The sequence below is a fragment of the Callithrix jacchus genome, chromosome 14, assembly GCF_049354715.1.
Source record: "Callithrix jacchus isolate 240 chromosome 14, calJac240_pri, whole genome shotgun sequence".
NCBI classification, from domain to species: domain Eukaryota; kingdom Metazoa; phylum Chordata; class Mammalia; order Primates; family Cebidae; genus Callithrix; species Callithrix jacchus.
The window spans coordinates 39,308,282-39,514,800 of record NC_133515.1 but is presented as its reverse complement, the minus strand read 5'-3'; the positions used below and the strand labels follow the sequence as shown (position 1 = coordinate 39,514,800).

The following is a 206,519-nucleotide window of genomic DNA, read 5'->3' as shown; positions in this document are numbered from 1 at the left end:
ATGATCCTTTGACTGTGCAGTTACCTCAGTGAATACCCAGCTCCTCCAGTTCGCTCAGCAGAGATCTTCAAGGAAAGTAACACTCTAAGAAGTCTTTTGGCCTCCACATGCCCTCAGCTGAACTACAGTTCTGGGGAGGGAAGGCTCGGGATAGGATAATTATACTTGCCAAGATGCCCCAGAGACGTCACCTGGGGAGATGGCAGGGCAGGCATCGGAGTGGGTGCCATGGCATCTCCTGCCACTCTCTCTATCCTATGGTCCCCAAACTTCTCCTTAGAATGTGAACCAACAATCTGGAGCCATTTTTCTGGGACCTAAGTGGAGCCCTGGAGGCCCTCCACCAGCCCATTATTGCTTCTGCTCTGCCTGGATTAGGCAGAATCAGAAACCCAGCCCCAGTGTGAGTCACTCCCAACTCACTGCTAGTCATCCTTTACATCAGTCTTGATGATCAAATGCCATTGTCACCCCTGAATTACATCAGGCTGGGAGCATTTTCCTAAGCATGCTATCCCTAGGGCCTCATTCCCATTCCCAAGCCCCATGCCCCACTGTCATTTGGAAAAGTTGGAAACTATCAGGAGAATAATTCAATAAGTCATTCTGCATCTCACTGCTGTCAAAGGACAGGAAGCCCTGGGAAAACAAATATAGGAGAGCAGGGATCTGGGGATTGAAGAGCTGCTGTAATCTCGGGCAGCAGCTGCCTATGAGCACGTACCCCTTCAGATCAGGCTCGGGATAGGATAATGATACTTGCCAAGCATGACTGTTAATGCAATCTCTTAAGACTGTCTCCCTTACAGGCCCTCCAGGGCCCATGACTATACAGAAATGACCTTGGCCCTGGAGGCCTGGGGTAGGGTCCTTTGCTAAGTAGATACAGGGGAAGGCAAGTGAGCCATGCGATGCAGCGGTTCATAAGTCAGGCCCTCTCGGATCCCTTCACTCAGCTCTCCCACCCTGCACTCCTTCATTAACCCTGTTCTCACTTAAATTCCTAGAACCACTGTACCCCTCATGTAAAAAAAAAAATTAGTCTAGATCTTCATGGAGTCTTCAACTCCATGGAGCCAACTGCATGGCTTCAACCCTGTTCAGTCCCATTACCTCCTCCTCGTTGATCTTGCCTGGTCCTGCCCAGGGCCAGGCTGGTCTCCACAGGACCTTCAGCCATCTCTGGGAGCTTCATTCAGATCTGCCCTCCAGAGTGCAATAATTCTTAGAAAGGATTAGTGTTTGCTGGTTTGTATTTTTTTAATTACTTATTTTATTGTTATTATTATTTTTAAAGATAGTTTCACTCTGTCACCCAGGCTGGAGTGTGGTGGCACAAGTGTGGCTCACTGCAGCCTCAAACTCATGGGCTCAAGCAATCCTCCCACCTCAGCCTCTCAAGCAGCAGGGACTATAGGTGCACACCGCCACATCTGGTTAATTTTGTTTGTTTTTCATAGAGACAAGGTCTCACTATATCACCCAGGCTGGTCTTGAATTCCTGGGCTCAAGAGAGCCTCCTGCCTTTGCCTTCCAAAGTGCTGGGATTACAGGTGTGAGCCATTGCATCCAGCCCTATTTATTTTTAACTTGGATTCCAAAGATTCCTCCAACGGCATCTTACCTTGGAAATAAATTTCAACAATAATATTTATCAAGCTCCTACTATACATGAAACTCTCTAGGAAGTATCCTAAGTTGTTTATCACATATATTCCTAACAACATATTCCACAAGGTCAAAGTTCTTCTTATCCTCATTTCACTGGGAGAGACTTGCTCCAGTGTAGGGTACTGTGTTCCAGGTATATCCATTCAATCAAGCTTGCTGTTTTCTTACCGATGTGAGTCTGTGATGTCTATCAGTTACTAAGAAACACACATGTTCAACCACTGACTGGAGGGTCACCCAAGGTTATATCAAATGCACATATCAAATTAAAGTTAAGGCATATCCAAACTTTAATTCATTAATTCCTCTTATATTACCACCCTTCCACTCCAAAGCAAACCAATATAACTTCTCATTCCCCTGGTTTCCTTGTGGTGTTGAATAATGTTACTTCAGTGGGTCAGCCTAGAAGTCTCAGAATTATCCTAAACTTTGCTTCCTCAGATCACACCCACATCCAGTTGGTCACCATGTCCATTTTGATTCTACTTTGAACATACCTCAACTACCTCCCTTCCATTCTGTTCCCACCACTGCTGCCTTATCTCAGGATCTCGTCATTTCTCCCCAAGGCTCCCTGTCTCCCAGCTTTGAACCTGGACAACTCCAGCCCTTTCTCTACTACAGTGCAAAACATGAACTTGCTAAAATGCAGATCTGATTTTTGTGACTCAGATTTCCCTCTGGTCCCTGCTGCTTTCCCAGCCTTATCGCTCATCACCTCCCTGCAGAGACCCTGCCTGACAGTCTTTCGCTCATCACCTCCCTGCAGAGACCCTGCCTGACAGTCTTCTGCTTGACATTCCCCATCTCCCTTTGTGTACCATTCTTCCTTCAATATTCAATGCAAGTAGCAGCTGCCCAAACATGTGTTCCCGTTGGCCACGCACAGTGGCTAACGCCTGTGCACTCTGAAAAGCCGAGGTTGGAGGCAAGCTTGAATCCAGGAGTTTGAGATCGGCCCAGTCAACCTAGCAAGACCTCATCTAAAAAAACAAAAACAAAATAAAACAAAACAAAATGAAAGTGTTTCCCAGTGCTCCCAGGCTCAATCACCTGGCCCTCCTCTCCATGCCATGCACATAACTCCATCAGAGCATTTACAACACTATCATCATTATTAAGTATTTTCACTTGTCTTCCCTAAAAATACTGTGCACTTCTGGAGATCAGAGACCATGTCTTACTCAAGTTTGTATTTCCAATGCTTATCATAGTAGGATAAGCACTGCTTAGTAGAATCAAATGCATAGTCCTCTTCCTTGAAGTTCACTGGCCCATTCTCTCCTATGTTGTAAGTCAACCAGATCGTGCCTGGCTTGGCAGCAACTCTGAAAGTCCTAACTCCTCTCTTTCCCTCCTCTCTATTCCTGAGCTAATAGTTAAATCTGGAGAACCTGTCAGTAGTATGCATCTCTCAATAAGTTCAAATTATTTCTTGGGTATATTCCTTTCAGTAAATGGCTCAGTACTTCGCCGCACTATACAACTCAACATTTTTGAAGAATTCAGACCATTTTGCAACAAAATTAGATATGGCTTTGAAACAGGCCAAACCAGTATGGACAACAGCCTATTCTACACATATTGTACGTCTATCAGCTATTATCTAAAGCATGGGAAAGTTTCTTTAAAAAGGTAAATTAATATTATTAACTCTTGTTTTAATTTTAATTCCTTCATGTGAGTCAGAATCAGTTGGAACAGTTTCCTGATGGATGAGTGATTTCCAACAGGTTGAAACAGAGAGTGCTTTACTCCATTCATCTTCTGAGAAAACTACATTTTAATGACTTGATTTTATTTCGAAGACAAACTAGATTCATATTCCACTACAGAGGACGGAAGAATAAGCATTTTTTCCATACAAAGATTTTACCATAATATTCTAGGAATGGCCTTATGAAACAAATCACCATGCTGTTTGATTATTGCCAGAAATAGTAGCTTCAGAGTAACTCTTCTAAAACCAAAGCCATCATTTATGAAGATACCTCCAAATATCAGATAAGCCTGCAGCTAAAGGTAAACCACCAACTAAAGTATTAATGAATAAATGTAAAACAATGTTCTTCCAAACATGATAAAAAGTCTCCAAGTATCAGCCTCATTATCAAGAGTCTGCATCAACAGAATTCCTGTCCTCAGTTCCCTACACTGAAGGTAAATTTGTATTTGGGTAAATGATGCAGCTGTAAGTCCTCATAAATAACTTCATGATAAAGTCCCACCTGAGCATGAGGTGGACCACATTCTTACATTGTTTAGGAGAGGAAGATTTTGTCTTTGCGCTTTTCCCTACTCTTTTTTGGCCCCCAGGGGAAGGTTCCATGCGCTTTAACATGGCACAGCCCTACCTTGGTTATGGTTCCTGATTTCCTGATTCCATTAGAAAAAAAGAATGAATGGCCCAGAAGTGTAATATGTCCATTTAAATACAGTTTAATTTCAGTCAATAGCTGTTATTTATTTGAGATAGAGTCCTACTCTGTCGCCAGGCTGGAGTGCAGTGGTGTGATCTCAGCTCACTGCAAACTCTGCCTCCCAGGTTCAAGTGATTCTTCTGCCTCAGCCTCTCAAGTAGCTGAGACTTGGCACTATTTGGGAGGCTAGTATGTGCGCGCAACCACATCCAGCTAATTTTTGTATTATAGTAGAGACGGGGTTTCACCATATTGGCCAGGATGGTTTCGATCTCTTGACCTCGTGATCTGTCCACCTCGGCCTTCCAAAGTGTTGGGATTACAGGCATGAGCCACCACACCCAGCCAATAGCCATTTATTTATTTATTTATTTGTTTGTTTGAGACCGAGTTTCACTCTTGTTACCCAGGCTGGAGTGCAATGGCGCGATCTCGGCTCACCGCAATCTCCGCCTCCTGGGTTCAAGCAATTCTCCTGCCTCAGCCTCCGGAGTAGCTGGGACTACAGGCACGCGCCACCATGCCCAGCTAATTTTTGTATTTTTAGTAGAGACGGGGTTTCACCATGTTGACCAGGATGGTCTCATCTCTTGACCTCGTGATCCACCCGCCTGGGCCTCCCAAAGTGCTGGGATTACAGGCGTGAGCCACCGCGCCCGGCCCGGTAAATTATTTTCAATGCTAATTGCTTATTTATGTGATATGGTCAGGTTGTATGTTGTAAAAATAATTCTACTAGATTGTGAGTTCCACGAGAGCTAAGAGCAGGAACTGCATTGTTTACCTGGCTGAAACGTGAAGTAGATACTTCAAGTAGATACTTTCCTGCTCTTAGCTCTTATGGAACTCACAATCTAGTAGAATTAGCAACATACATCCTGACAATATCACATAAAGAAGCAATTAGCATTAAAAATAATTTACGGAGCCGGACGCAGTGGCTCACGTCTATGATCCCAGCACTTTGAAAGGCCGAGCAGTTGTGAGTTCCACGAGAGCTAAGAGCAGGAAAGTATCTACTTGAAGTATCTACTTCACGTTTCAACCAGGTAAACAATGCAGTTCCTGCTCTTAGCTCTCAGGGAACTCACAATCTAGTAGAATTACTTTTGCAACATACAACCTGACCGTATCACAAAAATAAGCAATTAGCACTGAAAATAATTTACGGGGCCGGGCACGGTGGCTCACGCCTGTAATCCCAGCACTTTGGGAGGCTCAGGCGGGTGGTTCACAAGGTCAAGAGATGAGACCATCCTGGTCAACATGGTGAAACCCCGTGTCTACTAGAAATACAAAAATTAGCTGGGCATGGTGGCACGCGCCTGTAGTCCCAGCTACTCGGGAGGCTGAGGCAGGAGAATTGCCAGCACCCAGGCGGCGGAGGTTGCAGTGAGCGAGATCCCGCCATTGCACTCCAGGCTGGGTAACAAGAGTGAAACTCGGTCACCAAAAAAAAAAAAAAAATTTACTGACTGGGCGCGGTGGCTAACGCCTGTAATCCCAGCACTTTGGGAGGCCCAGGCGGGTGGATCACGAGGTCAAGAGATGAGACCATCCTAGTCAACATGGTGAAACCCCGTCTCTACTAAAAATACAAAAATTAGCTGGGCATGGTGGCACGCGCCTGTAGTCCCACCTACTCGGGAGGCTGAGGCAGGAGAATTGCTTGAACCCAGGAGGCGGAGATTGCGGTGAGCCGAGATCGCGCCATTGCACTCCAGCCTAGGTAACAAGAGTGAAACTCCGTCTCAAAAAAAAAAAAAAAGAAAGGAAAAAAAAGAATTTACAAACTCTCCCAGTCCAGTCCTCATTTTGATATACTATCTTCCAATGAGATGGATACAAACTTCACAGTCGCAAAAACTATACTTGCACATACAGCAATGTGCCATACATCCAATGACAGACAATATATATTGATGGTTCAATAAGATAATATTGTATTTCTGCTGTATCTTTTCTACATTTAGATACACAAATACCCGCTATGTCACAATTGCCTGCAGTATTCAGTATGGTCCCATGCTGTTCTGGTTTATAGCATAGGTGCAACAGGCTATACCATATTGCCTAGGTGTGTAGTCAGCTGTACAGCCTAGAACACTCTATGATGTTCATACAATGGCAAAACTGCCAAAGAATGCATTTCTCAGAATAAATCCCCATCCTTAAGTGATACACGACTGCATTTTACTAACCTGGCTAGCTGGGACCTTCACCAGTAAAAATTCTACATAGAAGATGCTATTTATTGTTTCTTTCAGACAATAGAAATTCCTTAATTTCAGTGGGTTTTTAAAAAATTTTCTTTTTAGACAGAATCTCACTCTGTTGCCCAGGCTGTAGTGCAGTGGTACTATCACAGCTCACTTCAGTCTTGACCTCCTGGGCTCAAGTGATCCTCTCACCTCGGCCTCCCATGTAGCTGAGACTACAGGTGCACAACACCAGGCTTAGTTAATTTTTGTATTTTTTGTAGAGACAGGGTTTTACCGTGTTGCCCAGGCTGGTCTCAAACTCCTAGGGTCAAGCAGTCCACCTGCCTCAGCATCCCCAAATGCCGGGATTACAGGTGTGAGTCACGGCACCTGGTTCAACTTTAGTTTGAAATAATCTTGATGTACAAACTTTTCATTTCCCTTGCTCTCCAATATGATAAACCAAGATTTTTAATATTAGCAAATATCACTTACACATACATATATTGTCTTTAGAAAACATAATTATCTGCTACTGTGCTTAAACATTCTTTTATTTCTCACCTTGCTCAAGGATTTCACTCCTTTGGCTAAAATATGAAACTATACAATTGTATATACTTTAGTGTTTGCAAGCTTACTCTTTGAAAACATTTACTTGTATAAGACACCTTTTTTCTTTTGTTGATTCCAGTTGTTATCTGGAAACACTTCCTTAGCTCCTAACACTCTTTTAAAGCTAGGTTTCATCTACTCTGAAAGACCTTGTAAACTACATAATTGCAATACATGGTATGACTTAGAGTGCCTTGTTTATTTTAGTTAAACTATAGTCTTATATTTTAAAATGTATCAATTATGCTATATAACACAACAGATATTAGCTTTAAATTATTTAATAATTTGTATGGGTATGCTATGTATCAGTTCCCAGACTTATCACCATACTTGATGCTGGAATTCTTAATTGCTCCTGAGAAATAGAGGAAAATTTATACCCAGAGTTGCTCAGAAAGGTCTGGGAATGTTCCAACTGTCGATTACCAGGTAGACCTACCTGGGCCTGGCCGGATCCTCACATCCCCATCCATTCTGATGGAGACACAAGGCCGCATCTGTCTGCTGACAGCTTTAGGCTTTTAGAAAGCCTCCCAGACTAGGCCACCTGCTCACAACCCTGCCAGGAAACCCCTGGTTGACCCAAGTGAATTTTTTTTGGCCCATATGATGTGGTAAAGGCAACAGGGTACTCCCACCAGCAGCATACATACTAAAATTGAAACACTCAGAGATCAGTGTGGGTCCTGTGCAAAGATGACACAAAGATTTGCTAAATGTTCTGTATTTTCACACACACATGCATGCACACACACACACACATACAGGAGTATAAGAAAAGCTGGAGAAATCTGAATAAAATCGGTAGACTGTATCATTGTCAATATTTTGATTGTGATATTTGCAAAACCATGCTATTGAGAGAGATTGGGCAAAGTGTGCAACTGGTTGTGAATCCATTATTACATCACAGAGGATTATACCTTATATAATTATACCAACATACTATCACAAAATAAATACATAATACTATGATTACATCAATGAAATGTTCAATTTGAAAAAGGCAATTGTATTAATCTGTTCTCGCATTGCTATATAGAACTACCTGAGACTGGGTAATTTATGAAGAAAAAGGTTTAATTGGCTCACATTTCCACATGACTGGGGAGGCTGCAGGAAACTTACAATCATGGCAGAAGGCGCAGGAGAAGCAAGGCACATCCTCACACAATCAGAGCAGGAGAAAGACAGCAAAGTGGAAGGCGCCACGCGCTTATAAAACAACCAGATCTCATGAGAACTCTTTCACAAGACAGCACTAGAGGGACGGTGCTAAACTATTAGAAACCACTCCCGTGATCCAATCACCTGCCACCAGGCCCCTCCTCCATCAATGGGGATTACAATTCCACATGAGATTTGGGTGAGGACCCAGAATTACACTGTATCAGCAAGGTAGCTAGGCAGCTTTAATGCATGAGCATAGTACAGAAAACCTACTTCACAATATATTCTATTTCCTCGGTCTCTTCACCTGAGACAGCCATCTCCTGGTCTAAAGCTTTCAATTATATATGCTGTCACCCGGCTGCTAAAGTATTATGTAAAATATAAAATACATGAAATAAAATATAAAATGTCTATTAAAACCATTGATTAAAGAATACTACAGACAAAAAAAAAAAATCACCCTTCCCTGAACATTTACATGATAGCTAAGGGTTCAAGTGAATACTTCTTTTTTTTCTGGAAGACTCATCAGGAAGGTAGTGAAATAAACAATTATCCACAATCCACTGTCAGACATTTACCCCTAATGAAAACTACTAAGCCAAAACTAACAGGAGATGTTTTAATTATATTTTTGTAGCACAAAATAATTAAACTAAGGCAGGCAGAGAGAGTGAGAGGATCCACATAACCATAGTTTACATTCATTACTTTAAATCTTGACAGCTCCAGATGCTAAGAATGAACCCAGATCCTGCCAATGCAGGTTTTGTTCCTTCTGAAACAGACATAGTCTGTGCGACATGTCCAACAAGGACGTTGCTTGGGCTCTTGCCACCTGATTGGTTATTCACAAGCACCATCATGTTTGAAATTGTCCATTTCTGCAGATCTATGGCCAGCCCTCCCATTACAAAGGCTCACTGCAATTGCTCCTCAGCCCTCTTCAGACTGGATGTCTGGCTTCTTCTTTCCCTCTGACCCTGAATTCAGAAGAGCTTTTTCTGAGGTCCTCCTGCCGCTTCAGCTTCTTCTCCTTCTGCTTGAGGAGTGCTTTGAAGTGCTCTTTATTTTGCAGGAGCCGCTGCTTCTTGGCTTTCTTCACCCTCTGACTGTGCACTGTACTCAGAGCATCCAGCAGTTCAAGGATCTGACAGGAACAAAACCCGGCAAGCATCAGAATACTCTCACCGCCACCGCACACTCCCATCCTAGGCACCACGGCTGATGGAATCCAAGCTAGAGGCAACCTAGGATCCAAATGAATATTAACTCCTTATTATTATTGTTATTAACTCTACTAAGCAGCCGTGCCTATGACTCCACATTAAAAATGCACAGGGCAGAGCAGGGCCAAGCAAAGGATGGGAAATAGATCCCAGCCCTGCCTCTAACTTCTAGTTCCAGTGCCGTGAATAACTCTGGCCATATCCCTTCCTGATCAAAACTGAGTTGCAGTAGAAACGCAAAGTGCGCTGCCAAGAGTGTTATTTTACTATATAAACAGGCAGTCAGTTGGTGACAGGACCTTCCTTCACAAGGCCCGCATATGATATCTGGTCTCTGCCTGTCCTTCAGCACCTTGCCTGCCTTCACTTGGGTCTTTGGCTTGTTCTTAAATGGCAAGGCTTTTGGAATGTGCAGTGAATTGAAATTTTCTTATGCCTCAGGATTGGCTGAAAAGAAAAATAAAACCAAAACAGGGACATATTTAAATTATGATCTATGTGTATTTGAAACTTCTGCATAAAACTTCTCACTGGATTGGCTTTTCCATAAGATCAGTAACACTAGAGTCAGCTGACTGTCAGAAATCAGGACTCAATCATCCATCAAATATGGACTGCCTCAGTGGATACCTATAAAGCTAGGCAAACAGAGGAACAAATGCAAATAGCTTATACTTGCAACACTTCCAGAAAACCAAACATGCCCATTTCTATAATATAGAACTATGAGGTCTCAACACAGCACATGCATAGATCCAGTTTCCTCTAACAGAAAATTCAGGCCTTGTCCTTGGGCCACTGAGGTGATTATTTTTTTCATCCTAATGAGTATATAATCTAGCTTTTCATCTTGACTGTCAGCCTGTCTGGATTTAAGAACATAGTTTTTCCTTCAGTGAGCAGCCAACATGTCCTCATTCCTGGTTTTAATTAAGAGCTTTAACTTTATTCTGTTTCTGATGGGAGCCTGGCTTTAAAAAGCGAGGTTCAAACAACAGACAAAGGCAAACACTCTACATTGAATTTTCAGGTTAATTTAAGTTTTATGTTTCATTAATTAAGGTAATCAAATTTATTTATTTATTTATTTTTTTTTTTTTTGAGACAGAGTCTTGCTCTTTCACCAGGCTCCAGGCTGGAGTGCAGTGGGGTAATCTCAGCTCACTGCAACCTCTGCCTCCCGGGGTTCAAGCAATTCTCCTGCCTTAGCCTCCCAAGTAGCTGGGACTATAGGCACGCACCACCACACCCAGGTAATTTTTTGAATTTTTAGTAGAAACGGGGTTTCACCATGTTGGCCAGGATACTCTCAATTTCTTTACCTCGTGGATGATCGAAATTCTTAACTGCCTCAGAGACATTGTTAATAAGTTGAAAGTTGTGCCCTAGTCTTTTACCAAGGTCAACTAGACAGATAACGTTTCTCCTGTGTCTTAAATTTATCATTAAGGACATCATCATTAAGGAAACAATAATATTTTATATTACCTGTTTAGGAACTCATATTGCTTCACGATTAAAGAATCAGAGAAATCTGCTTCTCACAAAAAAATGTGGCACCACAAGCTGGACAATGGGCAACACATCCTAAGTATGTTTCAATAAAAATGTATGTAAGGTGCTCCAAAATTTCATTAATAATTTTACAGAAAGAGTAACGCCTTAGGGACTTCTGTTTCTAGCAAAATGGCAGACTCATAACTTGAACTACCATCTTATTACAAAACAACTGAATATGCTAGATTAAAGTAAACAAATCTTTTCAAATAGTCTTAAGCTGTGAAGAAAACAATGAATATTTTAAAAGACCAAAATCTAAATGAAAATGGAAATCCATTCAGCCAGCCTATATGTTTTAACTGGAAAGTTTAATTCATTTACAAAGTTATTGTTGATATGTGAGGGCTCATTTCTTTCAATGTATTAATTGGTTATTTTCTGTGTTCTTTGTTCTTTTCGTTCTCTCTATTTGCTTATCATTGTGGTTTGGTGGGTTTCTGTAGTGGTAACATTTGAGTCTTTTCTTTTTCTTATTTGTGTGTTTGCTCTATCAGTGTGTTTTATATTTTTGAATTTTTGTGATGATAGGTATTGACCGTTTTCTTGTAGGTGTAGAATTCCTCTGCCCATTAGTAATGACCCTAAAGCTCCTAGGGCAGAGTGTGGATGGGGTGCATATGGTGTCATGCTTATCTCCACTCAGCCCACAGGGGAGAACCAATACCACCAATTTTGTAGCTATCCTGTAGACGGGCTTGTCAGTCTGACCAGTTGGTGGTAGGAAGATGTCCAGAGCTCCCAGCAGCATGTTTTCCCTGGCATTGCCATCTCTAAGGGTGACTTTCCATCCTGGAACCAAGGCCTATGAGCTCCTGGCTCCGGCATGCTGTTGCTATTTCAAACAGAAGCTACCACAAATGCTACGTGCCAGGGTTGTACGCAGTTTTCTCAGTGTAGGTGCTGACTTCCTTCACAGTTTCTTCATGTCTCTTCTGGCTGGAGAGTGGCTCCATGGAATCCATATTGTTGACACAACAATTAGTTGTTTCATACCCAGCGTGTGAGCCAGAAGGTCAGGCTCATGGGTCTGCCCATTCTTGGAGATACCAGCTTCAAATTCACCAACACCAGCAGCAACAATCAGAATAGCACAGCCCGTCTGAAATGAGCCTGTATTCATGTTGCTGATATAGTCTCTATGGCCTGAAGCATCAACGATAGTCACTGGTACTTGCTGGTCTCAGATTTCTAAAGGAAGACGTCAAGGTAGTATCACATTCACACTCAGCTTTCAGTTTATCCAAGACACAGGCACACTGAAGAGCCCATTCCCAACTCAGCAGCCTCCTCCTCACATTTTCAGTGATTTGTTTGTCCAGGCCACCACCTGTGTAGATCAGATGGCCAGGAATGGTGGAATTCCCAGATCTACATGGACAATGACGACGGTGTTGATATGAGTCCTTTCTTTCCTTTCCCATTTTGGCTTTTAGGGGTAGTTTACATGACACCTACGTTCTAGTGGCAAACCCATTGTGAAAAAGCCCTACCGTATATGGTATACATGTTCTTAAAGACCTTTTGTTGCTCTTGGTTTTTAGGCCTCATTGATAGGTTTTCAGATACGTGTTTAAGGCAGACATCCAAGTGTGTTTCTTTAGGGATGTGCTATTGGCTGTTGTCTTTCAGGGAATGGAGCTCTTCTCAGAAAAAGAACTCTGTATCCAAGTGTTTAGAAAATGCTTTTGAATGTTGTTTCTTACCTTTGTTTTTGAGGCCTCAGTTTGATAGAATTACACATACAGGTGTAACAAATCAAATTAAGCATGTTTCTTTAGTGCTGCATTATTTGCTCTGTTTTTGAGACAGGGTCTCACTCTGTCACCTGGGCTGGAGTGCAGTGGTGTGATCAGGCTGCTTCCTGCAGCCTCGACCTCCCAGGCCCAAGCCCTTTTTTTGTAAAGATAGAGTCTGTTTTTTTGTTTTTTTTTTGTAAAGATAGGTACATTTTTCCTGGTGGATGGAAACTACAATTGCATACTCTTTCTAAAAGGCACAGAGTGCCCTGTGTCCCTAGCCCAGGCATATTCCTTGTGCCAGGATAGACCAGTCTTTAGTTGCCCAGCCTAGGCTGACAAGTGTATGGCCACGCAAGCCATAAAGATCCCCTTGACTTCTTGTAATAGAAACTCATAGAGGTTGCACCTAAATGGAACTTTGATGGGAGACCAATCCACATTACCAGGTCCATTAGGCCTTTGCAGCCCACATTCACCCTGAAACAGCCAGTTGACACTCTCTGCTTTCTCCTGGAGTGAGAGCTCAAGTTCAATGAAACGCCAAAGGGACAAATGGCTCCGCCATCCTGAGTGCAGTTTGCAGCTGCGTCCTCACACGAGACCAGAGAACAACACTTGGCAATGTCTACTTGTTTCAGAATCACTGCTGTCAAGAAACAGTGTCGTGCTGGCACTCTGGACTGTGTCAACAAGACAAAACATGAGTAAAGACACAACTAGGAATATATATACACACACACAAACACACAAAGTTGCATAATTTTATGTATATACAAATAAGTATGTAACCTATATAAATAAGTAAATACAAATCAAAATATAGATATTAATACATATAAATTTCTAACACTGTCTGCCAGCATGTAATGGTGTTTCTCCATGCAGGTGAAAATAAAATGTATTCATGGATGGATAGATAAATATGATATAGAAAAATAGATAACTATATATTTATTAAAAATATATTCTATATAATTACATGTACATGTATAATAGATATATAGGATTATACATATAAACATAAATAAAGATGGGTAACAAAAACAACCCCAACTCACACACACACACACACACACACACAAATTACATAAACACACACATACATTATATTTATACCGGTGGCTGTTAGGCCCTTTTGCAACATACTGGCAGTGAAGATACCAGAGAAGATACTGGAGACTTTTCCTCCCAGTTCCATCTCACTTGAAATGGATAGAAAACACCTAACCAGAGACCTTTAACCATATCCAGAGGCCATCATACTCCAGGGGGAAAGCTGTCCACTTCTCCCAGTCAAGATTGGTGCTCGGCCGGGCACAGTGGCTCATGCCTATAATCCCAGCACTTTGGGAGGCCGAGGTGGGTGGATCACGAGGTCAAGAGATTGAGACCATCCTAATCAACGAGGTGAAACCCTGTCTCTACTAAAAATACAAAAATTAGCTGGGCATGGTGGTGCGCACCAGTAGTCCCAGCTACTCAGGAGGCTGAGGCAGGAGAATTGCTTGAACCTAGAAGGTGGAGGTTGCGGTGAGCCGAGATCGTGCCATTGCACTCCAGTCTGGGTAACAGTGAAACTCTGTCTCAAAAAAAAAAGATTGGTGTTCATGTTTTGTACATCTGAGGTGGGTCCATGCAATGGTGTCCCACTTTGGTGGGCATTGAAGAGGATCTTTGTGAAGAGATAGATTGTCTAGGTCTTAAACCTCAGGTTATGCTTCAAGCAGTGAGAGTGTGGCTGCTGTAAGATGCTACAGGAGTGAAGAGCAGCCAGGCCAGAGTTGCACTGCACTCAGGTCCATTGGGTGTTTCACAGGCCAGGAAAATGGCTCCAGAGTCTGAAGACCACACAGTCTAGAGCAGGCTTTGCTGGCCAGTTCCAGATGGCTCTAGACAGGCTAACAGGACAGGCCTGAAGAACACCCAGAGAAGAGACCCTGGGAGTCAGATGCCTGCAATCTTTTCCACAAGTTTGAGAAGTGTGGGAAACAGGGAACTGGGTGTTGACAAACCCTTCTGAAGGTCAAAGTCGTGGTAATGATGAAAACCAGGCAAGAGGCAGAGGGCTGGACCCTGTCTCCTCAGGTAGATGGAGAATGTGTGCTGCCAAACTTGGGCTAAATTTGTGGGGGAGGCATGTTTCTCCTGGCCAATGTGAGCTATGCATACCCAAACCCCAAAGCGATAGGGTGTCATGAAGCTCCGTGCCAGGAAACTGGCCTTGGGCATCACCGGGTGATATCTAGCTGGACTTAAGGCACCACAGTGGGCTGATGAGTGTGTGGCTGCACAAACAAAAAATGACCCTTTTACTTTTGAGATTGTGACCACTCAGGATCTGAATGGAAGCCCAGCTGATATGACCGGTCCATTAGGTTTGGCTGCCCCCATGTGTTGTAAAACAGCATCCACTCTCTGCCTTCTCCTAGAGCAGGTGCTTACCCTCACCAAAACAGCAAGGGAATGGACGGCTCCAACACTCTGAGTCCCCTGAGTCCTACGTGCAGCTGCGTGCTAACACTGGATTAGAGCAGCAGCACTCAGAGGGGGTCTCAGTGCTTTGGTCATTCTACATATAATTTTGTGGTGCTGTTTGTCAGCTGCAGCAGTATTTTTCCATGCAGGTGATAAGAAAATACACCTGCACACATATATATTTATATACAAATAAATAAATATAGGTATCAATCAAATCACATTTGTAAAAATAAAAATATATATTAAATATAAATGTACATTTTTCAAAATAACCGAAATACCACACACACACACACACACACACACACACACAGATCCACTTACATGTATACCGGGGACATTGGGCAATTTTAACACTTACTGACAACAAAATGAGCCAAATGGATGACTGTGATCTTTCCCTGCTGTTTCATGAAACTCTTCAGGGACAGCAAACACCTGGCTTGAGGACTTTTAAGTTACCCAGTCCGAAGGCCACCACCCTCCATTGTGAAAGCTGTGTCCTTCTGATCCAGTCACTCAGAATTGATGCTCATATGTTTTACACATAAGGTTGATGTGTAAGATTGTGTCTCAGTTTGGGTGAGTGTTGATGAGGCTTTCCATGGAAAGGAAAAAAGACCAGGTCTTTGGCATTAGGATACACTGCCTGGACACATCTCCACCTCATAAAAACACCAAGGAGGCAAATTGCTCTGACACCATCAGTACTATGTATAACTGTGTCCTAACACTCGACTGGATGCTTTTATACTTTTTAGACAAAACACAATACATTTTAGAAGAAAAAACAGGAAAAATGGTGTCTGGCTAGGGGCAGTAAATTTTAGGAGAGTCACTAGGAAATACACCGTCGGGGTAGAACCAGAGGAGAATCAGAGCTTTTTTGGTAAGCACATTTCTGTGGGTCCATTGCAGCCCCTCGTTCCCATTACGGTGGTAAAGGCTGCTTTCTCGCCCTGGTGTGGAAAAGGTTGGAAAAATAATCTATATGCCAATCTGGCATAGTTGAGGATGGTGCATCCTTTGCTTCTTCATTTTCTTCATCTGAGACTTCACTAGATGTTTCGAGCATTAAAAGTTGAGTTGGAGGCTTTGGAGAGAAAAGTCAAGTTAACTGTTGTGTTACAGGGGGTCTGTAAAGGGAGAAAACATCATAGATTAGGACGAGAAAGAGCAGACAGAAAAGAACAAATCTGAGCACAACTCCCCACACCCCAGTAAATCAGCCTTCTATGCCTGGAAATAGGTCTGTCCAATAAAACACTTTAGCCTTATTTATTTAATAACGAACATTTCTCTTGTCTTTTTAAAAAGTGTGGGCTAATTGTGCAGAACGATTTGCATGGTAGCCGCGTTCTTCCCCAGGGATCTCACAGGCTCCTCCCTGTTGAGCAAGCACAACAGAGGCTACTAACTTCTGATTGTAGTTTTCAGTGATCTCAGTGTTTCCATAATAATACTGAACTCTTGTTCTATTACTACAGAAAGACTCAGTTCTGCCTTTTTAATCTCATAAACTCTGCAAAATGTCTGGGAAATAAGCTGTCAACATTGCATAAAACTTGGAATTGTGATATACAAGTGGGTTTTTAATATTACATCTAGTACGTTTGTGTGGTAGTAGCTTATGAGCCAAGAAGCCCAAGTATGTAATTTGGCCAGCACTTGAGTACCTGGTGACAGAGGTGTTAGCTGTCTGTATCTGATCATCTAGGTGGGGCTGTTTTATACACCTTGTCTCCAAAGATGAAAAGATCAGGACTGTTTACAAACAAGGTCAGAGTGGGACTTGTGACTCCCGGGCTGGAGTTTGTTGCTGTGCCTTGTCTTCTGTCATAGTGACATCTGTGTATCTTGATCCTCCACACATTTCTGGCAGTCCACAGGAACAGAACTGGTTGCTAAATATCTGATAGAGAAGGCCTTTAGTTTTGACAGTTATGGGGCTTAATTTTGTCACCTGGCCAAGTTAGTCCAGAATTCTGATCTATCCACATGTGATCTTTGGGATCTGCTGGCATCATAAGGAAGGGAAGTAAGCTTCTTCTGACTTGGGAGCACTCTGTAAGATTTGGTGATTTGGCAAATGTTTATATCACGAGAGTTAGATCAGGACTGTTTTTGACCTTTGTGAGAGGCGTAAGGTTGCCAACAATGGAATCAAAGCACAGGGTTGATTGCAACACCTCATTGGTTTGTTACCTAAGACAAAGTCCAGCGTCATTCCTGCTTTAATGTAGAAGGAAAAATATTTTAATGACTTTATCAGAGCAGAGACAGTCCTTGAGCTCTCATAAAGATTTCTCTGTGTCTAATTGATTCATCTAAAAGACAAATAGCATGATACTGTTTTCTCTTGGTGTACATCTATTTTCTGGGCTTTATTCTATCAGACACATTGCCAGAAACAAAAATAAGTTCAGACTCTTTTGAATAACCTAGATGTTGCTTAATCAGTGATCAGATTGATTAATTAACATAGCCAGGGTTTTAAAGACTAACATAAAATGGTGCCAGGTCAGTGTCCAATCAGCTGGAAAAATAGTAAGTGTAATTAAAGAAAACTGTGTTAATTAATTACAATTTGAAAAAACATCTATACTGGAGCACTATAGAGAGAATAGGATAGACTGAGACAGTCTCTAGTCAGCTTTTTAACTGGCCATCAACAGACAGGGAAAAAAAAATTGTCAACCAAAAAAAGAGGAGGTTTTTTTTTTTAAAGTTTTTTAAGGTAGAGTAATACAGAATCCTAAAAGTGGGAGAACATAGGTGGAAGTAAACCTTCTTGATCTGTGGTCTTGGGAAAGCTGTCTATTTTGAAGAAATACCACCTGCTTCTGGGGCATGGAAATTGACCTTGAAAATCTTACTTAAAGGTCACTTGGGGTGATTTTTCAATTATCTTGAGAGTGCTAAGCAGAATCTAAGATAACCGGTGTGACTTGCATGAATAAGGAGTTTTATTTTACTTTGATGATAGTGTAAGTAGTCAGCAGTACTTATCATGGACCTTCCCAGTGAGGTGACAGTGCCTGCCTTCTTCCAAAAGCCTTTGTGTACACATCATCTCCTGCTCAAAGAGCATGGCAAAGCTTGTCAGTTTTTTTACCTGTTGATGATGAGCTCCAAATATATTAGTGCCTGTATATAGCTAGTCATAGCATCAAATTGTTTATAGGTCCCCATAGTGCTCATCCAACCCAGGAGCCCAAACACTATTTCAAAATGGGTAATCCATATCTTTTATTCTGAGTATTCTAATTTCTATAGGGGCCAGAAGTAATGCTACCAGCCATTGAAGTCTGGTGTCTAGACAGACTTTTTTCAAATTCCATTTAACGTGTAGATTTTTATGCTCCACTTGCCCTGGGGATTGGGGATGGTATGGGGTATAAAATTTGGAGTACCCTAGAGTTATTGCAGGCAAGTAGTTTATGCTGTAAAATGAGTTCCTGGCAGATGGCACCACTGCACTCCAACTTGGGTGATACAGCAAGACTCTCTGTCTCAAAAAATAAAAATAAATAAAAGAAAGAAAGAAAAGAGTTCCTTGGTCTGATAATCCATAAAAGGATGCCAAAGCAATGAAAAATCTGTTACGAATGTTTTCACCACGTTGTGGCATCAGAACAGCTAGTGGGACAGCATTCAGTCCATTCACTAAACACACAGACCATAACCAAATAGCCTAAAGCTGGAGGTCAATCTATGAAATCTACTTGGAGTGCTGCAAGGGCAAGTGTGAGCCTTCCTGAAGAAGGTTGCTTTCCTCCAGAGCTTTGGTGAGATTTGCAAATAATGCATTGGGAAATAATTTAGTCAAAAACTTTGTTAATCCTAGGAAAAAACCAATTGTTGTTTAGTTCTTAACTGACTCCTATCTGCAAGCCAAAAGTCCCACTCCCTCTAAATGTAATGCAAAAAGAAACCGTGAGTGAGGGAGAAAGGAATAGAAAAGAAAGCTGAGTAGGTCAACTACTGCAGCCAGAGGCAATTTCTTCCCATTGTGGAAGCTCAGGACCATCACAGAAATACAGATGTCCAGGGGGGCTAGGGAGAACCAGAGATTTGAGAGAGCAAGAGAGAAGGGGGAGATGCCCCAGGACTGAGGCTGGGGAGACAGGCAGAGAGCCCTGTGGTCATGATGGCTCCCTCCAATCTTTCTGCAACAAAAGAACTGAGAAAAGAACTTTTATCTGAAGAATGTCAGTTTTTAAAAAAAATTATCAGGCCAAGAGGGACATTAAAATGAGACAGCAATCACCTCTTGCTTTCCCCTTGATCTATGTGTTCACCCCTTGAAACTGCTTTCAAGGAGTTTGCCAGGAGTACTTGTAATAATACCACAATAATACCAATAACACCACACTAGACACTGCAACCACATGCTATAGCTTCTAAATGTATAGCCAATTACTAATCAAGGTTATTTCCATAAGCCAGTGAGAATTCCTAACAAATGCCTTTGCATCAGCCACTTCCTGTCCCTTTCCTTTCCTTTAAAAACCCCTTTAACTGCTGCTCATTGAAGTGCATATTCAGGGCAACCTGAATCTATACTCCAGTATAGCAATCCTCAAGCTTGGCCCAAATAAACTCTCTTCTTATATGTGTTTTGCCTTTTAGGTGATACAACTATGGGGTCTTGCCATAAAAATGACTTGAACCACCCAAATGTCTGAGGTTAGGATTTTTGTTTTGTTTTTTTCACCAGTGTCTTCAAAACAAACAAAGACAATCATGACATCATCTCCATGAAGCTGCTCCAGCTGATAGTGGAGCACATGCCAGACGAGGAAAACATTGACTGGACCAAGACTGAGCCCAGCGTTAACTTCCTCAAAACTTCCTAGGCAAGATTGAGCCCAGCGTTAACTTCGCCCAAAGGCAGCATCACGATCCCGCGGGGAACATCCACACAGCAGGCCCCGGCGGGTGTTCCTGCTGCTGCTGTGCTCGTAGGCATCCTCCTCTGCGCGGTGGTGGGGGCTGTGGTGTTCCAGAAGCGGTAGGAGCAGAACAAACGCTTCTATTGAGTGGTGCCACCAGCGGGGCCTGCAACTGGGCCCAGAACAAACGCTTCTATTGAGTGGTGCCACCAGCGGGGCCTGCAACTGGGCCCAGGAACCAATGTGAACTTTTTTTTTTTTTTTTTTTTTGAGTCGGAGTTTCGCTCTTGTTACCCAGGCTGGAGTGCAATGGCACGATCTCGGCTCACCGCAGCCTCCGCCTCCTGGCTTCAGGCAATTCTCCTGCCTCAGCCTCCTGAGTAGCTGGGATTACAGGCGTGCGCTACCATGCCCAGCTAATTTTTTTTTTTTTTTTTTTTGAGACGGAGTTTTGCTCTTGTTACCCAGGCTGGAGTGCAATGGCACGATCTCGGCTCACCGCAGCCTCCACCTCCTGGGTTCAGGCAATTCTCCTGCCTCAGCCTCCTGAGTAGCTGGGATTATAGGCACGTGCCACCATGCCCAGCTAATTTTTTGTATTTTTAGTAGAGACGGGGTTTCACCATGTTGACCAGGATGGTCTCTATCTCTTGACCTCATGATCCACCGCCTCGGCCTCCCAAAGTGGTGGGATTACAGGGGTGAGCCACCGCGCTCAGCCCAATAGCCATTTATTAAGCACTCACTGTGCCATGAGGAATGAGCAAATGAAACAGAAATGATCAAAGCCTTCAGGAGCTCTCAAGGTCTAGAAAAGGCAGACAGAAGTGAAAAACTGTGGCACTGATGTGATCAATAATATAATGGAAGTAGGAAAAAAAAAGGGGGTAATCAAAGAAAATGGGACCGGGAGTAACCCCAGTTGGACACTGTCTTGGGGTAGATGGGGTGCTAAGACAGGAATTCAATAGTAGAATATGTATGAAGCAGTTATTCCAGGCAAAGAGAATGATTTGAGCTAACAGAACATGGAATTTAAATCAAGAACAGTGAGTAGTAGCACACAGTGTGCGCTGCAATGTGGTGGATAAAGATGCAAAAGTAGAGGAGCGTGGAAGGTTTTGGATTCCAGACTCAGCAGTTTGTGTGTCCATCTGCATGGTAGCAACTTTTTAGGGTTTAGGCATCTGCTAAGTTTTTGTAAATGTTCTGCATGAACTCAACACTAGTATGTATTCTCTAATTTTGGGGTACATATCCAATCTATGTTCATTAGATCAAACTTGTTCATTGCATTAAGTTTTGTCATTTTTTTGGTCTGTTTGACCTTTACATAATCGAAAGAAGTAAGCTGAAATCCTTCTGTGATAATGGATTTTTCATTAGCACCATACTAATTCTGTTTCATTTAAACAGTTATTTGAGGCCAGGCACCATGGCTATAATCCCAACACTTGGGAAGCCAAGGTAGGCGGACCGCTTGAGCCCAGGAGTTTGAGACCAGCCTGGTAACATGGTGAAACCCCATCTCTACAAAAAAAATGCAAAAATTAGCAGGGCTTGGTGGCATGTGCCTGTGGTCCCAGGTATTCAGGAGGCTGAGGCAGGAAGAGAGCTTGAGCCCCAAGAGGTGGAGGCTACAGTGAGCAGAGATCAAGTCACTGCACTCCAGCCTGAGCAACAGGCTGTCTCAAATAAATAAATAAAAGTAAATATAATAAAACTCTTTGATTAGGTATATACAATATATCATTGTGTCTTTCTGGTGAATTAAACCTTTCATCCTCACGAGGTGACTCTCACAATAATGCTTCTTATCTTAGAGCCTATTCTGGTCAGCACTACTGCAGTCACTAGAATTTTTTTATGTTGTTTGTTTGTTTTATTTTTTAATAGTGATTTAGTGTATCAGTGATATTTCTGGAACTGTTTCTTCTGTTTCTTTCTTTTCAACTGCTATTTGTCCTGCTTTTTCTATGCTTTGATTTTCTCCTTCCAAATCTTTTTTTCTTTTTTGATTGAGTGACATGTTTTTTGGTCAGTTTTCTTATTCCATGTTTTTCCCTTGACTGTTTCAGAAGTTATACTCTCTATTTCTATTTTTATGGTTATCCTTAAGGTTTTTCACTGTGTAAGTAACAATCAAAAATTAATATCATCACTCCCCTCTAGAAGGATAGAAGGACCCACTAGAACTTCAACCTTCAAGTAATTCCTGAATCCTTTCCATGCTTCCGTTCCCTATTATTTCAGTCTGTGCTTTTCTTCATCCTCAGCAGCTCTTTATTAATAGCATCTTTTATGCAGGCAGTTGTTTTTAAATTCACCTATAATTTTAACAGTTTCTTTGTTCACAATTCCTTTTTGCATCTCAGACCTTGCTTAGGGTTTATTTTCCCTCTTCCTAAAAAATGCTTTTAAAAGTCCATTTAATGAATGCTTGTTGATGGTAAACTCTCTGTTTTGAATATTTGAATACATTTTTACATTACCTTCATTTCTTTTTGTTAATGTTGATATTTTACATAAGGCAGAAATTTTCACCCTTTTAACCCTTATTCTTGAAAGACAGATTAACTAAGCATTGGAAAAAACTGTTTCACTGAATTTGGTTTCCATTGTGGTTGTTGAGTAGTCTGCCATTGTCATTTCTTTCTACGAAGTCTATCTTTCTTTTTTGCTGATTTTAAGATCTTCCCTGTCTTTGTTTAGTATTGCTATTATAATTTGTTCATAGTATATTTATTTATCCTTCCCCAGTGGACGCTGTTTGGTAAAGTCATAGTTTGTGTTGGTCTGAAAAATTCTCAGCCATCTCTTTAAATACTGCCTTGTTCATTCTCTCTATTCTCTTCTTCCAAAACTCCGGTTAGACCAATGTGAATTCTCATTCTACCCTCCCTATCATTTAACCTCTCTTTTATAATTCCTGTGTACTTTTGTAAATTACTTTTATAAATTCCCATCTACTTTTTCTATCTATGCTGAATTCTGATTTATTTCTTCAGAACTACCTTCCTGTTCATTAATCTTTCTTCAACTATTTAATCTATCCCCTAAGATATGTGTTTCAACAATTATATTTTTTACTTATAGGTTATTTCATTTTTTAAAACCTGCCTAGTTTTATTTTTAAATTAAGACTTTTATTTCCTTAGATGTCTTCTACATGATTATACCCCTCCCTTGACTAAGTGTGCAACCTTAGGCAAGTGACTTTATTTTTCTGCTCCTCTGTTTCTTCGTCTGTAAAATAGGAATAATTATTCTACCTCCTTCATAGAGATATAGGATTAAATGAGTTACTGTGTTTGTGCCAGACAATGTCATGTCAGGAAACAGAAACCAGTCTGGCTATTTCATTCAGAGAGTTATAAACAGGGAAGTCAGTTACAAAATTAGAAGAACCGGAGGAGCAAAAAAGGGGAAGATAGTGAGACTCAGAGACCAGAAACTACAGAAAGCTGCTACTGCACCTGCAGGATCCAAGGCTCCTGTGAGCTTCCACAGAGCCACGCAGCCACTCCAGTAGCCCCTGGTCACCACTGTCCCTTTAGGAACCTTGCTTGTCCCAGTCCCATGCCTTTAACTCCCCACTGTCAGGAGGCCACTTACCTGTGACTGCCACTGCTACTGCCCATTTTGCATGTGCTGCCAGAGGCACTGCCAAGAACAGAATAGCTGCCTCTCCCTTCCTACCTTTTAATCTAGTGCAAATTTAGAGGGTATAGTAGGAGGGTGAGTGTGGAGATGAGTTGGTATCTGGCACAATGTGCAAAGTTCTTATAACAGACCCTAGCGCACAGTAAGTAGTAGATGCATGTTTGCTATTGGGGCAGTTTTATTCCACATTTAGTAATTCTAACAGCTCAAGCCTTAGAGCTTCCCAACTGGTGGTTATTGTTTCTGTTGACTCTCATTCATGTCACTCATGAATTCGTTGCTGTGTTTGTTTGGTGACTGACCCCTGACTGTGAGCTTGTACATGGTTGATCTTAGTCTGTGGAAGATGTACTCTGTGGCTAAATTGGGGATCTTGTCTCCAGAGAGGATTTGTGTCTGCTTCGGGTCAAAGGGCAAAGAAATGCCAACAACCTGAAACCACTTTAATATGCCTCAAAGCTCCCAGATTGAGGCAGGCCCCTGGGTTCAGGCCCCCCTCTTGCCACTGGCCCATAATTAAAGAGGCCTATCGATTGGAATGCGATACAAGGTTTTTGTTTTGAGACAGAGTCTCACTCTGTCGCCAAGCACCAAGCTGGAGTGCAGTGGCACAATCTCAGCTCACTGCAACCTCCGCCTCCCGGGTTCAAGCAATTCTCCTGCCTCAGGCTCCTGAGTAGCTGGGACTACAGATGCACACCACCATGCCCAGCTAATTTTTGTATTTTTAGTAGAGACAGGGTTTCACCGTGTTGGCCAGGATGGTCTCGATCTCTTGATCTCGTGATCCACCCGCCTTGTCCTCCCAAAGTGCTGGGATTACAGGTGTGAGCCACCGCACTCGGCCCAGAAGGAAGGAGTTTTGGAGGAAGGAGAGACCCAGGAGCATTTTCATTAATAAGAAGGATTTCATGAGGGATGCAAGCTTGACATAGGAAGGGTCAGAATCTAAGGTAGAAGAAAGCCTGAATATAAAGAAGCTCTTGCCATTTGCTATTCCTGGTTATAAAGTTATCGAGGTCCCTGAGAATTTGAAAGTCAAAGGTATCATTTGTGGGCCATTGCTTGTCATTTTCTAATTTGTGTTGGGGCCAGGCCATGTTGCAATAAAAGAAACAAACACTTTGGCTTTATGCTTCCCATAAGCCAAGTTTGGTGAGATTGTGAAAAAGACAGGCCAGTAGGAATGTTGGACTGTCTGGCACTCATGTGGCCTGGTAAGAGGAAACCAAGGGTGTCTGTTTTGTTCTAGGCATTTCCAGACAAAAGACAGAGACCTGGAATCCTCTTCATGAAGAGGATGGTCAAGCTGAGAAGAAACTGGGTGTCCCCAAGATTTCTTCTAGCTTAGTCCCACTGGTCCTCCAAGAACTGAGATGTCAGACTTGACTTTCCTGGGTACTGTGAGAAGCCCAGGGAAGGGCAGATCTTACCAGTTGGCTGGATTAATGTCTGATGTTGGATATTCAGTTGGAATTGGCAAAGGGCCTTCTGGATGGGAGCCACACGAGGAAGAGGGAGAAAGAAGGGAGGATGAGGGAGGAGAAGGGGACAAGGGTTAGAGAGCGAAATACTCCCCATTGTGGGTGGTTGGAGATGGATTCCTGAGACCTGAGGGTTTTGAGAACCTCCTGGGGAGTAGTCCCAGCCCAAGCCTTGCAGTCCCCTTCAGGTTAGTTGTCCTCCTCATGCAAATCGCTTGAAAAGTGAAGTGAGAGACATGATGGGGTGGTGGGTGGCCAGAGACTCAGGATCCAGCAGGATGAGCTGCTGCTGCCCACTGCTTCCTGGGTTGAAAGAGAGCCTCTGCCCACAACACCCATCCCAGGTTTCGGCACCAAGTGTAAGAGTTAAAAAAAGAGGAAAGAAACATGAAAAGTGGCTCAATCATCAAAGACAGGTGTATGTTGGAGAATAAAGCTGAGAGAAGCTTTGACCGATTTTGGTCAGGAGCGCTCTCCCTTACAGACTGAGAGTATTTAAGGGTTTTAGGGTGACAGAAGTTACCACAGGCTTGGAATGTTTCTGTCTCAGAGAACAGACTTCAAAGAGAGCAGGTTATAAAATGTTTCTCATCAGACTTAAAAGGGTGTCTGGCTCTTAGTTGATTATCTCCTGGATTTGGAAAGGAAGGAAGGAAATATATACAATATACAGAGTTAAGTAAAACCCATCTGATGAGGATTTATGGTTTGTAGCACATGACTTCCCAAACTCCTTAGAGAGGAATTTGGGCAAGATTAAAAAAAAATCAATTTAGTCCTCATCTGTTTTATTTTCTGGGCCATGATAACGTTCCATCAAAAAACACAAAATAATAATAAACATTTATTTAGTGCATGAATCTGCAGGTCAGCAGTTTTGGCTGGGCTTGGCTGGCACCTCCTCTGGTCTCAGAATGTGCTGTATAAGTGCTGTGGGGTGGGCTGAAGGGACAGGGCAACAGGGCTCTTTCATCTTCCAGCAGACTACCTCAGGCATCGTTTCAAATAAATTGCCGAGGAGCAAAAATAAAAGCAGAAACAACAAAATATGCTTTGAAGCCCATGCAGGTATGACATCTGCTGTCATTCCAGTCTCAGGGGTAGAGAGAAAGCCACCTCTGCAGTCAGCGGAGCTACAAAGTCACATAGCAAAGGGTTGCGATGCAGCCAGGGGAGAAGAATCAAGGCCAGCATCTCAGTCAATCCACTGTAGCCCCAAGGTCTCTGTGGAGGGGACAAGGGCCACTGGGGATGGAGTCCGGGATTTAACATGGGCTATCTAAAAATATTAAAAATACTATTGCTTAATTCACTTCAAATAACAGTAATAAGCATGTTACATGGTAACATAAGTAACCTTTTTTTTTTTGAAATGGAGTTTCACTCTTGTTACCCAGGCTGGAGTGCAATGGCACAATCTCGGCTTACCACAACCTCCGCCTCCTGGGTTCAGGCAATTCTCCTGCCTCAGCCTCCTGAGTAGCTGGGACAACAGGCATGCGCCACCATGCCCAGCTAATTTTTTGTAGTTTTGGTAGAGACGGGGTTTCACCATGTTGACCAGGATCTCTTGACCTCGTGATCCATCCACCTCGGCCTCCCAAAGTACTGGGATTACAGGCGTGAGCCACCGCGCCCAGCCCTGTAAGTAACCTATTTTTAACATGCAAATTAGAAATGCTTTCTAAAACAAAAAAGTGGTAGTGAGAAGAATGACACTGTTCTACATGTTTTTACAAAGCTCTTTAATATTTGGTTTAATATAGCTGAACTCATCTGTCTCTGCATTAAGTATGTCCTCACATATTATGCCAGTTAAAGTATACACTAAAAATATTTGGCTTACACATATACATAGTTGGAAAAGATAAGAGCATTTTATTTTATTTGAGACACAGTCTTGCTCTGTCACCCAGGCTGGAATGCAGTGGCGTGACCTCAGCTCACTGCAACCTCCGCCTCTCAGGCTCAAGCAATTCTGCTGCCTCGGCCTCCTGAGTAGATGGGATTACAGGTGCCAGCCACTGCGCCCAGCTGCATTTTGTATTTTTAGTAAAGACAGGGTTTCACCATGTTAGCCAGGATGGTCTTGATCTCCTGACCTGGTGATCAGCCTGCTTCAGACTCCCAAAGTGCTGGGATTAGGCCTGACCCACCTCACCCAGCCTAAAAGAAAAACTTCAGCCAAACTGAATTTAAAAGACTGAGCAAAAAAATGATTGGTGAGTCAGGCGGCCTCCTGTGCCAGAGTAGGCTCAGAGACTCAGGTGCAGCCATGTGGTAGAGGACAATTTACAGATATAATAAAAAGATAAGCAGTGCATAGAAAATGGAAGTGAGGCACAGTAAGAGCCAGATTGGTTCCCGCTCACCGTTTGCCTTATTTGAACATGGTTTGAACAGCTGGCCACCTCTGATTGGTCAAAACATGGTGAGTGGCAAAGAGAAGGCTACAGTCCATTTACAAGCCTATTTAGATGACAGTTCGTGGAGTACAGAGAAACCTTTTGGGCAGACTTAAATACGGAAGGAGGCGGCTTTAGGCTAAATTTATTTAACGCAGGGACTTGAAAATGACTAGTTTCCCTGGAACAAAAATCTGGAAGGAAGAACTGACATTCATGGGAATTGTTTGTTCCTTTTTAACTTTTGTCCCCAGGAAACTGTTAAAAAGCATTTTTGCTAAGTCACATCACTGTCCTCTTTTAGTTCAGCCTCACTGGAACTTGGGGTCTGGAAAGTTATCCTGACGTCGCGACTGTGGTTTTTTGTTTTTGTTTTTGATTTTTTGGCACCTGTCACAGTCTCCATGTTACTTGAAGACATCTCTGGAAGCGGCCTTGAGGCTGAGTGGACAGGTTTATTCCAGTGAGGAAGGGAACTCTTTTCTATGAATGCCTGTGTGTGGGGTGAGGGATGGGAGGAGGAGAAAGAGAAGGAAGGAGCGGGAGAGGGAGGAACAAAAGTTTTTTATTTTTAGGTCAGTTTAGATATTAGTGGGAAAGAAGAACTAATATAGAATTCCAAGTTATTTTATTTTCTTTGTAGCAATTGTGAATGGCAGTTCATTCTTGATTTGGCTGTCTTTAAGTCTGTTATTGGTGTATAGGAATGCTTGTAATTTTTGCACATTGATTTTATATCCTGAGACTTTGCTGATGTTGCTTATCAGTTTTAGGAGTTTTGGGGCTGAGACGATGGGGTCTTCTAGTTATACTATCATGTCGTCTGCAAATAGAGACAATTTGGCCTCCTCCTTTCCTATTTGAATCCCCTTTATTACTTTTTCTTGCCTGATTGCTCTGGCTAGAACTTCCAGTACTATATTGAATAGAAGTGGTGAGAAAGGGCATCCTTGTCTAGTACCAGATTTCAAAGGGAATGCTTCCAGTTTTTGCCCATTCAGTATGATATTGGCTGTTGGTTTGTCGTAAATAGCTTTTATTATTTTGAGATACGTTCCATCAATACCGAGTTTATTGAGGGTTTTTAGCATAAAGGGCTGTTGAATTTTGTCAAAGGCCTTCTCTGTGTCAATTGAGATAATCATATGGTTTTTGTTTTTGGTTCTGTTTATGTGGTGAATTATGTTTATAGACATGCGTATGTTGAACCAGCCTTGCATCCCCGGGATAAATCCTACTTGATCATAAAATACCTAGGAATACAACTAACAAGGGAAGTAAGGGACCTCTTCAAGGAGAACTACAAACCACTGCTCAACGAAATAAGAGAGGACACAAACAGATGGAGAAACATTCCATGTTCATGGTTAGGAAGAATCAATATTGTGAAAATGGCCATACTGCCCAAAGGAATTTACAGACTCAACGCTATCCCCATTAAGCTACCACTGACTTTCTTCACAGAACTGGAAAAAACCACCTTGAACTTCATATAGAACCAAAAGAGACCCCAAATAGCCAAGTCAATTCTACGCAAAAAGAACACAGCAGCAGGCATCACACTACCGGACTTCAAACTATACCTCAAGGCTACAGTAATCAAAACAGCATGGTACTGGTACCAAAACAGAGATATAGACCAATGGAACAGAACAGAGGCATCGGAGGCAACACAACATATCTACAACCATACAATCTTTGATAAACCTGACAAAAACAAGCAATGGGGAAAGGATTCCCTGTTTAATAAATGGTGTTGGGAAAACTGGCTAGCCATGTGCAGAAAGCAGAAACTGGACCCCTTCCTGACACCTTACACTAAAATTAACTCCAGATGGATTAAAGATTTAAACATAAGACCTGGCACCATAAAAACCCTAGAAGAAAATCTAAGGCCGGGCACAGTGGCTCACGCCTGTAATCCCAGCACTTTGGGAGGCTGATGCAGGTGGATCACAAGGTCAACAGATCGAGACCATCCTGGTCAACATGGTGAAACCCCATCTCTACTAAAAATACAAAAGTTAGGTGGGCATGGTGGCACGTGCCTGTAATCCCAGCTACTCAGGAGGCTGAGGCAGGAGAATTGCCTGAACCCAGGAGGTGGAGGTTGCGGTGAGCCAAGATCACGCCATTGCACTCCAGCCTGGGTAACAAGAGCGAAACTCTGTCTCAAAAAAAAAAAGAAAATCTAGGCAAAACCATTCAGGACAAAGGAGTAGGCAAGGACTTCATGACCAAAACACCAAAAGCATTGGCAACAAGAGCCAAAATAGACAAATGGGACCTAATCAAACTCCACAGCTTCTGCACAGCAAAAGAAACAGTCACTACAGTGAAACGGCAACCAACAGAATGGAAAAAATTTTTGCAGCTTACCCATCTGACAAAGGGCTGATATCCAGAATTTACAAAGAACTCAATCAGATTTACAAGAAAAAAAACAAACAAGCCCATTCAAAAATGGGCAAAGGATATGAACAGACATTTTACAAAAGAAGATATACATGAGGCCAACAAACATATGAAAAAATACTCATCATCACTGGTCATCAGAGAAATGCAAATCAAAACTACATTGAGATACCATCTCACGCCAGTTAGAATGGCGATCATTAAAAAATCTGGAGACAACAGATGCTGGAGAGGATGTGGAGAAATAGGAACACTTTTACACCTCTGGTGGGAGTGTAAATTAGTTCAACCATTGTGGAAGACAGTGTGGCGACTCCTCAAGGCCTTAGAAATAGAAATTCCATTTGACCCAGCAATCCCATTACTGGGTATATATCCAAAGTACTATAAATCGTTCTACTATAAGGACACATGCACACGAATGTTCATTGCAGCACTGTTTACAATAGCAAAGACCTGGAACCAACCCAAATGCCCATCAATGATAGACTGGACTAGAAAAATGTGGCACATATACACCATGGAATATTATGCAGCAATCAAAAACAATGAGTTTGTGTCCTTTGTAGGGACATGGATGAATCTGGAGAACATCATTCTCAGCAAACTGACACAAGAACAGAAAACGAAATACCGCATATTCTCACTCACAGGTGGGTGATGAATAATGAGAACTCATGGACGCAGGGAGGGGAGCACTACACATTGGGTCTATTGGGGGAATAGGGGAGGGACAGCGGGGGAGGGAGCTGGGGAGGGATAGCATGGGGAGAAATGCCAGATGTGGGTGAAGGGGAGGAAAACAGCAAATCACACTGCCAGGTGTGTACCTATGCAACTATCTTGCATGTTCTGCACATGTACCCCAAAACCTAAAATGCAACAAAAAAAAGAAAAAGAATTCCAGAGGATATTTTTTACATTCAAGCAATTCTCTTCCCGCCTTTATTTTTTTAAAAACACACATTGTAGTATGCTACACACTGCTCTGCACTTAAAAAAAAATTCTGTGTCTTGGAGACCTTTCCATACCAGTATAGACAGACCTTCCTCATTCTATGTAGGATTTCATTATCTGGACATACAGTAATTTATTTGACAGTATGTCTATGGATGGACATATAAGCTATTTTAGTTTTCTGCTGTAAAAAACAATGCTTCCACGGTTAATTCTGTATACAATTTTGCACATATGCAAGTACATCTATAGGTTAAATTCCACATGTGCACAGTATTTTATAAACTAGAAAAGTAAAAATGCTGGGTGAGCTGGGTGCAGTGGCTCACACCTGTAATCCCAGCACTCTGGAAGGCTGAGGCAGGCAGATCACTTGAGCTCAACAATTCAAGACCAGCCTGTGCAATATCATGAAACCTTGCCTCTACCAAAAAATATAAAAAATAGCCAGGTAGTAGCACATGCCTGTATTCCTGGGTACTCAGGAGGCTGAGGTGGGAGGATCACTTGAGCCTGGGAAAGAGAAGTTGCAGTGAGCCAAGATCCGCCACTGCACTCCAGTCTGAGCGATAGAGTGAGATCCCGTTTCAAAATCAAATCAAATCAAATCAAATGCTGGGTGAAACTAAATAGGAACTGTTAAATTACCTGTCACAGTGAACCAACTTCTACTACCACAAAATATACAAGGGACCCCATTTCCCTGCACTCTTGCCATCAAATTTGATTTTTTGCTAATCTGGTTGGTGAAAAAGGGCAGCTGGATATAGTTTTAATCTTCATTTCATTTGAGAGAGGTTACATATCTTATATATTTAAGACTCATTTGTATTTCAGTGGGAAAGTTTGAATTCAAGTACTTTTCCTGCTTGTATGCTCTTATTTAATTTATGCTTGTTGCAAAGTGCAATTTGAGCACAAGAAACTACTGGTAGATGATGAAATAGAGTCAGAGCAAATCACATGGTTTCCTACCTGGAAAAGAAAAGAAACCTTGACATCATTACTGCAATCAATGTCAGTTACCCACAGGACAAGCAAGCCTGCAAATCTCCAGGAGCCCTTTTTAATCCGATTCAAACCGTCTGGATGCAGCTGGGGAAGCTTGGGACAATGTGAACATGCTGCCATGTATCTGTGATTGTTGTAGCCGGATAGGACCTGAGCTGTTGCAAGACAACAAACAAAAAATCCTGGCTGTATTCATGGGGCTTGGAACCACTCTGATGTTCCCACATTAGTGGGGATGTTTGGCACACATTAGTCTGGTGCATTTTTGGAATGAAATTCTGAACTGACACCTGCATGTAATTTTAATGTGAGATACAGAGGGCTGGGAATAGCTAAAGAAAGGGATGAGCCGCAGAGAGTGCTCTCCAGTAAAGAGCAGACTCAGATACATAAACTAGGACAGACACCAAACACCTGCAAGGCTCCCGGAGCCCTGAGTGAGTGGAGTATTACAAAAAGTACTGAAGAGTCCTGAAGACCTTTTAATTATGTTCAGAGCAAGTAGAGCAGTGACAGCAGTTTCAGGGATTACAGCTGACGCTGGACTGACTGTTGGTGGATGATAAAAAGACAATATATGGTTGAACAAACACTACAGTGTAAAACAGTATTTCTTAAACTTGTACATTATAAATACCTCTGGAAGAGGGTGAGGATGGCTAATCTAGAGTAATGAATTGGAATCTCTAGGGGGGAAGTCTGGACATCCATATTTTGAATAAATTCTAGGGAATTTTCTACTTAGGTCTGGTGGAGGTGAATTAAAGCCCAAATGAGGAGAGAAAACTGAGAGTATCTGACCCCTTGAATTAGATAAACTATATTCCAGGGCCTTCAGGAAACTTCCAACAGAATCCTGGAGCAGAAGAGCTACGTTAAACATTAGAAGACAGGACCTGCTTTCATTTATAGAAAGAATAGACACTGAAAACTGGTGCGTTTAATACTTATGACTCATTAAATTTAGGCCAGACCACCAATCTGAGAATTTTCAAGAAATTTGAGGTCAAAGAAAAGATTAACATATTTCAGCTGAGCTCAGTAAGGCAGGCAGAATAAGCCCTGCCTGATTCACGTTGGTCACTGACTGACTGACAAAAATAATGTGTAGTAGAGTACACCTAGATTTGAATAAAATGACAAAACATTTCATGGCATGGTTGAGGGCAAGATGGAGTCACATGGGTTGGATAATAATACAAGTTGATAGAACCATCCTGGTTGAACAAACCTTACCCAAATGTAATTTCAATACAGAGAGATGCCTTTACTGACGCATACATCTTGCATTTGACAAATATTTGCTAAGCACCTGCTGTGTGCATCACTGGGTTTGGCTCTGGCTATTCCTTCTTAGGATTTTATACATCAATGTCATGGAGATATGGAAATTTCCACACAATGGGCATCTGGGAGTGCCTGAGTGGCTGTCAGGGTCCCAAGTTATAACAGGAATGATGGGCTAACTCTAGGGAGAGGATGTTTAGTCGGGGTAATTGTAAAGGTTTGCACATCAGGGAGGAGGAATGGCAGCAACTTTGATGCAGGAGAAAATGCTCTATGTCTGGAGTCCAAAGACCTAAGCCAGTCTAAGATCTTCTCTTTCTTTGTTGTCTATTCAAGCAAGCCATAGCCACTTTCTGCCTTTATATACGAAAACAGGTGCATAGGGACATGGACAAAGACAAGCACTGCCATGTTCTGTGGTGCTGGAGAGCTAGCAGCAACCTGGGTGACCATGACAAGGAAGTTCATGGCTAAATGGATAGATGCACTCCACAGAGCATTATGCAATGATTAGAAACCTGAGTTAGATGTATTCATAGCAATGTAGATAGATCTTGTCAATACAAAACTTAGGAAACATGAAAAATCATGCTATACCTTTTATATATGTTGATAGTTCATTCATACTTACAAATTATATTTTTTTACTAATGTATGTAAATTGAAAGATATATAATAAGATGGTTGCCTATGGGGAGATAGAAATCATCCTCATTTCTGTCTCCCCATAGGCAACCATCTTATATCTTTCAATTTATGGATATGGCGATAAAATTTAAAAAGAGAAGTCATGAACTGAGAAGTACATTTCAGTCAACGCTTGGCACCTGAGGTTAAAAGAAAATTCCACTTTATCTTGGCATAGAAACTATACACCATGGAATACTATACAGCCATAAAAACGAATGAGCTCATGTCCTCTGCAGGGACATGGATGAAGCCGGAAACCATCATTCTCAGCAAACTAACACAAGAACAGAAACCCAAACACCGCATGTTCTCACTCATAAGTGGGAGCTAACGATGAGAACATATGGACACAGACAGGGGATCATCACACACTGGGGCCTGTTGGGGTGGGGGCAGGGGAGGGATAGCATTAGGAGAAATACCTAATGTAGATGACGGGTCGATGGGTGCAGCAAACCACCATGGCATGTGTATACCTATATAACAAACCTGCATATTCTGCACATGTACCCCAGAACTTAAAGTATAATTTTAAAAAAAGAAAAGAAACTGCATGTAACACTTCTCTAAGTCTATTATTTCATTATGCTTCTAGAAGGATTCATTATGACTAGATTTGGAGGTTTGAAAGGGTCTTTTAGACGGAAAATAGAAATACATGAGAAGTCTGAGAATTCACCTTCCAGCTCATGACTGTCATTTTGCCTTTGATCAGTCTGGCTTACCTCACTCTATTATTAATGTCAAGCAAAACAACTTTTCTTATTTATTAGAACATGCATATTTCCTGTAAAAAAAATTAAAATGTAGGAGATTATAAAGAAAAAACTAATAATCCATATTTTTAGAGTAATCTGTTGGTACTGTATTTTGTGTCAGTCATATATACACATATACTTTATTCTTCATATGTACACACATGTATATGTATATATATACACATATGTATAATTCTCTGCAAAAATGCAGAGAAATCATTCGCCATCTTCACCTTTTTCTTCATAAAGAAAAACTGCTGAACATGACCTTTTGTCTTCACTTTCTGTACTGACAACAGTAAACTATCCCTTCTCACCGACCAGAAGACAACCAGACACAGAGGAAAAGAGATGCGGAAAGGAGAGAGGAAAGAAAAAGAGAAAACATACAGAGAAAGCACAGAGACAAACACAGCAATAACATAAGCGATAAGGGTGGGGAGGAAAGAGTAATCAGAATGAGAATGGAGACACACAACAGACGCGGTGGCAACCAGAGAGAACGAGGGTGGCGGATGCGGGGCACAAGTACATGTGTGGGTGAGCAGAGGCAGACAACAGAGAAGCAGACAGAGTGCAAAGAGATCACAGAGAGAGAAGAGGGCCTGGACTTCAGAGACCACAGTGGGGGAGACAGCACGGGGCAGAGAGAAACACAGAAACAGCCAGTCAAATAAGGAGGAGGGCTCCTCCAAGGCAGGAGGGAGGAGACGCAGCTGCAGCTATTCCCTTACAGTGACTCCTGAACCCTCAAATGTGCAACAAGGTAAAAATGTCCTGGGGACACAAGCTCAGGAAAAAAGGCGTTAACACATCTAAGGAAATCGAGTCTAAAGACAAGACAACTCAAAGAAGAAGAAATATAAATGGTCAAAACACACACCACAAAAAAAAAAAACTCAGTGAATGTTATTAAAGAAATGTGAATTGGAACAGATATCATATTCCTGGCCTGTTAGACTGGCAACTGTGAACAAGAGTCACGCAATGCTATTGGCAAGTATGGACCAGGGTGAGCAGATAATTGATTAGACCTCTCAGAAGGACAATTTTTCTGTGAGGATTAAAAGTTTTCAATGTACATACTAGCTAACTCAGAAATTTCATGTTCAAAAATATGCCTCAAAGAAATAGAAGAATTCATAAAGATAGAAAAAGACTATTCATCAATCTATAGATAACGAAAAAGAAATATTTAAATGACGTAAATACCTGTTAGTAGGGAACTAATTACACAGTGTAAGTGTACAATGGAACCCATAAAGCAATTACAAATGACTACATAAATCTGTATTTAACACAGAAAGATGTCGATTATTGAATGAACAGTTTCAAAACAAACAAAACTTGGAAATCACTTGGTAAAATTCCATTTTTAAAAATAAAACAAGGTATGTGAACCATAAAACATAAAACTGTAGGATTATATATAAAAAAGTTAATCAGGACTATTTCAGGATGGGGAGAATTATGGATGAATTCCAAGGCCTTTTTATTTTCTATGTTGTCTGAACCCTTTATATTTATCCTTTTACCTTTATACTTAATAAGAGATTTTTTTTGATGAAAATATTTGGTAATAGAAAGATGTAAGGCATAGAAACATCAACAGAAGCCATGGTGTCATGCTTGACCTCCCCAGTCCACGATGAGGAATGACTCAAGCAAGGTTCCAGTGAGGAGGAAGCAGCCAATAGAAACAGAGAAGCTGAGTGAATAGGAGAAACACTGAGAAAACGGATCATGGATTTTAGGAAATAGAAAGTGTAATGAATCTCCTCTTCCATAACTGAAATATACAAACAAAAGGAAACCAAACATGAAAAGAATGTTCAGAATCCGGAGAAGGGGCTCAACTCATATCACAGATTTAGAGCTAAGACACAGCTCTTTCTCCACAAAGGATCACACATACAGAGGGTGAAAGGTGAGTCATTATATTCAAATACCCTACTGATATCCCACTTTTGGTAGAAAGGTGACTGAGGTAATAAGTGGCGCAGAAGAAAGAGATAAACTTCTCAACTAGAGACATGGATCCCTGTTTAAAAAAGAAAAATGCATTTCTGCCCTAGCCCGAATGAAAATTAATTACATATCCCTTCTAGCCAGAAAGAAATCAGAAAAAGGTCTGGAAAATTGTCTCTTAGATCTAAATGTCTTAGCTGCATTAGAAAGATTTGCTAGGAAAGAAATCAGGCCCAGCAATATTACTGTGCACAAGGTAAGTCACCAAAGCAGATGACAGCCACTGTAAAGAAGTACAAAAATAAAACCTCAAGGGCACATCCCATAGAACTAGATACTTCCCTTACCCTGCAACTGGTAAAGCAGCCACCACTTTGTGAGTTTTAAAACAATCACAGAGAAAAATGTCACTTCAGGAGGTTGTACAGAGTCCTAGAGTCACCTACTCCCTCTCTGGCTTCGCCAACCTCCAAGGAATGAGATTAATACAAACCACACACAACTACCAGTCATATCTTGGAAAGGGGATTCAAACAGCAATTTATAAACATGTATAAGGCAGTTAAAGAGAATTCAACCAGATTACTATGGGCAACTAACTGGTTTCCATAGTGAGTGAGAGCCCCTGGGGATCCACACTTCCCGCAGGGACCTGTACAATCCTGGGATGGGGGATTCCTCCTGACCCCAGGCATATAGACTGATACAGACAGCTGCCCAGAGTGTTTCCGGAGGCAACACTCAAGTCCACAAGGGACCGCCATAGGCCTTGGACCCCAGAACAGCCTGGTGCCATCTGCCATACCTCTAATACAGGCTGCAGTTGTGGTGGTAAGAATGCTCAACTCCATCCCAAAAGACAATGCTTGATGACAGCTTCTAGCACAGTGACCCCACTTCTGTCTAAAAACTCTGCAGATGGGTACAGCCCCATGTTCTCCTAGGAAGCACCCAGACAGCCGAGTGAGCGACTCCTGCTATCCCTGCTGCTCATAGCCAGGAGATGCATCTCTGGTGGGGCTTCCTGCATAGCACACCCATTTTTGCCTGAACAATTCAGGTGGGCACAGCCCTGTCTTCCCCTGGGAAGCACTCAGACGGTGGAGCAGGTGACTTCACCCACTTCTGCTCCTCCTAGCTGTATGGGACGCACCAGTTGGGGCTCCAAGCATAGTGGACCCACCTCTACCTGATTATGTTAGTGGCACAGCTCTGTGTTCCCCTGGGAAGCACCCACATGGTGAAAAACTAACAATGAAATTCTGGCCTTAAACTGGACACTTGACCAATTGGAGCTAATAAACATCTACAGAATACCGCACCCAACAACTACAGAATATACAATCTTCTCATTCACATCTGACCTTTGAAAAATTGGCAAAAATATGATTCTTCTGAATCACATTTATTCATTTGCATATGTGGAATCAACTTCCATCCCAGGAAGAAACTATACTGATGGTGGTGAACACATTTTTTATGTGCTTCTGGATTCCGTTTGCTCCTGGAACTGATGAACAAATAGGAAAACAAGATGCCAAACTACCTCTCTTTGCTGATGACATGAGTTACGTAGAATACCCTAAAGACTCCACCAAAAGGCTCCTGGAACTGATGAACAAATTCAATAAAGTTTCAGGATACAAAATGAGTAGCATTTCCCTACATCGTTAATGTTCTACCTGAGAACCAAATTAAGAACACAATCCCATTTACAATAGCCACAAAAAAGTGAAATATCTAGGAATTCATCTAATCAAGGAGGTGAAAGATCTCTACAAGGAGAACTATAAGACACTGCCAAGAGAAATCAGATGACAAAAAAAGGGGAAAAAATTCCCATGCTTATGGATGGGAAGACTCGGTACTGTTAAAATGACCATACTTCCCAAAGCAATTTACAGATTCAATGCTATCCCTATCAAAATAGCAGTATCATTTTTCACAGAATTAGAAAACTGTATTCTAAACTTCATTTGGAACCAAACAAGAGCCCAAATAGTAAAAACAATCCTAGGCAAAAAGAACAAAACCAAAGGCATCACATTACCCAACTTCAAACTATACTGTAAGGCTACTGTAACCAACATGGTACTGGTACAAAAACAGACAAATAGACCAATGGAACAGAATAGAGAGCTCAGAAATAAACCTGCACACCTACAACCATCTGACCTTTGAAAAACTAGCAAAAATGAGCAATGAGAAAACAACTCTGTATTCAATACACGGTGCTGAGATGCATATGCTAGCCATATGCCGAAGAAACTGGACACCTACCCCTCACTATATTAAAAAAAACAGGACCCCCACCTCTCACTATATTTAAAAAAGCTCGACCCCCACCTCTCACTATATTTAAAAAAAAACAAGACAGATTAGAGATTTAAATGGAAGACCTCAAACTATAAAAATCCTAGGAGAAAACCTAGGAAATACTCTTCTCAATATTGGCTTTGGAAAATAATGTATGGCCAAGTTTTGAACAGCAATTGTAACAAAAAATTGACAATTGGTACCTAATTAAACTAAAGAGCTTCTGCACAGTAAAATAAATGATCAATAAAGAGACAACTCACAGAATGGGAGAAAATATTAGGAAATTACACTTCCAACAAAGGTCTAATGTCCAGAATCTGTAAGGAAAGTAAAAATTTAAAAAGCAAAAATCAAATAACTCCATCTGTAAAAATGGGCAAACGGGCTGGGCACCATAGTCCACACCTGTAATTTCAGCACTTTGGGAGACCAAGGTGGGAAGATCACTTGAGGCCAGGAGTTCAACACCAGCCTGGCCAATATGTTGAAACCCCATCTCTACTAAAAATACAAAAATTAGTTGGGGGATGTGTTGCATGCCTATAATCCCAGCTACTCAGGAGGCTGAGGCATGAGCATTGCTTGAACCTGGGAGGTGGAGGTTGCAGTGAACCAAGATTGTGCCACTGCACTCCCAACTAGGTGACAGAGTGAGACCCTTTCTCAAAAAAATAAAGAAAGGTGAGGGGAGCAAAGGACAGGAAAAGACACTTCTCAACAGAAGATATCAAAGCAGCTGACAAACACGAAAAAGTGCTCAGCATCACTATTCACCAGAGAAATGCAAATCAAAACCACAACAAGATAACATCTCACACCAGTCGGAATTCTGATTATTAAAAAATAAAAAAATAACAGATGCCGTCAAGGCTTCAGAGAAAAGGGAATGCTTATACACTGTTGGTAGGAATGCAAACTGGTTCGGCCACTGTATAAAGCAATTGGGAGATTTCCCAAAGAAGTGAAAAAGAACTACTTTGAGTATATACTACCCAGTAGTGTATACTCAGTAATACATACTACCCAGTAGTATATACTCAGTAGTATATACTCAAAAAGTAGTTCTGTTTCACTTCTTTGCGAAATCTCCCAGTTGCTTTATACAGTGACTGAACCAGTAGTATATACTCAAAGAAAAATAATTCATCTTTTCAAAAAAACTAATGCACTCATATGCTCATTCCTGCACTACTCACAATAGCAAAGACATGAAATCAACCTAGGTGGCCACTGACAGTAGATGGATAAAGAAAATGTGATGCATATACACTATAAAATACTGTGCAGCCATAAAAATAAAATTATGCCCTTTGCAGCAGTATAGATGGAGCTGGAGGCCATTCTCCTAAGCCAATTAATGCAAGTACAGAAAACCAAATACTGCATGTTCTCACTTATAAGAGGATCTAAACACTGAATATACATAGACATAAAGATGAAAATAATAGAAAGTGAGGACTTCTAGATGGGAGGAAAGGAGGAGGAAATGGGCTGAAAAACCACCTATTGGGTACTACGCTAACCACCTGGGTGATGGGATTATTTGTACCCCATGCCTCAGTGTGAAGCATTATACTCATGTAATAAACCTGCACATGTCCCATTTAATCTATAATAAAAATTGAAATTGTTTTAAAAAGGAATTAGAAACAGATGAGCAAACTAAAACTAAAACAAGTAGGAGGAAAATGCTAAATGTTAGAAAGGAAATAAATAAAGTAGAGATTAGAAAGCCGCTAGGAAAAATTAAAGAAACCAAAAGTTTTGTCTTTAGAAACCTCAACAAAAACTGAATTCTTTAGCTAGACTCACCACGAAAAAACCAAAGACTCAAAACACTAAAATTAAGAATGGATGAGGGGATACTATGAGCAATCACATACCAAGGTATTAGACAACCTAGATGAAGTAGACAAATTTCTGGATAAAGAAATGATCGGGCCAGGAGCGGTGGCTCACGCTTGTAATCCCAGCACTTTGGGAGGCCAAGGCGGGTGGATCATGAGGTCAGGAGTTCAAGACCAGCCTGGCCAACATGGTAAAACCCTTTCTCCACTAAAGATACAAAAAATTAGCCTGGTGTGGTGGCGTGTCCCTGTAATCCCAGCTACTCAGGAGGCTGAGGCAGGAGAATCACTTAAACCCGGGAGGCGGAGGTTGCAGTGAGCTGGATCACGCCATTGGCCTCCAGACTGGGGGATAGGGCAAGACTCCATTTCAAAAAAAAAAAAAGAAGTGATCAAAATAGATTCCAGAAGAAACAGAAACTCTCAGTTGGTTTATAATGAGAAAATACTGAGTTAATAATCAGAGAACTTCTCCAAAAAAAAAGCTCGGACCAAACTTCCTTGATAAATTCTGCCAAATATTTAAAGAAGATGTAACACCAATTATTCACAATCTCATACAAAAAACAACCAGAAAGATCATTTCCTGACTCCTTCTATGTAGGCCAGTATTATCCTGATAGCAAAGGCAGACAAAGATACAACTTGAGAACTGCTGACCAATATCCCTTGTGAATACAGATGCAAAATACTACAAAAATACTAGTTACTAGCTAACTGAATCCAAGAGGACAGAAAAGGGATTACGTATCAAAACCAAGTGGGATTTATCTTGGTTCATTGTATGAATAAATCAATATGATATAGCATATTAATAGAATAAAGGAAAAACATATAATCATGTCAACAGACAGAGAAAAGGCATCTGGCAAAATAAAAACAACGCTTTCATAGTAAAAACATTCAACAAACTAGGAATAGAAGGGAACTTCCTCAACCTGTTAAAGGGCATCTGCAAATCACTCACTCCTAACATTATGCTTAATTTCCCCTTTAAGATTAGGAACAAGACAAGAACATCCATTCTTGCCACCTATTCAACATAGTTCTGGAGGTTCAAATAAAGTCAATTATCAAAGAAAAAAATGGCATGACATTAGAAAGAAAAAAGAAAAACCATCTGTATTTGAAGACAACATGGTATTCCATATAGAAAATCCTAAGGCACACACATACACACATGTGTGCGACCTACCCTCTGCGGGAAGACTGAGCTCGTTCGGAAAGAAACCGGACCGCAGGCAAGAAGAAAGTTCTTAAGTTCAGGCTTTATTGAGAGGAAAGAGCCTCCGGGCGTGCCAGCCGGGACGAAAAGGAAAAATGGCCGCGCCGCCCAGAGGGGCAGAGTTGTCTTATAAGGGTAGAAGGGCTGGAGGAGAGGAAGAGTTGGGGTCTAGGTGGTGGGCAGCTGTTGGCCAGTTTGAACTGCTAGGCGGGAAGCCGGGCGGCGGGAAGCCGGGGAGAGCTGATGAGGCAGAAACCGGGCGGGCGGCGGGAAACTGGGGAGTGCTGAGGAGGCATAAGCGGCGGGGGGAGTGCTGATAAGGCAAAAGCGGCGGGAGGTGGCTGCGGCGGCGAGAAGGCCAGGGCAGTTTGTAAAAATAGGAGAGCCTCTCTGTGGGGGCGGGGGGGGAAGAGAGAGAGAGCTTTCAAGGTAGAGGCAGAGTTTTCCAAACATTCCCGACTCCTTAAAGAAAAGAAAAAGAGGGGGTCAGGGGCGTCGGTTGTCTCTCTGGCTACTTCCTGCTGACAAGGGTCGACGGGGGTTCTGAAGAGGTCTCTTTTCCTAAGGAGCCTGGATGTTCAGGGAGAGATCTGTTTCTTGCACTCGTTCAGGGCAGGGTTGGAGCAGCATCTGGTGGATGGTGACTCGAGTCAGTTCCTGAAAGCGCCGCTGTATGAACTGTAGAAAGCAAGGAGCAATAAGTAAGATTAGGCAAATGGCTACTAGGGGCCCAAGCAATGGGGACAAGAGGGTATACATAGAGGAAGACCACCACGCTGTGGCTTCAGCCGAGAACTTATGACTCTGCAGGTTAGTTTTGAGCTTCTGGAGGCTCTCGATTCGGGTTTCTACTAGGCCGGATTCATTGATGTAGTAACAGCACTCCTCTTGTAGGAAGATACAGGTCCCTCCTCGTTCAGCAGTGAGCAGGTCTAGGGCTCTTCGGTTCTGCAAGGCAACTTGGGCAACTGAGGTGATCTGTCGTTGAAGTGATGCTAAAGACTCAGTAGAGTCATCAATAGCTGCTTGGAGTTGTGAGGTCAGTCGGGCTATGGCCAGGTGAGAGTGGACTAGTGCCCCTCCTCCCAATCCTGCTGCAAGTGCTGAACCAGCAAGGGAGACTCCAACGGCAATGGGTAGGAAGGCAGCTCGTCGGGTGCGGTGATGGGGAGCTTGCAGCATCTGGAATTCGGCTGAAGAATATATAGTGAGTCGAGGGACTAGGGTTACTGGGAGGCATAAAAGAGATGAGGAAAGACCGATGTAGAGAGTTTTTGTTAAGGTCCTGTTACACCAGAAAAACGTTCCTCGTGGGGCTGTTATATTAGTGGTTACCCGTATAGTTCTGTTACAGCTAGGGAAGTTTCGGCCTAGGGAATAGCACACAGGTAGCTGTTCAAAATCAGGTGGGGTGTAGAGATCAACTTCCCTGATGGGGGAAAAGGAAGAAGTTGAGGCTGAAAGGTTGAGAGGGATGGGGTAAGGGACTGCAACGAAGGGAGTCTGTCCTAAGAAGGCACACATGAGGCATGAGGTTAGGTCAGTTAGTCCTGAGAGGTTAGCTAACTTGATTCCTTCTTGGAGAAAAGTTAACCAGGAAAACGGAGACGAATGTGGTTGTAATTGGTCATTCAGAGATTTTTCTTGTAGGCTAATATCAGAGTGGACTTGGTGGACTGTACGTACGTATGTCCGCCAGATGTACAGGTGGGAAGAGGGATATTTGATATCTATGTGGTCATACACGGCAGCTTTCTGGGGGCTTTTCCACCGGTTGTCCCAGGGGTCAGGTATGAGAATGGAATACCGTGTAGAACCGATAATGGTGTTTCCTTCTCCATCTATGTCTGGGATGATTTTAAGCTGAGATCGGGCAGGTACTGTGGACTTGACGGCTATATGTAGTCGACAGTTCATCCAAGTACATCCCATGCAGGAGCGCCAAGGAGTATTATTGCATGCTCCTGATGGTTGGTCATGGTTGAAGCACATGAGAGGTACATTAGTATGGATGTTGTGGAATTTGGTGAAGTTCAGATATATGGCCTTTTGGCATCCGGCTGCGGGGCAGTCGGAAGTTGCAAGAAGATGGTTGTGGCTGTATGGGGGGGTATTACAAATGAAGGTGGTTTTGGTATAGTTTTCAGTTAGGAAGAATCTCCATCTATAGGGGGTGTGGCTGCTAGGCCCTGGTAAGCTTGACAGATAAAGGGCCAGTAGGAACAGCCTTCCAGCATTGGGAGGGTCCATGAGGGGCCTTTTTTACCCGAGACAGGTGGACCCAAGATGGGATTTCAGCAACTCTTATAGCTGATGGAGTGGTAAGGAGGACTGTGTATGGTCCTTCCCACTTGGGGGTGAGGGGCTTTGGGGAGAGGGTCCTGATAAGGACTGAGTCCCCGGGGGAGACTTTCTGTGTATTTTCAGATGGCTGGGTGGGTTGGGGAAGAGAAGCGTTGGCGTGTTCTCGGAGAAGGCTGCGAAGGAGAGTAAAGTAGGGGAGGTAGCTGTCTAGAGGAGTGGTCTCTGGCGGTGGGGGAGTTGAAAGTAGGAAGGGGCGACCGTACAGCAGCTCAAACGGGCTAAGCTGTGATGGGCCCCGGGGGCTTGCTCTCAGCCTGGTGAGGGCTATAGGAAGCAAGGTTACCCAGGATTGGCGGAGCTCAAGCATGAGCTTGGTCAGATGCTCCTTTATTAGGCCATTGGCCCGTTCCACCTTACCAGAGGACTGAGGATGGTAGGCGGCGTGTAGCTTCCACTGAATTCCTAGAGAAGTAGAAACGGCATTAATGACTTTGGAGATAAAGGCTGGGCCGTTGTCTGACTGTATGGTAGCCGGGAGTCCAAAGCGTGGGATGATGTCTTGAATGAGATGAGTGGCTACTGTCCCGGCAGACTCAGAGGCTGTGGGGTAAGCTTCAATCCAGCCTGAAAAAGTGTCAACAATGGTTAGCAGATACCGGTACTGTTTGTGCTTTGGCATATGGGTAAAATCAATTTGCCAGTCTTGGCCAGGTAGGAACCCGCGTAGCTGATGAAGCTGGCGCCGAGGATGACAGGAACCCTGGGAATTAGTTTTTGCGCAGACAGTACATGAGGACTGGACTTCCTGTATGGTACTGAGGAGATGGTGAGGGTGAAAAAGTGGGTTGAGGAACCGGTATAAGGCTTTAGGCCCAATGTGGAGTGAATTGTGGATGTCTTGGATTATCTGGTACTTTTGCTTTTCGGGGAGGATGAGGAGGCTATGCTTGAAGGCCCAATCATCCCTGAACCGTACCCCAGGGGTAGACTGGAGGGCCTGGAGTTCTGAGGTAGAGTATTGAGGGCTATATGATTTGGACAAGAAACAGAGAGTGGAGGTGGGTGGTGGATGGTTTCTTGCCGTGTCTTTAGCTACCCTGTCTGCAAAGGCATTCCCTGCTGCTATGGGTGAGTTCAGGGACTGATGCCCTTTACAGTGGATGATGGCTACCTTGCTAGGGAGTTGAACGGCTTGAATAAGGGCAGCAATGAGTTTTCCATTAAGAACGGGCGTGCCCTTAGTGGTGAGGAAGCCTCGTTCCTTCCAGATCATGCAGTGTGAGTGAGCTATGAGGAAGGCATACTTGGAGTCAGTATATATATTTACTTCTTTGTTCTGGGACCAGGATAGGGCCCGAGTAAGGGCGACTAATTCAGCCTGTTGTGAAGTGGTCCCAAGAGGAAGGGGGCGGGTCTCTATGATTTCAGAGTGAGTTACTACAGCATAGGCTGCTCTCCGTGGGCCGGTGGAATGAGGTATAGAGCTGCCATCAACGAATAGGGTAATGGAGGCAGATGGTAGGGGTTGAGGTAGCAAGTCGGGACGAGGAGACTGGGCTAATTTGAGGATTTCAGTACAGGAATGTAGGGGGCCGGAGAACGGAGGGCAAGGGAGGAGGGTAGCTGGGTTTAATGAGGAGCAGTGAGAAAGAGTGATGTTGGGGTTCTCAATAAACAGTAGGTGAAGCCGTTGAATACGGGAGGGCCCGAGGTGGGGCAGAGAGTGTTGACTGAGCAGTTCAGTCAACCTGTGTGGAGAAAAGACTTGGAGTGGGAGTTGTAGATTGATCTTAAGAGCTTCTGTGGTTAGGGTGACGGCTGCAGCTAGGGCTCTAAGACATGGCTGCCATCCTCGCTCAGTTGGGTCAAGTTGTCTAGACAGGTAGGCTATAGGCAGAAGGGTCTTTCCTTCTGGTTGGACTAGCACTCCTACAGCTGTATGTTGTTTCTCGTCTGTATATAGTTGGAAGGGTAAGTTGGGATTAGGCAGGGCTAGGCTGGTGGAAGTACATAGGGCACTAAGCAGTGACTTGAATGCCCGGTTGACAGAACCTGGTGAGGAGAGTGGTCCCTCGGGGGCTTCTGCAGCAGCATGGTATAGAGGTTTTGCTAGCAAAGCATAATTAGGTACCCAATGGCGGAAAAAACCTACCAGTCCTAGGAAGGAGAGGATTTCTTTTGCTGACTCAGGGGCCTGGAGCGCCTTTAAGGCTTGTAGTCGGTCGATTGTAATGGACCGTCGCCCAGGTGTGAGCTGTATGCCTAGGTAGGTGACAGTGGGTGAGGCTATTTGTGCTTTGGTTGGTGACACCCGGTATCCCTTATCTCCTAGGAAATTGAGCAGGGCGGTGGTGGCCTGGATGCACTCCTGGCGGGTGGGGGAGCAGATAAGAAGGTCATCTACATACTGGAGGAGGTGAGAGGGCTTGAGGTTGCAGTGGAGTAAGTCAGTGGCGAGTGCCTGGCCGAATAGGTGCGGGCTATCTCGGAAGCCCTGTGGAAGGACTGTCCAGGCCAGTTGTTGGGACATGTTCGTGAGGGGATCATCCCAAGTGAAGGCAAAGATAAAGTAGGAGTTGGGGTGTAGAGGTATAGTAAAGAAGGCATCCTTTAGGTCTAAGACTGAGAAACAGGTGGCCTCTGGGGGAATATTAGAGAGAATGGTGTACGGGTTGGGGACAACTGGATGTATGGGAATTACAGCTTCATTGACTAAGCGCAAGTCCTGGACTAGCCTATATTGTCCTGATGGTTTTCGTACTGGGAGGATGGGGGTGTTACATGGGGAGTTAATGGGAATTAGGAGGCCTTGACCTTTTAGTTTCTCTATGATGGGTCGGATACCCATACGGTGGGCTTTAGAGATAGGAAATTGGGGGCGGCAGAGAAAATGAGGCGAGGAGTCTTTAAGGCGGACTTGAACTGGCTGGTGGTGTGTAGCTACAGATGGGTTGTTAATGTCCCAGACCTGAGGGTGGACTCCGGGGAGTAGTTCTGACAGGGCCTTTTGGGGTTCAGTGTCTGAGGTGAGGGCTAGGAGAAAGAGACTGTGTGGGTTGGCGGAGGGGAAGGTTATGACGGCCTTCAGCTTTGAAAGGATGTCTCGCCCCAGAAGGGGAACTGGGCAGGTGGGGATTACTAAAAAGGAATGGGTGAAGGGAGTGGAGTTATATGAGCACATGAGTGGTGGGGTTTGGTAGGGGATACTCGGGGTCCCATCAATTCCCATGACCAAGACCTGGGAAGGGGTGAGACGGCCAGAATAAGAAGGAAGTGCGGAGTAGGTAGCCCCCGTGTCGAGCAAGAACGAGACACTTTTACCCGCTACCTGAATTTTGACCCTTGGCTCAGCGAGGGTAACCGGAGTCGGTAAGCCAGGGCCCCGCTAGTCGTCTAGCAGCCCTAGTAGACTGGGGAACGGAGTTCCCTCGGAGGTCGGCTCCTGGCAAGCAGGCTCCTCCCTACTGAGGGTGACCGCCGGCTGCGTAACGCCAGTGTGTCTGTTTTGAGGAACCGGCACCCTGGGGAAGCTGGGGCAGTCTGACTTCCAGTGTCCCGGGAGCTGACAGATAGGGCAAGGCTTAGTTGGTGGCCATGGTTGTGGACAGGCTCGGGACCAGTGTCCTTCCCTTCCACATTTGAAACATGCTCCCGGAGGGGCATGGGTTTCGGCCTTGGGCCTCTGGTTCCCTGCCGGCCTTAGAGCCGCCACTAGGGCTTGGGTCTGGAAGGCAGCCTTCTGCTTCATGCGAGTTTGGCGGGCAGCCTCAGCCGCATCCTCCCTGGCATTGAATACTTTAAAGGCCATTTTTACCAGGTCTTGGATGGGAGTCTCTGGCCCCTCTTCTGCTTTCTTTAGTTTCTTTCTTATGTCGGGTGCTGATTGGGAGATAAAATGGGAGGCTAATACAGTGGCCCCGTTTTGGGAGGCTGGATCTAGTCGAGTATACCGGACTAGGGCTTCTTGCAAGCGGGCGAGAAAGAGGGCGGGGTTCTCATCAGGTAGTTGGGTGATTTCTCTCAGTTTATCATAGTTTACAACTTTGTTAGATACAGCATCCATTCCCCTGAGGAGGTATCTAATCATGCGGTCCCTCTTGGGTATATCAGACCCTCGATTAGCCTGATAGTCCCATTGGGGGTCTTCACCTGGGATTACTTCAGGGCCTAGGGGGATCTGGTTATCTATAGCATGGTCTTTATCTGCTTGGTTTCTGGTTGCAGCGAGGATGCGCTCGTGCTCCTCCACTGTGAGGGTGGAGGAACAGACAACGCGAATATCATGCCAAGTGAGGCTGTAGGCTTGAGTGAGGTATTGGAATTCCTTAATATAGGTGGACGGGTCGGCTGAGAAGGATCCTAAACGTCTCTCAATTTGGGACAGGTCTTGAAGTGAGAAAGGAACATGGACCCTGACTAAACCTTCCACGCCTGCCACTTCTCGGAGTGGGGCTAGGATAGCTGGCTTGTGAGAGCGGGTGTGGGCTGCCACCGGAGAGGCAAGAGGAAGTGCAGCCTCTGAGGGAGGGGGCTCGGAGGGAGTAGAGGAAGAGCGAGGCATGGCCTCTGAGGCAGGAGGTGCAGAGGGAGTAGAGGAAGAGCGTGCCGTTGATGGCGACTGGTTGCTGAGATTGGCAGGAGAGGACAGATGTTCAGGCAGATCCTCTGGTGAGGAGTAGGGAGGGGGAAAGGTAGTGGAGGAAGATTTATGGGGGGTTCGAGCCAAGAGGATTTGATAGGTGGAGCAGGAAGAACATAGGTCAGGGTGGGTGCGGAGGTCCCAAAAAGCCTGGACGTAAGGAATTTCATTGTCCTTGCCTGCACGGCGACAAAAATCGTCGAGATCTCGGAGGGTGTTGAAATCAAAAGTGCCAGTCGGGGGCCAATGTGACTGGTTACTGAGTTTGTATTGGGGCCAAGCCACCTGGGACAGGAAAACAAGCTTTTTCTTTCTGAGGGTTTGGGAATATCCCAATTTGGTAAAATTTCGCAGCAAGCACCCAAGGGGGGTGCTCAGAGGTATTTTGGACTCCGAATTTCCCATGGCAGGTGCAGCTACAGACTCTCCGGCGCGGAAGGGCAGATGCAACGAAAAGGCGTCCCCGTTCGCTGCAAATTCCCCGGAGTACAATTAAGTACGGAAAGGGAAGCGGTCAGAGGGGCGTCCCCCGTCTGGCGGCTGTCCCTCGGAAGGCTCCTGGAGCCGGAACGGAAGACTACCTTGGCTCGGCCGAGACTAGGCAAGGAGTCCGTGCGGAACGCCGGAGGGGAGCAACTGCACCGTGCCGTAGGAAGAGGAGACGGGAAGCGGGGGAAGGCAAAACAAGAAAAACTTGGCTTACCTTAATCGGAGCGTGGTGGCAGGGCCAGTGTTGGGTAGGTCGGGGAGGGGGGCCGTGGCAGGGCCAGTGGCCCCTCCCGTCCCGGGTTTCGGCACCACTTGTGCGACCTACCCTCTGCGGGAAGACTGAGCTCGTTCGGAAAGAAACCGGACCGCAGGCAAGAAGAAAGTTCTTAAGTTCAGGCTTTATTGAGAGGAAAGAGCCTCCGGGCGTGCCAGCCGGGACGAAAAGGAAAAATGGCCGTGCCGCCCAGAGGGGCAGAGTTGTCTTATAAGGGTAGAAGGGCTGGAGGAGAGGAAGAGTTGGGGTCTAGGTGGTGGGCAGCTGTTGGCCAGTTTGAACTGCTAGGCGGGAAGCCGGGCGGCGGGAAGCCGGGGAGAGCTGATGAGGCAGAAACCGGGCGGGCGGCGGGAAACTGGGGAGTGCTGAGGAGGCATAAGCGGCGGGGGGAGTGCTGATAAGGCAAAAGCGGCGGGAGGTGGCTGCGGCGGCGAGAAGGCCAGGGCAGTTTGTAAAAATAGGAGAGCCTCTCTGTGGGGGCGGGGGGGGAAGAGAGAGAGAGCTTTCAAGGTAGAGGCAGAGTTTTCCAAACAACATGTAAATTATTAGAGCTGATAAACAAGTTCAGCAAGCTTGTATAATCTAGGATTAATATGGAAAAATCAGTTGTATTTCTATACATTAGCAATAAACAACCTAGAAATGAAATTATGAAAATAAATTCATTTACAATGGCATTAGAAAGAATAAAATATATAGAAATACATTTAATTACAGATGTGCCAAACTGCAAAGAAGTAAAAACTATAAAGATTATTGAAAGAAATGAAAGAAGACTTAAATAAATGAGAATATATCCCATGTTCCTAGATTGGAAGTCTTAATAAGATTCAATGAAATCCCTACCAGGATTCAAGCTGCCTTTTATTTTTTCAGAGATTGGCAAGCTAATCCTAAAGTTCGTAGGGCCTATAAACAGCTAAAACAATTTTATGAAAGAAAAACAGGCGAGGCACGGTGGCTCACGCCTGTAATCTCAGCAATTTGGGAGGCCTAGGTGGGCAGATCAGGAGGTCAGGAGGTCAAGACCATCCTGGCTAACACAGTGAAACCCTGTCTCTACTAAAAATACAAAAAATTAGCTGGGCATGGTGGCACATGCCTGTATTCCCAGCTACTTGGGAGGCTGAGACAGGAGAATTGAATGAACTCGGGAAGTGGATGTTGAAGTGAGCAAAGATTGTGGCACTGCACTCCAGCCTGGGTGACAGAGCAAGACTTCATCAGAAAGAAAGAGGAAAGAAAGAAAGAAAGAAGAAAAGAAAGAAAGAAAGAAAGAAAGAAAGAAAGAAAGAAAGAAAGAAAGAAGAAAGCAAGCAAGAAAGAAAGAGACAGAAAAACAAGGTTGAAGGACTCACACTTCAAAATTTACCGTAAGGACACAACAACAAGACAGTGTGGTGGTGGCATATGCAGAGACATATGGATCAATGAAATAGAATTAAGAGTCCAGAAATAAACTCTTACATTTATGGTTAATTAATTTTTGGCAAAGGACCCCAGACAATTTAATGGAAGAAAGTCTCTGCCACAAATGGTGCTAGGCCAACTGGATATCCATATGCAAAAGAATAAAACTGTATCCCCTGCCTCACATCACATATAAAAATTAGCTAAAAAATGATCCTAGACCCTAGTTTAAGAGCTAAAATTATAATACTATTAGAAGAAAGCAAAGAAGTAATTTTGTGTGTGTGTGAGTGTGATGTTGGGTTAGGCAATAGTTTTAGACACAACATGTAAAACACAAATGACAACAGTAGATAAACTGGACTTTGTCAAAATTAAAAATTTTGTACTGCAAATGATACCATCAAGAAAGTGAAAAGCATCCCAAAGAATGGGAGACATGTTTTCGAATAATATACTGAATAAGGGATTGCTGTTCAGAATATATACAAAACACGTCGAAACCAATAATAAAGTAACAAAAATAAGCCAATTTAAACATATGCATAGGATCTGAATAGAAATTTCTCCAAAGAAGATATTCAAATGGCTAAAAGCCACTTAAAAAGCGCTCATAATTATTGGTCATTAAAGAAATGCAAATCAAAACCACAATGAAATGCTACTTTACACTCATTAGGATGGCTATAATTAAAAGTCAGAAAATAATAATTATTGACGAGGACGCGGAAATATTGAAACCCTAATATGATCCTAGTGGAAATGTAATACGGTGCATCCACTTTTGAAAACAGTTTAGGGGTTACTCAAAGGTTAAACAGAGAGTTACCATATGACCCAGTTGTTCTACTTCTAGGTATCTATCCAAGAGAACTGAAAAAAGGATGTCCACACAAAAACTTGTACACAATTTTATAATAGCATTATTTGTGAAAGTAAAAAAGTACGGCCAGTCATGGTGGCTCATGCCTGTAATCCCAGCACTTTTGGAGGCTGAGATGGGTGGATCACAGCGTCAGGGGATCAAGACCATCCGGGCAACATGGTGAAACCCTGTCTCTACTAAAATTACAACAATTAGCTGAGTAATTGTAATCCCAGCTACTTGGGAGGCTGAGGCAGGAGAATCACTTGAACCCTGGAGGCAGAGACTGCAGTGAGCTGAGATTGTACCACTGCACTCCAGTCTGGTGACAGAGTGAGACTCCATCTCAAAGAAAAAAAAAGAAATTAATAAAGTACAAACAACTCAAGTGTCCATCAATTCATGAATATATAAAGAAAATGTAAATACACATAATGGATTTTATTCTGCAAACCAAAAAATGAAGTATTGACATATACTACAACCTTAAAAATATCATGTTAAGTCGGCTGGGCATGGTGGCTCATGCCTGTAATTGCAGCACTTTGGTAGGCCGAGGCAGGCCGATCACAAGGTCAGGAGCTCGAGACCAGCCTGGCCAATATGGGAAACCCTGTCTCTACCAAAAATACAAAAATTAGCCGGGCGTGGTGGTGGGTGCCTGTAGTCCCAGCTATTCAGGAGGCTGAGGCAGGAGAATCACTCGAACCCAGTTGAACCAGCCTGGGTGACAGAGAGAGGCTCCGTCTCAAAAAAAAAACATGTTAAGTCAAAGAAGCTAAATACAAAAGCCACATATTTTACGACTCCATTTATGTGGATGGTCTCAAATAGGCAAATCCATAGAGACAGAAAGTAAATTAGTGGTTGCCAGAGCTGAGGTGGGGGTACAAGAACAAAGGCAATGGGAGGTAACTGCTAATGGGCACAGGGTTTTTTTGGGGAGACGAGAATCTTCAGGAATTAGTGGTGAAGGTTGTATGACTTTCTGAATATACAAAAACCTGCTGAATTAGATACTAAAAAGAATGAATTATATGGAATGTGAATTTTATCTCAATAAAAAAAAGAGACTGACCAACATTGAGACATACCCTAGAAAAGTAACTAGACTTAAAATCTTAAAAATCTACAATAATTCAGAAATAAGTAAAGCTAGTCAACGTAGCAATACTATTATAATGAGCTGACACAAAATCCACAATATATAACAATTATTGGTTAGTTGGGGGAACATCTGTAGGTGGGGGCACAGGAGGGGAGAAGTGTAATTAGTTTCTTAATTGTTCATATGATAGAGTCAATAGATATTGTTTCATGTCTGAGAGAGACTGAGAATGTGATTGAAGCATATTAGTTTTAATTGGATTACATGGCTGCTGCTGTCAGAAAAACAGCTCAAAGAAACATATATTACATAGTAATGAACAAAAAAGATTGGAAATGGCAAGAAATCAGTAAAAATCACAAGATATCCTGAAAAACCAAAACAATTTTGAAAGACACAACCAATGCTGGAGGAAATCCACAAAGATGGGAAGCAACCAGTGCAAAAAGGATGAAAACACGTCCTGATTTTAAAACATATTACTGGCTGGACACAGCACCTCACCCCTGTAATCCCAAGACTTCTGGAGACCCAGGATGGAGGATCACTTGAGCCCAGGAGTTCCATACCAGCCTGGGCAACATAGTGAGACCCATCTCTACAAACAATAACAACAACAACTACAACACACAAAGCCCAAATATATTACCAAAGGTGCAATAATCAAAATAGTGTGATAGTAGCATGAAGACACATAAACTCTGGTTAAATGATTTATTTATTTATTTTTTTTTTTTTAGATGGAGTCTCACTCTGTCACCCAGGCTGGAGTGTTGTGCTGTGATCTCATCTCACTGCAACCTTCACCTCCTGAGTTCAAACCCATTCTCCTGCCTCAGCCTCCTGAGTAGCTAGGACTACAGGCATGTGCCACCACACCCAGCAAATTTTTGTATTTTTAGTAGTGACAGGGTTTCGCCATCTTGGCCAGGCTGGTCTCAAACTCCTGACCTCAGGTTATCCACCTGCCTTGGCCTCCCCAAGGTGCTGGGATTACAGCTGTGAACCACTGTGCCTGGCCCAAAAGATTTTTGACAAGGGTGCCAAGACCACCTTGTTGGGAAAAGAACAGTTTTTTCACAAATGATGCTTGGCAACCTGGATATCCACATGCAAGAGAATAAAGTTGGACTCTTGTCTTATATAAAAAATTAACTTAAGATGGATTAAAGACCTATGTGTAAGGCCTAAAGCTGTAAAAGCCTTGGAAGAAAACATAGAGGAAAAGCTTTATGACATTGAATGTGGCAATACTTTCTTGGATATGACACCAAAAGCACAGGCAACAAAAGCAAAAATAGACAAATGGGCCCACACCAGGTACACAATCAACAGAGTAAAAGACAACCTATGGAATCGGAGGAAATATTTGCAAATCATGATTCGGATAAGGGGTTAATATACAGAATACACAAATAACTCTCACAATTCAACAACAACAACAAAAATCAATAACCTGACTAAAAACGGGCAAAGGAATTGAATAGACATGTCTCCGAGGTTGACATACAAATGGCCAACAAGCATGTGAAAAGATACTCCACATCACTAATCATCAGAGCAATGCAAATCAAAATGACAATGAAATATCACCTCACACTCACTAGGATTGCTATTACTAAAAAGGCAGAAAATAACAAGCATTGGTGAGGATGTGGAGAAAATGGGTCACTTGTGTGCTGTTGGTGGCATTGTAACATGACACAATTGCTCTGAAAATCAGTATTGAGCTTCCTCCAAAAGTGAAAAATAGAACCACCATTTGATTCAGCAATTCCTCTTCTGAGTATGTCTCCAAAAGCACAGTAAGCAGGGACTCAAAAAGATAACAGCATACCCATGTTCACAGCAGCAATACTCACAGCCAAAAGGTGGAAGCAATACAGATGCCCATCCACTGAGGAATGGAAATAAATGTGGTACATGCAACCCATGGAAAATTATCCTGACTTAAAAAAGAAGGAAATCCTGTCACATACTATATATAACATGGATGCATCTTAAGGATCTTATGCTAAGTGAAATAAGTCAGTCACTAAAGGGTAGATATTTTATTTCTCTTACAACACAAAATCAGGTACTAAAAAATATTTCTTATCTTCCAAACTTGGTATCAACAAATTCATAAAGATAAAAAGTAGAACGGTGGTTACCCAAAGCTGGAGGAGGAGGATGAGTGAAGTTGTTATTCAATGAATATAGAATTTCAGGTTTGCAATATAAAAACATTCTGGAAATCTGCCTCACAACAATGTGAGTATATATGACATTACTGGCCCATACACTTAAGAATGCTTAATATGGAAAACTTCATGTTAGGTGTTTTTTACTCCTCCCCACAGTTTGAAACGGAATTTAGCTTAACAAACATTAACTTGTCAAGTGTACCAGAAGAGGAAAAACAAAAACAAAAAGGAAAATGATAAAATTTAAACCAAACATATTTGTTACAACAATGATCTTTTTTTTTTTTGAGACGGAGTTTCGCTCTCGTTACCCAGGCTGGAGTGCAATGGCACGATCTCGGCTCACCACAACCTCCGCCTCCTGGGTTCAGGCAATTCTCCTGCCTCAGCCTCCTGAGTAGCTGGGATTAGAGGCATGCGCCACCATGCCCAGCTAATTGTTTGTATTTTTAGTAGAGATGGGGTTTCACCATGGTGATCAGGATGGTCTTGATCTTTTGACCTCGTGATCCACCCGCCTCGGCCTCCCAAAGTGCTGGGATTACAGGCTTGAGCCACCGTGCCCGGCCAACAATGATCTTAAGTAAAATCACTTCAAAAAAAGACCTCCAAATTGGGTAGAAAGGAAAAGTTAAATTCAAGTAGTTGTTACTTACACTTGAGCAAGTGACTCAGAAAAGCCAAAAGTAAAAGGATGGACAAAGAATCCACATTTTAAAAAACTGCATTGGGTGAGGTAGAATCAAAGGCAAAACATATTAAAATTTACATTAAAAATGTAAAACAAAAGTTATTTTATATGATTTATTGTACAATTTACAGTGAAAAAAGTATCATTAATATTCATGCCATTAATATTTTGGTGCCAGACAGAAAGTAAAAATATGTATATATAACCAGGCTGGGTATGGTGGCTCATGCCTGTAATCCCAGCACTTTGGGAGGCCAAGGTGGGTGGATTGCTTGAGGTCAGGACTTTGAGATCATCCTGGCCAACATGGTGAAACCCTGTCTCTATTAAAAATACAAATATTAGCTGGGTGTGGTGGTGCACACCTGTAGTCCCAGCTACTCAAGAGGCTGAGGCAGCAGAATCACTTGAACCCAGGAGGCAGAGGTTATAGTGAACTGAGACTTCACTGCTGCACTCCAACCTGGGTGACAGAGCTAGATTCCATCTCAAAAAATAAAAATTAATTAATTAAAAAAAAAAATATATATATATATAAAACCATTCAATTAACAAAAGATATATTCAATTAAATACTGGACCCCTTCCTGACACCTTACACTAAAATTAACTCCAGATGGATTAAAGACTTAAACATAAGACCTGGCACCATAAAAACCCTAGAAGAAAATCTAGGCAAAACCATTCAGGACATAGGCATAGGCAAGGACTTCATGACCAAAACATCAAAAGCATTGGCAACAAGAGCCAAAATAGACAAATGGGACCTAATCAAACTCCACAGCTTCTGCACAGCAAAAGAAACAGTCACTAGAGTGAATCGGCAACCAACAGAATAGGAAAAAATTTTTGCAGTTTACCCATCTGACAAAGGGCTGATATCCAGAATCTACAAAGAACTCAAACAGATTTACAGGAAAAAAACAAACAAGCCCATTCAAAAATGGGCAAAGGATATGAACAGATACTTTACAAAAGAAGACATACATGAGGCCAACAAACATATAAAAAAATGCTCATCATCACTGGTCATTAGAGAGATGCAAATCAAAACCACATTGAGATACCATCTCATGCCAGTTAGAATGGCGATCATTAAAAAATCTGGAGACAACAGATGCTGGAGAGGATGTGGAGAAATAGGAACACTTTTACACCTCTGGTGGGAGTGTAAATTAGTTCAACCATTGTGGAAGACAGTATGGCGATTCCTCAAGGCCTTAGAAATAGAAATTCCATTTGACCCAGCAATCCTATTACCGGGTATATATCCAAAGGACTATAAATCGTTCTACTATAAGGACACATGCACACGAATGCTCATTGCAGCACTGTTTACAATAGCAAAGACCTGGAACCAGCCCATCGATGATAGACTGGACTGGGAAAATGTGGCACATATACACCATGGAATATTATGCAGCAATTAAAAACGATGAGTTCGGGTCCTTTGTAGGGACACGGATGAATCCGGAGAACATCATTCTCAGCAAACTGACACAAGAACAGAAAATGAAATACCGCATATTCTCACTCATAGGCGGGTGATGAAAAATGAGAACACATGGACACAGGGAGGGGAGCACTACACACTGGGGTCTATTGGGGGGAATAGGGGAGGGACAGTGCCGGGGGAGCTGGGGAGGGATAGCATAGGGAGAAATGCCAAATGTGGGTGAAGGGGAGGAAGGCAGCAGAACACACTGCCATGTGTGTACCTATGCAACTATCTTGCATGTTCTGCACATGTACCCCAAAACCTAAAATGCAATTTAAAAAAATCTATTTTATCAGATACGAAAAAAATTATATTCTATTAATTATAAAAATTATATTAAATATATTAAATATTTAATATAATATTCTATTATATTAAAATATATTCTTTGAAGTTCTCAACAGATTAAGAAAATCAATATTCAGGAAGAATATAATTAATGTAATTAAGAAAATGATTTAATAGATGTACAGGCATGTTCTGAGAAGTGCATCGTTAGGTGATTTTGTTGTGTGAACATCATGGAGTATGCTTACTCAAACCTCAATGGTACAGCCTACTACACACCTAGGCTATAAGGAATAGTCTATTGCTTCTAGGCTACAAACCTGTACAGCATGTTACTCTACTGAATACTGTAGGTAATTTTTAACACATTGGTAAGTATTTGTGTATCTAAAATATCTACATAAAGAAAAAATGCAGGAAAAATGTAGTATTATAATCTCATGGGACTGCTGTCATTTATATGTTCTGTGGTTGACTGAAATGTTGTTGTGTGGAGTCTGACAGAAACTGGAATGTCATACTCTATTTGGAAGTGCTACCTCCTTTAAAATACCTATAGATTGCTTGTATTGAGCCACAAGGAAAACCTCCATGTGTCCTTAAAACACAAATAGAACATAGTACAGTCTCTAATCACAATTTATGAAAATCATAACTTACTAAGTAGTGACAATAAATCTAACATGGAATTATGAAAAAATTATCTCTTATACGTCTTTTGAATCAAATAGAAAATTCAAAGCTACAGTTACATAACATCTAGAAAGTATTACCAATAAGAATACTAATAGGTAAGAATATACTGGGTATATATACCTGATTTCCACTTGGATATCTAGAAAGTTGTATACAATATTGTTCCCCTCTTTGTAACAAGACAACAAGAACAGCAAAAGGGCAGAAACTGCATGTTCTTAACTTTTCTGAAAGCCAGCAGCAAGTCGAGGAGTGGAGGGAAGAGAGCATGAGGTAGGGTCAGTATTAATAGTGCTTTGGCCCCAGGCCTGCTCTCAGGACAGCCTGCCCTGTCCAGGTCCTTGGTCAGTTTCCAAGGAAACTGGTCCTCCTCCTCAGGGCTATGGGTTCCTGTGCCATCCTTGTTGCTCCCCTCTACCCATCTACACCTTCATACTTAGTCCTTCGATTACCTATATCGATAAAGCTACTTGAATTATTCTACTTGGAGTGTTGGGACCTGATATCATCTCTTGTAGAGAATTTGTTAAAAGGTTAAAGAACGTGTCCTCTCTGAAGAGCTAGAACCATCATCCTCAGATTTCTGGACATCTAACCGAGGATAATCTATCTGTCTACTTTCATTCTCCTTCAAACAGTAAGTCCAGGGCACTGATCTGATGATGGGTTATTGATGAGACTGGGGGAGATGATGTTCTTTCCAAGACTGAGTTAATGAGTCTGAATTGATTTTTCTCTTCCTCCCAAGACTTCCAGAATGTAATGCCCCTGGATTGTCTACCTTCCACCTCACTGGCCCCTTCCAGGCTGGGCTACTCCAGTACAGGAGTGATCTTCCCAGACATGGGCATGGGGTGGCACTGACAGGCTGCTCTCAAACCTCACAGCGCTGGGAATAACAGCAACGCCAAAAATACAATGACCTATTATAACCAGGTTCCTAGGGGCAATAGAAAGACAAAAAAAAAAAAATAGTTTATCAGGATAAACTGTTAATGTCTAGTCTCATTAACCGTGACAAGGTAATTGTTAACTAAGCAACAAACAGCAGCAATGCGAGTGCTTAATGAGAAATGCAAAGGCTTCCAAGGAGGGAGGGACTGGGACCAGATTCATCTGGTTGGGTGGTCAGAAGTGAACAGAGCAGGTAGCACTGAACTGGATCTTGAAGAAGAAATAGAGCCTTAGTCACATATGGGAATTTGGCAAGTATGTCCTGACCACTGGCAACAGGATGGGTGTGATGAAGTGTGGAGGGTGAATCTTACATGCCTCCAGACAGAGCTGGTTCTCCTGGCTTGTGAGGCTTTATGTGAATTCCAAACTCCCTAAACACTTGTTAAACACCTGCCTGCAGGGTTATCACGCTGTACTGAAAAAGTAAAACAGCATGGGCTCTTTGGAGCCGGAGCTACACTGGATCTGAGCTTTCACTTCCTATGTGGGGCCTTGAAGAGGAAACCTCAGGTTTTTGGGCCTCAGTTTCCCATTTACCAAATGGGGACATTAATACCGACCTTAGCTCCAAGGCTGTTGTGAACAGGAAATTGCACAACATGGGAAAATGTCTTTCTCACAGAGCCAAGCATCTAATAACTTCTTGGTAAAAATCAGCTATTGCTTCTTCCCTTTATGTTCCAGGCAGTAGCGCTGAGGCAGGCAGTAAAGTGAGATTCACTGCTGGTGGGAAAGTAAACTACAACTGACACTTTAGAAAACAGTTTGGCATTTCCCCAAAATGTTAAACAGGATTGAAATATGAACCGGCATTTTCGCTCCTAGGTATACACAGAAAGCATTGACAATAGGTATTCAAACAACCGCTTGTACATGCATGTTCACAGCAGCATCATTCACAAAAAGCAAAAAGTGGAAACAACCTAAATGTCCATCAATAAGTGAACAGATAAACAAAGTGTGGTATAAACATACATGGAATATTATTGAGCCCTAAAGAGGAATGAAGTACTGATGCAGGATGCAACATGAATGAATTTTGAAAACATTAACTAAAAGAAGCCACCCATAAAAGGTCAGATATTATACAATTCCATTTATATGAAATATCCACATAAGTAAATCCATGGAGACAGATGCAGTTTAGTGGTTTCCAGGGATTGGGATGAGAGGGAAACAAAGGGTGACCACTTGATGAATAAAGAATTTCCTTTTGCAGTGATAAAAATAATTTGGAACCAGGAAGAGGTATTGTTACACAAGATTGTGAATGCACCAAATGCCACTGAATTGTACACATTAATATGATTCATTGAAATAATAACATAAAACAAGACATGGGTCTTACCTTTAGGGCTTCACAATCATACCTGAGTCCCTTTCAACACTCAAAGTTGGTAGAGGCAGAGATAGGTAGATTCCCAAGCCTTAGTTTCACTGTCTGAAAGCAGGGCCAAGTGCCTAGAATGTGCATAGACCTTCAGAGTTTATCTTTTATGCAAAGAATCCCCCATAATTCCTCTTTCCAGAGCTAACTGCTACCAACATTTGGGGGAACCATTCACACTTTCTCTCTGCATGCTTGTTTGTGGATATCATTTTCCAAAACCATTTTTCCAAAAACAAATTCAAACATACTGTTTTACAATCTTTTCTTGCTTGCCGCTATAGCTGGACAACGTTTCTCATGTCAGTCAACCCTCATCATCATTGGTTACGGCTGTGAGGAATTGGGCTATAGAAATACAGCAAGATTTATTCAGCCAGTCCCCTCTTGTTATACTATAGGTTGCTTCTAGTTTTTATGTAAATAAACTTTACAGTGATAAACTTCTTTATACAAACATCTTTGCACATTTCACAAATTATTCTCTTGAACTCTAATCCTAGAAGTTGAATTTGGATCAAGACTTTTCAAAGGATTTTGAGGCCGAGCAGGGTGGCTCACTACTGTAATCTCAGTGCTTTGGAAGCTGAGGTGGGAAGATTGCTTGAGCCCAAGGATTAGTGACCAGCCTGGTCAATATAGCCCGTCTCTAAAAAAATTTTTTTTAAATTAGCCAGATGCAGTGGTGGGTGTCTGTAGTCCTAACTACTTGGGAGGACAAGGGCAGAGGATCACTTGAATCCATAAGTTTGAGGTTACAGTGAGTTATGACTGCACCACTGCACTCTGGCCTGAGCAACGGAGTGAGACTCTGTCTTGATTTAAAAAAAAAGGATTTTGAGACATGCTGTGTACTGATTCTCCAGCAAGGATCTCCCATTTCAGTGTTCCATCAAAAGTGTGTGTGTCCGTGTATTTTCTGGTGTTTCTCCTAAATTAGGTCATACTATCCTTTTAATTCTTTACCAGAATTATAGGCAAAACCTAGATCTTACTTTGATTTTTATTTATTTGATTGCTAGTGAGTTTTTTATATATTCTTTTTTGTATACTTTTAAAATATATTCATAAACCAGATTCGCTTCTTCTTCTTTTTTTTTTTTTTTTTTTTGAGACAGAGTTTTGCTGTTGTTACCCAGGCTGGAGTGCAATGGCGTGATCTCGGCTCACCGCAACCTCCGCCTCCTGGGTTCAGGCAATTCTCCTGCCTCAGCCTCCTGAGTAGCTGGGATTACAGGCACGCGCCATCATGCCCAGCTAATTTTTTGTATTTTTAGTAGAGACGGGGTTTCACCACGTTGACCAGGATGTTCTCGATCTGTTGACCTCGTGATCCACCCGCCTCGGCCTCCCAAAGTGCTGGGATTACAGGCTTGAGCCACCGTGCCTGGCCCAGATTCGCTTCTTCTTTAAAAAATTCTCCATTCTTATCCAGAGTCCATTCTATCCATTCAGCATTTTTTTTTCCTATAAATTTTGAGGAAGGGAACATCAACTTTTCCATTTTGAGGAAAGCTTCCATTTAAGAAAAACTCAAAATGAAAGCTTGAAAAAGAACCATCAAAGAGGGAAAGAGAAACCTAGAGAGAAGGGGGTAGGAAATGAAGAACTGTGTGTTGAAGCAGCTGGGTGGCTGATGCACCCAGAAGCTTCCACAGTTGACGTGCTTTCATTGACTCTCAGTTCTGCTATGAGCCAGAGTCTCTTGCACATGTCTGCCCTGATCTTATTTCCCTTACATCTAAGCTCTGGGTCTGACCCCAGTGTCTTAGTCCATTCAGGCTGCTATAACACAATTACCATAAACTGGTAAACAATTTGCATTTAGCTTGTAAACAGAAATTTATTTCTTACAGCTCTGGAGGCTGGGAATCCAAGATCAAGGTGCCAGTAGATTTATGTCTGGTGAGGACCTGTTCCTCCTAGAGGGCGCCTTCTGTGTGTCCTCACTTGGTCGAAAGGGCAAACAAGCTCCCTTGAGCCTTTCTGTAAGAGCACTGATCCCGTACGTGAAGACTCCACTCTCACGACCTAATCACCTCCCAAGACCCCACCTCTGAATACCGTCACCTTGGGGATGAGGGTTCAACATAGGAGTTCTGGAGGGACACAATCAGACCATGGACCCCAGGTACCACAAGTAGCTTTAAGAATGGAGGAACTCCCTCAGGGCTCAGCATGTTTAAGGACTAGAAAGCATTCCTGGTACTTGGCAGTTAGGAGACCCTGGTGATCTTACCAGGGGTAGTTCTAGAGGATCCGTGGACTCAGCAGCCAGCGGTGAGCAGTGGCAATGAGGTGGCTCCATGTGGAGGTCAGCCTGCTCTTCTGGGCTCACTGTGAGTGACAGCACTACTTGGAGGTGATGGAGGTGAGAGCGCTGCACTGGCCACCTGTGGAGTGGAGCCTGAGGACGGTGTGAGTGAGTCTTCCCTCCAATTAGCAGCTGCCTTCCTGTGTGTGTCCGAGTATAAGGGGTGCTTTCTAGGGGGTAGAGAAGGACGCTGGGTTATAGCTAAGGATTAAGCTCAGATGCTACAGGGTGATATTGAGCCTGGAAAGCCTGGAAGTTTTATCACAGAAAACTGGCTCCTCATTGGCTCTCTTCTTCTCCCCCACCTCCACCTTCTCAGATTCTCTCCTTACTGAACAGAAGAGGCAACTGCTGGACACCTGCTTATCCCTTCTCTCCCCTCGAAGGTACAATGCCTCTTCCCTGACCCTCACTCTTAGTTGATAATATCCCTTCCTAGTTCATTGTTAAAAACCAAACCACAACAAAAGAGGCAATGGAGAGAACTTCTGCCAAACCCAGCACAGAACAGTCAGTCGCTGTTCACGGTCCTGCTGCCCCGTTTGCATGACTGTATCACACACACAGGCCAGCCCCTCCCAACCGATCAAGAGCACCGTCCCAAGGCCGGGCGCGGGGGCTCACGCCTGTAATCCCACCACTTTGGGAGGCGAAGGCGGGCGGATCACGAGGTCAAGAGATCGAGACCATCCTGGTCAACATGGTGAAACCCCGTCTCTACTAAAGATACAAAAAAATTAGCTGGGCACGGTGGCGCGTGCCTGTAATCCCAGCTACTCGGGAGGCTGAGGCAGGAGAATTGCCTGAACCCAGGAGGCGGAGGTTGTGGTGAGCCGAGATCGCGCCATTGCATTCCAGCCTGGGTAACAAGAGCGAAACTCCGTCTCAAAAAAAAAAAATACAAAAATTAGCCGGGTGTGGTGGCACCTGCCTGTAGTCCCAGCTACTCGGGAGGCTGAGGCGGAAGAATCGCTTGAACCCAGGAGGCAGAGGTTGCAGTGAGCCGAGATTGCGCCACTGCACTCCAGCCTGGCGACAGAGCAAGACTCCGTCTCAGAAAGGGAAAACAAAAAAACAAAAAAACACCAAGAGCACCGTCCCAAAGATACCGCCCCCCCCCGCCCCACACCTCACTGTTTGGCTTGCCTCTGGATCTCTTCAACATACAGAACCTTACCTTATTTTAACTTTTCTTTTAGGTTCGGGGGTACAGGTGCAGGTATGTTACATAGGAAAATTCATGTTATGGGGATTTGTGGTACAGATTATTTCATCACCCAGGTACTAAGCCTAGTACTCAATAATTATTTTTTCTGCTCCTCTCCCTCCTCCCACATTCCATCCTGAAGAACCAGTGTCTGTTGTTCCCTTCTTTGTGTTCATACGTTCTCATCATTTAGCTCCCACTTATAAGTGAGAACACATGGTGTTTAGTTTTCTGTTCCTGTGTTAGTTTGGTAAAGATTAAGGGCCTCCGGCTCCAACCGTATTTCTGCAAAAGACACAGTCTTTTCTTTTTTATAGCTGCATAGTATTCCATGGTGTATACGCACCACATTTTCTTTATCCAATCTGTCATTAATGAGCGTTTAGGTTGATCGCACGTCTTTGCTATTGTGAATAGTGCTGCGATGAATGTTTGCATATTCGAATGCATCTCTATGGTTGAATGATTTCTATTCCTCTGGATATATATCTAGTAATGGGATTGCTGGGCCAAATGGTAGTTCTGTAACACACTTTTTTGATTGCACCCTCCTCTGCAGCTGCCAGGCATCGCCCTGTTTCACTCTGTGGCAAAACTGCCCCACAGTGTCCTCTGGACTCAGCTCCAGTTCCTCTCATGAAACTCTCCCTGTTAGGAGTTCTGTGGGGACCACTGCACCAGGGCTGCTCCTGTCAAGGTCATCAGTCTTCTCCATGTTGCTGCATCCTGTGGTCAGCATCAGTCATTTCCCAGCCCCGTCTCACTTGACCCATCACAGAAATCTTCAACTCTGTTGATATTTGTACCATGAACTTTATTCCACAAAGAATAAAGGTTTTGAAAACCAGATCTTGTCATCAGTTTTTAAAATTTTGTTTTAATGGATACATACAAAAGAATCTGTGGAATGCATATATTAATATTCAGGTTAGATACAATTAGTCATTACTGCAAACATACCGTTCCCACCCTGTTGAGGCTTACACGTGTGGGGAAGTTATTCCCCTTGTACAAATTAGGAGAGGGGGTTTAGAGATGTTAAGACACCTGCTGGAGGCAGAGCTAGGATTTGAACCCAACTCTGACTCTAAAATCTGTATTTCATCCAGTAGGCAGCACTGCTGTCAAGAAAGATCCAGGTTTTTTGGAGCCTGAGGCAAATACATTTCAGAGCCCGGTTTTAAAATATAAAATTATAAAACCACAGTAGGATTTTTAAATTTTTTCGTAAGGGGCTGGTAAAGAGAAAGAGGGACTTTGAAGCCTAAGCTTTGTTAGCTTCCCAATCAAATGTGTCTCTTCCCTATTCTGCCCTACTGGGAATACACAAACTGCTTGTGTGTTGTTCACTCACTCCACACACACTTACCAAGCACCTACTACCTTCCAGGCTTGTTGTGGGCACTTAAGATACATGAGTGAACTGAAGAGCCAAAGATACCTGCTTCGCAGAGCCTATTAAATACAAATCAACAACAGATGCATATCCTTAGCATTTAGAGCAGGTTAGAAGGTAAGAAGAAAACTTAGAGCCAGCTATGGGGATAGGGAATGGCCAGGTGGGCTAGGGGTGAAGTGCATTGTGAAATAGGGTGTTCTGGGTCGGACTGGCTGAGAGGAAGCCCTGGGATTAGGGTCACCCTTGAGGAGCCTGCTGGGAGGATACTCGGCTGACTGGCTACTAGGCACTTATGGCCTTGATCAGTAGATTGGCCTAAGTACCTGGGGCTGGGTGGTCCAGGGTAAAAGACGAGCCCAAGAAGAAATAGCCTTCAGGAGATGTCTGGTGTTCCCCGTACAGCAGGAACACACCTGTGGGTGCCACCAGCCTTGGCCCGACTTTCCGCAACAGCAAGAGCTATGGAGCCCCAGATCAGCTGCCTGAGCCAGTTATGCACAAGCAGGGTCCCCCGCCCCTGCTCTCTTGGTGGACAATGACAGGTTATGAGAAGTGGGCGATGATGCTGTTCCCTAGAGAGAAGAGTGGAGGTGTGGCAAGAAGGGCCTAACTGAGCAACGGGGTCTGGGTAGAGGACACGTGTCTGGAGCCCAGGTGCAGCCAGCCACGTGGGAAGTGCAGGCCCAGGGGCAGCTCCTGTGCAGGGACCTGATGGCACCAGGTCTGGGTGGTCACTCAGAAGGACGACTCGGCAGAACTCGGGCCCTTCTTCCTGGTGAAGGCCCAGTTTGGGGGAGGGGTGCATCGGCTGAAGGGAGAAGGGTCTTTCCAGGGGGAGCCAGGAGGTACACATGGAGCTTGGGCAGATGGGGTGGCTGCCAGAATGGGACCCATAACCCTGCTCCCCAGGAACCTCCAGCTCCCCAGGGCACCTCCCACTGCCCACAATGACCCTGCCACTGCCCTTAGGCCTCCTGTGGGCTAAGAGCCTGCATGTGGGAGGGGGAGTCAGAAATGTAACTTCAAGAAGTTAGCCCCAGCTGCCTGGGCAGGTTGGTGGCCCCTGCCCAGAGCCATGGCTTCCTGGGAGCCCCCACCCCATCCCTGTCCCCATTGGCTTCTCAGGGGAGGGCTCCATGTCCTTCCTCCCAGTTCACATTCACCTTGACTAACACCTGGCACCCTGGTGGGACCCCCCCCTCCCAACCCCCAGTCTCCCTTGGGAGTGCAGTGCCCTGGGCTAGCAGGGCCAGGCCTCCTGGGGCCCCCTGAGGTGGAGGGGGGCAGAGGGTGGGACTAGTGTATGGGTAACAGCCACATACACTTACCCAGGAGTGTCAGCAATGAAAGGGAACAAATTCCTCTTTCCAGACAGTATCGAGTCTTCCAGGTAGTATTTCTGCTACTGCTGAACTGAGTGAACTGAGTGTGTGAGCCTTGGGTAAGGCCTGACCCCCAGAGCCCGTCCTCTGGTGGTGGAGAAATAGAATTATAAACAAAATCTTCTCCCATCCCAGCAAGCCTCTCTGCAGAGGTAGAAGACAAAGGAAACACTTTTATCCCTGAAGAAGCATTAACCCAGAGTGAGATGGCAATGATCTGCTAAGACGCTGCAAAGTGAGAAAGAAATCTCACTGCTAATCTGGCCAGTGGGTAAGTGGGTCCAACCCACTGCACACGTTTTAAGAGAAGCCATGCCTAGACCTCATGTCAGGGGACTGTGCAGCACCTTTGGTCACATTGAGTTCATCAGAGATACAACCTTAATTCACCCGACAACCTGTGTCTGCTGACTTCAGACAAAAGAAAACCAACCCTTATCTTTATGACAGGAGTTAGATTTGCCACACAGAGCAAACGTTAGGTTCCCGCCCTCCCACGGAGACTAGGAGATAGGGTCCTGGCTGCTCTGATGAAGACATTTCAAAGACTGGGCTCCAAGATCCTTCAGGAACACAGTCCTGGGTTACAAAGCTGACAAGAGGCTTATTTTGCTGTCAAAAAGCTTTGCACGCCCCTCAAAGGGGTAGGGGAAGGATTCACAATGACAAGTTTTCCAAAGAAAACGCTCTAAGAAAAGGGAGAGAGGACACCTCTTCCCTTAACAAGAAGAATTAGGGCTCTTCATTGTCTTTTTTTCCCTTTTTGCCTTAACCCTGTTTCTAAGAGCACTGCCCCATGACTCCTGAGTCATACAACCAGTTCTGCTGACCCTAGCACAGGGTCTTTGGAGTGAGCTTGTTTTTTCCTTATTGCTTACAAAATACAAAACTCAACTTGCTTAGTATTTGGCATAAATCTGCACGTTCCCTTTGAAGCAGAAGTGGTGAGAAACAAACCTCTCGAACAAGGAACTGAGGAAGGAAGTGGTGTTTTATTCCGCTGGGAGCTGCGGTGGAGCTACTGCCTTATTCACCAAGCTCCCCGAGAAGCAGCTTCTCGCCCCTTTTATAGGTTTACAAGGCTAAAGGGGAAACTGAGGTGAAACTATGTCATTGTCCATTTGCTGGATGTCCGACCTTACAATCTTTTGGCTTCATTGACTGGCTAATTCATATGCAGCATGAGCAGGGACTGGCAGTGTAGGGGGCGTACAGAGGCAAGACAAAGGCAGTAAACTATTAGTTGGCAGAGGTGTTTCCAGAAGGGAGGAGATGTGGGGGTATGACCCGGTGCCGGGCTCCGGCCAGTGGGGATAACATTTATTTGCAACTCTTTCAACTTTTACAGATAGCAGAGACACTGGGAACCGAAAAGGGAGTCATCCTCCCAGTTCTTTGGTATTTTTTTCTCTTTTTCACCCTCCTTCCCATCTGAAGGGGAGGGGAGGGAGGAGGTAGAGACTGGGAAACAGAAGGAGGCAAGAGGGTCTCCCCTCTCACCCTCCGCTTTGAGAATCTCAACACCCTTTTTTTCTTTAGTTAGAATTCTCACTCTCACTTTCAGCCTCACTGTCGGATCTTCTGGTGAGACAGATTGGTAGTGGTTCATGTAATAGGCCTGTGCTGACATTTTTTCTTGAACCACAGCAGTAAAAATTCCTTTTGCCATCTGAAGGAGCATGGGCATTAAGCAGGGGAGCAATATGCATGCTCCTGTTATCAGTAACACACTTACAACAATAGTCTTGAGTCCTCCTATAGCAGGAAACCAATTCCCAAACACTGATCCAGGGTTGAACCCGTGCCAGACCTGTACAGGTGCATGCACCAGTTTTGTCGTGTCCCTTACGACAGTTTCAACCACCTGGGCCTGGTCATCTACTTGCAGGCAACAGTTGGTTAAGTTCAGTTTTCCACATACCCCTCCCTCAGCTGCCAGTAAGTAATTTAAAGCCAGTTTATTTTGGTAGATGGCATTTCTCATTTTGGTCTCCTGCTGTGCCAGGGCTGTTAGAGCCTGGCCAGTTTTGTTGGTCAGGATTTTTAGGACAGCTTGCAATCGAATGATTTGATTAAGCATGTAGATTGGAGTACGATAGCCCCACGAGCCATTCTCTGCTTATGTGGCTGGCCCTTAGTATTGTGTTATTCTCTCAGGGGGCCATTCATCATCTTTCCAGTCCCCTATAACTAGGCTTTGCTGGTTTCATGAAGAGTAAACAGAAAAACCTAACAACTCCCCAGTTCTTAGGGGTAATAGGAAGAAAGAGGGCTTGAGAGTGCCAAGGACACAACCGCCCATCCACTGGTCTGGCAGTTTGGTGTAGGCTCTGCGCCCACATATCCAGTATAAGCCAGGAGGTGCTACCCAGTCCTGGTGGAGTTCCAGGTGGGTCCAGGCCGCCTGTAAGGTGAGAAACTTTTGGAAAGGGTTGGTCTCGGTCCTATTTAAACTTCACCAAGTGATTGTTTTACTGGTTCCATTATATAGTTTCTGTTCCAAACAATTCAGCCTTCCCACTGGGACCATTATACCCCTTCCTATTCTGGCCAGACAATAGTGTCCAGTGATGGAGGTTTTTAAGATTCAGAAGCTGTTACTCAGGCCCTTTTGCACATAAGTCGCATTAGGGACAGGGTCAGCAGGCACAAGCTCGTGTGCTTCCCATGGCCACCGGTTCCCATAGTAGTTCCTCCACACACATAGCAAGAATGCACTTTTAAAGTCTTGGCCACCTTTTCAGCTAACAGAAAGAACAAGTTTCTTTCTTTTTTTCTGAGAGAGTTCTGGAACTGGTTCATTTAATATATTATGGAAATCTTGAAACACCAGGTGACCTAATTGTTTCTGGATATCTTCCAGAATTAGAATGCTAACCATGGGGTCCGGTCCTTTTTTATTAATTCCTATTATTACAGATTTCCCTTTCCTTCAACAAGGATCCAGAGGATTGGTGACTGTCAATTTTAATGGATTACAACGGCCAGAGGTACAGGAGAAGTTACTCCTCCCCTTTTGGAGACGAACTGGGTCATTTTTATTATTCTTCCAAGTGGCCCAGATGACACATGACCAGTAGTCACAACCACTGCTGCATGGCCATCGGTTATGAGAGATGTATTTATGCTCTGCCATGTAGCTTCTCTCCCAACCAAGAGAGCCACACCCTAACCTTGCTTATTACTATTGACAGTTGCACAAGCATAGAATTTTATGGTGACCTGCTGAGGTAGTTTTTTTTCCTCAGCTTTAGTAATTACTTGTGTCCCCTAAAAACGGACCAGTTCTCAGCCTTATTTTGAGTATGGGGGACATGGTAGGGTCGGATGGTTTATAACATACATCAGGTTGGTTGCTCCCTGGGCTGCACACCCTATACTGGGTAGCATTATATAAACAAGTTCCTTTGAGGGCTCTAGTGCCTTCATTACTGTAAAACAAGAGAACTGTGGAAACCTTTCGTTCTACCTTAGTAACCTTATGTATGCACTGGGAACAATCCTTGGATGGGAGGTTGACATCTACTGGGGTAGCAAAGATACAAGTCCATAGTCCAAAGAGAAGGAGTACCGGTCCCATGGGGGCAGTCCTCATGCTTTGGCTGTGTGTAGACCAGTTGGCTTCTGGGTGTGACAAGCAGGGCTTGTTGTCTCAGTTCTCCTTAAGGTAATCTTGCATGGGTTATGGAGATAGGGCTTCTCTTCCCAGGTGTCTAGTGCTGCAGGTTTCACATGGCTGTGATGGATCCACGCAGGAACTCCCTTGACTTTCACGGTGGTTGGAGTTGTTAGAATAACAGTTTGGGCTCCTTTCCACCTTGGTCATAGGGGAGCCGAGTTCCAGTCCTTGATCCAAACTCAGTCACCTGGTGAAAACGGGTGAACTGGGGAGAATAACCTGACAGACACGGGGATGTGACCCAGTGCTGGGCTCCAGCCAGCAGGAATAACATTTATTTGCAACTCTTTCAAGGTTTACAGATAGCAGAGACACTGGGAACCGAAAAAGAAGTCATCTTTCCAGCTCTTTGGTAATGCTTTTTCTTTTTCACCCTCCTTCCCATCTGGAGGGGAGGGGAGGGAGGAAGTGAGACTGGGAAACAGAAGGAGGCAAGGGGGTCTCCCCTCTCACCTTCAAGAAACCCTTAGCCCTGAGGAAGTGAGGTGAGCTGTGGTTAAGGCAGCTCCCCAGGCTGGGCTGCTGGTCTCCCCCTGCCCCTCACATAGGCTTCCCTGTCACCCCTCAGTGTCACAAAGCAAGACCTGACTATGAAAGCTTCCACATGCAGGCCAGACACACGCATCTTTGGGTTTGCACTTCCGGCATTATCTGCAGCAAGTGCTCAGTTGCAGGCCTGCTTCCCGGGAGGCTCCAGGACCCATCCCTTTATTTAGGAATTGAAAATGAACTGGAACTGAGGAGTTTTGAACTGGAAGACATTTCAGAAATAATCAAATTTAATAGTTTCCAACCTTTTGGGATTGCAGACACCTTTGGAGATCTGATGTAGAAAGAGAGCCCACAAATCTGCACACCACTGCGAGTTTAAGGAGCCCCTGAGGTGCCCACGCAGCCCTTTACGGTTAGCTGAGGAGGCTGCAGCTGAGCCCTGTCTCCCGAGGCACAGGGCTGGGCTTAATGGGAAAAACAGCACCCACGTCACAGCAGGTGGCAGAAGCTCACTGGCTATGCCACGTCTGATTAAGAAAACTCTGGTGAGCGTTTTTGAGAGGCTGCATTTTAGAGGTCTTGTTTCAGGTTTTCTGTGTGGCCGATCTATGTTCTATGTTCTATGTTCTATGTTCAAGGCTGGCTGCCAGGAGTGGACTGGAATTGCTGGGGCTCCACATCAGCGCTACAGAGAGGCAGATAAACTGCAACAAGTCTCTTCCCAGGAGAACAAAGTCTCAGTGACAGGAGCCTCTGCCCCTGACCCCCAAACCATCCTGTCCTCTACTTTGTGGGCTTCTGAAAGGAACAGAAAGGACCACAGCCAAATCTGCACCTACAAAGGATCTCAGCAGAATCCACATGGCCTACACCTTCCTTATCCCATGAGCCATGGATTTCAGGGTTCGAGCCCCCAGCCAATGGAACAGACCCCCTCTTAATCAAGGGGACCCCAGGGAAACCTGAAAAAATGAATTCCTGGCCATGATGGAAGGGGAGGTCAGAGAAGCCTCGTAAGAGCCTTGCACCTTTGGAGTATAGAGCCCCCAGACTGACCAGCATGAATGTTAAAATAGGCATCGTTAGATTATTCAGAATGGACTCTGACAATCAGGTACAGATTATGAACACCTGAGGCCATACCAGGCCGGAATTAACACACAACCTAGAAACCACAGTCTCCTTCACTGGGTTTTAAATTGACCGAGGATACTGTGGCTGACTTACCTCCCTGACTCTGGGACAGCATCACGTGGCAGAGGCAGACCCTCTCTCTGAAGATGCCTTTGTATCAACTTCATGTCTTTAGAGAAAGCTGAACTCTTTTAACCAATTGTCAGTTGGAAAATCTTTGAATCCACCTGTGACCTATAACAACCCCTGCCCCCACCTCAAGTTACCTCATCTTGTTAGGCTGAATCAATGTATACCTTCCATGGGCTGATTTTTCATGTTACTCCAATTCCTGTCCCCTCAAATGTGTAAAACAACTGCCCCACACACATTTTTTCAGGACCTGTTGAGATCCCCAAACCATGGTCACTCATATTGGCTCAGAAGAAACCTCTTACAGATAATTTAACAGTTTGGGTTTTCTGTTAACAGCCCCAGCCGCAGGCCTTGGCACACCTCTTGCTCGGCTTGGGAATTCCCAAACTGGCTACAGGCCCCCAGCCCTCCCCTCCCAACCAGCACACACTTCAGCTCACCATCAGCTCCACCTGTGCTCACCTGGGTGGGCCTCTGTCAGCTGCCGATCCACACCTGTTTCCCACCCCTCCTGACTGCAGGGCGCCCCCTCCGTGGGCAGTGCTCACTGCCACTCAGCCCCTCAGTCCCTGAGCTCCCTAGCGTTCTCCATCTCCATGGGGTGCTGGTATCCTCAGGCCAGGACTCCTTTGGTATAACCTGGCTCCTGCTATGAAATGTACATCTAGTTCCTGGAATGTGTGACTGAGTCCCCATGTAAACCTCCTCGATCATCTGGACTGCGGGGCATAGCCCCCACCTTTCTGCTGGTGGTGAGCAATGAAGCAGACAGCTTCAACTGGGCTGGCAAACACCTGACATCCAATGCAGTGCCAGTCTCGGGATGAAGCTGATGCTGCGCACAGAATGGCAGAAAAACCAGCAGGTCCAACCTACTTTCAGGTCACCCTGTCTGTCTTCCTGGAGCTGGCAGTTTCACAGGCCATTATATTACCTCTATTACATATGGCAATTTTAGGTGGCTTTTCAACAAGTGCAACATAAAAGTTCCAACTGTCAAGTTCACCCTCCTAACAAAGTTATTCTGGATGTGATGTCTCCACCACTGTCCTGTTTCTAGAGCCCCAGCAGGTGTGTCCTCCTGGGTGGCAGCCTCACTTCCGGCATCTGGTGCCATCACACCAAGCCCAGGCCTGGCACACCACAGGCCCTCGGCCACTGTTTGTTGAATGAATAAATGAATCTTTCAGGTCTGACAAGGAAAGCCCAGGCTTCTATCAAGAAAGCTACACAAATGCAGAAGTCACACTAAATCCTGGGAGCAAGAGATGACTGAATGTCAACTGAGGCCACTGTGTTTTGAGGAAGCCGCAGCCACTGGCGAGCATGGAGGGAGAGACAGCACAGGAACAGAGCACAAACCTCTCCCACTCTGTGTGATTGGCAGGTTTCTGACTCTGAATATTAGTCAGACTCAGACTAGCAGTACTCAGTGGTGCTTTGGGGCAGCTCCTTACCTCTTGTAATTCCTAGGCCAACTCCTGCTTGACACTGAAGTGTTCTGAGAATACTCTAACGATGACCCATGGACTTACTGCCCAGACTTGATGCTCGTTAGACAGTTCCTTGGAGGTGGTGTTGGATGCCAAAGATCCAGAATCTCAGCAGCCTCCACCTGCTGGCCCTGGGTCCCTGCTGCTGACTCCCAGCTTCTGGTTTCCGCTGAGGAAGGCTGCAGAACAGCACCTTTAGGGGAAGCCTTGACTTTTCCAATTCTGGGCTCTCTCCTGTTTTCCTGAATGCCCCTACCAGAAACCTGGCCATTGTCTCTGAGCGCTTCCTCATCCCTGTGTGAATCATTCCAACTCCTGCCATTTCTACCCCCAAATGCACTCCATGTGTTCAGGTCTCAGCTTCTTAACTTCCTCACTCTGGTAAAGCCACTGCTGTCTCATGGGCCTCTGCTAGCCCAGGTGAAGCCAGTGCTAGGCACAGCCTCAAGCCATGCAGCCCACTGGATGCAGGGTTTAGTGGGCAAGCAATGCCTTTGAGCAAATAAAAAAAAAAGGTGCCTTTTTATTTAAAGCCATTCTCAGCTTCATGCCATGGCTCATGGCTTGGCAAGCAGAGGGAGGCCCGACTAGTTCCCATGAGCCCCTCTGGGCCAGCTGCTCTTGTACAGTGAGCACCTGCATCCCTGTACTGGGGGCCCTGCTTCCATTCCTACCTCCTCTGATCCATTGTTCACCTGCAGCCAGAGTGATGCGCGCACGCGCACACACACACACACCCCTCCTCCTCTCTGTGAGCAGGATGTTGACATCCTCCCCTTGCTCTTGGAATAGAGTCCAAACTACTTAACCTAGATGATGGGCCCTGTGTGGCTGATCATCAACAGGTTAGCTAATCTTTGGAAGGGAAGTTTCCCTTCAATAGCATGTAAATTGGTGTGGAAAAAGGCTTTTTCTGTTAGGTTTTGCTTTTGCCTATCTTGTAATTCGGACCCCTTAAAATTTTAGCACCCCAGCATGTTTTAGTGACTGAAATGAACATTTTGATCAGGCCCTTGCTGGCTTGCACGTGTTAACCACTTGCTTTTGGCCCAATATTCCTTGTTCCCACAATCCAATGAAAAGCTGCTCATGTACTGTTTCTTTGCCCAGCAGGAAGACATAGCTTTAGGGTCAGGACAAGTTTGCAGAAGCAATGAATGCCTTGAAGGACACTGTGACCAGCTGCTAACACCCAGAAGCCTGATTGCTCAAGGTGTTATCCGACACTGAAGAAACACAGACTTTTCCTCTCAATCCCCCTTCCTTACTCTCTAGCTGCATAAAAACGTTCTACTGCTGCTGCTTCATTGAAGTGAATTTGAGTGACCTTGTTCTCCTGCCTTCTCACTTTGGTCAAACGGAATAAAACTTTCACTATCTCCAGGCACCCGCATGTCAGTGTTTGGCATCAGCTCCACATCGGGTACAAAAGCACGAATTTCGGCTTCCCCAACATCTGCAGTGCAAAATATTTGACAATGGGCATGGCATAGCCTCTGACCAACAGCCAGAACGCACACAAGCCACACACAGGCATGTCTGTCTGCTGAATATCAACCTTGCTCCTGGCTGAAATGATCCCCGGACGGAGGAAGTGCATCGCACACAATTGTTGACTGAATCAATGAATGTGTGGAGGTGGAGGTTGGTGAGGTAAGTGCAAGGAACTGCCAACAATTGATGCTTTGTGGACCAGGGAAACCTCAGCAGGGAGAAGCCTAGCTGGGAAGGGCCTTGTTACCAAGCATGGGGACTTGGCCTCTGGTCAGTGGTGACTGATCACAGGGTAAATGGCACAGTTCTCAGGCTTGTGGTGTCTCAGAAACAGGGACAAGGGTGGATCTCAGACAGTACCAAGTGTGCCAGGTGGAAGAGAGATGCTCAGGGCCTGAACAGCCAAGAGGATCCTGGGCTGTTCCACACCCTGAGTCTCCCCTTCCAGGTCATTCCCTATGACCACAAAGGGAATGTATACTGGGCTTCCTGCTGTGCTACATGCAGTACAGGCCTTTGACCCTCGGGTTTATGATTATCAAACATTCAGAAGCCAACCAATGAGGCAGCCTTGTTGGGAGAGACGGCACAAGGACAGAGCAAAAACTTCTCCCCCTCCACGTGATCGGCAGGTTTCTGACTCTGAATATTGGTCAGCCTCACACTAGCAGGACGCAGTGGTGTACTTTCTAGAGGTGGGAGGGCCCCGGACGGTATTTCCTGGATGCCAGTGAGCAGCTGAGAGCTGAAGCTCCCTGGACACTCAAGGCTCTTGTGGTGACAGGTGAGGGGACATGGGTGGAAGGACAGGGCTCTGAGCCTGCACCTTCCTTGGGATCTGGAGGCTGGGCTGTTTTTTGTGCTTGCCTTTTATGCCCTCTCAGCAACCTAAATATTTGTTATCAAGGCGGAAGGAGTCTTCGCTGAAACTTGTGCTTGGACACAAGATTTCTGTACTGTACGGTCCCTGGAGAAGGACCAAAGGGCTGGATATGTGGCCTGTGGCAGTTGCCCTCTCAATGCACGAAGAAGCTGAGATCCAGAAAAAGGGAACAGAGGGAAGAGTGGTGGGTAGTTCACCTATCCCAGGGCTTTATAGAAGGTATTTTATTCAATCTTCAAAACAATTCTAGGGGCCAGGCGTGGTGGTTTACACCTGTAATTCCAGCACTTTGGGAGGCTAAGGCAAGCATATCACAAGGTCAGGAGATTGAGACCATCCTGGCTAACATGGTGAAATTGCATCTCTACTAAAAATACAAAAAATTAGCCAGACATGTGGCATGTGTCTGTAGTCCCAGCTACTCAGGAAGCTGAGGGAGGAGAATTGCTTAAACCTGGGAGGCTGAGGTTGCAGTGAGCTGAGATCATGCCACTGCACTGCAGCCTGGAAGGCAGCACAAGACTCTATCTCAAAAAAAAAAAAAAAAAAAAAAACACCAAAAACTCTAGTCTTCTCCCATGTTCTATGGATGAAGAAACAGAGGCTCAGAGAGGTTAAGTGACATGCCCAAGGTCACACAGCTAGAAAGGGACAGAACCAGATTCCAGTGCAGGTGTTTCTGACCCTACCTTCTCCCAGTGGCAGAGGCCTGCTTCCTCATGGGCAAAAGCAGAAAGACACACCCTTGAGCAGGTCTCCCCGTTCCTGCAAGGCTGGAAGCTGTGCAGGCATTCACCTGGTTTCCTCTCTCTTCCTCAGGCATCCTGTAAAGGCGTGCAGGGAGTCTAGCTCTCTCTTCTGGACTTTGAGATTTCAGACACAGAAGTTTGTCCATGGCTCCTTATCACATCCGCAAATACCGGGAGAGCGACCGCAAGTGGGTCGTGGGCTTGCTCTCCCGGGGGATGGCAGAGCACGTCCCAGCCACCTTCCAGCAATTGCTGAAGCTGCCTCGAACCCTCATACTCTTACTTGGGGGGCCCCTCGCCCTACTCCTAGTCTCTGGCTCTTGGCTCTTGGTCCTCGTGTTCAGCCTCAGCCTCTTCCCTGCCCTGTGGTTCCTTGCCAGAAAACCCTGGAACATGTTTGTAGACATGACACTGCACACAGACATGTCTGACATCACCAAATCCTACCTGAGTGAGCGTGGCTCCTGCTTCTGGGTGGCTGAGTCTAGAGAGAAGGTGGTGGGCATGGTGGGAGCTCTGCCCGTTGACGATCCCACCTTGATGGAGAAGCGGTTGCAGCTGTTTCACCTCTTTGTGGACACTGAGCACCGTCGTCAGGGGATAGCAAAAGCCCTGGTCAGGACTGTCCTCCAGTTTGCCCGGGACCAGGGCTACAGTGAAGTTGTCCTGGATACCAGCACCATACAGCTCTCTGCCATGGCCCTCTACGAGAGCATGGGCTTCCAGAGAACAGGCCAGTTCTTCTTCTGCATTTGGGCCAGGCTAGTGGCTGTTCCTTCAGTTCATTTCATCTACCACCTCCCTTCTGCTCAGGCAGGGGGTCTGTGATCTCTTTCTTTGTGTATTGGTCAGAATATAATCAATTCGGCTGTAGCAGCAAGCAATCCCCAACCTTTCACTGCAATGACACAATAAAAGCTTATTGTCCATTCACATCTGAGTCCCACATGATTGGTTGTGGGGTGGCTTCTGGGTTTCTGCTTCATTCAGTCTTTTTGAGTCCCATCTGTTTCATTTTTCTATTGCCAGGATAATGTTGCATAAAAACAACCATGCAATGAAATAAATATTTATTTAGCTCATGAGTTTGCAGGTTAGCAATTTTGGCTGAGCTTGGCTGGGCAGTTCCTCTGGTCTCATATTGCATTGTGCAAATGCAGTGGGATCAGCTGAAAAACTAGGTCAATGGTGCTTTTTCGTTTTCCTGCATGCTAGCTGAGGCACAGTTTCAAGGAAATTGCAGAGGAGCAAAAACAAAAGCAGAAACAAACAAATGTGTTTTCAAACCCCTGCATGGGTCCCCTGCATGTGTCTCATCTCCCCCAAAATCAGGGGGCAAGAGGAACCTGCCTCTGTAGTGAGAAGAGCTGCAAAGTCACATAGCAAAGGGTGGAATGCAGCCATGGGAGAAGAATTGGGGCCAGAGACACAATCAATCCACTCTAACCCCACGCTGTCTGCAGAGGGGAAAAAGGTGGCCTTGGCGGGGAGTGTGGGATTTACCATGGGCTCGACCTGGGAGTAGTATAGCTCTTCCAGGGGGTTATGATAGAATTCCTGAGACTGGGTAGTTTATAAGGAAAAGAGGTTTATTTGGCTTACGGTTTTGCAGGCTGTACAAAAAGCATAGTGCAGGCATCTGCTTCTGGTGAGGGCCTCAGGAATCTTTTACTCACGGTGGAAGCTGAAGGAGGAGCAGGTGTGTCACATGGCAAGACAGCAAGCATGAGAGATGCTAGGTGCTTTCAAACAACAAGCTTACATGTGAACCAACAGAACCAGAACTCAGTCATTTCCACTGACAGAGCACCAAACCATTCATGAGGAAGCCACCCCCATGACCAAAACACCTCCCAGTAGGCCCCACCTTTAACACTGGGGGTCCTATTTCAACATATGATTTGGAGGGACCAAACATCTAAACTGTATCAGTCTGCCCTTGACCTCCAAATCTCATGTTGTCTCACATTGTAAAATGCAATCATCCCTTTCTAATAGTTCTCCAAACTCTCAACTTGTTCCAGTATCAACTCAAAAGTCCAGGGTCCATAGTTTCATCTGAGCTTCAAGACAAATTCCTTCCACCTATGAGCCCATTGGATCAAAAACAAGTTACATACTTCCAAGATACATTTGTGTTACAGGTATTGGGTAGACGTTCCCATTCCAAAAGGGAGGAATTGGCCAAAAAAAAAAAAAGAGGCAACAGGCCCCACATAAGTCTGAAACCCAGCAGGGCAAACATTAAATCTTAGAATTCCAAAATAATCTTCCTTAACTCCATACTGGTGAGAGGAGTGGGCTTTCAAGGCCTCAAGCAGCCCTGTCTCAATGGCTTTGCTGGGTGCAGCCCACATGGCTGCTCTCTCACAGGTTGGAGTTGAATGCCTGTGGCTCCTCCATGCTGAGGTTGTAAGCTGCTGGTGACTCTACCTTTCTGTGGTCTGGAGGACACTGGCCCCGTTCCCACAGCTCTACTAGGCAATGCCCCAGTGGGGACTCTGTGTGGGGGTTCCAACCCTGCATTTTCCTTTGACTCTGCCCTAGAAGAGGCTCTCTGTGGGGGCTCTTCCACTGTGGCAGGTTTCTGCCTGGTCGCTCAGGCTTTTTGATATATCCCCTGAAATCTAGGTGGAAGCTCCCAAGCCTCCTTCACTCTTGCATTCTGCAAGCCTGCAGACCTTAAATTATATGGAAGGCAGGGCATGGTGGCTCACACCTATTATTCCAACACTTTGGGAGGATAAGGTAGGTGGATCAGCTGAAGTTAGGAGTTCAAGACCAGCCTAACCAACATAGTGAAACCCCATCTCTACTAAAAATACAAAATTAGTTGGGCATGGTGGTGTATGCCTGCAATCCCAGCTACCTGGGATGCTGAGGCAGGAGAATTGCTTGAACCCTGGAGGTGGAGGTTACAGTGAGCTGAGATGGTGCCATTGCATTCCAGCCTGAGAGGGCAAGACTCTGTCTCAAAAAAAAAAAAAAAAAATACCACATGGAAGCTGCCAAGGCTTAGGGCTTGCACCCTCCAAAGCAGTGGTCTGAGCTGTATCTGGGGCTGTTGGAGCCAAGGCTGGAGCTGGAGAAGCTGGGATGTGGGAAGTAGCATCCTGAGGTAGCACAAGGTAATGGTGCCCTGGGCCTGGTCTCTGAAACCATTCAGTCCTCCTAGGCCTGTGGCCGTGTGATAGGAGGGGTGTTCTGAAGTGCCTCTGAGGCCTTTTCCCACCGTCTTGAATATTAGCGCCTGGCTGCCTTTTACACATGCTAATGTCTCTAGCAAGTGGTTGTTCAGCAGTCTGCTTGGATTCCTCCTTCTCTACTCACATGGCCATGCTGCAAGTTTTCTAAATTTCTACACCCTCTTTCCATTTTAATTATAAGTTCTGGTAAAAGGAATATGTTAGCCGGGCACGGTGGCTCACACCTGTAATCCCAGCACTTTGGGAGGCCGAAGCAGGTGGATCATGAGGTCAAGAGATCGAGACCATGCTGACCAGGCATGGTGGTGCGTGCCTGTAATCCCAGCTACTCAGGAGGCTGAGGCAGGAGAATTGCCTGAACCCAGGAGGCGGAGGTTGCGGTGAGCTGAGATCGCACCATTGCACTCCAGCCTGGGTAACAAGCGAAACTCTGTCTAAAAAAAAAAAGGAATATGTTATACAAATAAATTTAAACAGAGTTTAATTGAGCAAGAAGAATTAATAATTTGCAACCTGGGCAGTGCTCTGAATCACAGCAGATGCAGACAGGCACCAGGGATGCTGTGTTGTCAAAGCAGATTTGTGGACAGAAAAAGGAAAGTGACCACAGAAAAGGGAAGTGAGGTACAGAAACAGCCAGCTTGGTCACAGCTTGGTGTTTGCCTTATCTGAGCGTGATTCAAACAGTCGGCTGCCTGTGAGTGGCTGAAGTATGGCCAATGGGATTGGCTGAGACTCCAGCTATTGCTAAAGAAGCATCCTCCTAAGTTAAGTTTTCAGTCTGCCTACCTACTAGTTACGTTATGGTTCACCCTTAAGGACTCACGTATGGAAGTATGAAGGCTTTCTCAGGCCAGGTTTGAGTTTGATTTATCAATTCCCCTGTTTTTGTCACTCTCAATTTAGAGAGATTGACCAAAACTTTAGGCACTGATGCCACTCTCTCACTATCGTAAATGATCTCAGTATGAGTTCACAAGCCTTTATTGGTGTCACTGTGGAGTTCACAAGTCACAGCTTCACACTAGGTGAATGATTCTTTATGTTCTTGCTGACCTAGTCTAAGTGAGACCATTCAATTCTCAATGTATGGTTGCATACAAAACATTTAAGACTTGAGAGAATGAAGCACACCACAGGAACTATTATTATGACTATCAAGAGAATAATATCAAAATACCAAGGTGCACTCCTTAACAAAAGTTCTCAAGAAATAAACTAAACCTAATTAAACAAGTCAAAGTTCAGGCAACAAAACGGTTCAACAATACTAAAGTTTAATTGGTCACAGTTCTGGTTTGAAATGTGATAGCAATGAAGGATCATAGCTCACTATACGTGGCCTGATTTAAAGACGTTTCCATTTTCGTTGTTACTCTGGTAACACAAGCCATACTAACCTCGACACCTGCTAGAAGGCATATAAAGACTAGAAACCTTTGGGAAACCCAAGCTTGCCATCTACAATTTAGGACGTCTACAAACCAGCTGTTAGTTGTTCCTGTAAACACACCATATTTTCCTCTTAATAGACTTCTTTATTGTATTTGGTGTCAGTGCCTAAGGAAAGAGCAGTATCAGCTACCTTTACATTAAGCTTTCTGTAGTAACACAATCAGGAGAGAGATAAGTGTAGCATTCTGTTTTGTTCAACACTGAACAGGTTCCCAGCTTGAATAAAAAGATATGAAGCTGCATGATGTTAACTGTAACATCTACCTTTTTTTTTTTTTGCTTGAGACAGGGTCTCGCTCTGTCACCCAGGCTGGAGTGCAGTGGCGCAATCTCAGCTCACCATTACCTCTGTCTCCCGGGTTCAGGTGATTCTCCTGCCTCAGCCTCCCAAGTAGCTGGGACTACAGGCATGTTCCACCATGCCTGGCTAATTTTTTGTATTTAGTAGAGACGCGTTTTTACCATGTTGGCCAGGCTGGTCTCGAACTCCTGACCTCAGGTGATCCACCTGCCTTGGCCTCCCAAAGTGCTGGGATGATGGGCATGAGCCACTGCACCCGTCCACATCTACCTTTTGGAGAGTAGCTTCTACCTGTCTGAAACACTGGGAGGTCTGATTGGCTGCAAAATCCAAGACCCCCAATATGGATTAGCTTTAGATTCCATACAACTAGTATCCCACTACCACCAAGACTGAGCCCCCAGGAACCCCACTGGAATTTTTCCTCAGTGGAATCTAGCTTATCTTTGTCTATTTCAAAGCTAGTGCTAATTTCAGTTACTATTTTGGCCTACAATCATAAGAGCTGTTAAGAGAATTTTTAGGAGAAACTATTTGAAAGGCAGAAGTGAGCCAGACCAAACAGCAAGATCTGAGCCAACGAGGAGGCCGAATGAAATATGCAGGTTATCCACAGACCCAATACAGGCCCTTGGGAGTTGAAAAACAGGGCCACCTAGTTGCATTTGAGCCGGGTCAGTTAGATTTGTTCATTAATAAATCTGCATAGCTCCTGAACAAAATCCACTGAGAAATTTACCTTTTTGTGCCCACCTTATAGCATGTCGTAAGGTGTATAACACATTTAGCCAAAAGAGACCCTGTTGCATTTAATCTGGTGACATTATACAAGCAATTACTTGTACTCACATCGGTAATTCCCATATCTTGAGTGCATGTTGCCTGAAAGCACAATATCTTTTTTGCAGTCATACTTGGATTGGTTTCCTATATTTGGTAATGATTGGGTTATTAATTGAAATAGTTAAGGCCAGGCATGGTGGCTCACGTCTGTAATCCCAGCACTTTGAGAGAGCAAGACTGGCGAATCACTTGAGGCCAGGAGTTTGAGATCAGCTTGGCCAACATAGTGAAACCCTGTCTCTACTAAAAATTAGCTGGGTGTGATGGTACATGCCTTTAATCCCAGCTACTCGGGTGGCTGAGGCAGGAGAATTGTTTGAACCTGGGAGGCAGAGGCTTCATAAAATGAGGCCACTGCATTACAACCTAAGCAACAGAGTGAGACTGTCTCAAAAAAAAAAAAAAGGAAAAGTTGAGTGCAGGAAAGCCAAAGCAAGTAGCAGTGATATTCAGATTGAGGGCAATAGGGACAACAGTAGTGCCATTGTGTCCACAGCACCTTGTTTAACTGCTTTATAACTTGCCTAATAAAATCAGAATATCAGGAATAGCTTCCCATGGTACCTTTGGCCAAAGCAACCCAACTGATTCTGTTAACTTTGCCAATTTCAGTTTTAATATGCCGTGTGTTCTTTCAACCTTTTCAGAAGACTGGGGGCAATAGGGACAACAGTAGTGCCATTGTGTCCAGGCACCTTGTTTAACTGCTTTATAACTTGCCTAATAAAATGAGTCCCCCTATTGCTGGGGGTCTTTCCAGGGATGCCCCTAAAGGAAACACATTTTCTAATAATTTCTTAGCTACCGTCACAGCATCAGCTTTTCTACACAGGAAGGCCTCTACCCAACCAGAAAACATGCAAACTATTACAAGAACATACTGAGACCCCCATTGAAACTGGCAACTGAATGATGTCCGTCTATAAATGTTCAAATGGTCCATTAAGTGGTGGAAATACACCACTTAACTTGTTTTTCCAGGACTATGGATTTGAGAAGCCAACATTGGTTATAAAATATTCTAGCAATTTTGGAACAGTCATCCCACAGGCATTTTTTCCCAATTTGGATCAATTTTTCTGTTCCATGATGAGTTGTGGAGTGCAGAGCTTTTGACAATGGAAGGAACGGGCAGCCATCTAGGCCCTCTGTGAGTTTGCGATTAACATTGAATTTATATCCTTTTAGATACCAATTTTGTTTTTCCAAATCAGGTGCAGTACATTGTTTATTAAATAGGTCATTGTAAGGTAGTTGGTTTGGATTAATCTTATGGAGTTCATTCAGATTGCATATCCTAACAGTTTCAGTGCTAGCTGATTTAGCATGAAATATCTGCTAAGCATTTCCTTGATATTCAGGTTCAGTCTGCAGGTATGAGCTTTGAGCAATAACAGCATCAATGATGATAACATGATGGCACAGAGGAGTTTATCTAATCGGAGTCTATTTTTAATGGGGGTCCCACTAGAAGTGAGAAACCCTTAGAGTTTCCCTAGCATGTCAAAATTGTGTACTACTCCAAAAACATATCTATTGTCTAAATACTTACTGATTTCTCTTTAGCTATATGACAAGCTTGAGTGAGGGCAAAAGTCTCCAGGGGTTAAGCTGATTTATAGAGCTTATCCTAATAGAGTTGACTAATAGGGGAAGGGGTCCCTTCTCTATTAACTCATTTTAGTGGTAACGGCGGCGGCGGCGCTGGACGCGGCTCCTGAGTCCCGCGCACCCAGGGTCTGGCCGCTGGCTCCAGCCGTCTTGCACCGCTTTGCTCTATCCGTGCTCCGTTCGAACTCTGCAGTCCCCGTACCTGCTCCTCTCGGCCGAGGAGCTCCGGGGCGGCGGGGTTCCCTTTCCGACTTTGCCTTTGCTGGCCCCGCTTGCACCCAGTCCCGCTCGCCTGGAGCGAGGCGCGCGCTGGTCTTGGTAACTGGCGCCGCGGCTGCCGCAGAGCCTTTCCACCGGCGGCCCGAGAGGAGGGCTGGGGTTGGGGAGGCGTGAGCGCGGCTTCCCGGCCCGGGGTTGGCGCTCGTCCGCCCGCCCTGCCCCTGCCTCGGCCCGGAGCCCTAGAGCCGCGGCCCCCTCCCAGTGCAGGGGCCGGCGGCCGTGGTAGGGTGGGCGCCGCGCGGAGGCAGGGCGGGTGTATTCAATGGAAGTATGTTACCAGCTGCTGGCACTGCCCTTGGACAGGCAGGTCCCCCAGCACGTCCTCAGCCGCCGCGGAGCCATCAGGTTCAGGTACAGCTCCACGCTCTTCGGCTGCCCCAATCCCCGGCAGCTCTCTCAGAGGCGTGGAGCTATTTCCTATGACAGTTCTGATAAGCCTGTGTTATACAATCGTATGCCAGGAGATGTAAGTGTAAGGAGCTGAGCAGGATTTGAATCAGAAAGAAGAGGTACTCACCCATATATTGATTTTCGCATTTTCCACTAGCAAGCATTTCAAGAAAGAGGAAGTGTGGGGACTGAGAGTGTCTGAAGATCTGGGCCTAGACCTGACATAGCATCACATTTCCATATTCTGTTGATTAGCTGTGTCACACAGCTTGCTCAGAGTCATGGAAAGAAGACCCAGCCCTCTCCCCACCCCGACTGTCAAAGGCTCAATCTGAAATTGAAGTGTCTGTCTCTGCAAGGAATATCAGAAGGCTACAAAGTTTCCAGCGATATCTTAGATCTTCAAGCTTTTTTCGTGGTACTAGTTTCAAATTCTCTTAACATTTTAGATGATGATTATAATGGACAAGCCAAGTGTATGCTGGAAAAAGTTGGAAACTGGAATTTTGATATCTATTTGATAGACTAATAAATGGAAATAGTCTAGTAAGCTTAACCTTTCATTTATTTAGTCTTGATGGATTGAGTACTTCCATTTAGATATGATGAAACTTCGTATTTTTAGTTATGATTCAAGATTACCACAGTCAAAAGCCTTACCATAATGCAGTCCACGCTGCAGATGATACTCGGGCCATGCATTATTACTTAAAGGAACCTAAGCTTGCCAATTCTGTAACTCCTTGGGATATCTTGCTAAGCTTAATTGCAGCTGCCCCTCATGATCTGGATCATCCAGGTGTTAATCAACCTTTCCTTATTAAAATTATTACTTGGCAACTTTATACAAGAATACCTCAGTACTGGAAAATCACCACTGGAGATCTGCAGTGGGCTTATTGAGAGAATCAGGCTTATTCTCACATCTGCCATTAGAAAGCAGGCAACAAATGGAGACAGTTGGAAGGGACTGCAGAGAGAACAGTCCAGCAGTGAGGACACTGATGCTGCATTTGAGTCGAACTCACAGTTATTACCTCAGGAAAATCGGTTATCATAACCCCCAGAACCAGTGGAACGAACTGCCTCCTGGAGGTTTTTAGAAATGTGAGATGGGGTCTTAAGGTGAGAAAACTTACTCTTGACCGCCAACGTTTCCAAGTGAGTGATGCCAGCCAGCATTATTTATTTCCAAGATTTCCTCTGTTGGATCATGTGAACCCACTTATTAATTATAAGACCTGAACATACAGCAATATGAATTTGGCTTTCATGTGAAACCTTGAATATGCCAAGCCCAGCAGGAGAGAATCCAAAAGGAGTAACAAAGGAGTTTGGAGGTGTGCCATGACTTTTTCAAAGCATCTAATCTTCAAAACGTGAAACTTGTTCAACAACAGTCTCTTGGAATTTAACCAGTCTGATGCAACAGTGTGTATCTTGTACCTTCCACTAAGTTCTCTCTGAGAAAATGGAAATGTGAAGTGCCAAGTCTCTGCTGCCTCTGGCAAGACAGTGTTTACAAATCAACTCTGAAATATTGGTTCTAAATTGCCCTGGAGCATGATTGTGAAGGAACCACTAAAACAAATTAAAAGATCAAACTTTAGACTGCAGCTCTTTCCCCCTGGTTTGCCTTTTCTCTTCTTTGGATGCCACCAAAACCTCCCATTTGCTATGGTTTTATTTTGTGCACTGGAAACTGAGCATTTGTCATAGAGTACCACCAAGCTTTCACTCCAGTGCTGTTTAGCAATGCAATTTTTTTTTTAAACAATTAGTTTTTAATTTGGGGCGGGAGGGGAAGAACACCAATGTCCTAGCTGTTAATTATGACCCTGCAGTGAAGACACTGCATGTTTTCATTACTGTACACTTGACCTGCACATGCAAGAAAAAGCTGGAATGTTTATAACACCATAATCAGCTCAGGGTATTTGCCAATCTGAAATAAAAGTGGGATGGGGAAGTGTGTCCATCAGATCAAGGGTACTAAAGTCCCTTTCACTGCAGTGAGTGAGAGGTATGTTGTGTGTGAATGTATGGATGTGTGTTTGCATGCATGTTTGTGCATGTGTGACTGTGCATGTTATGTTTCTCCATGGGGGAAAAGATTGAAATGTAAGCTTTTATTTATTATTTTAGAATGGGACATATGAGCAGCCACAGTTGGGGGAGGAAAAGGTCGGTAAGTAAGCCGTAACAGATTGCTCCAGTTGCCTTAAACTATGCACAAGGCTAAGTGACCAAACTTCTCGTTTTGATTTGAAAAAAAGTGCATTGTTTTCTTGTCCCTCCCTTTGATGAAACGTTACCCTTTGACCGGCCTTTTGATGTGAACAGATGTTTTCTAGGACAAACTATAAGGACTAATTTTAAACTTCAAACAATCCACTTTTGTAATTTGTTTTAAATTGTTTTATGTATAGTAAGCACAACTGTAATCTAGTTTTAAGAGAAACCGGTGCTTTCTTTTAGTTCTTTTGTAATTCCCTTGTTACTGTAAAAGACTGTTTATTAATTATGTTTACAGTTTGTTGCAACAGCCATTTTCTTGGCGGAAAGCTTGAGTGTAAAGCCATTTGTGAAGGCCTTTGCCATACTCATTTTAATATGTGCCTGTTGCTGTTAACTTTTGATGAATAAAAACCTATCTTTTCACATTTAAAAAAAATATAGGAGAAACACTGAAAACAGATGATGGATTTTAGGAAGTAGAAGGCATAATCAATCTCCTCTTCCATAACTGAAATATACAAACAAAAGGAAACCAAACATGAAAAGAATGTTAAGAATCCGGAGAAGGGGCTCAACTCATATCACAGATTTAGAGCTAAGACACAGCTCTTTCTCCACAAAGGATCACACATACAGAGGGTGAAACGTGAGTCATTACATTCAAATACCCTACTGATATCCCACTTTTGGTAGAAAAGGTGACTGAGGTAATAAGTGGCACAGAAGAAAGAGATAAACTTGGCCGGGCGCGGTGGCTCAAGCCTGTAATCCCAGCACTTTGGGAGGCCGAGGCGGGTGGATCACGAGGTCAACAGATCGAGACCATCCTGGTCAACATGGTGAAACCCCGTCTCTACTAAAAATTACAAAAAATTAGCTGGGCACGGTGGCGCGTGCCTGTAATCCCAGCTACTCGGGAGGCTGAGGCAGGAGAATTGCCTGAACCCAGGAGGCGGAGGTTGCGGTGAGCCGAGACTGCGCCATTGCACTCCAGCCTGGGTAACAAAAGCGAAACTCCGTCTCAAAAAAAAAAGAAAGAAAGAGATAAACTTCTCAACTAGAGACATGGATCCCTGTTTAAAAAAGAAAAACACATTTCTGCCCTAGCCCGAACGAAGATTAATTACATACCCGTCTAGCCAGAAAGAAATCAGAAAAAGGTCTGGAAAATTATCTCTTAGATCTAAATGTCTTAGCTGCATTAGAAAGATTTGCTAGAAAAGAAATCAGGGCCAGCAATATTATTGTGCACAAGATAAGTCACCAAAGCAGATGACAGCCACTGTAAAGAAGTACAAAAATAAAACCTCAAGGGCACATCCCATAGAACTAGATACTTCCCTTACCCTGCAACTGGTAAAGCAGCCACCACTTTGTGAGTTTAAAACAATCACAGAGAAAAAATGTCACTTCAGGAGGTTGTAGAGTCCTAGAGTCACCTACTCCCTCTCTGGCTTCCCCAACCTCTGAGGAATGAGATTAATACAAACCACACACAACTACCAGTCATATCTTGGAAAGGGGATTCAAACAGCAATTTATAAACATGTATAAGGCAGTTAAAGAGAATTCAACCAGATTACTATGGGCAACTAACTGGTTTCCATAGTGAGCGAGAGTGCCTGGGGATCCACACTTCCCGCAGGGACCTGTACAATCCTGGGATGGGGGATTCCTCCTGACCCCAGGCATATAGATTGATACAGACAGCTGCCCAGAGTGTTTCCAGAGGCAACACTCAAGTCCACAAGGGACCGCCATAGGCCTTGGACCCCAGAACAGCCTGGTGCCATCTGCCATACCTCTAATACAGGCTGCAGTTGTGGTGGTAAGAATGCTCAACTCCACCCCAAAAGACAATGCTTGATGACAGCTTCTAGCACAGTGACCCCACTTCTGTCTAACAACTCTGCAGATGGGTACAGCCCCATGTTCTCCTAGGAAGCACCCAGACAGCCGAGTGAGCGACTCCTGCTACCCCTGCTGCTCATAGCCAGGAGACGCATCTCTGGCGGGGCTTCCTGTATAGCAGACCCATTTTTGCCTGAACAATTCAGGTGGGCACAGCCCTGTCTTCCCCTGGGAAGCACTCAGATGGTGGAGCAGGTGACTTCACCCACTCCTGCTCCTCCTAGCTGTGTGGGATGCACCAGTTGGGGCTCCAAGCAAAGTAGACCCACCTCTGCCTGAATTCTGTTAGTGGCACAGCTCTGTGTTCCCCTGGGAAGCACCCACATCATGAATAACTAACAATGAAATTCTGGCCTTAAACTGGACACTTGACCAACTGGAGCTAATAAACATCTACAGAATACTCCACCCAACAACTACAGAATATACAATCTTCTCATCCATACACGGAATATATTATAAGATGGACTACATGCTTGCCCATAAAGCTCTCAATAAATTTGGGGGAAAAAAAGAAAAAAGAAAGAAACCTATCAAGCATACTCTTGGACCACAATGCAATAAAAACAGATTTCAATACCAAGGTAATCTCTCAAAATAACAAAATACATGGAAATTAAACCACTTGCTTCTGAATCACTCTTGGGTAAGCAATTAAATTAAGGCAGAAATTTAAAAATTATTTGAAATTAATGAAAATAGAGACACAAATTACCAAAACCCTTGGGCTACAGCTAAAGTGGTGTTAAGAGGAAAGTTTATAAGTGGCCTCATTGAGAGGTTAGAAAGATCTCAAAATAACCATCTAACACTGCACCTAGAGGAACTAGATAAAAACAAAAAGAAGAATTCATCTTCAAAGCTAGTAGAAGAAAAGAAATAACCAAAATCAGAGACGAACTGAATTAAATTGAGATCCAAAAGTTCATGTCAAAAGATAAATGAAGAGTTCCTTTTTTGAAAGAACAAGATTGATAGCTCACTAGCTAGATTAGCAAAGAAAAAAAGTAGAAGATACTAGTAAGCACAATCAGAAATAACAAAGATGACATTATAAGAGAGCCCACAAAAAATACAAAAGATCCTCAAAGACTATTATGAACACCTTCATGCACACATATAAGAAAATTTAGAGAAAATGGTTAAATTTCTGGAAACTCACAACCTACTGAGATTGAACCAGGAAGAAAGTGAAAACTTGAACAGACCAATAACAAGCTCAGGAATGGAATCAGTAATTAAAAAACAAACAAACAAAAACCTACCACCTAAAAAGAGGCCTGGATGAGATGGAGTCATAGCTGAATTCTACCAGACATTCAAAGAACTGATATCAATCCTACTGAAACAATTCTAAAAAATCAAGGAGAAAGAGCTTTTCCCTAACTCTCTATACAAAGCTAGCATCATCTTGATATCAAAATTTGGCAGAGACACAATGAAGAAAGAAAACTTCAGGCCAATATCGCTTATGAACATAGATACAAAAATCCTCAACAAAATACTAGCCAACTGAATCCAAAAGCAAGCACAACAAAAATGTTCCTTCACCACCATCAGGTACTGTTTATTCCTGGAATGGGAGGTTGATTCCACATATGCAAATTAATAAATGTGATTCACCACATGAACAGAATTTTTAAAGACCATATGATCATCTCAATAGATGCAGAAAACATCTTCCATGAAATACAATACCCCTTCATGATAAAAACCCTTAACAGACAAGGCACTGAAGGAACACACCTCAAAATGATAAGAGCTTTCTATGAATGACAAACATAGAGCCAACATCATTCTAAATAGGCAAAAGTTGAAAGCATTCCTCCTGAGAACTGGAATAAGACAAGGATGCCCATTCTGACCATTTCTGGTACTAGAAGTCTGAGCCAGAGCAATTATGGAAGAGAAAGAACTGAAAGACATCCAAATAGGAAAACAAGATGCCAAACTATCTCTCCTTGCTGATGACATGAGTTACGTAGAATACCCTAAAGACTCCACCAAAAGGCTCCTGGAACTGATGAACAAATTCAGTAAAGTTTCAGGATACAAAATGAGTAGCATTTCTCTACATCGTTAATGTTCTAGCTGAGAACCAAATTCAGAACACAATCCCATTTACAATAGCCACAAAAAAGTGAAATATCTAGGAATTCATCTAATCAAGGAGGAGAAAGATCTCTACAAGGAGAACTATAAAACACTGCCAAGAGAAATCAGATGACAAATAAAGGGGAAAAAAATTCCCATGCTTACGGATGGGAAGACTCAGTACTGTTAAAATGACTGTACTTCCCAAAGCAATTTACGGATTCAATGCTATCCCTATCAAAATAGCAGTATCATTTTTCACAGAATTAGAAAAATGTATTCTAAACTTCATTTAGAACCAAACAAGAGCCCAAATAGTAAAAGCAATCCTAGGCAAAAAGAACAAAACCAAACACATCACATTACCCAACTTCAAACTATACTGGAAGGCTACTGTAACCAACATGTTACTGGTACAAAAACAGACAAACAGACCAATGGAACAGAATAGAGAGCTCAGAAATAAACCTGCACACCTACAACCTCTGACTTTTGAAAAACTGGCAAAAATAAGCAATGAGAAAACAACTCTGTATTCAATACACGGTGCTGAGATAACTGGCTAGCCATATGCAGAAGAAACTGGACCCCTACCTCTCACTATATTTAAAAATACTGGACCCCCCACCTCTCACTATATTTCAAAAAAACCAAGACACATTAGAGATTTAAATGGAGGACCTCAAACTATAAAAATCCTAAGGGAAAACCTAGGAAATACTCTTCTCAATATTGGCTTTGGAAAATAATAATGGCTAAGTCCTGAACAGCAACTGTAACAAAAAATTGATGACTGGTACCTAATTAAACTAAACAGTAAAATAAATGATCAATAAAGAGACAACTCACAGAATGGGAGAAAATATTAGGAAATTATGTATCCAACAAAGGTCTAATGTCCAGAATCTGTAAGGAAATGTAAAAGTTTAAAAAGCAAAAATCAAGTAACTCCATTTGTAAAAATGGGCAAAGGGGCTGGGCACAGTGGCTCACACCTGTAATCTCAGCACTTTAGGAGGCCAAGGTGAGAACATCACTTGAGGCCAGGAGTTCAACACCAGCCTGGCCAATATGTTAAAGCCCCATCTCTACTAAAAATACAAAAATTAACTGGGTAGCATGTTGCCTGTAATCCCAGCTACTCAGGAGGCTGAGGCATGAGAATTGCTTGAACCTGGGATGTGGAGGTTTCAGTGAGCCAAGATCATGCTACAGCACTCCCACTTGGGTGACAGAGCGAGACCCTTTCTCAAAAAAATTTAAAAACATGGGGGAAGCAAAGGACAGAAAAAGACACTTCTCAACAGAAGATATCAAAGCAGCTGACAAACATGAAAAAATGCTCAACATCACTATTCACCAGAGAAATGTAAATTAAAACCACAACAAGATAACATCTCACACCAGTCGGAATTCTGATTATTAAAAAAATCAAAAAATAACAGATGCCATCAAGGCTTCAGAGAAAAGGGAATGCTTATACACTGTTGGTAGGAATGCAAACTGGTTCGGCCACTATATAAAGCAATTGGGAGATTTCCCAAAGAAGTGAAAAAGAACCACTATTCAACCCAGCAATCCCACTACTGGGTATATACTCGAAGAAAAATAATTCAACCTTTCAAATATGTACAAACTGATGCTATGTCCAACTTTATGATGTCACTAAACCAGTGATTATCATCATGGGTCTGGTCACGACGACCCTCTTGGTGGAAATAATTACTGGTAACTCTAGCCATGACTATAGGAACAGGCATACTCCTTGGCTGTGGATTATACTGCTGCTGCACTACACGTGTGGGATTGCAAGATCGCCTCTCTGAAGCTCCTGACACCCTGTTCAATGATGTTACGACAAAACTGCCCAAGTCCTGAGATGTGAATATTTTCAACTGCAGGTAAATAAGTTCCATTCCTCAGCCCACTAGGAATGCCCCTTGCCATCAGGAAGTAGTCAGACTGAGTCAACACCCCAACTCAAGACTGAGGAATGGAACAATGTCAGTGGGGATACCATAACACAGCGTATCATCAGGTATTTATTCTATTTCTTTTTCTTTCTCTTTGTCCCTAACTTCCTCCAGGCAGGATTGCTTGCATGTAGTCATTTTGGTAGAGGGAAGTCACTAAGAAGTGATGAACTTCATATCCTAATCCTCAGAAGCTGCCTACAAGATTAATGTACTTTTTTTGTTTTTTAAAGAAAACTGATCCTTAGGTCATGCTGACATCCTTGATGGCATCCACAAGTTTGACTGGCCGAGGGACACAAACAGCTTTGATCATCAAGGAAAGCCCCCAACTACATAAAAAGGAAGGTCAGATTTGAGACTCCCACCCTCATACTTTGGCCAAACTGAATAAGCCTTCCTAAGCATTAATGTCATTGTTTGGCTTACTGTGCATCGGGTATGTGAACCTAACTTTAGGGGTTCTTACTACAGCAACCTGACTGAGCTAATCAGTTACACACAAGAACAGCTGAGCTACATTATCTCCTTAAGATCAGGGTCCAGACGTTGTTCATAGATGAGAAAAGAGAAAATAACGTGTGCAACATCAGACATTCAATGACACAAATCCTCAAAATCAGGTATTTTAAAAAATGAAGCCAATGGTGGGGCATGGTGCTCATTCATGTCTGTAATCCCAGCACTTGCGGCCAAGGCAGGAGGATTGCTTGAGCTCCGGAGTTCAAGACCAGCCAGGGAAACAAAGTGAGACCTTATCTCTACCAAAAATTTAAAAATAAATAAATTTTAAAAACTTAAATGAAGCCAAGTTGCTCAAGCAGTCATCAAGTATTTACTAAGGCTTACTATGTGTTATGATATTGAAACAATTCTTTGAGCCAGCAAAGGCTTCTGGCTTCCTCTGCAAGTAAAAATAATTACCCTCCCAATGATCTGTCTGTGTGTTCCACATGTATAGCAGCAGAAGAGGCAACTCAGAAAAAGCAAAGATAGGCCAGGCACAGTGGCTCATGCCTGTAATCCCAACACTTTGGGAGGCTGAGGTGAGTGGATTTGCTTGAGCTAAGGGCAACATGGCAAAACCCGGTCTACCGAAAAAATTAGCCAGGCATGGTATCCATCCACACCTGTAGCCTCCAGCTACTAGGGAGGCTGAGGTGGGAGGATCACTTGAGCCCATGAGACAGAGCTTGCAGTGAGCTTAGATGGCACCACTGCACTCCAGCCTGGGTGACAGAGCAAGACCCTGTCTCCGGGCAGGGAGTGGCGGAAGAAAGGGGATAAACCACAACTCCACTGTAAGAGGCAACTGGAGAAAGATCCCAGGAGGCTGTATTCAACAGTGGAGCAATAACAACACAGTACTCTTGCCAGATATCCTCAGGCTTTAAATCAACATAATTCCACTCTGTTCATCAAGTAACCTTTACAATCTATAAAAGTTTTCAAGTTTTCCGGATAGTTCTACGCAACTGATGACAATGACACTGCCAGATAAATTACTCACTATAATTTATGAAGTCAGCAATATGGCTTATCAGTCAGTCTCTCTTGCTCAATTGGCAATACACTCCAGCCTGGGTCACAGAGCGGGATTCCACCTCAAAACAAAACAAAGAAAACATACTATTAATTACATATAGTGACCTGGTTCTAAAGGAATTATCTCCTATGTCGATTTTAATACAAATTTTGAACAGTTATAAACAATAGCCGGGCGCGGTGGCTCACACCTGTAATCCCAGCACTTTGGGAGGCTGAGGCAGGTGGATCACCTGAGGTTAGGAGTTCGAGACCAGCCTGACCAATATGGTGAAACCCTGTCTTTAAAAAAAAAAAAAGAAAAGAAAAGAAAAGAAAAGAAAGATATCACTTGGGTCAATAACAGAACATAATAAAAACAATAGAAATTTCTGTATATAAACACACACATATCACAATTCTAGTCAGGAAGAAATACATAGAAAAACAAGAAAGAATTTTTAAAAATAATTTACAAGGGAAATTCTTAATGTTTCAGTCCTAAAATATGGTCTTCCTTTAGAAATATATAAGACTGAAATAACTGACTTTTTTTCCTGCAGTACTGTAATTACTGCAGATTTATCAGCAGAGGTAAACAGCAATTTAATTTTTCCTTAAGCTTGAACACAGAAAGAAACAATAAAGAAACCTCATTAGACCTGATCTAATTAAAGTCATACCAGTAATCTTAAGGCCAGCTCGGGTCTCCAGGTGCTATTCCAGGACAGGTTTGTAACACTGGGTCCATTCCCAACAGGCTGGATAGGATAGTTCGGAGTAACTGTCAGGACACCACCTTCTTCTCTCCTGAGCTGCTCGACTGGCATTTGGCTTCACATTCCAAGTGTACCTCCTGTGTGAATAATCTTCTCCAGAGGGACCAGGAGGAGGGATATGGCCTCTCTGGTAAACATCTGGATTCTGTGAAAACGTTCTTAAAGCAAAACAAAAAGTAATAACCCATTACTAGGATTAACAAAATAATTTTTATTTTAAATTTGTATTTTTATATATTTTAAATTCATAAATCTACAAAATAATATACATTCTACTGTTTCTTACCTGTGTGACCTTAGCAGATAAACTGCCTAACTTTTATTTCTCTAAGTTCTTTTCCCTATAAAGAACTCAGGGAAATAAAAGTTGAGTAGTTTATCTGCTAAGGTCACACAGGGCTAATAACACTTTCCACCTTCATGGGCTGTTATGAAGCTAAATTAAGAAAATACATTTCAATTACCTACAATGCCCTGGCACAGAGTGGATTCCCAGAAGCCTTTCCACCTTTCCCTACAGAGACAAACGCACGGAATGCATGCCCATACTATTCTAATTAAATAATTTCTCTCCCCCAAAGTCTGGTAGGATTGACATAAGACACAATAAGCTATTTAGTACTGAAAACAGCTGCTTCCACTTTATAAACAAATATACATAAATTACAAAGTATAGAACAACTTTAACCATGGTACATGCACAAATTTGAAAAAACAGGATTCAAATTTACTTGTTTATACAAAAGAAAAATTGGAAATCTGAGAAACGAAAAAATAACCCCCTGCTGCAGAGCCCTCAATCCCATTTATTACAATTCAATTAGTTAGAATTTCCTTTTGTTCTTTTCCCAGCATCTTTTTCTGACTGTTGAATCACAGCCTATTATTTTCACTTATCATAATTATGCTACCACTTTCAATGGCTTTATAAAATGCTATATAGTATGGATATAATAACATTTAGCTATATTCTCCACTGTTCCACAAATGATGCTGGGATTAACATCGCAAATCATATACTACCAGATCCTGAGCCAGCCCAGGGTCTGACACATGGTAGGGAGTTTGAGAAATGTGCTGAAGGATTAAGTAAATACAGCTTTTCCTGTATTTTGAAGTATTTCCTTAGTCTCAAAATGAAATTACTAGGTAAAGCATTTTTACGGCTCTTGAAAAGTGTTTCAAAAGGCTTAAACCAATTTTCAATGCCACTAGCAACATGTTTTTAAAATGTTTGTTTACATCTTTTAAAAAGGTCAAGTTTCAGGCTGGGCACAATGGCTCATGCCTGTAATCCCAGCACTTTGGGAGGCTGAGGAAGACAGATCACTGAGGTCAGGAGTTTGAGACCAGCCTGGCCAACATGATGAAACTCCGTCTCTACAAAAAATGCAAGAAAAAAAATACAAAATGCTGGACCTGGTGGTGCGAGCCTATAATCCCAACTACTTGGGAGACTAAGGCTGAAGAATCTCTTGAACCTGAGAGGCGGAGGTTGCAGTGAGCCAAGAATGCGATTTTGCACTCCAGCCTCGGCGGCTGAGCAAGACTCTGTCTCAAAAAAAAAAAAAAAACCTTAAAAAAAAAAAGGAAATTTTTTAAAGTTCTTTTTTCTTTTTTAATAAAAACAGGGTTCCAGGCCAAGAATGATGGCTTGTACCTGTAATCCCAGCACTTTGAGAGGCTGAGGTGGGCAGATTACCTGAGGTCAGGAGTTTGAAACCACCCTGACCAACATGGAGAAACCCCATCTCTACTAAAAATACAAAATTAGCTGGGTGTAGTGGGTGGTGCATGCCTGTAATCCCAGCTACTCGGGATGCTGAGGCAGGGGAATCCCTTGAACCCAGGAGGTGGAGGTTGCGGTGAGCCTAGACTGCGCCATTGCACTCTAGATTGGGCAATAAGAGTGAAAATCCGACTCAAAAAAGAAAAACAAACAGGGTTCCAACATGTTGCCCAGGCTGGTCTCCAACTGTTGGGCTCAAGCAATCCTCCCACCTCGGCCTCCCTAAGTGCTGAGCCAACATGCATGGCCTAAAAATGCCAACGTAGTTTTGAAAGTGTTTACAATGTGCTCAACTGTTTAAATCCACATTAACTGTCAACAATAACCACTATGGGGTATTATTAAAATCTCCATCTGACTGATGGAAAAATGGAAATGTAGATGGACTAAATATCTTACCCAAGATCACAAAGCAGGTAACAGAGCCCAGATGCAAAACCAGGTCCAGCCTGACAACCACTACACTAGAGTGCCTATCAAAAACTGTTGCCAAACTTGCCAGGAGCAGCAGCTCATGCCTGTAATCCCAGCACTTTGGGAGGCCAAAGCAGGTAGATCACCGGAGGTCAGGAGTTGGAAGACTAGCCTAGCCAACATGGTGAAACCCCCATCTCTACTAAAATAAAAAAATTAGCCAGTGTGATGGCAGGTACCTGTAATCTCAGCTACTCACAAGGCTGAGGCAGGAGAATTGCTTGAACCTGGGAAGTGGCAGTTGCAGTGAGCCAAGATTGCACCACTGTACTCCAGCCTGGGCAACAACAGAGCGAGACTCTGTCTCCAAAAACAAAAATAAACAAAAAACCTATTGCTAAATTAAAAGGCAAAGAATAATGCCTTGCTATTTGTGATGGTTAATTTTAGGTGTCAATTTGACTGGATTAAGAGATACCTAGATAGCTGGTGAAGTATTATTTCTGGGAGTGTCTGTGAGGGTGTTTCCAGAGGATACTGGTGTGTGAGTAGGTGGACTGAGTGGGAGGATACACCCTCAGTATGGGTAGGTACCATCCAATAGACTGCAGGCCTGAATAGAACAACAGGCAGAGGAAAGGCAAATTGTGCTCTCTCCTAGAGCTGGAATACCCTACCTTCTCCTACTCTTGGACATCAGAACTCCAGGCTTCCTGGCCTTTGGACTTGGGAACTCACACCAGTGTTCCTGTCCAACCCTTACCAGATTTCCAGGCCTTCAGCCTTGGACTGAAAGTTACTGCACCGGGTTCCCTGCTTCTGATGCTTTCTGACTTGGACTGAACGCTACCAGCTTCCCTGGTTCTCCAGCTTACAGACAGCCTACTGTGAAACTTCTCAGCCTTCTTAAGTACATAAGCTAATTCCCATAATTAAAAAGCCCTGCCACCCACCTACCCACCTACTGACCCACTGGCCCATCCATCCATCCATCCGTCCATCCTACTGGTTCTATCATTCTGGAGAACTCATACTAATGTACCACTTTAACCATACTGAGATTTTCCCCCGTTTTCGAAGAAAAATAGTTTTATTATCTGTTCAGATCCTTTGCAATTTCTTGCACTCTAGCCAGGGTAACAAGAGCAGAACTCCATCTCAAAAGAAAAAAAAGAATTAACTAGGGTTCATTCTGTACATATAATGCATAGAAAGTGAGGATAAGCAAGAGTGGCAAGAAATGCGGCTGGAGGAGATGGGATCCCAGATCATGCACAGAGTCGTATTATAGACAAAAAGTTCACTTTTACTCTTAATTTTTTTTTAATTTTGTTTATTTATTTTGAGACAGTCTCATTCTGTCACCCAGGCTGGAGTGCAGTGGCATGATCTCGGCCCACTGCGACCTCCAATTTAAGCCATTCTTGTACCTCAGCATCCCAAGTAGCTAGGATTACAGGGGTCCGACTCCACACTCAGCTAATTTTTTTATTTTTAGTAGAGGCAGGGTTTCTTCATATTGGCCAAGCTGGTCTCGAACTCCTGACCTCAAGTGATCAAGCCCACTTCAGCTTCCCAAAGTGTGGGGATTAGAGGCATGAGCTACCATGGCCCGCCCTTTTTTAGCCTTGAAACAATGTTAAGAGCAATGCTTATGAGCAATATTCCAATTCCAATTCAATTTCAACTTTTAGCAATCACCTATTAAAAAGATCTCTTGGCCAGGCACAGTTGCTCAAGCCTGTAGTCCCCGAATTTTGGGAGGCTGAGGCAGCTGAATCACTTGAGACCAGGAGTTCAAGAACTGCCTAGGCAACATGGTGAAACCCCATCTCTATATAAAAAAATAAAAATACAAAATTAGCTGGGCACAGTGGTGCACACCTGTAGTCTCAGTTACCAGGAGCGCTGAGGTGGGAGGACTGAATAAGCCTGAGAAGCTGACTTGCAGTGAGCTACAATTGTGCCACTGCACTCTACCTTGGGTGACACAGAAATACTCTGTCTCAAAGAAAAAAAGAAAAGATTTTTGTTGTTGTGAACAACAGATTGGGCCAGGGGCGCCAGCTCACACCTGTAATCTCAGCACTTTGGGAGGCCGGGGGGAGGGGGGGGTCACCTGAGGTCAGGAGTTCAAGACCAGCCTGATGACAAGCCTGAAACCCTGTCTCTACTAAAAATACAAAAAAATTAGATGGGAGTGGGGGCCTGTAATCCCATCAACTTGAGAGGTTGAGGCAGAAGAATCTCTTGATCCCGGGAGGCAGAGGTTGCGGTTAGCCAAGATCCAGCCATTAACCTCAAGCCTCAGGGACAAGAGCGAAACTCCGTCTCAGAAAACAAACAAACAAACAAACAACAACAACAACAAAAGGTTGGATGGAAATTAACAAGAGATACACTAATTAGAACCAAACTGCAATAGGTCTAGCAAGACCTGTATTAGGATGCTGACAGAAGGCGACAGTCAAAGGGTAGGAGATAAAATAAGAGAATTTACTGAGGTAAGAGATGGTGGAGGATGGTTTCAAGGAATAAAAACAGTTCTCTTTACATGTGTGCAAAGTCTCAAAATCAATCATTTGTACCTATGAAGGAACATCTCTCAAATGAGGCCTGTTAGGATGTAACAGCGTATGCTCTTTGTGATTTGTGAAAACAATATTCCATGTGAGATCACAGGGCGCTACTACAGCTGGGTTCCTAACTCAAATCATTACACTATCCGTGCCAAGTAACAAGGATTTGAGGAGGTTCTATTTTGGGAATTAAGGAGTGTCCCCAAAAGTAACAGTCCCGCCTTAAAGCAATCCTTCCGTATTTTTTACCTAAGCACTGGCCAGAACTAAGGAGAAATAAAGGACATCACAAACATTGCCCCTTTTAGCTACAGCGGGTGGCGAAGAGGGTCAAAGCCTCAAAGCAAGGGCTGGACAAGCCAAGCCTGTGACAGCAAAAGTGAGACGCAGGGAACATATAAGATGAAGCCCACGCCCAGAAGCCACGAGCTGGAAAGGCCATGCCAAGGGCCCAAGACATGTTACCTTTCGGGGATATGGTTTCTGCTCTTCTTCTTGGATGAGGAGCCTCCAGGAAAGTCGCGGCCCGAACGCAGCCACTGCGGGGATGATACCATTGGCTCATGTGGGTCCCAAGAAGCCGCCCACCAATGCCAAGTCGGCCAAAAGCGCCAATCCGGCGCCCTCAGTGCCAGGATAAAACTCTAGTCCTAAAGAGAATCGGAAGCCACCCACACAGCGCTCCTGCGTCTAGCTATTGCGCACGTCGGTCGTGAGGGCGTAACCACGCAGGCTTACTGAGAGGCTTGATTTGTAAACAAGACTTTGGTGGTTACGGCGCCCTCTTTGGCCAGAGGCCGGTAGCACAGGTCAATGAGGGTGTGTATGCACCCTTCAGAATTCAAACAGTGTGGCACAGGGAAGTCCCTCTGTCCCTGCCATGTAACTCCCCCGAGCACCACCCCCCCCCGCCACCCCCGTTCCTTGTGTGTTCTAGATATTTACAAGTGCTTACATTCACTTTCTGCATATTGTGTATAAATATTTATCTTCACACATAAGTATATCCTCTTTTTATACAAAAGGAGCAACTATTCATAATCTACACTGTATCTCAAACACTGATTCTCCCAGTCAATTTATGCATACTTACATTCTATTTTTTAGTGGCCATAGGGAATTTATTGGACTATCAGTAACGTAATTAAAAGTACCATAATGTATTCAGCCAGTTCAATGTTAATGGACCTTTTGTTGTTTTCAGGTTCTTTTGAAATCTTGTTACAGACAATGCTGCAATGTGAACATCCTTATACACATATACAGCTATATCTAAATTCCTAGAAGTACAATGTCTAGAATAGAAAACATACAAACTTAAAATTCTGAAAGATACTACCTAATTATCCTCCAAAAATAATGCACAAACATCCACTCCCATCACAGCTAAACTTTTACTGGGTTCTATCACATAGCAGGTATCATGCTAGAAGTGGACAGAATGTAGTTAGGTTTTAGCAAATACCAAAAATAACCAAAAGTGGAGCTCAAGTCCAAGGTTTCCCCACAGTCTCAAGCACAAAGATCTGTACCTGTTAGAAAAACGTTGAATTCTGCTTTTTTCCAAAAGTGGAACAGCAAAGAACAGCATGCCCTATAGCAGCTCTGAAAACAGAATAGAATACTAAATTCCAGATTAAATTGTAAGTAATTAGGATTGCAGATTTTTAAAAGTAACTTTTACATTTAGTTTCTAATTTATGGAAGCATCTTACATATATTTTTAGTAATCTTTGCAGCCATTTTAAGTTGGGTAAACCAAGGATCAGAAAGGTCAGAGTTATTGAATAAATGAACGTTAATACAGCTAGGCCAGTAGCTTTATTAACACTTTTGAGACAGTGATATTCCAACCAGTTTTAAACACATAAACCTTTATAATTCTGAAAAATTACACATCATTAAAAATGTGTCAATATTCATAAATTGTTAACTGGAAAAAGAAACAGACATGTTAGCCGAACATAGCTAACATACAATTAGGAACATTCAATTATTTGTTGTTGTTGTTGAGATGGAATTTCACTCTGTCACACAGTCTGGAAAGCAGTAGCATGATCAGCTCACTGCAACCTCTGCCTCCTGGGTTCAAATTATTCTCCTTCTTCAGTTTCTTGAGTAGCTGGGACTACAGGAATGCATCACCATGCCTGGCTATTGTATTTTTAGTAGAGGTGGGGTGTCACCAAGTTGGCCAGGCTGGTTTTGAACGCCTGACCTCAAGTGATCTGCCTGCCTTGGCCTCCCAAAGTGCTGGCATTACAGGCATGAGCCACTGCACCCAGTTCACATTCAAATTTGCCATTTAATTATAAAAGATTCTAGCAGGGCGCAGTCACTCATGCCTGTAATCCCAGAACTTTGGAAGGATGAAGCAAGTGGATCACTTGAGGTCGGGAGTTGGAGACCAGCCTTGACAAGGGAAAAACATGTCTCTACCAAAAATACAAAAACTAGCCCCAAAATTAGGCAGACATGGTGGCTCACACCGGCAGTCCAGGCTACATGGGGGCTGAGGCAGGGGAATGCCTTGACAGCAGGAGGCGGAGGTTCTAGTGAGCCAAGATCATGCCATTGCACTCCAGCCTGGGCAACAAAGCGGGACTCTAACTCAAAAAATTAAATAAAGAAATAATACAATATTCTTTTGGAATTTATGAAAAAATCCAATAGGTGTATAGTGGCCCAATTCTACATATGGTACATATGTCTATAGACATGACAACATACAAAATGTGACCTAAGTTTTTCAGAAACTAGTAAAGCTATATTGGGCTTACCCTTCATTTTGCTAAAAGACACAACACTGGGGTGAGAACAAACTCAGTTACAACTGACACAACAAAACCCAGACCAAGGCAGAATAGGGCTTCTAAAAAGTATGGGAACTGACAGAGTAGGTCTTTAAATGAGACTGAGTCAAACATGAGGCAGAAGAATGTCTTCACAAGGGTATAGTACTCTGGGATGGAAATCACAGGAGCAAGGCATATTTAGAGCACCAAACAGCTAAACAGTTGATACTGACAAGTCTACCAGTATCCGCTAGAGCCCCAGATACCATGTCAGAGTTTGAGGGGTTCCAGTCTTCAATAAAACCAGAAAGAGAATATGAAGAGAGTAGGAAGGGCCTAACCAGTAGAAGGACTGTTTCCATTACACCAAGTACCAGTCATCCTGACAGGTGTAAAATGCAGGGAGTAGGTTTCTGAAACAAGACAAAGCCCTAACTATAAAAAGTGAAGCTTTAGGTCATGGTAGGACTTAATGCTAAGTTCCAGAGCGTTGTGCTCAAGGTGTTTAGGTTCTTCATCCTACATTTAAGATTTATTTTAGAGATTAAGATATTAAGACTGAAAAAGATTGATAAGTGGCTGGAACTATGGACAGAGTATCAGTATAGAGGCTGGGGACCAAGAAAGGTCAACCTGTAATAAGCATTTGCCTAACTAGAATTGAATGTTAGAACTGAATATTTTAATAAGTAAACATTTTATTGCTACCAGAAATAATCTTACTGTACTCCTCCCACCTTATGCCACCAGTAAAATCTGTAGTAGCGATGGATTCCCTTGATTTCCATTGGAACATAAAGAAAACAGACTCTAGTCTGACTTGCAGATACTTCGTGTGTCTTAGTCTCCCATTACATACAAGCATGAAAGTAGGCTATCTGAGGAATGAAACTAAGCTCAAAGGGGGAAAATAAAACTTCAAAACCTTGTATAGCTTAAGCCTAACTCTACACTGTCAGTCCTTTCTGAATTTCTTCTCAGATCACCCACCCACATATGATCACAAAAAAGTTCCTATCTCATAATACTAGAAGCATTATTGGAAGAGATGAGAAAATAGGTCTATAAATGCAATACTTATCTTCAGAGGTCCCATCTTGAGTTTATCCTCTTGTGGGCTCTTGGCATTCTGTACCTTCTCACACACACTAGAAAAGTCCCTCAGTAGATCAATTCAGGGCCAGACATGGTGGCTCACGCCTGTAATCGCAGTACTTTGAGAAGCCAAGGTGGGCGGATCATCTGAGGTCAGGAGTTCGAGACCAGCCTGGCCAACATGGTGAAATCCCACCTCTACTAAAATTACAATTATTAGCTGGGTGTGGTGCTATGCACTTGTAATCCTAGCTACTCAGGAGTCTGAGGCAGGAGACTTGCTTGAAGCCCAAAGTTGGAGATTGCAGTCAACCAAGATTGTGCCACTAACCTCCAGCCTGGGCAACAGAGCGAGATTCCATCTCAAGGAAAAAAAAAAAAAAAGATCAATTCAGGTGCTTCTGAAAGCTTACAACCAAGGAAAATGATTATACCCATAGATTTCCTCCCCCAAACCAGCTTATTCCACACAAAAATCACCAGCAACTCAGCCCTAACTCATTTTACACAGTTATAAGACAAGTTAGTGAGAAAAGCACTAACCAGGAAAACAAAAACCAAGGCAATCCAGGTCAACTTGAGCTGACTGCAGACATCTCTTTCTTTGCTTTAGCGCACAGCACAACTCACCACAGTGCCTTTTTCACACACCCCTCTTTAATTTCCTCCACAAAACCTATCAGGCCAAGATAGTTCATGATGTCTCAAAAGAAACAACCATTATGAGAAAAACATGCACTATGTCTTGCAATGTTGTATTCCTTAAAAATATGGCAGGGAAAAAACATGCAGAACAACCAGGGCATTTAAAAACAGTCTACAGGCCAGGCATGGTGGCTCATGCCTATAATCCAGCACTTTGGGAGGCTGAGGTGGACAGATCACCTGAGGTCAGGAGTTTGAGACCAGTCTGGCCAACATGGTGAAACCCTATCTCTACTAAAAATGCAAAAATTAGCACAGCATGATGGTGGTGCCTATAATCCCAGTTACTGAGGAGGCTGAGGAAGGAGAATTGCTTGAACCTAAGAGGTAGAGGTTCCAGTGAGCCGAGATCGTGCCACTGCACTCCAGCCTGGGAGACAAGCGTGAAACGCTGTCTCAAAAATAAATAAATGAAAATAATAAAATAAAAGCAATCTACATTCTATAGACATACTAATGAATGATATAAATGAGCAATATGACATAAAAAATGGAAAAAATATATTACAATTATTTTCTTCAGTGTACAAAAGTCATGGAAGTTTCTGGACTATCTAGCTACATACAAAGTACTGAATTATCTGTCCTGTTAATACAAAATAAGGGTATGTAATTGTTTCTCACAGAAACCAAAAAATCCACACAAATCTCTTTGTTCTTGTACCCTCACTTGGTCTCTTTCCTATTCTCCACTAAATTCTTCAACTCTTCATTTTGCCTGGCCCCTGCACACAAGCATGGCCGACAGGGCATTCTAAAGGCCCAAGATTCCACAGTGGCTGTTTGCAATGGAGAGGAGGATATAAGTAACTGCCACACTGGATCCTCTCATGTGAGAAGAAAGAAAGCACCCTGAATGCCTCTCACGTATAAAAGAGCAGGATGGCAGGATGTCTGTGTGGCCCAAGGAGTCAGAGGTAGCACACTATGGGCAACAGAATTGTGAACAAAGGCTAGAAGAGGGAAGGTCTGCAGTCAGCCCTGTCTTCTACCTCTCTAGTCATGGCTTCTCATGAGCAGAGTCCGTTTTTCAAACATCAGGACACTGAAAAGAAGACCCCTGCTCTGGAAGGGGATATTGACTGGAAGTCATTTCCATGAGTGTAAAAATGCAAGATCAAGGCTTGGCCCAGAAACAATGCCTAAAATCAAGCGGAAAAAAGAAGAGTAGAAGAGAGATCCAAGTCCAACCTGGCCCAGCCTGGGCCAGCCCAAGGAAGGTAGGATTCAAGGAGAAGAAATTATAAAAGAGGAGGTTTGGACCACATCATTTCCTACAAGGGACAGTCAACGAACTTTGCCTTCAACCAAGTTACAGAAGAGGGCTCTTTAATCTCTTCCTTTGGCCCTTAAAAGCAGCAGTAAATTGATTAATCAGATTCACTGAAACGCTTTTAGAACAATGGTAATTGCTCAGCTTAGATGTCACTTTCCTTTCTCCACAAGGGTACTGTGTATGTAGCATACAATTATAAATGTTTAGTATTATATAACATGAAATATGACATATAAAATATAAGTATTAGTCAATGATATTAGTGAACAAGTACAAAAAACACTGAGATGATCATGCAGGACTTCACCTCCCCGGAACTCAGCCACTTGGTACTGTTTCAGTTTTCCTACCACCTCTGCCAGCCAATCCCATCTTCCTGAGAATCTGGCCTCCCTATTGGCTATCGCACACCTTTAAACTGCCTGCTCTGTGACATCATTCTCTCACCAAGCCTACTGCCAGCTGGTAGAATCCTGGGGTAGCCAGTGACCAGTGTGACCGGTGGCCTTCATACTGGACACATTCACTCCTTGGCTTCAGCCACGCAGACAGACATCCACTAGGATCAAATCTTTATCCCTTGAATCTACAGTTGATGTTTCTTCTTCTCTGACCATGTCAGGTAAAGAGAGAACCTTTCTTGACAGTTTTTCATTCGACTTCTTTCCCCCCAACTTTAGATTTCTTTACCCCTATAGTCTCAAACAGCTTGGAATAACAGGGAACGTATTCAAGTAGAAATCTAGAGACCTCATGTCAGTTTTGGCTTTGACAGTTACTAGCTGTGTGACTTTAGATATTTCTTCTATTCTCTCACAAAATCTGTTTCCTCATCTGTTATATTAGGATAATAGATTCGTTATTCCCTCTGGCCCCTTTCTTTTCTAATGCTGAGTCTTAAAGGGCAACGTACAGAAAATGAACTCAGACACATTTGAGGCTGTTCGTTTCAACAGATTCATAGAGAAAACCTAACTGGCGTAGAAAACTGGCAACATATTCTGAGGTGTTTCATGTGTAATAGTCTCCATCCACTAATATTTCAACTTCACTATTTTAAATTTAGTGATGTTTTAAATATTCAGCCAGGCACGGTGGCTCACACCTGTAATCTCAGCACTTTGAGAGGCCGTCTCCCTCACTAATATTTCAACTTTACTATTTTATATTTAGTGATGTGTAGTGATGTTTTTAATATTCAGCTGGGCATGGTAGCTCCTGCCTGTAATCTCAGTGCTTTGGGAGGCCGAGATGGGAGAATCGCTTCAGCCTAGGAGTTCGAGACCAGGCTGGGCAACATAGCAAGACCCCATCTCTACAATTTACTTAAAAATATCATCCAGGTGTGGGGGCATGCCAGCTACTCAGGAGGCTGAGGTGGGAGGATCAATTGACTGTTTGAGCCCAGGAGGTTGAGGCTGCAGTGAGCCATGTTCACGTGTTCACACAACTGGACTTCAGCCTTCCTGACAAGGTGAGACCCTGTCTGAAAGAAAGAGAAGTAATATTCACGTTTTGGAGATTCCTATCTGAACTAGATGGAAAGAGAAAATGAAGAGTACTGGGTTATAAGGAGGCAGATATTATAGGGTAAGGAATTTGGGATTTTAAATGAAAGCAGAAAGACAGAGTTCCCTACACTTTCCTTTGGATACTCCTTGGAGAATGACAAAATGATTTCAAGGAAAAATATATATATTTTTTAAATTTTAGAAGAAAAGCAGAAAGACAACAGAGTGAAATCTACTCAGAATAGGGCAAAATGAAGTTGGTTTTAGTCAATGCTTACATCAATAAAGTAGGAAGGAAACAGGCTAGAATAGAGAATCCCTAGAAAAAGCAGTTTATCGGAAGTCACAGTAAGTTGTTTTCTTCTTTTGTCGTTTTGAACATAGATGACACTTGACAGTTTTTAATATAATCATTCTAGAAATGTGTTTTAGAAATGATGCTTCCAGGCCAAGCACGGTGGCTCATGTCATAATCCCAGTAATTTGGGAGGCTGAGGCGGGCAGATCACCTGACGTCAGGAGTTCGAGACCAGCCTGGCAAACATGGTGAAACTCTCTCTCTATTAAAAATACAAAAAATTAGCCAGTTGCAGTGGTGGGCACCTATAATCCCAGCTACTCAGGAGGCTGAGGCACGAGAATTGCTGGAGCCCAGGAGGCAAAGCCTGCAGTAAGCTGAGGTTAAGCCACTGCACTCCAGCCTTGCTGACAGAGTGAGACTGTCTCACAAAAAAAGAAAAAAAAAAAAACAGAAAACAAACAAACGATAAAAAAAAAAATTTTCTTTCTAAAACCATCAGGTAGAATTTGACTTATGATAAAAACCAGGCTTGAAGAGGACAAAGAATGACCCTTCAGATTTACCAATGGCCTGGGTTAAATGTAAATGCTACCAAATGTCACATGACCTGTAGAAGCAAATGTTACACCAAGGATTATAAAAGTAAGAGCTGTACGATATTGTAATAGGCCAAAATTGCCATATTAAAAGTTCTGTTTCTCCTGGTTTCTGGTCTATGCTCAGAGAAAACAATCCTCGCCAGGAAGTCATGGTAATGACATTAACGTAATGGTAAATCTTAAACAGGTCAATCTGCTCTCTCTCAGCCTCAGGTACTCATAAAATGAGGTCCTTCTCTAAGGGCCTTCCAGTTCCAAAATGCTCCAATTGTAGGAAGTAGTTATGAACCAATACTCACCCAGATTCAAGGGAAAGATAGGGAATGGAGAAGTTTGCTTGTAGCCTAGGAAATAAAGTACAAAACCAGACCACTTGGGTCTTCTGCACATCTGTGCCAAAACTGGACACAAAGACAGTTCATCAGAAGAGGACCAAACTGCTTCAGCACTCATGGCCATCGTAAAGTGTTTGGCTTTTGGTATCTCAGTGAGTATCGGTATTAGAGGCTTCCTGATTGAAACAACCTTAAGATGATGCTGTTCTTCAGATAAGGTGACATTTTCTCAATCTCACCAGTTTGTTCATCTCTCTTCTTTCCTACAGAACATTTCCAAAATACCTCTTTACTTGGAACTGCAAATTCTCTGCAGCTCTCCCTTCCTGTGGTGAGCAATGCGGCTTCCCTAACAGGAAGCATTTCCAACTTCTCCCGAGCCTCTACTCCAGCTGTTAGCTCAGCATGGCTACTGCCATCAGCCTCTGGCACCTCTTTCCAGCCACTCACAGGCAGTGCCTACCTTTACCAACATTCTACCACATCTATGTTGTCTGGGGTTAGTGGCCAGAGCCATAGCTCTATTTCAGCTGCCCCTTACCCAGGCATTTTTGAGTGGGACATTACAGCAAAGACAGCAAAGAAGTCACCCTCACTCAGGGACTTCACTGTGACTGTCATTGACCAGAACACAGCTGTCTCTTCCATGTCTATGACAGCCCAGCATGATAAAACTTCACATGCCAATATTATAGTCCCTCTGTATCCAACACTATCTGCCAGACTTGTTCAGAGGACACAATCTCAAACTCCAAATCAGCAGGGCCATAGCCTGTCACTTCCCTACCAGACAGGAAGCCAGGTCTATTACTATAATCCAGGCACACCGGGGCCTCAACTATCTGGAGAACTTGGCCCTAGGCTGCAATCCTATGGCTCTGCATCATACCCAGGAAATAGGGCCTCTGCCCATCAACCAGAAATGGTGATGCTGCTAAAGGAGGTTCAGCCCACAAAAGTTCTACCACCAGTCTCCACTTCCGGGATGTATTACTCTGTGTCTGCTCAACCCAGCACAGTAACCAGTTTTCAAGGTGAGTACAAACAGCAAAAAAGGAGAGGAATAAACACAGTATTGAAAGGGAGGGTCAAATCTATAGCCGAGTAGTAAGTCCACAGATAGTCAGAATTTGGGTGCTGAGACTTCAACCACTATTCTGGGGCACTGCTGTTCATTTTCAGCCTCTATGTAAGAACACCTTCTAAGACGGAAAGTTGAACACTATGATGGCCATTTATGCCACATGTAAGAGAGTCCCAAGAGATACCACACTTTTTAGTGGCCTGGCTGATCAGTTCCCCTGCACCAGCACACTGTAACGTTCTCCCTTAATCTGTTACTTTAGTCTCTTTGGAAGGCACTTTAGAACTCTTATTTTTGCAGTGACATTTTGATTTTCCTTAACTTACAATAGGATTTAAGACCTTGTGCTTAGAGATCCTCTCCAAAACAAACAGGTTCAGAATCTGTGCTTGCTTATGTAGTTTATAAGGAAGGGCTCCACTCTCTCCCCTAGACCATGGCGTAAAGGGTTCTTACTCTCTCAAGAGAGTGGAGAGAACGGAAGGGACCCTATATGAGAATATGAGGCTTTATAAATCATCTCCTATTTAAAAATCACTTTCACTTTTTATTTGGCTTATAACAACCCTATAAAATTCAAAGAAAGCTAAGAAACAATCACATCAAATGATAACCAGTAAGAGAACAGTCACTGCCTATCACCCAATACAGGATCTTCTCCATGGTCCTGAAGAAGAGCTAGTAGAAATGACTTGCACATGTTAGAAAGGTATCCCATTGCTGCATTGGCATATAGGGGGAACATCTCACTTACCAGGGATTGACTTCTTCCTTGATTCCTTTGTAGTGATGGAAACTTCCCTGGGGGTGGATACTTCCCTTGGCTTGCAATCTGCAAGCCAGACATTTTGTCTGGCACAAACTCCAGAATTCACCAAGTCCTGCAGTAGCAGAAATACCCAGATACGTGAGAGTAATCCATCACCTGAGCTTGGGGACATTTCAATGACAGCTCCAGTCCAGAGTCCAACTAATCTCCTGACAGTGTCTCCAGCTCCAAGCCAGGACAAAACTGAGAATAAGAATTTGGATGAGATTAAGACCAAAATTTCAAAGCCTCTAGATGCCTACCAATTACCAATAGAAAACCGATATCCTCCAGTGCTTCCTTTAGAAATCCCTGATATTCACCAGCTTGTGTCCTGCATTGATCCTCTTGGCCAAGAGGAGCAGCCTGGTTCTGAAAATGCCAATCTGAGAAACAACAGCCTGAGTCTTCAGGGCCAAGGGCTACTTGAAAATGGGAGTGAGCCTAGCAGTGATCTTGCAGACGTCACTACATTGGTGGAGGATACTCACCTCCCCTCAATCATCAGTTCTTTGCAAGATCTTGACCAACCCAAAAGTCCCTCCCTATTCAGTTCCTTACAAGATCTTGACCAACCCAAAAGTCCCTCCATCTTCGGTTCCTTACAAGATCTTGACCAACCCCAAAGTCCCTCCATCTTCAGTTCCTTACAAGATTTTGACCGACCCCAAAGTCCCTCCATCTCCAGTTCCTTACAAGATCCTGACCAAACCCAAAGTCCCTCCCTATTCAGTTCCTTACAAGATCTTGACCAACCCCAAAGTCCCTCCCTATTCAGCTCCTTACAAGATCTTGACCAACCCCAAAGTCCCTCCCTATTTAGTTCCTTACAAGATCTTGACCAACCCCAAAGTCCCTCCATCTCCAGTTCTTTACAAGAGCTTGACCAACCCAAAAGTCCCTCCCTATTCAGTTCCTTACAAAATCTTGACCAATCCAAAAGTCCCTCCATGTTCAGTTCTGTACAAGAGCTTGACCAACCCAAAGTCCCTACATCTTCAGTTCCATACAAGATCTTGACCAATTCAAAAGTCCCTCAGGCAACAGAGCCAAAGATCCCAGCACCATCAAGGTAAATCAAGTGCAGGAAAAATCAAGTGTCATAAAGGGCCACTCTGATCAAGTAAGGAAGAACAAGCATAAAGCTGCCGAGCCTATCCAGGGTGCTCCCAAGGCCAAAATCCAGCCAAAGAACCCAGAGAGCCTATTAGAGGAAGAAGTGGCTGTTTGCAGGGCTACCGCCAGTGACAGCGCTTCTGTGAGCAAGGGCAAGCGTTCTAGCAACAAAAGTCACAAAGCCGCATCCAGCAGAGGCAGCACAACTAAGAGGCACGGGCAGGAGAAGACCAAAAGGAGCAGAGAGAACAGCTCCAAGAAATCTGGAGACAGTAAGAAGTCAGGGACGGAAGTCAAGGTCGAAGAGAAGCAAACAATTCCAAATAGGAAGCGGAAGAAAAATCAGCCTGAGCTTAGCCAAGAGACCTTCAAAAAGCCACGAACCTCCCTAGGCATGCACATGCTAGAGTCCGTGCAAGTTTTCCATGCACTGGGGAAAAAGACTGACAAAAAAACTGGATTGTCTTCCTCCCGGACTCTGGGGAGCTCAAGCAACACCCAGAACCCTCGGCCATTCTCAGCTCTTAATCCATGGCTGGCTACCCGATGTGAGGGGAAAGGCCCGGACAAAACTCAAGTCCATGCCCAGAAACTGGATGATAATGCTGAAAAAGAGTGTCCATCTCCATCCCAGTATGAGTTGCCACCACCTGGGAAGGTCAAGTTGGTACCATTGCCCTTTCTGACCTGTTTCTCGGCGGCCACACCCTCCGGCCTCACGTACGCCTGCGGTGGCTTGCCCTGCTCCACCTGGTTCTAACTCAGCTCAGTCAACTGCTGTCAGTCCATCCCAACTGGCTCCTACCAACACATCTTTGACAGGTCCTGCCAGACCAGCTCAGCCAATTTCGACCAATGCAACCAAACCCGGTTCAACCAATCCTAACCAGCCTCCTATTGCCTCTCAGTCTGCTGCTTCTAGGCCAGCACTCTACAAAACATCATCTTGCTCTTCTCTCCAGCGGGAGCCTGTTTCCACTGCTGTGACCAATCTCCAGTCACTGCCCAAGCCTCAAAATCAGTTCCTAATCCAAGACTTCGGTTTACAACGCAGGCCATGGAGGACACCTGACATTTCTGGGCCAGTAGAGTCAACACCCATCACAAAAGAGCAGAGGCCAGAGCATGAGGCCATGAAGAGGAAGGCTCAGCAAGCGCGTGAGAATGCTGCCAAATACACCTCTTTGGGGAAACTGCAGTTCTTCATCCAGAGGGAAAAAGATACGGAAATTTCTGAATTCTATGGCTACAGATTCCAAGAGTTGCTGAGACTGTAGGCTTTACTTTGGATACCAGCTGGTTTTCCAAATATATAGATAGATACTGCTTTCTTTATTCCAATAATATATTTTTAAAACTTGATAAAGAAATGTAATAGAATCAATAGATGAGTAATAAATAGGCTTTCGAGTTTTGAGATGCTGTTGACTGTGGGTTTTCCTTGGTGGGGGTGGGGATCAAAGGCTGCTTTATAAGGAATTATGGCTGGACACGGTGGCTCATGCCTGCAATCCCAGCACTTTGGGAGGCCAAGGTGGGTGGATCACCTGAGTCAGGAGTTCACGACCAGCCTGGCCAACGTGGTGAAACTCATCTCTACTAAAAATACAAAGAAGTAGCTGGGTGTGGTGGTGGGTTCCTGTAATCCCAGCTTCTTGGGAGGCTGAGGCAGAATCGCTTCAACACAGGAGGCAGAGGTTGTAGCGAGCCGAGATCACACCACTGTGATCTCCAGCCTGAGCAACACTGCGAAACTCCATCTCAAAAAATAAAAAAATAAATAAATGAAATAAACACAAGAAGGTACTGAAAGTTGGATGGTGGTTGAATAGACAGTAGAATTGAGGAGAGAGGAAGGAACATGGTCCAGGCCTAAGAAGGTCAAAAGGGGAGAGATTTTATGGGCTATACAAAGAATCAGAAATGGGGGAAATGGCAGAAGTTAAGATTCAGAATCTGAGGTTAGGAATAAAAGAATAAAATTTGGATAGAAGTTGAAGATGGCAGAAGATAAGGCTGCGTGGAGCAAAAGAAATGTACAAAATCGCCCATGGATGATGGCCTTATGTCTCATGGCCTATCAGATAGGTGTTTTAGAAAATAAGATTCAGGACTCATCTCCAACAGCTTTGGGTTACCTTATACATATATGATCACAGTTGGGAAAGGTCAGTACAAAACAGGGGAATCTACCACCAGGGGAAGGGCTCACAGTTATAGGTGCAGCTAAAAACCTGGGACCCAGCCAAGTGAATTGCAGCAGCCTGAAGCTGACCCAGAAAAGACCCTGGAGTATAGATCACCGTTGACTCAACACCTATGCACGGGCCACTGAGATGCACTATTTCAGTTCACCTTCACAACCACACACAAGCCAGTAACACTGTGCCACTTTCCTAGTGAGGTAAACAGCAATATAATTTTTTCTTAACTTGAACATAGAAGGAAACAATAAAGAAACCTCATTAGACCTGATCACCAGCAATCTTCAAGCCAGCTCTGGTCACTAGGTAGAATTCCAGGCCAGGTTTGTATCACTGAGTCCCTTCCCAATAGGCTGGATAGTATCATCCACAGTAATTCACCTCCTTCTCTCCTGGGCTGCTCAACTGGCATTTGGCTTCACATTCCAAGTGTACCTCCTGTGTGAATAATCTTCTCCAGAGGGACCAGGAAGAGGGATATGGCCTCTCTGGTAAACATTTGGATTCTGTGAAAACATTCTGAAAGCAAAACAAAAAGTAATATGTCATTACTAAAATTAATAAAATAATGTTTATTTTTAAATTATATTTTTGGCCGTGCGTGGTGGCTCACGCCTATAATCCCAGCACTTTGTGGGGCTGAGGCGGGTGGATCACGACATCAAGAGATCAAGACCATCCCAGTCAACAAGGTGAAACACCCTCTCTACTAAAAATAAAAAAATCAGCAGGGCATGGTGGCGTGCGCCTAAAATCCCAGCTACTCAGAAGGCTGAGGCAGGAGAATTGCTTGAACCCAGGAGGCGGAGGTTGTGGTGAACCGAGATCGTGCCACTGCACTCCAGCCTGGGTGACAAGAGTGACACTCGGTCTCAAAATAAATAAATAAATAAATAAATAAAATAAAATTATCTTTTATAAAATATTTTAAATTCATAAATTTACAAAATAATATATACTCTACTAACTTGTGTGACCTTGGCAGATAAACTACTTAACTTTTATTTCCCTAAGTTCTTTATAACATGAGGCTAATAACACTTTCCATCTTCATGAGCTGTTACAAAGCTAAATTAAGAAAATACATTTCAATTACCCACAATGCTCTGGCACAGAGTGGATTCCCAGAAGCCTTTCCACCTTTTCCTACAGAGATAAATGTACGCAATGCATGCCCATACTACTCTAATTACTTTCCCTCCCAAAGTCTAGTAGGGTTGACATAAGACAGAATAAGCTATTTTGTACTAAAAACACATGGCTACTTCTACTTTATAAAGAAATATACACGAATTATAAAATGTAGAACAACTTTAACCATGGTACATGCAACAAATTTGAAAAAATAGGATCTAAATTTACTTGTTTCAAAAGCAAGATCAGAAAATCTATAATTATACTAAAGAAAATTTGGAAATCTCAGAAAAGAAAAAATAACTCCCTGCTGCAGAACCCTCCATCCCACTTAACGTAAATCAATTAGTTAGTATTTCCTTTTGTTCTTTTCCCAGCATGTTTTTCTGCCTGTTGAATCACAGCCTATTATTTTCACTTATTATAAATGAGCTACCACTTTCAGTGGCTTTAAAAAATGGAATAATATGGATATAATCATTATTTAGCTACATTCTCCACTGTTGGAAATATAGCAGCTACAAGTTTTTCCCCGACCACAAATAATGCTGGGATTAACATTGCAAAACATATACTACTGGATCCTGAGCCAGCCCAAGGTCCTACACATGGTAGGGAGTTTGAGAAATGTGCTGAAGGATTAAGTAAATACAGCTTTTCCTGCATTTTGAAGTATTTCCTTCGTCTCGAAATTATGAGGTAAAACATTTTTATGGCTCCTGAAATTGTGCTTCAGAAGGCTTATACCAATTTTCAATGCCACTAGCAACATGCTTTTAAAATGTTTACATCTTTTAAAAATGTCAATTTTCACCTTGTTGACCAGGATGGTCTCCATCTCTTGACCTCGTGATCCAGCCGCCTCGGCCTCCCAAAGTGCTCGGATTTCAGGCGTGAGCCACCGCACACGGCCGGTAAATTTTTTTTTTTGAGACAGAGTTTCGCCCTTGTGACCCTGGCTGGAGTGCAACGGCGCGATCTCGGCTCAGCGTAGCCTCCGCCTCCTGGGTTCAAGCAATTCTCCCGCCTCAGCCTCCCGAGTGGCTGGGACTACAGGCGCGCGCCACCATGCCCGGCTAATTTTTGTATTTTGAGTAGAGACGGGGTTTCACCATGTTGACCAGGATGGTCTCGATTTCTTGACCTTGTGAACCACCCGCCTCGGCCTCCCAGAGTGCTGGGATTATAGGCGTGAGCCACCGCGCGCGGCCCGTAAATTATTTTCAATGCTAATTGCTTCTTTATGTGATATTGTCAGGATGTATGTTGCTAATTCTACTAGATTGTGGGTTCCACGAGAGCTAAGAGCAGGAAAGTATCGACTTGAAGTATCTACTTCCCAACCCTCCCAACACACATGACCTAAAAATGCCAATGTAAATTATTAGCATTGAAAATACTTTACGGGGCCGGCGCGGTGGTTCACGCCTATAATCCCAGCACTCTGGGAGGCCGAGGCGGGTGGTTCACAAGGTCAAGAAATCGAGACCATCCTGGTCAACATGGTGAAACCCTGTCTCTACTCAAAATACAAAAATTAGCCGGGCATGGTGGCGCGCGCCTGTAGTCCCAGCCACTCGGGAGGCTGAGGCCGGAGAATTGCTTGAACCCAGGAGGCGGAGGTTGCGGTGAGCCGAGATCGTGCCGTTGCACTCCAGCCTGGGTAACAAGAGTGAATCTCCGTCTCAAAAAAAGAAAAAAAAAAAAAAAAAGTCAATCTTCAGGTCACATGGTAACTCATGCCTGTTCCCAGCACTTGAGGAGGCTGAGGCGGGCAGATCACCTGACATTAGGAGTTTGAGTCCAGCCTGGCCTACATGGTGAAACCCTGTCTCTATTAAAAATACCAAGAAAAAAAAATTAGGCAGAACTGGTGCTGCACACCTATAATCCCAACTACTCAGGAGGCTGACGCTGCAGAATCTCTTGACCCTGAGAGGTAGAGGTTGCAGTGAGCTGAGAATGTGCTTTTCACTGCAGCCTGGTAAGGAAGACTCCATCTCAAAAAAAAAACCTTAATAGAAAAGTCAATATTTTTAAGTTTTTTTTTTTCTCCTTTCCAAATAAAAACAGGGGTCCAGGCCAGGAACAGTGGCTCACACCTGTAATCTCAGCATTTTGGGAGGCTGAAGTCTGTAGATCATCTGAGGTCAGGAGTTTGAGACCAGCCTGACCTACGTGGAGAAACCCCATCTCTACTGAAAGACATAAAATTAGCTGGGTGTAGTGGGTGGTGCATGCCTGTAATCCCAGCTACTCAGGTGGCTCGGGCAGGAGAATCCCTTGAACCCAGGAGGCGGAGGTTGCGGTGAGGCGAGATTTGGTCATTGCACTCTAGACGGGGCAGAAAAGTGAAAATCCATCTCAAAAAAAAAAGGGGGGCAGGGTTCCAACATATTGCCCAGGCTGGTCTCCAACTGCTGGGCTCAAGCAACCCTCCCAACACGCATGACCTAAAAATACCAATGTTGTTTTGAAAGCGTTTACAATGTGTTCAACTGTTTAAATTCATGTTCACTGTCAAAAATAACCACTATGAGGTATGTATTATTAAAATCTCCATGTGACTGATGGAAAAATGGAAATGTAGATGGACTAAGGTATCTTACCCAAGATTACAAAGCAGGTAACAGAGCCCAAATGCAAAACCAGGTCGGGCCTGACAACCACTACACTGGAGTGCTTACCAAAAACTGTTGCTAAACTGGCCAGGGGCGGTGGCTCATGCCTGTAATCCCAGCACTTTGGGAGGCCCAGGTGGGTAGATCCCCTGAGGTCAGGAGTTGAAGACTAGCCTAGCCAACATGGTGAAACCCCATCTCTACTAAAATACGAAAACTAGCCAGTGTGATGGCAGGTACCTGTAATCTCAGCTACTCACAAGGCTGAGGCAGGAGAATTGCTTGAACCTGGGAAATGGCAGTTGCAGTGAGCCAAGATTGCACCACTGTACTCCAGCCTGGGCAACAGAGCAAGACTTTGTCTCAAAAAAAAAAAAAAAAAAAAAAAAAGAAGCCACTCATCATTGCCTGCCTGGATTACTACAACAAATTAATGTCCCTACTTTCCCTACTGCTATCTCAACTAATCCTCCACATGGCAGATGTTATCTTTCTAAAATGTAAGCCTGGCTGGGTTGTTTTTGCTTAAAAGTCTTAATTTAGCATAGCTCGATGGCCACACATCGCATGGCATTTAGAATCCTTATCAACCGACATCAATCTGTCTTTCCAACTGATCCGCATCCACAATGATCCTAAGTATGATTTACAAGGGCCTATATGATCCTCCTCCCTTCTGCCCACCCCTAACCTCTTGGATCCCATTTCTCCCACTCTGATACTCATTACCGCCACTCCAGCCACACTGGCCTCTTTACCACTCCTCAAACATGCCTCACACAGTCATGCCTCAGGGACTTTGCACTGCTATTCCTTCTGCCTTGGAACACTCCTCTCCAGACACCCAATGACTTGGTTCTGCTCAAATGACATCTTCATAAAGAGGCCTTCCTGATCACTCACTTCTTCCCTCACCCCTTTATCCTGTTTTGTTATTCTCTAAAGCACTTATCACCATATATATTCCACATATCTATTTGCTTATTTCTCTCCCCCACTAGAATGTAAAGTATATAAGGGCAAGGACTTTGTTCTTCAACTTAGGTTATATAATTATTTGTTGAACATGAACATATGAACTCCATGCTCTTTCACACTATCTTCTAGTCACACATGAGGCTGCCTCTCCATGGATTTAAGCCTGGTGCCTTTTGTACCTAATCCCCAAAAGTGGGCTGTCCTGTTCTCATCCTGGTGAAATTATCTTCTCCACAGCTCCAATGTTGTCTCCAGTGAGGCTGTCATCAATCTCTCCTCTATATTCTCGCTGTAATTAATTTATTCTTTTATTATAATGAACTTTTTGTCTATAATTAACCCACATCTTAAACCACATGCACTACGTATTTTCCTAGATAACTGTGAGCTGCTATAATAAAAAACAAAGACTGCTAACATCTCTGTGTCCTCAGACTCTAGCAAGAAATCTAAAAGGATCTCCGTGTTTACTCCATCAATTTATTTTGAGTCTCCACCAGTTCTAGAAGAGAGTGGAGAGTGTAGTGTCCTCTTTTCATCAGTGAGCCTGGTGTCTGTGGGAAGGGTTTATAGCAGAGGTAGCCAAAACAGATTACGAACAATGTCCCGAGTCTGCTATGGAAGTGGGTACTGCAAGACTCAGCCAGCCAGCACAGCTCAGGCAGAAGACCAACATGGAGTCCAGTCTATCCATCTGACCACAATCAGTGTAACATGTGAACAACTAAGATTTAAAAGTGTGTTCTCATGTGTTCATAAGGATCTCCTAGCCCTCACAGAACAGATGAGGTGCTATATAAAAGTTTCACACAAAAGAGCCTGGAAGCAGTGAACAGGCCATCAGCTGTACCCTCATATCTTAAAAGGTGGTATTTCTGTGACAACAACTTATACAAATGAGAAAGCCAAACCTCTCAAGTTTTAAAGTTAAAGTACAGGGGAAGATCTGTTAACATAATCAGAAACTAGTGTCTACATTAAGTGACTGACTGGGTTGTAATTGGACATTTTATCTTCAAACCCACTGACCCAGTCTCTACCTCTCACCTTCCATTCCCTATCTTCCCACCTCTGTCTCTATTCTGTCTCCACTACTCCATCACATATTTTTAAAAAGGAATATTTGCTGTTAGATTTATGTAATAGAGTGTACACTCCTCAAGCTAAATTTGGAAAAAGGCAAAATGAAGGGTTTTTCCTGTGGGTGCCAGTGGCTTTCCAAAGACAAAAGTTTCTTCGGTCTTAAAATATGGTAAGTATCACATTCTTTCTGGCAGGTAGATGCCAGAAAAAGGCAACTGGATCCTTAAGCTAAAGAGGTTATTAGGTTCTAATTTTTTTTTTTTTAGACAGTACGTAACAAAAGGTAGCTCCTTTTATTCTTAGTATTATTCATCACCTTGAGATACATTTTATCTTAATATTTAACTTAGCTCATTTTATATCCCATACCACTTGTAGTGAGAATGTATTTTTTCCCCTGCTATCCTTTCTTCTGTGATAATGCCAACGTCTCTCCTCCGTCAGGGATATTCCTTGATTCCTGGATGCTTGCTGTCTCTTTTTTTTTTGGGGGGGGGGGGAGGAAGGCAGGAAGGGAGGGAAGAAGGACGGTCGGGAGGAAGGAAGGGATGAAGGAAGGAAGGAAGGGAGGAAGCGGGGAGGGAGGGAAGAAGGACGGTAGGGAGGAAGGAAGGGATGAAGGAAGGAAGGAAGGAAGGGAGGAAGCGGGGAGGGAGGGAGGGAGGGAGGGAAGGGGAGGAAGGAAATCAAGCAATGAGAGAGACATTGCCGACCTGGATCTAGAGGTTTACAAGTTGATTTCTTTTTTTTGAGAGAAGGAAAGAAAAAAAAAATAAGTAAAGGAGAGGAAGAAAGAGGAAGAGAAAGAGGGAGAGTAAATGGAAATATTGCTTTATTTTGAAAAAAATTGAGTATTAATAATGGCCAATCAATGTTTCATTTAAACTTATGGGTAGGTATGATGTGGTATTGACAAGAATGTATATTTTGTGTATTTGAAGTGGAGAGCTCTGTGAATATTTATTAAGTTTACTTGTTCCGGATCTGAGTTCAAGTCCTTGATATCCTTATTAATTTTCTGTCTCATTGAATCTAAGTCTCGTATCTGGGTGTTAGGATTGTTAGCTCTTGTTGTTGCATTGATCCTTTTATCACTATATCTTTGTTGCTTTAAAATCTATTTTCTCCGATACGAGAATTGCAACTCCTGCTTTTTATTTATTTATTATTTATTTTTGCTCTCCATTTGGTTGGTAAATCTTTCTCCATCCCTTTGTTTTGAGTCTTTGTGTATCCTTGCATGTGAAACAGGTCTGGATGTAAAATGCCATTGGGTTTTGGCTGTGTCTTTTGATTGGGGGATTTAGTCAATTTAAATTTAGGGTTCCTGCCATTTGATGTTGACTGGCTGTTTTATCCATTCGTTGGTGCAAATTCTTCTTTATGTTGGTGCTCTTTACTTTTTGGTGTATTTTTAGAAAGGCTAATACTGGTTGTTTCTTTCTGTGTGTAATGCTTCTTTCAGAAGCTCTTGTAAAGCAGGCCTGGTGGTAATAAAATCTCCGAGTTCTTGCTTGTTCATAAAAGATTTTATTTTTCCTTCAGTTGTGAAGCTTAGTTTGGCTGGATATAAAATTCTGGGCTGAAGGTTCTGTTCTTTGAGAATGTTGAATATTGGTCCCCACTCTCTTCTGGCTTGTCGAGTTTCTGCTGAGAGATCTGCTGTAAGTCTGATAAGCTTGCCTTTGTGGGTAACATGACCTTTCTCTCTGGCTGCCCTTAGTATTTTCTCCTTCGTTTCAACCCTGGTGAATCTAATGATTATGTGCCTTGGGGTTGCTCTTCTTGAGGAATATCTTTGTGGTGTTCTCTGTATTACCTGGGGTTGCATTTTGACCTGCTTTGCTAGTTTAGGAAAATTTTCCTGAATAATATCCTGAAGGGTATTTTCCAGCTTGGATTCATTCTCTCCGTTGCATTCAGGTACACCTATCAAACGTAAATTTGGTCTTTTCACATAGTCCCACATTTCTTAGAGACTTTGCTCATTCCTTTTTATCCTTTTTTCTCTAATCTTTTCTTCACGTTTTATTTCATTAAGTTGGACTTTGACCTCTGATATCCCTTCTTCTGCTTGAACAATTCGAGTGTTTAAACCTGTGCATACTTCTCGGAGTTCCTGTGTTGTATTCTTTAGTTCCATTAATTCACTCATACTCCGCTCTAAGTTGTCTATTCTCAATAGGATTTCATCAGACCTTTTTTCAAAGTTCCTAGTTTCTTTACGTTGGGCTACAACATGGTCTTTTAACTCACCGAAGTTTCTTATTATCCATTCCTTGAAGAGTGATTCTGTCATTGGGATGCGCTCGTTCTCCATCAAGCCTTGTTCCATTGTTGATGTAGAACTGTGATCATCTTTAGAGGGAGAGGCGTTCTGATTTTGAGTATTCTCAGCTTTTTTACGCTGGTTTCTTCCCGTCATTGTAAATTTATCCTCCTGTCTCTTTGAAATTACCAACTTTCAGATTAGGTCTCTTGAGTGGACGTCCAGGTTGTTAGTTCCCAGGGCCAGAGCAGCGGCGTTAAAACTGATGGTGCTTTTCTTCCCAGGATTCTCCTGTCGGGCTTCCTTCTTGTGTCGGTAGTAGGCGACTCTGCCTTCCTGGGGCTCCAAACCTTGGTCAGAAGGGAAACCGGTCCTGTTTACTCTGCTCCGAGCGCTCCCACGCCGAGGTGCCGTCACAGCCGCTGCCGGGCTCTGGTGTCCTGCTGGGGACCCGGGCCGGTCCTCCGAACCTGTTTACTTTGCTCCGAGAGCTGCCGCGCCGAGGTGCCGGTGGAACCGCTGCACCGGCCACGAGAGTCGCGCTGGCCACCCCTGTGTTTCCTCCACTGGGGGATCTCCTGCTCCGTGAGCGACCAGAATTTGTCTGAAAGTGTGGCTTCCTCTAGTTCTCCGCGCCTTCCCTGAGAGCTGCAATCCCTGGATGTTAGCGATCGGCCATCTTGGATCGTTTTTCTATTAGGTTCTACTTTCAACAGAGTAAGGTAAATCTTAAAGCAGGAACAAGAAAGCACCAGCCTTTGGCTTACATTCTCCCCCATGAAGAATAAGAGGTGGTGGTAACCTTTCTCATCTGTCCTCAAAGTGGAAAAACAGCAGAAATATCTTAAATACATATGACAAAGGGGCAATTCCACTGGTGCACCCCTTCTTGTTTTGCTTCTTGGGGACTGTCCCACTCCTAATCATCTTACCCTGTTAGCACCATCTGACATTTTCATCACCTTAGCATTATTAAATACAACAGGTCCAAGGTTACAACTATTAAAAAAATGCCAAAAAATTCCCAACTCCAATCATAATGCACATCAAAGTTCAGAAAAGAAGTGTTGTGCTAGAGCAAGCATAGAAAGTCAATTCCAAGACAAAAGTATGCCAAATTGCAGGATATTTATTGCCAGTGGCCATAGAGGACTCACGTCTCTCCAACCTGTAGCCCCGAAAGGAGGGTGTCAAGACCTTTTATACCTGTAAAACCACCTCGGGAGCGAGGGTGAGGGGCAGGGGTTGGGGTGAGGGGCTTCAGACATTCCGAGAGCTAGTGGATTCTGTAAATCACCTCCTGGGCGGAGATGAGGGTGAGGGGCTCCAGACATTCCAGTGGATTCCTGGGCAAAGATGAGGGTGAGGGGCTCCGGATATTTCGAGAGTCAGGGGACTTGTGACATTCTGATTGTTACTTAAATGGTTCACAAAAGTCAAGATAAGCATTTGTTTACACATTGTCTGGGTAGGGTGGAAATCACAGACCTTAGTTACTTATTACAAGTTGCAGGGCCAAGATGGCGTGGGTTTGGACTGCTTCCCTGTCACGTTAGGGGTTACTTAGAGCAGTTTCGACAGAAAGCAGCGGTATGGTTGAGGTATGCATGTCACAGAAGAACAAAAACTCACCGTTATCTTTATTTTCTTTCAAAAACGCATTAACAGTGTGTTTTAATTTAAAAATAGTCTCATCATCAGGCACTCAATGCCCAAGTAACTATAAAAATTTTTAAGTAAGGAATAGTTTCTGGCAAATCCTATAAAGCAAAACCATACAAGATGTGTATTATTTCATTTGCAGAGAAAGAATTAAAGAGTAATTAGGGGGCCCAGAATATAAGCCAAGAAATTATGATAAACTTAATATGCCAATATCAGAATATGCAATTCTGATAAAAGAACCATTTCTTCCAACACTGCTTCAACCAGGAAGTATCACTTCATTTTCAATAAAACTACACCAAAGTTAATACATATCTAAAACTGAAAGCAAATTCCATATGAATAAATGCATATTTAACTATAATTTATATAAACAGTTCCATTTAATATTTTACAGTTCAAGGGCCAGAGCCTGCGTAAAGCAGCTATGATTTAAGTAGAAGAGTAGAACAGAGTCAGAAGAACTTGGATTTGAATTGTAGATGGAAGGAATTCCAGGCACTGTTGAGAACTGATATTCTTGGGTGGGAGAAAAGCAGATACAGATAGATAAAGACAAAAGACAGAGAGACTACATGAAAATCATTTTAACCATCTGAAAGTGTATCATTCAGTGGCATTACATTCGTAGTATTGTGTAACTATCACCATTGTCTATAGACAAAATGTTTTCATCATACCCGACAAAAAGACTCTTAACCATTAAACCATAATTCCCTTTTCTCCCCACATCCTAGATCCTTTAGTCTGTTTTCTGTCTCTGTGAATTTGTCTATTCTAGGTACTTCATACAAGTGGAATCACATATGTGTCCTTCTGTGTCTGGTTTATTTCACTAAGGATGATTTTTAAGGCTCATCGATATTGTAGCATATATTCAATTTATTCTTTTGTTAGCTGAATAATATTCCATTGTGTGCATATACTATGTTTTGTGTATCCCTTCACGTATTGATGGACACTTGGGTTGTTTCCACCTTTTGGCCATTTGACAAATGCTGCTGTGAATACTTGTACACCAGTATTCACAGAAGCATTGTCTTAAATCCTTGCTTTCAGTTCTTTTAGAACTGAAGTTCTGAGTTTAAATGGAGAGTATCAGCATGAACTCAGGATGTATCTTACATTACAAACAAACATATTTCCTAACACTGTCCACAGAAAAAGACAGGAAACAATGAGCCTAGAAGCACTGGGCACCTCTAGCACTCAGACTGTAATCTCTAAATATCATTCCAACCAAAAAGGAATCAAAAGCTCCTTGGGAAAATGGCTGAGTTCAGGGTGGGGCAGGAAATGTACAAGATGAGCCTAGAATTTTTTTTCATATAAACAGCAAAAAAAGAGTGATCACAGGTTACTAGGTTATGTCAAAAGGACTCAGTAGCCAATCTAAGAAGCTCCAACTCTCCAAACACAGGGCCTCAACTTGTGCTTCAATTTAAAAAAAAAAAGAGAAAGAACTAAATTTAAGTTTTAGGTCATCCTTTGCTGAACCTGTTTTATCTTCTATAAAATTACATATTAATTGTAATCATTTCTCCTCTGAGCACAGAAAAAGCACTCAACAGAAGATGTTAGTACAACTGCTACTTCATCAGCACAGGATTGTTGAGTGGATTGGATAAGCTAATACATGCAAAAGTACTTTTTTTTTTGTTTGTTTTAGTTGAAGTCTTGCTCTGACGCCCAGGCTGTTGTGCAGTGGCATGATCTTGGCTTACTGCAACCTCAGCTTCCCGGGTACAAGCAATTCTCCTGCCTCAGTCTCCCTAATAGATGGGATTACAGGCATGCAACACCACACCTGGCTTATTTTTTTGCATTTTTAACAGAGATGGGGTTCAACATGTTGGCCAGGCTGGTCTCGAACTCCTGCCCTCAGGTGATCTACCCGCCTTGGCCTCCTAAAGTACTGGGATTACAGGAGGGAGCCACCACACCCAGCTGAAAGTACTTTTTAAATGGCAGACTGCTGTACAAATGTTAAATAATATTAGATGTTATTGCTTCCAAAAGCCATGGAACTGGTCAGAAGAAGGATCACTCCTTCACACCAACATGCTAAATGGGGCAAACAGAATATATAAATCTCTGTATTGTATCAACACATACTGGAAAAGAAATCATAAACTTAGAGAATTGTCTTTTACCATGATGCTTACACATGTGTGAGCAACTGCTTAAAATAAGTGCTAAGACATATCAGATATTCCTTTCTTTCCTCAGGCCACTATTAGTATTAGTAAGTTTACTTCATTTTCAAAATACAGAATACGGAAGTTTATAGAATTTCTTAGGCACACACACAGCCTACTGCCAAATATTTCAGTTCACTTCAGGTCTTCAATTTCATTTTAGACAGTAATTAAAAACATGTAACTGGGCCAGGTGTGGTGGCTCAAGCCTGTAATCCCAGCACTTTTGGAGGCTGAGGCAGGTGGATCACGAGGTCAAGAGATTAAGACCATCTGGTCAACATGGTGAAACCCCGTCTCCACTAAAAATACAAAAAATTAGCTGGGCATGGTGGCGCGTGCCTGTAATCCCAGCTACTCAGGAGGCTGAGGCAGGAGAATTGCCTGAACCCAGGAGGCGTAGGTTGCAGTGAGCCGAGATCGCGCCATTGCACTCCAGCCTGGGTAACAAGAGCGAAACTCCGTCTCAAAAAAAAAAAAAAAAAAACATGTAACTAAGGAAATCACTTGGTTCTCTTTTAACCTTACTACGCATCGAAGAAGGTCAGACTTCACATTAGCACAAGATGATTACTGAATTATTACTGAATTACTATAAATTATTTTTATATCAGAATAAAGAACTTTTCTATTGAGGGCTCTACTTACCTCTGGTTTATAATAACGTTGAGTATATGTTAGATCAAGAATCAGTCCAAGTTCTTCATTTTGCTCTCAGATTTTGCTACAAAGATCCAACGGGGAAAAGCATTCTTCTGGAGCAAATTTCTTTTCAAAACTCTGTGAGAGAGAAAGAAATCAGAGCAAATATGTGCTTAAAATCCTGTATTACATTAGGCGTTTATTCAAGTCCTGTGATGCTAACATACAATGAGATTCAAAGGAAAGTTTCCATTCTCCTAAAATGGAGAATCTTTTCTTCCAGAATGATCACAAAGAAAAAATACGCCCACTTCGATATATTTATTTTTGTATTTGTTTTATGTTAGTCTCCTAATCAAACTGCAAACTCCCAGATTTTAATCACCACTTTATCTCCAGCTCCAAGGGGAGTGCCTATCATATTTGGTGCTTATCAGTATTTCTTTTTTTTTTTTTGAAACAGGGTGTTGGCCATGTCATCCAGGCGGGAGTGCAACGGCACAAATATGGCTCACTGTAGCCTCCACCTTCCATGCTCAAGCAATCTTCCCAGCATACCCTCCCAAGTACCTGAGACTACAGGCATGAACCACCACACCTGGATTTTTTTTTTTTTTTAAGAGATGGGATTGGCTTGGCGCAGTGGCTCATGCCTGTAATCCCAGCACTTTCAGAGGCCAAGGTGGGTGGATCACGAGGTCAAGAGATCAAGACCATCCTGGCCAACATGGTGAAACCCTGTCTCTACTAAAAAAAATAATAATAATGATACAAAAAATTAGCCTGGTGTGGTGGCACATACCTGTAGTCCCAGCTACTCAGGAGGCTGAGGCAGGAGAATTACTTGAACCTGGGAGGCAGAGGTTGCAGTAAGTCAAGATCACGCCACTGCACTCCAGCTTGGTGACAGAGCCAGACTCTGTCTGAAAAAAAAAAGATAGGGTCTTGTCATGTTGCACAGGCTGATCTCAAACTCCTGAGCTTAAGCAATCCTCCTGTCTCAGCCTCACAAATAAATATTTCTTACATGTCTACGTATATGAAGGATGACCTTCATTGCTAAATATTCTTTTATGTATGTGACTTATTTTTGAACTTTGTACTCTGTTCCATCAATCTGTCTGGCTATTCAGGTGCCAGCAACATCATTTTTAAAAAATACACTAGTTTTCAGAGCATTTTAGGTTCACAGCAAAATGAGCGAAAACAACAGTTCCCACATGTACCTTCCCTCTCCCACCCCACCCAGACTCCCCCACTATCCACATTCCATACCAGCGTGGCCCATTTGTTACAACTGAAGAACCAACTTTGACACATCATTATCACTGAAGTCTAGAGTTTAGGTATGCATGATTCATTCTGTGTTGTGCATTATATGTACATATTATGTTATGTATATTTTGCCACAAAAAAATGAAAGAACTAAGTTCAAGTTTTGATTCTCTCTTTTTCTGAGCCTGCTTCATTATCTATAAAATCATTTATTAATTGTAACCTAGTGCAGAATAAGCACTCAAGAAGAGATATTAATACTACTGCTACTTCATCAGCTCAGGATTGTTGTGAAATATGTTACCATATAGGAAACCCTTTTATGGGTTTTGATCTATCTATAATGACATGTTTCTACCCTTATAGTATCATGCAAAATAGTTTCACCTCCCTAAAAACTCCATGTACCTCCAACAACACCATTTTTTTTTTTTTTTTTTTTTTGGAGACAGGGTCTCGCTCTGTGGCCCAGGCTGAAGTGCAGGAGCATGATCATGGCCCACTGCAGCCTTGACCTCCTGGGCAAAATCAGTCCTCCCACCTCAGCCTCTTGAGCAGCAGGGACCACAAGCATGCACCACCATGCCCAGTTAATTTTTGTATTTTTTGTAATCAGGGTTTTGCAATGTTGCCCAGGCTGGTCTAAAACTCTTAGACTCAAGCGATTCACCCACCTTGGCCTCCCAAAGTACCGGGATTACAAAAGTGATCCACCGGGCCTGGCCTGAAATGACTCACTTTAAGCTCAGACATGGAGAGAAGCTGACACAGCAGTTGAAAAAGGAAATCTGACCTATGAGTCACAAATAAGTAAGTTCCCAAAACGTTTCAAGTGGGCTTCTCCTGATACTAACCTGAGCTATGCTGGGGAAGTCTAAGAAGACACAGAATCTAGAAAACAGTATTTGTCTTCACCTTCTCATCTTTTTTACAGCTGTCAAAAGCTGTCCCCTCCTATCCCTCCTATTCCTTTCCTAGTTCAAAAAAAACACACACACAATCTTGAGATTTTCCACACTGAAACCCTAACGTTGATGATCCAGGGCATATTTTTTATTGTGACTATGGGAAGAAAAGAAGCCACTGACATTCAGTGGGTAGGGGTTACAAATTCTAGACAGCTTGCCAAATTCAGAACAGTCCTACAGATGTATCCCACAACCTGAATGGCTTTTGAATGCCCTATTCAACATTAATATAGATAAAAAGCTGTTCATATTTATCTTGGCCTTAGAACCTCCATTTCACAAATAAACACAAATTATTTTTGTACAATTGTAGTATATATTTAATTTTCCAGGATAGCAATCACCTTATCCACCAAATGAAGAGTATACTTTGTTTTGTTTGGAAATCTATTATAGAAAGTCCTACCACTAAGGCAATATCAGCCACCTAGATCAGTCTGCATTTGTAGTTCTCAAATTCATGGCACAGGCAACTATTACTCTATGCCTTTTAATGCAGTCATGTCCAAATATTTATATATTGAAATATGTATTACTTTATTATAAATTACCTTTATTTTATTCTTTATATTATAGTTAGGGTGTGAACTAGGAGTTTTCTTTAAAATATGGAAGCAGGTTGTATGCACCTATGAACTTCATTTCAGGATAGTAAAGTGGTCATTACAAAGTATTTGCTATAAAAAGAGAAAATGGAATGTGATAGAGCTGAGAACAGTTTTCTGCATGGTGAATTTAGATGTCTGAAGGAATACTGAATTAACTTTTGCTTATCTATTGCAAGGGAACTTTCAAAGCAACGAAATGAGTCCCAGGCATCCACTGGCCAACTGGAAGGTAGTCTTTCCACCTATTACATATATTTTTTGTTAGCCAAATTGTATGTTAGCCTTGTCTCCTTGCACAGAATAAGACTTCTTGAAAATGGGAATCACAGCCAACATAACATGTCCTCTCTTCTCTCTGCTTTGCATTTCACCACTCCACTTATTCAACCCCACCAAGTAACGACCTATACTGTCTTTCTCTCCTGTTTCCCATCATGAAAATGGAAACATGGCAACAAAACAGCACAAAGTAATCATCAAATAAGGCCTATATAAAAAAGAGATACCCAGAATTTCTATATCCCTGATAAAACTTAGCCAAGTGCCAGATACTAAAGTGCCATTAACACAAACATATTCACTGAAATAATTCCAATTCTATTATTTCACTTCATGGTTTTAGTTTTCACACAACTGATGTCATCAAGTTCAATTACTAGGAAACTTCAGGTTCATATTTTAAGAGAAAATCTGCCAGAAGAGGGACTGTGAACTTCACTTAATAATGCTAAGAATGGCCAGGCACGGTGGCTCACACCTGTAATCCCAGCACTTTGGGAGGCCGAGGTGGGTGGATCACGAGGTCAAGAGATCGAGACCATCCTTGCCAACATGGTGAACCCCCATCTCTACTAAAAAATACAAAAATTAGCTGGGCATGGTGGTGTGCAACTGTAGTCCCAGCTACTCGGGAGGCTGAGGCAGGAGAATTGCTTGAACCCAGGAGGCAGAGATTGCAGTGAGCCAAGATTGTACCACTGCACTCCAGCCTGGCACCTGGCAACAGAGCAAGACTCTGTCTCAAAATAAAAATAATAATAATGCTAAGAATTACAGTGAAAAGTAGCATGAGTTAGAATTAATGGCCAGATGCAGTGGCTCACGCCTGTAACCCCAGCACTTTGGGAGGCTGAGGCAGGTGGACCACCTGAGGTCGGAAGTTCAAGACCAGCCTGATCAACACAGAGAAACCCTGTCTCTACTAAAAATACAAAAATAAATAAAAATAAAAATAAAACATTAGCCAGGCATGGTGACACATGCCTGCCATCCCAGCTACTCAGGAGGCTGAGGCAGAAGAAATGCATGAACCTGGGAGGCGGAGGTTGCAGTGAGCTGAGATCGCACCATTGCACTCCAGCCTGGGCAACAAGAGCAGTACTCCGTCTCAAATAAAAAAAAAAAAAAAAAAAGAAGAATTAACTAGGGTTAATTCTGTATATTTGAAGCATAGAAAGGGAGGACAAGCAAGAGAGGCAAGAGATGGGGTTGGAGGAGAGAGGATTCCAGATCATGTGCAGCCTCAAACTACAGACAAAAACGAGTTCATTTTTACTTTTAGAAATTTTTTTAAATTTTTATTTATTTATTTTGAGACAAGAGTCTCACTCTGTCGCCCAGGCTGGAGTGCAGTGGCATGATCTCTGCTCACTGCAACCTCCACCTCCTAGTTTAAGCCATTCTTGTGCCTCGGCATCCTGAGTAACGAGGATTACAGGTGCCCGTCACCATGCTCAGCTAATTTTTCTACTTTTAGTAGAGGCAGAGTTTCTCCATGTTGGCCAAGCTGGTTGCGAACTCCTGACCTCAAGTGATCAAGCATACATCAGCCTCCCAAAGTGTGGGGATTACAGGTGTGAGCCACCACGTCCAGCCCTTTTTTACTCTTAAAACAATGTTAAGAGCAATGCTCATGAGCAATATTCCAATTCCAATTCAATTTCAATTCTTAGTAATTACCTGTTAAAAAGATTTCTTGGCCAGGCGCAGTGGCTCATGCCTGTAGTCCCAGAATATTGGGAGGCCAATGCAGGTGAATTGCTTGAGACTGCGTTCAAGAACAGCCTCCGGAACATGGTGAAACAAAAGAAATAAAAATACAAAATACAAAAATTAGCTGGCCATGGTGGTGCACGCCTGCAGTCTCAGCTACCAGGAAGGCTGAGATAGGAGGATTGAATGAGCCGGGGAGGCTGAGTTGCAGTGAGCTATGATTGTGCCACTGCACTCTAGCTTGGGTGACACAGCAAGATCCTATCTAAAAAAAAAAAAAATTTTGTTGTTGTTGTTGTGAAGAGCAGTTTGGGCCGGGCTCAGCGGCTCACACCTGCAATCTCAGCACTTAGGGAGGAGGCTGACGCCAGTGGATCACCGGAGGTCAGGAGTTCAACAACAGCCTGACCCACATGGTAAAACCCCGTCTCCACTACAAATACAAAAAAGCCAGATGTGGTGGTGGGCACCTATAATCCCATCAACTTGGGAGTCTGAGGCAGGAGAATTGCTTGAATCGGGGAGGCGGAGCTTGGGGTGAGCCAAGATCAGGCCATTACACTCCAGCCTGAGGGACAAGAGCAAACTCAGTCTCAAACAAACAAACAAACAAAAAAACGGATTGGAAGAAAACAAACAGGAGATGCAGTAATTAGAACCCAGTTGCAATAGGTCAGGCAAGACCTGTATTAGGGGGCTGACAGAAGGTGACAGTCAAACGATAGGACATAATATGTAGAGGATTTACTGAGGTATGAGATGGTGGAGGATGGTCTCAAGGAGTAAAAACAGTTCTCTGTACATATGTGCAAAGTCTCAAAATTAATCATTTCTACGTATAAAGGAACATCTCTCAAATGAAGCCTGTTAGGACCTAACAGCGTATGCTCTTTGTGATTTCTGAAAACAGTACAAACCAACTTGCCATGTGAGATCACAGGGCGCTACTACTGCTGGGTTCTCAAATCATTACACTTTCCATGCCAAGTAACAAGGATTTGAGGAGGTTCTATTTTGGGAATTAAGGAGTGTCCCCAAAAGTAACAGTCCCGCCTTAAAGCAATTCTTCCGTATTTTTTACCTAAGAGCAATGGCCAGAACCTTGCTTTTACAAGAATAAGGCGAAATGACAGGATATCACAGACATTGCCCCTTTCAGCTATAGCAGGTGGCGAAGAGGGTCAAAGCCTTAATCAAGGGGTGGACAAGCCAAGCTTGTGACAGCAAAAGTAAGATGCAGAGACCACAAAAGATGAAGCCCACGCCCAGAAGCCACGAGCTGGAAAGGCCATGCCAAGGGTCCAAGATAAAATTACCTTTCGAGGATGTGGACATCCTTATACACATATACAACTATATCTAAATTCCTAGAAGTAGAATGTCTAGAATTAAACGCATACACACTTAAAATTTTGAAAGATACTACCTAATTATCCTCCAAAAATAATGCACAAACATTCACTCCCATCACAGCCAAACTTTTATTGGGTTCTATCACTTACCAGGTATTATGCTAGAAGTGGACGGATGTATTTAGGTTTTAGCAAATACCAAAAATAACTGAGAGTTGAGCTCAAGTCCAAGGTTTCCACACAGTCTCAAGCACAAAGATCTGTACCTGTTAGAAAAACGTTGAATTCTGCTACAAGTGGAACAGCAAAGGAACAGCATGCCCTATAGTAGCTCTGAAAACAGAATAGAATACTAAATTTCAGATTAAATTGTAAGTAATTAGGATTGTAGATTTTTAAAAGTAATTTTTACTTCTTACTTTCTAACTTATGGAAGTATCTTACATATATTTTTAGTAATCTTTGCAATCATTTTAGACTTTGGTGAACCGAGGATCAGAAAGGTCAGAGTTATTGAATAAATGAATGTTAATAGAGCTAGACCACCAGCTTTATTAACACTTTTGAGAGAGTAATATTCTAACCAGTTTTAAATACATCAACATTTACAATTCCGAAAATTTCCACATCATTAAAAATGTGTCAATATTCATAAACTGTTAACTGGAAAAAGATAAAGACATGTTAGCTGAACATAGCAAACATACAATCAGGAATATTCAATTATTTTGTTGTTGTTGTTGTTACTGACATGGAGTCTCGCTCTGTCACCCAGGCTGGAGTGCAGTAGGAGGATCTCAGCTCACTGCAACCTCTGCCTCCTGGGTTCAAATGATTCTCCTGCCTCAGTCTCTCAAATAGCTGGGACTATAGGCGCACACCACCACACCCGGCTAATTTTTTGTATTTTTAGTAAAGATGGAGTTTCACCAAGTTGACCAGGTTGGTCTTGAACTCCTGACCTCAAGTGATCAGCCTGCCCTGGCCATCCAGAGTTCGAAGATTACAGGCATGAGCCACTGCACCCAGTCCACATTCAAATTTGACAATCAATTATAAAATATTCTGTCCAGGTGCAGTGATCCCAGCCCATAATCCCAGCACTTTGGAAGGCTGAGGCAGGTGCATCACTTGAAATCAGAAGTTTGAGACCAGCCTGGCCAACATGGTGAAAACACGTCTCTACTAAAAATACAAAAATTAGCCCAAAAATTAGCCAGACACGGTGGCTCACACCTGTACTTCAGGCTACTTGGGAGGCTGAGGCAGTAGAATGGCTTGAATGCGGGAGGCTGAGGTTGCAGTGAGCCAAGATCAAGGCATATATTGCACTCCAGCCTGGGTAACACACCAAGACTCCAGCTCAAAAAAAATAAATAAGTAACAAAATATTCTTCTGTAATTTATGAAAAAAAAATCCAATAGCTGCATAGGGGCCCAAAACTACAAACGGTAGAAAAGTTTACAGATATGACAAGATACAAAATGTGACCTAAGTTTTTCAGAAACTAGAAAAGCTATATTGTGCTTACACTTTCATTTTGCTAAAAGACACAACACTGGGGTGAGAACAAAGTCAGTTACAGTTGACACAGCAAAACCCAGACCAAGGCAGAATAGGGTTTCTACAAAGTATGGGAACTGACAGAGTAGGTCTTTAGATGAGACTGAGTCCAACATGAGGTAGAAAAATGCATTCACAAGTGTATAGTACTCTGGGATGGAAATCACAGGAGCAAGGCATTTTTAGAGCACCAAACAGCTAATCAGTTGATACTGACAAAGTCTACCAGTAGGGCCGCAGATACCATGTCAGAATTTGGGGGATTCCAGTCTTCAATAAAACCAGAAAGAGAATATGGAGAGAGTAGGAAGGGCCTAATGGGTAGAAGGACTGGTTAAGTTACACCAAGTACCAGTCATCCTGACAGGTGCAAAATGCAGGGAGTAGGTCTCCGAAACAAGACAAAGCCCTAACTATAAAAACTGAGGCTTTAGGTCATGGTAGGACTTAATGCTAAGTTCCAGAGCGTTGTGCTCAAGCTTTTTAGGATCTTTGTCCTACATCTAAGATTTATTTTAGAGGTGAAAATGATATTAAGACTGAAAAAGATTGATAAGTGGCTGGAACTATGGACAGAGTATCAATATAGAGGCTGGGGACCAAGAAAGGTCAACATATAATAAGCATTTGCCTAACTAAAATTGAATGCTAGAACTGAATGTTTTAATAAGTAAACATTTTATTACTATCAGAAATATTTTTACTATACTCCTTCCAACTTATACTACCAGTAAAATCTGTAGTAGCTATGGATTCCCTTGATTTCCATTGGAATGCAAAAAAAACAGACACTAGTCTGGCTTGCAGATACTTAGTGTATATTAGTCTCACATTACATACAAGCATCAAAGTAGGCTATCTGAGTCATAAAACTAAGCTCAGGCCGGGCACGGTGGCTCACGCCTGTAATCCCAGCACTTTGGGAGGCCGAGGCGGGTGGATCACGAGGTCAAGAGATCGAGACCATCCTGGTCAACATGGTGAAACCCTGTCTCTACTAAAAATACAAAAAAAAAAAATTAGCTGGGCACAGTGGCGCGTGCCTGTAATCCCAGCTACTCAGGAGGCTGAGGCAGGAGAATTGCCTGAACCCAGGAGGCAGAGGTTGCAGTGAGCCGAGATCGCGCCATTGCACTCCAGCCTGGGTAACAAGAGCGAAACTCCATCTCAAAAAAAACAAAAAAAACAACTAAGCGCAAAGGGGGAAAATAAAACTTCAAAATCTTGTATAGCTTAAGCCTAACTCTACACTGTCAGCCCTTTCCAAATTTCTTCTCAGATAAGCATCACCCACCCACATACAATCATGGAAAAAATTTGTATCTCATAATACTAGAAGCATTATTGGAAGAGATGAGAAAATAGGTCTATAAATGCAATACTTATCTTCAGAGGTCCCATCTTGAGTTTATCCTCTTGTGGGCTCTTGGCATTCTGTACCTTCTCACACACACTAGAAAAGTCCCTCAGTAGATCAATTCAGGGCCAGATGTGGTGGCTCACGCCTGTAATCCCAGCACTTTGAGAAGCCAAGGTGGGCGGATAACCTGAGGTCAGGAGTTCAAGACCAGCCTGGCCAACATGGTGAAATCTCACCTTTACTAAAATTACAATTATTAGCTGGGTGTGGTAGTGTGCACTTGTAATTCTAGCTACTCAGGAGTCTGAGGCAGGAGAATTGCTTGAAGCCCGAAGTTGGAGATTGCAGTCAGCCAAGACTGTGCCACTAACCTCCAGCCTGAGCAACAGAGCGAGATTCCATCTCAAGGAAAAAAAAAAAAGATCAATTCAGGTGTCTCTAAAAGCTTACCACCAAGAATAATCATTATATCCATAGATTTCCTCCCCCAAACCAGCTGATATCACACAGAAATCACCAGCAACTCAGCCCTAACTCATTTTACACAGTTATAAGACAAGTTAGTGAGAAAAGCACTAACTAGGAAAACAAAAACCAAGGCAATCCAGGTCAACTTGAGCTGCCTGCAGACATCTCTTTCTTTGCTTGAGCACACAGCACAACTCACCACAGCACCTTTTGCACACACCCCTTTTGATTTCCTCCACAAAATGTATCAGGCCAAGATAGCTCATGATGTTTCAAAATAAACAGCCATTATGAGAAACACATGCAATATGTTTTACACTGTTGTATTCCTTAAAAATATGACAAGGAAAAAACATGTAGCAAAACCAGGATATTTAAAAGCAATCTATAGTCCAGGTATAGTGGCCCACGCCTATAATCCCAGCACTCTGGGAGTCTGAGGTGGGCAGATCACCTGAGGTCAGGAGTTTGAGACCAGTCTGGCCAATATGGTGAAATCCTATCTCTACTAAAAATGCAAAAATTAGTACCTAGGCATGATGGTGGGTGCCTGTAATCCCAGCTACTGAGGAGGCTGAGGAAGGAGAATTGCTTGAACCTAAGAGGTAGAGGTTCCATTGAGCCGAGATCGTGCCACTGCACTCCAGCCTGGGAAACAAGCATGAAATGCTGTCTCAAAAATAAATAAATAAAAATAATAAAATAAAAGCAATCTACATTCTATAGACATACTAATGAATGATATAAATGAGCAATATGACATAAAACAAAATGGAAAAAATATATTATGATTATTTTCTTCAGTGTACAAAAGTCATGGAAGTTTCTGGACTATCTAGCCACAAAAAAAATATTGAATTGTATGTTCTGTTAATACAAAATAAGGGTGTGTAATTGTTTCTCACAGAAACCAAAAATCCACACAAACCTCTTAGTTCCTATACCTTCACCTTGCCTGTTTCCTGTTCTCAACTAAATTCAACTCTTCATTTTGCCTGGCCCTTGCGCCCAAGCATGGCCACCAGGGAATTCTAAAGGCCCAAGATTCCACAGTGGCTGTTTGCAATGGAGAGGAGGCTATAAGTAACTGCCACACTGGATCCTTTTACGTGAGGAGAAAGAAAATACCCTGAATGCCTCTCACATATAAAAAAGCAGGATGGCAGGATGTTTGTGTGGCTCAAGGAGTCAGAGGTAGCAAACTATGGGCAACAGAATTGTGAACAGGCCAGGCACAGTGGCTCATGCCTGTAATCTTAGCACTTTTGGAGGCCAAGGTGGCTGGATCAGCTGAGCTCAGGAGTTCAATACCAGCCTGGCCATCATGTGGAAACCCCATCTTAAAAAAAAAAAAAAAAAGAATTGTGAACAAAGGCTAGAAGAGGGAAGGTCTGCAGTCAGCCCTGTCTTCCACCTGTCTGGTCTTTGCTTCTCATGAGCAGAGTCCATTTTCCAAACATCAGGACACTGAAAAGAAGACCCCTGCCCTAGAAGTAGAGAGGAAGTCATATCAACGAATGTAAAAATGTAAGATCGAGGCTTGGCCCATAAACTATGCCTAAAATAAAGGGGAAAAAAAGAAGAACAGAAGAGAGATCCAAGTCCAACCTGGCCCAGCCTGGGCCAGCCCAAGGAATGTAGGATTCAAGAAGAAGAAATTAAAAGAGAGGAGCTTTGGACCACATCATTTCCTACAAAGGGCAGTCAACAAACTTTGCTCTTCAACCAAGTTACAGAAGAGGGCTCTTTAATCTCTTCATTTGGCCCTTAAAAGCAGCAGTAAATTCATTAATCAGATTCACGGAAATGCTTTTAGATCAATGGTAATTGCTCAGCTTAGGTGTTCCTTTCCTTTTTCCAGAAGGATGTTGTGTATGTACTATACAATTATAAATGTATGGTATTATGTACTATGAAATATGACATATAAAATATCAATATTAGTCAATGATATTAGTGAACACGTATAAGAAACACCAAGATGATCTTGCAGGATTTCACCTCCCCGGAACTCAGCCACTTGGTACTGTTTCAGCTTTCCTACCACCTCTGCCAGCCAATCCCATCTTCCTGAGAATCTGGCCTCCCTATTGGCTATCGCACACCTTTAAACTGCCTGCTCTGTGACATCATTCTCTCACCAAGCCTATTGCCAGCTGGTAGAATCTTGGGGTAGCCTGTAAATTTGTATCATTGCAGGTGGCCAGTGACCAGTGTGACCGGTGGCTTTCATACTGGACACATTCACTCCTTGGCTTCAGCCACCCAGACATCCACTAGGATCATCTCTTCATCCCTTGAATCTACAGTTGATGTTTCTTCTTCTCTGACCATGTCAGGTAAAGAGAGAACCTTTCTTGTCAGTTTTCATTTAACTTCTTTCCCCCTAACTTTAGATTTCTTTACCCCTGTAGTCCCAAAGAGCTTGGAACAGCAGGGAAAGTATTGAAGTAGAAATCTAGAGACCTCATTTCAGTTTTGGCTTTGACATTTACTAGCTGTGTGATTTTAGAAAACGCTTCATTCTCTCACAATGTCTGTTTCCTTATCTGCTACATTACAATTATAGATTGTATTTTCTCTTTGGCCCCCCTTTTTTTTTCCTAATGCTGAGTCTTAAAGGGCACACATATACTAAATGAAATCAGACACTTCTTGAGGGTGTTCACTTCAACAAAAACAGAGAGAAAACCTAAGTGGCATAGAAAACTGGCAACATATTCTGTGGCGGTTCATGTGTAATAATCTCCCTTTGCTAATATTTCAACTCTACTATTTTAAATTTAGTGATGTTTAAATATTCCGCCAGGCACAGTGGCTCACAGCTGTAATCTCAGCACTTTGGGAGGACATCTCCCTCACTAATATTTCAAAATTTCTATTTTATATTTAGTGATGTGTAGTGATATTTTTAATATTCAGCTGGGCATGGTAGCTCCTGCCTGTAATCTCAGTTCTTTGGGAGGCTGAGATGGGAGAATCCCTTCAGCCTAGGAGTTCGAGACCAGTTCGGGTAACATGGCAAGACCCATCTCTACAATTTTTTTTTAAAAAATAAGCCAGGTGTGGTGGCATGCCAGATACCCAGGAGGCTGAGATGGTAGGATAAGTTGACTGAGGCCAGGAGGTTGAGGCTGCAGTGAGCCATGTTCACACCACTGGACTTCAGCCTGCCTGACAAGGCAAGACTCTTTCTCAAACAAAAAAACAAAAGTAATATTCATGCTCTGGAGATTCCTCTCTGAACTAGATGGAAAGAAAAAATGAAGAGTACTGGGTTATAAGGAGGCAGATATTCTAGGGTAAGGAATTTGGGATTTTAAATGAAAGCAGAAAGACCGGATCCCCTATACTTACCCTTGGGATATGCTCTGCAGAATTACACAATGATTTCAAGAGAAAAAATGTATTTTAAATTTTGGAAAAAAAGCACAAAGGCAACAGAGTGAAATCTATTCAGAATAGGACAAAATGAAATTGGTTTTAGCAAACGCTTAGATCAATAACCTAGGAAGGAAACAGGATAGAATAGAGCATCCCTAGATAAAGCAGCTTATCAGAAGGCACATTCAGTTGTTTTTTTTTTTTTTTCCTTTTGAACATAGATGACACTTGACAGTTTTTAATGTAAACATTTTAGAAATGTGTTTTAGAAATGATGGTTCAAGGCCGAGCACAGTGGCTCACCTCATAATCCCAGTACTTTGGGAGGCCGAGGTGGGCACATCACTTGACATCAGGAGTTCAAGACCAGTCTGGCAAACATGGTGAAACCCGGTCGCTATTAAAAATACAAAAACAGCCAGGCTCAGTGGTGGGCACCTATAATCCAAACTACTGGGAAGGCTGAGGCATGAGAATTCCTTGAGCCCCGAAAGCAAAGGCTGCAGTGAGCCAAAGTCAAGTCACTGCACTCCAGCCTTGGTGACAGAATGAGACTCTGTCTCAAAAAAATAATAATTTCTTGTGAAACTATCAGGTAGTATTTTGACTTATGATTAAAAACAACAACAACAACAACACAGGCTTGAGGAGGGCAAAGAATGACCCTTCAGATTTACCAATGGCCTGGGTTAATGTAAACTCTAGGAAATGTCACATGACCTGTAGAAGCAAAATGTGACAGTAAGGGTTATAAAAGTAATAACTGTAGTATATTGTACTAGGCCAAAACTGCCATATTAAAAGTTGTGTTTCTCCTGGTTTCTGGTCTATGCTTAGAGAAAAGAATCCTGGCAAGGAAGTCATGGCAATGATATTAACATAATGGTAAACTTAAACAGGTAAATGTGACCTCTCTCAGCCTCGGTTATTCATCAAATGAGGTCCTTCTCTAAGGATTTCCCAGTAGGACCTCCCAGTTCTAAAATGCTCCAATTCTAGGAAATAGTTATGAGCCAATACTCGCCAAGATTCAAGAGAAAGATAGGGAATGGAGAAGGTTGCTTGTAGCCTAGGAAATAAAGCACAAAGCCAGACCACTTGGGTCTTCTGCACATCTGTGCCAAAACTGGACACAAAGACAGTTCATCAGAAGAGGACCAAACTGCTTCAGCACTCTTGGCCATCGTAAAGTGTTTGGCTTTTGGTATCTCAGTGAGTATCAGTATTAGAGGCTTCCTGATGGTAACAACCTTAAGATGATGCTGTTCTTCAGATAAGGTGATATTTTCTCAATCTCACCAGTTTGTTCATCTCTCTTCTTTCCTACAGAACATTTCCAAAATACCTCTTTACTTGGAACTGCAAATTCTCTGCAGCTCTCTCTTCCTGTGGTGAGCAATGCGGCTTCCCTAACAGGAAGCATTTCCAACTTCCCCCGAGCCTCTGCTCCAGCTGTTAGCTCAGCATGGCTACTGCCATCAGCCTCTGGCACCTCTTTCCAGCCACTCACGGGCAGTGCCTACCTTTACCAACATTCTACCACATCTATGTTGTCTGGGGTTAGTGGCCAGAGCCATAGCTCTACTTCAGCTGCCTCTTACCCAGGCATTTTTGAGTTGGACATTACAGGAAGCACAGCAAAGAAGTCATTCTCACTCAGGGACTTCACTGTGACTATCATTGACCAGAACACAACTGTCTCTTCCATGTCTATGACAGCCCAGCATGATAAAACTTCAGATGCCAATATTATAGTCCCTCTGTATCCAACACAATCTCAAATTCCAAATCAGCAGGGCCATAGCCTGTCACTTTTCTACCAGAAAGGAAGCCAGGTTCACTACTATAATCCAGGCAGACTGGGGCCTCAACTATCTGGAGAACTTGGCCCCTGGCTGCAATCCTATGGCTCTGCATCATATACAGGAAATAGGGCCTCTGCCCATCAACCACAAATGGTGATGCTGCTAAAGGAGGTTCAGCCCACAAAAGTTCTACCACCAGTCTCCACTTCCGGGATGCATTACTCTGTGTCTGCTCAACCCAGCACAGTAACCAGTTTTGAAGGTGAGTACAAACAGCAAGAAAGGAGAGGAATAAACACAGTAGTGAAAAGGAGGGTCGAACCTATAGCCGAGTGGTAAGTCCATGGATAGGTAGAATTTAAGTTCTGAGACTTCAACCACTACTCTTGAACACTGCTGTTCATTTTCAGGCTCTATGTAAGAACACCTTCTGCTGGGCACAGTGGTTCATGCCTGTAACCTCAGTTGGGAGGCTGAGGTGGGTGGATCACCTGAGGTCAGGAGTTCAATACCAGCCTGGCCATCATGGTAAAAGCTCATCTTATAAAAAAAAAAAAAAAAAAGGAAAGAAAGAAAGAAAAAAAGAACATCTTCAAAGTGGGAAAGTTGAACACTATATTGGCCATCTATGCCACATGTAAGAGAGTCCTAAGAGATACCACACTTTTTAGTGCCCTGGCTGATCAGTTCCCCTGCACCAGCACACTGTAATGTTCTCCCTTAATCTGTTACTTTAGTCTCTTTGGAAGGCACTTTAGAACACTTATTTTTGCAGTGACATTTTGATTTTCCTTAACTTACAGTAGGATTTAAGACCTTGTGATCAGAGATCCTCTCCAAAACAAACAGACTCAGAATCTGTGCTTGCTTATATATTTCATGAGGAAGGGGTCCACTCTCTCCCCTGGTCCATGTTGTAAAGGGTTCTTATTCTCTTAGGAGAGTGGAGAGAATGGAAAGGACCCTATATGAGAATATGAGGCTTTATAAAACATCTCCTATTGAAAAATCACTTTTACTTTTTATTTGGCTTACAAAAACCCTATAAAATTCAAAGAAAGCTAAAAAACAATCATAGCAAATGATAACCAGTAAGAGAACAGTCACTGCCTATCACCCAATACAGGATCTTCTCCATGGTCCTGAAGAAGAGCTAGTAGAAATGACTTGCACATGTTAGAAAGGTATCCCATTGCTGCATTGGCATATAGGGGGACCATCTCACTTACTAGGGATTGACTTCTTCCTTGATTCCTTTGTAGTGATGGAAACTTCCCTGGGGATGGATACTTCCCTGGGATTGCAATCTGCAAGCCAGACATTGTGTCTGGCACAAACTCCAAGATTCACCAAGTCCTCCAGTAGCAGAAATACCAAGATATGTGAGAGTAATCCATCACCTGAGCTTGGGGACATCTCAATGATAATTCCAGTCCAGAGTCCAACCAGTCTCTTGGTCTCCAGCTCCAAGCCAGGACAAAACCGAGAATAAGGATTTGGATGAGATTAAAACCAAGATTTCAAACCCTCTAGATGCCTACCAGTTCCCAGTAGAAAATCAAGATCCTCCACTTCTTCCTCTAGAAATCCCTGATATTCACCAGCTCCTGACCTGCATTGATCCTCTTGGCCAAGAGGAGCAGCCTGGTTCCGAAAATGCCAATCTGGGAAAGAACAGCCTGAGTCTTGAGGGCCAAGGGATACTTGAAAATGGGTTTGAGTCTAGCAGTGATCTTGCAGATGTCACTACATTGGTGGAGGATACTCACCTCCCCTCGATCATCAGTTCCTTCCAAGATCTTGACCAACCCAAAAGTCCCTACATCTTCAGTTCCATACAAGATCTTGACCAACCCAAAAGTCCCTCCGCAAAGAAAGCCAAAGATCCCAGCACCATCAAGGTAAATCAGGTGCAGGAAAAGCCAAGTGTCATAAAGGGCCACTCTGGTCAAGTCAGGAAGAACAAGCATAAAGCTGCCGAGCCTATCCAGGGTGCTCCCAAGGCCAAAATCCAGCCAAAGAACCCAGAGAGCCTATTAGAGGGAGAAGTGGCTGTTTGCAGGGCTACCGCCAGTGACAGCGCTTCTGTTAGCAAGGGCAAGCGTTCTAGCAACAAACATCACAAAGCCGCATCCAGCAGAGGCAGCACAACTAAAAGGCATGGGCAGGAGAAGACCAAAAGGAGCAGAGAGAACAGCTCCAAGAAATCTGGAGACAGTAAGAAGTCAGGGACCAAAGTCAACGTAGAAGAGAAGCAAGCCATTCCAAATAGGAAGCGGAAGAAAAATCAACCTGAGCTTAGCCAAGAGACCTTCAAAAAGCCACGAAGCTCCCTAGGCATGCACATGCCAGAGTCCGTGCAAGTTTTCCATGCACTGGGGAAAAAGACTGACAAGAAAACTGGATTATCTTCCTCCTGGACTCTGGGGAGCTCAAGCAACACCCAGAACCCCCGGCCATTCTCAGCTCTCAAACTATTGCTGGATACCCAACATGAGGGGAAAGGCCTGGACAAAACTCAAGTCAAGGCCGAGAAACTAGATGATAATGCTGAAAAACAGTGTCCATCTCCATCCCAGTATGAGTTGCCACCACCTGGGAAGGTCAAGTTGGTACCGTTGCCCTTTCTGATCCCAGACAAACCTCAAGCTCGACCTGTTTCTCGGCGGCCACACCCTCCGGCCACACGTAGGCCTGCGGTGGCTTGCCCTGCTCCACCTGGTTCTACTAACTCAGCTCAGTCAACTGCTGTCAGTCCCTCCCAACCAGCTCCTACCAACACATCTTTGACAGGTCCGGCCAGACCAGCTCAGCCAATTTCGACCAATGCAACCAAACCCGGTTCAGCCAATCCTAACCAGCCTCCTACTGCCTCTCATTCTGCTGCTTCTAGGCCAGCACCCTACAAAACATCACCTTGCTCTTCTCTCCAGCGGGAGCCTGTTTCCACTGCTGTGACCAATCTCCAGTCACTGCCCAAGCCTCAAAATCAGTTTCTAATCCAAGACTTCAGCTTACAACCCAGGCCGTGGAGGACACCTGACATTTCTGGGCCAGTAGTGTCAACGCCCATCACAAAAGAGCAGAGGCCAGAATGTGAGGCCATGAAAAGGAAGGCTCAGCAAGAGCGTGAGAATGCTGCCAAATACACCTCTTTGGGAAAACCACAGTTCTTCACCTAACAGGAAAAAGATACGGCAATTTCTCAATACTATGGCTACAGAATCTAAGAGCTGCTGAGACTGTTGGCTTTACTTTGGAAACCAGCTGGTTTTCCAGATATATAGATAGATAACAATTTATTTATTCTCATAACATACTTTTAAAACTTGATAAAGAAGTGTAATAGAATTAATAGATGAGTAATAAAGAGGCTTCTGAGCTTTGAGATGCTGTTGACTGTGGGTTTTCCTTGGTGGGGTGGGGATCAAAGGCTGCCTTGGAAGGAATTATGGCTGGACACGGTGGCTCATGCCTGCAATCCCAGCACTTTGGGAGGCAAAGGTGGGTGGATCACCTGAGGTCAGGAGTTTGAGACCAGCCTGGCCAACACAGCAACACGATGAAACCCCATCTCTACTAAAAATACAAAAAAGTAGCTGGGTGTGGTGGTGGGTGCCTGTAGTCCCAGCTTCTTGGGAGGCTGAGGCAGGAGAATTGCTTCAACCTGGGAGGCAGAGGTTGCAGTAAGACAAGATAATACCACTGCACTCCAGCCTGAACAACAGGGCAAAACTCCATATCAAAAAAAGAAAAAGAAAAAAAAAGGAGGAAGTAAAAGTTGTATGGGGGAATAGACAGCAGAACTGAGGAAAGAAGAAGGAATGTGGTCCAGGACTAAGAAGGTCAAAAGGGGAGAGATTTCATGGGCTTATACAAAGAATCAGAATTGGGGGAAATGGCAGAAGTAAGATGCAGAATCTGAGGTTAGGACTAAAAGAATAAAATTTGGATAGAAGTTGAAGATGGCAGAAGATAAGGCTGGGTGGAGCAAAAGAAATGTACAAAATCGCCCATGGATGATGGCCTTATGTCTCATGGCCTATCAGATAGGTGTTTTAGAAAATAAGATTCAGGACTCATCTCCAACAGCTTTGGGTTACTTTATACATACATGATCACAGCTGGGAAAGGTCAGTACAAAACACGGGAATCTACCACCAGGGAAATGGCAAGGACTCACAGTTCTAGATGCAGCTGATAACCTGGACCCAGCCAAGTGAACTGCAGCAGCTTGAGTCTGACCCAGAAAAGACCCTGGAGTATAGATCACCATTGACTCAACACCTATGCACGGGCCAGTGAGATGCACTACTTCAGTTCAGCTTTGCAACCACACACAATCCAGTAACACTGTGCCACGTTCCTAGTGAGGTTCAGCAATGGGCTTGGGTCACACTGCATGCAAAGGGTAAGGCCTGTGGGTCTCCAAAGTCCTCAGTATTTATGAGCGCTTGCAGGCAGTCAACCTGGTTTATGACCACGGCATCCGGAGGTTACAGGCAGACGAACTGAAGATTTGGAGGTATTTAAATATTAAGAGGCCCGCCAGGTCCTCCTCCATCCATTCCAGCACGTGCACCCTTCTTGGCCATCACCATTAACTGAAGTACACGAGAAAAAACGGCTTGGAGCCTCCATTTTCACAGGATGAGTGGTGGGCGCCCATGCGCCCTGGGTTGCCCCCAAAAGCTGCAAGACGCAGGCGCCGAACTATGAGACGCTGCTTAGCTGGAGGGGACCCCGCCTGGAGGCAGAGCGATAGGCAGAAAGGGTTGGGGGCAGTAGGGGTAGGGCGGGATAGGAACGGTGAGGGAAGGGAAGATGTGAGCAGTGGATGGTCACCGCGAGGAAATCAATAATTTACTTTGTGAAAATTAGTTTCTGAGGGTCGGGCGCGGTGGCTCAGGCCTGTAATCCAGCACTTTAGGAGGCCGAGCTGGTCGGATCACCTGAGATCGGGATTTCGAGACCGGCTTGACCAACATGGAGAAACCCCATCTCAAAAAAAAAAAAAAAAAAATTAGTTTCTGATCTATAATTCACCTAACATAAAATTCACTATTCAGAATCATACGATTGGGCCGGGAGCGACCCGTAATCCCAGCGCTTTGGGAGGCTGAGGCGGGCGGATCACTTGAGCTCAAGAGTTCAAAACCAGCCTGGCCAACAGGGTGAAATCCCGTCTCTACTGAAAATACAACAAATCAGCCGGGCTAGTGGCGGGTGCCTGTAGTCCCAGATAGGCTTGAACCCGCGAGGGGGAAGTTGCAGTGAGCTGAGATGGCGCCACTGCACTCCAGCCTGGGTAACAGAGCAAGACTCAGTCTCAAAATAAAAAACAAACAAACAGAAAATTGTACAGTTCAGGGGCATTTAGTATGTCACAAGGTTGTACAATCATTACAACTATCTGAGCCATTACATTTTCATCATCCCCTGCAAAAAAAAAAAAACCCTCTACCCATTAGCAGTCATTCCTCATTCCCTCCACCCTCTGGCCCCAGGCAACCACCAATCTCTGGATTTACTTCTTTTCGACATTTCACATAAATGGAATCACATAATATGTGACCTTTGGTATCTGGCTTCTTTCATTTACTACGTTTTATTTTATTTATTTGTTTATTTATTTTTAGTTTTTGCAATTTAGCTCAATGTTAATGTTTCTCAAGCATTATTTTGACCAGGTACCCAGGTTTAAGTTATGAACATTGACAGCATCCATTATATAACCGCACTTGCAGTTATTAAGGATTTAACCATTTTCTAATATTAGCCTACCTTCTACACTGCTTTTTCACATGCATGCCCATTAACAAATAGAATGTATGTTACATCGGTTGGTGAGTGTTTCCGGAAAACTGCAGTGTGAAGATCAATTTCCAGGCTGGCATTGCATGCATCCAAATATTAATGCACAGAGGCACAGAATTACAGCAACAAAAGAGCATATTCAAACCCTAGCATGCCCCATTCGCCTTGTTATTGCTTGTTTTGCTTAGTCATTTAGTACTATGTTTTAAAGGTTTATCTATGCTGTAGTGTGTGTCTGAACTTTATTGTGTTTCATGTGGTCTAATATTCTCATTGTATGACTACACCACATTGGCTTATCCATTCATCTGTTACTAGACATTTGGGTGTTTCCACTAGCAATTTATATTTATTGAGAGTTTATTCTGTGCCAGGCAGCACCTGGCTAAATTATTCACCCATTTCACAGATAAGAAGGTAGAGAGTCTTAAGAATTTGTCCAAGATTAAGAGCTAGCTAGCAAGTGCTAGCATTTTGACTTGAACTCAGGCATTTTAGACTTCAAAGGTAATAGATTCACATGACAGAATGTTGGAAAGATACAAAATGGTGACAATGGAAATTCCCCCTTTCCCCAAGTTTCCCAGGCACCACCTACCCCTCCCTTAGAAGCATCTACTTTTGCCACTTTAAGGATTCTTCCAGATAATTTATTTATTTATACCCCAACATGTAAGAATTACAATTTACTGAAAAACTGCCCCATTGGTTTGAAATGTCACTTTTATGTATACCACATTTCTCTGTGTGTTTCCATTACTCTTTTCGGAACCGTCCTGACTTTTTTGCCTATCTTTTATATTTGTCATTTCTCTAGAATCCTTTTTATTAACTTCTTTCTGAATTTTAAAACTTTCTTCTTTTTTTAAGGTTTTATCCATTATGTTCATTCATTCTTTTTTTTTTCCTTTGAGTCTCACTCTGCTGTCCAGGCCAGATTTGCACTGGTGCAAGCTCAGCTCACAGCAAACTTCACCTCCTGGGTTCAAGTGATTCTTGTGCCTCAGCCTCCTGAGTAGCTGGGATTACAGGTGCACATCATCATGTCTGTCTAATTTTTGTATTTTTAGTAGACACAGGGTTTCGTCATGTTGGCCAAGCTGGTCTTGAACTCCTGGCCTCAACTGATCCACTCGCCTCGGCCTCCGAAAATGCTAAGATTACAGGTGTGAGCCACTATGCCCGGACTGCTCATTCTTGTGTTCTTTTTAGTCTTTATTTCTGAAGCTTTTTTCTTCCTCCAAATTCCTGGTTTAATAAGGACTTGTTTATTTTTAAGAAAAAAAAAAGTTCCAAACATCAGGCTGGTCACAAAAATAACCCACAGTATCCACTTTAGAAAACAAATCTTAAGACTATAACACTAATTATTTTTCTAGAGAATGGATGTGACACAGCAACTCTCATTCACAAAAATACACCGTAACATTTGTGTTGAACTGCCCCACACAGCACACTAATGTGGGGGTATAACACACACACTTGTAACCCAAAGCTGCTTTCAGAAGCTACTCAACTAATTGACATTGCCTTTGCAGTTAGGGAAGCAACTACTGAACTTATGTATGAATGAAAAGAACTGTACTCCCTGCATAACAAGAGATTATTTTGGAGACAGTTGAAAAAAACCATACATCCTTTTTATTGTTAAGTCATAAAGAGGTATCAAAATTGACTGGATGTGGTGGCTCATGTCTGTAATCCCAGCACTTTGGGAGGCTAAGGTGGGTGGATCATGAGGTCAAGAGATGGAGATCATCCTGGTCAACATGGTGAAACCCCGTCTCTACTAAAAATACAAAATTAGCTGGGCATGATGCTGCACGCCTGTAATCCCAGCTACTTGGGAGGCTGAGGCAGGAGAATTGCTTGAACCTGGGAGGTGGAAGTTGCAGTGAGCTGTAATGCACTCCAGCCTGGCGACAGGACAGAGGGAGACTTCATCTCAAAAAAAAAGAGGATGGTCTCTATCTCTTGACCTTGTGATCCGCCCACCTCGGCCTCTCAAAGTGCTAGCATTACATGCGTGAGCCACTGTGCCAGCCTCTCTTTTCTAATACCTTTGTATGGGATTTGACTACAATCCTTTTCTGTTATTCATTTTCAGATGAAATTGGTTTTTCTCCACTTTGAAAAGGAGTCATAGTTAAGGATAACTTTTCTAAAACTTCCCCAAACTTCTCTTTATTTTAATGTAGTATCAAATGATATGGTGGTTTGGTTTGCTTTTTGAGATTTCCTAGCTCTGTTTCCCTCCTCGATTTTTATCATTCATGTCTGTTGTTCCTCCCAGTAGTTTGTCCTCTGTGTGGGGCTGCATCCTGGAAAGCTCCTGCTGCTCAGGCTCAAGAGTGGAAAGAGACTAAACTGCTTCAGCCCTTCAGAGTCTATCATGGGTCCCTCGTACCTACTCACTTTGAAATTGGGCAAAACCCCTCACAGCTTCAGCTGCTGTTCTCACGTTGGTTCACAGTACTTTCCAGTGAACTTCTGCTGGCAGCTGGAAGGCATCCTGTCTGCCACTCCCTTTTGTGCGGATGCCATACCAGTCAAGTCCGGTACATTGGTGATGGTTTGCCTCACCCTCTTGTTTTTGGGTTCAGAGGGAAAACTGTCCTCTAGTTTTGGGGTAAAGGGTTTTCGGTTTGATCTATTTCCATAAGAGGATTTGAGGAGATTCAAAACTACACTGCTGCCTCCATCTTTCTAAAATCCTGCTCAATCTATTGATATAATTATTTTAAATACGGGAATCCTGTAGTTTTCTGTTCCCTGAAGCAGAGCTCTATTGCCCCAAAGCTAGTTAAGACTGAATCAGACAAGGCTTGCTGAGTCTCCTCTGTCTAACATGGTACCTCTGTACTTGTTCAGTCCATATTTTGAGTGAGAAGTCAAAACACAACAGCCTAAAGGGCGCATGGGTGGAGAATCTGGATAAAGGCCCTGATCAGAATATGTATCATTTCCTTCTCTTCGTATCTTCTTTCCTAAACATATATAAAATTGAGTCTCCCATTGCCCTCCTCCCCCCGCAAAAAAACCTGGTTCATACACAATTTTCTGAATCTCAGTTCACGGTAATGCCATTTTTCCAGTTGCTTGGGCCAGAAACCGTTGAAGTCATTTGACTTCTGTCTTTCCCTCCCAACTGCACCCGCAAAATATTAGCAAATTCCACCTGCCCTACTTTCAAACTGCTTCAAGGAACTGTTGACTTCTAACCACATTCCTCCATTTTCACTCGTCCAAGCCCTCATCATTTCCTGCCTAGATTATTGCAATATTCAACCCAGAGGTTCCCAAACTTCTAACTTTATCAAGCCCTTGTTGTCTCACTCCTAGGCCAAAGGAAATACGTAATAGTCCCATTTATTAAGAAGCTAGAGGGAGGGAACGAAGCAGCACAGGCAGTGAGCAAGTCAGCGCACGGTGGCCCCAGGATGCAGCACCGAGGCTTTTTCCTCTTCTCCTCCCTTGCCCTGTTGGCGTTTACCTCCACCGTGGCCAAAAAGAAACACAAGGCGAAGAAGTACGGCCCGGGGGAGCAAGTGCGCGGAGGAGTGGTCCTGGGGGCCCTGCACCCGCAGCAGCAAGGATTGCTGCGTGGGTTTCCACGAGGGCACCTGCGGGGCCCAGACCCAGCGCATCCGGTGCAGGATCCCCTGCAACTGGAAGGAGGAGTTTGGAGCCGACTGCAAGTACAAGGTTGAGAACTGGGTTGCGTGTGATAGGGAAACCAGCACCAAAGTCTGCCAGGACACGCTGAAGAAGGCACGCTACAATGCCCAGTGCCAGGAGACCATCCGCGTGACCAAGCCCTGCACTCCCAAGACCAAAGCCAAGGCCAAAGCCAAGAAAGGGAAGGAAAAGGACTAGAGGCCAAGTCTGGATGCCGAGGAGCCCCTGGTGTTACCTGGGGCCTGGCCTACACCCTCCCTCTCCCTGCCCCAAGATACGACCCGACAGTGCCTTCTGTGTGCTTATTAGCTTTAATCAATCATGCCCTGCCTTGTCCTTCTCACTCCCCAGCCCCACCCCTAGGTGCCCAAAGTGGAGAGGGACAAGGGATTCTGGGAAACCTGAGCCTCCCCCAAAGCAATGTGAGACCCAGAGCCCACTTTGTTATTCCCCATGATTCTATTACTAAGAAACACATTAAATAAACTGAATTCCCTCCCCACCCCCCAAAAAAGAAGTTAGGTGCCAATAATTCAACACGTATTTTTGCCTATAGTGGGCTAGATAATGGCCACCCAAAGAGATCAGGTCCTAATCCCTGGAACCAGTAGATGTTACCTTATTTGGAAAAAGGGACTTTGGAAGTGATTAAAGATCTTGAGATGGAGAGATGATCCTGAATTATCAGGGTGAGCCCTAAATGCAATCACATGTATCCTTATAAAATGAAGGGCAATGGAGATTTAACGCAGACGGGAGAGGAGAAGACAATGTGACCATGGAGATAGATACTAGAGTGAGGCAGCCACCAGCCAAAGAATGCCAGTGGCCACCAGAAGCTGGAAGAGGCAAGGAGCAAAATTTCCACATGAGCTTCCAAAGGGAACACAGCCCTGTTGACACCTGAATTTTATCCCAGTGATACTGATTCCAGACTTCGGAGCTTCAGAACTCTGAGAGTAGCTTTCTGTTTCCTGAAGCCACCAAGTTGTGGTGATTTATTACAGCAGCCACTGGAAACTAATACAATGCTCTAACAAGTAAGTAGCCATCTGAAAAATAATATATTTAAGTTAAAAGAAAACCTCACTCTTTACCACAATCACTTGCTAATTTGTGCCAGTGGGGTACTGACATCTCAAACCTTAGAATCAAGGACATTACCAGCCTCACTTCCTGTTCCACATTGATTTGCATAGGGCACTTGCCAAAAACCCAGCTTCACAAAGATATAGTATCATTGAAAGGAGTGTGGCATGACCTGTTGTTGAAACTATGAACTATACTTACTAGCTAGAAGCTCATATAGTATCTAACAAATGTTAAGTGTTGCTATGAATCCTTCACAAATTTAAAATTCCCACTTACACCCAGATGAATCTGCTGTAGTATATAGTGTCTTGGGAGCACGTTGTTACACTTTATTTTTTTTTAGACAGGGTCTGACTCTGTTGCCCAGGCTAGAGTGCAGTGGTGTGATCATAACTTATTGCTGCAACCTCAAACTCTGGCCTAGAGATGCTTCTACCTCAGCCTCCCAAAGCACTGGGATTATAGGTGTGAGCCACTGTGACTGGCTGTTACACCTTTTGAACCACAGTCCTAATTGGTTTTCCTGTTCCCGCCCTTTTCCCTAAAATTTGTCAACATGGCAGCCATAATGATCCTCTCAAAACACAAATCAGATCCTGTCACTCATTTGCTCAATCCTTTCCATAGCTTCTCATTTCTCACAGTCAAAGCCAACATTCTTACAATGAGTGGCCTATAAAATCTTACCTACAGCAGGGGTCAGCAAATATTTTCTGTAAAGAGCCAGTTAAATATGTTAGTCTTTGTGGGATAGTCTCTGTCTCAGTAACTCTACTCTGCCGTTGTAGCATGAAAGCAGCCACAGAAAATACATAAACAAATGAGCATGGCTATGTTCCAATAAAACTTTATTTATAAAAACAGGCTGCACTGGCTTGCTGACTCGTGCCCTACATGATTTACTGCTGTGTTCCCCTTCACTGCACTCCAGGCACACTGAGCCCCCTTACTGAGCCTTGAATGCACCAGCAAGCTCCTGACTCAAGGCCTCTACACTTGCTATTCCCTGCTTGGAAAGCTCTTCTTACTGCCAAGTATTTTTTCAAATCTTTTCAATGGGAGTTTCCTTGACCACAGTAGTTGGAATTAGAGTTGCCTCACTGCTTCTCCCTTCCCTCAATCTGATTCCATGTGCCAGGGCCCATTGCTTCTACAGTATTTTGAATCTTCTAATACACTATGTAATTGACTCCTTTATCATGATAATTTTTGTAATCCACCACTCCTTCATCCGTCACTAAACTATAACATCCCTGAGGGCAGGGAAATTTTTGTCTGCTTTGTTCACTGATATGTGCCTAATGCCTTAAACAGTGTCTGGCACATAGATGATAATCAATAAATATTTGTGAAATTACTAACTAAATGAATATTTTTTAGTGTACACACATAGTGACATGCAATTCTTCTTTTTTTCTTTTTTTTTTTTTTGAGACAGAGTTTCGCTCTTGTGCAGGCTAGAGTGCAATGGCATGATCTTGGCTCACCGCAATCTCTACCTCCTGGGTTCAAGTGAGACTCCTGCCTCAGCCTCCCAAGTAGCTGATATTACAGGCATGCACCACCATGTTCAGCTAATTTTGTATTTTTAATAGAGACAGGGTTTCTCCATATTGGTCAGGCTGGTCTCGAACTCTCAACCTCAGCTGATCCACCTGCCTTGGCCTCCCAAAGTTGGGATTACAGGTGTTAGCCACCACACTTGGCTACCTGCAATTCTTTATCCCTCATTAAAAGTTATATAGTTCCTTGTCATAATTCAGGCCCTATATTTGAAAAGAAATATGTAAACCAAATATACAATGATTAAATCCTTCACTCAAAATGTCCAATTCTCGAATAGCTATAAAGTTTCTCATGTCATTTAACTCTTGTTGAAATTTGCAACCTTGAAAATGGCACTAAAACAAAGGCTTTGAATTATTGGAAAATAAATTATATAGTCCACATCTAGCAAGCAGGTAACAAAAGAAAATATGTCTAATATAAAATGGATTCCTCATGTACAGATTTAAACATAAATTTAGAAATATATACACATTAAACATCTTTCCAAGCATGCATAAGGACTCATTTTCCAAAGTGATAATTTTTCTTGGCGATGAGAGAGACAAGTCTTCAAACAAACTATAGGTGGAGCTCCAAACCACAGATTCACCTTCATATTACTGGTTTTACAGTAGCCTTCTCAAGAAACAATTTCATTGGGTAATTCCAACTCCAGCTGAAAAGAAACATATGCATGCATTCATAATGCACAAACTTAAAAGATCCCAGTGCATTTGGTACATTTCCCTTTATTTGAATCAGCTCATTCTATATCTTTTTCTTCCCAAGTATTTACTTTTCAAATCTATTTGTCATTTTATATTCCCAGTGGACTCACAGCAAAAATTTTAACAATGTGAACAATTTGTCTTTAGTACACATTCCATTTCTGCTTTCATAGTCCCTCCATTCCCAAGCAATGTTCAAGATAGGCTGTTTAGTGTCTCAATGCATGGAGCTCACCTAGCCTCCCCTTGAGAATATTGGTCATCTTTTAAAGACTTTTTTTCCTTCTAAATCTTCATCCACGAAAGCCTTAAAACAACTGCAACTCAGTTTTTCTTTTTCATTGTGGTAGACCCATGCCAGACACAGACCCATGAGCATGATAGATATTCAATAAACACTTTCTCCATTAATAAGGGCATCTACCCTTGAGGCTTTCTTCTTCTAGCTCTAAGTGCCTTGTAGAGAAGAACGGGTCCCAAAAGCATAATGGTCATTGTTTTTCACTGTTCGTCTCAGCAATCAGCATAATTAGCTAGCCCATTCCTGTAAATCATTTTGGGGACAGTGAGACAATATTTATCTCAACAACTGAACATTCAACGATGTTGAGTGTCACATCTGGGTTCACAAGCCATTCTAGGCAGTGGGGAGAGAGCTGCGAGCAAGACAGAAAAAGATCATGTCTTTCTGGAAATTATATTCTAGTGGGGAATGAAAGACAATAAACAATGCAAATCATATCAGTGATAAGGACTATCAAGATAATTAGAACAGGACTAATGACAACTAATGACAGATGACTGGGTGGCTCCTTAGAATGGGTGGTCAGAGAAGTTCCCCTTGGGGGGTTAACATGTAAACTGAGAAATGAATGATAAGGCAGAGCCAGCCAAGTGAAGATCAGGGTAAAAGCACCCCAGAAAGAGGAATCAGCTATGCAAAGTTCTTGAGTGGAAAAGCAGATGTTTGGATGGAGTGGATGGAGAGTATTACACAAGGAGATTGGGAGATGAAGTCAGAGAGGCAACAGGGGCCGAGTCACTCTGGAATCCCCAGTAAGGAGGATGGATGTTTATTCTAAGTGCCATGGGACTTCAGTTACGAGTTTTAAGCCCAGAAGTGATGGAATCTGATTTTTGCTTTAAAAAGACCATTAGTGGCCAGGTGTGGTGGCTCACGCTTGCAATCCAAGCACTTCGGGAGGCTGAGGTGGGTGGATCACCTGCAGTCAGGAGGTGAAGACCAGCATGGCCAACATGGCAAAATCCCATCTCTACTAAAAAAAAAAAAAAATACAAAATTTAGCCAGGTGTGGTGGTGGGTGCCTGTAATCCCAGCTACTCAGGAAGCTGAAGAAGGGAGAATTGCTTGAACCCGGGAGGCAGAGGTTGCAGCCAAGATTGCACCACACCACACTCTAGCCTGGGTGACAGAGCAAGACTCCATCTCAAAAAAAAAAAAATAATAATAATAATAATTAGCTGCTGTTGTAAGAATGCATTATAGTAAGTAAGAATGAATGCCCTCCTGTACTTAAAGCAATTGTCCCTCTAGGTATGCCACTTAACACAAGAGTACCAACTATGCAAGTGAAATACACCTGAAGTCAGGAGTCTTCCTTGTTTTTACCTCCTATGCCCCTCCAAAGCTGCTCTGGGTCTGTGTTTTTCTTTTCCTTTTATTTATTTATTTTTTTTGAGACGGAGTTTCGCTGTTGTTACCCAGACTGGAGTGCAATGGCGGGATCTCGGCTCACCGCAACCTCTGCCTCCTGGGTTCAAGCAATTCTCCTGCCTCAGCCTCTCGAGTAGGTGGGACTCCAGGCGCGTGCCACCATGCCCAGCTAATTTTTTTGTATTTTTAGTAGAGACGGGATTTCACCATGTTGACCAGGATGGTCTCGATCTCTTGACCTTGTGATCCACCCCCCTCGGCCTCCCAAAGTGCTGGGATTATAGGCGTGAGCCACCGCGCCCGACCTCCTTTTATTCTTTTCGCTTTTTAGTGATAGGGGTCTTACAATGTTGCCCAGGCTGGCATGCAGTGGCTTTTCACAGTTGAGACCATAGCACACCACAGCCTTAAACTCCTGGGCTCCAGTGATCCTCCTGGGTTTTTTGTTTTGTTTTGTTTTTTGAGAGACGGTCTCACTCTGTTGCCCAGGCTGGAGGGCAGTGGTGCAATCATAGCTCGCTATATCCTCAAACTCCTGGGCTTAAGTGCTCTTTCTGTCTCAGCTTCCCGAAGTGCTGGGATTATAGGCATGAGCCAGCACACCTGGTTCAGGCCTGTGTTTTCTAAACCATGATGTTACATATCAGATTAAGAACTTCACATTCTAGGCATCTTTTGCTGCTGCCCGAAAATGAGCAGGTAGGAATGAGCATGCAGGAGTGCAGGAGATCTGACATTGGCATATGCAAGAGGCCAGATGGGGGCTGCTATATTCAGGAAAAGTGTTCACGGCCAGGTGTGGACACCAGAAGGAAAGAGTATCTCAATTCCTAACTTGGTCTTAGTCTACCAAGTAAGCTGCTGAAGCCTATTTACTGAAAGAATACCTTCCATGCTTAGCCTCCAATCTTTAGGGCAGGGGTAGGTAGGATATTCTCCTCAGTTATGCCAAGAACCTTTTACAGCTCTGATTTCCTGATTGTGTGTACAAAATTGTTTAGTTTTAAACTTTTCCAGTTAAACAAGAAATGAGGAATGTAAAACTTTCACCCTGGCTAAGATTTCCTCGTTGTTTCGGGTCCCTAGAAAGCTGAGTATTGAACTTTGCCCCACATATAAAAAATATAGTCAACATTTACAAATTCTCTCCCTAAAATGACTAGATCCTCCACTTAGCCATTGCCTTAAGAACTGCTAGCAACTGTGCATATTAACTTTCTGATATCAGGAACAGCCTCTATGTGGCTGGCGCTGACTGTTTATGCATATCCCTTTTATATGTGTGTCTCAGTTATAGCTTCTTAAAGTCTTCTCACCATAATCTTAAAATCTAGGATGTTTGTAAATTCTCTTTACCTGTTAAACTAAACATAAAAAAAAAAGAACTACTTCAGAGATTGTGCTCAATGGGAGTAGATGCCTATGTTTCCTGCCCACCAGTTCTACTTCTGCGTGTACTTCCACCGTAAGAGTATCCATCTGCTAGATTTGTTTGCTCATGTATCCCTAACACCTAAAACAGAACCTGGAACATAGTAGACACTCAGTAAACATTTACTGACTGAGAGGTTGAATGCATTGGATTTTGGCCTGTGTTGCCTCCTGCCAGAACCCTATCTACACTATATGCCCACCCTATGACCAGCATCTCCAGTGCATCAGTTTCTTTAGGCTCAACCCATTATGTGTACATTCTGAAAAGAGTCAGTAGAGAGAGCTTTGAAGATAGGGTAGAGCATTCTCTACAATTATCTTCCCAGATTTATCTGCAGTAGATCCATGAGAGTCAATAGTAGACCCATGTACATTAATGCTTGCCGGGGGCAGAAGGGGAGGTGATGATGCAATTAAGTACTTTCAAACCCTAGTCTGAAAAGTTGATGACTACATAGAATCACTTCAGGTAACTCCAACAAAAATATACACAACAGAGTTTGGGAGAAATGAGAGATCTGAAGGCTGGCTAGGTGGAGGAGGCAACATCTGAACTAGGGCTTTAAGCTAGACCTGGAAGAACAGGTCATGTCATCACATTAACTAACTCACAGGAAGGCTCCCAAATTTGGGGAAAGTGTCCCCAGAGACTTTGACTTTTAAACCAAAGCATAACGTTTCACAAAGTCTCCTGAGGCAGAATGACTAGCAAGCTTGCAGGACCTTTTTGGAAAGAGAGTGTGTATGGATTCATACAGACACACATCTAAATGCAGAACGTGCCACTCTGTATTTGATGCATAAAACCACCTTGTCCGGTCTCAGCACAGGAACTGTCACACAGTTCTTTGTGTCTCCACTGCTTTTGCATAGTGGCTCTTAGAGATTAAACCCTTTTTTTTCAAATATTTTATAGTTTTTTTGACATTAAAAAGTTAGTCTCAGCCCGGTGCAGTGGCACACACCAGTAATCCCAGTACGCTGGGAGGCAGAAGCAGGAAGATTGCTTGAGTCCAGAAGTTGGAGACCACAGTGAGCTTTGATCACACCACTGCACTCCTGTGCTGGCCTGGGTGACCCTGCAAGACCTTGTCTTACCAAAAAAAAAAAGTTAGACTCATCTTCTTTTCTAAGCAGTAACAACTATTGCCTAATATCTAAGACTACCAATTTTGTGTAGAATGTAACGCAAGCTGAAAAATACATTCGAAAGACTTCCGGTCCCCCAATTTATAAATCCTGGTTTAGCTAAGTACGCAGGTGTACTGGGATCAGCAATCCCTACTTAAAAGCAGGAGTACTGTGAGCGTGATGAGGGGCTAACCCAAATCAAAATAATTTTAAAACCAAACCTTAGCTTGGTCATTGGTTCCGTCTTCTTCCCTGTTCCTTTTCCCTTTACCAAGATGGCCGATGCATTGTTCGCTCCTCATTGGTCAGATTTTCAGCAGGTGATTCACGCCCCACCAACTAGCTCTCCATCCCAAGTCCTAAATCCTTGAGAGAGTAATAAACCGACGGGAGGGAGTGGGCGGAGCGGGCGCCGGATGTGACGTTTCCGGAAGCTCCGAGTGTCATCTGCGGGGAAAGGTGGGGAAGGGTCCCGGGAACGTGGTGGGGCAGGGGCTCTGATTGTGGTCGGACTCTGAAGGGGAACGGCTGCCGTGAGTGTGGGGCCTGCAGCCTTCTTTCCCCGAGTCCCCTGCGCGGCTTGCCTCGCTCGAGGCACCCGACGGCTTCGGTCTCCGCGGGCTGGCGCCTGACCAGCCAGGCCCAGCGTTTCCCCGCCTGCTGCGTTTGAACGATCCTGAAAACCCTGAATGATTGTGCCCGGGGTTGGCAACTTGGTCCTGAGTGCCTTCAAGAAGTGCTCCTCAGGCAGTTGTCAGTGGAGCCCTTCCGACTGTATACGCCCCCTCCGCTCATACCTGCTACTTCCTTTCTCCTCCTCGTATTTTCCCCTCGGTCCTTTACGCCGCCCTTCCCCCTCATTTGCAGATGCTGCATCCCGCTTTTGGAATTGCTCAACCCGTTGGTACCCGGCGCCGCTTCCTGGCCTCGGGAGGTGGTTCCTTTCTTAACCCACAAGAACCTCTCCCAAGAGGTACTGAGATGCAACGACCATCCTCTGTTTTAGTTAACTTAAATGGGCTGTGGAGTAGGTTTACTAATTAGGCAACCTGGGGAGGTTTTAGATATGCTTGCGGCTTTCTGAATCCCTAAAGAGGCCTCTTGAGAGATGGACTGTCTCTGCATCCCTAGTAGTCCTCACGGCTTTTGTACTATTAGTGAGGGTGTTTTAGAGGGGAAGCTTTGTGGAGGCATTGTGACCCGAATATTGAAGAGACCTAAAGATGGAATTGGCTAAGATTGCCCCTGAAGGAAGAGTTGTAGCAGAAAAGAAAAACAGTAGATAGACAAATGAAACTGAAATGTAAGGATGCCTGGGCCGATTGGAGTCCTGACTGAAGCAAAAGATCTCTGCTGGGGAGGGCCCGTTGCCACAGGGCCTTAAATTCCAAGATTAATTTTACTGTAGCTTGTATATTCTAGAGCATGCTGATTAGGGTTTGCTGTAATGCATTGTGTATCAATTGCACAGATTTGTTTTGGAGATGATAGTGGTGATATCTGGTTGGAATCTGGAATCTGATTCTAACAGCAACTATACCTAGAAAGACAAGAATTGCTGGAGTCTTTGGACCCCAAGAGGGAAATCTGCTGAGTTGGTTGGTTGGTTTTTGCAATCCAAGTTACATCGTGCCCTTTTGTTATTCAAAGAATGCTTAGTCTATGAAGATGAATAAATGGTTGTTTTCAAGATCCAAATTCCTTGCCATGATGAATGGATGATTTTATAGATTGACTGTAGTGGTTTAGTGAGCAGAGTTATGATTGTGAGCATTAATTCCCAGACCAGTTCCCCTAACTCACCTTGTGCTCAAATATGAAAAAGTATACCACAGAAAATGTCACTCTCAGATTAAATAAAAATGGTCAACCTTGAAGTCAATTAACAATCCTCATGAAAGTTCACTGAGTGCACTCTGCCAGGTACTGGGGTGGAGGTATGTGGGTGTCTGGAAGGAGAAATAATAGAAAATGAAAGATACTGCTCCTACTCATTATGGGCGGAGCCACCTAATGAAAAGGAATTTGATTAACTTGAACTGAACCTTTAGTTGACCCACTGTGGTTATACTATTTATACCACCTAATTATGGGACAGGGATTGTACGTTTTCGAGTCTGCCAGTCCTTTCATCATTGTGATTTGGGTGAGAGTCTCAGTCTTCTTGTAAGAAAGTCTTTATTTAATAGGAGCCACAGCATTGGGTATGTTTCTCTTATATTTTCTTATTAAGGTAGAGGTCTGTGAGATAAACTATAAGACACTGCTGGGATGATGGGGGAAATGGTATTGATGCCATCTGTTTTTTCTGTCTCAGAACTTAGTCCTGATGTCTGACCATGGAGATGTGAGCCTCCCGCCCGAAGACCGGGTGAGGGCTCTCTCCCAGCTGGGTAGTGCGGTAGAGGTGAATGAAGATATTCCACCCCGTCGGTACTTCCGCTCTGGAGTTGAGATTATCCGAATGGCATCCATTTACTCTGAGGAAGGCAACATTGAACATGCCTTCATCCTCTATAACAAGTATATCACGTAAGACACCTACAGTTTCCTTTTTCCTTTCTGGTGACGGGTGCCTCGCTTATTCAGCTCAAAATTGCTAAAACTACAGAACTTCACAATATCATCAGCATTAATCATTTTTGCCGGCGACTCCTACATATTGGCTGTCCTTGCCATTCAAAGACATGAGTGCTGAAGGTGTTATTTTCATGACTCAGTAATTTATGAGTAAGAGATTTAGCTCTTTGGCCTATGCCCACATAGCCCAGCTGTTAGACAAAAGAGTTGGTGGTTAAACTAGACATGTTATGTACTGATGAATGCTTTTACTGTCCTCTTTCTACTAAAGCAGCCAATCATAGAAATATTGTTGGGGTCTAGCAGAGCCAAAATTCCTCACTTCTACTTATTCTGTTGCAAATTGAGTGATACAGGAAAAATTTTTTTCCTCTTAACCTTTATCATAATGATGCAAATCATCAAATAATTAGTAATTGCCTACAGTTTGTGTGGCTCATCATAATAAGACCTTTCCCTGGAGCTGTTTATCATCTTAGGGTAGGCAGCATAAGTAGAAGATTTCAGTATATTAACAGCAAACAACTAAAACTCTATTGACAGTGAAATGATACATAATTTAGAAAGGGAATAATGTTCAAAAATGATGAGTTTGTGTCCTTTGTAGGGACAAGGAAGGATCTGGAGAACATCATTCTCAGCAAACTGACACAAGAACAGAAAATGAAATACCGCATGTTCTCACTCACAGGCGGGTGATGAACAATGAGAACACATGGACACAGGGAGGGGAGCACTACACACTGGGGTCTATTGGGGAGAATAGGGGAGGGACAGCATGGTGGGGAGCTGGGAAGGGATAGCATGGGGAGAAATGTCAGATGTGGGTGAAGGGGAGGAAGGCAGCAAATCACACTGCCACGTGTGTACCTATGCAACTATCTTGCATGTTCTGCACATGTACCCCAAAACCTAAAATGCAATTAAAAAAAAGAAGAAGAAAGGGAATAATGTTAAAGGTCTTATTTATCATTTCTAATCTTGTTCTTTCACTATACCAGCACTTTTTAAAAAATAATTATAATGTATTTGGTTCTTAGTAGTTCATAGTGTATTTCACCTGCATAATTTTATTTGATTTTCATAGTTCTGTGTGCATGTTGTAGGGCACACTACCCTACATTCTACATATGAGGAAACAAGCTCAGTGTTTGGTGATATGCTCGTGTTTGAAGTGACACAACCTCAGTTTTCTAACTTCTAATTCAGGATTTGTTCTACAACATAGGTCCTGTTCTTCTTGTTTTCCGTTTAGTAATGTTCTATGAGTCAAAGAACTACTCAAAGGTAGTCTTTTGAGATCATAGTCAGGAGCCACACTGGCTATTTTTTGGTTATTTTTCTTACTACTGATTTATGATTTATGAGTAGGTAACATATATATATATGGTGCAGAATTCAGAGGCACAGAAAAGTAGCTATAGTTAAAAGTAAGTCTCGGCTGGGTGTGGTGGCTCTTGCCTGTAAGATCTGACATAGCCAGATCACCTGAGATCGGGAGCTCAAGGCCAGCTTAGCCAACATGGTGAAACCCTGTCTCTACTAAAAATGCAGAAATTAGTCAGCCATGGTGGCGCAAGCCTGTAATCCCAGCTACTTGGGAGGCTGAGGCAGGAAGATCACTTGAAACTGGGAGGCGAAGGTTACAGTGAGCTAAGATTGCGCCACTGCACTCCAGACTAGGCAACAGAGTGAGACTCTTGTCTCAAAAAAAGTCTCCCCACCCACTCCTCTTTCCCCGCAAACCCTCAGTTCTCCTCCCCAGAGACAATCACTCTTAGTAGTTTCTTAGCTGTCTTCCAAAAGATGATATACACATACCAGTTATATCACATTAAATTTTTGATCACATATTCCTCTAAAGCAGGTCTTTTCAACTTTGGCACTATTGACCTTTTGGGCTGAATTCTTTGTTGTGGAAGTTGTCCTGTGTGTAACAGAATGTTTAGCAGCATCCCTGGTTTCTCCTCACTAGATTCCAGTATCCCTCCTCCCCACAGTGTGACAACCAAAAATATCTCCAGATGTTATCTGATGTTATCTAAGGAACAGAATCACCTCTCTTTGAAACCAGTGCTCTAAAGAAAAGTATGTGGAAGAGTGGACTGCCTAGGATTCATATTGTAATTGTAAAGTGGAGAAATGGGACTTTATTGTCTTTTTTATTTAGAAATGTTGTCTGTGTTAGATGAGAAAACCTTAGACAGATAAGTTAAATTTAACAGAGTTTAATCCAGTAGAAAACGGTTCAGGGAACACTCAGGACCAAAAGTGGTGCAGAATGTTCCACTCCTTAGTGGAGGTTGTGCAGACTATATTTATAGTCAGAGGAAAGGAAATGAGATACAGAAATAGTCTGATTGGCTACAGTTCTTGTGTTTGCCTTATTTGGTCATGTTTTGGCAGCCATTAGCCTCTGATTGGCTGGAGGTTTCAGCTGCTATGATTGGTTGATACTCAGCTATTTGTTATACTTGTAACCTAATTCTTAAGTTACAGTTTGTTTATACATTAAATTAGGTTACAGTTCACTATGTTTGGAGGCAGCTTTAACTTAACACCTGTTTTGTTAAAGATCTGTAGTTCTTTAATGCCATTATGCCATTTCATATGGACTCAATGTTGTTAAGCTTCCATAGAATTATACTTATATTTCTGCTCTCTTTGCTGTTATGAGTTTTTAATTCCTAGGCACACTATTTATTTTCCTTAGAAGTTTTTTTTTTTTTTTTTACTACTGTCCTCTTTATATACTCTACTCCTCGTAGGAATAGTCTTATGTATTTCCTATAAGCTTGTAGATTGTTCTCTCAGAATGAAACTCAGGAGCACAATTCCTTTGGAAAAACACTAATTCAGAAGGTTCAATAGAATCACGGATTCAGTCTACCAGGTGTTTTCTGAAGGGCTTTCAGAGTCCTATTGCCCCATAATGGAAAGGGCTTTCAGGGCAAAGACCATATTTATTCAACACATATGTATTGATTATACCTGGGATCTACATGGCACTGCACTAGGTCCTGGACACAGAGTAGTGAGTAAAATGGCCTCTGTTCTTATTGGTGTTCCTTTATAGGTATGGGAGAAGACAGGAAACAGATAAGCAAATAAATACAGTTTACCCTTGAACAACACAGAGGTTAGCACCAATCCCCCATGCAATAAAAAATATACATATGACCGGGCATGGTGGCTCACACCTGTAATCCCAGCACTTTGGGAAGCCAAAGTGGGTGCATCACTTGATATCAGGAGTTCAAGACCAGACTGGTCAACATGGTAAAACCCCATCTCTACTAAAAATACAAAAATTAGCCTGGTGTGGTGGCGGGTACCTGTAATCCCAGCTACTTCGGAGGCTGAGGCAGGAGAATTGCCTGAACTCAGGAGATGGAGGTTGCAGGAAGCTGAGATCTTCACTACACTCTAGCCTGGGAACAGAGTGAGACCATGTCTCAAAAAAAAAAAAAAAGTAAAAAGCATATAATTTTAGACTCTCCAGAAAGTTAACTACTGATAGCCTACTGTTGACTGGAAACTTTATTGATAACATAGTCCATTATCACATACTTTGTATATGATATGTATTATGTATTATATTCTTACAGAAAAGCTAGAGAAAGAAGAAAATATTAAGAAAATCATAAAGAATAGAAAATATAGATACTGTTCATTAAGTGGAAGTAGATCATTATGAAGGTCTTCATCCTTGTCATCTTCATATTGAGTAGGCTGAGGAAGAGGAGGGGTTGGTCTTGCTGTCTCGGGGGTGGCAGAGGCAGAAGGAAATCCGTGTATAAATGGACCCACAGCATTTAAACCCATCTTGTCTAAAACTCAGCTGTAGTCATGTAATAAGGAAAATGCTATGAAGGCAACAAAAAGAGTACTGTGATGGAGAATAACCAAGGGTTTATGACTAAATAGTCAGCATAACGTCTGTCAGAGAACACAAGATTTAAGCTGAGACTTGACAAGATTTAAGCTGAGACTTGAGGAATGCAATGAAGTTGGTCATTCCAAGAGCCTAGGGCAGAGCATTAAAACACAGGTAACTGTGTTTTGGAGTGCTTAGGTGGAAAAGACCTTAGCATGTTCTGGGGATTGAAGGATCACTGTGTTTGGAGTATAGCCAGAGAAGAGGGAGGATGACTCCAGAGGAGGCTGGAGAGGCAAGTGGGGCTGGATCACACAGGATCTATGGGCCATGGTAAGGAGTCTGTTTTTTATCTTGAGAGTAACACCAAGCCATTGAAAAGTTTTAAGTGGGATTCAGACCTAAATTTACTTATTTATTTTTTTTTAAAGAGATGAGGTCTTGGCTGGGTGCGATGGCTCACGCCTGTAATCCCAACACTTTAGGAGGCTAAGGCGTGTGGATCACCTGAGGTCAGGAGTTCCGAGACCAGCCTAGCCACCCATCTCTACTAAAAATACAAAAATTGGCTGGGTGTGGTGGCCCACACCTATGATCCCAGTTACCTGGGAGGCTGAGGGAGGAGACTTGTTTGAACCCCAGCAGTAGAGGTTTCAGTGAGCCGAGATCACAGCCTTGCACTCCAGCCTGGGTGACAGAGCAAGACTCTGTCTCAAAAAAAAAAAAAAAATAGAGTTGAGGTCTCACTAATGCTGCCCAGGCTGGTCTCGAACTCCCGGTTGCAAGTGATCCTCCCATCTCAGCCTCCCAAAGTGCTGGGATTACAGGTGTGAACCACCATGTCCCACCAATTTTTTAAAGTATAAATTTTGGCTGTTGTGTAGTAAATGGTGGAGCAAGTGTTACGAGAAGGCAGGGACACTAGTTAGGAAATTCTTGCAGGCTGGTGACTTGAAATAGTCTGGCAACATGGAAAGATAGAGATGGATTTGATATTTTGGAGGTCAAGTCCATTGGACTTACTTATCACTTAGGGAAAAAGATACTGTGGAGGTTGATGTCATGTTTTGCCTTGAACAACTTATGATGGGGTAGTCCATGTACTGAGATGGGAAAAGTGGTATCTAAAGAGGGCTGGGTAGTGGGGGCATTTAAGCAATTACATTTGGGTTTTTCTTTTCTTTTTTTTTTTTTTTTTTTTTTTGACGTGTTAAAATTTGAGATGCCTGTAAGATATCCAGGTAGAGATGTCAATGGGAGGTTGAATGTACCATTCTGAACTCAGAAGACTGGGGTCTGGGCTAGAAATGTAGACAAGGGAGTCCCTAGCATACAGATAGTTCTGAAGTCATGAGAATAGCTGAGATTTTCTAGTGTGGTGGCCCATGCCTATGATCGTATATATGTTTTCAAAAACTTTTTGAAAACAGTTTTTCAGTAAAGTTGGGGTATTTTTGGTAATCCTTTGTACTTTGTACCTTAAAAAAATTCGTCTGAGAGGGGTCTATAGGCTTCACCAGATGCCAGAAGCATCCATGGCACATAAAAGATCGAGACTCTTTGTTAACAAGACTGTGGAATAAGAAGAGAAGGAGTCTAGGACTGAGCCTTGAGGTTAGTTAGTGGAGGGAGAGCCAACAGGGGAGACTTTGAAGGAAGGTTCAAGAGGCAGGAGGAAATCCAAGAGAGAGCGGTGTGGTGTCATGGGAGCCAAAAGAGGTCCGTGTTTGAGAAAGGAGAGTAGTCAGCTATGTCAGATGGGTGAAGACAGAAGACTGACCTTTAGGTTTGGTAAGATGATGTCATTGGTGATCTTGGTAAGCGATTTCATTGGAAGGATTACAGAGACCCTAGATTAGAATGTGTAGAAAGGTGAATGGACAGTAAGAAAGTGAAGGCAGAGGGTATCGACCAGAAGGTGGCCAATTTTTTTCCATAAGGGACCAGAGAGTAAAAATTTTTGGTTTTGCAGGCTACTTGCTCTCTGTCACCACCTCTATTTTATAGTGTGACAGCAGACGTAGACAACAATCAAATGAATGGATGTGACTGGTTCCAATAAAACTTTATTTACAAGAGCAGATGGCTAGCTGGATTTGGCACACCAGCTATAGTTTGCCAAGCCCTGGTGTAGACAACTCTTTGGAGAAGTTTAGATGGGATGAGAAGTAGAAAAATGGGGAAGTAGCTGAAGGGGGACAAGGAACTTGTGAACATGTGTATGTATTTTAAGATGGGAGATTTTAGAGGATGTTTTTGCTGATGGAAAGGATCCTATGGAGGAGGAGAGGCTGACAGTCCAGAAGAGAGCTTAGCAGTAGTAATAAACTCCTCAGAAGGCAAGTGGGGGATAGGATTAAGAGTACATGGATGCCTAAGGAATTGTTTTTTATGTCACTTAGTGTTACTTTGAGTGACATAATAGTGTTAACAGCAGGATTGATATGGGGAGTCTGTCCCTGTCACTTATAGGCCCATTTAAAATGATGAACTACTAGGAGATTAGCAGTTCATTTTTAATTTGGAATTTTGTCGCATTGGCTTCACCTGAAGCAATTAATATAGCTTCTCTCACTTTTCTTGCAGATACCTTTAAAATTCTGATTCTGAGTCTGTGAACAGATAATCACAGCAATTGCAAAGATTCTAGTTCAGTGATTCTCCGTCTTTTCTATCGTATTTTACTTGGTATACTCGTATCAGTAACAGTGGCTCAACTTTGGCAGTTACGGCAACCGAGGAGAAAAGAGAGGAGAGTAGACATCTACCTCACCACTCCTTTGCCTTCTCTACTACTGAGAATCATTGTTCTAGACCTTTTGTGGATACTTTACTTCAGGATTTTAAATGGCATGTTTGTTCCTTTTCCTGGAGCAGTTCAGGCATCTTAATGATCTCAGGCATAGTTCCCCCCTCAGTAGCTTCTCTAATGTAGGAATGCCTTGCCTTTTGCAGACCCCAGTATAGAAGAAAGAGTTCAGCCCATAAATCAGTACATATTTTCATGATGAGCACAGACAATAAACCAGGCAGTGGATTCTTTCACAGCTTTTTATGGTCATCAACTAGGCTGCCCAGAAGGGAGTGAGAGTATTCAGGCAATTCCTGTCTGCTATGTGAGCCTCCTGGAACACCAACCCTCTTTCTGAAAATGAACTGTCACCTGTGTGAAAATGTTTGCTGGGATTGGGGTTTATAGACTGAAGAAAGTTTCATGTGTGATCATGCTTACCTTGGTGAGTAACTTTTAAGACTGGAAGAATCAAGATGAGGATCCTTAATGCATCCACATTAAAGAAATTTTGCTTGACTTTTGTGTTAGTTGTTTTCAAACAAAACTAACAGTTATTCATGATGTTAAAAAATTTTTTGAACACTACAAAGGAGATATTAAAGTGAAAAGAGAAGTCTCATCTATCAGAGGTGGCCACTATTTTATTTCTGGCATGGATAAGACATGATTAAGTACGTAGGGGCTCCCATGTGTCCTTTTTCTTAAAGCATCAATGGGATCATACCATGTATTCTGTTCTGTGACTTGCTTTCTTCACCTTAGTGTCTTTCCATGTCAGGACATACTGAGCCATCTCATTCTGCCTCAGGGCTATTCCTGCTGCCTGGAACAGTCTTATGCCAGATTCATGGCTCACTGTCATCTAGCCCTTACTCTAATGCCTCCTTCTTAATGATGACCTCCTTAGCTGCTCTATCTAAAATTTCAACCATTCCCCTATCACTTTCTATCCCACTTCCCTATTAATGACTTTCCTAGCATACTTCTGTTTATTGTCTGTTCTCCCACTGTAATGTACACTCTGTGGTGGGGAGGAATTTTTGATTGTGTTGTTCACTGCCATATCGCCAACCTTTAGAATAATTCTGGACCCCATAGTAGATGCTCAGTAAATATTCATTGAATGAATGGGTGAATGATTACATTCAAATGATCACATTTGAATGCACACTATTTTTTAAATAGTCCCCTATTGATGAACATTTAGGGTTGTTTTTTTTGTTTTGTTTTCAGTTTTTTCTACTTTTTTAAACACTGCTGTATTGAATAGTTTTATACATACATCTTTGTACTATTTTATAATGATCTCTAGGATAAATTCCTAGAGATAGAATTGTGAGTTTAAAGGATACACACATTTTAAGCCGGACATAGTGGCTCATGCCTGTAATCCCAGCATTTTGGTAGGCTGACACGGGCAGATCACCTGAGGTCGGCAGTTGGGAGACCAGCCTGGTCAACATAGCGAAACCCCATCTGTACTAAAAATACAAAAATTAGCTGACGTGGTCGTAGGCACCTGTAATCCCAGCTACTCGGGAGGCTGAGGCAGGAGAACCATTTGAACCCGGGAGGCAGAGGTTGCAGTGAGCTGAGATCACCCCACTACACTCCAGCCTGGGCAGCAGAGTGAGACTATGTCTCAAAATAAATAAGTAAATAGTATGTAAATAAATAAAAATAAAAAAGGATATAAACATTTTAAATTTTCAATAATTAGCTTTCATTTTCCCTCCCTTAAGATAAAAAGTTACATTAATTTACAATTTTCTTAACACTGTATGAGGATCCCATTTCTCTATACCAGATATAATCAAACACTTAAACCTTTGCCAATTTGATGGACGAAAATGGTATCACATCCTAATTTGAATTTCTTTAATTATGAGTGGATTCAGCATTATTTCATGTATTTATTCACCGTTTGTATTTACTTTTCTGTTTATATCTTCTTTTTTCATTGTTTACTAGGTTGTTTTGCTTGTGTTTTTGCCATCATATCTTTGTTTGCATTTCCTCTCTCTAGGTTCCAACTAGATATAACCCAGAGAACAGTATACATCTGGGCCACCACTTTCTATCTCTAGAAAGCTTCTAGGGATAGAACTTTGAACCATGTAATGGAATATGGTTTATAAATAAAGGAAAAACTCCCAGACCTGTACATGATGCTGGTGTTAGCATCTTCATCTCTAATTCTTGCTCATATTTTTTATTAGTTTAAAAAAAATTATAGAAACCCATAGCAAATATTGGTTATGTGCTAGACACTGTGTTTAGCATTTTATTATCTGTTTAAGTGTCACAGCAAGCCTGTCAGGGAGTACTAGTTTGTCTCCATCTGTACGATTTTATATATGGGATATCAGCCATGTCCAACCCTTTGAATTTGAGGACATTTTTGCCTATCTGTGGTGGTAGGTATCACCTTTTTTAAGCTCATCAGCTATTGTTAATGTTAGTATATTTTATGTATGGCACAAGACAGTTCTTCCATTGTGGCCCAGGGAAGCCAAAAGGTTGGACCCTCCCGCAAAAAACAGAAGGATAGTGAGATTAAGTGACTTGCCCAAAGTCACACAACTAGTAAATAGCAAAGCCAGGATTTGAGCCCAGGCATAGTGGCTCCAGAGCCAACCCTCCTAACCACTAAGCTCTTTTACTTCCAGTAAGAGTAATGAGTTATGTTGCCCATTGTCTGTTTCAGGAGGTGTTTTTGCTCATCTGTCCCCATTCAGAAAACTGCCTACAGTTGCTGAAACAAGGGAAAGCTATTCCTGTACAGGTCTGGGAGGTTTTTGTTGTTGTTGTTTATAAACTAGATTCCATTACATGGTTTAAAGTCAAAGTTAATATAAAAAGGTATTTGGTGAAAAGTTTCATGCCTACTCTTACCTATTCTATTTCCCCTGCCCTCGTTTCTGTGTATACTTCCTGTTATTTTATATAATTACAAAGCAAAGTAAGTAAATAAATAAATATGGCAGGTCATCAAATAATGTCCAATGTGGTTTTGTTTTAATGTTGATGAAAAGAAAAATCCATTCCTGCCTGGGGCCACTCTCTGTGTGGAGTCTGCACATTCTCCCCATGTCTGTGTGGGTTTTCTCTGGGTACTCAAGTTTCTTCCCAAATCCCAAAGGTCTGCACATTAGGTGAACTGGCTTGTCTGAATTGTCCTCATTCTGAGTGAGTGAGCGAGCGAGTGTGTGTGTGTGTGTGTGTGTGTGTGTGTGTGTGTGTGCCCTGCAATGGGAGAGCATCCTGTCTGGGTTGGTTTCTGCCTTGGCCTTGAGCTGCTGGGATGGACTCTGGCCACTTGGGACTGAATAAGCAAGTAAATAATGTACTTCCTTGTTTGTATAAGTTTTTCTTAAATGTATGTGTAGCTCACATTTATTTTAGTGGTTAATATTAGAAGTGTTCTGGTCTGTATTTAGAAGTCTGGTGTTTTTGTGACCAGGATAGGTCAAAGGAACTTAACTCTTGTTTATGTCAATTCGTGTATGGTAAAGTTGGTTTTGTTATATGTCATTGTACTTAAAGTCACGGTTTCCAAGAACTTACCTATGTTAAGAACTTAGTGTGTATACATACATATATTTACATATGTATATAAGGTCTATTTAATATTTATTGAGTGCCTCTTTATACAAGGCACTGTGCTGGCTTCCAAGGAGATAACAAAGAAGCATGAAACACAATTTCTGGCCTCAGGAAGCTCACAGTCTAGTTCTATAATGAGAGTGTAAGTGAACATAAAACATGGTGTTTATATGACATAGTACTTTCTTAGCTGATTTAGGCCTCAATACAAAGCACATACAGCCTGCTAAAGGTAGTAAATACTAATGTATATCTTGGTCTTTGGGGCTAAGGTGAACTTTCTACTGAATTGTCTATCAGTCTCTAAAATATAAGAAATATATCTTATCTATATTAATAGACTCTTCAGGACTTATGGTTTGAACAAATGAATCTTTGTTTCTTTTAAATATAGACTTCAAGGAAACTTTTATATATATGTATGTATATGTGTGTGTGTATATATATAGATATATATATATATATATTTTTTTTTTTTTTTTTTGGAGACAGAGTCTCTTTCTGTCACCAGGTGCCAGGCTCACTGCAACCTCTGCCTCCCAGGTTCAAGCAATTCTCCTGCCTCGGCCTCCTGAATAGCTGGGACTACAAGTGCACGCCACCACACCTAGCTAATTTTTGTATTTTTAGTAGAGACGGGGTTTCACCATGTTGGCCAGGATGGTCTCAATCTCTTGACCTTGTGATCTGCCTACCTTGGCCTCCCAAAGTGCTAGGATTACAGGCGTGAGCCGCCACACCCGGCTGTATATATTTTTTAAAGAGACAGGATCTCCCTCTATCGCCTAGGCTGGAGTGCAGTGGTGTGATCAAAGCTCACTGTAACCTCAGACTTTTGAGATGGAGAGATCCTCCTGCCTTAGCCTCCCAAGCAGCTGGGACTACGGGTGTATACCACCACCCCCAGCTAATTTTTATGTGTTTTGTGTGTGTGTGTGGGTTTTAAAACATATTTTATAAATTAAAAAACATAAACAGAGACAAGGTCTCACTATGTTACCCAAGCTGGTCTTGAACTCCTGGGCTCAAGCAATCCACCTGCCTTGATCTCCCAAAGTGCTGGGATTACAGGCATGAGCCACCACACCCAGCCTGTTTTATATCTTCTTCATGAACCCAAAGGGAAGATTTTTAGAACCATTTTTATTTTAGAGTCCATACCTGCCTTGAGGAGCCTTGTCAAGTTGGATTGAAATGGAACTTTTCTGTGCCTAATATAGAACTGAAGGACGAGGACTTATCTTCAGAAAGTTTGTTTTGGTGGGGGTCATCTTTTTTCTTATTCAGGCCTCCTCTTCCAATTACTCCTGTCCCATAGGCAGTAAGTGGAAAAGAGTTTATCCCAACTACAGTATAATATTTTAAAGCTACGGGCAAGTTATCTTCAATTTATTTTTTATTTTTTAGATCTCAGTTTCTGTGTATTACAACTTAATTCTGTTAAAAGACATCATTGTTCAGAACCCTTCCAGTAGTTCTAGACATTCCAGGAACCATATGGAAGAAATATGGTGTAGTGGTTAAGAGTAGGCTCCAGAGCCAGCCTGCCCATGTTGAAATCCTGAATTTGCCACTTTCTTTCTGTGACAAGTTACTGGACTTTTATTTATTTTCAGTGCCCCTAAGTAGATGTCTTAAATGTGAGGTTTGTGAATTGATTCAGTTTATTCTCCCCACTGAGCTTCAGAGCCAAGGACAAGAATCAAAAGATGAAATCAAGCATCTTATATTTACCTAAGTACTTTTCATCAAAGGTAATGCATACTACACATGCAATATGCACATATTATGTACATAGAACACATGCACTAAGTATTTCCATGCATTTCGTATGTTGCAAAATAATATGCTTCTTTGAAGGAACATGAGTCTCAAAGGAAAAAAGCCAAAGTTAAAGGTTACATAAGAGCTAACAGTAGTAAAGAAACATGGTTTTCTGCTACTTCCTGCCCATAGCTGCCAAACTGTTCTCTAAAGACTGCTTTGTGACAGAAGCCCTTTCCTTTGAAAGCCTGTCATATCACAACAAGAAAAAGATCTGTTTCTTTGGAGGTACATTTTTGGGCACAAGAAAGGCTTTAAAAAATTTTTTTGGCCATCCTTTTCATTGTAGGAGTCTGGTGCTTGCTGCCTAGTTTGGGAGTAGAGGAAAAGACTGGCTCTTTACCCGGATATAGATGGGAAGGGAGTATGGCCCAGCCGAGTGTGCTAGCTCTCTCTCCACTGCACTTCTGGAACCTTTCATGTAAGGGCTTTAGGATAAGGGGGTTGCATAGCTTCAGGGTCTTATGGACATTTGGACATTTTCTTTGCTTCATAATCATTTTGAAGTATTTCCTTAGGCTCTTTATTGAGAAACTACCAAAGCATCGAGAATACAAATCGGCTGTCATTCCTGAAAAGAAAGACACAGTAAAGGTGGGTCTTCACTTTCATTGTTGCCTATCTAAAAGCTTCAAAGCAGCACAGACTGACTTCAGGATAAAAGTAGTAGTCTATGCATCTGAATATCAGATTCTACAATAGGAGATAAGGCCATTTCACCGGAACAGTTCTGAAGTAGCAAGTATAGTATAGTAGTGGGTATTTTAAATCATTTTTGAAAATATTGCAATCACCAACTTAAGTCTTCTTTTGGATTCTCTAATTTTCTGGCATTGTTCTAATTCTGTTTTCTGTTTTGCGTCCCAGAAATTAAAGGAGATTGCATTTCCCAAAGCAGAAGAGCTGAAGGCAGAGCTGTTAAAACGATATACCAAAGAATATACAGAATATAATGAAGAAAAGGTTAGTACATAACAGCCAAGAAGAAGAAAAGGAAATTATTTTGCTTCTTTTAGGCTGTGCCCTGGGATTGTAATATGACATTTCAGTATATCCTGTGCTTTTAATGTGCATTTTACTTTTTTGGGGCAAAGACCAGAAACTCAAAAAAGTAGAACACCAGTGGTCAAGCTCAGGATTGTAACACAGATATAGCCTATTTGTCAAAGAGAGACTTGAGGGGCAGAAGATCTGTTGCCTGCCGGCTGTATCTAGCGAGAATCTTAAGAACAATGAACATTCTCTCCAAAACATAAGTTTTTAGATTAGAAAATTTGAGGGTTTGATTCACATTTGGTTTTACCTGAAGCTATTTATAAATTGATTTATGAATTGATTTTTCGAGCTTCTTTTTTTTTTCGAGACAGTCTCAGTCTGTCTGTCACCTAGGCTGGAGTGTAGTGGCGTGATCTCTGCTCACTGCAACCTCCGCCTCCTGGTTCAAGTGATTCTACTGCCTCAGCCTCCTGAGTGACTGGGACTACAGGCATCTGCCACCACACCTGCCTAATTTTTATATTTTTAGTAAGATAGAGTTTCACCACGTTGGCCAGGCTGGTCTCAAACTCCTGACCTCAGGTGATCTGCCTGCCTTGGCCTTCCAAAGTGCTGGGATTACAGGCATGAGCCACTGTGCCTGGTCATTTCAAGCTATTTTCAAATGATTCTTTTTAGGAAGAGTCAGTTAAAACATGTGGAGAGACTTCCAGGGCGCTGTCAGTGGCCATCTGTGAATACATACTGCAGGCACTCACAGGCTATTGTATAGCTGTCCACTGGTTTCTATTATGGACTCTGATGTTGAAAATCAGCAGAGAGATGAACAGCTATGGGGTTTACATTTCTAAAGCACCGAGCGAGTATATGCTTCAAGGAGGAGGTTATTACTTAGCGTTTCTTTTTTTATTTTTCTTTATCCAAATGTGACTCAAGTATTTCTTATTAGCTTCAAATGTCACTCTGTGTTGAACAAATACATAAAAACCTTAAAAATTTCAGAGGCTTCATTTTGGGTTAAAATTCAGTAGAAGGCCAGACATGACAGCTCATGCGTGTAATCCTAGCACTTTGGGAGGCTGAGGTAGGTGATCGCTTGAGCCCAGGAGTTCAATACCAGCCTGGGAAACATGGTGAACCCCCATCTCTACAAAAAATACAAAAATTAGCATGGTGGCATGCATCTCTGGTCCAAACTACTTCAGAGGCTGAGATGGGAGGATCACCTGAGCCCAGGGAGATTGAGACTTTAGTGAGCCATGATTGGCCACTATAGTCCAGCCCGGGTGACAGAGTGAGACTCTCTCTCCAAAAAAAAAAAAAAAAATTTAGTGGAGATGACCCCCAAGATAGCAGATATAAGTTTGGATCTGGTTCTCTTTTATAGCCTTACTTGAAATACAGAATATATGCATGACACAGAGAGAATAGAACTGCCTATGATACAGGTTAGAAGAGTACAGACAGTAAGTTGAATCAAGATTTCAGGCCAGACGTTGTGGCTCATGCCTGGAATCCCAGCACTTCGGGAGGCTGGTTGGGCAGATTGTTTGAGCCCAGGAGTTCAAGACTAGCCTGGGCAACATGGCAAAACCCTATCTCTGCAAATAATATAAAAATTGACCAGGCATTGTGGCTCACGCCTGTAACTTTGGGAGGCCGAGGCAGGTGTTCAAGACCAGCCTGGCCAACATGGTGAAACACTGTCTCCACTAAAAAATACAAAAAAATTAGCTGGGCATGGTGGCAGGCTCCTGTAATCCCAGCTACTTGGGAGGCTGAGGCAGGCAAATCACTTGAACCGGGGAGGTGGAGATTGCACGGAGCGGAGACCACGCCATTGCACTACAGCCTGGGCAACAGAGCAAGACTCCATTTAAAAAAAATACAAAAATTAGCCAAGTGTGGTGGTGCACACCTGTGGTCCCCTCTAGTCAGGAGGCTGAAGTGGGAGGATTGCTTGAGCCTGGAAGGTCAAGGCTGTGGTAAGCCATGATCATGCCATTGCACTTCAGCCTGGGAAACAGTGAGTGCAACCCTGTCTCAAAAAAAAAAGATTTCAGTGAAGAGGAAAGTGCAATAGGTAGAGTCATTGCCAGCGGGGTATTGAGGGGGTTGGGATTTTAACTGTCCTTGGAGATAGGTATACAGCGGCCAGATAGAAAGGGGTGGTGACTACACTCCATGGGTATAAAAATACTGAGGAAAGCATGAATTCTTTGTTAAGTAATCAGGCCAGAGCAGAAGTACATTTTGGAAATCTCCATTTTAAAAAGCCTCATTCTCCTGAAGTATGAAGTCACTGAGGTGTGAAGTGTTAGCCTAAATTTTCTCTCTTTGTAGAAGAAGGAAGCAGAGAAATTGGCCCGGAACATGGCCATCCAGCAAGAGCTGGAAAAGGAAAAGCAGAGGGTAGCACAACAGAAGCAGCAGCAATTGGAACAGGAACAGTTCCATGCCTTCGAGGAGATGATCCGGAACCAGGAGCTAGAAAAAGAGCGACTGAAAATTGTACAGGAGTTTGGGAAGGTGGACCCTGGCCTAGGTGGCCCACTAGTGCCTGGCTTGGAGAAGCCCTCCTTAGATGTGTTCCCCACCTCACCTGTCTCATCCACACAGCCTTCAGACTGTCACACAACTGTAAGGCCAGCTAAGCCACCTGTGGTGGACAGGTCCTTGAAACCTGGAGCACTGAGCAACTCAGAAAGTAGTAAGTGCATTTGCTGATATCCTCTTTATTCTCAGTTGTAGCAAACAGATTATCATTCTGAGGGAGTCGTCCTAAGAATACCTCCCTGATCCCACTCATTAAGTTTTGGTCACAGAAACCCATCTGATAAGTATTGCTGTACTGTGTCCTAATACACTGGCCATGTTATAAAAGGGGCCTTTGCTTAAATCTGGTCTGGTTGGTTTTCTGAAGAGCTAGTACTATTCTTGAAAGTCAGACTGTCAACTTTTTAGCTGAAAGGAAAGGACTGTGCCAAACCTAATTCATAATCTTTAGCTACCGTCATCAGACTGCTGTGTGACTGTCTCCTGCTCTGGCTTTGTTACCTCTCTAGCAATTCAGATCTTGCTGTTGAATATGCAAAAGCAGAACATCTTTTTTTCTCTCTCTTTTTTTTAATATGAAAATATAGTTGTGAAAGACACTTCCTAACTTTAGCTTGTTGGCTGTCTCTGAGTTTCTCCATGATGTTCAGAAACTGGGTCCATTCTTGGCATTTTTTATGAGCTGCTTTGCTCATGCCTTTTTTTGGAGGACTACACTGTATTTTTTATTTTGTTGTGGCTTGGCATTTTAACTTTCTTCCAAAAGACTAAGTTCAGAAGTAAATAACTACCCAGATTGTTTTCCATTCTCAAGAATACATACTAGTATATTTCTTTTAAAGTCATACTGTCTGATATTCTTATCTGAGATAAAAGATTTAAAATTCACATGAATGGGCAGTGTCTTAGTCCATTTTGTGCTGCTGTAACAGAATACCTGAGGCTGGGTAAATTATAATGAACACAAATTTATTTGGCTCATGGTTCTAGAGAGTGGGAAGTCCAAGATCCAGGGGCCACATCTGGCAAGGGCGTCTTGCTGCATCATCATATGACAGAAGTGTGGGAGGGCAAAAAAAGATCCCTCATAGCCTCATCACCTCCTAAAGATCCCACCTTGCAATAATTTTGCATTAGAAGTTAAGTTTCCAAAACAGGAACCTTGGGAGACACAGTCAAACCACAGCAGGAAGGTTATGTTTTTAATCCTCTGTATTAGATTCTGACAGAAAATTCTGAAATGTTTCAAGAGCTTTTCTCTTTTTTCCCCCCTAAATTTTATTTTTTGTGGGTACACAGTAGATGTGTATATTTATGGGGTACATGAGATTTTTTTTTTTTTAATTGAGTCAGAGTTTCACTCCTGTTGCTCAGGCTGGAGTGCAGCGGTGCAATCTTGGCTCACCACAATCTCCGCCACATGAGATGTTTTGATACAGGCATGCAATATGAAATAAGCACATCATGGAGAATAGGGTATCCATTCCCTCAAGCATTTGTCTATTGAATAACAATCCAATTATATTCTTAAGCTTTTCTTTCTTTGAGATGGAATCCCACTCTGTCTCCTGGGCTAGAGTGCAGTTGCATGATCTCGGCTTACTGCAACCCCCCACCTCCCAGGTTCAAGCAGTTCTTCTGCCTCAACCTCCCAAATAGCTAGGATTACAGGTGCCCTCCACTATGCTCAGCTAATTTTTTGTATTTTTAGTAGAGATGGGGTTTCACCATGTTGTCCAGGCTGGTCTCAAACTCCTGACCTCATGATTCACCCGCCTTAGCCACCCAAAGGGCTTGGTTACAGGCGTGAGACAACACACCCAGCAAGAAAACTTTGCTTAAGGTAGTAGTTTGCCCTTTTCTTAACTTGAGTGATTAAAGCCCACTATTTTCTCTTCTTGAAGTAATGTGCTCCTTACAGCTGTGGCCCAAGATTGGAGAATGGACTTTACAACCCTTTTCCTTGGTGCCATTAGGATGAGATCCCCACTCCCTACCTGAAGTTGGGAGGATCCCAGTGGCTTAATGTTACTCTCCCAGGGCTGCTGGCTGTGAGGGCTGCTTGGGGAGGTGGAGCTCAGTGGTCTCAGACTTTTCTCCTTTCTCCATTACAGTTCCTACAATCAATGGATTGCGCCACGTGGTGGTGCCCGGGCGGCTGTGCCCCCAGTTTCTACAATTAGCCAGTGCCAACACTGCCCGGGGAGTGGAGACATGTGGAATTCTCTGTGGAAAACTGGTAAAAACGAACAAACAAACAAAAACTCTTCTCTGAGCTGAAACTGTTTCTTCCCCTCTTGGCATCCTGTGACTCTGAGAAAATATCCAGGGTCAGTTACTCTTTGTACTGATCCCTTCACTGAAGGAACTGTGGATTGCATAATTTTGTGTCACTTTGAATTTGGTGACCCTGTGTTAATTGATTGAATTGAAGTGATTATTTTAATGTTAGTAGTAAGAAATACCTAATTTTAAACTTGGTAGGAAGATCCAGTCATTATCTACATATCAATTTTTTTAGTACATTGTCTACATATCAATTTTTTTAGTACCTGCTTTATGTTAGGATCTGGAAATATAAAATATGTAAAGCACATAGTATGTGTCCACAGAAAGTGCACAGTCACTTTGGAGAGAAGGCTGACATGCACTAAAATCTAACCAGCATGCTGAAAAATATGTACAGTGTAAGTACTCGGAATTTTGAGGAAGGAAAGGTCACTGAATGGAGGCACTTAAAGAACCTTTTACTGCTGAATGAATAAATAATTGAAGTAGAACAGATGTAAGCTGAGGCTTACAGAATAAGAAAGACTTAAGGAAACAGTGAAAGGAAAACTACTTTAGACCTGAGCAAAGGAAAAGAAATGATACTCTACCCCGAGCTTCTAAGCAGATCAGTTTGGCACAGCAGGAAATTCCCTCAGGGCTGTGGTGTTTGCCCGAGATGCAGAGTTCTGGGGTTGGTCTCTGCATCTGTCACTGTATAGAGCACCTCAGGCAATGTGCATGAGCAGCCAAGGTTATGAACCACTGAGTGGCAGGACTCCTGCTGTGTGGGAAGGGCTTCACACGTATAGATGCTTATCTTTCCACTGTTGGGATGGAGTGGAGCAGGATTGCATGAGCGCCAGGGAATTGTGACCAGCTGTTTTCTCCTTTGGCAGATGAGGAATGAATTTACCATTACCCATGTTCTCATTCCCAAGCAAAGTGCTGGGTCTGATTACTGCAACACAGAGAATGAAGAAGAACTTTTCCTCATACAGGATCAGCAGGGCCTTATCACACTGGGCTGGATTCATGTAAGCAATTCTGAGCTCTCTGAGGGTTAGTCTCCATGTCTCCCATGGTGGTATAAACACACTTGGTGTTTCTTTCTTTGAATGAAGTCAGTTATATCCAGATTATTTATTGTTCTTCTCTCTTTTGGATGCAGTCCTTAGTGGCATACTTGACTGTTGCACTCCAGTATTGTTTTCTGGGAACACTTAGGACTTTAAAATTTTTTTTTTAACTTTTTATTTATTTTTTAGCAAAAATAAACTATTTTCTCTAAAGTTCCAGTTTCCCTTTGAGTGTGACTGGTGATGGGATGCTGGCCTAGAATATATGTGGACATTGACCTTAGAGATTATGCCTACTATATACAGATGATGTTCCTTCAAGGTATATAACTGAAAATATTTAACATGAGCCAAAGAGGTTATTTTAGATGCTTGCATTTGGTCTTTCTTAAAGCACCTTTATAGAAACAAGAAGGGCTATAAATATACATGATTTTCAAGTGTCTACATATCTTGTGCAGCCTTCTGGTAATGTTCAGGTAAAATATAATGCCTTCCTTAAAGATTATTTTAAATTTTTCTTTCTATTTCCTTTTCAGTACCTTACTCATAGCCCAAACTGCATTTTTTTGTTGTATGACAGAGTTACAAATGAATTGGCTTAATTTTGGATTACATATACTTATATGCCAGAATTTGGGAAAGACTGACCTGCGAGGCAGTCCCATGTGCCTTCCGCCCTTTTTTCTGTTCAATTACATTCATATTGATGATTTGCCTATTGTCGTGTATCCTCCCTGCCCCCATTGTAGTAGATGGAGGGGAGAAAACTTGTTCCTTATCTGCCAGGGAACACAAATTTGAGTAAGATATGATTTTAGCTTCATGAAGGAGAATAAACAAATAGATAATTAATAACTTCACCTGGGGCAGAATGTGCTAAGGGCCTCAAGAGGTACCAGCAGGACATTGTGGAATTCAGAGGAAGGAGGGACCATGCTTGATAGGGTTTAGTAGCATGTTGACAAGCTGGGCCAAGGGCAAGTTCCTTATGGAGAGGACAGGTGGAGAAGAGGCAGACTCTGTTCTGGAGCATTGAGTGGACCAGTTCGCTGGGATTTATGGTACATATCTGGAAATTTTAATGTAGTATGTTGGAGCCATGTTCTAGAGGGTCTGGAGTAGACAGGCAGAATTGTTCCACTTTTTAGTATATGGAGAATTCTTAAAGGTTTTTGAGCAGAGCAAGGATAGGATTAAAGCCATACTTTAGAAACTTTAACATAAATACATTTTTAAGGTAGGTCGTGGCAAGGAGGTGATTTACAGGTTAATGTGCTGATCAAATCTAATAATGATGAGAGCTAGGGTGATGCCAGTGTGTTTGGGAAAGAGGAGATGAATGTAGGATTTCAGAGGATTTGGGAAATGAGTAATAGAGGATGATGACACAGAATCAATGATGACTCAGAGATTTGGGGCCTTGCAGTGATCATCTCATAAGCAAAAGTAGAGAATCCAGGAAAAGGACTTGGTTTGAAAATGGGGTTCAGTTCTGAGCATGTTGAATTTCAGGGACTGGTGAGATATCAAATTATTGGAGGTAGTTATCAGGCAGTTAGTAATGTAGGGCTAGAACTTGGGAGCAAAGTCAAAGCAGGAGAGAGGGCTCTGGGAATCCACTATATAGTGCTGACCTTGGAAGCCTTGGAAGTAGGGGAAGAGTCTAGAGCAAGAAAAGGTTCACTGGCAACTGGCGGGAGAGACTACCTAAGGGAACATAGAATGTAGTTAGCAAAGAAGCAAAGAGATAGATGAAAAAGGTGAGGGTAGTGTTAAGGCACGGAAGACTTTAAGAAGGAATTTCTGGACGTTAACCATGTCACATGCTGCGGAGGGCTCCAGAATGGTGAAGACTTGGATCAGTCTGGATTTGATGAAGTTATTGAGGACCTCGATTTAGTGTGTTTCAAGCATTAATGGGAGTAAACTGTAAGAGTTTAAGAAGTCATAGGGATTAAGGTTGTGGAGATAAAGAAGTGTACACTACCATTTTGAGCAACTTACTGTAGAGGAAAGGAGAGAGATAGGATGGTGGTTTAAGGAAAAGCTGGGTTGAGACAATGTTTGATTGATTGTTCAGAGTGAAAGGCTTGAACATGTGTTTTGTTTTGATTTTGTTTTTCAAAAGCTTTGTATTTCAAAATATAGCATGTATATGAGAAAGCTCACAGAAACTAAATGTACACTTAACAAATCATTAAGCAAATATCTATACACACACTACCTGGGTCCTCCCTCCCTTGCTTCGTTTATAGTTTTACCACCTCAATGTGTATCTCTAAACACTACAGTCTACTTTCGCCTGGTTTTTACCTTTTTGTAAATGGAATTATATCATATGTATATTTATGTCTTTCGTCTGTTGCTCAACATTTTGAAGGTTGATCCACATTCTTGTGTATAGTTTTCTGAATATGTTCCTATGCCCAGTGAGTCAACAATGGAGATGTAAAAGGGCAGGAGAGACAAGGTAATGTGGTGATAAGGAAGGATTAAATCAGAAGTACAAAGAGGGATTTATCTTCACAGGGGGAAAAACATTCATTCCTCCAAGACAAAATTGAATGAATGGAAATGAAGATACAGAGAGATTTTGAAATGATGTCTGGAAGAGTTGAGGAAACTCATTTTAGACAATCTTGACTTCAATAAGGTTGGAGTCTAGGTCTGCTGTTGAGCAAAAGGGACCAAGGAGAATTTAGAAACTGGAAGAGATGGGGAAAAGTTTAGAATCATTACTATTTAGACTTCAGGTAGAACTTAGCTACAGCTACAAATGAATAAAAGAGTTTCTAAGTATCTATCAGTGAGGGCCCAGCTGGGAACAGATTTAGAGCCTAAATTGATAGTAGTTCAGCTTTTTTTTTTTTTTTTTTTTTTTTTTTGAGATGAGGTCTCACTATGTTATGTTGGAGTACAGTGGCTATCACAGTCCCGATCATACTGCACTACAGCCTCGAGCTCCTGGGCCCAAGTGATCCTCCTGCCTCAGCCTCCTGAGTAGCTAGGACTACAACCACGCACCACTGTGCCCAGCTAGTTCAGCTTTTACCCCCATATTTCTGCAGCATTCCTTCCTAATTCAGGATTAAAAACAAACAGGCTGAGTGTGGTGGCTCATACCTATAATCCCAGCACTTTGGGAGGCCAAGGTGGGAGGATCACTTGAGCCTGGGAGTTCAAGACCAGCCTGGGCAACATAGCAACACCTTATCTCTGTAAATTAAAAAAATTATGTAGGTGTGGTGGCACACACCTGTGGTCCCAGCTGCCTGGGAGGCTGAGGCAGGAAGATCGCTTGAGACTGGAAAGTCAAGGCCGCAGTGAGCTGTGATCACACCACTGTACTCCAGCCTGGGCAACAGAGCAAAAACACTGTCTCAAAAAGTAGACCATACAGTTTATACAGATCTTAAAATTGGCCAGAGGAAAATGCAAAAGATCAGTTCTTCCTTCTTAACCTTGTCAACTATAAATCAGCTTCCCAGGTTAAAAACTTCATATGGTCATGGATTGATCACCATTGTCAAACCTCCAGCCCAGAACTCAAGACACTTCTCATCATGTCTCAGCCCCATCTAAGCCATTTCCCTCTAGGGAAAATTTCCTGTCCAGGCATCCAGGCTGCCTTCAGCATTCACCATCCTTGCTCATTTCTGTTCCTTCAGCATGTTGTTTTCTCTTTGTGAAAGTGCCTTCTGCTACCCCCAGCAACATAGGCACAGTGAACATAATAAACTCTTCATTCAAAAAACTTGACTGTGAAAGGAAGGAGGGAGAGAAGGCATAGTAGAGAGGAGCAGCGGATCAAGGCAAAGTTTTTTGATTCCATTTAATACTTGTTTACTGAGTCCCTGTCTCTTTATTATCTTTCTGGCTACCCACCTGTAGCATGAGGGCCTAGATTGGCTTGTGTAGGCCTAGTTTGCTCCCAGTTAGAATCCTGGGCTCTAACCATGGAATGGAAGGTGGTGTTGGCACAGGCCATTGCTCCTTAGCAGCCTAAAGGATTATATTCTCATCAGGCAGAAACTTTGTGGTCACTGAAGTCCTTACATGCCCCATGAAGACTTGTGTGTGGATTTGCTGGGTGCACTCAGCTAATATACTCCTGCTCTGAAGCCTTCTTCCTCAGTGAGCTCATCATAGCACCCTGTGGAATGGTGCTTCTCAGATGAGGCTACACATTAGAATCACTTAGTGAACTTTCAGCTGGGCGAGGTGGCTCACACCTGTAATCCCAACACTTTGGGAGGCGGAGGCAGGCGGATCACCTGAGGTCAGGAGTTTGAGACCAGCCTGACCAATATGGAGGAATCCCCTCTCTACAAAAAAAACACAAAATTAGCTGAGCGTGGTGGCACATGCCTGTAATCCCAGCTACTCAGGAGGGTGAGGCAGGAGAATCACTTGAACCCATGAGGCGGAGGTTGTGGTGAGCTGAGATCATACCATTGCTCTATAGCCTGGGCAACAAGAGCAAAACTCTGTCTCGAAAAAAATATCACTTAGTGAGCTTTCACAAAAAATGTTCCCTCATGATGGTTATTTCCAGGGGTGGGTGCAGGAGTCTGGGCTTCTGTCAAGCTCCTCAGGAGATTTGCTTTTTGGACATCAGGTTTGAAAACGCTAGTCAATTGTATATCTTTATCATCCATGCTTTTCTGTCAGTGAAGGTTGGTTGTCTTTTTGAGTCATGCTAAATCTTTCTCTATTTTTATTACCTAAGATCACACCCCTGTAAGATGAACATAAGTCATTATATAGTTGTCTGTTTTGTATACAAAATATGTGTTTAATAAAACAAACAATGGAAACAAATAATCAGGATGCACATTTAGGCGATGCTTTAACTGATTAACCTCAAATTTTAGCATCGCATTCTATTTCCAAACAGAATGGTCTCCTCTGTATGGTTTAACTATCTGCTGAAATTCAAATAGTCCCTTACCTCCCATATCTTCCTTGGATGATGATTTAGCTACAGGACAGCCTTTGTCTATAGGACTTGATTCACGCTTGACCTTTTAGTACCTCTGTGGGAAAGAAGAATTAGTCATCTAATTGTGGTTTACTAGTACTTGACTTCTACCATGTTGAAATATTGGGCATGTACCATGTGTTCCAGAATGGGTGACTTGATGGTATGGAGAGACCATGTAAGGAACCAAATAGAAATTATGAATCTGTTGAAAAACCAAAGACTGAATTATTCAGAGAGAAACACTTCTTAGAGGAGACAGAAGAAATTCCCCAGGAAAAGTTCCAGGGGCCACTCTCATGCCATTCACAATTGTAGAGGACACCCACCTACCTTGTTCATGGATGCCCATCATAACGACCCCATTAACACCTTTGATTCTGTGGATCCCTGGGTGAATCCAACATCATAATCCTGGAGTTAGTCCAGTTTGGTTCAAGAACAGGGGGGCCAGAGCAGAAAATATTAGCAAACAGCCTCCTCTTCTGTCTCCAATCCTGAGATGCAGATGTCTTTGCCTGTCTCCACTCCCACTATCTGGTAATCTTTGTGCAGCAGGTATGTGCCTAAAGCAGGTGTCCAAGCCAGTTTCTATTTGCTGTCATCTGAGATGAGGTTCCCCTTGCCAGTTCTCACAACCCACAAGACCCACCACACTGATGTCCTGGCCGGCACACACCAACCTCAGGGAGGCCTTTCTTGACACTTGGAACTTAGATCTTGATTTCCTTTTGAGAGGTCAGAATTTGTTTAACTGGAATGTGGCACAGCACTGAATTCTTCTGCCTTGCCTCTTCCAGCCTCAGAACTCTATTTTTTTCCTACTTTGCAGTGGTCTTTGAGCTTCAACACTGTGGAACAGTATCTTTCCCCAGTGATGCCCCAGATGGAAGGTTTGAGCTCTGTCCCTGGACCCTCTCCATACTCCACTAGTTTAATGCCTTGATGCCTTCTTGCATTAAGGCTCCGTAGCCTACAATCTTTCATCCAACCAGGAATTCCAGAACCCATCAGGCCCCCTGGATCTTCTGAACCAGTGAGATCAAAGTCCCCATTTTGAGTGGTACAGAGAGGAAAGTTCCCCCTTTGTGTTTACTTCCCTTTTTTTGTCTACCTACTCCAGTTTCCCCTTCCCCCTGAGTGCTCAAGCTGCCTAACATCTTCCACTGCCTTCAAACTAGGAAAGCCAGAAAATCCCAAGCCTCTTCATCCTCAATTTACTTTTGTCCACCCTCTGGGACCTGTCTCCCTGAGAAGGTTGTCTGAGTGAATTAGATGAAACGTGGTGGGTGGGTTATTTAGTATGTCATCTATAACCATAAGCCAGGATGGCATGCACTTGCCTGGACTTAACACTGTTGCTTTCCATTGCTGATTTTCCATTAGATAAAAATCACCTTATCATTGGACAATCTACAGAATCTCAGAATTATGGTTCTGCACAATGGATTTACAGGCATGTGCCACCACACCCAGCCAATTTTTGTATTTTTAGTAGAGATGTAGTTTCACCATGTTGGCCAGGCTGGTCTTGAACCCCTGACCTCGAATGATCTGCTCTCCTCAGCCTCCCAAAGTGCTGGGATTAAAGGGGGTAAGCCACCATGCCCAGCCTGTGTTTTTTTTCCCTTTTTTTAATTGACAAATAACAATAGTCTATGTGTGGTGTACAACATATGTTTTGAAATATGTATACACATATTGTGGAATGGTAAAATCAAGCTAATTAGCATATACATTACACCACGTACTTTTTTGTTGGTGAGAACACTTAAAATCTACTTTCTTATGCAGTTTTCTAGTATATAATAAATTGTGATGAAGGGTAGTCAGCATGTTGTATAGTAAGTCTCTTGAACTTAAAAAAATAATTGAGAGTCTCTTCACATACTGGTGTTAAGCTGTATTTGTTTACAATGCTGGAAAGGAGCTTCCTTACTTATTAGGAACTTCAGGTGGACCTCTCATGGTTGCAAGTGGCTTCTTACTTACAAAGGAGATTGTGCCCAGCTGTTGAGAACTGTTTGGCTTTACTTCCCTCAGAGACTAGGCTTGGCTCTACGGCAGAGTAGTCCCCCTTTATCCTCAGGGGATATGAGCCTAGACCCCCAGTGGACCCCAGTGGATGCCTGAAGTCATGGATAATGCCAAACCCTGTATATACTATGTCTTTTTCCTATACATGCATACCTATGATAAAGTTTAATTTATAAATTAGGCACCAGAAGAGATTAACAACAACAATAATAAAACAGAACATTATAAAAATACACTGTAATAAAAGTTATGTGCATATGGTCTCTCTCAAGATATCTTATCATATGTAATATTTTCAGGTGGCAGTTGATATGGGCAGCTTGAAACCTCAGAAAGGGAATTGCAAATAAGGAGGGACTACCATATATCCTTGCTGAAAGTCCTCTGACTTTTTTTCTCTCCTCAGACTCACCCCACACAGACTGCGTTTCTCTCCAGTGTCGACCTACACACTCACTGCTCTTACCAGATGATGTTGCCAGAGTCGATAGCCATTGTTTGCTCCCCCAAGTTCCAGGAGTGAGTATACAGGTCATGGTTCTGGGTGTTACAAGTGAAGAAAGCCTCAGAGGAAAAGGTCTCTATTTTTGCAGACTTGTTCTTTGTAAATAGATTGTGGTATAAATTGGTTATTCTAAAGGGCTTCCTTTTAAGCCCCATATCATGATTAATCTATCGTGCTTGTTCAAAAAGATATCCAAGTAACAACTGAGTTGCTTTTCAAAGAAAAGTCTTCAAGAAATTTGAAGTGTTTGACTTGAAATGATAGGAATATCAAGAGTTTTCTGTTGGATTAGAAAGTTTCAAAATCAAACACATTATCTCAGAGTGTCACTTCTTTTTCATTCCAAATCCTGTCTCCACTCCCACTCTGATTATTTACTATGAATTATCCAGCAAAACTAGAATGAGAACAGTAATGAATCATTCTCTAACTGTGATTCATTCACCAGAGAAGAGACCTATGAACCAGCAAACTACAGAAACTGTCTCACAGTGACCTCTGCCCTGCTGTATGTGTGTGCGTGCTGGTGTGTGTGTGTGTGCGTGCATGTGTTTGGGATGGAGGGAAAACCTTTGCCTTACTCTTTGCCTGCCTTTTTAAAATTTCAGAACTGGATTCTTTAAACTAACTGACCATGGACTAGAGGAGATTTCTTCCTGCCGCCAGAAAGGATTTCATCCACACAGCAAGGATCCACCTCTGTTTTGTGTATGTATTTACACAGAAGAAACTGGGGCTGTGCTTCAAGCAGGGAGGACAGTCAGAAAATGCATCATCCTTTCCGATCCACACAGACCAGCCTTGTCACTTAACTTTCCAGACTTCCCTAGTGAGGATGGACATGAGAAGCAATGTGGGATAAGAATAGATTTGCATCTTAGCTCTGCCACTGTATGCCTTTGATTAGGCTACTTACCCTTCCTGGGCCTCAATTTTCCCATCTATAAAACAAGCATAATAATAGCACCTACTGGCTGGGCATGATGGCTCACACATGTAATCCCAGCGCTTTGGGAGGCTGAGGTGGGCGGATCACAAGGTCAGGAGATTGAGACCATCCTGGCTAACACAGTGAAACCCCGTCTCTACTACAAATGCAAAAAATTAGCCAGGCATGGTGGCATGCGCCTGTAGTCCCAGCTACTTGGGATGCTGAGGCAGGAGAATCGCTTGAACTCAGGAGGCAGAGGTTGCAGTGATCTGAGGTCATGCCACTGCACTCCAGCCTGGACTACAGAGCGAAACTCTGTCTCAATAAAAACGAAAAATAAACAAAAATAAAAATAACACCTACTTTATAGGGTTCTTGAGATGATTAAATGAATTAATATACAGGAATTGCCAAATACAGTCACTGGCTTATCAAATGTTACTTTTTTCTTTCATCAATGTCAGTTTCTAAGGCTGTACTTCAATCAGAGATTTGAATGTAAGGAAGAGAAGCCACTTAAGATAGGTAAATTAAGTATATTTATTGTAGAATTTTGCTTAAATCATAGGGACTTTATGACCTTCCTACAGCGTTTTTTCCCTAAGTTGTAGTCTGTGATTAAAACGTTTAGTTGATAATAAGATCAGTTTGCCCCTCCAATCTGTTGTGATGGTATTGTATTACTCCATGCTGGTCATGGAGTTTATTTCTTTTGGGTTCAGAGAAAAGCGAGCAATATGGAAAAGGGAACCTTGACACATAAAAGGAATTGGAGACGTTTAGAAGAGAAACTCCACAAGGGATCTAAGAGCTGACTTCAAGTGTTAGAAGAGTTGATGTATGAAAAAAGGGATTGGGTATATTTCATATCACTCCTAGCACTAAAACTAAGACTTCATGGAATGATGGTTTTCTGCTGAGTGTGAGGAAGAACTTTCTGACAAATCTGTTCAAAAATAGATCAGTCTGCCTTGGAATGTCTTAAGTGCTAGTATTTTGAATCAAAAACTACACAATCAGAAAAAAAACGTCTGGGACATTAGTACCCAGGTTTTCAGTTATAAAGACCGCTTTTGCATGCCAAAAGGGAACATTGTTCTCCGACCATGTGATAGTAGGTAATCTTTATTATTTGGGTAACATCATGGCCCAAAAAAACGGATGAATTCAGTAATTCTTTTAAATTAATGTATATTTTAGGGATGACACTATTTGTTCCCAAATTTAGGCACCAAACAAAGAATGAGTCTAGAATATACATACACTTTAAAAATAAACAAAGGTGTATGGGCAAACACTGATTTCCTCTACAGGTGGGATTGTTAGTAGTAATGAGCCCCTGACTCTTACCATAACTACCCTTAAATAGCAGTCTGGCTTCCAGACTGAGAACCACTAGCCTAGGATGAACATTTTAAATAAGGGGTTTTTAAAAATGATTTTTCAGACCAGGTGCAGTGGCTCACACCTGTAACCCAAATAGTTTGGGAGACTGAGGCAGATCACTTGAGGTCAGAAGTTCAAGACCAGCCTAGCCAACATGGCGAAACCCCATCTCTACTAAAAATACAAAATTAGCCGGGTGTGGTGGCTTGTGCCTGTAATCCCAGCTACTAAGGAGGCTAAGGCAGGAGACTGGCTTGAGCCCAGGAGGCAGAGGGTGCAGGGAACTGAGATCATGCAACTGTACTCCAGCCTGGGCAATAGAGCAAGACCCTATCTCAAAAGAAAAAAAAATGACTTTTCAGAATTTTCTAGGACTTCACTTTCTCTCTTTTTTCCTATTGTAGAGCTGCAGCCATGTGACTGTTGTGGACAGAGCAGTGACCATCACAGATCTTCGATGAGCATTTGAGTCCAACACTTTCTAAGAATGACAAAACCGTATCAATGTACTGTGGCCCCTTAATTTAAGCTTTCTAGAAAGCTTTGGAAGTTTCTGTAGACAGAATAGAAAGGGACCATCACCTGAGAAAGAGTTGATTTTGCATTTCAGGTTTGAAAAGAAATAACTGAACATATTTTTTTAGGCAAGTCAGAAAGAGAGCATGACCACCCGAAAGCAACTGTAACTCAGAAATTAACTGTAAAGAATTGTATAATGAACCCCCATATACCCTTCCTTCTAGATTCACCAATTGTTAACATTTTTTTCCTTTCAGATACCATCTAATTTCTCTGCCAATTTGTTTTTATTTACCTCTAGGCTCAATAAGGGCATCTATGCAGAACTTTGGAAGCCATTTAGAAAATCTTTTGGATTTTCCTGTGGTTTATGGCAATATTAATGGAGCTTATTACCGTGGTGAGGGATAGTTCACTCCATCTGACCAGATGGTGAGGCTAACACATCCCGAAGAGTGATTTTGTCAGGAATTACTGTTATTTAACAAACATTTCAGGATATTTTTCCTCTATAATAAAATAACAATTAACTTACGTTTTTGTGTTCCAGAGTGATCCATTTGATCAAGCATTGTATAGACAGGTTAAAAAAAAAAAGCCATGGTTGTTTTGGAAAGGTAAGGGAAAAATGGAATTTGAGATATACTAACACTGAAGGTGTGTCCCAGTTCACTTGTAATTATTCCATGTTTTTTCTCTGCCTGTTGCCATCTTCCAGAGGTGTGAAGTCATCTCTGTTCTTTTGGTGCTGTCTCAAGTGGGTCAACCATTCACTTCTTTTTTATGCCTTCCACACTTTTGGCTGAGGATAACGAAGCCTTTGTTTAGAGTACCAGGTTACACTCCAATAAATGATTACATTTCCCAGCCACCCCACCTTACCAATTTCATTGTGTTGGCTATTCTTTTCTGACTAAGGCAACACCCAGGAAGATACTCAAAGCAGTAATTGATACTGCATTTTTCTGTGAGCTGAGCCTGGTGTTCTAGGTGGCCTAGAAATAATGGTGTCATTTGTGACACCTTGAGTGAGGGCAGGAGCATAAACTACTTTGGCTAGGAGAAGAGTGATTTCTTTCTACATCAGAATTCTGTTTGGGGGGAAGAAGAATCTGTGAATACATAAAAGTTTTGCTTTGTTTTAAAATGCTGTGTCCTAAATATGTTCTTTATTGCTGAGGTTAGTGGTCCTTGAACTTGTCCTCTGAAAGAGCTCAGTTCTCTAAATTATTTTTCTTCTTTTGGGTTCTTAACTCCCCATATAATGGAAATTCCTTCTCTGCTATTTTTGGTGTGGGTTGGTCTGGGGGCCAAGTGGTCTAGGGCAAGCCATTCCTTGCTACGACTCAGAGCAGCCTGGCAGTTCCACCTTGCTCTAAACATTCCTAAAATTGCCCAGTCCTGTGCTTTTGGGAAATCCATCCCCTTCTTCCCATTCTTTGTCTACCACTTAGTTTAGGGCTTTCTTACCTTTTACTTGGACGATAGCCATAGGCTTTTACCAAGTCTCTTTGTTTTTAGCATTTCTTCATTCTAGTCTGTTCTGCACACTTTGATCAGGAGATGCTCCTCACATTACAAGCATCTTCATATTTTCTGTCTTGCTCAAAAACCTGCAATAGCTTCCCATTGCCGAAAATCTAAATGTAGCTTTAGTCAGAACTTTCCACTTAAAGTTCTTACCCCTGGCTACACATTCTGATACCTAGGGAGCAATTTAAAAAATACTGATGCCTGTGCTCCGTCCTCATCAATGAAAGCTGAGTCTCCAGGGTAGAGCCCCAGACATTGTTTCTGTGTTTGTCTTTCAAGCTACTAGAATTCTCAAGTACAACCAGGGTTGAAAACCACTGCATTGGTCCTTGATAGTATCCTAAGAATTGTGAGAATTATCAGTCTCCGCCCACGAAAGACATTCAGCCAGGTAAACAGCATATCATACATTGCAACCACATTGATCACAGACTGCCAAACTGCTCTATTTTCTTTTCTCTTCCTCTATGCACAAGATATCTTAGTAGCTAGATGGGTGCAGGAAATCAGTCTGTAGATCCCTCTTTGTATCTGGACAGCCTAGCCATTGCAGAGGCACTCTGCATAGGACCATCTCAGTGTCTCTGTCTTCACCCTACCTCTGTGGAAGAGACATGGAATCAAGCCAGCCCACAAGGAAGCCGTGAGACTGGGTAGGCTGGAGGGAAAGAGGAGGAGCCAGAGCTCTCGAGAAAGGAGGAAAGGAATACTGTGGATAAAAGGGACTGAACTATAAAACCTGAGGAAAGACATTATATTAAAAGGGTAGTGACTATTTGCTTAAAGACTGACTCCTGGGTTCCTGAGGCTCAAAGACCAGGAGACTTTTCTGCTCTTGCAAGCTGCATAAGTACCATGCCTAATGTTCTGGGCTGAGTGGGGGAGACAGAAGCAATGTCAGGTTGCCAAACAATGTCCCAGTTGCCCTGGGCAGCACAAACCCACCAAAGTGCCATAGGCAAAGTACAGAGAGAATCAGAGGAGCTGCTTTGCTGGGGGTCAGAGCAGAACTGGATTTTTTTCAGATGGTCACTTTAACATACTCCTAGTTAAATGGGACCAAAGGGAAAGAAGGAACCCTTAAGCTTTTGTAATGTTGTCTTGGGTACCAGATACTATAAAAGGCAGCATGAGGGAAACATTCCCCTGGGCCAGTGTCACGAAAGCTGGATTTCAGCTTTCATTTTGGTACCACAGAATTTAAAATTATAAGTGCCTATCCCCTTTGACTGTCGATGGCTTCTTTGAGGTTTTAGTTAGCCCAGTTGAAAGAGAAATGTTTCATATTGGAGTTGAGAACAATGGAGGCCACTAGGAGCAAATCTTTAATGAGTGAAAGTCCAGTGAATCCTGCAATTTTAATATGTTTCCAATGGATTTTGAGAACACAGTTTTAGGACCAGAGTAGATGTTGTTCTCTAGAAAATAGTTACAGTTGGCCGGACACAGTGGCTCACGCCTGTAATCTCAGCACTTTGGGAGGCCAACGGGGTGGGGCAGGGGGGAATCACAAGGTCAGGGGTTTGCGACCAGCCTGGCCAACATGGTGAGACCCTGTCTCTACTGAAAATACAAAAATTAGCCGGATGTGGTGGTACACACCTGTAGTCCCAGGTACTTGGGAGGCTGAAGCAGGAGAATCTCTTGAACCCGGGAGGCAGAGGTTGCAGTGAGCCTCGAATGCACCACTGCATTCCAGCCTGAGTGACAAAGACTGTCTCAAAAGAAAAAAAAAAATGAAGGAAAATAGTTATAGTCAGCTTGGTATCGTGCCTCCCACCTCTCTCACTGTTTTAACCCCACCTGAGTTTGGAGATCGGTTTGTCCAAGGTTCTTTCAAGCATGTGACCCTAGAGTAGAACTTCTGAGTCAAGGATCATTTTTTCTGAGGAGCTTTGCTTAGGGCACTGGAAGGCCTGTTCAGATCAAGACTATTAGAATATTATCCTCTCAAGAGGAAGTGCCATGTTGAACAATTAAGAATTTGCTTCTAGGCCCAGCTGTACATTCACTCACCCTGACTCAAGGAAAAACAAGAAAAAAAGAAAGTGAGAGAGAAGCTTTATTAACATGATAACATAAATCTTCTGATACAACACCCAGAATCATACTTAAGCAAATACTGATGCAGGGACAAGATAGATCCATTCTAACAATTATTGGACAGTATCCTGAAAGGATAATCTAGCCAATGCAATGAAGTAAGAGAAAGAGTATATGACTGGAAAGCAGACAGGCTTGGGCTACAAACTAAGTATCTACCTAGAAATCTGAAGATAATAAACTGAAAAAATGATTAGACCTAATAAGAGAAAGGCACAAGGTTGTTCACTAAAAGATAACGTTTTAAAACTTTGAAAGTAGCTTTCCAGTATAGGTAATAGCCAGTTGTGATTGGGGAAAAAACAATCTCATTCGGCACCTAGCAACTAAAAATATAAAATACTTTGGAACAAAGTTAACAGGAAATGGGCAAGCCTTGTATGAAGAAAACCACTAAGCTTTTCAGAGGGACATGAAGAAAATAAATGGAAAGACAGACACACTATCGGTATTCTATGAGGAAGATTTAATGTTTTAAAGATGTTACTTCTTTAACCCAAAAATTTAAATGCAAGTCTACTAAAAAACACCATTTTTTAACTTAAGATTATTCTAAATTAATCTGGAATATGTGTAATAACCATTTAAAAATTGAAATAAAATGTTGGGGGAAATTTTTATTATCAAATAACACTTATTATAAACTATAAGTTAAAATAATTTGATTCTGACCGAGGACTAGATTAAGAATCAGCAAACTTTATTGCTGAAGGAAGTAAGACTTAAAGAGTTTAAGTTGCCCAAGGCCACAGAACTCCAAATGAATAGTGTCAAATGTCCAAACCCACAGTCAACCACTGCAATGCTGCGTTCCTAAAATATACATAAATACATGTATTCAGAAAAACTTTGAATAAGAAGTACATTAAAATATTAATATTAGATATCTGTAGGTGATAGAATTATGAGATGACTGTTCTTTTTTTCCTCCCATATCCTTTTTTGAATTTTTTCAAATGTACTACAAAGAACATGTATTGCTTTTATAATTAGACAAAAGGACAATACCTTCTATTTTCAGAAACCAAAACTTCATTGCCCCTTCAATGTGGGAATCCAGCCAAGACCTTATTCTTGGACAGCGTCAGTAAAAGGGGCTTGGGAAAGCTCTTGGGCGTAGCAACAGAGGCATGTCATATATGGAAACCTTCCATGAGGGTGACCTCACCACTGGAACGTATTCAACATAAACCTTGCGGCAAGAACTAGCAGAGCTCTTTGGACAAAACGTGGTGAGTGGAGAGCTGTGAAAGAACTGACCTAAAGAAGAGAGAAATGCTGGTCATACGGCCTGAAGAAGTCTTGGGTACCCATCTGGACCTAGCAGGTCTCCTTTATAATCTATTCCTGGAGAAGGATTATTTTTCCCAACCTCAGCCTTCTCTAAAAAAGAACTCCCACAATGGCCCAAGGTTATTTCTGTCTCTTTTTTTCTGGGCTTTCGTTAGAATGTAGGATGTTCCTTGTGTTGGACAAATCATAATGGGTTATTGGTGGGTAACAGAAGGGAAAACATTACCTAGACTAAAGGAAGTAGCACTATTCTTAGATATTCCTCCATCATTCCCTGTGGTTAGCTTCCCTATCCCCAGCAGCCTCCTCTCATCACCCCATTTTGCCTTTAAAAAAGTGAATGATGTCATATGAAGCACAATTCCATCAAAATATGTCCATGTCACCTACGGCACAAGCCCCTGTGCCACCGTGAACAGCTCTTAACACCCTGCTTGCTACACTTAAACAGTGATGTCTAGAACTTTTCTCACGCAGCCTAGAATTCACTTTTCCCATGTTGTAGGAGGGGTTAAATTTTTTTTTAAATTTTTAGTAGAGAGGGGTCTCACTTTGTTGTCCAGGCTGGTCTCAAACTCCTGGCCTCAAGCAATTCTCCCACCCCAGCCTTCCAAAGGACTGGGATTACATGTGTGAGCCACTGTGCCTGGCCAAGAGTTCAAAATTATTTTTAATTGATCCATGGTAAATGCAGGAAAAGTTAACGTAAATATTTTGGTTCTCAGCCACAGTGTTGTTCTGTAAGCATAGGGCCTATGATTATGGCCTTTGAGACTTCAGCTGGCCTATGAGGAAACCACATAATGAAAATAGATCCCTGTTAGTTAAAATTCACTTAATTGTGGCCGGGTGCAGTATCCCAGCACTTCGGAAAGCTGAGGTGGGCAGATCACCAGAGATCAGGAGTTTGAGACCAGCCTGTCCAATATGGTGAAACCTTGTCTCTACTAAAAGTAAAAAAAAAAAAAAAAAATTAACCAGGCTTGGTGGTGGGTGCCTGTAATCCCAGCTACTCAGGAGGCTGAAGCAGGAGAATCACTTGAACCCGGGAGGCCGAGGTTGCAGTAAGCCGAGATTGCACCACTGTACTCCAGACAGTGTGGTTGTCTCCTACATGAACTTGGGAATACGTACCTAGGTAACAGCTAACATCAGAGGTCTTTGATCCATAGCCTTTCTGTCCATAATTAGCTAGTAGCTTCTGCTGTGTATATAGACCATTCCCTGTCCAAGAAAATTAAACTATATCATCAGAGTAAGAACGAATATTCCTTTTTCTTTTGTGTGAGTGTGGTTTTAGTTTTTTTGGTGGGGGTTGTTTCCTTTTGAGAGAGGACTTGCTCTGTCACCCAGGCTGGAGTGCAGTGGCCCTATTATAGCTCACTGTAGCCTTGACCTCCTGGGCTCAAGTGATCCTCCCACCTCAGCCTCCTGAGTAGCTAGGACTAGAGACACGCACCACCATGCCTAATCTTTTAAGTTTTTTGTAGAGACAGGGTCTTGCCGTATTACCCAAGCTGGTCTCAAACTCCTGGCCTCAAGCAATCCTCCCACTTTGGCCTCCCCAAAGTGCTGGGATTATAGGCATGAGCCATTGTGCCCAGCCTCCTTTTTTTTTTTTTTTTTTTAATAGCAAGGTAGGCTATGCAACCAGCTCATCCAAAGACAGTATCAGATTTTTTTTCAATGAATGGAAAAGTACATGGTGTGAGAGCCCAGCCTAGATCAGCCCTCAGGAAAGTTGTTCCCACAGCTCTGACCCATGAAGCAGAAAAGCAGCGCCCGATCAATTCGCCCATGGCCCATAGCTGAGAATAGGTCAATGAAAGTTGCAAATGATTTGATATTATTCTTGCTACCATAAGGCAAAAATTATGGCAGTAGCAGCCTATCGTGGAATTACTATTTAAAGCTCATCTGTTCCTTATATCAGATGCTGATCTGAGAATCCCAATTTACATAATTTGTTAAAAAGCTGGCATGGCATTTCGGTAGAATGGCCAATAAACAAATAGACTTTTCATTTGAGTTAGAGGAGATACAGGATGTCCTTATTGAAGGCAAGATAAACTGGACTCTGTGTCTAGCCAAACAAAGCTGAGTCCATAGAGTAAGAAAATAAAAACACAATAAGTAAATAAAGCAATCAATAAACCTGAGGATTGGAGCTCACGATTCAGAAGCATTGACAACTCCAGAGCCAGAAAGTTCTATGTGGGTGCTTTAGATTAGTCAAGTTTTAAAATTGCCTGGGCAGTGAAGGACCATAACTGGGTTCTAGTCAGAAACTCGCTTCATATTTATAAAACTTGGGGCAGTTGACCCCGTTTTGTAAGAGCTGGAGGAAGCAAACTTCCTAGGTATTACTTGGCTTTGGGCCCCACACAAACCCACTTTCCAGAGTAACTCAGAAAACTTCCAGAGCCTACCCTTGTTGCCAGAGATCTATCAGCCAGATTCAACTCTTACCACAATGTATTGAAGTAAAGTATTGTTAAGACAGTGAAAAATGTAGGATAAACTGTAACTTTGATGAAGTCCTGAATGGCTTCTTTCTATCTTGGTTATTCACAGCTTCATCATTTGACTTATTAAAGGTTATTTTTGGTTACCCAAAAATCCTTCTTAAATCAAATGTATGGAAAGGAGGACCCACATTTGCAGTAACATTTTGAAACTAAAACTGATTTTTAGTTATTTGCATTATGTTGTTATGTGAGAACCTCACCTTCAGAACACTGCAGGTGATGATTTTAATAGTTCTCAGCTAACACCAAGTTGCAAATAGAGCTTTCTCCCTCAGTACTAGAGGAGGCATAATGCCAGGCTTACGAGGGCAGGTACAGGAGTGAGACTAGTCGGGGAGATTCCTGGCTTCTTCACTTACCACTTGTGTGACTTCAAAAAGTAAATAGACCTCCCTGGTTTCATAGTCTTCAACGTTTTAAAATGTAAATAACATCACGATTAGGCCGTGCTCAATGGTTCACACCGTAATCCCAGCACTTTGGGAGGCTGAGGCTAGCGGATCACTTGAGGTCAGGAGTTCGAGACCAGCCTGGCCAATATGGTGAAAACCTCGTCTCTACTAAAAACATACATAAATTAGCTGGGTGTGGTGGCAGGCACCTGTAATCCCAGCTACTCGGGAGGCTGAGCCAGGAGACTCACTTGAGCCTGGGAGGTGGAGGTTGCAGTGAGTCGAGATTGTGCCACTGTACTCCAACCTGGGTGACAGAGTGATACTGTCTCAAAAAAAACCAGGGTTAAATAAGATAATGCATACACATGGATTACTACAATTTGCAGCATGCAGACACGACATGGCAACTATGGATAATATAATCACAATAACAGTAATAAGGCCTAAGTCTAGTAGTTGCACCAAATCATGCTTTGGGAACTCCAGTCTTCCAGGGGAACATACTTGTCCTTCCTAAAGAGGTGGGCAGAGACTCCTAACAGCCCAGGTGCAGCTGAATTCTTATGTCTTCATGTCTTTCCCAGGGAAACCTCAGCTCCTAGTCACAAAATGAGGGGAAAGGCCCTACTTTCATTTAAAAGACACTCTTGGCCAGGCATGGTGGCTCACACCTGTAATCTTAGCACTGTAGGAGGTCATGGCAGGAGGATTACTTGAGCCCAGGACTTTGAGACCAGCCTGGGCAACATGGTGAGACCCACTCTCTACAAAAAATACAAAAATTAGCCAGGTGTGGTGGTTTGCACCTATGGTCCCAAGTACTTGGGAAGATGAGGTGGGAGGATCACTTGAGCCAAAGAGGTCAAGGCTAAGATGAGTCGTGATTGTGCCACTGTCCTCCAGCCTGGGTGACAGAGCAAGACTCTGTCTCAAAAATAAAAAAATAAAAGCTACCCTTCTGGGTAGGCAAGCCTGAGTATTGGGTAGAGCTTGACTTTTAAAAGAATCATCCCGTGAAGAGGCTTCCAGCCCCACTTTCCCCATCACCACCCCTTTCCCCCCAGCTTCTCCTGTCTCCCAAGATGCGGATAGGGAGGCCAGGAAACAAACCCCCAGGTGCTTACCAGGCAGTGTGGGTGTGGAAGTGAGATACTGCTTGATAAAAAGGAGAAGTATGGTTACTGGAGCCTGGATCTTTGGATATCTTCTAAGCCAACCCAAGGTTCACAACACATGGAAAGTGGACAGCGGTATTCAGACAGATTGAACATTGTGAGATACTGAATATTTGGTTTCAGACCACTGCAATAAAGCAAGTTGCACAGAGTTTTTTTGGTTTCCTAGTGCATATAAAAGTTATGTTTACACTACCCTGGACTCTTATTAACTGTGCAATAGCACTATGTCTGAATAACAATGTACATACCTTAATTTTAAAATAATTTATTGCTGAAGCGCAGCAAGCATGATGGCAGGAGATACATGGGTCCTGTACTCCAGCCTCTGGAGACCAAGATTTGCCTTGTGCTTACCCTGGACTGAGGTGCTCATGACAGAGTCAGTGAAGAGGAGAAAATCTGTTCTGGTGAGTCCTGGCACCCCTACCCCCCAAGTATGCCATGGCTGAGGAGTGGACACCAGGGACCAGACTGAGATTGGGTTTCAAACTAAGATACTTGAGTCTCGTAGTTAAGATAAAGAGCTTTGAGTACTTGATGGTGAAAATGTCATAATCCATGTTAACATGCACAACTTGAAGGCATAATAATTAAAGAACATACTTGGACTTGTGGCACATGGAAATATGTGCACAGAAAAGAGAAATCTGTAATTCTTTAAAAGTAGGAAGACATTCTTCCTTGCCAAAATGCATACATTCAGCTCAGTTATCAAGTTTGAAAATCTCCAAGAATTAAAGAGACTGTGTCCCTGGGATCCCATCACAGCCCTTGGTGTTCCAGCAGTATGTTCTGCAGTGGCCATGATTAACTCTGTATTTGCGATATCAGCCCTTACATACAACTGGAGGAAGTGTGAATTTCATCACACACAACTATTGTGATTACCAAAATCATGCTTCCTTCACACTGTTCCTCCTTTTAGCACCATTAGGTTGTAGACATCCTGCTTTCATTTTTGTTTTGACTGTGTACACGCCGCTTTGTAATCAGCTCTCATTTGGAGGGAACATGGTAAACACTGATACAAGTGTAGCCTGGAGAGATCCTCTTTCAATTGTTCCATGTGGATTCACCACATTTGCTGCCTTCTTGTTTGTCTTGGAATTCATTTTAGGAACAATCGTAGCTATTGGGAAGTTTTTTGTTTGTTTTTACTTTATAAGTTCTGGGATGTATATGCAGATTGTGCAGTTTTGTTACGTAGGTATACATGTGCTATGGTGGTTTGCTGCACCTATCAACTTGTCATCGTCATCTAGGTTTTAAGCCCCATATGCATTAGGTATTTGTCCTAATGCTCTCCCTCTCTTGACCCCCAAGCCCCCAACAGGCCCTGGTGTGTGCTGTTCCCCTCCTTGCCTCCATGTGTTTTCATTGTTCAACTCCTACTTATGAGTGAAAACATGTGGTGTGTTTTTTGTTCCTGTGTTATTTTGCTGGGGATGATGGTTTCCAGCTTCATTCATGTCCCTGCAAAGGATATGAACTCATCCTTTTTTATGGCTGCATAGTATTTCATGGTGTATATGTCCCACATTTTCTTTATCCAGTCTATCATTGATGGGCATTTGGGCTGGTTCCAAGTCTTTACAATTGTGAATATTGCTGCAAGAAACATACATGTGCATGTGTCTTTATAGGACTATGACTTATAATCCTTTGGGTATATGGCCAGTAATGGGATTGCTGTGTCAAATGGTATTTCTGGTTCTCGATCCTTGAGGAATCACCACAGTCTTCCACAATGGTTGAACTAATTTATACTCCCACCAACAGTGTAAAAGCATTCCTATTTTTCCACATTCTCTCCAGCATCTGTTTTTTCCTGACTTTTTAATAATCGCCATTCTGTGGCATGAGATGGTATCTTACTGTGGTTTGGATTTGCATTTCTCTAATGACCAGGAAGTTGTTTTTTATCCAGATGAAAATCATCCTCAGAAACAAAACTTTTAGTCATCATGAATTGAAGAGAAAGCTAAAGATTAAATTCAGTCTTATTGACTAGAAGTCTTTGTTTTTCTTTATGATATAGGAAGTAGCTGGAGGAACTTTAAATAGTTTGTGTAGTCAGGGGTCCCTGAAGGAAATGGCCTGTAGTGGCCAATGAGAGAAGGCTATCACCAGTACAGCTTAATACTAGAACAGTTGAAATAAAAAGCAAGTAAGAGGGCTGGGCGCCATGACTCATGCCTGTAATCCTAGCACTTTGGGAGGCCAAGGCTGGTGGATCACCTGAAGTCAGGTGTTCAAGACCCGACTGACCAACATGGTGAAACTCCATCTCTACTAAAAATACACAAGTTGGCTGACTCCATTTTTGGACTCAGCCCGCCTGTACCCAGGTGAAAAATAAATAAATAAATAAACAGAAAAAAATATATACAAAAATTAGCTGGGTGTGGTGTATGCCTGTAATCCCAGCTACTCAGGAGGCTGAGGCAGGAGAGTTGCTTGAACCCAGGAGGCGGAGGTTGCAGTGAGCTGAGATTGCGCCACTGCACTCCAGCCTGGTGCCTGGCGACAGAGAGAGACTCAGTCTCAAAAAAAAAAAAAAAAGAAAGAGAAGGAAAGAAAGGAAAGAGAGAGAGAGAAAGGAGGGAGGGAGGGAAGGAAGGAAGGAAGGAAGGAGACAGAGAAAGAAAGAAAAGAGAAAGAAAGAGAAAAAAGAGAAAGAGAAAGAAAGTGAGAAATTGAGAGAGAGAGAAGGAAAGAAAGAGAAAAAGAAAGAAAAAAAGAGAAGCTCTTTAGTTTAATTAGATCCTATTTGTCAATTTTTGTTTTTGTTGCAATTGTCTTTGGCATCTTCATCATGAAATATTTGCTGTTCCTATGTCCAGAAAAGTATTGTCTAGGTTGTCTTCCAGGGTTTTTATAGTTTTGGGTTTTACATTTAAGGCTTTAATCCATCTTGAGTTGATTTTTATATATGGTGTAAGGAAGGGATCCAGTTTCATTCTTCTGTATATGGCTAGCACCATATACAGAAGTTATAGCTAGGTCATAGTACCCAGGTATTTAGTGAAACATTATCCCAGCACCATTTATTGAATAAGGAGTCCTTTTCCCATTTCCCCACTGCTTGTTTTTGTCAGTTGTGTTGAAATCAGATGGTTGTAGATGTGTGGCCTTATTTCTGGGCTCTCTATTCTGTTCCATTGGTCTATGTGTCTGTTTTGTATATATATAAGAGAGAGAGATTCTAAGGAATTTGTTCATATGATTGTGGAGGCTTGGTAGATCTAAAATCTGCAGAGTAGGCTAGGAAAGAATTGGGGTCTGCAGTTTGAGTTTAAAGGCAATCTGCTGGCAGAATTCTTTTTTCTTCCACAAAAGTCAGTCTTTTTCTATTACGGCCTTCAACTAATTGGATGAGGCCCATTCACATCGTGAAGGGTAACTTGCTTTACTCAAAGTCTACTGATGTAAATATTGATCTCATCTGAAAAATAAATTCACAGAAACATCTAGATTAATGTTTCACTAAATACCTGGGTACTATGGCCTAGTCAAATTAATGCATAAAATTAACTATCACAGATCCCAACAGAGAGCCTGGAGTATTTAACAGTGTTCTCCCTCCACAGTGGGCTCTGAACTCCAGTATTTTTCCCCACAAACCCATCAGTCTTCTAAAACTCTGATTAGCTTCTCAGTCTCTTACTTGCTGCTTGTTGCTCAACTTGATCTATGATCTTGGGCTGCTTAACATTGAAAGATGTCTCAAGAGGAAAGTGGCATAGAAAGTTGTAGACAATTCAAATGAGTTTTCTTTCTCTCTAGAAACCTCACCTCTAGAGACTGAATGCTCTGGTAGGTCGCTGATGCCTTCAAACAGGTGTAAATATTTTATCATAGAGGAAGGATCATTGAGAGGCTGAAAAATATTACTAAATTCAACTCTCTTCATTAATAATTGTTAATAAACTTATAATGGATTAATACTTCCTTAATACAAAAAATAATGTGAGCTGGGTGTGGTGACTCATGCCTATAATCCTAGCACTTTTGGGAGGCTGAGGCAGAAGAATTGCTTGAGTCCAGGAGTTCGAGACCAGCCTGGGCAACATAGGGAGACCCTATCTCTCCAAAAAATTAAAAAAAAAAAAAAAACATTAGCCAGGCAGGGTGGTGCACACCTGTAGTCCCAGCTGCTTGGGAAGCTGAGGTGGGAGGATCTCTGGAGCTTAGGAGGTAAAGGTTCCGGTGAGCCATGATTGTGCCACTGCACTTCAGCCTGGGTGACAGAGCCAGACCGTGTCTGAAAAAATATATAAATCAATTAATATAGTTTTTCTTTTTCTTTTTTTTTTTTTGGAGACAGAGTCTTACTCTGTTGCCAGGTGCCAGGCTAGAGTGCAGTGGCACAATCTCGGCTCACTGCAACCTCCACCTCCTAGGTTCAAGCAATTCTCCTGCCTCAGCCTCCCGAGTAGCTTGGACTACAGGCGCACACCACCATGCCCAGCTAATTTGTATTTTTAGTAGAGACGGGGTTTCACCATGTAGGCCAGGATGGTCTCGATCACTTGACCTCGTGATCCACCCGCCTCGGCCTCCCAAAGTGCTGGGATTACAGGTGTGAGCCACTGTGCCCAGCCTAATATAGTTTTTCTTGGAGAATAAAGAAGTAACAATAACCAAGAAATGTTTGAAAGAGCGTGAAGATGCAATATTTGCTTCAACTGATATTAAAATCTATATTTAAAATGATTACATAATGTTGCTGGAATAAACAGAAATAAAGGAAAGGGGCATAGAAAGGGGATATTTCAAATAATGGAGATAGTTGTGACTAGTTAATACATAAATGGTGTTGACTAGTTAATAAATGACGTTAGGTAGTAGCCCTTGGGGAACAGAGCAGACAGGGGAATTTGTTTCTTATCTTATAGTTTAAAGTAAATTTTAGCTGGGTTAAAGATTTCAATGTAACAATAGAAATAATGAAAGTGACAGATAAAATGCAGTGAAATATTTACACAATTATGAGTTGGGGAATTCTTTCCTAAATATGGCACAAAGATACATACCAGGAAGGAAAAACAGATTTTATTTCATCAGAAGTTAAAACATTATCAGAGGATTACCTTGGGAGGATTATTGACTGGGAGAGCCTACCTGGAAACCTGATTTAGACAGTGGTTAAAACAGTGGTGGGCTGGTGTCGGGAGGGGTGAGGGGGAAGGAATTGGGGAGATGTAAGTCAAAGGGTACAAAGTAGAAGATATGTATGTAGGATAAACAAGTCTAGTGATCTAATATACACCATGAGGACTATACGTCATAGAACTGTATTGTATAAGGGATTCTTGTGAAATAAGTAGATTTTAGCTGCTTTTGTCACAATGTTAACTAAGTGAAATGAGAGATACATTAATCTGCTTCACTATTGTAACCACTGTCCTGTCTATATGTACCCCATAACATCATGTTGTAAACCTCAAATATGCACATTTTAAAAAAAGAAGACATTGAGCCCTTAAAATTGGTGGTTTACTTTACTATCTGTATGTTATTCCTCAATTTAAAAAAAATTAGTAAAACATGTTTGGCAAAAGCTGCTATGACTATAATTTTAAAAGAAATGACAAACTCAGAATATTTACAACAGTCATGACATAGAAAACATTAATTAATGTCTTTTGTTTAACAGCTATGGTAAATCAATAAGAAAGGACCAGCAATCTAATAGCAATGCAAAAAGCACAAATAGGCAATTTGGAAAAGATATATAAAGAAACAATAAACAAGAAAAGATTTTCAACTCACTAATAATCAAACTCAAAACCCAGTGCAACACTGTTTTTTACCTATTAGACAACAAAAATGAACAAGTTTTATGCTGTCCAGCTAGGCTGTAGAAAATGAAAATGAGTACTATTGTGCCTGAGTGGGAGAACAAATTGCAATCATTTTCTGGAGGTCTAGCTTAGCAAAAATGATTTATAATTAAAATCTACATTCTATTTGACAAAGAAACTTGTCCTTTTAAATTGCTCTAAAGAGATAATCCCACAGGTACACAAATATAAGTAAAAGTATATTCACCACAGTATTGTTTGTAATAGTGACCAATCAGAAACCACTTACATGGCCCAGCTCCATAAATACCTTGAAATATACACAGCCAATAAAATAGATGATTATGAAAATTATACTTATGGACACAGAAAAAAGAAATTCCAAAACATTTTGTGATATGGTAAAAGTGGGATTTGTTTATTACGTTATTTGATGGATATTTATTGAGTGCCTACATGTGTCAGACCCTCTTCTAGGTTCTGGGGGTATAGCAGTGAGCAAAAATGGAAAGAAATTGCTGCCTTCCTGGAGCTGACATTCTAATGACAAATGAAAGATAATAAAAAGCAAAATAAATCATTTAGTGTATAAAATAGCATGGGCAGTATGCTACCAGTTTTCTTTTTCTTTTTACTTTTTTTTTTTGAGATAGAGTGGCCCAGGCTAGAGTGTAGTGGCACAATCATAGCTCAATGCAGCCTCAAACTCTTGGGCTCAAAGGCTCCTCCTGTCTCAGCCTCCCAAGTAACTGGGACTACAGGTGCACACCACTACACCCAACTAATTTTCAAAATTTTTTGCAGAGACAGGCTCTTACTCTGTTGCCCTGGCTAGTGTTGAACTCCTGGCTTCAAGCAATCCTCCCACCTCTGTGTCCCAAAGTGC

General features: G+C 42.8%; 4 protein-coding genes, 1 long non-coding RNA gene and 2 pseudogenes across 32 annotated transcripts; 6 read left to right on the top strand and 1 right to left on the bottom strand.

Moving 5' to 3' along the window:
- Window positions 1-7,975: 7,975 nt before the first annotated feature.
- Window positions 7,976-159,231, bottom strand: LOC103787882 (uncharacterized). 17 transcript variants are annotated; one of them, XR_013526454.1, is made up of 13 exons: window positions 159,076-159,231; window positions 154,497-154,562; window positions 133,321-133,503; window positions 127,778-127,898; window positions 126,982-127,113; window positions 114,767-114,904; window positions 111,012-111,138; window positions 102,089-102,161; window positions 101,022-101,095; window positions 95,679-95,932; window positions 94,982-95,075; window positions 78,773-78,854; window positions 78,003-78,385 (listed from the first exon to the last, which is right to left on the bottom strand). It is a non-coding gene; the product is annotated as an uncharacterized LOC103787882 (long non-coding RNA). The 17 variants fall into 17 exon arrangements; XR_013526455.1 differs by having other exon boundaries at window positions 133,437-133,503; XR_013526457.1 differs by lacking the exon at window positions 154,497-154,562 and having other exon boundaries at window positions 133,437-133,503.
- On the top strand, window positions 76,169-78,105 carry LOC100407076 (N-acetyltransferase 8). Its single transcript, XM_008990529.5, has 2 exons — window positions 76,169-76,322; window positions 77,241-78,105. Exon 2 carries the CDS (start codon window positions 77,315-77,317, stop codon window positions 77,996-77,998), a length of 684 nt encoding a protein of 227 aa, XP_008988777.1. The 5' UTR covers window positions 76,169-76,322; window positions 77,241-77,314; the 3' UTR covers window positions 77,999-78,105.
- On the top strand, window positions 85,459-86,506 carry LOC144579254 (high affinity 3',5'-cyclic-AMP phosphodiesterase 7A pseudogene; annotated as a pseudogene).
- LOC118147270 (uncharacterized protein C2orf78-like) lies at window positions 106,912-113,599 on the top strand. The gene is made up of 3 exons (XM_078349043.1): window positions 106,912-107,049; window positions 109,443-110,207; window positions 111,045-113,599. Exons 1-3 carry the CDS (start codon window positions 107,043-107,045, stop codon window positions 112,139-112,141), a joined length of 1,869 nt encoding a protein of 622 aa, XP_078205169.1. The 5' UTR covers window positions 106,912-107,042; the 3' UTR covers window positions 112,142-113,599.
- LOC100389481 (uncharacterized protein C2orf78) lies at window positions 138,544-145,094 on the top strand. The gene is given in 5 exon segments (XM_035271493.3): window positions 138,544-138,585; window positions 138,739-138,901; window positions 141,276-142,013; window positions 143,014-143,206; window positions 143,208-145,094. Coding segments are annotated over 5 exon segments (2,910 nt in total). The 3' UTR covers window positions 144,982-145,094.
- LOC108588209 (midkine pseudogene) lies at window positions 150,898-151,574 on the top strand (annotated as a pseudogene).
- Window positions 159,232-159,274: 43 nt separating the features above from the next.
- On the top strand, window positions 159,275-191,330 carry STAMBP (STAM binding protein). Of its 12 annotated transcripts, none has more exons than XM_078349044.1 (12): window positions 159,275-159,313; window positions 161,172-161,386; window positions 173,825-173,956; window positions 174,054-174,129; window positions 174,403-174,498; window positions 176,875-177,241; window positions 179,202-179,326; window positions 180,255-180,392; window positions 187,862-187,974; window positions 188,569-188,668; window positions 189,356-189,416; window positions 190,682-191,330. In XM_078349044.1, exons 3-12 carry the CDS (start codon window positions 173,889-173,891, stop codon window positions 190,744-190,746), a joined length of 1,209 nt encoding a protein of 402 aa, XP_078205170.1. In that variant the 5' UTR covers window positions 159,275-159,313; window positions 161,172-161,386; window positions 173,825-173,888; the 3' UTR covers window positions 190,747-191,330. The 12 variants fall into 12 exon arrangements, with proteins under 12 accessions (XP_078205170.1, XP_008978744.1, XP_008978745.1 ...); XM_008980496.5 differs by lacking the exon at window positions 173,825-173,956 and adding an exon at window positions 159,722-159,827; XM_008980497.3 differs by lacking the exon at window positions 173,825-173,956 and adding an exon at window positions 159,722-159,827 and having other exon boundaries at window positions 159,275-159,387.
- The last annotated feature ends 15,189 nt before the right edge of the window (window positions 191,331-206,519 follow it).

Excerpts from the sequence above, each read along its gene's own strand:
- LOC100407076 (XM_008990529.5), top strand. The coding sequence starts at position 77,315 with ATGGCTCCTTATCACATCCGCAAATACCGGGAGAGCGACCGCAAGTGG.
- LOC118147270 (XM_078349043.1), top strand. Across the intron at positions 110,208-111,044 it reads CACAGTAACCAGTTTTCAAG|TGATGGAAACTTCCCTGGGG; the intron begins GTGAGTACAAAC and ends ATTCCTTTGTAG.
- STAMBP (XM_008980495.5), top strand. The coding sequence starts at position 161,184 with ATGTCTGACCATGGAGATGTGAGCCTCCCGCCCGAAGACCGGGTGAGG. Across the intron at positions 174,499-176,874 it reads CAGAATATAATGAAGAAAAG|AAGAAGGAAGCAGAGAAATT; the intron begins GTTAGTACATAA and ends CTCTCTTTGTAG. Across the intron at positions 180,393-187,861 it reads TCACACTGGGCTGGATTCAT|ACTCACCCCACACAGACTGC; the intron begins GTAAGCAATTCT and ends TTCTCTCCTCAG.